The 215,310-nt window shown below is 36.7% G+C and overlaps 13 protein-coding genes across 15 annotated transcripts; 8 read left to right on the top strand and 5 right to left on the bottom strand.

The window, feature by feature from the left end:
* Positions 1-4,664: 4,664 nt before the first annotated feature.
* On the top strand, positions 4,665-18,918 carry LOC128218006 (transcription factor A, mitochondrial-like). The gene is made up of 7 exons (XM_052925502.1): positions 4,665-4,748; positions 7,572-7,705; positions 9,111-9,181; positions 12,619-12,768; positions 13,634-13,738; positions 15,952-16,005; positions 16,649-18,918. Exons 1-7 carry the CDS (start codon positions 4,675-4,677, stop codon positions 16,856-16,858), a joined length of 798 nt encoding a protein of 265 aa, XP_052781462.1. The 5' UTR covers positions 4,665-4,674; the 3' UTR covers positions 16,859-18,918.
* Positions 18,919-19,237: 319 nt separating this feature from the next.
* LOC128246346 (transmembrane protein 26-like) lies at positions 19,238-24,992 on the bottom strand. Its single transcript, XM_052964539.1, has 3 exons — positions 24,377-24,992; positions 23,243-23,498; positions 19,238-22,881 (listed from the first exon to the last, which is right to left on the bottom strand). Exons 1-3 carry the CDS (start codon positions 24,646-24,648, stop codon positions 22,165-22,167), a joined length of 1,245 nt encoding a protein of 414 aa, XP_052820499.1. The 5' UTR covers positions 24,649-24,992; the 3' UTR covers positions 19,238-22,164.
* Positions 24,993-33,141: 8,149 nt separating this feature from the next.
* On the bottom strand, positions 33,142-37,442 carry LOC128225058 (transmembrane protein 26-like). The gene is made up of 3 exons (XM_052935066.1): positions 36,432-37,442; positions 35,287-35,443; positions 33,142-34,143 (listed from the first exon to the last, which is right to left on the bottom strand). The coding sequence occupies exons 1-3, from the start codon at positions 37,106-37,108 to the stop codon at positions 33,490-33,492; spliced, it is 1,488 nt and encodes a 495-aa protein (XP_052791026.1). The 5' UTR covers positions 37,109-37,442; the 3' UTR covers positions 33,142-33,489.
* A 2,117-nt stretch (positions 37,443-39,559) lies between these two features.
* Positions 39,560-50,739, top strand: LOC128244104 (uncharacterized). 2 transcript variants are annotated; one of them, XM_052962129.1, is made up of 9 exons: positions 39,808-39,917; positions 40,390-40,471; positions 42,120-42,230; positions 42,878-43,040; positions 43,376-43,513; positions 44,689-44,826; positions 47,125-47,175; positions 47,415-47,610; positions 47,934-50,739. In XM_052962129.1, exons 2-9 carry the CDS (start codon positions 40,458-40,460, stop codon positions 48,062-48,064), a joined length of 942 nt encoding a protein of 313 aa, XP_052818089.1. In that variant the 5' UTR covers positions 39,808-39,917; positions 40,390-40,457; the 3' UTR covers positions 48,065-50,739. The 2 variants fall into 2 exon arrangements, with proteins under 2 accessions (XP_052818082.1, XP_052818089.1); XM_052962122.1 differs by lacking the exon at positions 40,390-40,471 and having other exon boundaries at positions 39,560-39,917.
* A 5,897-nt stretch (positions 50,740-56,636) lies between these two features.
* Positions 56,637-89,938, top strand: LOC128216291 (uncharacterized). The gene is made up of 33 exons (XM_052922861.1): positions 56,637-56,673; positions 56,967-57,083; positions 57,403-57,566; positions 57,761-58,076; positions 58,198-61,649; positions 61,815-61,865; positions 62,029-62,160; positions 62,315-62,376; positions 62,713-62,875; positions 63,383-63,473; positions 63,831-63,962; positions 64,342-64,543; positions 64,814-64,991; positions 68,840-68,987; positions 69,455-69,543; positions 69,956-70,112; positions 70,402-70,577; positions 70,910-71,090; positions 71,391-71,509; positions 71,803-72,033; positions 72,339-72,509; positions 73,072-73,232; positions 73,440-73,785; positions 74,070-74,283; positions 74,608-74,787; positions 77,085-77,224; positions 84,453-84,594; positions 86,714-86,952; positions 87,144-87,321; positions 87,678-87,855; positions 88,013-88,268; positions 88,522-88,780; positions 89,418-89,938. The coding sequence occupies exons 1-33, from the start codon at positions 56,637-56,639 to the stop codon at positions 89,936-89,938; spliced, it is 9,183 nt and encodes a 3,060-aa protein (XP_052778821.1).
* A 2,776-nt stretch (positions 89,939-92,714) lies between these two features.
* LOC128216281 (uncharacterized) lies at positions 92,715-97,195 on the top strand. The gene is made up of 3 exons (XM_052922850.1): positions 92,715-93,884; positions 95,358-95,916; positions 96,388-97,195. Exons 1-3 carry the CDS (start codon positions 92,751-92,753, stop codon positions 97,158-97,160), a joined length of 2,466 nt encoding a protein of 821 aa, XP_052778810.1. The 5' UTR covers positions 92,715-92,750; the 3' UTR covers positions 97,161-97,195.
* A 4,423-nt stretch (positions 97,196-101,618) lies between these two features.
* Positions 101,619-106,264, top strand: LOC128218412 (elongator complex protein 6-like). The gene is made up of 2 exons (XM_052926080.1): positions 101,619-102,361; positions 103,551-106,264. Exons 1-2 carry the CDS (start codon positions 101,690-101,692, stop codon positions 103,671-103,673), a joined length of 795 nt encoding a protein of 264 aa, XP_052782040.1. The 5' UTR covers positions 101,619-101,689; the 3' UTR covers positions 103,674-106,264.
* Positions 106,265-106,413: 149 nt separating this feature from the next.
* LOC128217178 (mediator of RNA polymerase II transcription subunit 21-like) lies at positions 106,414-108,402 on the top strand. Its single transcript, XM_052924124.1, has one exon. It carries the CDS (start codon positions 106,518-106,520, stop codon positions 106,938-106,940), a length of 423 nt encoding a protein of 140 aa, XP_052780084.1. The 5' UTR covers positions 106,414-106,517; the 3' UTR covers positions 106,941-108,402.
* An 18,647-nt stretch (positions 108,403-127,049) lies between these two features.
* LOC128245546 (transmembrane protein 178B-like) lies at positions 127,050-133,998 on the bottom strand. Its single transcript, XM_052963750.1, has 4 exons — positions 133,550-133,998; positions 128,704-128,805; positions 128,360-128,515; positions 127,050-128,016 (listed from the first exon to the last, which is right to left on the bottom strand). The coding sequence occupies exons 1-4, from the start codon at positions 133,752-133,754 to the stop codon at positions 127,793-127,795; spliced, it is 687 nt and encodes a 228-aa protein (XP_052819710.1). The 5' UTR covers positions 133,755-133,998; the 3' UTR covers positions 127,050-127,792.
* Positions 133,999-137,894: 3,896 nt separating this feature from the next.
* LOC128224048 (kelch-like protein 24) lies at positions 137,895-140,195 on the bottom strand. Its single transcript, XM_052933682.1, has 2 exons — positions 140,131-140,195; positions 137,895-140,019 (listed from the first exon to the last, which is right to left on the bottom strand). The coding sequence occupies exons 1-2, from the start codon at positions 140,168-140,170 to the stop codon at positions 138,302-138,304; spliced, it is 1,758 nt and encodes a 585-aa protein (XP_052789642.1). The 5' UTR covers positions 140,171-140,195; the 3' UTR covers positions 137,895-138,301.
* A 4,065-nt stretch (positions 140,196-144,260) lies between these two features.
* Positions 144,261-149,652, top strand: LOC128216270 (muscarinic acetylcholine receptor M5-like). The gene is made up of 3 exons (XM_052922841.1): positions 144,261-144,579; positions 148,394-148,523; positions 148,941-149,652. Exons 1-3 carry the CDS (start codon positions 144,261-144,263, stop codon positions 149,650-149,652), a joined length of 1,161 nt encoding a protein of 386 aa, XP_052778801.1.
* Positions 149,653-178,999: 29,347 nt separating this feature from the next.
* LOC128209332 (SH2 domain-containing protein 4B-like) lies at positions 179,000-206,589 on the bottom strand. 2 transcript variants are annotated; one of them, XM_052913337.1, is made up of 11 exons: positions 206,481-206,589; positions 201,951-202,076; positions 197,510-197,591; positions 194,918-195,074; positions 191,607-191,687; positions 191,080-191,197; positions 190,593-190,755; positions 189,931-190,078; positions 185,782-185,951; positions 185,214-185,434; positions 179,000-183,296 (listed from the first exon to the last, which is right to left on the bottom strand). In XM_052913337.1, exons 2-11 carry the CDS (start codon positions 202,047-202,049, stop codon positions 183,177-183,179), a joined length of 1,359 nt encoding a protein of 452 aa, XP_052769297.1. In that variant the 5' UTR covers positions 202,050-202,076; positions 206,481-206,589; the 3' UTR covers positions 179,000-183,176. The 2 variants fall into 2 exon arrangements, with proteins under 2 accessions (XP_052769297.1, XP_052769289.1); XM_052913329.1 differs by having other exon boundaries at positions 201,951-202,073; positions 206,481-206,585.
* On the top strand, positions 206,583-214,239 carry LOC128209345 (uncharacterized). Its single transcript, XM_052913350.1, has 7 exons — positions 206,583-206,723; positions 209,332-209,446; positions 210,214-210,290; positions 210,962-211,053; positions 211,402-211,501; positions 212,836-213,024; positions 213,374-214,239. Exons 1-7 carry the CDS (start codon positions 206,658-206,660, stop codon positions 213,482-213,484), a joined length of 750 nt encoding a protein of 249 aa, XP_052769310.1. The 5' UTR covers positions 206,583-206,657; the 3' UTR covers positions 213,485-214,239.
* The last annotated feature ends 1,071 nt before the right edge of the window (positions 214,240-215,310 follow it).

The raw sequence follows: 215,310 nt of genomic DNA, 5'->3' as shown, positions 1-215,310 counted from the left end.
GTTTTTCACTCGTATTTTTGTCCAAAATGTATGGTCAAAATTACACAATCAAATACAGTTGTTTTTGGTGAAGGCCGACAACAGTTTTAGAACTCCAAATTAAAAAAAACAACACACACTCGAAGTAGTAAAGGAATATAAAAAAATGGGATCTAGTAAAGCATAACTGGTTCATTTGCTAGCTGTAAAAACAAATAGCGTCTCAGGCCACTCGAGCAATGTATAGTCTGATCCGAAATTCCAATCGTCTATCTTTACCAATTGACCTATGCTTAGAACTTGTTGAAATATCAAATAAAACCTATTTTACAATAGCATGCAGAAAATTTGGGGGTTTGTTAACAAATACATATTGGAAAGCAATGTTTCCATTGAAAACAACTCGGATGTAAATGGACGGTTTACAATGTTAGGAATCTTCACATTAACGCTGCCAGTATATCTCGTAGTAATTCAAGAAAATTCAATACTTCATTAAACTTAATTTGTAACGACACATAGTAATAAAAATAACAAAAATGATTGTGTGTGTATGTGTGCGTGCGTGCACGCGTACATGTACGCACGCTCGCCTGCGTTCGTGTGTGCGTGTCTGTGTGCCTCGAAACAAGAAACTAAATGAAGAAGAAGAAACAGTTTCTGGACACCATAGACACTTTATCGTCACTATTTTTGTGCTTCGATTCGTCACTGGCTTCGTGTCCCTTGGAACAACAACTCTCGTCGCACGGGTGGATGGCGCTGCACATGGAACTTCCGGAAGTGTTGAGACTTTCCCCGTCACTTTAATGGTGGGAGGGCGAAGCGCCAGCACCACCTGCGTCTTTTTCATCGCCCAGACCAGCACGATCGGCTTCCCATCACCGGCTTCTCTCCTGGCTTCTCATTGGCTGGACGGTGATCTGGGGGTAGCAGTAATAAACTGGCAGACACGAAAAAGTTAACGAATAGACTAAGAAATAAATATTGTATTAAATTTAAATTGCCAAATATGGCTACATTGAAATATTTTGATTTACTTTAACAAAACTTAGCTAAGTACATAAATAGTACTATGTAATGCATTAAGACAGGAAAAGATAAAAGTTAAGCTCAGTGGCGTAGCTAGGGCCTTAAAACTTGTAGGCTCGATATGTTTCTTTGTGAGTTTGGGGACTTTTATATGCACATTACACACACTCAATAATGATTACAATAAAACTTAGCAATACACCATGCATATAGTTTAAATAAACATCAAACTTGTTCCCGTAAAAATAAAACAAAAAACTTTTGAGAGTAGTTCAAAGTGTTTGAGTAGCTATTTTTTATGTTGCATTTTTGGGTTATTCAAATTAATCATTTTTCAAAATAGTTGTAGGCCCAGGCCTGCAAGGGCTATTTGTTGCTTCGCCATTGTTTAGCTGCTTCTATTGGTAATATTTTCTGATATAAAAATAGATTATTACTTTTGTAAATAAATATGTGATTTTCATTACATTTTAGCTTTATCATTATACTTCTTGTGTCTTTGCCATAGTAGATAGTTTGTAAATGGCCAAAGGCAAACATGCCGATTCGCCGATAAACTCTGAAACTATTAACTCTGAAACTTAAAGGGACTTGACACCAGATGATACTATTTAATTTGGGAAGACACCAGATGATACAATATAAACTGGGAACTCATTATGCGCTAGTTTTGAACGGGTAAACTCAGCTGATACAGCGACAAAATATTATTTTAATCATGTACGTAAAGTGATGTATTATCAGCCTCATACTAGGTCGTATTGACAAATCTAGGCTTGTTTTTAGGAAATAATGTATTTGCCAATTTAGGGACCATCTGGTGTCTATAGTCCCTTTAAGGGCACCTGTCAAATTGATCTATTTTACATGATTATCTTTCAGATTATTATTGGCCGATATTTTTGTTTATAGTTGGTTTGCCAATAAAGCAAATCTAAAACGTAGATATCTGATTTTAAATATGTTGTTATTAAATACAACACTTCATGATACGAATTTAGGAAAAGTTTTAAAGTTTATACAGTATAAACTAGTTGTCAATGTGAGGAAATAAGCAACGATTTCTTATGCATTTTCATTTATTCATACCTTTACTCGTATACATGTAATATGCTTATACATATCAATAGCTAATACAACAACATCAATAACAAATTCAAAATGAGCACCGAAAAAAACTGTCTGAGATGACGGGGAGGTCGAAACCACGAACATACAGAACTGAACACAGAGCTGGTCATTAAATTTCCAATGGCTTGATCTCTTTTTGTTTCCTGGACACCAACGTTGTTTTTCATTGTCTCTGTTTTATCACAAATCACCACGTCCGACACATTATCGTCACTTGTTTCGTGCTCCGATTCGTCCCCAGCTTCGAATCCCGCGGAAAACAAGCTCTCGTCACACAGGCGGATGGAGATTCCGGAAGTGTTGAGACTTTCCCCGTCACTATAATGGTTGGAGGGTAAAGCACCAGTACCAGTGGCGAGGTCTGACATCCGATTCCTGCGTCTTCTCAATCGCCCAGACCAACACGATCGGCTTCTCGTCTCAGCAACAGCTTCTCTCCTGGCCTCTAGTGGACTGGGTGATGATCTGAAATATACGTATGTTGATGTTATAACCTTGTATGGGCAATGAAAAAAGAACTTAAGTGGAAGTGATACGCTTATATAATAAGCAGTAATAAACTGGCAGAAACGACGCGACAGTTAGTAGTAGCTGAAAAAGCAAATGAAAAATATAATCATTTACGAGGCTAAATTATGAGGCGACATATGCGGAGTACTTGTATCTTCCGAGGTGACAGGAAAAGAAAAGTGTTTGACATGACTTAAACTACGAGTATAACTGCTGTGACATATGTCATTATTTACCTCAGTCGAAGACATGAGTTATCCCAGAACCAGGCGTCCTCCTCTCCGTCTGTCTGTAAGCTTTCCTCTAGGAACGCCGTGTTCTGTAACCATAAGACATGACATTATTTATTTTTACTACTGCGAGTTCAGATATTGGCGCTCAAGTTTCCAGTATATTATTTCAAAAGGTAAGGTAAGCTTGGCTGAACGTAATGCGCGAACTTTTTTACAGTATTAACGAAACAGGAGGTTAACTTACCGATTCGACCCAAAACTGAAATACTGCATCCTCCAGCGACGCGATAAGGGGCATATTCGCGCTGCAGTCACACTAAAATAGAAAAGAAATGGAAAATTAAGCAAAAAATACACATACACAAAAATACCAAAAACTTTAATACGCTTGTATATAGCTTAACCACATGTTTTCATAGAATTGCATCCAGCAAGCACTGTGATACGATGCGAATTTTATACTATATCATTGGAAATAAAAGATTTATTATAACTATTACCTCGACTAACTCCTGTATAGCCTTTTCAGTAGCGTCCATAAGGCATCTTATATGACAACCCGACATATTAAGGTAGTTATTTAATGAATGTGATTAAAAAGACTTATTTTCATTGAATGTTATATCTATAGTAAACAAGGAATGCAGTGAAGCCACATAAATTATTATGTAAACATGTACTTCTCTGATTGAATTTATTCAATCATTTTGAATAAATACCATTTGCATGTTCAATTAATTGCATATGAGCACGGGGAGACAGTTAGGCATTAATGAGCATGAGCACTTTGAGTTGTTTGGTCGGTTAATAATTAGATGTGAACAACTGAACATATCAAGGTAATCAATTGAAATTTAATACCTACACAACTCGTTAATTGAGATGAATACATTTATGATCACATTGTTCCGTGCTTCACATGTATACTGTTGTAATTTTACTGATTGACTTTAATTTGTACCCCAACCATCATAATTATAAAAGTGAATGTGTGTGGATGTATGCTTTTTTAAAGTTATAAGGATTGCGAATAATGGTGGTGACGTAAATTTATTGTAGAAGATTTCCATTTTTAATCCTGGATATCTTCGATTAAAACGATAGGGATTATCACAAGTGAATGATTTCAACAAATTCAAGGAGAATAGATGGCCATGAGATGAATATGACACTTGAACTTTACACTATAGCTTGTAATTCAATATCAGTGTATCAAGTTCTATTAGAAGCGCTCGTGTTGAGCACGAGTCACTGTCAAACTCAAGCTCCATGTAAGCTCCAGTAAATAGGTTTAGTGCTAGTCAATGTTTTTCGAAGAAAAGGGATGGCGGAAAAGTAAGCACTCACTAAGCAAATAGATTCACTAGAGTTTAGAGGGGGCTTTCATCATCGGCAGATGATTCAAAGGAACGAGTTCAAATACCGAAAATGATATGAAATCAGACAAGCTGACATTTTGTTGTCTACATCAGAGCCCACCTTGAGCAGGGGATTTTGTCAAAATCCCTATTGTCGGAGGTGTACCAGGCATATTAAAAAAATAGAATCCGAGTCCAAGTCTTTTATCACGGGTGTCAGTCGCACCGTGCCTGTCAAAGTCCCGGCGGTTGCCGAAGAGCAATTCTTCTAGACGGGGAAAAACGTTAATATGTGTATTTGTTTAACTTTAAGTTAATTTAAGTATATGCATCGGCACCCACCCCGTCCCCTTCATGCACATTAGGAGCTGCAAAGGGAAGCAAGCGGTGCGTAGAGTGTCTCAGAAACCATTGACTGTCTCGTATCAAATATGGCGCGCTCCATGTTGGCTGCTTATACAAATATAAGACCTTTAGGGGAATTGCTTTGCAATGGGTGGCCGAGGTGAATTTCACAATATATTGAATATGCAAATTTTGGTGCATGTAGTGTAGAATAGGCAAAACTTGGTGATAAACGTTGGCTAAATTTGAATAAATGATTAAATCATTGAATAAATAATTGTAAACATGACTAGGGACCCTAGTAGTAGTAGGATATTCACGTTCATCCGTTAATTTGCAGACAATCTGTTAAGTAGCAGACTTTTCATATTTTCAATCTTTAAAGATCTGAAATGAAATTGAAATATGTATTGGTTTTGGACCAAAAATTAGTTTTCCCAGTAATGCATCTGAAAACATTCATTCATTATTCTACTCTATGACATCGAAATTGCAGAAAAAATACAATTGCATCTAAAAAGTTTTAGTTGGATACAAACCCACGCCAATTAAGTTCAGAAAAAAATAGAAAACAGCAACCTGAACCACTAGGCCACCAGGACGTATATAATAGTGATGGACATTTTTACCTTTTAACAATCCATTGATAATGCACCAGTCAACAGGGTCCGGGGAAAAGCGGGGACTTTGACTTTCGGTCCAGCCAAGCCTTGGTAAAAAAATCCCCGTCCTGCTGGGCCACATGAAAGAAAAAACACAGCCCATTTCCCCGGCTCTCATTGGTATACCCCGGGACCTGGGGGGGGGGGGGGCGTGGATACAAATGACTGGTGCATAACATTATGTGATAATGTAAATCAACAAATCACACATATTTGTTATTCATGCTAAAGAAAATTGTGGTCTTCAAAGACGGTATTTGATTTTAAGCAATTATCAACATCGATGAAGGATTCAACATTTGGAATCTTAGTTATGACACCCCTAATGACTTGCCACACTTTATTTTGTCTTACAAAAAGAGGTGCATTTTACAAAAGACACAAGGGAGTCCTGTGAACCACAGTAACATGAATTTTGGAAATTGAATGTCATTTGGCCAAAGTTTTTTTATTGTTCTTTTAACAAAATCTTGCCGCTGAAAAAAAATGTGATTTTGGAAAGAGAAAAATGGGTATCATTTTTTTTATTTATTCAGTTTCACTTAAAATGATAACGTCTGCGATAGCCAAATTTTCTATATAAAATTTTCATTGTTTCTGGAGCCAGTTTTCGATTATTCATCCCATTGTATGTGCTGATTTTTGTATCTTTTGTGAGATGTCTGATTGGATAACAAAGGTTTTGAAGGAACATGGAAGCCTTCTGCCTTGGTGCAGTTAAATTATTCCTTGGATGGCAAAAAAGTCAATTATTTTATAAAAATAAATGAAAATGATACCATCTCTGACTTTTTTAACGACAACATTCCCCCTCGAACACTCGTTAATAATAATATATGTGGTAATCAAACAGCTGGTAATGCAAATAAACAAGAAAAAATATAGAAACACCAAATGACATGCCGGGATCTGTTTAATTCAATTTGGGATCTAGTTCATTGACATAGAGGTTCTGTTGAAGACAGAGGAAGAAATATGCCCCCTCTCATATCAATGCATTTGAGGTCATGATGTCAGCAACTAAGACAAAAGTAATGCATTCTTAATTAGTAATTAATTAACATTTCCTTCCGTACAAAATAAAATAAAATTAAAGGCCATATTGACAATTATAATGTCATATAATCAACTTCGAGGTCATTGTTTTTCATTCCATGTTCAAAATAATAAATAATTATGCTATATCAAGTATATTATGCATAGGTTTGTTGAATAAAAGGTTTGAGAACTGTAAACATGTTAACATTATATGAATCCTGTTAATATTTTTTGCCCTTTTTGCCAAAACAACGTTATTTTTCCTCTACCTAGGTGGCTTTTTTCACACTTACACAATTTATACGTGCCGGTATTAGGTACACATCTTTATATTGTATAATCAGTCAAGCTGACATTTTGTTGTCTACATCAGAGCCCACCCTGGAGCAGGGGATTTTGTCAAAATCCCTCTTGTCGGAGGTGTACCAGCAGTGCGTTCAGTAAGGCGAGCGTTTTCAAAACGCTCGCAAACGCTTTGTTTTGTATCCCAGTTGCAACGCATCGCAAACACGTTAAGGGGGAAATCAAACAGCAAACGTTCGCCGCAAACATGTTTACTGAACGCGTTGCAGTCTTTTTTTAAAAAAAATAGAATCCGAGTCCAAGTCTTTTATCACGGGTGTCAGTCCCACCGTGCCTGTCACGGGTGTCAATCGCACCGTGCCTGTAAAAGTCCCCGCGGTTGCTGAAGCGCAATTCTTCCAGACGGGGAAAAACGTTAATAATTATGTGTATTTGTTTAACTTTTAGTTTCCACAGTTTTGTAATTTATACATACCGGTATCAGGTTCACATCTTTATATTGTATAAAACACAATTATGTGGATTAAATTATGAGCATGGTCACAATACATTAATTCTCAAAATTTGTGTCACTGTGTTCAGACACCTGTGGTGTCTAGTGTTCTAAAGATGGATTATAATGGAAAATTGATGCAAAAGGTCGACATTGTCAACTATTAACAGTGATTTTGTTATCATTGAGAACTGAAATATTCATTTTAAAAATCCACATATAGCTCTTCAACATTGCATATCTTTCAAAAATTAGTCTCAGAAAACACAATGTTTCAAAATCACAGTGTTTGTCTCAGAAAGTGCACATTTGCAAGTTCAAGTTGAGCTTAGGAATTTATAACGTTTTGCTTTTCAAAAATAAAAAAATAAGAGAAGGGCATTAGAATAGTGTTAATACATAACATGTGAATGTGTGAAATTTAGACTATTATAGTATTATGTTATTTTTCTTGAAATTTACAGCATGAGTTTCTTCTCTTTTATAGGATCATTGCAAATGACTTGAGATGTTTATCCACAACTCCCTGCTGTTGTATAGCTGAAAAGCCTAAAAGGCCAGATAACGTATATTTTCAATACCGTCTCAAAGTTAAAGATGAAGTGGACAGGTTATATCCAGGTACGCTTTGTTTTTGTGTCGCATGTGAAGCTTTGGAGATGCATATGAATTACTTTGTCTGTTGTCATCATCTGTGGCATTGTGGTAGGAGTAATACTATGGTTTCTGTTCAATAACGTTTGAATGACATTTTTGTAAGTCTTCAAACTTGGTATGAACATTTGTGATGGTCAGTACATGACCTATTTTGGGATAATGTGATGGTCAGTACATGACACCTATTTTGGGATAATGTGATGGTCAGTACATGACACCTATTTTGGGATAATGTGATGGTCAGTACATGACACCTATTTTGGGATAATGTGATGGTCAGTACATGACACCTATTTTGGGATAAGAAGGTCAAAGGTCATGATGACCTTTAGGCTTATCAAAAAAGAGGGGTTGCTCCAGGCAAGAGACACATACAAATCACAGATTTCTAGTATGTTTACAAGAGACTTATATTTTTTTGCCTCCACAAAAATTGGGGGGTGGCAGTGTATAGATTTGCCCTTGACCCTACGTGTGTGCGTGCGTCCTTCAGACATACTGTCTTAATTATGCAAACTTGTCTCATTTAAAACAATATAACCAAAAGTCTTGAAACCTTGGGGTCATCTTAATTGGGTGATGTGCACCTGAGGTTTGCTTCCTACTGCATTATGCCAAAACAGCAGAGGTATAGACCTTGCATAAGCAAAAATATGCATTTCTTGACTTCTTTTGCTCCAACTCCCAAACTATATTACCTAGAGTCATGAAACACAGGAGAATGTTTATAGTGTGATGAAATTGTGCACCTGTGGTTTGGTTTCCTGCTGCACTAATAGTAACCAGAGTTATGGCCCTTAAAATTGCATTTCTGGACTGTGACTCTCAATATTCCATACCTATTTCACCCAAGAGTCTAGAAACCTTGGCAGAATATTTATTTAGATGATGATGGTGTACACCCAGGACTGTGTTTACACTGCACTTATTTTATGGAACTTGTAATTTGATGCACATTTATGAAGAATGGAGAAACTAGTGGACCTTTCTTTTGTGACAAATGCGGCATTTAGGGTATCTGTGTCCTATGGACAGTTCTAGTTTTACCAAACAAACACTTATTATTCTTATGGGTATATTATTTGTTTGGGATGATCACTGTAAAACACATTGTGTAGGTTCGTTTCCTTTATTATAAGTCACTCATAGAATGACAACACACAGGAAGTTACGTTACGTCACTCTCGTACATCGTGTTATGTCGCACCAAAATCCCAACATTATTGTCTTTGACAAGTTTTATAAACAGCAAGTGTGTTTCAGTTACTTGAAAATTATGGCGATAGTTTTGTCAAATTACCTGTATGATTTTTACATTTAACAGTCATTAAACAATCTAACAAATCTTTGCTTTTTTCTGTTTTTGCAGAGAAGAGTGTTTCTGAAAAAGCAAAAATCTATGGAGACATGTACAGAAAACTACCTGATGCTGAAAAGCAGGTTTGTTTAAATTTTCCTCAGCATCCACATTTAGCCAGGGATCCAACATAATTTATTTTTGCAGAAATGTAAATGAGGGAAATGTTAGATATGTTTGTGAAAGTATTTCTGTGTTTTTTTGAGGATATTTCGACCTGGTTAGTAAGATTATAGTGCTTTTATTGCAATAAAAATACGCCTCTGGTTGGTAAATGCTTTCACTTTTCAGTTTATTATCCCTAAATTTTTCGGGGTCAGGAGGTCAATAGCCAATGTCAAAGTCAGCATTGTTATGTCAGTACAATAATTTAAGATTAGTTTGACCAAAGACCATGAAACGTCACTGATGGGTTGCTTTTGACCAGTCATTTCAATGACCCATATTGTTTTTGGGGGTCAGTGGATCAAAGGTCAAGGTCACAGCCAATGTTGTATGGAAACAAATTCTGCATAAAAACTCAGAATGATTTAAGACTATGAAACTTTATTGGCACGTGTTATTAACCAATCAATGAATCTTGTTGATAATCAGCCATATCACTGCTGTTGATCTCCTGCTTTATATGTGCCAATGTTTAATTGACTTTGTCCTCAATTACTTGAGCAGCTTGAGCCAAAGATCAGCATACTTTGGAATCAAGTTTATTGAATAAAATTGATAACCAGCCAGATTTCTGATTCAATAGTCCAGCGAGACAGGTCAATTATCCATGTATGTTTTTGCAATCCTTAAATCTTAGTAATGCCATATATTCACTGTCATATACCAATATTGCTTGTTGAGAAAATGTGCTTTTTTTGTAAAAATAAACTTTAATGCTACTTATTCATTGTTTATCGGTTTTAAACTGGAATATTTGAAGAATAAGGAGAGCTATACTACTCACCCAAGCGTTTGCGTCACACCTTGGTTAAGGTTTTGCATGTAGTCATTATCTCAGCAAATACATCATTTATTGCATTACAACTCTAGATATGTATTCTCAACTATCAAACCTACTTAATTAATGAGGTTAGATAACACTAATTTAAAAATAATGCAAATAATGTTCCTTTATTACCGGTATTTGACTTAAAATTCTGGTGAAGTTTTTGCAAGTAGGCACATTTAAGTCAATATATTAGCAAATACAACACACATGTAGTGTATTGAAACTTTAGACATGTTCCCAACTATCCAACCTAATTAATGAATCGAGTTAGATATCTCTTGCATATAATGCAAATAGTGGCCATTTATTGTTTGACATAGAAATTCTTGTTAAGGACTTTATACAATGGTTCTCAACCACCCAGCTTACTAAAATAACCAAGTTGGATAACTGTTTTTTACAAATAATGGCCCTTTAATTTTTGGACTTCAAGATTCTGATTAAGGTTTTGCATGTTACCTTATTTAACTCAATATTTCTGCAAATACATCATGTTTTGCATTAAAACTTTATACTTTGGATCCCAACCATTTAAATTTCTTAAATAATCAAGTTAGATAACTCTTTCTCCCACCTCAGATAAGTAGATCCAAAAATTTGTCCATGCTGGAAATTTCTATTTTGCCCATGGGCAAAGATATGATAAAACAAAGTACCCGTATGAAACTCCTTTTTTTAATGAGATCACACAATTACCTCCCTTGTTGAAGACCGTCGTCTGTAGCATCATGGAAAACTTGTCTTGTGGCAATATTTAAAATCCAAATTATTACTTCAAATTATTTTAAATGCCACCATAAAAAGTTTTCACGCTCCATTCAAGAAATAATGCTGCACTCTTCTCATAACGATTTAACTATAAACATAATCTAAATCACTGAGCGCATATCCATGACAACCGTGACTATCACATCTATACGCACATTTTTTTCATGACACTCAAAAGAGTTCCAGCGAAAGATACATTTTTACTTTATTTTGTTTAACTGAGGTGGGAGAAAAAGCATCTTTCATGGCCAAGAGTATTAGATAGGTTCTGAGGAAACCTTGGGTTGGGATGAACCTATGTTACAACCTCAGACATAGAAGATACTTATATATATAATCTTGCATTCAATGCAAATTCTGCCTCTTTGTTATTTGACTTAAAATTCAGGTTAAGGTTTTGCATGTAAGCACATATAAGTCAATATCTCAGCTCCTACAGGATGTATTGCATTGAATCTTTAAACAATCAAGTATGATGACCCTTCCTGCATATAATGCAAATTTTGCCCCTTTATTTTTTGACTAAGAAATTCTGTTAAAGGTTTTGCTTTTAATCTTAAAGACAATAATGTTGGGATTTTGCACTGATCCATGCATGTTTGACTTAAACTTTGCTTTTTCTAAAACTAAAAAGCGGCTGAATAGTGGAGTGGGCTATCTCTGTGACAGCACTTGTTTATTTTACATGATATATATGACAGCCATTGAACAAATGAGCTATTTCCACAACGTAATATCTTATTGGTGATGAAGTAAACAATCAGTATGACAACTTTAAAAATTGAAAATACATTGTAAAACATTTCATAACAGACTTAAATGGAAACTTGGATCGTATGAAACATTGAATCAGTCAAGGTTTTAGCTTGGGCCCGGTTTCCTCAAAAGATCTCAGTTTTACTGTATATGGGCATGTGTACATATGATTAATGGCCGTCAGTAAGGTTCGGGGAAGATTGACCACTACATTTGTTCTAAATAAGTATTAGAAATTATTAAGGAGTGTATTAATTAATTGATTGCAATTTTACAAACTGTTGTACCGAAAGCATAATGTAACTGGGTCCATATACACTAACCCCTTAAGTCAGACTTTAAGGCCTAAGCTAAGAAATGCTCAATCTTTTATGTTACAAAATTAATATTTTGAACAAAAGTTTTTTTTAAATATTTGTAGCTGTTGTTTGTTACATATACATTTTGCTGTTTAAATGATTGTCATTCTCTTACCTGGTGCTATATTTCAGACTCTAGCTGCCAATTATGCCCTGTTGGTGTCCAAGTATCAGGGTCATCCTCTTACCTGGTGCTATATTTCAGACACTAGCTGCCAATTATGCCCTGTTGATGTCCAAGTATCAGGGTCATTCTCTTACCTGGTGCTATATTTCAGACTCTAGCTGCCAATTATGCCCTGTTGGTGTCCAAGTATCAGGGTCATCCTCTTACCTGGTGCTATATTTCAGACACTAGCTGCCAATTATGCCCTGTTGATGTCCAAGTATCAGGGTCATCCTCTTACCTGGTGCTATATTTCAGACTCTAGCTGCCAATTATGCCCTGTTGGTGTCCAAGTATCAGGGTCATCCTCTTACCTGGTGCTATATTTCAGACTCTAGCTGCCAATTATGCCCTGTTGGTGTCCAAGTATCAGGGTCATCCTCTTACCTGGTGCTATATTTCAGACTCTAGCTGCCAATTATGCCCTGTTGGTGTCCAAGTATCAGGGTCATCCTCTTACCTGGTGCTATATTTCAGACTCTAGCTGCCAATTATGCCCTGTTGGTGTCCAAGTATCAGGAGCAGATAAAGGCGTGGAAAAACTCCCTATCCAAGGAGGAGATAACAATACTAGAGAAACAAAACCAGGAGAAAGCCAAGCAGAAGAAAAAGCGCAAGATAAAGAAGGTTTGAATTGATATTCTTGTTTAATTATATTCATCTAAATGATGCATAATTGAATTGATTTTGTATAAAAAAAAATTCACTCAGATCATTTTACAAGAAAATTATGTGCAATTGTTTATAAAAACAATTTATTTCAACTTATGGTCAGCTAGCAGGTTTTTACTGGAGTATAAAAAGTAAAGAGTATTTAGTTTTTCCATAAAAAAAACTAGGTTGTAAGATTGTCTTCATGACAGGATGGCGTGCCACTTACAAGACTCGGGTCTGTACACGAAAGGTCAAGGTCACAATTAAATGTCATAAGTTAACACATGCCTCATACTTCATGTTCAGCCTGTTTTTTTGCATCTGGGTTTTTCACGTTGACTAAACCATGAACCAGACCCATGCCTGTAGGTCAAAGGTGAAGGTTGCACTGAAAGGTCATTTTTCAAAAAATCTTGTATTTTGACATGTCAAGGTTGTTACTTGGCAATCATGTAAAACAAGTAAACTAGTCTTGTGATGTTAAGTGGAAACAATCAAACATGTTGCTTAGTATTGAATAATTCAGTTGAAACATGTAAACTAGTCCTGTATAGTTTAGTAAACATGTTTACTAGTTTAGTTTAGTTTAAACATATTTTATTGCATGACGATACATTTACACAATATTTGATGATGATAACAACAAAAAAACAGAAACAGTGCCCTGTAACAAAGCTTACGTTCATATAAAAAGAACATGCAAAGGGATTGGGCCATGATTTTTTCCAACATCAGTTACGGCCCTTTCCCAAAAGGTTTACTAGTAGTTCATTGGAAACAAGTTAACACATCCCATATATTTAAGGGGAAACAAGTAAACTAGTCTTGTATTTTTCAGCTGCTGAAGGAGAATGAGAAACCCAAGAGGCCAGCGGCACCTTTCTTCATCTTCTACAAAGAACACTTACCTCAGAAAGGGGAGGGAATTGATGGTTACAGACAGGTGTGATACAATTTAAGGGGACACATGAATGAATGATGCCATTTTTCTGTTCTTGTTATGGTTTTCTTGAAAGGTGCACTCATAGAGCTTAGAGCAGATGTTTGTAAAATGTGGCCTTTAAAAATGGAAACTGTATAACATTTTGCATCTTAAAATGAATATGGATACTAGCGTTTCCAAGTAAAACAGGCTCAAATACTGGTTTTATCAAGGAAACAGGCCAATAAGTAATTTACTTGCCCTAAAGGAGGGCCCTGATGTCAGCATCTGTGTGCAAATAAAGTTTTAGGGCAAGTTGGCAGTTTTGGGGCTATGGTCAAGGTTTTGTTACTGAAAAGAAATGAGAAATGGTTGGTACTGATTTTTATGCCCCGTGTCTCCGGTTCAATAACTTGTGTCTGTGCTATAACTTTCTCTTGTATGGACAATATTTAAAATAACTTGCCACATGTGTTTGATATAACAAGACGACGTGTCACGTGTAAGACCCGTGTCCCTACCTTTAAGGTCAAGGTCACACTTATTCACAATGGAGTGCTGCATATAAGGACATAGAGTATAGGTTGTCCTGTCCGGGCTGTAACTATCCCTTGTATGGACAGATTTTAAAATAACTTGCCACATGTGTTTGACATATCAAGAAGACGTGTGGCGTGCAAGACCCGTGTCCCTACCTCTAAGGTCATGGTCACACTTAGTGTTATTCACAATGGAATGCTGTATATATTAGGACATAGAGTATAGGTTGTCTTGTCCATGCTGTTACTTTCATTTGTATGGACAGATTTTAAAATGACATGCCACATGTGTTTGACAAACCAAGATGACGCATCGCGTACAAGACCCATGTCCCTACCTCTAAGGTCAAGGTCACACTGTATGAATCATTAGATTGTGGTATTTTTATCAAGTTTGTTCAAATCGTGCCCCAGGAGTCAAAACTGGCGCTTAGGGTCACAAGTTTTCTATAGACTAATGGAAAATCTTCTATGTAGCATTATATAGTGGTCATCAACTAAGTTTGATCAAAATATGCCCCTTGACAAATCTGGCTATACACTGGGATTCACAAGTTTCCTATATACTTACATAGGAAAATCTTTGAAAATCTTCTTCTCTCAAACCGCTTGGCCCAGATCGTTTATATGTGTTAGGTAGCATCATATGATGGCCCTATGTCACGTTTGTTCAAATTATGCCCCTCATGCATAGCCAACCCCGACTTACTTGTACTTTCTTTTTTTGAAGATACAGCATTGAAATTTGGATCATTGTATAGTTTTGAAAACAAATATTAATATTGTTCTTGCATGACCTTGATTGTTACCTTACCATACTTTCGGACCATGACTGTGTTCAGTTTCGAAAATAAATATCAATGTTTCCTTCTGATGACTTTTACTGTGTTAATATACTTGCTTTTGCTTATTAATGCTAATTTTGAAGCTGCAGACCATGTCTACAGTTTTTAAAACAAATAATATTGTTGTGCTTGGATGACCTTGACTTTGACCTTTTGACATACTTTCTTATTTTTGAAGCCACAGCAGTGAAATTGTGACAATGTGTCTGTTTTGCAAACAAACATCAATGTGTTCCTCAGTTGAACTGTACCATGACCTTTTGACCTATTTGTCTTTTTTTGAAGCTTCATGTAAAGCAATGAAATTTGGAACATGTGTACAGTTTTAATAACAAAAATCAAGGTTGTGCTTGATTGACCTTAACCACTACATTATTTAACAATATTTGATGAAAGTTTAATCCCTAGTTGCATTACCATAAACCAATACACTCATTGTGATGATTCAATTCTCAACTCGATTTAGGGCCACATGGCTCTCTTGTCTATAATGGGAAGGAATGCTGCATAGTTTAAAGCTACATTCAACTCTGCCAAATTAAGTTCTTTATTACCTTGTGTCCGAAACACACTAAGTTGGTTAAAATGTTGTTATGACGAAAGCAATTGATCTGAAATATGTAAGGATTTATTTAAATTTATTGCGTTTTTCATAAATTTTGAAAAAAAATTAACCTCTTTCTCAGCCTACCTTATTTGGAGCTTTGTTTAAAATCATATAAAATGACTCTTACATGCATCTATTTTGTACCATTGTATGCTTATGTCATCTTACTGAACACTTGTTAATGGTCGTAAACTGGTCAAATTCCACCCATTTTTTATTAATGAAGTATTTTGGGTGTTTCAGGCAGTTGCTGATGCTTCAGAACAGTGGAAGGGCATGTCCGAATCTCAGAAAAAGGTATCTTCAATCACATTTATCATCAGCAAACATCAGAAGAAAATCTTATGACATGATGAAGTAATAGTACTACATAAATATTATCTGAAGTAAGCTTGAGTGTCTAACAAAGGAAGTAAAACTACATTTTTTCATAGCCTTGATGTTGTTGGTAGCACTGTCATGCATGTGCTTGAATTTCCGTCATGGGAACCCATAATTAATTTACACATCATATTATGTTTGGCAAGAACTTTTAATGTTGCAAAAATATTGCCTTAGATTTGTGTCTTGACCAATAAGAAAACAAATACAGACTAGCAATACAATTGTTGGATATCCAAAGATGATAAAATGAAGGATAAATTGTGATTTGAGGATTTAAGAGCTTTTAATTTCCGACTTCTGTACGTTTGTAAATTTTGTCTTTTTTGCTCGGATAGAAATGGCTTTGGTCTTTGACCCGTTATACTTAAATGAAATGTTCAGGACTTTCAGGATTGGGACTTTTGATCTGTTATCATCCCGGGATATGCTTTCATCAGTCCTCTTAACTTCTAAACTAGGTGTCCTAGTTGCTTCGGTATATGCATTTAAACTTATATCTTAGAAACCACCAAGAGGATTTGAAGCTTATTTGAAAAATATCTTGTTTTATTTACAGGTTTATTATGACCAGGCAGCTAAGCTGTTTGAGGACTACCAGCATCAAATGCATGTCTGGGAGACCCAAATGCTGAAAGAGGGAAAACACGAGCTTGTCCGTGCAAAAACACTTGAAAAGTTCAATCAGGAGAAGAAGAAAATGCATGAAGTTGTGACAAAACAAACTGAATCGCAGAAAATGGACCCAGCATCAAAATCTAAAAAATGATTCTTTTTAATGAGGGAACTTCAAAAAGTTGTTAAAAATGATATAACATGTTTAATTGAATTGTGCGTATTGGTCAGGCCTTTATCTATAAAACATGAAACTTTTGCAGAAACTAATTGAGTAATGCAACAGTTATTTTGTTTTCAAATGATATATCTCCAACACTAGCCAATGTTTTTACTGTGTATTGAAATAAGAACTTCAGTAATTGAGTTAAGAAATCAAATTTCAATTTCAGCTTAATCAAAACACAGCTCTTTGAAAATATTAATAGAGCTTGATCAATGCCAACAATGATTTAAAAAATTAAATATTTAAAGCTGGTCAATTAAGTTTAAAAGATGGCATCCATGGTGGATGTCAACCATAGCATTAACTGTAAAGTATGTTGTTGCTGTCAGTGAATGATTAGGGTATTGCTTATGAGGCAAGGATTTCTTAATGTATGTGCATCACCATCACCATTGTTCTAAAAGAAAAGAAAATATTGTTATGACTAAAAATTGGGACTTCGAAAAGGGCATTTTACTGTTATACGGCATTTTCCAAGCCAATACAAATGAGTGGAGGTGTTATTTCTTGACAGAATAATGAATGAAGTTGTGCTCCAACTTTGATTATGGTCACTAGAATTATTTTGTTAAAAATGTGCTTTTGGAATGGTGACTTAATACTTCATATGGCTTTTGAAGAAATATATTATTGCTTAAAACATATACTGCGGGCAGATATCTCTGCATGTTTTAGACAATGATTAGTAGGAATACAAAAATGCCTATGTGTAGAGGGGGCATATAAAGGAACCAATTTCATGTATCCTATGCTGGTGTGCATGATATTAGCCATGTTATAGAACTTTTTGGAAGTACTCTCAAATAGGGATAATGATGGTTTTCTCTTGCCATTTGCATTGATCCTATGTGGTTCATAAGAGTTGCTTATTGATATAGACTTTGTCAAATGTATTGAAAAGGGTTGTTTCCAAATTCCTGGATGGGATGTCCTCAACATGTTAGTACAGTATTAAAGTGTTGTGTATTCATGTTTTGTGTTTGTTGCTGCGAACAGGTTTGTACAAGGTTTTATGCTGACATAAAGCTAGATATTTACTGTAGTTACAAATGTATGTACATTAACATACCAGGAAACCCCTGAAATAATGGTGAATAGGGTAATATCCTACTTCGGTACTTGATTGCAACACTTTGCTACATATTTAAGTCACATTATAAGCCTAAAGCAACATCCATGATGGAAGTGAAGCACCATTATAATGACATTAATCTTCATATGGTTGCATACAAACTCCATTGGATAGTATCTCACAGGCATTTGTATATTCGAAAGAAATATTCCTTTCAAACATTGTTATAGAATTTAAATGTCAATGAACTGATGTAGTACTTTGTATCACATGTACCTGTTTGTTTTGTGGCTCATTTTTAGAACTTGTGTTATTCAATAACCAGAAATTGTAACATGACCACATTGTGTTCATTTCTTTCATAGCCTGTACTCATGTGTCTGTTCTTTGCGCATATATGAGTGCTTCCACTGTTTTATTCCCGGTAAACAAAAAAATAAATTCTGCATTATTTGTGATGCCAATGCCCTATCTCTTTCATTCTCTGAATATTTCAAAAGGTGTCAGTTCAATTATGAAGCCTTTGTTATCCTTTGACGTAGACAAGCACTGTTATTTTTGTTTTATCACTTTTTTTTTTTGTTTAAAGCTAGAAATCTCAGGATTAGACTTCAAGCCAGCATATATTAAGCATGTCATGTATAACTCCAGCCCACTTCATATTTTTATACCTCCTTTATATCTCTATATAACACATAGTAAGCTACAGCACGCATCATTTTGAACTGTAAGCAGCTGTACCACTGTTGCTAGCTGACGGTAACCATGTTCAAGAGTGGTCAGCCACTATGTTTCAGCGGCACCTTAAGTGGATATTGAAAGAGTGTACATGTGCATGTATTTACGTATTGCTTATGTAGATTGTGTTGCTGTGTGTTTAAGTGTGTGTCGGGCATTATAATAAAATGAAACATTCGGTGCTTTGTACTGACTGCGTTTTAATCTGTGTTCAATCTAGCTTTGATAACAACTACCAGGTATTTTTATAGCATGTACTAGTTCTCAACCTGGAATGAAATTACACTAGGAGAAGTGCATCAAGCAATACTCAGTGTTCAGTTATATTTCAACTCATTTTTGCTAAGGATCACAGAAAGCTTTTACTGAAATGCCCTCATATAGACGTATTTCATTCAAAGGAAATTGTCACAGAATAACAATAAGTTTGCTAGAAAATTGCACGCTTGAGTTTATTGAGTGTATAACAAAATCCACGCGGACAAAATATGAAAAATATTGCTTGCATATTACTCCAAAAGTGTTTGACCTGCTCTCAGAAAATTGCATAGGAATGTTAGTCAGCATGGGCCATTGTGCACCTGCTATTTCTTCAAAAAGAACTGGTTAAAACCGAGATCTTGATCTATATAAAAAGCTACATGGATATATGGAAACAATGGGCTTCGTGACAGAGTAAACCTGACCCGAATGACTTAATAGCGCTCAAACTCATTTAATTGCGGAAGTGCAGCTGTAATACACAGAGGATTTAATAAGTGCCTTTTTCCTCTGTACAAGTATTTATGATAGATAGTATGAGCACGGGGGTCGAGTATGCATGATGGACATGAGACCGCATTTACAGTTCAAATACTTAAGTCTTCTGTCTTTTAAATGTTTTACCTGTGTATTTAATTAATATTGCACGGTAAACTATTCCAAGTATCGAGTATGTAGCGACCTTCCTCAATCAGGAGAAGTTCGGCGGTGTACAATCTGTACAATTTCTGGACAGTTTAGAGTAGATCGACTGTTAAAAACGGCCGAGCACTTGTAATGCTTATCTATGGAACTCTTACCAAGCTTGTATATACTCGTACTGCGAAAAATTACGAAGTGAATTTTGAATAAATCTATGGCCTGTCAATCGGCTACACATACCAAAGAAAAACCATCAACACCCGTCAGCGATTTGGCTTTTTTATAAAGTATCACTAAGAACCAAATAGGGCGGGCTTATTGCCAAGCAAAACATCCAATCATGTAGTTTGAATTGGTTTCACTTCTTCGAAGGTTTAAATTACGCTTGCAAGAACGACAAACAAAATATGTTTTAACGGGTTGAAACTAACCGTTCAGAACCGCCAATTATGCGGTTCAAATTGACTTCTTTTCGATGCAATCATTCTTTGCTTTACTAGTGACGAGCAAGTTAATTGGCAAACAGAGGCTTACTTGGCACATATATGCCAGCTGTCACATGAATGCTTTTCTTTTATTAATTACCTAAACTGTGTCTTGTCCGATCTTTAATTTTAGAGGTCTCTGTCCAATCATTACCAACTTAAGTCAGAATGTATATAGGCATAATATGTTGAACAAGTTCAATAACCAGCCATATTGCTCTAGTCACTCAAAAGTTATCACCATTTAGTTATAGAAATTACCTAAACTTGGTTAAGTCCGATCAATAGCTTTAAAAGCCTTTGTCCAATCCGCATCAAATTTAGTGAGAATGAGTAAGGGCATTATATATCAGCCAAGTTTAAAAAACAGCCATTATGCTTAATTCATTCGAGAGTTATGGCCCTTTTATTGTAGAAAGTGACCTATAATCATTAAATGTAAGAATGTGTGTGGGCATAATATCTCAGACGAGTTTGATAATTAGCCAAAGCACTGTAGTTGTCCGAGCGTTTTTCCCCTTTAATTATAGAAATGTCTAGAGCCCCATTAAAGCATCCTCGGCACCCCATCGTATCATAACCTATATAATATCATCTAGGTTATGATACGCTGGGATGCCGAGGATGTAATAAAGTTTTTACTTAGGTGAGCGATATAGAGCTATCTTTGCCCTCTTGTTTAATAAGTGATCCGGTTTAGGCATCTTGAGGATCGTATTCAGGATCTTGATTTGAAAGGATGATGTTTTCTTCATGCCATTTAACTATAGTCACAGGGGGCTTTGTTACTGAATTCAATTCACTTGAATTAACTAACATATTATTTTTATTTTGACAGGTTTAAGGAATATTTGTCTGTTTTGTGAACGTTAAATTGTCACGACAAGTGCAATTCATTATCCAATTGAGTTTTACTTATACAAATCCTCCAAACATTGCAAAGAATTGTTTCCTGTTTTTTTCTTGCACTGAAGATGAACGGAATATCAAATGTCAGCTAATTTTGTTTTCCCTGTAATGGTTTACGGTTGTTTTAATGTACAAAAAAGTACATACTAACAATATTTAAACATTTTAGTGATCTACATAATATTGTTTAAACTACTAGATGGGCCAGCCACTGTTTAAATCTATCGCTTCACCTAATTTAAATGAATAATGGCCGACACTTGATTTTCTACAAACGTGAGAAATACTGCCTTCTCACTGGGACACTGTTGATCACAAACCCATTATATTCCTGTAGTTATCTTTTAAGAATGTTGAGAGATTAAACTTTCCTTAGTATATTGTTTTCATTGTCTTTATCACTATGTTATACATAAATCGCAAATTAAAGTTGTGTAATGTTTTAAACCCCATTATTTTTAAATAGTTTATGCGATAAAGGTAGATTGATTACTGAGATGTTGTGTTCTGCCATGTATGTATCAGTGAATGTATGTCACTCTCAAAAATCACTGAGCAAAGATAGCCTCTTGTTGGCACATCATTCCAATTAAATAAATATTGAGGTTCATGATCAAGGTTGCAGGTCATCTGCGGTTATTCAAACCAATGATTCATACAAGTACGTATAAAGTGGTATATGTTATCGTGTTTATAATTTAATGTTAATAAATTTTTAACAATTTTGTTAGTGAGTGCAAAATTCATTAAATTCACATCCGTACACAGTACAACTAATACATCTGGTAATATGAGCAGATTTATGTATGTATCTGGTTATACAAAATACTTTAAAGTCCGTGTATCAGTCAGTGGCGGGACTAGCGTGGGGCACTGTTGGCCAGCAAGTGTGTCCACTGTAAGATGTATAAAAGTGCTCTTGAATGAAGCCTAGAATGCATGAACGGTTTTAAATGTGTTAACCCCCTCCCCCATCCCCTCCCGCAGTTATGAATTCCTAGACCCGCCACTGTAATTTCTATATGCATACACTGTACAATCCTCACTTTTAACATTTTTAAATTCCATTTATGATATCGTCACGCTTCAGTCGATTTGAGCAAATCAATTCGTTCTTCATTAGGTCACTAAGGAAAAATTCCTGTACCGTTCATGTAACTCCGTTCCGGTAACGATCCAAACGTTCGATGTGCTAATCCATTTGGAGTGGCGATTCTTATTCCAGTGTCATGTTGCATGTGAATAGCCCTGGAAAAGTCGACGGCTTCAACTGCCTCGACGTCGCCGTCAGACCCATAGCAGCACGGTAGTTTTAAGCACAAAATGCTTAGGCGATACAATAGTAAAATAATAGTCACGATATTTTTTATTATGAAAAACACCAAACTGTATGTTACTAGGTTCAAATACAGCATGATGTAAAGTCGCAGGCAAAGAAAGGGGCCGTCTTGGAGCATAACGCTCATACACGTGACGAACACTTCCGCGAAATAGTCGCCACACGCCTCCTGTATCCGCTTTGTTCGTTTACTCTGGAGATGTTTGAACTTGCTCTTGTTCTTGAGGATGGGCACAAACTGGAGGAAGCTGATGGACCACAATGCCAGGATTGCGTAGGTGATACCGAGGTCCGCCTGCACCGCATCCTCGTCATACAGGGCGTACAGTTCCATGGTATCGGAGGCGATGGCCAGGTACTCGAGCAGGAGGTCGGAGAGGTCCGCACGCGAGGTGTGTGCACGAGGCAGCATCCAACGTCCGAAGATAATGAGATAGACGAGGGACTCCTGGATGACCACAATCCATGTCTGCTCCCCTAGTTGCAGCAGTCCCTCTAGTCGATCCTAAAACGAGCGGATGTCATGACTATGGTTGTGTAATTTTGAAACCGTAATTTATTGACGCGATTAGGAAGTTATACCCTCAAACTCATGGATATGTACTAAAACTATAAAACTACCATAAAACTACTGCTTCAAAATTGTATGAAATTGGATATTTCGTTGGTTTTGTCAAAAGTTGCCAATATGTTTATTGATCAATAGTTATCCAATAATGCATATGAATCAGTGAAATCATTTAAATTAGCAAACTTACAAAAAATATAACTGTTCAATGTTTTATAAAAAAACCCGCCTCATATCCATGCTGAGAGAAGACCTAAAAGCTCATAGATACTTCGTTAATTAGAAAACATATACGTACAAGTATGCTGCTGGTAGTGTTGGAAACAAGTTCAGTTGCTATAATGGCCGTGGTGGACGTCACGTTCTCATTGTAAGAATAGTTCATGTATACGTCTGTGGTCGCGTTCTGTGGGTCGGCAAGCGCCTGGTAACCCGCAGTAACGTTAGTTCCATTGTTGCTTGGGCCGATTACCGCGTTTTGGTACTGGGTGAGCTGCAGGAGCCAGATGGCGGGGAACGTGGACACCAGGTAGGCCAAGAAACACGGGCACCACCTGTAAATGGAGCCACATTGTATGACATTTGCATGGAGACATATGACAACGACATTGATTTAAACAGGATGCAGGGTTTTTTGTCAAGTTTCTGCATACATTCACAATAGGTGTGGTAAGAAAATGTTTAATAATTGCAGTTCTCATTTTACGAAAGTGCTTTTTTGTCGTTGGAGCCCTGAATCCATATATGTGAAAAATCTAACAAATGGCTTATGCAATATACAATCAATTATGTAAGCAGATACATTTATCAAAAAATAAAATCCTAGATGTTCGTATTAAATAACCGGTCTTTCATTTCAAATAAATCAAGAAACGCTCTCGTAAATGTTCAACTTTCTGGAGATTTTTGTAAAATTGTGTGCATCTATTTCCCCGAGAATTAAGATAAGATAGCGTTTTCTTGGCATTCACAGCGTTAAAACAGATGCAATCTGAGCGCTGGTAAGACCAGCAAAATTAGTTTCAAAAGCACAAAAGATCAACTGAGTGCTTTACACGTGTCTGATAATACTACATGTAATTAATACACTAAAGAAGGGAGACTTAGAAAATGCATTTATTCTTTATTCTCTGTGTACTTCGATTGTTAGTACGGCTTATTCTTGCTACTTCAAACTTACAAATATTGACTAACATCATGATTACTTTGTGATAATCTGTCTACTTGCTACGATGTGTGTTTTGAACTTATTATATTATCATAATAAATACTGGTAAAACAAACACCCTATTCACTACATGCTCATTGTATATGAAGCATTTTTTTAAAATGTTTTAATACCTTCGCAATAGTTACTTTTTATACCAAGACAGTTACACGGAAGTGTTACACACGGGTGTACATGCATGCTATCATAATTATGTTTACGCACCACTTCCATTCAATGCCTCGCCTCCACTTGACGACAAGAAACGCCTCCACGAGCGTGAAGATGTTCGCGGCCACGAGCGCCCAGTAGCGGTCGTCCTTCTTCGTGACCACCACGCGCCAGACAGACAAGAGGTTGTGGAGTATAAACACCGCGCGCACAAACAAGGCCGCGGCCAACGGGCCTCGGCTTTCCGTCTTCTCCGTGGAAGGTGCCTTTGAATTACCGGTGTCAAACAACCTCAGCCTTCCGTCCATCACACGTAATCTTAACATTTTTGTGCTTTTTATTTGCGTGTTTTTTTCTTCTTCTAATCACCCATTACCTCCTCAAATATTGTTCCCTATTTTAACTGTGTGTTTGATATTGTTTTAAAATTCAGATAATTCCAAATGTAAATTTGAACAGCAATGTTCGTCCGCGCCCACTCTTAATCGACTGAGAAGCTTTCTATGTGCACAAGAGAAATCCAGACAACGCATCCTGAAACTTAATTATGTACCGAATGAGCCCTGCCAAGATTAATATATTTTTACTAATAATTATGATATCAAGTAATGGAGAAAAAGAGAAAAGGTGGCAAAAACATTTTTTCAAGTAGCGTCGTTTTGGTCGCCGATCGTCGAAAGATAGTCTTTAACCGAATTTATAGTGTGTATCATGTTACACGATCAGGCCGCATTTTTATGTTAAGTTTTGTCACTAAAGTACACTTTGTAGAACGGATGTTCTCTTTTACAATTGTCCTCTAAATCATATATAAATCATCGTCTAAAGAGTAATTTAATAACTGACAAACGTGTATTGGTTCAGTTTCAGAATCATTTTGTTGTCATAATGTAACTTGTTCATATTTCATCTTGAGCATACACAATAAAGAGATTTATCTTATGACGCGAGTTATTTAATTGATGGGAATAAAAAGAAAAAAGAAAACATATTTTTTCTTATCCAAAAAAGAAAAACTGATATCATGTTTAATTAATACGCAAGAAATAACTTTTTATATGTACATTATAGACTTTTGAAACATAAATGGTTCACATTACAAATATTTAATACTTCTAAATGTCCTTTTCAATATTTTTGTGTGTGTTTTTTTTTTTATAAAAAATGAAGCGCTAACAGTTGTGTGTTAGGGCATACAAATCAAGGACTCCGCACAATACAGACGCTTCTGCATACACAAGGAAGAGTTACATCTTTATTGCGCTATGCTCTAGGAACGAGTGCTCCAGAACTTAAACTTAAGGTCTTTATTATAGCAATAACCCATTCCCTCCAACGCGTTATGAGGTATAACAGAATATTGTTATAATAAACGGAACATATATTATTATTATTATATGTATACATTTGATAAAACGTGCATTTGAAAGCGGAAGCTAGTTGGTCTTCAACTTGGATTTTTGGATGAATATTCAAACGTCATTGAATAATTTTAAAGTATTTTATTTTAATAAAACAAGGCTAAACAGTCAGTGATTTCTTTTAACGGGTTACGACTTCGCATGACTATTTCGAACATGGAGTTAGAAAAAAATGGCATTCAGGCGATAGTACGATGATGATAATACGACAGCACGATGATGATAACGCGACAGTGCGATGGTGGTAACGCGACAGTGCGATGGTGAAAACGCGACAGAACGATGGTGATGACGCGACAGTGCGATGATGATGACGCGACAGAACGATGCTGATAACGCGACAGTACGATGATGAAAACGCGACAGTGCGACCTACGATAAGGAAAACACGATCTCACGCAATGACGATGATGAAATCGTGACATTACGACGGTGAAAACACGGTAGTATATTGCATTATCATCATCGTACTTTCGTATTTTCAAGTTTTAGTTATCGTACTGTCGCGTTTTCATCATCGTACTGTCGTGAATTCATCATCGTACTATTTTGTTTTCATCATCGTACTGTCGTGTTTTCATCATCGTACTATAACGTTTTCATCACCGCACTGTCGTGTTTTCATCATCGTATTGTCGTGTTTTCACCATCGTACTATCGCGTTTTCATCACCGCGCTGTCGCGTTTTCATCATCGTTCTGTTGTGTTTTCATCAGCGAACTGTCGTGTTATCATCTTCGTACCTTCGACTTTTTGTTTTCATATTTTCGTGATTGCGCGTTTTTATCATCGTGCAATCGAGTACGCGTTTCAGATCAACACATTCACAGGCGATGATCCTAACGGCATTCCGCGGAATATTGAGTTAGAATGATTTGGTTTAGATTGGATGACTTGGCTGAACATTAAACTAAAATGGTTTAGTTAAACATTAAACTGAGATGCTGTAGTTGAACACTGAATCTGGCCATTGAGTTGGGATGATGAAGTTGAATATTGAGTTAAATGTTGACGTGGGTGGATTAGTATAAACATATAAATGGGATGATTTGGTATGCCATTAAATTCGGAAAAGTTGGTTGTCTGAATGGTTTGGTTCCAGATAGAGTTGAGACAATTTGATTGAACTTTCTCGGGGGTGATTGGGTTAAATGTGGAGTTGGGATAATTTAGTTGAATACTGAAATGGGATAATTTGGTTAGGCCATTGAATTGGGATGATTAGGTTGAGCATTGTCGTGGGATGATTAGGTTGAACATTGTCGTGGGATGATTAGATTGAACATTGTCGTGGCATGATAAGGTTGAACATTATCGTGGGATGATAAGGTTGAACATTGTCGTGAGATGATTAGGTTGAACATTGTCGTGGCATGATTAGGTTGAACATTGTCGTTAGATGATTAGGTTGAACATTGTCGTTGGATGATTATGTTGAACATTGTCGTGGGATCATTAGGTTGAACATTGCCGTTGGATGATTAGGTTGAACATTGTCGTGGCATGATTAGGTTGAACATTGTCGTGGGATCATTAGGTTGAACATTGCCGTGGGATGATTAGGTTGAACATTGTCGTGGGATGATTAGGTTGAACATTGTCGTGGGATGATTAGGTTGAACATTGTCGTGGGATGATTAGGTTGAACATTGTCGTGGGATGATTAGGTTGAACATTGTCGTTGGATGATTAGGTTGAACATTGTCGTGGGATGATTAGGTTGAAAATTGTCGTGGGATGATTAGGTTGTCTTTTGATGATTAGGTTGAACATTGTCGTGGGATGAGTAGGTTGAACATTGTCGTGGGATGATAAGGTTTAACATTGTCGTGGGATGATTAGGTTGAAAATTGTTTTGGAAACATTTGGTTGAACATTGTCGTGGGATAATGAGGTTAAACATTGCCGTGGGATGATTAGGTTGAACATTGTCGTTGGATGATTAGGTTGAACATTGTCGTTGGGTGATTAGGTTGAACATTGTCGTGGGATGATTAGATTGAACATTCTCGTTGTATGATTAGGTTGAACATTATCGTTGGATGATAAGGTTGAACATTGTCGTGGCATAATTAGGTTGAACATTGTAGTGGCATGATTAGGTTGAACATTGTTGTTGGATGATGAGGTTGAACATTGTCGTGGGATGATGAGGTTGAACATTGTCGTGGGATGATTAGGCTGAACATTCGGGTTGGATGATTAGGTTGAAAATTGTCGTGGGATGATTAGGTTGAAAATTCTTGTGGGATCGTTAGGCTGAACATTATCTTGGGATGACTAAGTTGAACATTCTCGTGGGATGATAAGGTTGAAAATTGTTGTGGGATGATAAGGTTGAACATTGTCGTGGGATGATTAGGTTGGACATTGTCGTTGGATGATTTGATTGAACATTGTCGTAGTATGATTAGGTTGAACTTTCTCGTAGCATGATTAGGTTGAACATTATCTTGGGATGATTAGGTTGAACAATGTCGTTGGAAGATTAGATTGAACATTGTCGTAGCATGATTGGATTTAACATTGTCGTAGCATGATTAGGTTGAATATTATCTTGGGATGATTAGGTTGAACATTCTCGTTGGATAATTAGGTTGAAATTGGAAGATTAGGTTGAACATTGTCCTGGCATGATTAGTTTGAACATTGTCGTGGGATGATTAGGTTGAACATTATCTTGGGATGATTAGGTTGAACAATGTCGTTGGAAGATTAGATTGAACATTGTCGTAGCATGATTAGATTTAACATTGTCGTAGCATGATTAGGTTGAATATTATCTTGGAATGATTAGGTTGAACATTCTCGTTGGATAATTAGGTTGAAATTGGAAGATTAGGCCGAACATTGTCCTGGCATGATTAGGTTGAACATTGTCGTGGGATGATTAGGTTGAACATTGCCGTGGCATGATTAGGTTAAACATTGTCGTGAGATGATTAGGTTGAACATTGTCGTGGGATGACTAGGTTGAACATTGTCGTGGGATGATTAGATTGAACATTCCCGTTGGATGGTAAGATTGAACATTGTCGTGGTATGATTAGGTTGAACGTTGTCGTGAGATGATTAGGTTGAACATTGTCGTGGGATGATTAGGTTGAACATTGTCGTGGGATGATTAGATTGAACATTCCCGTTGGATGGTAAGATTGAACATTGTCGTGGCATGATTAGGTTGAACGTTGTCGTGAGATGATTAGGTTGAACATTGTCGTGGGATGATGAGGTTGAACATTCTCGTTGGATGATAAGATTGAACATTGTCGTGGGATCATTAGGTTGAACATTGTCGTTGGATGATTAGGTTGAATATTGTCGTGGCATGATTAGGTTGAACATTGTCGTGGGATCATTAGGTTGAACATTGTCGTGGCATGATTAGGTTGAACATTGTCGTGGGATCATTAGGTTGAGCATTTTCGTGAGATGATTAGGTTGAACATTGTCGTGGGATGATTTGGTTGAACATTCTCGTGGGATGATAAGGTTGAACATTGTCGTGGGATGATTAGGTTGAACATTCTTGTGGGATCATTAGGTTGAACATTATCTTGGGATGATTAGGTTGAACATTCTCGTGGGATGATTAGGTTGAAAATTGTCGTGGGATGATGAGGTTGAACATTGTCGTGGGATGATTAGGTTGGACATTGTCGTTGGATGATTAGATTGAACACTGTCGTAGTATGATTAGGTTGAACATTGTCGTAGCATGATTAGGTTGAACATTTTCTTGGGATGATTAGGTTGAACATTGTCGTTGGATAATTAGGTTGAACATTGTCGTTGGATGATAAGGTTGAATATTGTCGTGGCATGATAAGGTTGAACATTGTCGTGGGATGATTAGGTTGAACATTGTCGTTGGATAATAAGGTTGAACATTGTCGTGGGATGATAAGGTTGAACATTGTCGTAGCACGATAAGGTTGAACATTGTCGTGGGATGATTAGGTTGAACATTGTCGTTGGATGATTAGATTGAACATTGTCGTAGTATGATCAGATTTAACATTGTCGAGGCATGATTAGGTTGAACATTATCTTGGGATGATTAGGTTGAACATTCTCGTTGGATAATTAGGTTGAACGTTGTCGTGGGATGATAAGGTTGAACATTGTCGTGGGATGATTAGGTTGAACATTGTCGTGACATGATTAGGTTGAACATTGTCTTGGCATGATTAGGTTGAACATTAGCATTGGACGAGTAGGTTGAACACTGTCTTTGGGTGATGAGGTTGAACATTCTCGTGGCATGATTAGGTTGAACATTGTCGTGGGATGATTAGGTTGAACATTGTCGTGAGATGATTAGGTTGAACATTGTCGTGGCATGATTAGGTTGAACATTGTCGTGGCATGATTAGGTTGAACATTGTCGTGGCATGATTAGGTTGAACATTAGCATTGGACGAGTAGGTTGAACACTGTCGTTGGATGATTAGGTTGAACATTCTCATGGCATGATTAGGTTGAACATTGTCGTGGGATGATTAGATTGAACATTGTCGTAGCATGATTAGGTTGAACATTGTCGTGGCATGATTAGGTTGAACATTGTCGTGGCATAATTAGGTTGAACATTGTCGTTGGATGATTAGGTTGAACATTGTCGTGGCATGATTAGGTTGAACATTGTCGTTGGATGATTAGGTTGAACATTCTCGTGGGATGATTAGGTTGAACATTGTTTTGAGATGATTAGATTGAACATTGTCGTTGGGTGATTAGGTTGAACATTGTCGTAGCATGATTAGGTTGAACATTTTCGTGGCATGATTAGGTTGAACATTGTCGTTGGATGATTAGGTTGAACATTGTCGTGGCATGATTAGGTTGAACATTGTCGTTGGATGATTAGGATGAACATTCTCGTTGGGTGATTAGGTTGAACATTGTCGTGGGATGATTAGGTTGAATATTGTCGTTGGGTGATTATGATGAACATTGAAAAGGAATGATTTTGAACTTTGGAGTGAGGTTATGTGGTTGAACATTGGCGTGGGATGATTAGGTTGAAAATTGTCGTAGGATGGTTAGGTTGAACATTGAAAAGGAATGATTCTGAACTTTGAAGTGAGTTAATGTGGTTGAACATTGTCGTAGTATGATTTGGTAGAATATTAAAGTTGGATGATTGGGTTGATCAGCGTAGCTGGATGATTTGTAGATTATTGAACTGAGCTGATTTGGTTGGACATAGAATTAGGATGATATGGTGGTTGAAAATCGAATTGGGATGATTTGGTTGAACATTGAATTTGGATGTTGTAGTTGACAATTGAGTCTGGGTAAATAGGTTCAAGATAGAGTTGGGTTGATTTGGTAAATCATATAAGTGCGAAGGTTTGGGTTAACATTGAATATCATTTAACATTGAGATGAGATGATTTAGTTGAGCATTGCTGCAAGATGATTAGGTGAACATTATATTGCAATAGCTTTGTTGAGCCTTGAAGTGAGATTATGTAGTTGAACATTGAAGAGGGACGATCTGGTTGAACATTGAATTGTTACGTTAAGATTGCACATTGAAATAGGATGAGTTGGTTAAACATTGGTCGAACATTGTAGTAGGATGGGTTGGTCAGGCACTGGTCGAACATTGTAGTAGGATGGGTTGGTCAAGCACTGGTCGAACATTGTAGTAGGATGGGTTGGTCAAGCACTGGTCGAACATTGTAGTAGGATGGGTTGGTCAAGCATTGGTCGAACATTGTAGTAAGATGGGTTGGTCAGGCACTGGTCGAACATTGTAGTAGGATGGGTTGGTCAGGCACTGGTCGAACATTGTAGTAGGATGGGTTGGTCAAGCACTGGTCGACCATTGTGGCAGGGTGGGTTGGTCAAACACAGGTCGACCATTGTGGCAGGATTGGTTGGTCAAACACTGGTCGACAATTGTGGCAGGATTGGTTGGTCAAACACTGGTCGACCATCGTGGCAGGATTGGTTGGTCAAACACAGGTCGACCATTGTTGCAGGATGAGTTGGTCAAACACTGGTCTACCATTGTAGTAGGATGGGTTGGTCAAACACTGGTCGACCATTGTGCTAGGATGGGTTGGTCAAACACTGGTCAACCATTGTTGCAGGATGAGTTGGTCAAACACTGGTCTACCATTGTAGTAGGATGGGTTGGTCAAACACAGGTCGACCATTGTGCTAGGATGGGTTGGTCAAACACAGGTCGACCATTGTGGCAGGATTGGTTGGTCACAACAGGTCGACCATTGTGGCAGGATGAGTTGGTCAAACACTGTTCGACCATTGTAGTAGGATGGGTTGGTCAAATACTGGTCGACCATTGTGGCAGGATGGGTTGGTCAAACACTGTTCGACCATTGTGGAAGGACGGGTTGGTCAAACACTGGTCGAACATTGTGGAAGGACGGGTTGGTCAAACAGTGGTCGAACATTGTGGAAGGACGGGTTGGTCAAACAGTGGTCGACCATTGTGGAAGGACGGGTTGGTCACACAGTGGTCGAACATTGTGGCAGGATTGGTTGGTCAAACACTGGTCGAACATTGTGGCAGGATGGGTTGGTCAAACACTGGTCGACCATTGTGTTAGGATTGGTTGGTCAAACACTGGTCTAACATTGTGGCAGGAGGGGTTGGTCAAACACTGGTCGAGCATTGTGGCAGGATGGGTTGGTCAAACAGTGTTCGAACATTGTGGCAGGATTGGTTGGTCAAACACTGGTCGAACATTGTGGCAGGATGGGTTGGTCAAACACTGGTCGACCATTGTGTTAGGATTGGTTGGTCAAACACTGGTCGAACATTGTGTCAGGATGGGTTGGTCAAACACTGGTCGACCATTGTGCTAGGATGGGTTGGTCAAACAGTGGTCGACCATTGTGGCAGGATGGGTTGGTCAAACACTGTTCGACCATTGTAGAAGGACGAGTTGGTCAAACATTGGTTGACCATTGTAGCAGGACGGGTTGGTCAAACACTGGTCGAACATTGTGGTAGGGTGAGTTGGTCAAACACTGGTCGAATATTGTGGCAGGATTGGCTAGGCCAACACTGGTCAAACATTGTGGCATGACAGTTTTGGTCAAACATTGGTCGACCATTGTGGCAGGATTGATTGGTCAAAAACTGGTCGAACATTGTGGCAGGATGGGTTGGTCAAAAACTGGTCGAACATTGTGGCAGGATGGGTTGGTCAAACACTGGTCGAGCATTGTGGCAGGATGGGTTGGTCAAACATTGGTCGAATATTTTATTGGAAATTTTTGGTTGATCATTAAGTCTGCATGATTTGGTTGAAAATTGAATTGACGAAGTTCGTATGAATATTTAGTTCGGACTATTGGGTTGAGTTTTTAATGAGCCAAAAAAACGTAAGAAAAAACAAGTTTTGTACCGTATTTTATTTAATTAACCATTGCTACAAAATACATCTTCTATAAAGATACATTTAACAGTTCAGTGCACACATTAACATAATGCATTCTTCACATGTCTATATATTCATTGCTATGTCAAATATGATAGAGTCGACTCTAGTCAGAAAAACCGGGCGATATTATCAAACTGAAATATAAATTGTAAAACAGCCATGTATATTTTAGTGTTCCACCTGCAAAAATCTCTCGACCAACAAACATATTTTGCATAAACCTTTATTTCCATAACCTGCTTATTTCACCTCATTTCCTTGGTACATGTCATGTTCGTGCTTTTAAAAGCATTGGGTGCCTGTCACTTATTTCCTCCAGCTTCTAACCGGACCTTTCCTTGTCAATACGTGGAAGGTGAAAGGAAGGGGTGTTATGATGGTGGTCGGAGGGAGGGCTGCACGGACAGTGTAATCTCTGACAGCACTGCCGTACTATCGGCAATCGCTTGCCCATAATAGTAAGGCGATAAAACAACAACATCAGCGAGACGATGTTTTTCAGGATAAAGAATATCAAGCTGTATGTGATGATTCTGATCTCGAAAACTATGTATAAACGTACGACAAGGAACGGTAAGTCTTGCAGGAAAATGTTCATCAGCGTGACGACAATTTCTACAAACTTGTCACCAAAGTACCGATTAATACATGGAACCTTCGGGTTCCGTACGTGACGGAAGCGGCGTTTGTGCACGAGGACAGGTATAAACTGAATGAAGCTGGCGGACCAGACAGTGAGTATGGCGAGAGTGAGGCTGAGATTTCCACGGATCTCCTCTTCGTCGAACACGGCGAGCAGCTCCATGATGTCGGAAGCGATGGCCAGAAACTCGAGCAGCAGGTCCGCCAGGAAGGCGCGCGACACGGCACCGCGGGGCAGAAGCCACCGACTAAACACGAGCAAATATACGAGCGCCTCCTGCACGATGATCAACCACACTTCGTTGTTCATGGCCAGCTTGGTGGGAGCCTGCGTCTGTAACATTTGAATGCCTCACATTGATAATAGACAATTTGAATATTTTAAACATCGTCAGCGTGAGTGTGTATATGCGTGTGTATGTTTGGGGGTGGGGGTGGGGGGCGTTCAGAGGAGAATACATGAATAATGAAAGCAGGGACTGGGTCATGCATGACTTTATGTTCATTTCATATCCCCCTTGGTGGACTTTATGTTCATTTCATATCCCCCTTGGTGGACTTTATAGCGGATAACGTGTAGCCTCTTTCATAATCTTACAAACAGGCAAAAGTCTGCGCTATTGTTTATCTAATTCAGAACTTATGAAACATGAGCTGGGAACAAATTACACCCTTTATAAAACGGCATTTCAACATGACAGCGCATTAATACTCTTAAGCTTTTCAGTCTGTTCAGAAATTTAAGTTGAGTGTTCTTTCTTTGTATTATTATTAACAACGAGACAGCAATACATGCATGTATTATAATGGCAACCTTGCAAAGGAGGAGGAGCGATCTAATATAATTATTTTGATGTTAAACCTACGCAAAACTATTCTTTGATAGCATGAACCACGCTGTAAGGGTTATGATACGCATAAAGTGTTGACACTACTCAAAAATTAGTTAAGTCGTGGGAAACATCCGTTCATTTGATAAAGGTCCATGCTGAAGAGGTCTTTTCAAACGTGAATAGCATTGCTCGGGCAGAACTTCTAACAACCTTTACCAGCAAATTGCATAACGTTATTGAATCAATTAAAGCCTTTTGAAATCATCCCCGCCTTGAAAATAGTAGATACGGTATATAAATGAATACTTAAGCTAGGTGATATCTATACAAGGTTAGTGCTAGTGCTCTGTCGTTCCGAAAACCGTGTCTCACAGTCAAACGCGTGTCTGACAACGGGTCTCTGTATGTGAAATTCCTACTAGTCGGCTGCAACAAGCCACTACAACATCGCGTCGGTGACTGCTTATGTCTCTCTGGTTTACTTAAATGTATATGCCGTTGCAGTCTCATGAAAATCATATCGTTACGTTCGCTTCATTTTATTACGCTGTGTACATACTATAATATAGGCTTAAAAGCGTAACATAGCATGAAGCGCCTATAGACATGGAATCTGCTTCTAAATGAGATTGAAATGTTCTGACCGTGAATCCTGTGAACTGCGTTGATGGCGCGCTAGTTGACACGCTGGTGACGTCAGCTCCGGGACCACTGGAGGTGAATTCATCGTAAAGTTGCAGTTGAAGAAGCCATATGGACGGAATGGTAGACCCAAGGTAAAACAAAAAACACGGCGTCCACCTGAAGTAATTTATAATCCAGAAAAAGCATAAAAGTAGCATGTGTGTCAACCTAACTTTGTTGTTTTTAGGACATTTTGTGTTAACGATTTTGTTTCAGTTGTACAAACCATTGACACGCGACTCGTCAGCGGCGGCGTCGACCTACGTATCACTCATCGACTGAGTTATGCGTTATGTCTGTGATGACCAACGAAGCAAGGTTATCTCGGCAAAACATTATTATCTTGCAAACAAGAGCGCATTGTTCCATGATCACCTCACGTGCTGGTACCTAACGTACTACTGGCACCCTTTTGTTATAATATTTCGTTATGTATTATGATTGGCACATAATCACACTCGTGTCGTTGTCACAAGGTAAAACAGAACCTAATTGTACTGCTTTATCGGAACGAGAGACGAACAGTCGGGCATAACTAACAAACATACTTTCATACATTACAGAAGTATCGTTCAATTTTATTAAATTGCGGTGGTACTAATTGCGCCACTACTGACAGTAATAGTGAGAGTAATTGTAGCTTAATGGTATAATGTTATATTCGGACTCTTTAGTGAAGAGACGTACGCATATTAGTAAAATCGTCATTGTTAGAATAAGCGAACCCTTTCAACGGAAGCCACCAACGTGTGAACGTAGTGTACATAACGTACTTCGGTAAAATGTTACCATAGTGCGCTGACGCCATACTGCATCCGTAATTTGCTGACCAAAACTAGTGCGAAATTCAATTTGGTGTTTAATATCAAATTGGATTTACACCATTGTGAGTTCGTACAATGCAATATCGCTTGTGAAACAAATGATTATTTAAATCTTCTTAAAATCTTCTTAGCGAATGATAATACATTCTTCTCGTGGCCTTTTCCACGTAAAAAACGATATATTCATTCAATAAGAATACTAAAATAACTATTGTTTAATTGTAGCTGAAAACTACACATGTGGAAGATTTCTATTATTGTATGTTATATAAAGAACCGACCATGAGTATTCTATCCCGGCCCTCTTGACGACGACTACGTGCAGCTCTAGAAGCAGAAAGAGGTTGAGGACGGCAAGCAGCCAGTACAGTGGGCTCCCTAGGGCCTCCGTCACGCGCCACACAGTCAGTACGTTGTGGCCTACCAGTAACACCCGCACGAACACCGCCCAAAAGATCGGGCGGTGATTCCCGTACAGCAACACGTTCGGATCTTTCGGAACTTCTTGCCCTTCGTCGTCGTCGTCATTGTCTGAGATTTTGTGATATTTTTCAAGCTGTTTGATAGGTAAACTCCCGTTGCTGAGATTTAATTTCATATGATTAGGTTCCAGCGATTTGTCAGTGAAAAGAACTGAATCACTGTCCTCTCTGTCTTTCATTTTAAATTCAACTGATGGTATCGAAGCTTTGTCGTCATTTAAGTTGGGTTGTTTGATCCAAGCGAGATATGAGACCGGGTCTTCGTCTGACTTGACATCCGCGGCTTCCAACTCGCTCCCCGGGTCGTACACACTCCCGAACGCCCATGGCACTTCTTCCCTAGCTGGCCGACTGGAAGCGGGCGTACTTTCGCTTCTGCTTCTTCGCCATTCATCGTCGAAGTCGCCGTAAGGAAGTTCGTACGTAGAAAATAATCCGTCATAGCCATTTTGGTGATCATAGCGCACACGCCACATTTCTAGCTTATTTTGTCCAAAAAAATAATATTGAAATACTACAGAAAATAAGGGTTCGTTATCTTTGAACCTTTTTTATTAAACACAGAAACACGCGACTGTCTGGAACTTCTGTTAACTATGAATGTAGTATGCAGCTCATCGGGCGTTCTTCAGCATTGCCTCACTGCAAGGTCACATTAATGATTTATTTTTTCAGAATGCTCAAAGTTTCTATATAATAGATTTCTTCGCACTCAGTATGATGTTCATCTCTGATTTTCTTTCGACAATCTGACATGAAAGGAATCCGTCGCTGTAACAAGCACAGACGAGCGGATTATCATAACGTGAAAAGAAATTATGTTACATTGGATGCGGATCTAAGGAGAGAATTGAAGTATGAACGGCAAGTGGGTTTCAAATGTAAAGTTAACGCAGTCACATTAGATCCCAACTCATAAACTTCATACACTTCAGAAATCATTTTATTATTGAAATGACAATTCATGTGAAGCTGGTCGTTTTCGTATTTTTCCAATTTAATTATATCAGAGGTCATGCATGGTAAAATTGACACGGTAAATATTAGATCGCTGGCCGTATCATATGGCAATAAAATGCTATGCTCAGTTGCCTTGGTCTAATCTGTTTAAAGAATCAGGCTTATGTTGTTGTTGTTTTTCATTTTCACCGTCTCAAATAGTCTAACAAAAGAATAAATTAAGAAAACGGAAATACTGCAATTAAAAAATGCGCCCGCAAAGAAGGAAAACATCATCCAAAATGCTGATCGAAGTGCCGATAAAAAGTGCAAAACTCAATCAGTTCAAATTAGGGATGCAAACGAATATTCGATCAAACGTTAATGGTATTTGAATGTCAAAATCGGTATTCGATATTCGAAAACAAATTGTTGAATAAATAGAAAAACAACGACATTTGCCTACAACTATGTCGCTATGTATAAAGTTCGTTTGTCTTGTTTTTACAACGATTGGCCTCCAATGCCAAAGGTGTGAATGTGACGACAAGACACTATACACGCGCCATAAGACATTTAGGGACATATTGTCGGGTACCATAAAAAGTCCCCGTAATATTACAATAACTGGCTAATAGACAAGAGACATAAACACAAATCATTTTATTTTCGGTAGATTTAAATGCCTTTGCCAATCAAGGATTTAAGGAAACGGCCTTCGCGCCAATGTGTTGTCTTGGCTGCATATTCGACTGTGCAACATTGCTCCAATTGCCGTGCTGATATGAATGACATGTGCTGTAATAATGTAGTTACAGGTATATATGCTTTAAACGGTTTTCAATGTTTCGATTCGATGCTCGTGCTTTGAAATTCAACTAAATAGTACAGCGTTTTAATGTATATTTAGTTGTTGTTTTTTTCTTTTTGAAAATGGGGAATTTCAGAGCCATTTGGGGGGGGGGGGGGTTAGGGTCCGCCGCGCGTACTGGCTACGACAAAGTAGGGTTAAAATGTCTTGACTATTATTTTTGCGAATACTTTTAAAAGTTTAATTACTACTACTTCTAAAAGATGTATTTTGGTAATCGAATATTCGATCGAAAGAATTACCGAATATTCGAATATCAATTTCGCCATTCCGTTTGCATCCCTAGTTCAAATGCATGCATGACTTTGAAGAAATTGATTTATATTTTCATTAACATATATTTACTTTCAAAAGAATAATCATGACTTATTGAGTATTTTTGGAAAAAATAATAGTTTGCCAATACCTAGAGCGGGTGATATAAAATTTCAATCAATGCAGACATGTATGATTAAAATTTGAATTCACCTCAAGGCTAGCTCGTCGAGAGTAACCTACGTAGAAACTGAGCGGGGGAACAATAAAATATACATGAATAAACTTATATTGTCAGTCAGGTCATAGGCATTTTTACGAAAACTTAGACACAACTATCGGAATTCCAGAACTAAGGGTGCCATGATGTCACGGTAGTGACTAGTGCATATCAATATAAGTCATCAGACTCTTGACGGCTGCTACATGTATCGGAGGAGATCATTCGGCTCTGCATGATTATCAACGGCCAACATGATAGTCAGGGCAAAGTGGGGTTCATTGGTCAAGGTCGTTCATACAGCCTGAGCCCGGTCGGCTCCCATTTAAACGTGGCTGACCCCTTTTGGGTTATTCCTAATTCCATGACTGATGATCATTTTTCCGTCATGATTATATGATAAATTCCTCTTTTGGCTGCAAGGTATGATCCGCTTGTGACCGTGAGACTCACAAACCACAATGCAGCGATAAGGCTATCACCCTCGTGTGTACACAATGCATCCGAGGTTGTTTTCTATAAAATGGCCGAGGAGCTTCGACTGAGCTAAATACTAGTAAATCGGTTTAAGTTAAGTTGTGTTTAACCCATGTTTTTTGGAGTAGTTGCCTCCCTTAGTTATAATTTAGCCACTTTCTGATATATGCGTTCGACACCAGTTCTCTACAATTGATATGTAAATCTCTCATTTCATGTTCAATTTTCTCTTCACAGATTTTGCGTATGAACGATCCAAGGGTATCTTAAAATAGACACCATGAATGTTGTTAAGATATTGACAGTCTCGCGACATACTTGCGAAACTCTTGACATGTTTTGATCAGTGAGTTGATAATAGAGCCTAGATTAGTCAGTAAGGACCCTTGTTGAATATGCGCCTATTGCGAAGACGGGAATTTAAATTCTTCCTCTTCGTTTCATTCGTTGTAGTACTAATCAATGAAAATCTAATCTACAAAATACAGTCCTATAGATGGCCAGAATTTCCTCATATTACAAGGTGAGTAGTAAGTTGATGAAGTATACAGTGAAAAAGTTCACATTAATAGAGCGTATTACAGTACATTTTTAAACCAAATGAGACTTTTAAGTATTATTTTGGTAGAAGCATAAACATGAATTAATCCAACAAATGTTACATAATTATCTTTAAACTTTATCTACTTGGGTGAGTTGATCCACAATGTATATTTTAAGTACTGGATGTTACTTTTTTGTGAGTCATTGTTCAGGAAACTGTTATGTACTAAATTAAACAGTGGACACCAAAATAAAACAGTGATTGAATAAAGTGGTGGTCGTCTTGGATCTTTTGTAATTCATTTGTCTTTTTGAATGTCCTCTGTTATTGTTGTTTATTTAGTACATGAAAAACCTATAGACCTGTCAGTATTTTACCATGAATGTCCAAATTATATAAATGTAAGTGAGCAACAATCATTTGATAAAAAAAATTCATCCTTTCCTGGCAGATTCTAGAACAACATATGGACGTTATACTACTCTGTTAAGGCTGGTAGAGGACAGGAAAAAGCCCTTGATGAGAACAAATATGTAGGTGCAGTTCTTATAGACCTCTCAAAAGCATTCAACTGCCTGTCCAATGATCTCATCTTAGAAAACCTAAATGCTTATTGTCTCTCAGCCCAAGCATGTAAACTACTGCACAGCCATCTTACAAAACGAACACAACGGACAAACTTGGTCAATTTACCAGTGAGTGGTACTCCATCTTTCCATGTCTTCAACATCTTTCTCATTCTCAATGACATCTACTTCTTCAGTAAGACAGCCTTGTATAGTTATGCAGATGACAATACTCTATCTGTGTTTAATAAAAACCTGATGTTGTTAAGACCACTCTTGCAGAAGAAAGTTACATTTCAATAAATTTGTTTACTTCCAGTTAAATGCAGGTCAAGCAATTTCAGTTGGCTGTTGAAGAAATAAAGCAATTCACACTATTGTTTGTGAAAGGCAATATAATCTTTTAGGGATTGAGGTTGATAATTAATTAAATTTTGATGCCCAGATTTCTAAAATGTGCAAAAAAGCAGCTAAGCAACTGATTATCCTTCGAAGACTCAAGCATATTTTTGACAATCAATACTGGGCCTATAACCCTATCATCTTTTATCAGATCAATTTTTGATTTCTGTTTTGTAGTATTTCATTTTTGTAGCAAGACCAACACTGACAAAATAGAAAAAAGGCCATGCAGAGCTTTAAAAATGTTTTTAATGATAACACCTCAACTTACAAAAATCTTCTTCATAAAATTCCAATTGCCAACATTACATGATCTCAGCAGGTTAAGATGCATTGCTATTGATATATCTCAGATATGAAAACTGTGTAGATGTGCCATCAGTAAGAACAACTTCATATGGGAAGAACTCTTTCTGCTTTGAGGCCAATCAGGTATGGAAGAGCCTCCCAAAGGAAATAAGGTGCTCCCAAAACTAAATAGAATTTCAAAGGCTGGTTTGCACCTTGACCTCTTGTAAATGCTCAATGTCCAAATAATCTTTTATAACATATAAATGAGAAGAAATTGAGGATTATGAGGTGGTTCACTGAATATCTTTTATTCTTGTTTTAACGGAAAATGAGTTTTGTCTTCAGTGGGATGACTTACAGAACTCTTATCCATCTTACTTTTTGCAATTGTCTGCATGCCTACTATTAGAAATGGCTTTTGTAAATACTTTTTCCAGTATGAATCCTATTTAGAACTATATGCTATTATTTCCAGGTCACCATTTCATTGATTTGTGTTGTCATGTTATGTATGTTTGTTATTTATGTCAGAAAAAAAGCTTACTGTGCTAATGTTTCTTGTTATGATATACCTGACTTTATTTAGATATTCTTGTATCTTGTATCTCTTGTATCATTAAGCTACATGTACCATGATCATTTGAGAAAAGAAGAAGTATATAATTCCACATTTTTGTTAAATTTTGGGCCTTGGCTCCCTGACTGTATAGTTCAACTCACATGTAGTGATGTACTCATGCATTTATACTGAAAACCTTGGCAATATTCAGACAATACAGACGTTACTTTGTTATCCATAATATCAGTGATATATACCGTAAACGTTTTATTATTGAGTACCGATGTTCATACCACTCACAGTTTACTGGTAGCCTTACTCACAATAGCTCATGGAAATAACCAGATTGAAAATTATTTTCAGGAGTTTAGACAAGGAGCAGGTTGCTTTGTTGATAGCTGACCCTCAGCTGCAGGGTTGGCAGGATGAGCATATGTTTCCTTTTGGTAACATAGCCCGCTGGGACATTGACAGGTAGGTACTATCACAACCATTACATTACTAATTTAGTAAGTAGATACTTTGGTACTGGTAGATCAACAGTGGAAACATGGATAATACATGCACTGGGGTATTGGTAGATCAACAGTGGAAACATGGATGACACTGCGTTATTGGTAAATCAACAGTGGAAACATGGATAATACATGCACCGGGGTATTGGTAGATCAACAGTGGAAACATGGATGATCCCCCTCTATTGGTAGTTTGATAGTGGAACTTGGTATTGGTTATTTAACATGGACTATTTCCCAAACCTGAGTAAATCATTGTGAGATGGTGTTGATTATCCTTGTTTAACATCCATTTTGGGATCTCTTTTTATGTTATCGAAATTGGCTCAAACCTGAAGATACAATCCAAAGTACTGGTAAAGTGAATTTGGGTTCATTAAAAACTACAATTTTCCTGTGTTTTTTCTTTCCACAGAGTATGGCCTGTATAACTTTTGGTACTTTACATAGATCTTGAAATCCTCTGGCTCTGGATGAAATTAATACTTTTTAGATCTCAAGTACTGCCATTTATTTAAGTAGCTTTATTTTGTAATGGTTAATCAGCAGCAGTATAGGCTTTTTAGAAAGTCATAACGTCAGATGTTAAACCAAGACATTTTTCAGATACCTTTGGAAGACATTTTCCTACGCACTGGAGTACAGCAAGCCAGATATCATCATCTTCCTTGGGGATATTTTTGATGAGGGCAGTAAGGCGTCGGACAGTGAATATGCTGCCACCCTAGCGAGGCTGAGAGGCATCTTTCCCCAAACCTCTTATATCAAGGTAGTCACTTAACTGCAGTCAGTTGACTTCTGATGGAATATGTGAGGCTTGCATCTCTCTGGTTTTTCACTGTAATTCACATTAATTGAGTAGCCCAAGATTTGAACTAGGGAAAATGATTTATTTCTATGTCAGACATAGACGATGTTATTTAGTGGCAAGTATTCTACATGTAAGATCATTGACAAGTTTTAAGGCATAATGGCTTTATTTACTGTTGACATATTCTTCCATCATTGTTATGTTCATTGACTTGTAAACTAAAATACATCACCCCCTTGATCTCATATGTCTCATTTGTCTTCTTGTCATATCATGTTATCTGGTGTTTTCAGACAATCTATATTCCTGGAGACAATGATATTGGTGGGGAAGGACGGGACTTTGTTCATGCCTGGAAGTCAGATCGATATGAAGAACACTTTGGCAATATCTCAGATGTCATCAGATTTGGATTTGTAGATTACGCTAAGGTGACCAGATAGTAATAATATAAAGGACAACTGTGTGCTTCAGTGGGATGTCATTTTTATATCACCCAATGAGTACCCAAAGTAATATTTTCCTGAGTGAAATTGTGAAATTTTGGATTTCATGAGTTTAAAGAAATTTGATATTTCGCTGAAACACGCTGAAAACACTTTGAGGTATAAGATTGAAATGATCCTTGCTTGGGCAGGGGGCTGTTTCTTGACCATGCCTTAAAGGATTATCAAAAACTTGCCATTAAGGTTCAACATGATGAGGTGGTGTGTCGCGTACAAGACCAAGGTCTGCACCTCAAAGGTCATAGTCACCGACCTGAAATAGGATTTTCAAAAAATGGAGGCTCATCCTGATGAGGCGGAGTCTCTCAGGTTCCATGTATGTGCATCAATGTGTCTGTCCAGACTATTCCTCATCCAGGCTGTATCTTTACCATGCATGATGTCAATTGAGTGCGAAGTAGGACCATTTGTGTCAGGGCTGTTTCTCCACACAATTTGATGAAACTCGATGGGAAACTTTGATTACAAGAGGAGGTGTGCAAATGATCAGAATGTTGTGGCTTCTGAACACAAAAAATTGCTATTCTCCATTACCTTCAAACTATGAATCATTTAAAGAGACTCGCTCATGTTTTGTTCAATTCACTCTTTTTCTGTATGACGAAATGAAGTGTGGTAAATCATTAGGCATGTCAAAATTAAGTTACTGACCGCTTGGAACAAATGTTGATATATGCTCACATACTTTCTTGAAATCCACGATTTTGAGCCGTTGTAACACTTTAATAAAAGGCTGATTGTACCAGCCTTGGTTTGCTACCAACCAAAACTAGGATTTTTATACTTAAATTGTATTTTTCCTGCAATTATGGTACCAAAAGAGTAGAATAGTTTTAATATAAGTGTTTTCAGATATATTACCGCGAAGAGGAAAAGTTGGTACATGAACATGAACGAGTCCCTTTAAAAGAATTAAGTTTTATTTTGTGTTTTCCTTTTCAATTTGTACAGGAGCATATATCGTTTCCAATGATAACTTTGTGTTTAGCTTGGTAGTACAGCAATCACTTGTTAATTGTTATTGTACTGTTATATTTTGCACATGAACTACCATTATTTAAAAACAATCGTAAGTGAAACCATGACACTCATTGTTTCAGTTAAATGTTCCATCTTACACTATGTCGGACAAGACGTTAAAGGCAGCAACTGAAGTCCAGGAGAGATTATCAGCACCTTTACGGGTGATGCTGAACCACCATCTGGTCACTGTTGAAGCTAAGCACTACATATATCCGGTAGGTCGGTGCTAGATATTAAATATACACGATATGTACCATGTCCATATATATGGTAGACATTACATATACATGGTACATCTGTGCCAGACATTACAGCTACTGGGTACATCTGGTCACTACATACACTTAGTAGATCTCCGTTAGACACTACGTATATCTGGTATGTCCATTCTAAACACAATGTATACCTGGTACAACTGTGCTTGACACTACTTTTGTAACCAGTATGTATGTGCTAGACACTAAATATACCTGGTATATCTGTGCTACACACAACATAAACCTATACCTAATATCCCTGCCAGACTTTTCATAAATCAGGCTCATCTGTGCTATGGACTACATACACCTGATATGTCTGTGCCAGACTGTACATAAACGAGGCTCATCTGTGCTATGGACTACATACACCTGATATGTCTGTGCCAGACTGTACATAAACGAGGCTCATCTGTGCTATGGACTACATATACCTGGAATGTCTGTGCCAGACTGTACATAAACGAGGCTCATCTGTGCTATGGACTACATACACCTGATATGTCTGTGCCAGACTGTACATAAACGAGGCTCATCTGTGCTATGGACTACATATACCTGGAATGTCTGTGCTGGACACTACTTTTGTATCCTGTACTAATGTGCTAGACACTTCATGTGCCAGGTTTGTCTGTGTACTATGTGTACTAGGTATGTGTTAGACACTTATTGTACCCGGTACACCTGTGCTAGACACTAATTGTACCTTGCATTATGATCTAAAAACTACATATACTCAGAAGTTCTGTGCCAGACACTACATATACCCAGTAGGTCTGTTCGGAGTTCCAGATACTACATATATGTTGGTCTGTGCCTGGCACACCATTTACCTAGTAGGTCTGTGCTAGAAACAACATATACCCAATAGGTCTGTTAGAAACTACATATACGCAGTAGGTATGTGCCTGGCACTACATTTACCGAGTAGGTCTGTGCTAGAAACTACATATACGCAGTAGGTATGTGCCTGGCACTACATTTACCTGGTAGGTCTGTGCTAGACACTACATTTACCTGGTAGGTCTGTGCTAGACACTCTTAATACCCAGTATGTCTCTACTGAACACTAATTGTAACAGGTATATCTGCGCTATAAACTAAATGAGCCCAGTACATCAGTGCTAGACACTACATATATGTGATATGTCTGAGCAAGACATAACTTTGGGGGAGGGTTGCTTTTCAGACTAGTTCCATATGAAAAGAAAATGTTTTAACATGTTCTAATATAAAAGTCATAGCACAATGCCTCTTAGAAGTTATGTTAAAATATTCGTATGCTGCACATGCAATACTGCCAGATACGGTATATGGACAAGTTTATTTCAAAGGTCTTTATCCTGATTTGAAAGGCGGGATAGCAGAATAAAATGACTTTTCTATCTAACCTCAACATTATTTTTTTTTGCCTGTTTTATCAACCTTTAATTTTGGTAAAAACCTTGCTTGACATATGACCGACAGCCAAGCTTCAAACTCTCTGTAGCCAAATTTACAAATCAGAAGTAGAAGTTTTGTTTTCTAAATGGTTTCTTTAATATTTTTCCTGGTTATATCAGTTTCAGAGGCTCTAAAGTTCAAAATAAATTCTGAAATCAAGATTATTTGCTTTTTGGTACCAAATACAGTAGTAAGTACCATGAATTGAATATAAATGTAATCAAATTCCAAAAGGGGTCTAAGCCCCTGTACCCTGTTTTGGGCATGAATCTCTCATACTAAAACAGATGACCTGCAATTATTCAGGATTGAGAATTATGAGCTTGAAGAACCTCTGTTAGTATTGTGTCATTAAGTGACTCCTGATATGATGTTGAAGCTATGTGCTTTAGCAGCTGATGTTTGTGATTTCTGTTTTGCTTGTTGTATTTGACTCCTGTATTGAATCCTCTAAAAAAGCTTTAACTAAAGGACTTGGGTGAATTACATGTATCTCTCTCGTGCACACACAGTCTGTCACATATCTTGTTTTGGTGAGATGTGTTCAAAATTTTATGTACAAAGCAACTGTTATGGTGATGGGTACTGATTTTCAGCTTGATTGGATATTTCACTATGTAAAGAGTATGGGAACATGTAGATACACATATCAGCATAATGGTATAACTAGGATTTCTACTGACTATATGGTATACATTGTAACAAGTTCCATATGTTTAACTTACATTTGAGCACTGATTAGATATCAATCCTGTACTAAATTTGGTATTTTTTTTAATAAGTTACAAAATAATGACTTGTTTCCTATTTCAGGTTCTGAAGAGATTGAGACCAAACCTTATTCTCTCAGCACACTCACATCATGTAAGTTAATTTATTTTCAATTATAAAAGGACAAAAGAATCCATGTTAATATATAACTGTATATATATAAATGTAAGTTGGTGTACAGTAAACGTATTGACTGACGCTTATTACAAATGGTTAAGGTTGTTGGTTCAATTCTTACCTGAAAAATGGATAATCAAATTGAACACTTGTATTGACTTTCTTTCTTTGAAATAATTATGCTCTAATCAGTGCATATTCCTTTCTATCTGTAGGCGTCATTGATCAGCTGTAGGGACTGTCTCCATGACAATGACTGGAGCTGGGAGCGGCAATTCCAGAACATACAGTTCCTTGACTCCTACGTGCACCTGAACCTCAACCAATCCAACTCAATGCACGAGATTGTCGTGCCGACATGCAGCTACAGGATGGGAGTCAGCGATATGGGCTTTGGGCTGGCTATCATTGGTATGTGGATGATAAGAGTATGGTATAACTTTGATATATGTTTTTTTATCTTAAAATGATGCAAATTATGATTGAATTTATCACTAAGAGATAAATGTTTATTATTTATGATTCTGAATGTGCTCAAGTATGTTTAATCATAAGTTTGCTCCATCTTTACTTACTTGGCTGTCATTCTCTAGCTCTTGCAGGATTGTTTTCTTGATTTCATAAGGTCTCTTCACTTTGTGACAATTTACCATTCCCATAAACATGAACGTGTATACTATGAATACCTTTAAATCTTACTTCACAAGTGATATCTGAGGGCATGTGCATTTCAGGTTCTGAGGGCGTCGTGGACTACACGACTCTCTGGCTGCCTCGGAGGTACACAATGCTGATTGGGTACGTCATCTACATGGGCATCAGCGGGGCTGTCCTCAGTGTGCTGTTTTTCTCACAACGCAGATAGCAATCAAAGGTGGATAAACAGATTTGATAAACATTCCTAAACAACTATACATTCCTAGAAAGCCAGATTCCCGACCTGTTACAACAATATTACATAAAAGCTCTCAGTTGAATATTGACTGGAGATATTTTCAAATTTCATTATACTTATAAATTGTATAATATTAAACTTTGTTCTTGGGCAAATTTTAATAGAATAACATTTTATTTGTAACTATAGATATTTTTTATTAAAATATGCTTGTATTAATTATATTTGTACTGTTATAACATGCTCCCTTAAATTATTCCCTGTTTCTCTATCAAATCTGTTTGTCCACCCCTAGAACCTAGAGGTTGGTGGGGGCGGGGGCAATCTCATATCAACTACACAACACCTAAGTTTGAGATCTTTAATTAATAGTGGTGAATGGTTTTGCAGATTGTTTATATCTATTTGGTGTTGGTTTATTTGTGGCATATTTTTTATTATTAATGATTGAATGATGTGCCTTTTTGACAAGTGTTTTTCTTACAATGCAGGTGTTATTATTCTGGTTATACATGTATAATATGTGCAATCTAATCATTTATAGATGTTTAATTGTATTTGTAGACTGACAATAAAATGAGCATTATATTTTTTTAGTCATTTTTATATATGACAGGAATATATTCATGTACTTGTAAAATATGTTATTTGGACATTACCAGACATATAGAGGTGAAGATTTGCGCCTCTGTTCATGTGTTTTCCTGATTTTATTATCACAATCATATAAAAGGTTGATTGATTTTCTTTCTTATTTCAATTCAAAAAGGTTCTTCAAAGCCTTAAATTGATAGTAGTTGAAATAAATTTCATGTACGTTGAGGCCATAACAAATTGATATTTCATTCTACAGATTTACCACAAAGTTTTTCATAAAATACGGGTCTCTTACCGGTAATTATAATTTTAAAGCGACTTATTGTTTTCCTTTTTTCCCCTCAAAAATTTGAAAAAAATGCATGCTTATGAAGCCATGTTGTTGCTATTCATAAGATTAAATTGTATGTAGTTTTTCATGACATTTTGTTTGACAAATTCATACAAACACCAATCCATTACACAACTACTCAAAAATCATCTTGTTTGACATATCAAATGACATCATCCACTAAGTGTTAGTGGTATATTGATATGTTTTTACTATTAGTATACATTCTTTGTATTTCTTGTAAAGTTTGACTTTATATATGTTTAGCCAGGCAAATGTTTCTCTATCTTGATGTTATGTTTTGTGTATTCATATCTTTTAAACAAAACACATATTAGTAGGCTATATTGAAACTGAACCTGAAATCCACTGTATGGTACGCTGTAATTTTTAAACATGTATATGGTACACCAGAGGCTGGTACACCCTACATAGCACAAAAACAGTCAGTATTCAGTCTTCCATATTAGATTGATGTTGAATATACATGCAAAATTGTTATGTTTACAAATATGATAAGATTCAAAATTTATTTACAAAACATCCAGAAGCATATAGTGTTTTTAGGTGATTCAATGCATATCTATTACAAAATTAAGAACTACAATTGTCAGAATTTTTATCAGTTTTATTGAAGAAAACTCCCAACTGCTAAATAAGGCAGCAGTAAGAGAAAAGTGCAATCTAAGATTCACTGAAACTTATAACATGTTGAAAATGCACAGTTTACTTAAAATATTTCGGTAATTTCTTCTTGATTGTAATCCTGATCATATTGTTCATGTCCCAAGTATACATATGAATGCTGATGTAGCTGTTGGTACCGTGGCTGCTATATGTGATACTCTCTCAGTGTTGTGAAATATTTATTCTGTATATATTACATCTTGTTTCACATCAAATATTACAAGTACATTATGGCCGATATGTTTACCATTGTTTTTATTGTAAAGTTTGTTTTATAATAAAAACCTATAACATGAAAGAAAGAACATATTTTGCTGCCATAAAGGAAAACTTCTATATTAATGTTCTAAAATTTAAATGCTAATTTCAGTCTTTCATAAATTCGTACCAGTATTGTGAACCCTGGTTGTGAACGTGTGTTGTGAAGGTAGATATTTCTGGTCTACAACCTGATCAATTTTATTTTTGATTTATCAAATTTTGTTTTGAGTTAAATGTTGATGCCTGGTGACCACATACAATTTGGATATCATTAATTTTGATAGTTATTTGCTTATTGATTACAAACGTAAAATGAATGACCGAAAGCACCCTTTATAAAGTTATTATAGTTTATTTATTTGGTCTTTATTTCAAATCAGATCGGTCATAAATGACACATTTTGCAATCTTTGAAGGCCATTAATACTTGTTTGCTATATAATTATCAGTACTTTTTACATAAAACTTTTCCAAATGATACCTAAAAATATGGGATCACCAAGCACCTCCCATTCCCATATTGCACACACATACGCACGCACGCACGCACACACGCACGCACGCACGCACGCACGCACGCACACACACGCACACACACACACACACATCTCATAATGTATGGGGTCACCAAGCACCAACTCCCATATTAGTTGGTCGGATACCTTAAGTACTACACAGTAACTGTCGTATACATTTTAGTTTCACATGCATTCCATAAAAGCAATGGACGTATTCTTACTTTGCTTTAATAAATGAGAGTTAAACTGAAGTGCTTTGTTGTTTCATGTACGAGTTCTTATTTATTCCCATACAATAACTTTTTCTAGTTTTTTACATGGAATGACGGGCTTTTACCCTGAAAATTTACTTCCGTTTTAACTTAGCTACCAAATGATATCCAATGTATTCCTTAATTAACCAGACATCCATATTTTAATTGGTCGCTTGTTCAGAACGTTATTGTTAACTCTTAAAGATTAAATACTCTACGATGTGCTCATATTTAAACAATGTCCCAAATCTTGATGAAGTTATAGAGTTGTAAAGATTTAATTGTTAATGACGATGACATTAACAGTGTTGTTAACCTTAACAAGGTCTGAACAATAGGCTCAGCGTTGTTATCCTTAAATCGTTGTAAACATTGACAAAGGTCTGAACAATATGCTCAGCGTTGTTAACCTTAACATCGTTGTTAACCTGGACAAAGGTCTGAATAATAGACTCAGCGTTGTTATCCTTTACAACGTTGTAAACATGGACAAAGGTCTGAACAATAGGCTCAGCGTTGTTATCCTTTACAACCTGGTAAACCCGGACAAATGTCTGAACAATAGGTTCAGCGTTGTTAACCTTAACGTCGTTGTAAATTTGGACAAAGGTATGAACATTAGGCTCCGCCTTGTTATCCTTAACATCGTTGTAAATTTGGACAAAAGTCTAAACAATATGCTCAGCGTTGCTAGCCTCCACAACGTTGTAAACCTGGACAAAGGTCTGAGCAATAGGCTCAGCGTTGTTATCTTCAACATCGTTGTGAATTTGGACAAAAGTCTGAACAAAAGGCTCAGCGTTGCTAGCCTCCACAACGTTGTAAACCTGGACAAAGGTCTGAACAATAGGCTCAGCGTTGCTAGCCTCCACAACGTTGTAAACCTGGACAAAGGTCTGAGCAATAAGCTCAGCGTTGTTATCCTCAACATCGTTGTAAATTTAGACAAAAGTCTGAACAATAGGCTCAGCGTTGCTAGCCTCCACAACGTTGTAAACCTGGACAAAGGTCTGAACAATAGGCTCAGCGTTGTTAACCTTAACATCGTTGTAAACCTGGACAAAAGTCTGAGCAATAGGCTCAGCGTTGCTAGCCTCCACAACGTTGTAAACATGGACAAAGGTCTGAGCAATAGGCTCAGCGTTGCTAGCCTCCACAACGTTGTAAACATGGACAAAAGTCTGAGCAATAGGCTCAGCGTTGCTAGCCTCCACAACGTTGTAAACATGGACAAAGGTCTGAGCAATAGGCTCAGCGTTGTTAACCTTAACATCGTTGTAAATTTGGCCAAAAGTCTGAACAATAGGCTCAGCGTTGCTAGCCTCCAAACAACGTTGTAGACTTGGACAAAGTTCTGAACAATAGACTCGGCGTTGTTATCCCCAACAACGTTGTAAACCTGGACAAAGGTCTGAGTAATAGGCTCGGCGTTGTTATCCCCAACAACGTTGTAAACCTGGACAAAGGTCTGAGCAATAGGCTCGGCGTTGTTATCCTCAACATCGTTGTAAATTTGGACAAAAGTCTGAACAATAGGCTCAGCGTTGTTATCCTCAACATCGTTGTAAATTTGGACAAAAGTCTGAACAATAGGCTCAGCGCTGCTAGCCTCCACAACGTTGTAAACCTGGACAAAGGTCTGAGCATTAGGCTCAGCGTTGTTAACCTTAACATCGTTGTAAATTTGGACAAAAGTCTGAGCAATAGGCTCAACGTTGTAAACCTTAACTTCGTTGTAAATTTGGACAAAGGTCTGAACAATAGGCTCGGCGTTGCTAGCCTCCAAACAACGTTGTAGACTTGGACAAAGTTCTGAACAATAGGCTCGGCGTTGCTAGCCTCCAAACAACGTTGTAGACTTGGACAAAGGTCTGAACAATAGGCTCAGCGTTTGTAACCTTGGCAATCTTGTAAACATGGACAAAGATCTGAACAATAGACTCGGCGTTGTTATCCTCAACAACGTTGTAAACCTGGACAAAGGTCTTAGCATTAGGCTCAGCGTTGTTATCCTCAACATCGTTGTAAATTTGGACAACAGTATGAACAATAGGCTCAACGTTGTTAACCTTAACATCGTTGTAAATTTGGACAAAGGTCTGAACAATAGGCTCAGCGCTGCTAGCCTCCACAACGTTGTAAACCTGGACAAAGGTCTGAGCAATAGGCTCAGCGTTGTTAACCTTAACATCGTTGTAAATTTGGACAAAAGTCTGAGCAATAGGCTCAACGTTGTTAACCTTAACATCGTTGTAAATTTGGACAAAGGTCTGAACAATAGGCTCGGCGTTGCTAGCCTCCAAACAACGTTGTAGACTTGGACAAAGGTCTGAACAATAGGCTCAGCGTTTGTAACCTTAGCAATCTTGTAAACATGGACAAAGATCTGAACAATAGACTCGGCGTTGTTATCCTCAACAACGTTGTAAACCTGGACAAAGGTCTGAGCATTAGGCTCAGCGTTGTTATCCTCAACATCGTTGTAAATTTGGACAACAGTATGAACAATAGGCTCAACGTTGTTAACCTTAACATCGTTGTAAATTTGGACAAAGGTCTGAACAATAGGCTCGGCGTTGCTAGCCTCCAAACAACGTTGTAGACTTGGACAAAGGTCTGAAACAATAGGCTCAGCGTTTGTAACCTTAGCAATCTTGTAAACTTGGACAAAGATCTGAACAATAAACTCGGCGTTGTTATCCTCAACAACGTTGTAAACCTGGACAAAGGTCTGAGCAATAGGCTCAGCGTTGTTATCCTCAACATCGTTGTAAATTTGGACAACAGTCTGAACAATAGGCTCAGCGTTCTTAGCCTCCACAACGTTGTAAACCTGGACAAAGGTCTGAGCATTAGGCTCAGCGTTGTTTACTTTAACATCGTTGTAAATTTGGACAAAAGTCTGAACAACAGGCTTGGCGTTGTTATCCTCAACATCGTTGTAAACCTGGACAAAGGTCTGAGCAATATGCTCGGCGTTGTTAACCTCAACATCGTTGTAAATTTGGACAAAGGTCTGAACAATAGGCTCAACGTTTGTAACCTTAGCAATCTTGTAAACTTGGACAAAGATCTGAACAATAGACTCGGCGTTGTTATCCTCATCAACGTTATAAACCTGGACAAAGGTCTGAACAACAGGCTCGGTGTTGTTATCCTCAACATCGTTGTAAACCTGGACAAAGGTCTGAACAATAGGCTCGGTGTTGTTATCCTCAACATCGTTGTAAACCTGGACAAAGGTCCGAACAATAGGCTCGGCGTTGTTATCCTCAACAACGTTGTAAACCTGGACAAAGGTTTGAGCAATAGGCTCGGCGTTGTAATCCTCAACAACGTTGTAAACCTGGACAAAGGTCTGAGCAATAGGCTCGGCGTTGTTATCCTCAACAACGTTGTAAACCTGGACAAAGGTTTGAGCAATAGGCTCAGTGTTGTTATCCTCAACATCGTTGTGAATTTAGACAAAAGTCTGAACAATAGGCTCAGCGTTGCTAGCCTCCACAACGTTGTAAACCTGGACAAAGGTCTGACAATAGGCTCAGCGTTTGTAACCTTAGCAATCTTGTAAAATTGGACAAAGGTCTGAACAATAGGCTCGACGTTTGTAACCTACACAACCTTGTAAACTTGGACAAAGTTCTGAACAATATGCTCAGCGATGTTAACCTCGACAACGCTGTGAACTTGTACAAGAGTTTGAACAATAGGCTCCAGTCATATTTGGCTGTAAAGGGCAGGGAGGATCCAACACATTTCTACAAGAAGCTAAACAGATACAAATTAAGATGTTCTATTATGTTGAGAAACCTGTAATTGTATTAGGATTTGTTTTGAAATAAAAGTATTTACTGCTGTGGAAATATCGTCTAACTGATAGACGGCTGTTTTGTTGCACAATACGAGTACCGCTTGTATTTGATATTGATGGGGGCCTTCTACCTGCTCTTAATTATTGATACATAAATGTATTGACGTCAGACGTGTACGATATTATCTGGCTTAGTTCGGCCTACAATGATGGATTTCATTATCATGTACGTACTTAAAATATCCGTGTGTAAGTGTATACAAAAGGATTAAGCACAATACAAAGACTTATTTTCATAAGGCAGTCTCCTCCGAATGCAGAAATTAGGGCCCACGGAAAAACCCAGTTGCCCTATAGTAATCTCCCTGTTCGTCCGTCAGTCAAGTATGCAGAAATTCAACATATAATTGCTGTAAATAATTTGTCAACTATATTTAACTTCTCTAAATATATACAGTCGAACCGCGTTGGCTCGAACTCACGCAGACCTCGAGCCTCGGGAAATTCGAGCCCAGCGGGAATGCTTACCATCAGTAGAGAAATCGGTCCTTTAAATCCAGTTCTAGCCAACGAGAAAATCAAGCCAAGCGAGTTTGGACAAGTGGGGTACGAATGTGCTGTCTTAAAAATCGTTTCAATTTCGAATCAATTAGGCAGTTATATTAAAATAAGCCAAATTGCGTGGCGAAAATAAGAAAATACTCCCTGTGGCGGGGCGAAAATACAACGGATAATCATAGCGTATATTCGCCCATTGCGTATTGTCGGATGGCACTGCTTTTAATACGAAATGGCAGAAATCAGCCACCATAAATGCACCCCATTTTTTGATCTGTTTTGGCATTGCGTTTCCTTCGACAAGAATGCAATGAGAAGTTGCACACTGTTCAGAACTGACACACATTTTTTGATGACCATCTTCCCTGCGTTAAAATTCACAAATGTTTTTTTTTAATTGTACATACATAAAATATATTCTTTTAACTTTCAGAAAAATGGTTATAATCTGTAAGCACCGTTTGTATTACATTTGTCCCCTATTTGCACCGTCACCCAACATAACTTTTAAGCTGATTGACTGTATTGGCATTTTTTTTTTTTTTTCGTCTTCGAATGAGCCAACTTTTGCTTAAATGTCTGGAAACCAGAGAAATAAGAAGGCTGACTAAAGACAAGGTCGTGTTCATATTAATGGTGAACATTTATTGTTTTGTAGCTAAAAGCGTTACTTACGCTTTAGCGAAATTGTCATTTTCGACTGTTTTTTTTCCAGAACAATTCAGATCTGTTCTATTGTGAGTCATCTTATATGACTGAATTGAAGGCATTGATGCCAAAATCAGTTGATCCTGAGGCAAAAGTAAAAAAGAAATGTCAAAAACTGTCAATCTGTATGGGTGCAGCTTTAACAGATGCGATCATTCCGGGCCCTTTTTCACATCATGTGATTGCTGAAATAATACAATAATTAGCGGTAACTACATGTGCTTCGACCTATATAGTCAAACACTAGATATATAAAGCAATAATGCACGGTTTTCATTGAAAGAAAGTAAAAACAAAGAAAGGGTATGTATGTCCTCTCTTGCGGGTCATTGCCTTTTAGTATACATATGCCGTTACTAGATGCCAATAAACCTATTGTGGTAGGTTCTTCACGGATTCTCTTGCTTTGATTCTTGATTTCTTAGTGGATTTTATGTTTCAGTGTTCTGGGTCGAAAACATGTTAATCACCCAATACGGTAACATTTCTTTCACAAACACGCCATTCGCTTAATTATTTAGCTGATCTGTTACAAGCCCCAATAATTAGATATCTGACTCCTGGCTTTCTTGGACTGTTAGAGACGAAACTTAACGGCCTTTCCGGGTATATGTACCCTGATAATTAATACAATAAAGCCCTACTTCATTAAACATTTATGGCCCTAGCGAAGGTACGGAACTTTGGCCCGTTTACTGGGCTTTACGCCACTAAATACTAGAAGCACAGATTTTGACGGAGAAATACGGAAAAAATAATAATGAAAACATAAGTAATTTTTTTTATATAATACAACAAAACAAAACAGTGCATGGTTATGGGAATAAACGACTTCGCGGTTGTTCTAGCAACATGTAAGTGTTCTTCCTGTATTTTATAACTGTTATTATTTAAATTAACATACAATATAGGATCTTTATTTGAATTATTTTATGCTTAATTTGAAAAAATGCAACGTTACACTTTATTTGAAAGTTTGTATAACAAAAAAATATTTTTATTGCTGTTGTTTTTTTCCACTGTATATATTATTCCCGCCGTTTGCAACATTTCGATAGAACGTTTTTAATGACAAGATTGTATAAAGGTACCTCGAAACTGTAACATTTTGAATCAAATCAAAATTAAAATGTAGTGTCTTATATAGGTGTGCTACTCTTTCCCGGGGGTCGGGGGTTCGAGTTTGTGTACCGTGAAGGGGAGGCGGACCCAGTTGATGTGGTCAGACGGGAGGTGGTACTGGACGGCTCCCATGGTAGTCTAGGTATGATTATCTTTTCCTACGCTTGTCAACGTTTTTTACAGAAATACACAGGACCTCTCTTTAATATTATTTTTATATCAAAATAATTACGTATGTTTAATTTTTATGGAGACATTGTTCATATGTTCAACTTGAAATATATAATTTACATACCAGACCGTACATCCATTGGTCTGCAGTACCAATACCAAGATGATAATAATGATACACAAATAATCTTCTATTCAGTTTTGTAAATTTTGCATTCAATTAACAAAATTGGTTAGAACAAATATTGCGTTTGGTTGCAACTTTTATTATAAGTAAAAAAAATAATCAGGTGACTGGCCCCACTGGTGCCTCGGGAACCTGAACAGATGTGCGGAGGGGTTCACGCTTGACATGTGGGTTCGGTTTACGGAGGCGGCCGAAGACTCCCGGGATGTCATCGTTTTCACTTCCGGGGGACATATGTGGTACTCTAACGGCGTCTACTTGTTACAGGTTCGATATACCAAACGTTGAGACCGATTTTATCGTCAAGGATAGTAGGCCTATTAAAAGTTTGCTTTAGTTCATATAGAATAATATAAACAACTTAAAATCTAGAACTTGTTTAATTTAATATTATATACCTTTATAACTTAAAATCATTCTATTTCGAGGATGAATTTAAAATAAAAATATGCAACATTCAGAGATTTGGAGATGAGTATGAATTGGGTGTCGCCTGGGATGAGGACATCTGGGCAGTTCAGTTTCGCGTTCGTCCGTCCGTCTGGGTGAACATCCACGCCGTGTGGGACCTCACTTCCGGTCTTACTTTACTCACGCCCGCATACGAACAGACGGACAGTATGGGCCGGGAGTTTCAGCACTTTACATTCGACTCGTTTATGGACGTTGAGATCGGACTGTACACCGACGGCCGGCCGCTAACCGACGACGTCAGGTTCGAGATCGCTAGTCTCCGGATATACAACTGGCTTTCAACTATGCCATCGGACGGCATTGGTAAGTCAATAATATCGAAACAATGTACGCAGATTTAATTATCTGTTGAACTTATTTCAAAACAACAGCTAGTTTAGCACTTTCACGATCCAATCAATGTGAATATACATGTGCATTCCAGACATGAACAAGTTATGGATGGGCTGTAAAATGATGGACACACCAGACTCGGCATATCCAGTCCCCTTGCCGACCGCCGCAGAGGCATGCCGGCAGCTGTGTTCCGGAAAAGCCATTGCAACAATCAGCACAGACGGTGACTGCGCATGCGCAACGTTGGAGGCCCTGGAAAATGCACAGCCGGATATATCACTGTGTAATAACGAAACCGACTGGCAACTCTACTCCGTTTCCGGCCTCTCGGAGACAAACTCGGGTTACGAGATTACTGTATCTGTACATAAGCTTGGGAACAAAGACTACGTTAAACCATTCGAGGCCGTAGAAATTCGCATCAGCACCAACTTTGTCCTCGACGTCACGTTCATTGTAGATTTCGGTGACGGTAACATAGAAGAATTCGTAGACAATATAATTTCCTATTACTGGACAGAAGAAGGGAAATATGACATAACTGTTTCCACAACCATAGGGATCGCGCAGGTCAGCGGAAGCGCAGACTTTCTCGTGCAGGACGTTGATGAAGGGTACGCGGGCGACTTTGTTATGCTTGGAGCGTATCACGGCAACCAGAGTCGCCAGGCAAACATTGACTTCCTCAATATCGACAAGGAGACGGCCATTTGCGACATCCGGTTTGGGGATTCCGGCGGGGTGGACCAGCGCCGCATTGATCTCTCCGATTATGTGGAGACCGCCAGTCTTTTCCATGAGTATGGACAAATAGGTAGATATGTCATGAGCGTCGAGTGCAATAACCCATATGGCGCTATCCAAAATGAAACCTATTTCACAGCTAGAAAGCTCGATAGGACGTATCACTTCTTAGAACAGGGAAAACAATTTAACTCAACAGCAGTTGGAGACGAAACATTTTTTGACAGTACACTGGCCATGCACAACGATCCTAATTTTGTCATAACACTTCGACAAGATAATATGAGAACACTGATATTAGACCCAACCTCTATGAGATTGCAAGAAAACTATGTCAACTATAAATTCAATGGTGATATCGTCGATTCAAGAATCATTAACGTTCAAAATGTTCTCCAAAGACCGACAATTTCATCTCTAAAACTTGACGGCGCATGGAATTTGACGACAGCTATTACCATAACCCTCCCGCCCGGAAATAACATGTTTGTAAATGTAAGTTTTGGTCTCGGTGTCGGAGAGATGTTCTACATTCACTACCAGCCAAACTTTACAGCTATAGAGTTTATGGTAAACTTCACTGAGCTAGGATACTACCCAATGCATGCGAATATTTCCAATGACGTCAGTTTTAACACTGCCGAATCGCTAGTGTCCGTGGAAGTTCCGTTAACGATGATGTCACTGTCTACATCTGACGTCATTGATAAGGAAAATCCGGCGATTCTTATTATCGATGTAAATGATGGAATGCAAGGGCCGATGAAGATCAACTTTGAAATTGACCACGGAAATGGTTACGTTGATACCTTCTTCCATTATAATGACAAGTATTTCTTTGAACCTTTCCGACACGAATACAAATATCCTGACTGGGGCGACTACGTGGTTTGTGTGAGGGCATTTAACAACCTTGGGTCCGTATTTGACTGCATTAACGTTCGTGTTGGTCAACAGATATCCTACGTGGACATCACAACCCCTACCGCCGGCCGGTTTGTGCCAGGAGATATTGTGACATCCATTATACGTTGTCCTCAAGGGTCAGACAAGATGTTTCGTATCGACTTCGGTGACGGTGACACTTTTGTCTTTACGGACAGGTATCTTGTGGATACGGAAAACTTTATCGACACAACGACGATGGCGCAGACAACATCCGCTCTACAGGTATCTACAGACGGTACGTATCCGAATGGAAATGCAATGTTAGAAAACTCATCGACTACGACTATTCCAAACACCGATAACACGACCTTGAGCGTAAATAACTCAACATCATCGCCTGTTTCTATCACACCGATGTCATCTGAAACTACATCGACCGCCACAAAGTTTACGACATCTGAGGAAATATTTCCCGTAAGACGACGTCGGGAGGCTTTTGGCACAGAAACTGTGACGGAGGATCCTGCGACAACGACAGGACAAGCGACAACAACTCACAACGGTGCGACGTATGGATCGAGTACTATGTACCATGGTCCAAACGCTACGACACACTCACAGTATTCCTATCCAGACAATAATTCTAATTCACAGTCATCTGTGAACATGTCAAACACAAATAGTTCAGGAAATTATTCACATAGTGACGTTAACAGTACCTATACAACGGAGGCCCTCGTTACACCAACAACAGCGCCGCCGACGACAACAACATTTATGCCCTCGACCATGGAGCCCATTCCCGACGACGCCCTGTGGCCTCATTTTACCAACGATTCAACCGCCCGGAGCCGACGGGATGGCACTATTCTTTTAACTCACAAGTACCGCCGGACAGGCACATACCCGATCAAAGTGTCTGTCTCAAATACATTCAACTGGGCTTCAGATGAACTCTGTCCGCCAATAATCGTTGCCAATGCAACAGTCAATACCACTTGCATGGAACCATTATTATCAGTATCTCCAAGACTCGAATCTTCTTCTCGAAACCCGCTTCAATTTTACCGGTCAGAACAAATAAACCTTACGGCAACTGCCTCCTTTACGGGATGCGGGACGTCTAAGGCCACGTACTCCTGGCGAACGGACAGACTTGTTGTAGACAATGGGCGTACTATCAGCCGGCCTTACCAAGACTCTCATATATGTGTACTTGGGTCTTTAGACAAGATGTTTAAATACCCTAAGTCGACTCTACCGTTTGGGGAGTATGTGGCAACTCTAGTAGTCTCACCAGATGGCCACCCCTTACAGACGGCAACGTACGAATTCTACTTCACGGTGAGGCCGTCGCCTCCACATGCTGTTATCGACGGCAACCGGGAACACATGTGGTTTTTGGTTTACGGCACTACTATGATCAAATTTTCGAAATCAATCGATCCGGACTTTAATACAACAGATGGTATTACGTACGATCTGGTAGTTGCACCGGAAACAAAATTATCTGAACTGAAACAGAAAACTCTGCCAAGCGTGAAGGTCTCTTCAAGCCTCGTTATGGAAGGAATAACGCACAAATACACGTCAAAGAATCCCGTCAACCTATATCAGTTCGATAAATGCTTCAGAGAAGTTAGCGGAAATTTGACCAAAGACATCCGTTTCACTAAAGGCCAGTTCTTCGTGCCGTCGGAATACTTTGAGGAGAGCGTCAGCTCGTTTGCTCTCATTTTGTACGTGTCTAAGAACAATTTAACGACATCGGCGCATGCGACGTTTGAGATCCGATTGAGTAACGCTTCCAACCTGCTTGACCAGCTGGATGACCTCTTGGCGTCAAAGGATACGACCGGCGTCATGCGGGCCGTAACCGCCCTCTCCGGTTTGCTCGTCACAGAATCCGTAATTATTATATTGTGTTTATATAGTTTTGTAAATGTATGTATTTTTTCTTAAATTGATAAAATGAAAAGAAGAAAAATAAAGTTCCATATATGAGAGAAAGCCGCGTTGTTGATAGATCTCGTCATGATTACTGTACATTTTTAACGCCTTTGCTGTTTTCAGACAAACAGTTCTGAAGAAGAGAACTTTGAAGCACAAGAAGCCATGACTGAGGTAAGTGGGTAATAATTCACTGGAATATGATCTTTGGTGTGATAATCTATCAAGCTTATTATATTTTGTTAATACTAAATATATATTAACAAATGCCGACTTATAGATTTACATTATGTTAATGACATAAATTATAGCAAAACATGCTTTACGTATTTATCAGCTGAAGGCAAAGTTAATCGGCGCCCTGGACTCGGTGTCGGAGGGCGTGGCAGACATTGATCAGGCGTCGGGAATGATTGGGCTGGTGGACGATCTCACCAAGGACGGAAGCAGCGTCTCTGACAATGCACGGGTAAGTGTGTGTGTGTTTGCGCGCGGATATGTTGTAGCGGATATGACCAGGTTGGACTGGTAGACGACCTCTATAAGGAATCGATCAGCGTCTCTGACTACATACGGGTAAGGTAAGGTGTGTGGGTGTTGGGTTGGTGATGGACATTGACCAGGTTGGACTGATGGACGACCTCACCAAGGAATCGACCACTGTCCTTGACTATGTACGGGTAAGGTTAGGTGTGTGGATGTTGGGTTGGTGGCGAGCATTGGCCAGGTTGGACTGATGGACGACCTCACACAGGAATCGATCAGCGTCTCTGACTATGTACGGGTAAGGTTAGGTGTGTGGGTGTTGGGTTGGTGGCGGGCATTGGCCAGGTTGGACTGATGGACGACCTCACACAGGAATCGATCAGCGTCTCTGACTATGTACGGGTAAGGTTAGGTGTGTGGGTGTTGGGTTGGTGGCGGGCATTGACCAGGTTGGACTGTTGGACGACCTCACACAGGAATCGATCAGCGTCTCTGACTATGCACGGGCAAGGTAAGGTGTGTGGATGTTGGGTAGGTGGCGGACTCTGACCAGGCATCGGTATGATTTGACCAGTGCAAGAGTAAATGTGGGTTCAGATGATAGGATGGCTGTGGAGGATATTAACAAGCTGTCGGGGATTATTGGGCTGGAAGACGAACTTACCCAGGAATGGAGCAGCGTCTCTTACAATGCACGGGTAAATGTTGTTGGGTTGATGATTATCGGGGAACGAATATGGCGGACATTGATCAGGCGTCGGGGATGTTTACATTGGCTGGCGACCTTATCAAGGACTCGAGCAGTGTCTCACTCAGGGCCCCAGGGTAAATGTCTGTATGAGGGAAGGGAAGGTGAGTGTCTTGGACATAAGCCACGCGTCGGGAATTATCGGGCTTGTGGATGACCTCACTAAGCTCTGTGACAATATATGAGCAATTAAAGGATGGGATGTGGACAATGATTGAGGCTTGGATGTGGAGGATAAGTTTAGCTGACCTTGACAATGGTGTTGTCGGTGTGTGTGATATGGGAGAGGGGAGGGAGAAATGCAGACATACTAGTAGTCAATGCAAAAAAAACAAGTGATTTCAACTTTCTAAAACATTAACTTTTACTGTTATAAAACTACACATATATAACGACCCAAGCCGTTTGTAACCTTCTACCTACTGAGTATGCCATTTAATCCGCTTTGTACTTTCAGGAAAGCGCAACAAACGCCATCAAGAACTCGGCTGAAATCACTGAAGGCTTTGCCGACGAGCCAATGGACACACTGACAGACGTCGGTTCAAGTAAGATCATATATTACTAATGCTATGAAAACACAGTCTGGTGCCTTTCATTATTTTGATGCTGGAAATGAACTTATTTTAAATACCTTATTGTAACACTTAAATGTTTGAAAATGCTCGTTTCAAACCCCGATACTGTCTGACACGATGTTACACGTAAAAGTAACGCGCTGTTTAAAGTGGCGGGATATCCCAACAATAATACAAAGGACATTAAAATAATCACACAAATTTAATTTGTAAATATATGATATCGCGACAAACTTGAGACATTTGAAACTGAAACTGGCCATTGTATAAGGACTTAATGATAAATGCAGTCAACCAGTCAAATATGTGACTGCTTTCCCTCTGCAGAGGTTGTCTCTGGCGTGAGTAATGTGCTCCCGAAGCCTGACGCGACAGAGGCCTTGCTTGCGGCGCACAAGGAGAACATCCGACAGGCAGAGGCGGACGCCAAGGCCGTCATGGGACCCACAGACGAGGAAAGTATGTACACGCCCGGCGGTTTAAATGATTATTATGTAATGTTGACATTCGTTTTCTCACTTCTGATGTATTTTGGGTAGGTTGTTTTTCTAAAAAAAGTTGCAAACGAACACGTTGTCGTTATTAAAAAGGTTTTGAGGAAAGGCAATTATTGAACGGGCTTAATAAAGAATACTGATATGAAAATAATACGTCCAGCATTTTGTGTTTCACACACTTAAAAGCAATCTGAGTTTAGACCTTCAGAGTTGAAACAATACGTAAAAAAGGTTTGGTTTGTGATACAAACGTTTCCCCAACATAGACGATATCTCAGTCAATATAACTTACTGCAAAACACACGCGGTTAAGCTGTCACTGCCCCGTTTCCGCATTTTAGTTGCTAACGGGGAGGCCGAGGAAGAGGGCGCTGACATAAAGCTGGACGATGACGAGGTTGAATTGACGGAGCTCACGGAGGAGGAGATGGCGTCCACCGCCCCGCTCCCCTACAACAAACTTCTCAAGCGCTGCGACCTCCTGCACTCGCCGCCTCTAGACAAGCTCTACAAGTACCTCTTCTTCTACGAGTCCATCTTCAGGTAAACTTCTAGTAGTATTTTGATGTCGAACTGAAAAGCAAACCTTCAATTTGGAGGAAACAAAGTAAACAAACTATCACGTTCGTCGTTTGATGCAACACTTGTAGTTAATAGTGTTGCAGTTGTTGTTGATTTTGTTGTTTTTTTTGTCACCCAAGAATAAGCAGAAACATCAATAAGATAAACATATAATTTATGCGTTAACAACCAAGCCGCAGTTGAAAACAACGAGCTTGGCAACAATATATTGACCTTCTGCATGTCGTACAGGTCTGTGTTGAAAAACATCAGCGAGGAGATCATGGTGAGTGCCGAGATCCTGAAACTGGCCCGGAACGACATATTCTGCTATATCGGGGTGCTGGAGGAGCCCGGGGACGTCGAGTGGTACTACAACAGGTTCTTTGACAAGGAGAAACGACGCAGGGACCTCATAAAGAAAAACGCCGTAAGTTTGCGAATTGAAAAATTGTGTTTAAGAGGAAAAATAGTGATATAAACGATGCTGCTTGTGTGACATGATTGTATATATATGTTCTTTATTTCCTCTTGAAGAGATACATACATAATTATAATAAAGAGAACAAAAAAATACATGCACATTCATAGCAAAGCAATTGATATAAGAAAGACAAAACATGATTAACTAATGATTAAATGCAAACATATGATATAAGAAAAAAAAAACATATAATAAATTAATACAATTTAACAGATGCAATCATATGATGTATAAGGTAATATAATGAAATGTTCAAACATAAAAAATGTGATTCTTTATGACGTTATCAATATTTGTTAATTTGTTCATTTAGTGATGATTTACATACATATATATTTTATACATTATTATAACGACAAAATGACTTTATGTATTTACAATATACATAGTTTCAGGCGAATGCTTTAATCAATTACAAGTGTTATTACATCTTTATAGCTTTGCATAAGCTTATAATTGAAAATGCAATTTTATTACACATAAACATTTAAAAACATAGCTAATTGCGATACGTAGAAAGTGTTTATGAACCTTCTTGCTAGGAAATGCATGATGCCTTTTTCCTAACAAATATTGTAACTTTGTTTCATCATCACAATTAGTCAAACACATGGATACATCATTGATAAACTCATTTGAAATAATATCATAGAATCGTATTCTTATGTCTGATGATAAATGGCAGTAAAATACAACATGATTTACAATATTGTCAACTACAACACCACACGCATGGCATAATATCGGTCCCCTATTATCATACGGGTTTGGTGATATCCAGAGTTTGCTCACTTCCAGTGCATGTCGGCGTGACCGGAAGTCTGATGCGCATGTCCATATTATCGCTGGTTCAATACTTGTATGCAAACATCTGAATCTTGTAAAAGAAACATCGTTTTGTAGTCTCTGTTTCCATTTGTTCAAATGGTGTTGATACACTGCTTTTTTACAAGTGATCTTCCAAGCTGATTTCGTAGGAAATTGTCCTGTGTATGAATATCTTGTAATAACTGGAAGCAGATTGTACTTTGATAGTATGTTAATTATATCCGGTATGTATCCCCGTTGAGTGATTTTATTTGTTCGACATGCATACATGGCTAGCCGCAGGTTGAAGATTTGCTTGGAGAGTACATGCACTGGCATATTACAAAGACATTCAAGAAACGTTAGTTTTTTAATATCTATTTGACTTTCTATTGACTTCATACCGAGCATCGCCAAGCATATATCAGTACGAGTTCGTATAGGAAATCGCTGTATTAGTTTTGCAGCCATTCGTATAAAGCGTTCTAGTTGCAGATAGTTTGTCTTCGATAAGTTGTTCCACAGTTCTGCCCCAAAAAGGAGTTTTGATACACATATTTTTGACACTAATTCTGCTGACGTAAGTGGGTTAATTAAACAGGTTCCGACGTTCAGCGACAACAATGAATAAAATGATGCTTCAGCTTTTCTGCATGCGACCGTAACTTTATCATTATCTGTCAATTTGTCATTTAGCTGTACACCAACATGTCTTAACTTGTTCGTGTGCTCAATTTTATTATGTCCTAGGTAAAAACTATTGCTCGTCTTATTCCTGGAATGGTCTCCAAATATCATAATGAAGCTTTTTGCTGAATTAATCATATATCTAAATTTGCAGGTGTATTCATACGCAGTATTTAGTAGATTTTGGAGCCCTGACGGCGATATTGCACTTAAAGCGATGTCGTCTGCTAAAGTAGTATTGCTCGTTGCTATGTTGATGATATTTGTCCCCTGGTTACTTCGCTCCAACAATTCGAGGAGGCCGTTTATGAAGAGGTTGTAGATCCAAGTTGAGAGTATCCCACCTTGCCTTATCCCTTGTTTTACCGGGAAAAAGTTAGGCGTTAAGCCATTTGCCGATATGCAGCTATACATGTCAGTGTGAGCGTCAACAATTAATGACCACGTTTTGCCTGTTATACCCAGTTCTGCAATTTTGTAAAATACTGCATCCAACCAAACTGTATCGAACGCCATTCTCGTATCGAGCATCGCAACATATACTTTATTATTAAGTTCTAGATTGTGATATATTGACTCTTGTAGGTTAAAAGACGCAGTTATTGCCCCTGTGTTCTTCTGATAAGCATTCTGTTGACGGTTTGGAAACTTAACACCAGTGTCTTTCATCCACGTAGTTATTTTACTGTGCAAAACCTTTTCAAAAAGTTTGTAAATTACTGGCAGTAGTGTTATGGGTCTGTAATTTCTTGGGTCACTTCTTGGTTTGCCGTTATCTTTGTAAGCTGGTATGATAAGTCCCTTTTTACACATTTTAGGAATAATTCCTGACACAATTATTCGATTAAATAAAAATGACAGTGCTGCACACAATGCTTGTCCGCCGTAGATCAGATGCTCGTTAAAAACTATATCATATGATGAGGCTTTTCCTTTATTAAGCGTTTTAATATACGATTTTATTTCTTCGCTAGATATTGAGGCTAATTCTGGCGCACTAACCACATCGCTACCATTTATATCTTTTAAGCGGTGTACTTCTTTTTCAACAGTTTCTTTGAAATTGTTGTCAAAATGGTCACAGTTGAGGGGGGTATAAACGTCTTTGAAATACTTGGTGAAAATTTCAAGTATACTTTCTGGGTCCCTGGCTGTTTCGTTTTCGTATGATAGTTGACTGCATACAGTTGATTTTTTATGTTTTCTAGATTTTACTAAGCTCCAAAATAGTTTGTTATCGCATTCAGCTGCTTCTATAAGTTGATTATTAAATGTCCTTTCAACTTTTTCAATCGCCGTTTTTTGTATCGTAACAAAACTTCGTTTATATCTTTTATTATATGTTGCATATGATTCGTGATGCCATCCACGTGGCTGTCCCTTCGCTATCCAACATTGCCTTGCTTCACGCTGTTTATTATATGCGCTTTTAACTTCCTGTGCCCAGTAAGGCTTTGCATGACGGTTATATTTCGTATGTGGGAGACATTGTTGTGACGCTGATGTTATTGCTTTAATGATTGTATTATATATCACGTTAACATCTTCCGTTTCCTCAATTTGCAAACGTCCGGTTAAGCTTTCTTCGTAGGCGGATATATGCGTTTTGTTCAGTTTATGCCATGCAATGTGACGTTTTATATTAACATCAGTTGTGCGCATAAATGGTACAGAAATAATTGCAAATACAGGTAAATGATCAGATACAGAGAACATATCATCATCTAATATTTCAACATGCTGAAACAACTCTTTATCGCAATTTGAAATAATAATATGGTCTAACATAGATTCCATAGTAACATACGTAAATTTAGGACCTTTACATGAAGGTAGATGCATTAAAGATAACATATTATTTGACATTACGAAATTAGAGAATAATAAACCTCGTACATTGTTATGACTATTTTGTATAGTAATTTCGGAATTCAAGTCTCCAAAGAACATAACAATACCATCAGCAGAGTATGTGTTATAAATGGCATATAGGGAATTTATATAGCTTTCAAACATATCATTTGGATAATTTGCTGAAGGCATATATACACAAAACGCAAATATCTTTACGGATACACAGTCTATCTCTATACCGCATATTCTGTCATTAATTGATTCGTTAATATGTTTAATACTGTAGTCCAAATTTGATTTATACATAATAAATACACCGCCCTTTCCACAGCGTATATTAGTTGTCCGTGCAGAAGCATTGCGAAGCTTTATCCCGTTTTTCCCATTTCATTGCACGATAACCGTTTATGTGCATTCATACAACACTTACTGAATTGCTCATTTAGGATCGAGGTGTGAGCAAGTCATTCCTTTCGTCCATTGACTCTGTATCAAGCGTCCTACTGAACAAGACTGACGCAAACCAGACGGTGGAGCTAAGCGCCAAGGGCCTCAAGGTCTCCATGAAGAGGGCCTCCGCCAACGGCTCGGACGGTACGTTTACTTCATCGACAACCAACACGATTCAAGAATGTCTGATTTGCATAATCATAACAGTGAACTCTGTGAACATAGATTATTTTGGTGTAAAAGCCTTGGACAAACTAAAGCACATAGCAGACCTTGGTCATTATACTAAATAAATGATTGTATTATATTCGATTTGAATAATTCATTTCCAGATACAAACTAAATGTTGACTTTATGTATCATGTTGCTCTGTAAAGTTCATGAGGAATGTATAAATGAGAAAATTGGCATTTGTGACATTCTAGATAATTATCCATATGCATATCACATTCGTTATAAATGTCACATGGCATTTCTCGATCAGTTTACACAGATAAACAAACAGCCACAGTCCAATTCCAGCTTCATACATTTTGAAGCAATTCTGTATATAATATCATAATTGCTCATTGCGACATGTTAAAATGCATGCAATGTTTCCATGACAACAGATGAGTCTATGGGGGATGGTGGTGCGGGAGTGAGAATGCCGACGGGTATCCTCTCGGGCTCCGGAAACGACAGTGAAGTCGGACAGACGGTATGCGATCTAATAGAGGGCAATTACATCAATTTTACCAAATACAGCTTTTTACTTTTAATGTCAAGAGTGAATAGTGTTTATCTTATTGTTGATATCAAAATATTGTTACGGCCAGAATAGCACACACTCGCTACAAAAACATTTTTTACATTAATACAAGTAACATACGGCTTCGGCGATGCGATTTATTGTTGTTGTTGTTTTTTCAGAAGAATGAAACCTGAACTTTAACAACAACAACAACAACACAATTACCTTTGAATGGTTTAACGGCGATTTGATATCTCAAGACAACAATTAAAGAAACTATCAAAATGAGTTAAGATTATGTATATGTAATTTGAAATGCATTTTTTTTTCAAAGTTTATTGTTCACAAACGCAAATTTTCTCAATTATACATTTCTCAGTTGATCATGAACGACGACAACCCGTTTACGTACGGTAACGAGAACGACACGACGTCAATAGGGACGGGAGTTGTGACGTTCAAGCTGTCCACGCCGGGAACCAAGAACGAGGTGCCTGTCTCCAACACCACGGAACCCATAGAAATCTACCTCGGCAGTGAGTAAAGAGTGAAAATAGAAGAATTTGTTAAATAATTGGCGATATGATCGTTTGTTGTCGAGCGTAGAATAAATTGTCATAAATGGAAGAATACAACACCAGTGTTTTTGCCTTTTTAAAAAGTAGCCAGTATTCTGCATATTAATTTTTTTATGAAAAGCAAAACCTCATCCAAGGCTGCACAAGCCGTAACCGTTATATGTCAAAACAGCCATCCTGGGTTTGATTAAGCCAAGAAGTTATCAAATTCTATAAGAAAACATCCTAACAAGACCTTGTATTTTAGCAAGCGCGACCCTTCTGGCGGACCCTAAACTTTACACGCTGATCCTGCGGCAGGGAGACTCACAGAGTTCCATGGTGTACCATCCCATCAATGTGACAAACAATGACACCACCATACACATGGTCGTACGGCCAGAAATGCGGGACTCTGAGGACCTCTTCGATATCCTCATACAGGTATGAGCTATTGTCTGTGCGTCAGCATTCGTGAGTGCGTAGGAGTGAGAGTCTGTCTGGGTCTGCGTCTGTGTCTGTGTCTGTGTATGTGTCTGTCTGTCTGTCTGTCTGTATTTATGTCTGTCTGTCTGTTTGTCTGTCTGTATGTCTGTCTGTCTGTCTGTCTGTCTGCTGTCTGTCCACACGGGTTTCAATTTGACTGGCCCTGCTTATCGTCTATTCCTATGCGAAGCGCTCGCCTGTCACTCCTTCTGTCTGTCCTTTTCTCTCTTTCGTTTTGTGCATTCGTCTGTAAGTTAAATATAAATAATTTATAACCTTGTTTTATTCAGTATGAAAGCCGGCCTAACGACACAAACTACATGGTTCAAACGACGCTTCCACACCCTGAGGACGCGTTCACGGCGTACAACCTGACGTGGGAGAAGGAGGACGAGGTACGCCACACGTTCTTCCCGGACGCCGAGCTCACCAGACTGGCTGGAATGTACTATGTAGGCGTCAGACTCAGATGTAAGCAAAACATTTCACATTTTTAGTATAGATTACCCATGACATTTTGACATTTTGCAAGGCTCAATTTATTTAGATAGAATGAAATGAATTTATACAAAAAATAACGACATTTGGAGTTTTTTGTTAGGAATTTTGTAGGAAACATATTAAATACTAGTAGTACAATGTCCAAGGAAGTTGTGATACGCAAAATAATTGCGTATGCTAATCAATATAATTTTTCAATCAGACTTGTATTATTAATCATTTGTTCTTTGTTAACCTATTATCATTCTCTCTCGCTTCTTCCCGGTGTAGCTGGTAAAGTGGACCTATCGTCTGAGGAGACGATGTTCAACTACACGTACCGCCACTTTCTGGGCGGCTGTCGATTCTGGAACCACGAGAACGAGACATGGGAATCGGACGGATGCATGGTACATGATCTTTTTGTTTTAAAAAATGAGATGTGGAAACAAATATGTTTTGTGACATATCTTGGTATCCACATACAACATGAAAACACATATGTATACATATAATATGTGTGTTATAGTAGCTGAGAGGTTTATTGCATACTATTTACTGTAAATTAATCAAGAAACCGGTAATAACAGTTTTGCATTTAGTTTTGCAGAAACAAATTATTTAAATCCAGATCCTGTTTACAATCAAAAACACAATACATGGTTTTTACAAATAAGAATCCGCCATCATCTACTGTTTGCAGGTGGGCAACCTGACAACGTACAACGCGACACAGTGCCTGTGCACCCATTTGACGTCCTTCGGCGGTGAGATGGTGGTGCCTCCAAACACCATCGACTTTAACAACGTGTGGGCCAAGTTCAAGGACCTGAATGAGAACGCTGCCGTGTTTAGTACCATCGTCTCCCTGCTTGGAGTGTATGTGATTGGCCTCATCTGGGCAAGACATATGGACAAGAAGGACCTCATTAAGGTACAATCAAAATGGCTTTACAGTCTTTAGAGTTCAAATTTATATGAGACTCTATTTATAAAAAAATCTGTATCTAACCCAGTCTAATTTCCGTCTAGGGCACATCTGTAGTTAAAAACTTATATTTCATATTAAAATATTTCGAAAGATTTTGACTTGCAAGTGCGTCAAAACAGATGCTTAGTTTGTTTTGATAAGCTGAATGTATGTTTCGGTATATGGTTACCACAACACCGGTATGGACCTTGTAAAACTATGTGATCGCTATGAATAGTTGCATGTAAATGCATATTAAATGATTGCAGTGGGGTGCGACTCCCCTGGAGGACAACCTGCCCACGGACAACTACCACTACCAGGTGTCTGTGTACACGGGGATGAAAAAGAACTCGGGCACAAAGTCCAGCATTAGCTTTATCCTCTCCGGGGAGGTCCATGACACGGGCGTCCGCAGGATGTTTGACGGGAAACGACAGGTGCGTTGTGTTTGTTGTTTTTATGATCATAAGTATTTGTATGCAAGTGATATGAAATGGGTTGCGTTATGTACCAGCAAATTGTAACCACGGCCTCCAGGTCCGGGGTATACCGGGGATACCTGGGGAAGTGAGCCGTGTTTTTACCTTTCAGGTGGCCCCGCAGTGCCGAGTGAGTGCGGTGGTTTTGTTTTCACGCCCAAAACAGCGGGGAATGAGTCTTATCTAGGATGTCCCAGGGGTGCGGGGGCATTTGGTTACAATTGACTGGTGCATTACATGAAGGCTTTCATTTGAAAAAGTCTTAATTCAAAACCACCCGGTCATTCGTTAAGCAATTCCCGGTACAAATTATAACTCAAGTTGCCTTTTATCTAAACAAAGAAAAAAATATTAACCAAATTTCAAATACCAAAAGTGAAAGACTATCAAACAATGAACGTGTTTTTTAACGGACGTAACATTTAATTTTCTTTAAAAAGTGCAGCACCTGTTTAACGCAACATGCAAATACACGTTTTGTGTTGTATAATAAATATAAAAAAAAATATATATTACACAGACACACGGAAAGGGGAGCATCATGAACTACGTTTTAAGCGTCGAGCAGAAGCTAGGGCCGCTCAGTTTCTGTCGCGTCTGGCACGACAACTCCGGTGACAGCGCCTGGCGTTCATGGTACCTGGAACAGATAGAAGTCTCCGACCTACAGACCGGCGAGAAGTAAGAAAGTGTTATACTAACATTATAATACTTTGGTACTTATTCAACATACTTATTCATTCTCGTTGTGAGTGTTACATTGTCCTTATTTGAGTACATGTCGGTTTTATCATTGTCTTTTCAGCCACCATTATATGTGACTGTTACGTACACAACATACAACTATATTTGAATAAAAAAATATGCGCCTCTTGTTTTTGTTTGCAGATATTTCTTTCTATGCAACCGGTGGCTGGCGTGCGAGGAGGATGACGGAATGGTAGACCGCATACTTCCGGTCGCAAGCATCGAGGACTTGGTCGCCTTTAAGCAGCTATTCTCCTCCTCCGTCCGCAAGAAGCTCTCAAGCGACCACCTTTGGCTGTCCGTTTTCAGCCGGCCCACGCGCAGCTCTTTCACGCGCGTGCAACGGATCTCGTGCTGCATGTCGCTGCTGTTCCTGACCATGATCACGAATGCCATGTGGTTCAAGTCTGACGGTGAAAAGGGGGACGACTCCCAGAAGCAGGTGGTCTCAATGAGCATTGGACCCATCACTTTCACGCTCTCACAGGTATGTCATGTCAGAAGTGATCTATATTGGTCTGATTCGTCATATACGTTATAACGCTCACTCAAAACAACATCCAAATTTGTTCAATATTGACAATTTAGCAACCGTTATATCATGTCAGGATACCTTTAAAATTCCGAAATCTCGTCATCACAACATCATTTCTATTATAACCATTGAAACTAGCCCTCTTTTATAAGGGCATCAAATAGATTATATATGTAGATCAAAACAAGAGTACCATTGTACGAAGTAACATTTATAGTAAAGCAAACCTTTTGCAGATTTTTATCAGCTTAGCCAGCACGATCATTGTGTTTCCGCCGAGTTTCCTACTGATTACGCTGTTCCGGAGGACGAAACAGAAAAAGAACACAGTGATGCAGGCGAACCAGACCAAACCCAAGCGCGGAAAATGGAAGAACCTAGGCACGTCAAACTCCCTCACAAACATGTGGGGCCCAGAGCCTAAGGAGTCCAAATTCAAAAAGTTCAAAGGTTGGCACTTTGTTTTGTGTACGACATTTTACTGAGGATTGTTTTTTATATATTCAAATGTGTTCTTGTTTGTTTTCAAAAACTAATTTTAATTATTAATCTACAGATATAGTAACGTTCTGTGTAATAGACTAATGAAACAAACCAAAAATAATTCGTGTTACTCTTCTTCGAAAGGGGTTTAAACACAATTCATTAATTTCGATTGAATACTTCGTTGCTACTTGTACAATCAAAGTGACCGACCTAGGAGTTACAACTACTTTCACTTGACGCCATCAAATGCCTTTCTATGACAACCACAATTCCTGATCTGTCCGACAGAGAGTATCAATGAGCTGGTAAAGGGTGGTAACAAGAACAAGTACGACCCACAGGAGGAGGACTTCGACAGTATCCCGGCCCCAACCATCGCCGGAGACCCGAACGCCAAGAAGATAAGGGCCAAGAAGAAGAAGAAGCCATTCATGTTCCCTCACTGGTGTAACTATATCGCATGGGTCTGTAAGTGAAGTGAAGTGTTTTGCTGTTTCTTTGTTTCAATACTCTGGGATAGTATTAATATTACTACCTACGTGTTTCTAAAAATACACTTTTCTTATCGTTGTCAAATATATGTAAAAGAGCTGAATTTTTCATGTGCAATGATATTTAAAAACACATCGTTGCTAAAAACTTAAATTACGCTGTCTGGTTAACGCATCAAGGCGGGTTATAGTCCCGAGCCGTGCGTATCTAAGTTTGGGTTGTGGTCACCAAGCTGGATATGTGTTTTTTTTCTCGTTTGTAACATCGTGCCAACGATTGTGACTTAGCATAAGTTAATAAAACTTTTCTTACAATCGTTGTAAATTAAATATTGATTAAGCTACAATAAGAGGATAACTGATGAATTGACTCTCAAATATAAACTGTCCCGGATTATTTTGCTATTTTTATAATGGTTGGTCTCAAATTTAAAACAGGCTTCTATGAGATGGTAACATGAACATATTTTGGACATTAATTAACTAATTTCTTTAGCTCGATTGTGACGAAAGTTTACTAATAGCTTATAGAAACACTCTCGAGTTCGTTTCCTAGGCAGAAACCAGTAATGGTGTTCATTTTGCGAGACCGTGAGAAAATATCAATGGTGGGGTTCGGACCCACATCCTCTTGGGTGAGAGACACATACCTATACCACAAAACCACTCCCACCCTATGGAAATTAGGAATTGTCTCGCTAATCATTCATCGCTAGTAACTCGAACACCGTGTATGTATCTGTGCTTCTCATATCCTCTAGGTTCAAATTAAAAGATGTTATTTCCAAAATGACATCAATTGTTGCTTGCCTTACCTATCTTTCATAAGAGAAGCACAGGAATGTGCTTTGCTTATACATTGCCCAGAGAATAACTATACCTCTACTGATGGGATGTCATTGCAACTTTAAAACGTTGACAGACGCACATATGCGCAAGCACCATTAATGGCATTATCATAAGACCCTGAACGGATTTAAATGCAACTTGGAATATAGAGATTCAATATGCAAGAACTGCACTCCTTATTACATAAATTATCCCACCAGTACCATTTTTTCACTATGGGTGCTTGTAATAGTAATTATTTGTTCGGAACATCAATACATAGTACATTGAAGTATGGACTTATAATTTGTGCATGAGGAGCATATCCTTCGACTTTGCCTTCTCTTGTATTAAAGACTTAAGATTATTCTGTACTTCCTTCGGCGGTTTATACGTGTAGAGTCCATGTTCTTTCTACCCACCTTTTATAGCAAGTTCACATCTAGGAACCAAAGCTCAGAGAGCCATTTTTGTGTCCGCTCCATTTCTCCTGTACCGATGGAAGAATTTAACATTGACACAGGTCTTCTACACATTAAACTGACATGCAGAGTACATGCTGCAGTTACCTACCTTCTAGATCAAGGTCACATTTCGAGGTTCAATATATAAAAAAAATGAATAAGGGTTCTATTTTCACCAACAATTATGTTCCCTTGTGCGTTATCTTATCAAAAGTCATATTTCTAAAATGTACATGTCTTCTAAATTGTTTTTGTCTGCTCCATAATTCAACAAATGAAATGAATTCAAAATGACTGGATACGAATCTTCTCCACATTGAACTGAAGTGTTGACAACCACGCTTCTGTTCACATCAAACGTATTTGCAATGTGTATAACTGGCAGTTAAAACAGAAAATAAATAAAAGTAATATTTTCCAATTTGTGCTTTTCTTCCCGAATGTGTACCCTTTAGTGGTACATACATTGTTTCCAACTAGAGCCCTGTTGTTTAATGTTAACTAATCCTAAACCTAAGAAAAACTTATCAGAAATTTGTTACAAGAAGAACGTTTATTGGTCCATTTATTATAGTTATGAATCACATTAGTCTTTTCCCCATTATTTAGCAATTATCTTTATTACCGTCGAACTTTTCGATTGAGATTAAACAAAGAATGTTACTGACATTTTTGGCGTTGTTGTAATACTTATTATTTAGGTTATGCATGCACATAAAATGTGTATCAGATGTTGTAAGTCAATAGTGTGTAACTATGTTGGTCGATAGCCACATAACGAATACATGTTTGATATTTACATATAAAATTCCACCAGAACTACTTATCTATTAATTTGTACTCATGGTTTATGACCTTGGTATCCTCAAGCAATGCATAACGGAAATCCATTGTTTTATCTTCGTGATTTCTAAACAAGGTTTGATCGAAACTTCTCTTACATGGAGCACACTACTATATATTTCTATTGCTCGCATTTCAGTGTGTTTCTTCAGCGTGATCGCACCCGCGTTCTTCACGATCCTGTACAGCATGGAGTGGGGAAAGACCAAGGCGAATGAGTGGCTTGTAACCTTTGTTCTTTCCTTCTTCCAGTCAGTCATCGTCGTCCAGCCCATCAAGGTCAGACTTACTATACACACTACTATTAGTTTAAACTTATTCATTTGACAACGAGTGCAACAGAAAAAAATATGTAAGGGCGATCTCTCGAAAGCAGGAACTACATGTTTTGACGGAAATGAAACATGCACAATTGTAAACGACCACTCTCTACACCGGCGGGAGCGGTATTTGTACATTAAATGTACAATCAATGGTCCTAAAACGTACAAAAATACCTTTACTATTGACACAAAACGTATGGCAGCATAAAATTTATCTTTCTCTCGAGTTGGCATGGTTCCAGACGCATGGTTCTGGTCTGTTATTTTAGAAACCGGAGTGTGTAACTGACCCGACTTGGTGAAAAACAACCAACACACGCTTCAATTTAACAACGTTTCAATTTAGATAAGTGACCTATGAAAGATATTTACCAGTAGAAACCATGCAAGTCGCTGGCATAGAAGAAAAAAAACGCTTCAAAATCCACTATCGACACGCCGAAAAGATATATTCACGAAATGAACTATGATCTTACACTGAACTAATTATCCTCACTCTATCTCTCTATATATTATTTATATTGTATGATCCGATATAACATCAGCAATATATTTCTAATTTGGTGGAGAAAGCGTTAGGGAAATGATTTATAAAAAAGAGAGTAAATTCCATATCAGTTATTAACTATTTATGAATAAACTCTGTTAGGTTATACATGTCAAATGGGTCCAATATATCAGAGTAGGATAATTACACTAATTGGACCATAATTCTGCCTATGAGAATGAATGATAATAGCCAACATGTCAACCCGATGGTTATAAAACGGCCACTTCTCGAAAAATCAGTGACATGGTTGCACAATCATATCGCGACTTCAGTACGCGTTAACAAGTTTAGAAGCAGTAAACATGGATGTCAAGTTATCACAGTTTTTGTTTCTAATTTGTGCGTATTTTGTCACGTGTATTAATGCACGTGAAATACTTGTAAAAGACGATATCGACTTACCTCAGAATATTTCAACAAATACTTATATTGAAATTACAAAACAACCGGACTTTTTACCGTTTTTTCCGAACTTCTCGAACAGGCCAATTTTACCGGATTTATTTTTGAAGGAGCAAGAACCGGTCTCATTAGTGGGAAACACCACACTGGAGACTCTGGTTAATATTCTTCGTAGCCGATTAAGGCTAGCAGATGAACCCATACTGGCTCGTGAGGTCGCGAAATTTGACACCGACATTCACAGGCAACTGATGGAGGTGCAGATTCGGTCTTGTCCATCTATCAAACTTTGTCAGGACAACAACGTCACCTTCGTTAGTGATGAAAGGAACTATTTTAAATCATGTTGCGATGCATGTAATTGTGATTTGGAAGTTTGCATGGAAACAAATAGCTGCTGCCTAGATATCGTACTTGATCCTTCAGTAAACTTTCCTCACCAACCAGAGTCATCAAGAAGCTGTATTCCTACTGGAACAGGGGAAAAAAGGAGTAGCATACATCGCCAGTTTGTCTACGCTGTAAGCAAATGCCCAAGACATAGTAACGAATCCGATTATGCAAGCTTAAGCAAGTGTGAAGACGCATACAATGCAGATGGCGTTGAAGATGTAATAGACATGATTCTTTGCTTTGATCGATGGACTAGAATGATATTTCGAAATAGGCATTGTGCTTATTGTCACGGAGTCCTTGACGCAGACTTAGAGTATTTCAATACCACTATAACTTGTAATTCACTTTTTGATGGAAGCATGTATGATGATGGTGATATAATACACAACATATTTAATGAGAAACATTGTTACATCACGGCTATCCAAGATCCAGAGTTTGAAAAATATTCATGCAAGGGCTTTGTAAACTCTTGCAACCAAACCGGTCTTTGGAGAATCTACAACGCGGACATTGAAGCGGCCTGCTTAGCATATACGTCGGTTTATTCATTGAACAGCAATTCAGAGCTTTCAAGATTTAAAAATATATTTTGTTACATTTGTAATGGATATGATCCAAATGAATTGAGAGATGTTTGTTTTAAAACGGAACAATCAATGAGTGATGATTCAATGACATATTCCTTCTCTGGCCTCTTGAACGTGAAAAGACCGAATACCATGCCAAACGCACATCTGAAACAGGTGAATGCATTAAACATATGGTTGTTTACTGTAGTATAAAGATCATGTATTTTAACTTTTAAGAGTAGTAATTGTTTGGAGTTCAATGTAATCTTACTTCTCATGGGATGTACTCTCTGTGAATCTGGTAAATGGATCACTCAAATTTCATTTGAGTCGTAGATTATATAATTTAGTACACGAAAGTAATAGAAAAGTAAATGGTCACCGTATTTTTCAGATTCCTACCGATGTAAATATATCCTGCTCAATATCCAGAAATCTTGTTGGCGAAAAATGTGTCCCAAAATTTACAACACTACAGAGCGTTTTGGTTCTACTCAATTTACGGACTATTCCCAAGCAACGGCTGCACATGAAAATATCCGAACTCGGCAGTATGCTGTTCAAACTGTACGACGATTTGAAGGACTGGTTTCCGCCAGGATTTGAGAATGAATATTGTAGCAGAGGCGCCAGTGCGGAGCTACATGCAAGTGCTGAAACAAAGCTGTCATCAGATAGCTATGTGGATGTAATCTATATTGACTACAACATTCCTCTTTTTATTTCACAACCATTCGAAATGGATGCCTTTTTCAACGATTTTCTTGATTCTTTCCGAAATGAAAAACTGGATGTTTATCTCGATAAAAATACATTTCATGCATTTAGGATATACATCATCGAACCACCAGACTCATTAGAGAGTCATAGAACAGGTCTACATAATAGGTTAAGATCAAATTTTGGGGAGCAGCCAGTAAGTTATAATGCGCCGATAGTTGGTATTGAATCTACACCAATCCCGGACTTAAACAGAAACACAACTGACACATACAATATGCACCCGTACCAAATAACGTCACTCGACAAAATAGACGACAGTAAAGTCAGCATTAGGTTGTCTTATCCATTATTCGATCACTTTTGTTTCGGCTTTGGGTTTCAAAGTCAAGTATTGGAATTTATGCACCTTATTGACTGTCCCCTAGTCAATATATCGAGAAGTAATAGTTCATGGATCACATTGCAGAACGGGAGTGTAAAAATGGAAGATGGATATGAAATAAGTTCAGACCGTTATTACATGTCCGGTCCAGACTCCATAGCGATATGCCTTAATTCCTATAAAAACTATACGGCTTATTTACAACAGATGTCTGGACAAGTTTTAAAGTATTCACCAGAAGTGATTGTGACCATCACATGTATAGGTCTGTCAATATTGTGTTTACTGATGTCGTTAGCTGCATACATCGCATTTCCAAAGCTAAGGCATTCACTCCCTGGTAGGAATTCCATGACCTTGGTCTCTACCCATTTTGCCGCTCAGGTTTTATATCTGTTAAGCAGTTTAGGTGGTTTTCAGTCTGGGTCTTTGACTTGCAAAACGTTTGGTATATTTGCTCATTTCTCCTGGCTGCTCTGTCTGTTCTGGATGAATGTCTGTACGTTTCATATGTTCAGAGTTTTAACCAGGATGACCGTCGTGAGAAGCAGTTCCAAGTGGAAACGATATTTCCTGTACCTCAGTTATGCCTTTTCTATGTCAGCAACATTTGTTGGTGTAAATGTCGTTGTCTCAGTGGTCAGCGATAACGGAATCGGGTACGGGAAACATTATTGTTATATTGACAATCAAGAAATGGTAATGTGTACATTTGCTCTACCAGCTGCTCTCATCATAGTATCCAATTTCGTGATGTTTGTAAGTGTTATTATAAAGATCAAAAGGTCCCCTTCAGTGCAGAAAAATGTAAAAAATGAACGAAATGATCTTGAAATCTTCGTGAAATTGTCCACAATTACAGGCATGACGTGGATTTTCGGATTGATAAACAGTGTTACGGAGATATCCTTCTTCTCGTACTTGTTCATAGGTCTAAATGCCAGCCAAGGCGTGTTCCTCTTCTTCGCTTTCATCTGTAACCGCCGAGTGTATTCTATGTTGATGAATCTGGTATATGGAACACCCGAACTGTCCACGACCGGAAATACTATGTCAACCACTGCTTCTTGAGGACTGAAGGGAACATAACTAACTTTTCCAAATCTGAAAGACATGGAATAGAGCAAAATGTTAACTATATGAAATTACATGCTCGCATAGTTTGATTGTGACGACAGCTTCATGCAAACGAATATGAAAATAATCATTTAAATAGATAAGGCGTGAGTGATTTTAGTTCTTTATTTTCAGTTGTGTTAAATTTAAGTTTACTATATAATAATACGATATGTGAGCTTTTATTGTAAATAAAACAATGTATACAAATACAAACAATAGAACGTAAGGCAAAATACACAAATACAAATTGACCCTAAATTAATAATATTGAAGATAAATACAAACATGATTTTAGGTTGATTTTAAATCACATATTATACTATATTACATATGAAACACTTTCGAGTCCGAATCCTCTTTAGAATCAATATCGGTGTCGTTTGTGCGAGGCCAGATTATATAAATATGGTATTGTACCACTTGTCATTCGGTTGGAGGCGGTGTTTAATATTTAATTTGTTACATTGCAAATGCATGTTGTCGATGTTCAAATGGAACCTTATATGTTAAAGTGACACTCTTATTCAAAATCACTACAAACACAAGTGTACCAAACATTAATTTTGACTTATAAACCTTGAACTACTTACTAAATGATGCATTTATGGAAATTATTAATTACTGATAAGAAGATTGTAACCGTGTATTTAATAGCAGAAAGCGCAAAAATATTAAATGATTGGTGAATGCTATAAGATTTACTTTGATCTACTATGGTCTCTTAAGGTAGAAATACTGTGTTTTCTGCTCATTTCTTTCAAATAAAACTCGGTATCCTTCATAAGAACCTTTATTTTCGACATTTGTTCCTCCCTTTTGGAAAAATTAAAACAATATTATTAATTATGGTAAATCTTATTTGGGAGTAATAGTGCATCTTTAACTTTATTTTAGAATTCTTTAAAATGTATGATGAACAGTTTTACACTTGTATCTTCACATGTGTATGCCGTCAACACTGTATTAGTTCCCTTAGGCTTACTGTGCGCATATTTAAGAATGCTTTAGTCATTTGAAAGTGTACACATGTACTAAATCCTTATGATATACATGTTTGTCAAATTGTAATCCTTTGAATGCCAAACTTCGCAAACATAGTCTTCTCTGTGATAAATCTCAATTGAACATTATTGTTTTATTTCATGGCATACTTTGTAGAAAATGATTTGTATGTATAATTCAAATATATATATATATATATATATATATATATATATATATATATATATATATATATATATATCAAGAGGATTGGATGTTGTGACTCCTTTGTTCCATATTGCCAATTTTACCGTTCTGATATGAATTAAAGTATGGGGCAAGTTAACGTTTGGGCGAGTGAGAGGTTGCACGTTGATAAACCATTTTAAATCCCCAGTGTGCGCCTCTTGTTTCGTTGGCCGTTCCAAGGCGGTTACCACCACATGTGTTCATGGCGGTTACCCCCACATGTGTTCATGGCGGTTACCCCCACGTGTGTTCATGGCGGTTACCCCCACGTGTGTTCATGGCGGTTATCCCCACATGTGTTCATGGCGGTTACCACCACATGTGTTCATGGCGGTTACCCCTACATGTGTTCATGGGAAAATTTAGATGCATAATGGTTTAGTTAATGCGATACACCCAATCATTTTTCGAATCGTATTACATGTTTGATCATCGTTCGTATGCAGAGAGACTCGATCACGTGGAACAGCAATGATTGTCGTTTGGTCTACGTAAGTTACTCAAACTATTCGGAAATGACAGGCGTTGCGTTACGGAAATTGCCAAGCGGTGAGAGCGAACGCAATAAGTCTTTGTACTGGTGTCCCCGAACACTGATAAGCAGCGTGAAGTTGACAATTTCTTTACCAAGGAAGATTTTATCAGTTTTTGGACAAAACAAATCATTTACTTTTTTTCGTAAAAGTCTAACGACAATATGACTATGTTCATGTCAAAAGGACTCAGACTTCATAATCAACAATGTATGGTGAGTTCTTGATCGTATATCTTTTTAAATAAGAAAGGTATTCAATAACATAATGAAAAATAGTGGATTCAATGCATTTCCTGGTTACAAAAGAAATGCAAATATCTTTCTTAAAATAGCTATAATCACGACAAAGCACCAATTGATACATTGTTGATTGAGTAATTCTGACAATTTGGACACAAAAACATATTCGTTTTGTATAAAGTCACTGCCTGAAAATGCAAATGTTTTTTTTTTATTAGAACTCTGAAAAAATCTTCCTTTGTAAAATTTGCTCAGCTCTTTATAGCAGCTACACATTTTGCAACAGATATATCTATTATGCTTATTAAATATTGAACCTTAAAGAAATAACAAAATGATTTTTAAACTTTGTATGGTGCGGTCCTTCGAACGACTTTTACACTATGGGAGACCATAAATTAAGTAAAAATAAAGATTCTTCAGGGATGCAGAAAATACAAAATCAGACAAATGCGTAGCATATGCATGAATTAAGATAAATTTAACCAAAACGGATATGAATATATTATGCTTTTAATTCATATAAAAATTAAGAGAACGTAGATGTGAGGGTCTTTTTAAATGAGGGTATTAAGAGAAGCGTCCAAAAAATCTCGTTATTTCTAATGCTCAAAGTTCAATTTGCATCTCAGTAACAAAGACGACAAAAGCACGAACCGTAAAATAACTAAGGTCTCATCTCCGTTGTATGTATACCATACGAACAAAACTGTTATTTTCATACACAGTTCACTGGTGGTCTCTCGAACGGACAATCGCTCGAAACCAATTGTTTGATCGGCAGGTTCTGAACAATTTTCTTCTCTAAATAATCTGATGATGGCAACATTTGTAAAAATAATGTTCATTAATGTTTGCTTGTTTTAAAGGGCAAACACAATGGTATTCAACTTAATCAAAATACTCATTTTACTGCATCAGAGTAAAGAGTCATTAGGTTTTCCAACCTCACTTTGCCGACAACGATGAAAGCTGGATTTAGGTAAGGTTTGATAGATAAGCCTAAATTCAATTTCGAGGTTTGTAATTTTCTAGGTACTGTGCCTTGTGGCGTTTATCGCGTGTGTCTTGAAAAAGCCGGACTTGGACGAAGAGAGTGACTGTACGAACGAGCTCAATCAAGCCATAGCCACACATGAGGCACAGGTCTCCAGCAAGGGATCTGAAGCCATTGATGGTAATTTGCATTTGTTTACTCAAGATATATTTAACGCGTTTTTGGTTCCAGAACGGCACGTCATATTCTGGCAATGCGTAACAAATCGCTTGCTTTATGACCTACTTGAAAGTGATGCTTGCAAAAAAATTTTTTATAAAAAAACACAATGAAAAATAGAACTATATTCTAGTCTTACAGTTCTTTTTTACATTGTAAATTACAATTTTCAACTCAAGCTCCTGCCCTTCGAAATCACACCATGATATGGTCACTTTGTTGCATTTACTCCGTACTTTTATTTTCTTATTTCAAAATGATGTCACACATATTGCCAGGAGTGGTCTTAGGTATTCTGTCCGTGTCTCACACTATTGTCTTCCCGTTTCGTATTCGGCATCATCACCGCATGCGCATCATTTTCTTCTACCGTAAATACGTACCAAAATGATCGCTTCTGCAAGTCCGACGGCAAAACCCTGGCCATGCATTACCAAAAGCCTAACCTCTTCTTTACTGCCTCTTATCCATTCTCTTTATCTCTTTTCTGATAGTAGTAATTTACAGGTCCGATGACGTAGAAACCAATCCCGACCATACTCTTGTTGCTTATATGTCCAATATTAGTACTCTTTCCGATTCTTATTCAAAACTGATAGTTAGCGTATTACTCGTCATGCATTTTAACTTACAAAGTATCGGCAATAATGACATTTTGGCAATCGGAGGGCAACCATATGACATATTTTTGCCTGGCTTAATCAGACCATTTCAAATGAAGATTTGCAAATTTCTTATTTTAGCTCGCCTTAATAATTTGTGAAGGTATCTACTAGTATGTCAACGAACGAATTGAGCTTCATGCGATCGGATTGAATGCGATTTAATTGTTAACCGACCTCACGTATTATTGGTGGAATAAACCGCCCTCCAGTCTTAAACAACACCAAGTTGCTTATCATGGAACAAAGTCAGTCTAGAATGAGCTTTCAAAGGACAATTTGACAATATACTTATGACTGGCGATTTCTACATAAACAAGATGAACTGGTTGATTCCTTCCTATAATGCTGAGCAGCTTATTAACTCTCCTATTCGTTTCATGTAGCATTTCGAAATCTTTTATTGACCTTATGCTTGTTCAACATCCCATTGTTTTGGCTTACCCATTGATCTCGGATCTTATTCGTTTTCATTGTAACCGTTCTTAAATTGTTCAACCATCACAATCGATGTAAAAAGGCGTTACGTCAAAGGTGACTTTACAAGTTTCCGCACTCATTTCCAGTCGACTTGCTGGAACTCGCTGCCCTTGATAACTTGCTGACAACATATCCCAGCTGCATTTGAAAGGACACCTAACAAAGTAGTAAACATAAGACAAACTTATGAGTCCTGGATGAACAACGAAATTCGCAAAAAGATTCCAAAAAGGCAACAAGTGCATCAATGGGCTAAAGCTAGAAAAGACGAAGAATCATTGTCTACATTTAGAACAACCAGGAACAACATCAATAATTAGAAAATCAAAAGCTGACTAACAAAATAAAAATGTTGAACAAAATAACACAGACAATATAACGGCTAAAATGTGATTCATATTAACAAAACAACTGACAAACAAACTTAAATCCTCTGGCCGGAAACGGATTTAAGTTACTATAGACAAAGATAAAGCAACGCTCGCAGTCGTACCTCGATAGCACTAATCATGATCCTCCAGAATTGCCACCTGCCAATCCATCAATTCTATTACGGTACAAGCCGTAAAAGTCTCTTTATATAATATTGATCCTTCCAATGCATTCGGTTCAAATCTAGTAAGTCCGAGGCTACTCACGTACAGATGTATCAGCTGCACCACTTTCTCACTTCCTCTTTCTTCCTTCCTCTTGGAAACCTGCAAATGTTGCACCAGTCTTTAAAAAGTCAGATCAATCAAATCCGTCCGAACAAAGTTCACTTCACACGTGTCCAGAACTTCATTGCTGCAACTAAACGTTTTGACTTGTAGTGCTGTACGGATATAGCCTTGTTGGCGGGCTGCTGGCCAATATTTGATACAACATCTATATAATACATCCATATATTTATGTACATTGTAGTACAACACACGAACTTTCTTTCACTCTATTCATAGAGATTGCTCGGAAGCGCCGTGAGGCGAGCGAGACTCTGGAGCCACCGGACACTGAAAAACTTGAAGAACAGCGGCTGGCTCGAATCAAGGAAGTTAAGATGGAGGCAATACTTAAAGAAATAGCTGTGTATGGCTTCTTCGTCATCATCCTGTTCTTCCTCTCCTACCAACAGAGGGATCTCCAGTCGTTTTACTACACAGAGAACATGAAGAGTATGTTCCTTGGAAAGTTTGAAAAGGTACTTGACCCAATCATATTAACTTCATATGGTGTGTAATGACAAGAAGAAAGAACTACATTATTATACCTGTATAGAAATACCGTATCCAAACGGCCGTTTATAAAACTGCCAATTGCATTACCACTTGCCTTCTAATTGAAAGGAGCATTACATAACTATTTATATCATAAAAATATTTAAAAAAACAGATATCGACGATGACAGACTATTGGGATTGGCTTGAGGGGACGCTGCTGCCTACGCTGTACGCTGCTCAGTTCCACAACGGAACCTCGCTTCACAAGTGGTGGGACCGCCGCTGCCTGAAGGACTTCGAATCGCGCCGCATGGGTATAGCAAGGCTCAGGCAGTTCAGGATTAAAGAAGGTATTTTCCTGGAACAGACATATCGGTTAAAGTTTGTGAATAAGTGTCTGCAACTTGCGTCGTTGCATCTTGACATTAAACGTGAACTGTTTAGTAGTGTAAACTTTAAACCTTAAATCATACTTCGGCGAAAACGAAGTTTCTTTCATTAACGTTGAAAAGGCTTCAGAGGAAAAATAGTCGTGCACTAAAACATTATTTCAAACAGGTGAAACATATGCCTGTTATGCGTTTTAACAAGAAATATACAAAATAGGTAATCGCACAGAAACGTTAAAAAAATTCATTGCCAACATTTCGATGTACCCTATTTTGTCGGCTATGACTATGACCATGCCTTGGTTTTAATGTTGCAGATTCGTGTAGCATACTGGGTCTCATGGAGCCTGTGATCGACCACTGTCGGACAGACTACAACTGGTTCGACGACGACACGAAGGCGCACCTGCCTTTCTGGAAGGAGACCAGTGAGGAGAACACTACCATCCTCGAGGAACGCACTGACGACCCCTTCGTATACCAAAACTCTTACAGGTTTGGTTCTCTCTCTTTTCTTCAAAGAAGCCTTCCCTGTCACGTCTCAAGTTTTCATTTCGAGTAAATATTATTGTTCTGTGTACTTAAAATCCAATGGACCAGATTTTATGTATTCGTTATTGCTTAAGTTTCCTTATATCATGTCTACATGCAGATTGAAGAACATGCCGTACTTGGCCACGCTACAGACGTACAAGGGCGGCGGCTATGTGGTAAACTTCGAGCGGTCATACAGAAGAACGGCGCGCAACCTGACGCGGCTTAGGGAGCAGGACTGGCTGGATCTGCGGACACGCGCCGTTTTCCTCGAGTTTACCGTGTACAATCCGAACGCTAACCTGTTCGCCTCCGCCATCATGGTTACCGAGTTTCCCGCTACCGGCGCAGCCGTCCCTAGGACCGAGTTCAAGGTACAAATATCGTTCTTATATTGTTTGTTATTTGCCTGACGTGTTATAGCTAAAACTTCTTTTAAAATTACATATACATACATAAGTTCATAGTATATTCCATGTATGCATGTACCTTTTTATCACAATACAAATTGGTCATAATTATACAGTTAGATGTCAAAAACAGAAAGCAAGTACGAGCTATTATATTACTGCATGCTCACTTAATCTAGATATCTAGTTAAAAAGCTTTACATTTTCTTAACCACAGATATTCCGTCTACAAAGCTACGTAGGAGGATTTGCAATCGTCGTGATCTTCTTTGAAGTGCTCTACTGCTGCTTCACACTCTTCTTCTTCGTTCGCTCTGTGAAGAAAGTGCGGAAAGAAAAGTGCAAATACTTCAAGACGTTCTGGGATATCCTGGAGTTTTGCATGCTGTGCTTTGCCGTCGCCTGTATCGCCATGTACGTCTTCAAACACATGCTGACTGAAGTCGCTTTCCACTATCTCAAAAAGCAGTCACAACGTGAGTGTTAATAATATATCTGATTTAAAAAGCTTTAAAACCTAGAATATAATATTTTCCCCGAATTAAAATTTAAAAGAAAACAGACACAGCTCAGTTACATAAGAATTACAAATTAAATGTAATTACAGTTGTTGTTGTTGTTGTTGTCGCCCTCTGCTGGTGTCATTGTTACATATATACATGTTACGGGACATCTGTTTTGCAATATGATGTAATAAATTATACAATAAGGTTTTCGACCCTAAAATATGAGCATTTTTATGCATAGTGACCCTGTATTATTTAGGTATCGTTTTAAGGCTGTATGTAAAGAGCAAGAATATATTGCAAACCTGTTTCTTTTTTGTGCCTTGATAGATAGCAAAAAAAAACGAAAAATCAACTTCAGCTTCAGTTAAAATAGAAAACAAAAATAAAAAATGCAATAACTTGAACCTCTAGTCTTATTTACTTTATATTGTGCTTTCGGACAATTTCACATAGTATTTATCAGCAGGTAATACCATTTCAAATATTACCAACATTTGACTGTGTCACCAGGCATCAAAATTTAACATTATCGCCAATGGCATTATAAACTACTTATTTATTTGTGGATGAAATACCTCAATACAATGCTATTTTACGTTTTCAGCGGAGTTTATTAACTTCCAGTCGTTGGCCATGTACGACGAGTTGTACGGCTATATGACGGCTTGTGTCGTCTTCCTCGCCTCCATCCAGTTCCTCAAGCTCCTTCAGTTCAACAAAAAGATGAACATGCTCGGCGAAACCGTAAAGCTGGCCACCAAGGACCTCAAAGTCTTCTCCATCGCTTTTCTGCTCTACTTTCTCGCCTTCGTCCTTACTGCGTACCTTCTCTTCGGCAAGCACATGGCGGGTTATAACGGTTTTGTACAATCGGCCGAATCCACGTTCGCGTTCACGCTGGGTGCCTTTGATTTTGACGCCATGAGCGGGTCACACAAATTCTTAGGACCTATCTTTTTCTTTGCGTTTATCATGGTTATCTACATCGGTCTTATGAGTATCTTCTTGACGATCATCGCGGACGCGTTCACGACGGTCAAGGAACAAACTGCTAATGCTGAAAATGAATACGAAATGGTGGACTTTATCTGGAAGAAATTCAAAGGAATAATAGGGGTTAAATAAGAGTCGGCAAAAGTGTTATAAAAAAAATCACATCTCGGTACCAAATTGCTTGAATGTTAAGTATAGTTATCTTCAATCTTTGGATAAGGCTTTACATATAAAATGACACATGTTATTATTGTAGTAATACTGTAATGATGTTATAACCTATCAATGTCCGTCCATTTTTGGGATTCAAAATAGATTTTAAAGGAATATTATATAACTATTAAAATATACGCATGCCCATCACATGGAACTTTTCGCCAAATGTTACTTCTAACATTTTAACTGATTTGGGTCAATTAATGAATCTATTTTGAATCTATCGTCATTCATCTGTTAAACTGTTTTCACCAACCTAGACAAGGGGCATTATTTTGTCCCGTTTCCATATATGTTATGTTAAGTATGTACTCGCTATGTAATGCTGCACCTATGTATGCTGCACGTGTCTTCAATGTAGTATTCATTATGGCCTAGAATAGTTTAAATTGTTCAATGTTTTGCTCTTTAATAATCCTATTCTCTCACAGATTATATTGATAGTGTTCTTTAAGAGCAAGATATGTACTTGATGAGGAGTAAATATGCGTATTCAAATGAAGTAAAGGCAAAATATTAGGTTAAATACAAAACAAAATAGAAAATAAAGGAAACATAATTGATTTCTTTTCTATTTAGAATATAAAAATGATTTATATAGTGTATGCAGTTGGGTAAGAATCTGAGATTTTTTGTGAATCTTGGGCCGGGGTTGGTTGTTATTGTTAACACGCGTATATACATACAGATATTGTAAAACTCACCAATCTTACATCTACGTATACTTATAAGAATGTACACGTATTTCCTCACCAATCTTACATCTACGTATACTTTTAAGAATGTACACGTATTTCTGCACACAAGTCTTAAACAAACAATTATATTGTTTCCATCTAAAACATACTGCAAAATTGATCAACCTACATTGCTGCAAAGTAGAATTATAATAGCTGTAAACATATGTTGAAAATGTTATTTATAATAACCATTTTTATAATATGTTCTAAACAATAAGTAGACAAAAAAAGTAGTTGAACTTATAGCAGATAATCACAAACATAATATGTAACAGTCAGTAATGAATGGTTAATGTATTAACATTAACAGTTCGTATGTTAAAACACTGTCGCTGGAAATGAAAAATGCGCTGTTGTAGCGTATAATGTTAAAATTGTGTCTGTGATAGTATGTTGTTTTAATATTCTATATCTTTATTATACGGTTAAAATTGAACTGTTATTTTTTCATTTATCTTGTTAGAATTATTGCCACCATATAACTATATTGTTCTTATCAATGTTCTCGCTTATTGTTACAACCTAAAGAACATCTAAGGATTCCTTCAAGACAGCTTAATTTTATTTATCAACGTCCATTTCGTTATGGAAATAAAATTTAAGGAACAAAACAAAGTTTACGCTTCTATTTACAAAAAAAGAAAAAAAAGCAGGAGTGTTGAGTATATACATAAAAATTAGCATGATGGTGTAGAGTTATAACCTTTCTTCAACACTCCGGTCCGGTTCTTGGGTCGACCTCACCAGTAATGAGTGTCCATGTCAGAGATCCATGTCAGAGACAACCGGGTCGGGAGGCGGACGTTCTAACCCTTAGCCTTCCCGAACTTTTCATAAGAGTTGTCCATTGGTAATGTTATTAGATCTGGTAAATATAGAAACTGGAATAAATTATTATACGTTTTAAGGTCACACGTGTATTAAACGTCTTAATATTGCAAAATTTCTGTCGTTTAAGGTAATGTTTTACTTAGTTGTAGAGTCGGATTAAGGTATATACCCTTAATACACTGGAAATTTTCAAATGTAATTGCAGTTTACAACTAGAAACGGAAGAAATATAAATCGTTTTAAAAAGATTATAAATAGAAGATATGACATGGATCCGAGATCTACTACAGGGTAGAATATGTATCTCCCGAAGCCGTTTTCTTTATTCCAAATGTCGATGAAGATCATTTTACGGTTGTTTTAAAAGCTCTGATACAAAAAATGCAAGTTCTGCTTCTCCAGAAAACCTCTACTTGATAGTCTTCAAACAGTGGATTATGCGCTGGCATTTTGTTTGCAGTTTTCCTGTCGTGTGTTAAAACCCCAGCCGTACCGGGACCAAACGTTTTCTTTTCAAAATGCGTTAATACTTCTGATGTTGAATTTCCACTTTTTTAATAAGATTGTGTTTAAATGTTGTTGTTTTTTTATATTATCTTACTGACAATATGCGTTTTTCCTGAGTACAAAAAAATTGCACATGTTGAACTTTTTTAATTATGATTTTTCAGAAAATCTAGCCTAATCCAGCCGTTTAATATTTCAAAGACTGCTGAAATATAATCCAATTAGTATAAATTGGAAAATATTGAGTGAATATTGACATGGCGACTATTTGCTTAAATGTATCCCGATGCCAAGTTTCCAGTGTAATATTAACATTAAATATTTATAAATATATAATTAATAGCTGGGTTTTTGTCATAGAAATCATCAGAATTAATTGACATTTAACATATAGAAATGTTAATACCATAACTATTGCATAAATAAATCAAGGTCTAATATCACATTGGTCCTGTATAACCAGGAACCCCAATCACAATAATAGGATAATTATTCCATAGGGATTCGACCTTAATGTCAAACGTTTTCACGTGAATATATAAAAGGGTTATGGGATTGTTTTCCAGTTACATTCTTTTCTTTATGAAGTGAAAATGAATACTAATATATTGCAAGTTTTACTTCTCAAGTCTTCGATATTTTTCTTATTAATGCATGCTCGTGAAATGCATACAGAGGATTATATTGACTTTATGCAGTATAATTTAACGATACCGCAATCTGAAAACACAACGCTAATGTTTCGTGACTTATTTCTAACCGAGCACGACCCGGTCTTTTTAACTGGCAACAGCACAATGGAAATTCTGATCAACATACTCCGTAATACATCAAAGGTACAAGACGAAGATATACTGTTTCGTGAACTCGAAAGCTTCGGCACGAATATCCATAGACATATGATAGAGATACAGATACGGTCTTGTCCCTATACTCAACTCTGTAACGTCCACCGTGAGGCCTATGATTATCCGGGATATTTAGACCCGTGTTGTGGTGCATGCAGTTGTGATTTAGAAGTGTGTTTGGATACAAATAACTGCTGTTTGGATATAATATTGAATTATTCTACACAGTTTCCACCACAAACGAAGTTGTCGAAAAGCTGTATACCTTTAGAAATTGGGCAGACATCGGGCGTTGGGTATCGCAGTCACATGTATGCTGTAAGCAGTTGCACACGACATAAAGACCAATCCGAATATATAAGCATAAACAAATGTGAAAATAAATACGTTGCAGGGGGCGTTGGAAGTGTAATAGACATAGTTCCTTGTTTTGATAGATTGAATAGAACGTTGTTTCGAAATAGACATTGTGCTTACTGCAATGGTGTTCTTGATGTCGATTTAGAGTACTTTAATACATCTTTGACCTGCGAAACACTCATTGACGGTAGTCGGGACGAAACTGTTCTTCTAGACAAAATATTAGAAAAAAGGTCTTGTAAAATAGCGTTTCATCCCGAGCCAGAGTTTGAAATTTATTCATGCACGGGCGCTGTAAACTCATGCAACCAAACCGGTCTTTGGACAATCTACAACGCGGACATAGAAGCGGCATGCTTAGCATATACGTCGGTTTATTCATTGGACAGCTTATCAGAGCTTTCAAGATTTAAAAATATATTTTGTTACATTTGTAATGGATATGATCCAAATGATTTGAGGCAACTTTGCCAAATACCGTATTACATGGACAAACATTCTGAGATATTTTCTTTCTCTGGTCTCCTGAACGTGCAAAGAAGTCTAGATGACATGTCCGCTGTTCGGGTGAATGAGGTACTGTAATTTGTTTATTACAAATGTCATGTTTATTGTCTCTAGTCATATTATCCATAGATGTGTAGGTATTACCGTGGACCTTCTACCTATGTGTGGAAGTGATATCTGTAATATTGACGGTAATGGGTTCCTCTTTTATAAATCACTTTGGATAATCACGACAGAAGCGCGAAAACTCGTGAATATTCATTAGCCATTCGCTAATTTCCCATACATATTGTATGCTGACATACATTCCCTATACATTCCCAATATAATTACAATGAGATTTGTACTATGCAAGTTAATGCACATTCATTCGCAAAATAAAACAATACAAACATGATACCACAAAATAAAATACAAAACATATGTTATAATTTGACAAACCTAGACATTGCGTGACATTTGTATATAGCCTGACTGTTTTACATACTGCTTGACAGTGATCTGGCACATGATTTCTCACAAATGTTGTGTCATTCGTGTGCATTGTGCATACCATGCCTTGTTGGATTAAGATATACACAGAAATAGGAAAACGTGACCAATGCTGCCATTTCAACAGTTTTTAAAAAAGTACTGCATTTAGTAACTTACACCACAATCTCAACCGTAACTCGTACCAACTGCACTAAAACAGTAAGAAATGTCTGCAACAATCAAACCAATGAGACCCAGTTAATAACTTGGTCCATATGATAATATTTTAGATAACAAAGAGGTTTTAATCCAGAAAATAACTAAAACATGGATGCTTTGCCATATATAAACGGTAATAAGTATTGACCAATTTCAAAGTTCACCCGAGGTCATACATAAAAAGTTACAAAAAAAGTCCCGATAATCTGGTTTACCTCAATGCAACTTTAAATAAAGGTCGTTCGCAAGTCCCAAACCCTGTATGAGGTTTCTTTATGGCAATAATACCTTAATTCCGATAAACTTGACCAAGCTACTCGAAACATGTTTAATCTGTGAAAGCAGGTTTAAGCGAGGCTATGTTTTGGGAAACATGTGTGTGAAAGAGTTCTGTATCAAATAAAAACAGAAAAAATCTTTATGACAATTATGATAAATCAATTTGTTTTAAATCATGTTTATGTAAGTAATTTGGCTAAATGAAATAATGCACTAAAGCTGAAGCCAGGGCTCGTTTTAACAAAGCATTTTAAGATATCTCTCAATTATTTCATTTGAAGTTCAACTTTTAAAGCGGTCTTATTATCTACTAACCAGAAATAACAAATGTCTTAACGTACTTTTATCTGGGGGTTTATCTCTCAATTATTTGGAGTTATATTTTTAGTCCAGATTGTTGTAACGCGGATAAAAATAGTCAGTAAAATTATAAATTTTGAGACGAGTACGAATTAATGTTTCGTAAAAACGACTCTGGTTAAGTATTTTGCGACTCATCCTTTCCCCATACTTTCTTTTATGTACTTTTGTATTTTAAAGAATATAGAAAAACTATACATTTTTTTTCAGAATCCGGATGAAGAAAATACATTTTGCTCTATCGCCAGAAGTCTTGTCGGCAAATGTGTACCGATGAGTGCAACAGTTTGGAACATTCTGATTTTTCTCGATATACGGGCGATACCCGAACAACGGCTGTATGTGAACATGTCTGAGATAGATAGCATGCTTCTCCGACTGTATGATGCTATTAAGGACAAGTTCGGGCCAGGATTCGACGATGATATTTGCAGCAGAGGAGCAAGTGCTGATATACATGCTAGTGCCGAAACAATGCTGTCATCGGAAAGCTTTGTTAATGTGGTTATAATTGATTTCTGCATTCCTCTTTATGTTTCAGCACCAATCGAAATAGATTTGTTTTTCAATATTTTTCGTGAAGCATTTCAAAATGTGAAATTAAACGCATTCCTCGGTAGAAACAAACCTCTTCAGTTCAGTTTGAACATAATAGATAAGAGTAACCATCCGTATGACTATTTAGGGGATAAAGGTGTATATAAGAGGTCAACATTAGGTGAATTTGGAGCACTAGCTGACATTCCTGAAAGCGTTGACCTGCCTCCTGGTGAGTTTCCATTCGGTATTAGATCAGCAGCATTCCCCAATTCAAATCAGTACCAACCAAATCAATATTATAGACCTTTGGAACGAATATCACGGTACGACAAAGTTGACGGTAAAATTCGAATTAAGTTGTCTTATCCAAACTTCGAAGAGTTATTTTGCTTTGGATTTCACAATCAAGTGTTGAATTTTTTACATCTTATAGACTGTCCCCTAGTCAATATATCGAGAAGTAATAGTTCATGGATAACAATGCAGAACGGGAATATAAAAATGGAAGGTGGATATGAAATAGGTTCAGACCGCTATTACATATCCGGCCCAGACTCCATAGCGATATGCATAAATTCCTATAAAAACTTTACGAGCTATTTAAAGCATATGTCCGGAAAAAGTTTAAAGTATTCAGCAGAAGTGATTGTGTCCATAGTTTGTGTAGGTCTGTCAATATTGTGTTTACTGGTGTCTTTAGCTGCATATACCGCATTTCCAAAACTAAGGCGTTCACTTCCCGGCTGGAACGTCATGTCCTTAGTCTCAATCCTTTTTATTGCTCAGGTATTGTACCTTATAAGTAATTTGGGTGGTTTTCAGTCAGGTGCTTTGACCTGCAAGGCGATTGGTATCCTCGTCCATTTCTCCTGGCTGCTCTGTCTGTTCTGGATGAATGTCTGTACGTTTCATATGTTCAGAGTTTTAACCAAGATGACCGTCATAAGAAGCGGTTCCAACTGGAAACGATATTTTCTTTATCTCAGTTATGCCTTTTCTTTGTCAACAGCGTTTACTGGTGTTAATGTTATTGTCTCGGTGACAAGGGAGAGCGGATTTGGTTATGGGAAATATTCTTGTTATATAGATACGCAAGAAATGGTAATGTTTACATTTGCGCTTCCAGTTGCTCTCCTCATAATATCCAATTTCGTGATGTTTGTAAGTGTCCTTTTAAAAATAAAAAGGTCCCCTTCAGTGCAGAAAAATGTCAAAAAAGAACGAAATGATTTGGAAATTTTCGTGAAATTGTCCACAATTACTGGCATGACGTGGATTTTCGGATTGATAAACAGTGTTACGCAGATATCATTCTTCTCGTACTTGTTCATAGTCCTCAACGCCTGCCAAGGTGTGTTCCTGTTCTTCGCTTTCATCTGTAACCGCCGGGTGTATTCTATGTTGACAAATCTGGTATATGGAGCATCGGAACTGTCTACGACCGGAAATACCATCTCAACCACTGCATGTTAAAGATTTAAGAGAAAATTACGTTGATTCAAATTAAGTATAATGTATATGTGCTGGTTTATACCAATTATTGCTCGAGTGTAATGGCAGCTGCATATGAATCACGCTCGGAATCACGCTCGGATAAATAATAGTAAAATAGCGATTTTTAGAGGACCTATTTGATAATGATTTAAAATTACTGCGCTTTATGACGTCAGTTAAAGGGGCTGTACTCCGTTTGATGAAATGGCGAAAAAAAGGAAATTGTCGAAAACTGACATAAACTTGATATCGATGTGTACAATGCATTGATACTTATTAACTGAAGTACCACATAGTTTACAAATAATTTATTTTCGCAGTTTTTTCGAATTTTTCCATTAAAAAAAAGATTACTAGGTATGTCTATCTAGTAGAATTCATTCCTTAAGCGTGATTGGCTGGTCGATGCTATCACGTGGTATTACCAAGTTAGGTATATGGTTTAAATATTCCAACCGTTTAGAGTGAGCCTTCGTAACACAGTTGATGCAACACTGGATTGCAATTTTGGCGACACCGGTTCGAACCCAGGTCTCGGACTCGATATTTTTTTACATTTTGGTACCTTTACAATTATGATATCAAAGAGTAAAACATTTTAATAACTTATTGTCCTGAGATTCGTTACAGAAAAAAAAATTGTGCCAATCTGGTGTACAGTCCCTTTAAAAACGTCGCACGCGCTTTTTGGTGAAATGTACTAAAGTGCGCTTTCTACGTCATTTATTTCAACAAATTGATAATTTTAGATCTGCAAGAAAAAATATCAATCATGTTTATCAGGTCCGGATCGAAAAATCCGACCCTCTGGCACCGTGCGGCTGCATGGCCGGTAACTCGGCAAGCCACGTTACTGGCTTACGCGCGTGCCCTCTGGTCAGATTTGTCTATGCGTACCGGAAATACATGATATATATTTATAATCCCATCAATAATCGTTGAACAAGGGTATGAACATAATAAATCAAAAGGAGAAGACAACTCATATATTTGACACGTGTTGCATATCATTCGAATTCCAACAAAATCAGCATTAAGTTTACGCAAACAATCTTACAATAAAACAAGAGCTGTCACAGTATGTGACGAATGCCCCCGAATGTGACATTGACCTACGAACAAGGTCAGTACATGAAAAGTTGATCTTGCCTTTACGTGTCAAATACATATGGCAAGTTATTTTAAATTGCCTCTGAACATAAAAAAATACCACCCATACTTGACAACCTACACTGTTATGTCCTTATATTCAGAATTATCTTGTGAATAAACACTTGGTGTATCTTTCACCTTAGAAGTAGGGACATGGGTCTTGCACGCGACACGTCGTCTTCGTATGTGGAACACATGTAGCAAGTGATTTTAAAATCTGTCCATACAAGGGAAAGTTACAGCCCTGACAAGACAACCTATACTCTATGTCCTTATATGCAGCACTCCATTGTAAATAAACACTAAGTGTGACCTTGACCTTTGAGGTAGGGACACCGGTCTTGCACGCGACACGTCGTCTTGGTATGTGGAACACATGTGGCAAGTTATTTTAAAATCTGTCCATACAAGGGAAAGTTACAGCCCTGACAAGACAACCTATACTCTATGTCCTTATATGCAGCATTCCATTGTGAATAAACACTATGTGTGACCTTGACCTTTGAGGCAGGGACACGGGTCTTGCATGCGACACGTCGTCTTGGTATGTGGAACACATGTGGCAAGTTATTTTAAAATCTGTCCATACAAGAGAAAGTTACAGCCTGGACACGACAACCTATACTCTATGTCCTTATATGCAGCACTCCATTGTGAATAAACACTAAGTGTGACCTTGACCTTTGAGGTAGGGACACGGGTCTTGCACGCGACACGTCGTCTTGGTATTTGGAACACATGTGGCAAGTTATTTTAAAATCTGTCCATACAAGAGAAAGTTACAGCCCGGACACGACAACCTATACTCTATGTCCTTATATGCAGCACTCCATTGTAAATAAACACTAAGTGTGACCTTGACCTTTGAGGTAGGGACACCGGTCTTGCACGCGACACGTCGTCTTGGTATGTGGAACACATGTGTCAAGTTATTTTAAAATCTGTCCATACAAGGGAAAGTTACAGCCCTGACAAGACAACCTATACTCTATGTCCTTATATGCAGCATTCCATTGTGAATAAACACTATGTGTGACCTTGACCTTTGAGGCAGGGACACGGGTCTTGCATGCGACACGTCGTCTTGGTATGTGGAACACATGTGGCAAGTTATTTTAAAATCTGTCCATACAAGAAAAAGTTACAGCCCGGATACGACAACCTATACTCTATGTCCTTATATGCAGCACTCCATTGTGAATAAACACTAAGTGTGACCTTGACCTTTGAGGTAGGGACACGGGTCTTGCACGAGACACGTCGTCTTGGTATGTGGAACACATGTGGCAAGTTATTTTAAAATCTGTCCATACAAGAGAAAGTTACAGCCCGGACACGACAACCTATACTCTATGTCCTTATATGCAGCACTCCATTGTGAATAAACACTATGTGTGACCTTGACCTTTGAGGCAGGGACACGGGTCTTGCACGCGACACGTCGTCTTGGTATGTGGAACACATTTGGCAAGTTATTTTAAAATCTGTCCATACAAGGGAAATTTACAGCCCGGACACGACAACCTATACTCTATGCCCTTATATGCAGCACTCCATTGTGAATAAACACTAAGTGTGACCTTGACCTTTGAGGTAGGGACACGGGTCTTGCACGCGACACGTCGTCTTGGTATGTGGAACACATGTGGCAAGTTATTTTAAAATCTGTCCATACAAGAGAAAGTTACAGCCTGGACACGACAACCTATACTCTATGTCCTTATATGCAGCACTCCATTGTGAATAAACACTATGTGTGACCTTGACCTTTGAGGCAGGGACACGGGTCTTGCACGCGACACGTCGTCTTGGTATGTGGAACACATGTGGCAAGTTATTTTAAAATCTGTCCATACAAGAGAAAGTTACAGCCCGGACACGACAACCTATACTCTATGTCCTTATATGCAGCACTCCATTGTGAATAAACACTAAGTGTGACCTTGACCTTTGAGGTAGGGACACGGGTTTTGCACGCGACACGTCGTCTTGGTATGTGGAACACATTTGGCAAGTTATTTTAAAATCTGTCCATACAAGGAAAAGTTACAGCCCGGACACGACAACCTATACTCTATGTCCTTATATGCAGCACTCCATTGTGAATAAACACTAAGTGTGACCTTGACCTTTGAGGTAGGGACACGGGTCTTGCACGCGACACGTCGTCTTGGTATTTGGAACACATGTGGCAAGTTATTTTAAAATCTGTCCATACAAGAGAAAGTTACAGCCCGGACACGACAACCTATACTCTATGTCCTTATATGCAGCACTCCATTGTGAATAAACACCAAGTGTGACCTTGACCTTTGAGGTAGGGACACGGGTCTTGCACGCCACACATCGTCTTGGTATGTGGAACACATGTGGCAAGTTATTTTAAAATCTGTCCATACAAGAGAAACTTACTGAGCCGGACGGACGGTGCGATTTTAATATGTCCACCTTCGGGGGCATAAAAAACTGGTATACGGAATTATTTTGAAGCATCCTGTTACTACAAATGAGTCACGATTCAGTGTTCGGTGTCAATAATAAGGCTATTTCTTAAACCGGTCCATCGTAACGCAAGCGGCAGTGGAAGTGGTGGTGGCGGTAGTGGTAGTGGTGGTGGTGGTGGCGGTGGCGGTAGCGGTGGCGGCGGCGGCGGCAGCAGCAGCAGCAGTAGCAGTAGCAGTAGCAGTAGTAGTAGTAGTAGTAGTAGTAGTAGTAGTAGTAGTAGTAGTAGTTGGAGTGGTAAACACTACCACTAATACCACCTCAACCAGTTGCAGTAGCAGAATCAGTAGCAGCAACAGCAGCAACAATAGAAGCAGTAGCAGAGAAGCAGTAGCAGATTAGCAGTAGCAGTAACAGTTAGAGTAACAGTAACAGTAGCAGTAGTAGTAGCAGTAGCAGAACCAATAGCATTTGTAGAAGTAAAAATAGCAGCTATCATAAAGTAATCGAAACCACGGACCTATGGATTGAAAACTGGTTTACATGTATAGGTCCGTGTCGAAATTAATTTTCAAAAACTTTTAAAATTTTACAGTTTCATAGATTTATACTTTAAAAAAAAGAAAACTAATTGCGGCATAGATACTTTTCCCTCCATGCATGTACCAAGAGAAGATCAAAGTTATTTATTTATTAACTTTCTTATTCCCTATTTATTTTCAATAAAAATAAAATGCATCACAGTACTATTTCTGACAAACATTAAAATAACGGGATGCACCGGACCCGGCTGTGTACGTTATGGCTTGATCAAGAAATCTGTGTACTCAAACGCTCGGGGAAAGCTCTCAACAAACAACGATCACATTATTGTGTTTTATTTCTGATTTATTACAAAAGAATCAATGTGAGCGATGTTTACAGACATAAATAACGCTCTGAATATTAACACTGACTTCTTAAGGAATCCATGTCTGATAGGAATTGGTGAAAATGGGGCTGATTGCTCATTTTTGATACATCACTTCATTTCTCTTTATCTCAAGAATGGTGTTACAGTTGTTTTGATCAGTTTCAAACAAGCTTTGAACCATTTCAACGGGGTTGGAGCTAAGATCGGGTGCAATTTATTGAAATTTAAAGAACAAAATAGGTTTGGCTATGTTGATGGTCTTCGAAATCTCTCTCAGTGTGTTAATAATGGGATCGGAAATGCAGCATATTCATGGACAAACTGTGTTAATGATGTTGGGCACATTGATAGTATGGCACTCATGAAAGAAATTATATTTCACATGTCAAGTATTACAGAGAAGATGCAGGAACCTGGAGCAATGACATTGATAATAGACAATATAACACCTTTGCTTGATGTTGGGATGACACCAACAGAAGTAACCAAACTTATTCAATATTTAAAAGCCCATATTGAAAATGATATAAGAGGCAACTTTGTTGTTGGATGCTACTCAGACAAGATTGATGAGGAGGGAAGTACTTTATCAAAATACATCCACCATTCAGCAGATTTATTTCTGGAAGTTAAAGGTCTTGAAACTGGATACTGCAAAGATGTCCATGGCCAGGTACTGTACATACTAACAGAGTTCCATCATGTCTAAAGGACTGTTGTGATTGGAAGCATGTTGATATGAAATGCATACTTGTTTTTTTCGGTTCCTAAGTACATCAGATTCTGAATTAGAGGGTTCCCCCTAGCCTTGGTATTTCAAAAGTTTCACCACTTTTTCGGCAGCAGACCAAGCTAGCCTAAAATATTAGATATTCAAAACTTGATTCTTCTAATCCCTAAAGATCTAAATGGGTTGGTGAAAAATATAAAAATTATGTTTAGAAAAGCACTGTATCTGATGTTTGAAAAATATTATAAAAGGTTATATTCAAATTTTACCTTGCAACTGCAAAAGTATGTTGAAAAAAAAGCATTTAATGCATTAAAAAAGGCTTTACCTCATTCATCAAATTCAGGTAAACAAAGCTTCTAATGACATAAAGAACACTTTTTCATACGTGAACTGCAGGTGCATGTATACTTTATGTATAAAGTATATACCCTAATGTTTTGACAGTAAGGAATGAAAAAAAAAAATAAACTCTTTATTGTTTGTTGGATATTGACTTATTATATCATGCATGGATCTTATATGAAGTAACATATAATGGTAGTATGGCTTGTATTTATGATCTGTTATAGACAATTTATATGCTGAACCTTAAATTCTGATCAGTATGAATGGCCCTAAATGGTGACAAAATAATTTGTATGTGAAGGATCTACCATATAAAAAAATAAAAATGTCTGTCCATGTACAATTATTTGCATTATGGGCTAAGTAATGGAGGGTTCAGGGGCAGCACCCATGTTCTGTCTGCAATGCCCTGATTTTGGTCGTGTGTCAAGTAATCAAACACTACAATAATATAGAAAATAAAAATGAACATCTTTATTACATTTATTACATCAATTTCACATTTCAATAACATTTCAGATTTAATAACCTCTTACAACACACAGATTGCAATGGTATAAAGGTGCATATAAAGGCGAACAACAATAATTGGTCAAACTGCAAAAAATAGATGGATACAGATAAAAATGCATAGACACTGTTTTCGGGTCAAAATTCTGGGGGTTTTATATCAAATTAATGAAAATGAATATACATGTACTAAATAAGCTTAATGTGAATCATTACCTTGCATCTTCCTATATTACTGATTCTAATCTATGTACATGTTTGCTTTCATTTGTAGTTGCTGGCTCACTGGCCTCAGGGTTACCTGCGGGAGAAGGCCGTGACTAAGTCCTGGCAGTACAAGCTCACAGACAAAACCTGCGCTCTGTTTGCAGCTGGCATGTCCTCTGCTGTCCTTTGATTCATTTGGAGGTCTGCTGTCCTCTGATTTATTTGGATGTACGTAAAGTACACAAGATAAAAGGAAATAAAGTAACATCTGCTTGAGTCACATTCTGTTTCAACTTTGTGAATGATAAATGTCAGTGTTGTATGTAAAATCCAATGGTTTAATGATACATCCATTCTTCAAAGATGAACTTGTATCTCTTTCTGTGACCATAATCATGATGACCATGTTCAGAGTTCTGCTTATGGTATTCAGAATCAACTTCTGTAATAAAGTACATATTGAAATCTGGGACCAATAATACATGTAATCCTACTCCCAGTTCAGCGCCGTAGCCTCACTGAGGCACACCCTCGATTAAAATTAAGAGAGCAAATAAATAAAAATAAATAATACAATGAAAACTAATAAGATCGACCTCTGAATTCGTGAAACGACTACAATGTTACATTTAATTATGAAAAATGCCGTAGCAGCAGACACTGAGCCAAACCAAGGCACCTTCTTTGCTGTCATTTAGCACTGCTGGGACTCTGTACAATATATCAAACCCTACAGCAATGCCTGTTTAAAACATAAACTCTTTCTCCCAGTTTATCCGTTAGTTTTTCAAAGTAGGCCTTGAGTGTAATGCTTATTGTGATATTTTTTAGTAAAATGCCTTCTATCGAACGATGTTCATTAAATGCACCTGAACAAGTTCAAGCCCACATGTAGTGTCTTTAGACTAAATGAAAGCTTTTGATTATAAAGTTTTAAAAAGTTTCACCTTAAAAACGATTATCTTTATATCAAATAAGTAGGTACATGTGAGTAGGTGCCTTCATAGGTGCATCTAATGATTTTTGGAAGTACAAAGCGTGTCAATACTAATACCTATGCACAGAGAGATAGTACTCGCACCGTTCGTCCATCCCTTAACACCGTGTTTCACATGTTAGGTAGTCAATTTAAATCCAAATTCATTGAAAACGTAATGTTATTCGAGAGCAGCGGGTGTGTCGCGCATACCATTTATGCTCTCAAATGTCAAGATCAAGCCAATTGATAGGGATTTAATACTATTAACAGCTGTAACTCGTTAACTTATAATCAGAGATCAGACTACAGCAATGTAGAACAGTCTAGATAGGTACATGTATGTCACGCGCAGCCTTGAAGGGTGTGTCAATCATAAAATTTGTGTTCTCATCTTAAAGATCAAGATCGCCATTAGCGGCCAATAAAGGTATCAAGAAGGTAATTCGTGTCTCGGCTGTAACATGGTCTCTTTCAAATGAATTTTGATCACGCTTCACGAAAGTGTAGAGCAGCTTGTGATGGTATCGCCCATAGCATGCATGTTGTAACCACCAGCCCAGGTCAAAGATACGGGAGCAGGACTTTTCAACCCCAAGACTTTTCAACCCCTTCTGAAAACGAAGACTTTTCAACCCTTAGACTTTTCAATCCCTATTTAAAAAAAAAAAATTAAATATATCGTCGTTAATTTCGTTGTTTGTCTGTCTTTGTTTCCGGAGAATTAACTTTCATTCCTAATTATGTATTACCGAGACGCTTTGTCAACAGGGAAACAAAATGGCGGAGTTCGGCGATCCCTGTCCGATTTCTCAAATTGACAGACGCATGTTTATGGTCCAAACACGTGGTTGATCACAGGAGACACATTTTGCTGTCTTCATAATGAAAATATTTAGGATAAAGTTCGCGGTGTTATTTATCCATGTCCAAAATAAAACTTACTTTTGGCTTAACTGCGAGGTTCACATTAATTTATCCGCAATTATCAATGTTTATTTATTTCGCCTAATTTAAGTCCCATTAACTGAAATCCAAACAATAACCTGCGAAAGTTTTAACAACACATTTATAGGAATGTGTCGGCTGCAGATCAAACGGTACAATTTGTGACGTCAGAGCACGAGCGGTAATAAGATCAAACACGCGTGGCTATGGTTTGTACTTAAATCGGTCGGTCGGATACCGTATGATACCACTTGATTGCCAGGATTTATATAATAATCTATAATCGTCGTCTGGGAATCTTAAAACATTGACCGAAATGTTTGAATTCACTACGAATATGAATGAAACTTTGCTTGTTACGAGAATAATGTTATTTTATAAATAATAAAATAAGATACGTAAAATAAATCCATATTCGCGTTTACTTGTTCTGTTATTAACCGACCACCACATAAAAGAGCTCACAGTTGACAAGAAAATCGGCGATTTTCTTCAAGCAAATTAACAAATTTAGTTGATAAATGACTGATTCGCTAGAACATCATCATAGATTTGTAGAAATTGAAGTGCTGGATTTGGTCTAAAAACCGATCGCGTCTTATAACGGAGTATTGTATACTAAAAAACACCAAATTTCATGGGCAAAATTGGCGGGAAAATTTGGTAGTCGAAGGTAAGGAAATGATTTCAGACGTTAAACAAAGCTGTTTTTTCTGACTTTTTGTTTATGGAAAGCTTAGATATAATATAATTGATTTGATGCAACAGAATTTTGCATGCAATCGAAACTGTAAAAAAAAAATCCCGACCGACCGACCCCATTTTTTTCTCGCCATGTTACCGGAAACACAGGTATTTTTGGGGGGGCCTTACGCTTTACACAAAGTGCAATCTATGTGCATGAAAAATATACGCATTGAATGTTGCATCTGAAATAGTGCAATGTAACCTTTTCTTTCTTGCATTTAATTTTCTTTCTGGTTAAGAACAGAGTAAGCGCTTTACAAGCGCCTTATGATACTGATGATCATTAAATTATTAAGATTATTATTGACAGAATTTTGTCTTTAGTCGCCTTCATATTGCGTTAAAAGAATTAAAACCGATACAATGGCTGACAGGCTTACGCAGTTACAAGATGCTGTAAATCATATGGGCGAACATTTCTGTAACAGTACCGGTATTCTTCAACAGTTCGCCCCGCCGTCTCCATTTCAAACATTCGATAAACAAGGAAGGAAATCTCCAGTATCTCCCCCTTCTGAGGACTATGCAGCAATGTTTTCCAAACTTATTGCCAGAACTGCGAAAGATATTGATGTGTTAATTGATTCATTGCCAAGCATTGAGTCATCACAAGACCTTCAATTGAAAAGTTTGCATGCGCTGGAAGTTGAGAATCAGGAATCGGCCGACAGACTGGAAGCCATAGTGAAGCAGGGTGAGGACTTACTGCTGAAAATACAGGAAGCCCAGCATGACATTGCCCAAGTACAGCTGCAGTGTCAGGCGCTGATGGGAAACACAACTTGAAATGAACTATCACGCTGAAACTAGTGAAGTGTATCAGTTTAATGATACCCCAAACCATCGATGTGACTATTCAGATCAGATTAAAGTGAAGCCATCATTGAAATACTACTGTCAGTGAAATGGACAGAAACTTCTGTTTAATCAGAGTCTTGCATAACATGCATAAGTTTCCAGTGATATGTTTCATTGGGATAGTGGTAAATGTGATACTGAATCTTATGTGTTTTTTTAACAAGGTTGACAGTGACATGCCGAAACAAATATAATTTCACCATCTTTTTATACATGCAGCTGGCCTACACATATAGACTATCGTAGATGAAAATAAGAGGTTTCTTGTTCTGTTTAAGTGCTTCAATTAACTGGCATGATTGTGTAAAAAGGGTCTTTACGTTACAAGCATCATATGTCATTGGTTTAACATTTATTTTATAAATCATTATAATGTCATTTCTTCTTCCATTTATCTTATTTGACTTTTTAATGATGAAAAATAGCATATGATTTAGGCACAGATAAAAAGCAATGAACCTAATGTGTGATTTTTAGGGGTTTTATCATGTGTTTTGGGGGGTTATTATCTTATATTATAATGCAAATGGGTTTAACATGATAATGCATTAAAATTATAAAAAAAAAATCTAAAAAAAATCATCGACCTACAGGGTGTGTATACCATGGTATGCAATAGTTTGCTTCGAATGATGTCTTAAAACAAAGATAACTTATGTTTTTCTTCACCATTTCTATGCGGCTTAAAGTGCCCCGTAGTCGTTTTCTTACCGCAGTTTGATAAGGTGATTAGTTTTCTCAAACACTTCGACAAACCTGTTTCCAAAATAATGTTTTGACAGTGCTCTATCTGGTGGCAGTTTTGTGAAAAGCTTTGTTGAATTGTTTTAAAAAAATAAACTCTCAATCAAACTCTGGTAAATGACAGAATGCGGAGCTCTTTAAGCGGCGTAGACTGTGCTAGTTTTCATTATCTATATTTGAAGTCTACATTCAGAGAAAAATATGGCCTTCCGACTGAGCACTTATGATGTAAATTATCATGTGATATACACACACTGACCTATAATGCTTTTAGGTCATAATTTGAAATTCTTTTAGTGTCATTTTTCTGCAAATTTGTGCAAAGTAAATGTTAACTAGTATTAAAACTGAACTTAATTGTGAGGAAATCAACAAATAATCAACTTTTTACATTTGTGTCATTTATACAGATATATTTAAGATTATTGAATATCTTTAAGATCTTTTATTAGGCTTCTGGCTCATTTTTTCAATAATATGTCAAAAAACACAAAACAAAAAATACAGTTTAATTTAAACTAGTTCTACAATACAAGTTGTGAACATATTTTCATTATAGTTTATTAAATTTAATGCATTTACAAATAGTCATTTTAACAAGTGACATTTTGTGAGATCAGAAACAGAAACAAATTATAAATAAATTTCGCAAATTTTCAGAAAGAATGTTTAATTAAAAGATTAAAAGAATTCTTCTTATTTTTAGCTTATTCGAAGAATAAGGAGAGCTATACTACTCACACTGGCGTCGGCGTTACACCTTGGTTAAAGTTTTGCATGTAAGCACCTTTAAGTCATTATCTCAGTAAATACATCAGTTATTGCATTGAAACTTTGGATATGTATTCCCAACTACCTTTCATACTAAATTAATGAAGTTAGATAACAATTATTTGAATATAATGCAAATAATAGGCCTTTATGATTCGACTTAGAAATTCTGGTTAAGGTTTTGCGTGCAAGCACGCATAGGTTAATATCTCAGCAACTACTTGAGGAATTGCATTGAGACTTTATACAATAGTACTCAACCATCCAACCTACTTAATTAACCAAGTTAGATATCTCTAGTTTGCATTTAATGCAAAATACTTGCCCTTTATTATTCGACTTAGAAATTCTGGTTAAGGTTTTGCATGTAACCACATTTAAGTCAATATCTCAGCAAATCTATCATGTATTGCATTAAAACGTTAGATTTGTATTCCCAACTATCTAACCTACTAAATTAATGAAGTAAGATAACACTTTTTTGAATATAATGCAAATAATTGGCCTTTATTATTTCACTTATAAATTCTGGTTAAGGTTTTGCATGAAAGCACACATAGGTAATTATCTCAGCAACTACTTGATGTATTGCATTGAGACTTTATACAATGGTACTCAACCATCCAATCTACTAAATTAACCAAGTAAGATAACTCCAGTTTGCATTAAATTAAAATAATGGCCCCTTTTTTATTCGACATGAATTCTGGTTAAGGTTTTACATGTAACCACTTTTAAGTCAATACCTCAGCGAATACATCATGTATTGCATTGAAACTTTACACACAGGCTCCCATGTATTTAACCTTCATATTTAATCAAGTAAGATAACTCTTATCTTTCATAATATATAATTTTTGCCCCTTATTATGCGATTTAGAAATTCTGGTTAAGGTCTTGCATGTTAGCACACATAGGATAATATCTCAGCAACTATTTGATGTATTGTATTGAGACGTTATACAATGGTATTCAACCACCCAACTTAATTGAATAACCAAGATAGATAACTGTATTTTGCAAATAATGGCCCTTTATTATTAGACTTAGAAATTCTCGTTAAACTTTTGCATGGAACCACATTTATGTGAATATCTCAGCACACCATGTATTGCATTGAAATCTTATCTAACAGTGATTCATGCATGTTTCGCCAAAACTTTTCAATCCTTACACTGAAAAGCGAGCGTGCTGTCTCTGTAACAGCTCTTGTTATCTTAAATAAGGAGGCTTTACTATTCCCATTGGCCTATGTTTTAAGTTTAAGAGCAAGTTGGCATTTTCACTTATAACTCCAATTCCCTTCATTTAATTCAGTTAAAAATTCTTCACACAGCTGTTCAGGACAATCACACAACGAGGTTACATAACTCCATATTATCCTTAACAAAAATGTTGGCCCCTGATTGATATAGGAACTTACCGATGTGTTAAAATATTAATGCACATTGTGTCACATTAAAGTTTCAGGGCAAGTTGTGAATTTTATGCTCCCCTTTGCCGGTAGGTCAGTTGGTAAGCTTGTCCGAGTGATTACTCCCAAATTCCTGCACCTATGGTCATCAAACTTGGCATGAAGGTTGGGCATGACCAGTTAATAACCCCTATTGATTAAGGGGCCATCAGGTTAAAGGTCAAGGTTACAGTGACCTTAAACGGTTAAAGGTTGACAAAGCTTGTCGAAGTGATAACTCGACAATGGCTAGACTTATGGTCATCAAATTTGACATGGAGGCTGGTCCTGACCAAACTTGACAGTTAGGTTGTGAATGACAGGAAGATGACCCTTATGGATTTTGAGTTCATAGAGGCAAAGGTCATGGTCAGTCACAACTCATATATTAAAATTTATGTCATATTTACTTATTCCCCGCTGCTTAGAGAATACATGTTTATCTGCAAATATCAGTCATCATCTGAACATGCTTAAACACTACCTACTATCCTCACACTTTGAATGGTCATGATCCTAAGACTGCCTCAAAGGCATCCAATGTCAATGACAAATCAGCTGTCGTTTCAGTCCATGCATATTTCGTCCAATTGTCCATATATTCCTGACAACATGGCGCTCGGGGCGGGCATGTTTGACAAACATCCTTTGATAATAATTAATTCTATACCCTTCATTCAGTTGACTTAATACTTCAAACAAATTGTGACTATTATTATTATGCCCCCCTTCTAAGAAGAGGGGTATATTGCTTTGCACATGTGGGTCGGTCCGTTGGTAGACCAAAGCTTGTCTGAGTGATAACTCAACAATTCCTGGACGTATGGTCTTCAAACTTGACATGAAGGTTGGGCCTGACCAGTAGATGACCCCTCTTTATTTTATTCATCGGGTCAAAGGTCAAGGTCACAGTGACTTTTAACACGAAAAAGTTAACAAAGCTTCTATCAGTGTGAAAAAGTTAACAAAGCTTCTATCAGTGATAACTAGACACAGCCTGGACCAATGATCATCAAACTTGACTAGGGGTCGGGCCTGACCTGTAGACGACCCCTTTTAATTTAAGGGGTCAAAGGTCAAGGTCACAGTGACCTCGAATGCAAAAGCTTGTCTGTGTGACATTGCCTGCACCCATAGCCCTCAAACTTGACTTGTAGGTTGGGCGCGACCAGTTGACAACCCGTATTTATTTTGGGGGTCATCAGGTCAAAGGTCAACGTCACAGTGACCTTGAAGGCAAACTCGACAATTCCTGGACCTATGGTTATCAAACTTGACATAAAGGTTGGGCCTGACCAGTAGATGACCCCTCTTGATTTGGGTTTCATTGGTTCAAAGGTCAAGGTCACAGTGACCTCAAACACGAAAAAGTTAATATAGCTTCTCCCAGTGATATCTCAACAAAGCCTGGACCTATGATCATCAAACATGACTAGGGGGTTGCGCCTGACCTGTAGATGACCCCTTTTAATTTAAAGGGTCATCGGGTCAAAGGTCATGTCACAGTGATCTTGAACGCAAAAAGCTTGTCTGTGTGATAACTTGACTCTGCCTGCACCATGGTCCTAAAACTTGGAAAACCATGCATATTATATTCATTGTCCAAATAATCCTGACAACATGGAGCTCAGTGAGGGGAGGGGCATAATGTTTGACAAATATCTAAACACACATTTAAACAAGAGTCTCTTGTTTAAATGTGTGTTTAAACATGTGGTTTTAATTTTTTGTACAGAATATTACTTTACCACAATTCTCCAATGATGACAATAACATTCTAACATATAGCCAAATAAAAAAATGTTAAAAAAGCCTACCTACCCTACTTGTTTTTGAAAAGGATGTAACCCTAACCAAACCATTTATTTTTTTGCTTAACCCTAAATACTAAATATGGTCCTTGATTGACTTTTTATATTTACTGTTTGACTTTTTTATTATTTTTGACAGGCACATTTTTATATCTGTAATATCTTTAACCAGGTTTTCACAGAGTGAAATCTAGTTATAAGAATAACGCGCATCGTTGTTCGGGCGGGCCAGAGGGAGGTCGGCTTCAAACTCACCTATGCTATCAAATAATTTTAGTTTGACATATTGTAACTAAACTTGGTATATAGGAAGAGTTTATGGAGAAATTTAATGGGATTGCGTTTGGGGCCCCTAGGATCAAGGTCAATGTCACTGTTACTTTAAATAGAAAAATCGTTGGTACTGATTGATTTTAGTTAGGGTTGACGTATCGTGTCCTAACTTGGTATTAATGAAGTATTTATAAAGACCTTTTATGGGATTGTGTTTTGGGCCCCGAGAGTCATTGTCAAGGTCAAGGTCACAATTGGTAAAAATAGAAAAATGGTTATTACTGAATAACTTGGGTTTGGGGCCCCTAGGGTCAAGGTCACTTGTACTGAAAATAGCAAAAAAAACACAGTTGAAACTGATTTCACAACAATGGCCGAAGTTCTTCTGTCAATCAATGAAAACCTGGTTTTGTTACATTGCAGCGTTTCTTGGATACTTTTTAATTTGACTGTTTTTCTATTGCTTTTGACAGGCACATGTTACATCTGGCATTATAGTTTTCATTTCTAACACAACGCGGCATATAGACAAGCACACATTCCGAAGACTGCTCTCGTTTATGCATGTTGTCAGAGCTGAAACTATTAAATGAAAGGCGTCGTTTGTGGCATTTCCTTGGTACTGTTGTTGTCATGCTGGTCTAATGACCATATTCAAGACAAAAAGGACAAGGTAAAATATTTGCTGGGTTCGGTAATAATTTGATTTCAACAAATTGAGTCTTGTTTCATTTTCTTCTTGATTAATGAAAGTTATTTGAAGGCATTTATAGGTCTGTGTTTTTAATTAGAACATACATTAGTACTGAGGCTTGTTAAAGTAAGTACCTAGATAAGCTTTTCCATATACTTGCAAGGCACTTGTTCCCTTATAGGTCAAAATTATAAAATAGCAAAGTTTCGGGTCTACTTTGTGAAGTGTTCACAGCATGTACACAAAACAGTTTTGCCTGTAGATTTCGAAGAATATTAAATGATTTTCATAGTAACATAAGACATTTGAGAAAATCAGAAAAGTTTTGCATATCTTAAATACTATGACCAGCTTATAACATAACTTCACCTGACTAACTGGCAAATGGTGAGCTTTCGTCCGTACCCGTCCATAATTAAATTGTTTACCCATTACATACCACAATTTTAGACTAAATTGGTCAGAACTATTGTATTGATGGACTATGTGACAAGTTTGATAATGGGTCATCTCAGGTCACTATAAAAAGGTCACTGTCAAAACTTAGAAATATATTGTTTACACAAAAGAGGCCGCAACATTAGACCAATGCGTCTTAAAATTGGGAAGAATAATGGTCTTCACGAATTCTAGGTCATTTTCGAATATAAGTAGTGTCAGTTTAAAAAAAAAAAGTAATTCAGTTTGAAAAAAACCTTTTTCGCCAATAGAGGTCACACATCTAGATCAATGTCGGAGTTCGAATATTGGTCATCCCACGTCAACCACTAGGTCAAACCTTGTTTGCGCAATAGGGGCAACATAAAACTCAAAATGATTTCCTTCAGGAAATCTAGGTCACGTTGGAAAAGGGTCATGAAGGGACTAAGCTATATCAACAAGATCAACTCCTAAAGGAACCTTATGAACTCAATAGAACGTTCCATTTCCATTGTAGCATCAGAAATTATTGTTAAATCTATGTCAATATTGAATTAAGGCTGTGTTGGGTGAAAGTAGGATACTACTTCAAATATTAAGGTTAATATGTAATGAACACACCAGAAATCCTGTGGCCAGAGTTTCATAATATGTCATGTGACTGATTCAGTGCCATATGGGCCCTCATGATCCCAGCTCACAAATCTAGCTGTTGAAGAGGACTTTGTTGAATTTTTTATAAGATAATTTTTTAATGAATATTTTATAAAATTTTGGAGGAATTGTACTAGTTGTGCTAGGTTAGGTTCCACGATGTTCATGTATCTCGGTGATAAACACCAAATAAGTGAATTCTACTTTTAATACAGCATATATATATAGATATTGTTAACGGCGGCTTAAGTGAGGTTTCCCAAACATTTTTAACCATAAAGTCTTGTAACATGTATTCTCCGTAACACTATTTTCCCTGTCTTTGTTGACATACATAATAGATAATACTAGTATACCAAAGCAGAATGCATGCAGCAGACACTGACGGCCAAAAAAACAACCACCATACTAAAATAAAACAAGACTTATTTGGATGCAAAGCATCAAAGACGCCGCGAATGTTTTTTAAACATGACTTGAAGTAAAATCAGATGTAGTTCACCAGCATAGCACGCTTAAGGTACATTGATACAAGCATTCTTCAGTTATTGAATACAATTATCAGCTCAAGGTCACCACGACCTGACGTCAAAATAGTTCGGTGCTGGTCATGAGTCAGAGACCTTTACCAAATCTGAGGTATCTAGACCTGACTTGAAGCGTTTTTCAATTAATGACAGGAAACTGCGCATGCTCAGCTAATAGTTATAATGACCTTGGCCTTTGACCCACTAACCTCAAAAGCAATAGGGTCATGATCAGCCTGCCTACAAAACTTGAGGTCCTTGGAACAACGCGTTTTTGCAGATATTGATCGGAAACTGATTTTTAAGCCTAAGGTCACCACTAACGTGAACCCTGACCATCTGACCTCAAAATTAATATCGATCATCTGCTGCTCATGACCAATCATACAACCAAGTTGGAGGTCCCTGAGCCAGAGTTTTTCAGATATTGAATGTTAACTGATTTTAAAGTTTAAACTGAAGGTCACCACGACCCTGGTTTCTGATCTCTTGACCTCAAAATCAAAAGAGTTCATATCACCATCATGACATACTTACATAGAAAGTGTTTCTGGGCCTGTTCTGCATATATTGAGCGGACACCGATTTTCTAAAATTTTCAGCTGAAAGTAATCTTAAGGTCACCACGTCATTGTCAATTGACCTCAAACCATCAGGCTTTATCCGCTGATCATGACCAACCTTACTAAAAGGATTAAGAACTATCGGCCTAAACGCTCTTCAAATATTGATCGGAACCCATGGGGACGGACAGTAGACGGGCAGAATTATAAACTTAGTAGTAATGATTTTAGTTTAATATGAGTTAAGTGTGACGCAAGGTCTTGATGAAAGTATAGTATAAATTTAGCGCGCACAACGTCACTATGAAAGTTATGCAATGATTACTATATTACTTTATCTACAAACAGTTTTCATATTTTTAATTAAATATTTCTATTGAAAGCCAAATTATATTAATTTGAAGAATGGCGGTAATAAGACAATGAAACGACCATACTTATTGCATAGTTTGGTTACGTTCAGCTCCTACATTATATAATTCATACTTTTATATGTTATGAAGTGTCATTGAATTTTGAAGTTTATATACCAATTTATTAAAAATCTTATTTTTTTTTCAAATAAGCAAAACATCTTCCAAAACTTTTTTTCTGAAATGTGATGAATCGGCTCCTAAGGTTTGTAAACCGCAGCCTACGAGTTTTGGGACAATTGAATTATAAAATACTAAATACTGATAAGTTCAACGACCAGCAATTTGTTAGGTGGGTGTCAGAATGTTAGGTGGGTGTCAGTATGTAAGGTGGGTGTTAGTATGTAAGGTGGATGTCAGTATGTTAGGTGGGTGTCAGTATGTAAGGTGGGTGTCAGTATGTAAGGTGGGTGTCAGTATGTTAGGTGGGTGTCAGTATGTAAGGTGGATGTCAGTATGTAAGGTGGGTGTCAGTATGTAAGGTGGGTGTCAGTATGTTAGGTGGGTGTCAGTATGTAAGGTGGTTGTCAGTATGTTAGGTGGGTGTCAGTATGTTAGGTGGGTGTCAGTATGTAAGGTGGGTGTCAGTATGTAAGGTGGGTGTCAGTATGTAAGGTGGATGTCAGTATGTTAGGTGGGTGTCAGTATGTTAGGTGGGTGTCAGTATGTAAGGTGGGTGTCAGTATGTAAGATGGGTGTCAGTATGTTAGGTGGGTGTCAGTATGTTAGGTGGGTGTCAGTATGTAAGGTGGTTCTCAGTATGTAAGGTGGTTGTCAGTATGTTAGGTGGGTGTAAGTATGTTAGGTGGGTGTCAGTATGTTAGGGAGGTGTCAGGATGTTAGGTGGGTGTCAGTATGTAAGGTGGGTGTCAGTATGTAAGGTGGGTGTCAGTATGTTAGGTGGGTGTCAGTTTGTTAGGTGGGTGTCAGTATGTAAGGTGGGTGTCAGTATGTTAGGTGGGTGTCAGTATGTTAGGTGGGTGTCAGTATGTTAGGTGGGTGTCAGTATGTTAGGTGGGTGTCAGTATGTTAGGTGGGTGTCAGTATGTAAGGTGGGTGTCAGTATGTAAGATGGGTGTCAGTATGTTAGGTGGGTGTCAGTATGTTAGGTGGGTGTCAGTATGTAAGGTGGTTGTCAGTATGTAAGGTGGTTGTCAGTATGTTAGGTGGGTGTAAGTATGTTAGGTGGGTGTCAGTATGTTAGGGAGGTGTCAGGATGTTAGGTGGGTGTCAGTATGTAAGGTGGGTGTCAGTATGTAAGGTGGATGTCAGTATGTTAGGTGGGTGTCAGTTTGTTAGGTGGGTGTCAGTATGTAAGGTGGGTGTCAGTATGTTAGGTGGGTGTCAGTATGTTAGGTGGGTGTCAGTATGTTAGGTGGGTGTCAGTATGTTAGGTGGGTGTCAGTATGTAAGGTGGGTGTCAATATGTTAGGTGGGTGTCAGTATGTTAGGTGGGTGTCAGTATGTTAGATGGGTGTCAGTATGTTAGATGGGTGTCAGTATGTAAGGTGGGTGTCAATATGTTAGGTGGGTGTCAGTATGTTAGGTGGGTGTCAGTATGTAAGATGGATGTCAGTATGTTAGGTGGGTGTCAGTATGTTAGGTGGGTGTCAGTATGTAAGGTGGGTGTCAGTATGTTAGGTGGGTGTCAATATGTTAGGTGGGTGTCAGTATGTAAGGTGGGTGTCAGTATGTTAGGTGGGTGTCAGTATGTTAGGTGGATGTCAGTATGTAAGGTGGGTGTCAGTATGTAAGGTGGGTGTCAGTATGTAAGGTGTGTGTCAGTATGTTAGGTGGGTGTCAGTATGTAATGTGGGTGTCAGTATGGTAGGTGGGTGTGAGTATGTTAGGTGGGTGTCAGCATGAAAGGTGGGTGTCAGTATGTTAGGTGGGTGTCAGTATGTTAGGTGGGTTTCAGTATGTAAGGTGGGTGTCAGTATGTTAGGTGGGTGTCAGTATGTAAGGTGGGTGTCAGTATGTAAGGTGGGTGTCAGTATGTAAGGTGGGTGTCAGTATGTTAGGTGGGTTTCAGTATGTAAGGTGGGTGTCAGAATGTTAGGTGGGTTTCAGTATGTAAGGTGGGTATCAGTATGTAAGGTGGGTGTCAGTATGTAAGGTGGGTGTCAGTATGTAAAGTGGTTGTCAGTATGTAAGGTGGATGTCAGTATGCAAGTTGGTTGTCAGTATGTTAGGTGGGTGTCAGTATGTTAGGTGGGTGTCAGTATGTAAGGTGGGTGTCAGTATGTAAGGTGGGTGTCAGTATGTTAGGTGGGTGTCAGTATGTAAGGTGGTTGTCAGTATATTAGGTGGGTGTCAGTTTGTAAGGTGGGTGTCAGTATGTAAGGTGGGTGTCAGTATGTAAGGTGGGTGTCAGTATGTAAGGTGGTTGTCAGTATGTAAGGTGGTTGTCAGTATGTTAGGTGGGTGTCAGTATGTTAGATGGGTGTCAGTATGTTAGGTGGGTGTCAGTATGTTAGGTGGGTGTCAGTATGTAAGGTGGGTGTCAGTATGTTAGGTGGGTGTCAGTATGTAAGGTGGATGTCAGTATGTTAGGTGGGTGTCAATATGTAAGGTGGGTGTCAGTATGTAAGGTGGATATCAGTATGTTAGGTGGGTGTCAGTATGTTAGGTGGGTGTCAGTATGTTAGGTGGGTGTCAGTATGTAAGGTGGGTGTCAGTATGTAAGGTGGGTGTCAGTATGTAAGGTGGGTGTCAGTATGTAAGGTGGGTGTCAGTATGTAAGTGGGTGTCAGTATGTTAGGTGGGTGTCAGTATGTTAGATGGGTGTCAGTATGTAAGGTGGGTGTCAATATGTTAGGTGGGTGTCAGTTTGTTAGGTGGGTGTCAGTATGTAAGGTGGATGTCAGTATGTTAGATGGGTGTCAGTATGTAAGGAGGGTGTCAGTGTGTTAGGTGGGTGTCAGTATGTAAGGTGGGTGTCAGTATGTAAGGTGGGTGTCAGTATGTTAGGTGGGTGTCAGTATGTAAGGTGGGTGTCAGTATGTAAGGTGGGTGTCAGTATGTAAGGTGGGTATCAGTATGTAAGGTGGGTGTCAGTATGTAAGGTGGGTGTCAGTATGTTAGGTGGGTTTCAGTATGTAAGGTGGGTATCAGTATGTAAGGTGGGTGTCAGTATGTAAGGTGGGTGTCAGTATGTAAGGTGGATGTCAGTATGCAAGTTGGTTGTCAGTATGTTAGGTGGGTGTCAGTATGTTAGGTGGGTGTCAGTATGTAAGGTGGGTGTCAGTATGTAAAGTGGGTGTCAGTATGTTAGGTGGTTGTCAGTATGTAAGGTGGTTGTCAGTATATTAGGTGTGTGTCAGTTTGTAAGGTGGGTGTCAGTATGTAAGGTGGGTGTCAGTATGTAAGGTGGGTGTCAGTATGTAAGGTGGTTGTCAGTATGTAAGGTGGGTGTCAGTATGTTAGGTGGGTGTCAGTATGTTAGATGGGTGTCAGTATGTTAGGTGGGTGTCAGTATGTTAGGTGGGTGTCAGTATGTAAGGTGGGTGTCAGTATGTTAGGTGGGTGTCAGTATGTAAGGTGGATGTCAGTATGTTAGGTGGGTATCAATATGTAAGGTGGGTGTCAGTATGTAAGGTGGATATCAGTATGTTAGGTGGGTGTCAGTATGTTAGGTGGGTGTCAGTATGTTAGGTGGGTGTCAGTATGTAAGGTGGGTGTCAGTATGTAAGGTGGGTGTCAGTATGTAAGGTGGGTGTCAGTATGTAAGTGGGTGTCAGTATGTTAGGTGGGTGTCAGTATGTTAGATGGGTGTCAGTATGTAAGGTGGGTGTCAATATGTTAGGTGGGTGTCAGTATGTAAGTGGGTGTCAGCATGTTAGGTGGGTTTCAGCATGTAAGGTGGGTGTCAGTATGTAAGGTGGGTGTCAGTATGTAAGGTGGTAGTCAGTATGTAAGGTGGGTGTCAGTATGTAAGGTGGGTGTCAGTATGTAAGTGGGTGTCAGTATGTTAGGTGGGTTTCAGCATGTAAGGTGGGTGTCAGCATGTTAGGTGGGTTTCAGCATGTAAGGTGGGTGTCAGTATGTAAGGTGGGTGTCAGTATGTAAGGTGGTAGTCAGTATGTAAGGTGGGTGTCAGTATGTAAGGTGGGTGTCAGTATGTAAGGTGGGTGTCAGTATGTAAGGTGGGTGTCAGTATGTTAGGTGGGTGTCAGTATGTAAGGTGGGTGTCAGTATGTAAGGTGGGTGTCAGTATGTAAGGTGGGTGTCAGTATGTAAGGTGGGTGTCAGTATGTTAGGTGGGTGTCAGCATGTTAGGTGGGTGTCAGTTAAGTGGGTGTCAGTATGTTAGGTGGGTTTCAGTATGTAAGGTGGGTGTCAGCATGTTAGGTGGGTTTCAGTATGTAAGGTGGGTGTCAGTATGTTAGGTGGGTTTCAGTATGTAAGGTGGTTGTCAGTATGTTAGGTGGGTTTCAGTATGTAAGGTGGGTGTCAGTATGTTAGGTGGGTGTCAGTTAAGTGGGTGTCAGTATGTAAGGTGGGTGTCAGTATGTTAGGTGGGTGTCAGTTAAGTGGGTGTCAGTATGTAAGGTGGGTGTCAGTTAAGTGGGTGTCAGTATGTAAGGTGGGTGTCAGTTAAGTGGGTGTCAGTATGTAAGGTGGGTGTCAGTTAAGTGGGTGTCAGTATGTAAGGTGGGTGTCAGTTAAGTGGGTGTCAGTATGTAAGGTGGTTGTCAGTATGTTAGGTGGGTGTCAGTTAAGTGGGTGTCAGTATGTTAGGTGGGTGTCAGTTAAGTGGGTGTCAGTATGTAAGGTGGGTGTCAGTTAAGTGGGTGTCAGTATGTAAGGTGGGTGTCAGTTAAGTGGGTGTCAGTATGTAAGGTGGGTGTCAGTTAAGTGGGTGTCAGTATGTAAGGTGGGTGTCAGTTAAGTGGGTGTCAGTATGTAAGGTGGGTGTCAGTTAAGTGGGTGTCAGTATGTAAGGTGGGTGTCAGTTAAGTGGGTGTCAGTATGTAAGGTGGGTGTCAGTTAAGTGGGTGTCAGTATGTAAGGTGGGTGTCAGTTAAGTGGGTGTCAGTATGTAAGGTGGGTGTCAGTATGTTAGGTGGGTGTCAGTTAAGTGGGTGTCAGTATGTTAGGTGGGTGTCAGTATGTAAGGTGGGTGTCAGTATGTTAGGTGGGTGTCAGTTAAGTGGGTGTCAGTATGTAAGGTGGGTGTCAGTTAAGTGGGTGTCAGTATGTAAGGTGGGTGTCAGTATGTAAGGTGGGTGTCAGTTAAGTGGGTGTCAGTATGTTAGGTGGGTGTCAGTTAGGTGGGTGTCAGTATGTAAGGTGGGTGTCAGTTAAGTGGGTGTCAGTATGTAAGGTGGGTGTCAGTTAAGTGGGTGTCAGTATGTAAGGTGGGTGTCAGTATGTTAGGTGGGTGTCAGTTAAGTGGGTGTCAGTATGTAAGGTGGGTGTCAGTATGTTAGGTGGGTGTCAGTTAAGTGGGTGTCAGTATGTAAGGTGGGTGTCAGTTAAGTGGGTGTCAGTATGTAAGGTGGGTGTCAGTTAAGTGGGTGTCAGTATGTAAGGTGGGTGTCAGTATGTTAGGTGGGTGTCAGTTAAGTGGGTGTCAGTATGTAAGGTGGGTGTCAGTATGTTAGGTGGGTGTCAGTTAAGTGGGTGTCAGTATGTTAGGTGGGTGTCAGTTAAGTGGGTGTCAGTATGTAAGGTGGGTGTCAGTTAAGTGGGTGTCAGTATGTAAGGTGGGTGTCAGTATGTAAGGTGGGTGTCAGTTAAGTGGGTGTCAGTATGTTAGGTGGGTGTCAGTTAAGTGGGTGTCAGTATGTAAGGTGGGTGTCAGTTAAGTGGGTGTCAGTATGTAAGGTGGGTGTCAGTATGTTAGGTGGGTGTCAGTTAAGTGGGTGTCAGTATGTAAGGTGGGTGTCAGTATGTTAGGTGGGTGTCAGTTAAGTGGGTGTCAGTATGTTAGGTGGGTGTCAGTATGTAAGGTGGGTGTCAGTATGTTAGGTGGGTGTCAGTTAAGTGGGTGTCAGTATGTAAGGTGGGTGTCAGTTAAGTGGGTGTCAGTATGTAAGGTGGGTGTCAGTATGTAAGGTGGGTGTCAGTTAAGTGGGTGTCAGTATGTTAGGTGGGTGTCAGTTAGGTGGGTGTCAGTATGTAAGGTGGGTGTCAGTTAAGTGGGTGTCAGTATGTAAGGTGGGTGTCAGTTAAGTGGGTGTCAGTATGTAAGGTGGGTGTCAGTATGTTAGGTGGGTGTCAGTTAAGTGGGTGTCAGTATGTAAGGTGGGTGTCAGTATGTTAGGTGGGTGTCAGTTAAGTGGGTGTCAGTATGTAAGGTGGGTGTCAGTTAAGTGGGTGTCAGTATGTAAGGTGGGTGTCAGTTAAGTGGGTGTCAGTATGTAAGGTGGGTGTCAGTATGTAAGGTGGGTGTCAGTTAAGTGGGTGTCAGTATGTAAGGTGGTTGTCAGTATGTTAGGTGGGTGTCAGTTAAGTGGGTGTCAGTATGTTAGGTGGGTGTCAGTTAAGTGGGTGTCAGTATGTAAGGTGGGTGTCAGTTAAGTGGGTGTCAGTATGTAAGGTGGGTGTCAGTTAAGTGGGTGTCAGTATGTAAGGTGGGTGTCAGTTAAGTGGGTGTCAGTATGTAAGGTGGGTGTCAGTTAAGTGGGTGTCAGTATGTAAGGTGGGTGTCAGTTAAGTGGGTGTCAGTATGTAAGGTGGGTGTCAGTTTGTTAGGCGGGTGTCAGTATGTAAGGTGGGTGTCAGTTAAGTGGGTGTCAGTATGTAAGGTGGGTGTCAGTTAAGTGGGTGTCAGTATGTAAGGTGGGTGTCAGTTTGTTAGGCGGGTGTCAGTATGTAAGGTGGGTGTCAGTTAAGTGGGTGTCAGTATGTAAGGTGGGTGTCAGTTAAGTGGGTGTCAGTATGTAAGGTGGGTGTCAGTTAAGTGGGTGTCAGTATGTAAGGTGGGTGTCAGTTAAGTGGGTGTCAGTATGTAAGGTGGGTGTCAGTTAAGTGGGTGTCAGTATGTAAGGTGGGTGTCAGTTAAGTGGGTGTCAGTATGTAAGGTGGGTGTCAGTTAAGTGGGTGTCAGTATGTAAGGTGGGTGTCAGTTAAGTGGGTGTCAGTATGTACGGTGGGTGTCAGTATGTAAGGTGGGTGTCAGTTAAGTGGGTGTCAGTATGTAAGGTGGGTGTCAGTATGTTAGGTGGGTGTCAGTTAAGTGGGTGTCAGTATGTTAGGTGGGTGTCAGTATGTAAGGTGGGTGTCAGTATGTTAGGTGGGTGTCAGTTAAGTGGGTGTCAGTATGTAAGGTGGGTGTCAGTTAAGTGGGTGTCAGTATGTAAGGTGGGTGTCAGTATGTAAGGTGGGTGTCAGTTAAGTGGGTGTCAGTATGTTAGGTGGGTGTCAGTTAGGTGGGTGTCAGTATGTAAGGTGGGTGTCAGTTAAGTGGGTGTCAGTATGTAAGGTGGGTGTCAGTTAAGTGGGTGTCAGTATGTAAGGTGGGTGTCAGTATGTTAGGTGGGTGTCAGTTAAGTGGGTGTCAGTATGTAAGGTGGGTGTCAGTATGTTAGGTGGGTGTCAGTTAAGTGGGTGTCAGTATGTAAGGTGGGTGTCAGTTAAGTGGGTGTCAGTATGTAAGGTGGGTGTCAGTATGTAAGGTGGGTGTCAGTTAAGTGGGTGTCAGTATGTAAGGTGGGTGTCAGTATGTTAGGTGGGTGTCAGTTAAGTGGGTGTCAGTATGTAAGGTGGGTGTCAGTATGTTAGGTGGGTGTCAGTTAAGTGGGTGTCAGTATGTTAGGTGGGTGTCAGTTAAGTGGGTGTCAGTATGTAAGGTGGGTGTCAGTTAAGTGGGTGTCAGTATGTAAGGTGGGTGTCAGTATGTAAGGTGGGTGTCAGTTAAGTGGGTGTCAGTATGTAAGGTGGGTGTCAGTTAAGTGGGTGTCAGTATGTAAGGTGGGTGTCAGTTAAGTGGGTGTCAGTATGTAAGGTGGGTGTCAGTTAAGTGGGTGTCAGTATGTAAGGTGGGTGTCAGTTAAGTGGGTGTCAGTATGTAAGGTGGGTGTCAGTATGTAAGGTGGGTGTCAGTTAAGTGGGTGTCAGTATGTAAGGTGGTTGTCAGTATGTTAGGTGGGTGTCAGTTAAGTGGGTGTCAGTATGTTAGGTGGGTGTCAGTTAAGTGGGTGTCAGTATGTAAGGTGGGTGTCAGTTCAGTGGGTGTCAGTATGTAAGGTGGGTGTCAGTTTGTTAGGCGGGTGTCAGTATGTAAGGTGGGTGTCAGTTAAGTGGGTGTCAGTATGTAAGGTGGGTGTCAGTTAAGTGGGTGTCAGTATGTAAGGTGGGTGTCAGTTAAGTGGGTGTCAGTATGTAAGGTGGGTGTCAGTTAAGTGGGTGTCAGTATGTAAGGTGGGTGTCAGTTAAGTGGGTGTCAGTATGTAAGGTGGGTGTCAGTTAAGTGGGTGTCAGTATGTAAGGTGGGTGTCAGTTAAGTGGGTGTCAGTATGTAAGGTGGGTGTCAGTTAAGTGGGTGTCAGTATGTAAGGTGGGTGTCAGTATGTAAGGTGGGTGTCAGTTAAGTGGGTGTCAGTATGTAAGGTGGGTGTCAGTTAAGTGGGTGTCAGTATATAAGGTGGGTGTCAGTTAAGTGGGTGTCAGTATGTTAGGTGGGTGTCAGTTAAGTGGGTGTCAGTATGTAAGGTGGGTGTCAGTTAAGTGGGTGTCAGTATGTAAGGTGGGTGTCAGTTAAGTGGGTGTCAGTATGTAAGGTGGGTGTCAGTATGTTAGGTGGGTGTCAGTTAAGTGGGTGTCAGTATGTAAGGTGGGTGTCAGTATGTTAGGTGGGTGTCAGTTAAGTGGGTGTCAGTATGTTAGGTGGGTGTCAGTATGTAAGGTGGGTGTCAGTATGTTAGGTGGGTGTCAGTTAAGTGGGTGTCAGTATGTAAGGTGGGTGTCAGTTAAGTGGGTGTCAGTATGTAAGGTGGGTGTCAGTATGTAAGGTGGGTGTCAGTTAAGTGGGTGTCAGTATGTTAGGTGGGTGTCAGTTAGGTGGGTGTCAGTATGTAAGGTGGGTGTCAGTTAAGTGGGTGTCAGTATGTAAGGTGGGTGTCAGTTAAGTGGGTGTCAGTATGTAAGGTGGGTGTCAGTATGTTAGGTGGGTGTCAGTTAAGTGGGTGTCAGTATGTAAGGTGGGTGTCAGTATGTTAGGTGGGTGTCAGTTAAGTGGGTGTCAGTATGTAAGGTGGGTGTCAGTTAAGTGGGTGTCAGTATGTAAGGTGGGTGTCAGTATGTAAGGTGGGTGTCAGTTAAGTGGGTGTCAGTATGTAAGGTGGGTGTCAGTATGTTAGGTGGGTGTCAGTTAAGTGGGTGTCAGTATGTAAGGTGGGTGTCAGTATGTTAGGTGGGTGTCAGTTAAGTGGGTGTCAGTATGTTAGGTGGGTGTCAGTTAAGTGGGTGTCAGTATGTAAGGTGGGTGTCAGTTAAGTGGGTGTCAGTATGTAAGGTGGGTGTCAGTATGTAAGGTGGGTGTCAGTTAAGTGGGTGTCAGTATGTTAGGTGGGTGTCAGTTAAGTGGGTGTCAGTATGTAAGGTGGGTGTCAGTTAAGTGGGTGTCAGTATGTAAGGTGGGTGTCAGTTAAGTGGGTGTCAGTATGTAAGGTGGGTGTCAGTTAAGTGGGTGTCAGTATGTAAGGTGGGTGTCAGTTAGGTGGGTGTCAGTATGTAAGGTGGGTGTCAGTTAAGTGGGTGTCAGTATGTAAGGTGGGTGTCAGTTAAGTGGGTGTCAGTATGTAAGGTGGGTGTCAGTTAAGTGGGTGTCAGTATGTAAGGTGGGTGTCAGTTAAGTGGGTGTCAGTATGTAAGGTGGGTGTCAGTTAGGTGGGTGTCAGTATGTAAGGTGGGTGTCAGTTAAGTGGGTGTCAGTATGTAAGGTGGGTGTCAGTTAAGTGGGTGTCAGTATGTTAGGTGGGTGTCAGTTAAGTGGGTGTCAGTATGTAAGGTGGGTGTCAGTTAAGTGGGTGTCAGTATGTAAGGTGGGTGTCAGTTAAGTGGGTGTCAGTATGTAAGGTGGGTGTCAGTTTGTTAGGCGGGTGTCAGTATGTAAGTGGGTGTCAGTATGTAAGGTGGGTGTCAGTATGTTAGGTGGGTGTCAGTTAAGTGGGTGTCAGTATGTAAGGTGGGTGTCAGTTAGGTGGGTGTCAGTATGTAAGGTGGGTGTCAGTTAAGTGGGTGTCAGTATGTAAGGTGGGTGTCAGTATGTAAGGTGGGTGTCAGTATGTAAGGTGGGTGTCAGTATGTTAGGTGGGTGTCAGTATGTTAGGTGGGTTTCAGTTAAGTGGGTGTCAGTATGTTAGGTGGGTTTCAGTATGTAAGGTGGGTGTCAGTATGTAAGTTGATTGTCAGTATGTTAGGTGGGTGTCAGTATGTTAGGTGGGTGTCAGTATGTAAGGTGGGTGCCAGTATGTAAGGTGGGTGTCAGTATGTTAGGTGGGTGTCAGTATGTAAGGTGGGTGTCAGCATGTCAAGTGGGTGTCAGTATGTAAGGTGGGTGCGCTCCCAGCGGAGCTAACTTGCTATTTTGACTTATCGCAAAACAATAGTTAAATAAACCACACTTTCCAATTTTGATTTTCGAAATATAAAAAGTCTAATAATAATGACGATCATTAATACGATATTTTTGAGCTTATACCTTATACTCAACCTAAACTTTTACAATGATTAAAATTACTAGCGACTTCTGGGCCACACATTACGTTGAATGTGATCATTGGCCATATGCAATCAAAAGGTAGGCCAAATATTACGAAAAGCAAATTTAGACTCTAGTAGCCACATGTTCATCCCAACGTTCATGGAATTGAGAATGATTTTCTTATCCAATCTTTATGAAACGTAGTGAGATTCTTTGTGTCCAAGACATCCATGCCAAGATGGGTAATTTAAGGTCAATATTAGGACACTAAATGTAAATTATGTAAATCGTTAGAAAACCTAATATTTTCGAAACCTTGCATGTTTTATGGTTATTATGTGTATTATTGAAACTGCACGAAGACAACTATAGGCTGCACAGAACGAGCAACTCCCGATAAACATGCAAGTCCGTTTCAAACCAGATAAATAAGTGCCAATTATGGCACCGCAGCAATTTCATTACTTTATTGAACAAATTTCACCGGTTTCAAACCAGATAATTAACATTAAATTCCCAAATTCGTTTTCCACAATAGGCGCTTACGAGACGGATTTCTTGGGTATTTTGGGATGAACATGGCCACATGCATCCAACGTTCGGTTTTATTCAAAGACGGGTAACGTCAAACGACACCATAACTTATAAGCCCACTGACGTTCTAGCTGGACGTTAAACGTGACGAATGGTACGTCCACGTCACCTCCACGAAAAGCGAAAGGTTCAGGTTTGTTCAACGATTTACATAATGTCAACATGGGAGATATGTGTTTTCAAGTTTAAACTATGACACCATAAATTCACATTTCAGTTTCAGCACAAAGGCGATCAAACCAGTTCTATTTCTAATCAAATTTAGTGAATTTAAAAGAGAATATAAAGGATTTAGTTTCTTCTTTAACAATCGTGTTCGAAATAACTGGGTGTTTATCATATCCTGAATAATCGTAACCTTGATGAAATGTAGACTTGACCGACGACAAGTATAGATGGCACATAAGTATGCACTTTAATGGGATGTAGCCAACTACATGACTGGCCTTGTAGGCGGAAAAGTGTAAAATGAGTTAAACATTTATTGTAAGTTGAAATGTTAACATAAATATATAGATTTATACTGCAACTATGATACACAAGTTAGACATCAAAACAACATGTATTTCGAACATATATAAGCTGATCCCTAAAATCAGCCATAGTAATGAGTATTTTCAACAGTTATGTAACACAGATAACATGACACCTTTACCTACCAGCATATTTATAATGAACAAGTTTAAAGCTTCACTCTCACAGGTTGAACGTTTTGACAACTTATTTTATTTTTTTGGTCTTGTAACGAGCCATTTTTTTGCGAAAATGCATGGAAACCAGATATAAGACTGCTGATAAATTGATGTTTTATTCATTTTTCTTAAACGGTTTAAGCCATAAAACATTAATTTTCGAACGGAAATATGAAAATCTGCAATCTGATCTTTTGTCAGCAATCTTTTACCATTGGTTTGCAGATATTTACGCAAAAAAATGCTCTTTCCACGACAAAAAAAATAAAATGTAAAAACGGTATATCTGTAACAGTGCAGCTTTAACACTATAGAGGACAAACAGCGCTGTTCCGTTAGTACTATACAAGTCAAAGAAATTACAGAAAACGATGTTGAATGCAATGACTGGTTAACAAAGATGCGCTTACGAAAGTTTTTTGATATTTTGACTCTACCCATTGCAATAAAGCCCGAATTTTGATAGAGAAACAATGAAATGGAATACAGTCAACACGAGTGGTAACGTTGGCCAGCTTCATTATATGTTATTGTAGCGACCGGTCTCAGCCACGTCTTCGTAGTCGATTCTGAGCAGAGCGAGAAATATAAAGGCCTCTAGAAGACCGAGGCCCGTCCCAACCCACGCCACTATAAACGACCAGCCGTAACTCGTCGACACGGAGCTCGGGTACTCTGCTCGTGACGTTTTGTCTAAATCACGCATGGCTATAAAGCATATACCACTCGCTATTGCTGCCATTGCTGAAAATAATATAATTGGTATGAATGCCATGATTGTTCGACTTATTATCCATCTAAATTCCTCATAACAACATGAATATATCCTACGACTAGTCATTGTATTGTATCTGATCATTTTAGAGAAAAAAACACTATTATGCTGATTTAATGTTTAACCATTATATTTTAACATCTATTAAGTCATTGTCGGATATCCCCGATACACACTTTGCTATGTATGAAGTGTAACGGAAGAAAGTACCGTGGTTGCCAACGATGCTATTAAGTAAGCGCTACACAGATATACATGTCCATTTGTACACTATGGCGAAACAAATTAGAAACTAATAACTGAGCCACTCACTAGCAAGAAGGGTCATGAGTGCGGCTATCAGGTAGAGAGTGGAGCGCTTCACGGCCTTGCAGTCGCCCGGCCAGAGCCCAAATATGAGGGCGACCACCGTGAACAGTTGCATCCCCGCCGCGGCGATCATCAGTGCCACCCAGCTCCGCTCTAAACCTGCACGCAACAAGGGAAAGTGGTAATACTCATTTGATGTTCATTTCATTGGTCGAATTCCCGATAGATGGAGACAATAATAGACAATTAATTACTTAAAATAAAATGTATCCCGTAGGACATGCGACTATTCAAATAATTTTAAGTTGCTATTATGGAAAATTTCATCAGGAGTTAATAATTCTTACTTAGATATTTGTAGTTTTCAGACGACATATTGTCTTCCGCCCGTCTTGTCATGTCCTTGTATGTGTACACACAGTCCCCGGCCCGATCCTCCGCGGGAACGCCTGGAAATTAAACGGTGACTTTGTAAGGCACGTTTTGAGGTTAAGAATATACCACGGCACACCAAAGAATATGTAGCGTGTCACTTATGTATACTTGTTATGGTATAGCACAGGTTACATAATTAAACCCACATGTCACACGTTTAATCAACTTTTGTGAATAAGGCAAATTTTTAACGTATCGAAGCACTCTTTTCACAATACATTTTTGTTTTTCGTTAACGAGCACAATTGTTTCGGAGGGTTATTGTCAACGAGCACATTTTTCACTGAGTCTGTATTTTCATTGAGCACATTTTTCACCAATTTGAAACAAACTTTCCATTTTAAGAGAAACACGTATTTTTTTCTTTCTAATTGGACTAGATTTTCCTGAGTGAGACAAAATACATGTGCTAGCGGATTGATGTAGGGATGCATTTTTAATTTTCATAAAGAACTAGAAATAAATGTATACCATAATGTATATAATGAAATCATTTTCCTTTACGGACACGCCTCAATCAAACCAGTGGTCGCCAATACCGCTCAAATATAAACGCGTAAGAAAATTCAGTAAAATGACTACATGCGGTTATATTTTGTCAGTTTTTGACATATTGTTTTTCTTCTTTGTTTATTTAGCTGAAATAAGTTGTGATTAAAATATTTTGGGATTAATATTGACTTCATCGCATTTAAGATGATGGTTACGTTGTTTGTTTTGTGTTTCTTCAAGCAAATCTTACACGACTTGTCTCTCATGAATGCCAGCCACATTGACTGATATCGTCGTAAAAAAGGTTAATACATTAATCACAACCAGTCAAGGACTGCTCCTTTAACTGCAAATGAATACTAAGACTAACAATACCATTCGCATTTAATTTTTAAAAAGTTTCACTTAAAACGGATCTTGACTTGTGCTTATTGACGAACGTTGCCTTCTGCATGCACATATATTGTTGCTGTTGTTTTTTAATAGTGTGATATCTAAGAAGAACCGCAGTCATGATGGCTAACATTCGCGTACTTGTTTCAGCATTTTTAAAGAAGTATGACACTTAATTCACAGTATAATCATATTCAAGTTTTATGCGAAGCTTTATTAAATAATATGCTTGTTTCAGGTTGCATGCCTCCGTTTTTAAATAGGGCCGCTAGGTCGAAATAAAACCTGCATGTATTTTACTAGGCAAATTGTTTCCAGGGATGTTCAGAATACTTAGTATACAATTAGGGGTTAGCATGGCTGGTATTAAAAAAACATTTTTAAAAGAGAAAAGAAACACACAAATATTAAAAAATATATTTTTTCAAGTGAAAAAGGGCTAGGGCGGGTGCAAAAAAAACACAAGTAGGGTCGGTGCAAAAAAAACACAAGTAGGGTCGGTGCAAAAAAACACAAGTAGGGTCGGTGCAAAAAACACAAGTAGGGTCGGTGCAAAAAAACACAAGTAGGGTCGGTGCAAAAAACACAAGTAGGGTCGGTGCAAAAAAGCACAAGTAGGGTCGGTGCAAAAAAAAACACAAGTAGGGTCGGTGCAAAAAAACACAAGTAGGGTCGGTGCAAAAAAACACAAGTAGGGTCGGTGCAAAAAAAAACACAAGTAGGGTCGGTGCAAAAAAAACACAAGTAGGGTCGGTGCAAAAAACACAAGTAGGGTCGGTGCAAAAAACACAAGTAGGGTCGGTGCAAAAAAACACAAGTAGGGTCGGTGCAAAAAAACACAAGTAGGGTCGGTGCAAAAAACACAAGTAGGGTCGGTGCAAAAAACATAAGTAAGGTCGGTATATGTACGTGAAGTTAGCGGCCTAGCGGCCTAGCGGCCTAGCGGCGTGAAGTTAGCGGCCTAGCGGCCTAGCGGCGTGAAGTTAGCGGCCTGGCGGCCTAGCGGCCTAGCGGCGTGAAGTTAGCGGCCTGGCGGCCTAGCGGCCTAGCGGCCTAAAATGGTTTCCTATTTCAAAGCATGTATACATGCATTTTCTTCTAAAACAATGACATATTAACTGTTTGAATGCACACATTAACACTTTGAAGCTATTAGCGATAATCAACATCTTTTTTTTTCAAAAAAGTCGATTAAGCAGTCAGCATACATGCCAATCCTTCTCAAAAATATGTTGATAATCGCCTCAGAGTGATAGTCTGTGCATAAAAACAGTTAACATATCATTTTTTTAGAAGAAAATGCATGTAGTCATGCTTTGAAATAGGATAGCATTTTAGGCCGCCAGGCCGCTAGGCCGCTAGGCCGCTAACTTCACGCCGCTAGGCCGCTAGGCCGCTGAAGTGCTTGATCGACTTTTTTAAAAAAAGTTGAAAAACGGTTCAGAGTGATAATTTGTGCATAAAAACAATAAATATATCATTGTTTTAGAAGAACATGCATGTTTAATGCTTTAAAATAGCTGACTGCTTTATCGACGCTTTAAAAAAAAAAAAAGATGTTGATAATCGCTAATTGCTTCAAAGTGTTAATTTGTGCATAAAAACAGTTAATATGTCATTGTTTTAGAAGAAAATGCATGTATACATGCTTTGAAATAGGAAACCATTTTAGGCCGCTAGGCCGCTAGGCCGCCAGGCCGCTAACTTCACGCTGCTAGGCCGCTAGGCCGCTGAAGTACTCGATCGACTTTTTTGAAAAAAAGTTGAAAAACGCTTCAGAGTGATAATTTGTGCATATAAACAGTTAATATAGCATTGATTAAGAAGAACAGGCATGTTTAATGCTTTGAAATAGCTGACTGCTTTATCGACGTTTTTGGAAAAAAACTGTTGATAATCGCTTCATTGTGCTAATTTGTGCATAAAAACAGTTAAAATGTTATTGTTTTAGAAGAAAATGCATGTATACATGCTTTGAAATAGGATTCAATTTAGGCCGCTAGGCCGCTAGGCCGCTAATTTCAGGCTTCTATGCCACTAGGTCGCTGAAGTGCTTGATCGACTTTTTTTGAAAAAAGTTTGAAAAACGCTTCAGAGTGATAATTTGTGCATAAAACAGTTAATTTAAAATTGTTTTAGAATAAAAGGTAAAGAAAAATATTCTGAATATATAACAATTTAAGGCCGCTATGTAACTATATGAATAAAAAACCTTGATTTATCATTGTTTTAAAAAAAAACGCATTGACAATTGCTTGGAAATAGAAAAAATAATTAGGCCGCCAGGCCGCTTGGCCGCTAGGCCGCCAACTTTACGCCGCTAGGCCGCCAGGCCGCTAACTTCACGCCGCTAGGCCGCTAGGCCGCTAACTTCACGCCGCTAGGCCGCTAGGCCGCTAGGCTGCTAACTTCACGCCGCTAGGCCGCTAGGCCGCTAGGCCGCTAACTTCACGTACATGGTCGGTATACCGAAAAGAAACAAGGTGTTTTTTATGCCTTAACGGTTACAACCAAGACGTACGGCACGTAAAACGTCCTTCAAGATAGAATTTAAATGTCGGTTATTTGAAAAAAAAATACTGCAATCCTTTTGGTTTAAAAATAATTTCAACTATTATAACATATTAAAACATTTAAACATTGGGGTTCATTTACAATAAAAGTAGCTTAAATGCGGAATGTGATACACCTGTTATGGTATCAGATAGCATCACAGTCAAGGTTTTCTCATCAGATGATATTTTAGTTACGAATACTGTGTTTGAAATCTTATACATAGAAACAACTTTTTATCAGTTGAATAGCCATGGTGATAAGCTAATACGGATAATGCGTTTTTCCTCTAAATATAATAATCAAGTTTAGAAGCCCGTCAATGATATAGTTATGAAACTTAATCGACTGAAAATTTGAGAACAAAGAATACTACCATCGTTTAAAAGAAATAAGCGTTATGTTCGTTTATTTTAAAATACATCAACTCAAACTTGAGGGAAATACTGTTTAAATGCCTCGTCTTCCAAGCGTATATATTACCACGCAGACAGGAGTACACGCATTCGTGAATGATTGAAGAGGGCGAGAGAATCCATATTTAGCAAACATTTTACTCTCGTTAAATAAAACTGACGATGCATTAAATGAAAACCACACGTTTCCACAACTTGTATTGAGCAATGCGTCTTTACTTACAATTACGTACTTGCAAACATTTAATTACATGGTGGGGTGACATCATTTGTCAACATGTTACGATAAGGACATTATGATTCAGTATGAAGTATTTACCATGATTCAATACCAGCCATGTACAAACCGCTGCTTTGATAGCGTTCAATGGACTGAATGTATATTGATCGAATGTATGAAATTCCATTCATTAACAGATCTCCGATAACAGGCTATGTAGCCATACCCGTTTGCACATGTATATAGTGTTTTCTGTCGTAAATACCTCGGGGGTATTAATTATGTCCTTATAATCTGGACTCTTCAAATACACCTTCGTTATACATTCACAACTTGTTAAATACAAAATTGCACATAGGTTAGAAATCTGTAGATTGTGAAGTAATTTGGGCAAAAATGAAAAAAAAACTTCTAGAGATAACAAACTATGCAAGAGGTACGGCTTAATTTACCAGTTAACTGGCTGCTCAAGTGTCTTGTTTCTCTACTGTTTATTCTTCATAAATTGTGTTACTGTATGCAATAAAATATGATTAAATTAAATTAAAACGGTCCTAATACAAAACGAATCAGATGGTGAGCTAGTAGAACTTGATAAAGACAAATGGTGCCATATTAGTAAATAGTTCATGAATAAACCCTAAAGGGCCCGAAAGACAGAAAGCTCCAGACAGCGGTACGTACCGAGAGGAATGACGTTGTCGTAGCAGCGGCGCCACATGCCGATGGAGTACGAGTAGTTCCGCTGGATGGTGGAGTCCGAGGAGTCCGTCTCCACCAAGTACCAGTAATCTGTCGTAATGCACGTGACCAACAGTGCCAGCGAAATCAGAATCATGAACAGCACGGTAAAAAGGAGGCACAGGTGACAACGCCCCATTCTAGCCATGGCTGCGGCCGTCTTGGCGAAGGCGGAGCACTGGCCCCGGAGAACAGACAGAGGTTGGTTAGTTCTTTTATCCACGAACTAAACTCTACACATGTGGTCACAGGTACAACGTAAAACTATCCGGCGAAATGGTCACACTATGTTCCGAAATTGGTAAAATGTAAATCAGTGGGAGCGGTCCTGATTAAAATGAATACTAAAGAAGCGAGTGTTTTCAATGGAATCGCTCACCTGTGTCAGGAGTGTAAATAAAGACGGGCAGTAGATCGTGGGCACTCGGGCGCGGTCGTAGTCTCTCGGTATATTGATCAACTCGCGACGCACTTCGTTTAAAATTATTACACATAAACTGTAGAGACCAATATTCAAAAGTTATGTATATTTTATTAAAATAGTTTAAGGAAAACGTTTTACTTTTCATAAGATTGCATAATTACATGTAATATAAACATAACCAACATAATCGCTTTTACAATCATTAGTATAGCGATAGGTTTTAAGATTATAACAAGGTACCTCACCGGCAAGACGGGGATAAAAAACGATAATATTATGTCTGAATGAAGAGAGCATTAGTGACGAGACTAAGTCGTGATTGAAAATAATAAAGTATTTAGACCGACATAACTGCACACTGGCAGACGAACGGACAGAAGCAAGGGTGGAGGAACATGCATATGTCAGACAGAGTTCTTTAATGTTTGTTTTTTTAATATTTACTATTGTATTATATGAACTATAAAATATTTAATAATTCACCTCGAATATGTCAAAGGTTACAGGCAGTCACTTCCGGCAGTAATTAATATCATATCAATTCTGATTGGTTGCTTTGTATTGCGATAGTTTTGGTGCAAATTTTTCCGCGCTAAAATATTCATTCGATCTTTGTTTGTCGTGCCTGACAGTTTTATAAAAAAAGGATTTGACCAGCTCTAATAAAAAGGCTTACGATTTGCTTCAGCAGATGGTAACTTACTACAGACACCTTAACCATTTTAGTGTATCTGTCCTAATGGTCCACCTAAAGGATTTGCTTCAGCAGATGGGGGTAACTACAGACACCTCTTTTAGCAGGTGATTTTAAAATTGGCTTGTACGCTTTTGAACACTTGTCAGCACAACATTCATTTTTGAATGTTTAATGTCCAATGTAGTGCTGGCACGACATTCCTTTTGGAATGTCCAATGTCGTACAAGCACGAATTTCATTTTTGAATGTCCAATTTTCATATCGTATGTTTTGCTAACTTCACACAGCTATTTATAAATATGACATCAGTTTCATAGTTGTGTTGATGTGTCTTATACTAAACAAGTAATACTTCTTTGTGTTCTTATATCGTTATGTACCAAATGTTGTTACAACATGTATATTATATTTATAGTTTATGTTATTAAATAACTAAAATGAAACGATTATTTTTAATATATTCATTTTTAATGCTTTTATTCAGAAATACTTGACGAAGAGTCATGGTTGACTCTTTGAATTATATATCGATTCTGCTGAAGCTTTTGGCAATCTTAGACATCCTTTAAAATGTAGTCCAATGCTAGGATGAGAACCAAGAATGACATAACAGCTTGCTATGTTTAAAGGTCCAAGACATGGGATATTTAGTAGTCCCGTGCTATTGTTACTATTTAATTACAATATTTTGCTCTCATGTTTGCGGACGATGTAGACAATCATGCTGAAACTGTTCAACGTCACATGAATGCTATAAATCCATTTTACGGAAGTACATGCATGCACTTTTTATTATAATATATAGTATGAACATATAGTTTTTATAATCGGCGATCCATTTGTAGTATAGAGCAATGGAATTTTGGAGCAGCTAAGTTAAATGTAGCGTCATTTTGCAAATACATGGGGATAATATTAACGCTTTAGCCATGGCGAATGACATTGCTACAATTCTCCAGGAAATTTGTGTCCAACCACATTCTAGTTAAATATTTGTTCATATACATGTATCGCATTCTAAAATAACTATTTATAAAGTAATTCAAGATGTTTTAAAATGTTTTCGTAGTTACGGACAGGGCTAACAATGATGGATTACAGAAATATATTAAATTGTCGAAAATATAAACCATACAACGTGATCAACTAAATGCCCTAGATTATAAAACTTTTCTTTGATGCATAAAGCCATGGTGCCACTTACGCTATTTGTTTAGATAGAATTTCTTCGACCGGGGTAGGCCAGGCACTCGGGATCATTGTTACTCTATTTACTTACAAATATAGATAACAAAGTTTAGCAACTACAACGTTTACGACTTAACGAATTCGTTGCTGGCATTGGCTTGGTATCCTTAACACTGTGTTCACAAATAATGTCTCCCGGATCTTTTTCTTTTTTGGATTTTAATTGCTAAGTAGTAATGTTAAAGATAATTAAAACATATTCAAACTACAGGACTTTTGCTCATGTACCGTCTCCGTGGCCTAGTGCTTAAGGCATCTGCCTACGGAGCGGGGGTCGAAAGTTTGAGTCTCATACCGCGCTTGTTCTGACATGACCGGTTGCCGACCCAGCAGCTAGTGAAACCGAGGGGTACCGACTGCCTTCCTTCCAGGCGCATGGCATATGGGATAGGAATTGGGGTAAAGATGTTCACGAATGTAGGTGTCTTATAAGCCCGACGGGCTGGCCCTTAACTAAGAAGGGCGACACTATAATAAACAAACTCTTAACTATATGGATATGAATTCATAGCATTCACATATATATATATATATATATATATATATATATATATATATATATATATATATAGTATACAACATTGAGTAGAATTTGGTCAAATTGAGCCCGTCAGGAATGGCCCTTGCTAGATACTTTATATATCAAGTGAACAATTCAAAGAACTTTGGACCGCTTACACATAATAATTTGATTCTGGAGCAAATGCAGGATTTGATGTCAGAGGGGAGGTAACTTAAGGGCGTAAGCTTTTGGCATGCGCCCCTCCCTCAGAACCGAAATTCATTTGGTTTAAAGTGTTGATGTGGCGATTTCTCGTCCGAATAAAGTAAACTTGGACGATTTCAAAGGGGATGGGGGGCTGCATCCCCTGGATCCGCTAGTGTGATTGATGGGAATGTGTTTGTCCGAAGTTCGTCGTCCACAATAACTTCTTACGTTTTAGCATCTTCATTTCTGAACCAATCTTATTCAAATTAAGACACAATGTATATGGCACCACGGTCTCGGCCAAGTTCGATTATGGACCAAATTTGATGTGGATGAGAGAGTTATTGCCCTTTAATTTAAACGTATGTCATATATTAACTGCAATCTCTCCGGCGCTATTCTCTCTTCACCAATTTTTTTTTTATGTAAAACGGACATTTGTTATAAAGATCTCTGCCATGGTTGATTGTGTGCCAAAAGGGCAAGTGGTATTGCCTTTGATTTATTAAAAGGGCCATTTCACCAAGGATTGTTTTGGTCCCGAGAGTACCGGATCCCTTTTTTAGTCGATCGGCCCTATTTTTGCAAAATAAGTCGGGAACCTGCTTGCACTAACGTGCACTAACCTATACCTTCGGGGTAAGATCTGGCGCGATCGCATTTGTCCCCCGAAGGTCGGGTACCTAAAAAGTGATCGGCTACTGTTTTTAAACAAGTTGAAAAAACAGTAGCCGATCAAAAACCGTCGGCCCGTGGTCGCCTTGGTCGTCCGAGGGTCCTCTGAAGGTCCACTTGTCTCGTTCGCCCTCTGGAGCCTTCTGTAGCTTTCGTTTAGCCTCTGCCGCTCTCTTCCGAGGGTCGTGCGAAGTATCGTCGGATTGTAAGCACCCGACCATCACCAGATCCTCGGACGACCAGCCCGGAACGTCCGTGAATCGTCCCTCGCCGTGGTTCATTGGTCAGGACTCATCGGCTTAAGAAATGGCGACGATTCAGGACGACGATCTGGCCGATCAAAAAAATAAATCATCGGGGATAATCTGGTACAGATCGGGGCGATTGGAAAAAAAATCCTTGGTGAAATGGGGGTATAACAAAGCCATACTTAAAATTTCAGTCGGTCCCAAGCATGTTAAGGTAAAACAAAAATCATTTACCATAACATTATGAGCCAAATATGCCAAGTAGGTAAAGAGTTTATGCCCATGATTTATCACAAAGTAAAAAAAATATTTAACATGGTTCATTCTTCATTTTTTCACCAATCCTAATAGTAATTAAATCGAGAATGTATGACCGTGGCCCTGATTTATAAAACAATGCAACCAGTCAACACATAGAGGAACCATGTGAACTAAGTAGAAGGTTAAATTTCCATTGTAGCACCTACTAAACACGATAAAAAAAGGTAAAAGAATAGGTACAAAACCAATAAGTTATATCAAATAATGTGAAAATAATCTCCGAATATATAACCAACATTCAGTGTTATTAAAGAAAGTGTCAAGTTTTCGTTACACTTGAATATATCATGTGGTACTCTAAGACTTTAACACCAAAATTAATATTTACTTATCGATAGCGAATAAGCATCTATCAATATTTCATTCTTGACTTTCATTTAAGTATTGTTTTTGCCAAAGTTGCTTTGACACAGCCAAACCCGAACATTGGACGCACTAGTTGATGATCCATTGAGGTTCCCTCGTGTTGTTCAATATCAAACTGTATGAATTCATCATGAATCTCTACTGAATCAATTCCACCCATCACTATCAATTTTCCTGCATGCTGAACAATTCCAAAGCCACATCTATCAAAATTCCGAATCGTTCCTGCATCTTCAATCTCCTCATTGGGTGTCATTTTCATTACTTTTCCGTTTGGAAACACGAGATATGTAATCTGGTTGACAACAACGCTTGATATCATTCCGGCCATAGGTAAGGATTTATTGAGCAATGTACACTCCCTTGAACGAGTATCAAAGCACTGAATGGTGTCCAAACAGACGCCGTCGCCGTCAATGCCACCGAAGACGTAAATTTTGCCCTGAATTACAGAAGCTGATGCAGACCGAACTGGAAGGGTGAGATAACCGAAGTCCTCCCATGTACCCGAGGTCACACCAAATCTCTCGACGCTAAGCAATGTGCTAAACCTTTCCTCGTCTTCATCGTCATCAAATCCACCAAGGACGTACAGAAAATCGCCATGGCTGACCATACAGTGACGTCTGCGACCGATGAGCATTTTACTGCAGATGTACCAACTGTTTTGAGTTGTTAAATAGTAGATCATGCTATTCGTATATTCGCTTCCCCCAGATACAAAAATTGCATTTCCGTGTGGACAAATCGCGAACTCGACACCTAATTCATATGGCGTTTGATTTAAATGAGTCCACTTTCTTTTGTGTAAGCTGTAACACCAAATATCTGTAGAAGTCCTCTCCGGGTGAAGGTTACCACCAATGAATATGATAACTTCTGTGTATTCACCGTGGTTACGATGTGCAAGTCGTGCAGAAACGAACTCTTGTCTTCTTGATTGTAGCAGATGATACTTCTTTGCTTCCTCGATGTATTCTTTGCACTCATGGCTGTTCGAAACGAGTTCCTCGGCATCTAATCTTTCCACAAGGTACTCTGGTTGCATAAGCGGAAGTCTAAGGTGTTCAAATAACTTTGCTACATGTTTCTGTCTTGATTCAGCATCGTATTTCAACCATTTCAAAACCGCCTCACACACAGTTTCTTCATCAGGTGTGATAAGATCATTGCTTTTTATTATTTCAACAATCTCATCACTATCAAGTTCTTGAAATTCTTCTGTCGACCAAACGTCAGCAAAATTGTGTATTATATAAGCAAAAGCTTTCTTTGATAGCTGTCCGCAACCATGTGATGATGCTAGCTTCCAAGCTGCTATACAATTGTCAACATCTATGTGGTCACCAATAAATTCTTCACATCTTTCTCGCAAACAATAAATCTGAAGCATTGTAGCAGCTTTAAGTATACTATCAACATTGTCGGCTGTAACGATGTCTTGGCCACAATAAACGAAGGAAAGAATCAGCTCAAATGTTTCAGTGCCTATGTCCTGAAGCGTGACGTTTCCACTCTGTGCCTCGATCATACCAGACAAGTACATAGCCTCGAAAAATGGTGACATGGAAGAGAGAACGACCTTATGGCAATGAAAGGTTTTATTTCCCACTGTTACCTGTGTGTCTGTGAACTGGTCAGCCTTCAACTGTTCATATAACCCTTTACAAAATGAGGTATAGTAGCCAAGTTTCCAGTGACAAGGATATTCATTAGGAGCTGAACCTACAATAATGAACACAACGTGTTCTTGAGAAACTGAATAACAACGACTTATAAATGTAAGAGGAGCGTATTTGTTTTATTGGTTTAAAATCATGAATTCGAAACACTTACCTGATGGATATCCCTGTTCAAGATTTGCAAACATAGACATTTTATTACTCTTCAATGACGCCCGATTTAATAACGTCTTTACTGTAAAGCAAATTTAATTGCACATTAAAAAATCTAAATCTCAATTGTTTGATTCTAGTGTATTGGTGCAGTTCAGTTCACATGACCTCGTACACACATATATTGATTGGAAAGCATTCTTAAAATTGGTTCATGTCATGCTTGCTCTATTGAACAAACCTCTAACAGTATATCGGTGTTAAATATTTTCTTTTCCGAATGTTTTTGTGTTAGTTATATGGAAAGCTACATGTATGACAACAATATTTTAAGATATTAGGTACTCTGAATTAGTTTATTATTATTTGTTTTATTATAAAGTTTCCTCAAGTTAATGAATACTTTGATAAGATTCACCTTTTACGGTTTTTTTCTTTATTCAGGATTGTTGGCATAAGAGTGAGGTTTGTGCACGTAAACTGGTTTAAACCCTCAGTAAATTTACATTTTACTGACCGTTCCAAGGCGTTACCTGGCAATCCTTGATAAAAATACCTAGTATTTTTTTATATAGTGTATATGCACTTTGTTGTTTGTGGAGTTCTGTGCTGTTGTTCCATGTTTCTTGTTTTTGATTTTTTTTGTGTGTGTGTTCTATGTCTTTCGCTTTTATGTGTCATCAAACGGGGTTTATATTGAAACGTTTGGCTACTGAGCATTCACATAAGTATTAACCCATCAATGCTTATGTATGTATGTATTTACATGTCTCAATTTAACTTAAACTTCTCTCATCTCGTACGTCCAGTTGGAATAATCACAATATATATCAAAGCGCTGATAGCGCTGCATGAACAGGGTTTTCACCATTATGATTCACGATCATATGTGTATTAATAAGGTGCTGATATGTAGCACAGTGAATCTAAGAGTCCCCATGTAAACCAACCACAGGGGCCGCCCCAGGTTTATTGAAGCATGATGGTAAATATGACAAATTAATATTGTATTGACAATAAAGTTAATGTTGCTGTATAACCAGGCAAACCAGGATGGAGAATGTAACCAATCCCAGCATAAGACTCCATCCTATGGTGCTACAATATGAATTAGGCTTGCCAAGGATTTATTAACCAGAGAAATGAAATAGAAATTGGTTGGTCATTCAGGGTGAATTCAAAAGATACACTAAAACCGTTTCTGGTTGGTAATTAGATGTTGGCATAAACAAAGACTATACTAATTATTAAACTGAAACGATCCTTTTCAGGGCCACTGTTAAAATTTCAAATAGTATTTTAAAATGATATATACATTATTTACATAAAAAATGGATTCTTACCCGGGAGGAACGATAAATAGATAATATGCAGCGGCTGGTGAATTATTAAAACAGCATAGAAAAAAAACTCAACGAAGCCTTCCTCCCCGTAAATGTGTGGGGTTTAATAATAGAAAATGAAAATATAAAAAAGGGTGAATGTTTGTGCTATTCCCAACCAAAAAAAGAAATGTATACTAATCAAACTATACTCATTAGCAAGAGTTTGCCTATGTTTGCCTTGTTATTCACAAAACAACTTCGAAAATACAACAGATTCAAAAGAAATAATTTCTTAATTAAAATGATCAAAATTAAAATAATTGCTTTCAAACAACTGTAAATGGAACACCTAAAAAGTTATTAAATCCGTGATATTTTCTCATATTTACACAAAACCAGCAAAAAATATCACTCAATTCATTTCAATGAGATGCCATTAAATAAAATACACAAACATCCGTCTATACGTACACTATAAAAAGTATATAAAATAAATTGAACAAAATAAGTCTTGAAAAATCTTTAATTTCAAAACTTATTTGTTTTCCTTCTTTGTCTATATGGGCAGCAACTCTCTTCTATTTCTTTATCGTCAGCTAACTCGTCAACACTTTAGTACGTGCCTGACAAAATGCAAACTCCGCGCAGTGTTACTTCCCTTGCAGTACAGTAATCACTGCCACCACAAGATTTTCATCCAAAATTGGATGAAAACTTTTAATGGCATTTTTTTTAATCATATATATTTATTCTTATATCCTTTCTTAAATAATTACTTTACGCCAGTTGATAGGCATAATATGTTTTATAAAAAAATAACAATTAAAAAAAACATTCGGAAATGTTCGGTCTTTTTTCAAATTTAAAGTAGGATTTACAAATTACAATATCAACATGGATGTGTTGTTAGCTATTCAGACATGTATCGAACGTTTTGAACCAGGATTGCAAGCAAAACCAAAACAAATCGAATGTTATTTTCTAAACAAATGAAACATGTTGCTGGAATTTCTTTTAAAGGTGTTCCGTCCATTTTGTAAATTGCAATCACGTGCCGTTTTATCTATCATCACGTGATATTTGTGAAGGCAGTGATTACTGTACTGCAAGGGAAGTAACACTGCGCGGAGTTTGGACAAAATGGCGTGCGTTCGTTATTCCCACGTGGGCTATCACGTGATGACTGTGCTCAGGTGATGAGATCATTGTGTCACATGATTATTGTTATTCTTTGTTTACGCTTCGATGTTCATTCATTTTTGGTCGCAGGGATACTACTTTAATATTATATTTATCTAAGTTCAACAAATTAAATGATTAAAATATATATTGCGTTATGATTCTATCTTGTTTTGTCAAATCTAGCTCGGTTATTGGAAACATAGCTTGCAATTTATATAGTCCGCACTTTCTCAAACTATATTTTTGGTGGTAAAAAGGCAGACGACACTTGTTACTATTAATAGGCATTTTATGTTGTGAGTGTTGAATTTGTAGCTACACTGAACAGAGTTGAAAACAACCCTGTTCAATAAATCAAGGAAAAATGAATGGCATGCTAAGTGACAACAGAGATCAAGAGCACAGTTGCAATAAGCGTCAATGTAAATCAAATAACAATTGCACAAGTCATTTTTACACACAATGAATATCTTTCTTTTACAACGTAAACTATGGATTAAATAGTACAAAAGCATGGAGACCTTCTGACCTTTTTAAGACCTGGTGTGATAAAAATGCATTTACATCGCAATAACAAACATGCCATGAAGCAAACGTATAGTTTCAGTTTAGTGCGCACAACGAATTTGCATACCACATGACTTTCTTAATGCAGAGGTAGTGTGGTGTGTAAGTTTATTTAAACTCGTACCCGGACAAGGTCCAATCGGCGAGTGCTCCGTTTGTTAGATTGGTAGGCATATTAGGTTTTTAGAGGAAATGGTGCACAGACAGGATATAACCCTGGTTATTATACGTCTCTCTCGGAAAGCGATTAGTATTTTTTGAGTGCTGCGGCGGGGAATCGAACCCTCGACCCTGAATTGACAGTCAATATCGTTACCACTAGATCATGGATCAGCCACAATCGATACCATGTTGCTTTATATAATAATACTTTTCATATTTTAAGGATGAAGTAATTCTTTTTAGTATTTAAAAAAAATCCTAATTACACAGTCATAAAATGTATCAAGTGAAAGTTAAACTACATGTATATTGATTAATAGAAAAAGGAAGATACGGCCAAGCTAATTGCATTGTTTGGTTACGTACATTATATCGTTGATACTGTTATATGTCATGAATATATCATTCAATTGTCAAGTTTACCAATTTATTAAAAATCAGATTATTTAAGATCAGCAAAATCTCATCCGAAACTTGCTTCGTGTCCTAATTTTCGTAAACCAAGCTATAAAAAACGTAGTCTTCAACTTTAGGGACCAGTTTAGTATTTCAATACCATACACATGTCCAAAAGTTAGTAATAACGGTATAGTACATACGTTTTAATGTATCTTGGTGTGTTTTCTTTCATCAGTTTAAAAATTGTTTTTTCATCAAAGGTTTTTTATCGAACATATTTTATACCCACGTAATGTCAGTTGGTCAATTTTGATCACGTGGCCCTCCATGGTACAACATTGAAACCTATTTAATACTGACGCAAATGAACCGCACGAATGCATCTATATAACAAATATTCTCCGATATAAATGCTTTCTTGCACCGCACACCAGATATATATATTGGAATCTTCAGACGAGCGGTGACCAGTTCAGCGAAAGTCTTTACCTCGACCATGGCGTCGTCAATGGAGAATAGCTCAAATCTCAAACAGCAAGACGAGTTATACTTAACTATCACTTGGGACAAGATTTTAATCGGTATAGTTCTTTATATGGTAACATTAGTTACAATCCTGGGTAACATACTCGTGCTGGTTGCGGTGAAAATTAATCGGAGGCTGCAGACAACGTTTAATTACTACATTGTGAACCTTGCGATCACTGACGTTGCCGTTGGCCTAACTGCAATGAGCTTCCAGGCGACGTTTATTGTGTTCGGACGCTGGCCATTTGGGGAGGTCCTCTGTGCTCTCTGGATTTTCTTTGATTACGGTAAATTTAAACTTATGATAAATGTAAATTAATAATTTTAAGTGTATATTTGCAGGTAGTTTTGACTCAGTATTGCGTGACTAAACCACTAAATTACATTACTAGTAAATAAATATTGATAAAGGCATTGTTTCAACAGCATAAAAATGAATATTTCATGTTCACATCTGAATATGAACCGTCACTCGTAACATCTGTAATTTTTGGTCAAGGGAAAGTGCAAAGCATTACCCTTGTATGTGTTTGTAAAGAAGAGGGAATGCTTCGGAAAAGAAAATTGCAGTTTACAGCTGTCTTTGTGATTAAATTGAAATTAAATAACATACAGATTGCCTCCTTTATACGACATGTAAGGTTCAACATAAACAGTTAAAGCAATACTGAAATAGGTAAGTATAAGAATATACGATTAACGGTTATGAATGTTTGGCTCCGCGTGTTGGGGGAGGTTGTGGTTGGCTAGCACAAGCGGGGTATTTCAGACTCATAACATTTGGGTTATTTTTTTAATTCTCGCCCCTCGAGCAGAAAGGTTCATTAAACAAAACTCGCCTCCGAGATTTACTGGGAAATTGAATACTTTTTTAAGATTTAAAACAACCAGTCTTCTTCCAGAAGGGAATCTCAACGTGTATTTTAAAAACGTGATTGACGGGGGAATCATCCAATGCCTAAGGTCTCCTTTATGACAATCAACCCACCCCGACTACCGGGCTTGGTAAAACATATATTTGCACAAAGGAATTTCGATTCGTAGATACATTTATTTCTTATTTAAAGGTATTAAATATCCGTTAGATAATGTATAAAATATCATAAAACAAAAATCCGATCGAAATGTGTCAGATTTCTGGTATAAGGTATGAAACGAAGGTTTTCAATTTCTGGCTTAGCCATTTATTATCTATTTCAAGTTTCGCGTGTTGAGAGCAAAGCATTGTGAGCAATGTGAAACATATGATAATTCGAACAGTACATCCACAATATTTATGGTTACCAATGGTCAAAGAAATAATATTATCAAACTCCGGTAATAAAACGAACGCGGGGCTCTTTACACGACATAGAAAGCCTTATGTTTCGTTTAAAATGGTGCAGTAAAAGAAAAATTATCTTTGATTTAAGTCTACATTTTAAGCAAGATGCTGCCTTTCAACGTAGCATATACGACATAATTTGGGATATACACGGCAAAGGAAACCATATGTTTTCTGCGCCCCGTATATCCCATATCGGGTCACCTACTAAAAACGTATATATCACGTCGACAACCTGTTTCCATGTTTAAATGTTCCATTTATTCATCGGAATCGGAAAATAAACGCCATTTTGGTACGATATAAATTTGGTGACCCAATATGGAAAAATATGGCGTCACCACGTGACCACTCCTGGACAAATGACTTTGCGTCATTTCTGTTGGAGGCGTGATATATGACTTTGCAGTATTCGTCCTGATGCTTGCTGAATACAGGAAAACCAAGCAAAGAAAGAAAGTAAGTCAGGAAGTAAGCTAGAACATAGCTAGAATAAAAGATGTATAAAAGAAGAGTATTTAACACGATTTTATCTGAGATTAATGAATAAATTAAAAATTAACCGCCAAGTAATACAAAAGTTTCAAGTTTCAAAGTTTATTGGCAGATCGGCATAAAATAGCCTTTGGCCATTAACAACATAAATATGGATAAAACATAAATCAACTATAATGGGGGACGGAATAATAATAAATATACATCATGTAATTAAATATGACAATATAAATTGTTAAACACTTAGAAGGGAAAAGCATAAATAAACAAAGGTTAACATAAGGAGGATTACTATTGTACAAGGAAAGTATTTCTTAAATTCATGGCTTCTTTAATGTAGATTGCTATCTTAGTTTGTCTTTTGCTTAACATTAGTCGTTTAAACATATTTAAATTTGGCCATGATATATTTCCTAGATATTTTAAGCGTAAGAGTCTAAATTTACTACAGCATAATACAAAATGGTATTCATTTTCTATAACATTAGCGTTACAGCATTTGCAAAGTCTGTTTTCTCTTGCAATACCGGTATACAATACAAACGACAATACAGAAAACATGCGCATACACATGTATGCATCAGCAATCGCTGAATATCACTTTGGACCAACCAAGATACACGAAGAAGCTTTCACGAATACAGATGCTCAAATAACAAATTAACGATACAATAATGCAATGTGTACTATTAAGAATGATGTTCAAGTCAGAAAGGAAGGTGTACAAGTCAGAAACTAAGATGTATAAGTCAGAATGCAAGACGAACAGGTAAGAATGCAAGATGTACAAGTTAGAACGTAAGAATAACAAGTCAATAAGTTAGATGTACAAGTCAGAATGCAAGATGAACAAGTCAAAAAGTTAGATGTACAACAGTACATGTCAGAATGCGAGATTTACAAGTATGAAAACAGTATGTACAAGTTAAAAAGCAAGATGTACATGTCAAAATGAAAGATGTTCAAGTCGGAGAGCAGGATGTAATTTTTGCTTGAATACCCTTCCATACCTCTCTGGGTGTCGGCGGAGGATTCTCCTCGAGGCGGATTGTCCACCCAGATATGTATTTCGGAAATGTTATTATGCACATGCTATTGACTCTTACGTAAAAACACTTTTATAGAATGAATAAATGCCCTATTTTCATTCAAAGCATGTGTTAATGATAACATAATATTATTTTTGGAAATTGTTAAACAATAGTTAAGTGGTATTTAACCATGTCAGCAGTAAGCTCCCGCATAAATATTTGCCTTAGCCAATCACCTTTGAGTTGTATCTCATGTGGCAATGAACAGCCAATCGCGATACCATGTAGCCATTACTGATATATGTTTAGCGTGGGCGAAAGCCTCGGCATTTTATTTTAGTTTCACAAAATCCACCTCCACCACCATTTCCACCACCTTTCGTTTAATTATCTGTCAGTATAATAAGGTCGTAAAATGAGCCGATCTTACTTCTTTCATGTCATATTTGATTGTGAACACATCGTTTACGTCCATGTTTTTCTTCATTTTTCTTACCATATGTATTGTTACAGTTCTCTGTTTCTATTCCCTTCAACAGTTTTGACCGGCACTATTTTTACAAAATAATATGTTTCTAGTAGGGCGGATTATCCACCCAGATATGTATTTCGGGAAATGTAATTATACACATGCTATTGACTCTTATGTTTTATTTTACGACATTTCGTAAAACACTTTTATGGCATTAATAACTGCCCTATTTTCGTTCAAAGCTTGTGTTACGTTTTCTCTTACCGTAAGAGTTCCACCCGGCCTGTGACTAAGTACCTTGACATTGGACTATATATAAATGGGTGGTATCGTGTTGAAGTTAATAACTATTAATTACTGACCGAGAAATGAGGGAAACATCTACATAACATTGATTATAATATTAAAATTGGTATTGAGTAATAATTAGCATGTCCCCTTCGTTGAATTCATTATATCAGATTTCTAGCCTTTGTGACTGATACCTCTTGTTCTCGAAAGCACAAGTATTTAACAAAACGCAGTTGGACACAACCTTTCAAAATTGATTTCGTTTTCTGTCGGATGATACGATGATACATGTTACATCATGACATGATGCATATAAATGAAGTTCAATTGCGGGCACTGTGACGTTTTTGGCAGGCGCGATTGCAGAGATTTTCTTTATTGTTATGCTATCCTCTGTGTTGAATAGGTCATAGTCAATACTTCACAACGCTGAAAAGCTGAAGATATTTGCTACATGTATCTTATGCTGACTTGCTGACTTATTTTAGGAATGACGTTTGTGTCTGTGTTCACGCTGATCCTGATATCCATTGACCGGTTCTGGTCCATCGCATGGGCGCTGCAATACCGCCACAGACACACCAAGCGGAAGTGCATTCTCTCCATTCTTGCTGTCTGGTAATAATGTGCTCCCACTAATGGTGCATTATATAACTCAATTAGTCTGAATGATAAGGATATGAGTACAAATTAGGATGCATTGCCATAGATTAAGGTTGCGTGATAGTATGTGATTTATAGAACGGTCGCCTCGTGTTATCGTTAACACTGCAGGCATTTTTCCATCAGAATTATTAAATTTAAACAGACATTTCCACTTACATTAATGCATTGGTTTACGTTGTTATAAACACAAAAAGATCTTTATCTCACATCACGTAATGAGATTTTATTAATCCGTACTTCAAAATGATTTCTTGTTCTTTAGGAAAATAGAGTAAAACGTTTTGTATAGAATCTTGGTGTGTTTTTTATTGATAATTTGCAGCAAATATAACTCTCACAACACAAAGGCAATATGTGTGCATATTTCAGGGGTTTTATGTTGCTGCTATGGGTTCCTGCGTGGATCGCTGACCGGGTGAGGTATAGCGAACCCGGTGTCTGTTTCTGGGACCCCTCCCTAAACAAGGAGTTTGTTTTCATCGTAGCGATCCTGGGCCACCATGGTCCATACTGTATCATGATATTCTGCTATACGTACGTATTTATATTCATGCGAAAAAGGTCCAAGATCACAGACGTGAGTTTCAAAAGTGACACGAAGACAGTGACGCAGACAATCACAGTGTCTACTGTGTCGAATGACTACAACGAACCTTCTACGTCGAAAGTTACCAATGTGGTCAAGATCAATGTTAAACCAAAACAAAGCAAGTCTCTGTCACAGAATCAATTTGAGTCGAAGTTTTCAAACCATTTAGAAGTTCCAACTACCAAGTATGGGTCTTCCGAAAAGGGGATTAGCCAATCGAAACAAAGTAATCGCATGGCTAAAGACAGGCGTGCTTTTATCACTTTGACATACATACTATTTGGCTATGCTATTTTATGGTTACCTTTTCATATCGTGTTTGACATCAGTATCGTTGACCCTGCCCTAGTACCTGAGCAAGTTTTAAACTTGGCCTTTTGGATGGCATACATCAACTCTACACTGAACCCATTACTTTATAATTTTAGTAGTCCTGACTTTAGAAAAACATTTAAGCAATTGCTGATGAAGTGTTGGCCTTTTAAGAGGTAAAATGATTATTGAGAATGGTCAATGGTAAATAAAAAGCTTGTTCAGCTCATTTTGAGATACAAAAATTGTTCTTGAGCTTGAAAATATTTTCAGGTTGTGTAATATAACTACCCTCCAGAGCACGTGCATATATCATTGTCAATCACCTAAAACAAGTATTAGCTTGGTGCTTGTACGCGCTTTTCATTAGCCGAGGGGCCAAATCAAGTTGAAAATACCAGCTTGACCAAAAAATGAAATAAACGACAGTAACCTTCTTACATGAGCAATGCATGGTCGTAGTAAAAAACACTGATATGAGAAGAGCTTTTTGGACAACAGTAACAAAAAGTATCTGATTAAACACGAGCTGATGATTTCGGTGTACATCCCACGATCTTATGCTTCATTTGCATTTGTCTTCAAAATTGCATGTGATTTAAAGTGAGCTTAAAATGTGTAAGATACTAATATCTATATTCACCGAGTGAGCACCAAAAGCTACGCAACTTAATTATATATTTACGAAACATTTACTTTTGGTGTTCACGGAGTGTTTGCGATCGAACACTGAAACAAATGCTCTTTGTTTTTTCTTTATTTATTGCAAACATGTTGTATAAAATGAGAGGAATTTAAAGTTATTTAAGAAACGTGCACCAAAGTGTATGCGAACGATGCGTCATTTAAGGAATGAATTGCGGGGTTGATGTCATTATCGGGGTATGAACGCAATTGGGCTGGTCAAAGTGTGTGGTGTCCGAAGGACTCCACCCGTACTTTGACCAGCCCAATTGCCTTCATATCCCTGATAATGACATCAACCCCGCAATTCATTCCTTATATTTACACCAATAGTTCATTATTTCATTCAAATTTTCGAAATTTCAAAAAAAATAATACTTCATTCCATTTAAGAAAACCTTTCACTTATCCTTTTTTTCCCATTCTGTTAATAGAACGACCCGACTGTAACCGGAAACATTTTTTCAAATGACGTCACAATAACGCGGAAAAAGATCAACATCTTGAAATCACTTTTAAATGTAAAAATGAAACACTTATGGCAACAGCACATTTAAAATATAATAAATTAACACTTTCTAAAGTGTTCATTTATATTTTACGGGACCTGCTGACACAATACAAACAATAACAATATCAATTGTTTTCATGTATATTGTTACGCGATGAATTGCGATCTGAACATATCCGAAGATGTTGCGTTCATCGATTGATAAACGCAATTGCCAAAAGGCAGTTCATTTAAGGAATGGAAGTTGACGTGTAAATATTTCGGAAATAGCATCGTTGTACGTATGTCTCAAACCTGCGCACTCGTTTGATTTCGAAGTGAACGCCGGCTAAATTTTAAACAGGGAAAAATATCAAATTTATCAATTTTATTTCTCAATTAAATCTCTAAATCACAAGAAAGCATATGATAAGGAGCGTAATTGTTTGTCTCAGTGTAAGAACGTATTTTTGTTCACCGAATGAGCTCCAGCAGCAGTATTTTACGAATGGCGTAGCCATGAATGAAATATTTACTTTGATGTTCACGAAGTGAAACATATTGTAATCTTACACTGCAAAATATAATTTGTCTTTCTTCTATATTTCTAAAAAGGATTTTAAACGACAGGTTTGTTTGGTATTCCATTCAAATAAAATGATACCATGATTACTCAGAGCTGCTAATGAATATTAGGCTCGGCCTACTGTCTGATGTTATTCTTATTACTGCTGCAGGCTTTTGTACATATCAGTGTTGTGATAACTATCATGAGATGTATATCGTTATTAAAGTATAAAACATTGAATTGTGTTTATATACACTGACCACCCAATTTCATAACACGTTTATTGTAGATTTTCAGATATCCATACGCAATTATTTTCACTAAGCACAAAAGAGTTCCAGCAAAACTACATTTTTACTTAATTTTGTTTAACTGAGATGGGAGAAAAAGCATCTACCATAGCCGCTCGTGTAAGATAGGTTTCCATCCGACCCTCGCGCAGGGTGTTTTGCGGAAATTCGGTTAACCTCGTTTCCGCAAAACACCCTACGCTCGGGTCGGAATAAACCTATCTTACACGAGTGGCCATGGATGACTTATAATCTTATATATGGCAAGTGTATGAACATGGTAGGTGCGAAAATAAATATGCATTTTGTATAACACAACCAATATACAAAGTACAGTATTGTTGTTTAATGTATTATTATATGTATGTTTATAACAGAATATTGTTGCAATATTGGAAACAGCATGGTTACAGAAGGTGAAAACTATTTAGATTATTTTATAGGGACTCGCTCTTGGTTTGTAAAATACACTTATTTTTGTTTTATTCAATTGAATAGGCATTGGTGTTTAAAGACAATGATCTTTCTGGTGCATGATCACTACTACAACAACATAAATATATGTAATATGTTTTCAAACCACAGAATGCTGCTAAGTGCTTCCAATAGCAACTGACCAGCCTGTGTATAGAGTGATTAAGGCTAGTGTATTATTATTGCAGAATCGTCATTCTGGCAATTTATTTCTCATGGAAAGCCTCCTGTAACAGTAATACATGAATTATCGAAAAACAGGCGTTCTTTGATTTAGATGTTTAATACAAATGTAAAGTTTACAAGTTTGAATACAATAATGTTTGGTATAAGTGTTAATCATGCTTATATAAAGGTTTTGTCGTCCCGACTTGTCAATAAAGTGAAGTAAAAACAATGGTTGATTGTTATAGGTTTATTATACATGACTGAGCACACTTGTTCCTTTAACAGAACTGGGACCTAAGACGCGCCAGCTACGTTTTGAAACTAATTAAGCGTTATGGTTACAGTATAATTGCATATTAACAAGAATATTTCATCATTTAAAATAATGGTGCTATAGAACATTAATTTCACTCGAGTTGTCTGTAATGTATAGGTTGACTACACAGAACGTATTTAAAACGAAAATAGTGAGTAAGCCTAGTGTTATCAAATTAATTGATTTCATACAAGACATGAACTACACACTGTACACAGTTTAACTTAATTCGTGTCAGATTATATATGTCGTCAAAATATTGTTAATCAGAATACATTAATTACATATAACTTTATATACATGTTTTTGTAAGGGCCCAGAAAAAGAAACTGTTTTGCTCATTTATTGATTTTTCTGCCGCATTTGACTCTGTCTGGCGAGCTGGCTTGTGGCATAAGCTAATGCAAACTGGCTTACAAGGTAAACAGTCATAAAAAAAAACATGTATAATGATATAAAATCATGCGTTTCCATCAATGGGCATCTGTCTCCCATGTTCCCAAGCTTTTGTGGAGTTCGTCAGGGAGAAAATCTGTCTCCGATTTTATTTTCTATTTACCTAAACGATTTAGAAGAATTCCTTAAAAGAACATGTTCTAGTGTTTCTATAGAAGTAGATGCTAATGAGACAATTATGTACCTTCAGTTACTTATTCTCTTGTATGCTGATGACACTGTACTCTTTGCAGACAATGAACGTGATTTTCAAAAAAGTCTTAACTGTTTCCAAGATTACTTATGCTCTATTTCTTAGAATTAATAACCTAGACTTGCCTTTGGACATACAACTGAAGCTTTTTGATTCTACCATTGTCCCGATTCTAACGTACGGATGTGAAGTCTGGGGTTTTGAAAACCTTGATCTGTTGGGGCAATTTCACTGTATTTTTTGCGACGGATTACATATACTAGAAAAAGTACTCCACGTTACATGCTCTACTCGGAACTGGGTAGATACCCCTTAACACCATAGTTAAAACCAGAATGATTAGTTACTGGAGTAAAATCGTTTCATCCCATGACTCGAAAATAAGTTTCTTGATATATAAAGGCATTTTACATAGTAATAATTCAGTCTGGGCCAGTTACATCAAGTCAATACTTGATTCAACGGGTTATTCATACGTTTGGCATAACCAAACAAGAGTACCTGTAAAACATGTCAGTAAACTTGTGAAATCTAACCTTGTAGACCAATTTCAGCAAACCTGTTTTGAACAATTTAATCTTTCGTCTAAGGGTAAAATGTACTCTTTGTTTAAGTCTGATATTAAATTTGAGGAGTACCTTAATATTTTACCCAAACCTCTACGTTTTACATTCTTGCATTTCCGCACTAGTAAAAATTCCCTATCGAAGTCGGTAGATGGAGACAGAATGCTGTACCACATCAGGGGCGTAGCTTGACGAAAATAAATGTGTAGGCCACTTTCTTGGGGTGTCCCCCCCCCCCCCGATTTTTATTTTAGCTATGTTGTGGTTGGTGCGTTTTGTTGTAAAAACATTAATGAGAACAACAATATCAATCTGTTTTACCTTGAAGTAAATTTATATTAAGGCGCATTTGTTGGGATTTCAAATTAAAGCCCCTAATCCCCTATGCCTTTATTGCAGATTTAGCAATTTTATTAATTCGATTTCCTGAAAAATGTGTAGGCCGCGGCCTACACGGCCTAAAGGAAGCTACGCCCCTGCACATGTCAATAGAAAGTGTACGTTTTGTAATCTAAACGATATCGGTGACGAACTGCACTATTTACTTACATGTCCATTTTTTAATCCTACCAGAAAAAAAAATATATAAGTAGTCGTTTTTACTCAAGAACTAATGTCTTACACTTTAGTGAAGTTTTGAATTGTAAGAACCCGGATACCTTAAGGAAAACAGCAATTTTTGTTAAAATCTTAGTTAATCACTTTAAACGAATCTGATCATGTATTTTATAGTTTTTCATTTTATATCCTATAACTATATCGATTATATTGTATCCTAATTCAAATAAATGAATTTGTTTTGTCATAAAAAAATAATACTATTTAAACTAACCACATTCCCCTTACTAATTATATTTGTTTTGTATAATGATAAACTCTAAACCTGTTGTGAAGCCGCCATTAACACACACATTTATACCTGAGTTAACATATATATATATTGCGTTTTCACATGCTTTTCCTTAAATGTAAACTGTGATATAATAAAAGAATATTGAGTATTGAGTTGAGTTGAGTTGTAATCATATAGCATGGCATTGTATTAATTAAAATACCAAACATTCTGTTTGCCTGTGTGTTAGTCCATTCCCATATTCAGATAATGTACATGGTTTAGAGGTCCGTGATATTGACAATACAAAATATTACGGTGTTTCGAAAAGGGGAAGAGACTGAGAAATAATTTAAAAATAAAGAAATAGGAATAGTTAATCAGTTAACATACCGTGGAATATTTTTTTCCAATGGAGGCTCATTTAATAAAACTTTATATGTTTATATTATATGTAACTCATGGGCTGTAAGCTTATAGTTAGTCAAATTCTATTATTTTTACCACATGCGAAACCTTGTTTCCGGTTTAAAGTTACCATCACGTTATGTATCACACATTTGTAATATCACTCAGCATGTTTTTAACAAATTAATTATTAATATTCCAGCAGATAAACGTTTATTTTATATGGTTTTAAAGTAGTTCATTTTTCATTTAAATCATCAGAGGGAAACTTGATATTTCCTCTTAGTTTCATAAAAAAAAACATCCTTAAAACGTTCGTAACTTTCTGCATTTAAACTTGAAATGACGTCGTGAGCATATAACAAAATTATGATGTCATAAAGCCGGATGTGATGTCACCACCAATAAGAACGTCAATTTCATTACAAGTATTGTGTTTATGTGGTGATTATTACTGGATATCATTTTACTTAAGAACTCAACCAAAACGATCTTATATGAAAAACATATTTTCCGTGTATAACATTTCTGCAATGCATTTAGTGCTGGAAATAGCATCGCTTTGTCAGGTTATGGTATTCGGCTCATCTTCAGCGCATGTGAAACAGGTAGGTATTTTTGTGTGTTTAACTGGAAAAAGGCATGCGATAAAAATAATCTGACACTGTTATTCAAGAGTTCCTTAAAGGTGTTAGTAAGAGAGCCTTTGGCGTCATTTATATGTGAATTATCCTATAAATTCATGTATATAACAACAAAAGGAGCAGAGTAACTTATTATCCCGTTCAAATTACTCTACAAATGTGTTAAATCGAATGATCCACCTATGATAGAACATGCGTGCTAATCGCAGCAAAAAATATGTCATATTATGTTCGCTCGAAACATGCAACCATCAGGGTCGGATAAATGCCACATTAAATCGTATAGAAGAGCATTCAATTGAAGCAAAAATTACATTTTGCACCCTGACTTTGCATCCTGAATTCGTTATTCGGGCAACTGCATAAAAAACTGCTAGCTTCATGAAAGTGTATCCATGAATCTCAGAAACAATCGTAACAAAGTGCTTGCTTACTTCTTCTGTTCGGAATTGTACATATTTCAAATTTAAACACACACACATTTGACAAAGGATATATTTTAAACCGAGACCCTGAAACGACAGATGAACAAAGCACAAAAACCTAGTTATATATCTTAACCATACGGACGTTTGCACCATTTTATTGTATTTAAGCGGTAATTAGTTTAATGTAACATGCAGCCAAGTATTTCTGATACCGAAAAAGAATGAATTAACGTTGTCTGCTCCAAGTGTTGTCGTGTCCTTCAAGACAATGACGCTTGACAGTGGTGATATAAAAAAAATGAATATCTTCTCGTGATAAAAATTGATCGAAACAACCCAAAATTTTGTAAAGAGTATAAAATTATATTTCTTAGGCAATCGACCTGCACCGTACAATCAAGATTGGGGTTGTTCGTTAAAAATTGAATGGTATAGTGCAGGTCTTAAATCCGCCTGTGAAGGTAAACATTTAAACACATGACCTTGATAACCTTTGGTCAAATTACGGGTAAATTCTGGCCGGATAACCAAAGAATACTATTGCTGTTTTATAGATGCGGATAATTCCGTGACTTCATTGAAAATAAATGTTATATGAAAGTACATAAACTATTTGCAAGGCACTAACAGAAAAGAATGACAAACACAAAGTTGGCAAATCATTGACGTGTTCACATCAAATATATTTTGTATTGATTGTCTGTCTGTGTCATCGATACGCTTCCTCAAGTAAAGTGACCACATATGGTAACCTTAATCAAAACAAAGGACAAACAAATGTATTCTCTTAGAGAGCTCAAAGGCCAATAGTTATTGATTTTGTTTGAGAAAAAAATACAGTAGAAACGATTAGAAACTACGATGACTCGCATTATAGAAAAAAGAAATAAAGATAATCAACATATTGCCTCATGTGATACGATCTCGTCATAACATTAACGTTAACACGCAAACTATATTTTCAAAATGCTCCGATGATAATTATATGTGCCTGTTGACATTGATGAACTTCCTTAACATATCCGGTAGCACAATCAACGTGCTGAAGTCTTCGTGTTACAGATATCCATCGGAATATGAGAAGATTTTCTCAGCAAGGGAATACTGGGTAGCAGAAAACTGAAAAGAGATTTTTACTGTTAATGAGTTACTGTTATTGTGAAACTCGTCATTTTAAAGTAGCGTTAGCTAACAATGGACCTGACCAGTAGAATCAATCATTAAGTTATTTAAAGACATTAAATAATATATTGTCCCAGAAATACTATTATAGACATATTTAAACCATTTGGAATGAGGCATTGTAATAAACAAGAAATAAACCAAGTATACACTAGACAATCAACAAGATACACACCAGACAATCAACAAGATACACACTAGACAATCAACAAGATACACACTAGATAATCAACAAGATACACCCAAGACAATCAACAAGACACATACTAGACAATCAACAAGATACACACTGAACAATCAACAAGATACATACCAGACAATCAACAAGATACACACTAGACAATCAACAAGATACACACTGGACAATCAACAAGATACACACTAGACAATCAACAAGATACACACTAGACAATCAACAAGATACACACTAGACAATCAACAAGATACACACTGAACAATCAACAAGATACATACCAGACAATCAACAAGATACACACTAGACAATCAACAAGATACACACTGGACAATCAACAAGATACACACTAGACAATCAACAAGATACACACTAGACAATCAACAAGATACACACTAGACAATCACCAAGATACACACTGGACAATCAACAAGATACACACTGGACAATCAACAAGATACACACTAGACAATCAACAAGATACACACTAGACAATCACCAAGATACACACTAGACAATCACCAAGATACACACTAGACAATCAACAAGATACACACCAGACAATCAACAAGATACACACTAGGCAATCAACAAGATACACACTAGGCAATCACCAAGATACACACTGGACAATCAACAAGATACACACTGGATAATCAACAAGATACACACTGGACAATCAACAAGATACATACCGGACAATCAGCAAGAGTTATAAAAATAAAGGTGATACCCTGGAAACTATAGTCTCTTTTAAGTTGCTTAAGCAAACGTTTAACTCTTAAGCTGATAGTTGAGATCCAATCAGGTTTTCATAATAAGATCCTTAACAGAATGTAACATTTTCATACTTAAAAGCTTGGTTGATATTCGGCATTTGACTCTGTTTGGAGAGTAGGTTTATGCCAGAAATCAGGAATTATGCAAGGAGAGGACTTATCTCCTTTTCCCTTTTTATATGTGTTTAAATGAAATTGAATTACATCTTGATGAAAATGATATTCAAGTTGTGAATGAAGAAAGTAGTTAGTACAGAACATACATTTTATTTAAACATGTACCATGTACGTCGTCTACACATACATACATTTTTTTCATATTTCACATCAACGTGCATATACGACATGTAAAGGTAAATGGTAAATATATGTTTGCTGTTTCACATTTTTATAAAACAACATAATATTTGTAACAAAAATTGGTGGCAGAATTTAACATCTAACTTTTCGCATTCAATGAAGTATTTCTAATAACAAAAGCTTATTTAATACACAATGCAAGTTGAATCATTTCATTCCTGTCATTTTATTTCAATGAATGTAGAATTTTGTACACAGGGTGCATGTAGTAACAATGTATTAGATATTCCTTTTTAACATCGGACTAACATGGACATATACAAATAAAATGAAATCCATATTCAATAGCATTGGTATTGCAAGTTAAACAATACCGTTCCTCTCTAGATTTTCGGTTTCTGGCATATCTACCAGTCTGAATTCTCGGTGAAAATACAGATAGTCTAAGTCTGAAGAAGTATAAGCGTAGTTTTTTAGGTATAATATCTAGGTATTTTTCGTATTCTTATGAAGTTTTTATCTCTTTATTATTATATAGTAAATTGCCAATTGAACATGGTGGATGGCAAAATATGCCAATAATAAAAAAATGGCGGGTCTATTAAAATATAGGTGATGCAATTCTCTTTCTTTTTGCATGTCCTTTATTTGATAATGAAAGAAAAAATACTTAAATCGTTGCTACTCAATACGTCCAAATATGATTAAGCTTAAAGAAATTTTTAGTTCCAACAATAAGTCTTAACAAATCTTTATGAAGCATTTTTCTTGACTGTTTTTTTTTATTTATTAAACTCTAAATGTACGTTGTACATGTTGCTACTGGTACAATTCTGGTCGTTTTTTCATCATTATGTATCATGACTTGTTATATGTCATGTTAAATATTCCTTTTCTGTCTTGTAATTACTGTAAAAAAATTATTATACATATGTACCGTTACAATTTTACAGTAATTAAAAGTATTTGAAGTTCCCTGAATTTCATTCTATAACCTCCGACGAAACAACGAAAGCAATACTTTTCGATGGTATTATTTTGGAAGTCTCAGTGAAACACTTGAGAAACCGAGGAAATAACATCCTATGTAACAACATGCTTGCAAAAAAATTGAGCTTACAGACGTGGTCAACGGGCCGAGGAATAACTGAGATAAAATCCTCCTTCTGGGGAAAACTCAGAAACCTCTGCCCGTTTGGCATCCAGATTTACAGGATTTGTCTTGTACCACTAGATGTCGGGCCTCATCACACATAAGCACCTTGACAATCATGTATAGAGTACATATCATTTGCATGATCCATGTATACGTACTGTATCAAGTTATACAAGTGTAAATTACATCGCTATGTTCTTTGTATACAGGTGAAAACAAATGGAACATTCATATGATGAATTGCATAATAACAGAAAACTTTCACCTCAAACATGTGCTTATAAAATCTAGCAATAAATTGAATCGATATGAACGTATCGGTTCCCCAACGCTGAATGCCTTTACATTCATATGCGCACGAAATACATGTGCATATAAATCACTCGCGCTTATAATTTATTCACCATACTAAATGAAACATGGCACAGTCTACGCCGCTTACATGGGCCCGTATTCGGTCTTTTACTAGAGTTTGATTGAGAGTTTAGTTCTTAAAAACACTTCGGCAACCCTTTTACAAAACCGCCGCCTGATGGAGCACTGTCAAAACAATATTTTGGAAACAGGTTTGTCGAAGTGATTGAAGAAATGTATCACATAATCAAACTCCGGTAACAAAACGAAGGCGGAGCTCTTTTAGCTGCATAGACTGCCATTTGTTTCAATTAAAATAGTGAATAAAGGAAAAGTTATCTTTGTTTAAAGTCTTAATTCGAAGCAAAATATTGCCTTTCGATGTCGCATTTATGACGTAATTTTTCATGTGGTATACACATAGTGAATATATTAAGATCAAAATATATCATAACAATGATGACATTATTGATACGTTTTGTCATTATCTAAAAGATACATCGATCCGTATTTATTTTATTTTAGTGTAAACCAGTTTGATCATTCGTCTTTTTTTATACATCCATAACTTTGCAATACCTTTTTTCAATTAATTAGTGCGTATAAATTATACCGTACGACTGCTGCATGATTCGGTGTATAAATTGTCTTTATTTAAGGAATGAATTGCGGGGTTGATGTCATTATCGGGGTATGAACGCAATTGGGTTGGTCAATGTGTGTGGAGTCCGAAGGACTATACGCGTACTTTGACCAACCCAATTGCGTTCATATCCCCGATAATGACATCAACCCCGCAATTCATTCCTTATATTTACACCAATAGTTCATTATTTCTTTCAAGAATTGTTAAAAAAAGTACTTCATTTCATTTAAGAAAACCTTTCAGTTATCCGTTCTTACCCATTCTGTAAATAGAACGACCCGACTATAACCGGAAACATTTTTTTTCAAATGACGTCACAATAACGCGGGAAAAGATCAACCACTTGAAATCACTTTAAAACGTAAAATTGAAACACTTTTGGTACCAGTATATTTAAAATATAATAAACTAACACTTTTTAAAATGTTGATCTATATTTTACGGGACCTGCAGAAACAATACAACCAATAACAAGATCAATAGCTTTCATGTATATTGTTATGCAATGAATTACGATCCGAACATATCCGAAGATGTTGCGTTCATCGATTGATGAACGCAATTGCCGAAAGGCAGTTAATTTAAGGAATGGAAGTTGAGGTGTAAATATACACAGCACATACTCTAATTCGATTTCCTTTAAATGATTTACCTCAGCGCATTTTTAATAATTATAATGCTTAATGAGAAAGGAGCACTACGAATGTGATCTCGTTATTGCCTTAATTGGAAGGTCAACGAGGGAAGCTATACTAATTATAATCTTGTTTTCAGTGTTGTTGTAAGGTAAAGTGAGTGCTCACGGGTATCATAGCAAGGTCAATGTTCATCCCCATACATTCAAAGGTTTGAACATATTAAATTATCTAAATTGTTGGAATGCACCAGTGAATGCACCTATATGTTTCAGTCGTTTCTCTGTGCAAGTTAACGTGTATACTTATGATGTGAATGCTATTGTGTTTATTTGTTATTATCTAATGTTCAGTTCTTAATGTGTTGGGTTAAATTGAATCAACCTCAACAACCTAGAACAATCTTTAAATTGATGAGAAGTCAACCCTTTACTTTTTGTTTACATGTTATTGGCTTTTGGTTCCTTACCATTTGTTGCAGGTTTCTTGCAGAGCTTGTTATCACGTAGTCGGCTCAAAAGTAGCAAGAGAAGATAGTCGAATCTGGAATGAAAGTAATCTTAGAGTTTCTATAAGCGAAACACAATCACCTTATACTCTTTAATAAAACCAACGAAGTTCGAATACATCAAGAACGTAGAGCTATATCTTCTGTTACTAGTAAAGAAGTCCAAGAAAGTATATTTACACATTTATATGCAGCTACATAAGTTTGATCCAATGATAGCACCAATATTGTTGTACAAAGGGCATAAAGTATGTTATAGAATTAAATTTCGTAATGTTTAATTTTTGAGATAAAAGCTTCAATATCTCTACATGATAGAGATCCATACTTCCGGTAAAAGAGCATCTATTCCAGTTTTCCAGTGCGTTAAAATGGTCCTCTTTTTACCCACCAAAGGGACACAACAACACTTTTGTAGCATTCTTTTTTAACGGCAATATTGATTACGACAACTTATAATTGAAACAGTCAAATATAGTGATGGGAAGGGTATCTCCTCTGTATGAAATTGTAGTCATGCAAGTAGTATACGACCTTGCAAATGGCTAATTAAGTCAATGCTTTAATAGGTGTAGCTGTTTGGTTTCCATCATCATTTTGTCAATTATAAACAGGAAACCAACAGTACACATGTGTATGCCTGTGTACATATGTATATCATATTCATTTAACTGTAATTTTATTGTGATGTTATAATGTTTATGCTTTCAATTATTTATTATTGACATACATGATTTTGTTCACAGGGGTTCATACGATGTTCTTATAGTTTTATCTCTAATTATGTAATAATGAGTTTTTACCTTCTCAAGGTAAAGATGTTGATGATACGAGTAAGAAATATATATAAAAAACATAAATAAAGCAGATGTCAATGATTATAAGAATTTGTTTTCTTTTAATACCAATGTTATGAGAGGACACATCTTCAAATTTCAAAGTCAATCGTGAGAAATGCTAAAACAAAATGTATTCCTAGAAATGTGTGTAGGAAAAATTACAAGAAACACACTGCATTGATTGATAATGGGCATTTATTCAAAATGCCATAAAATAAAATTAAAAGTCAACAAGAATAAGTTGACAAGTGTTACGGTATGTTTCCCGTAATACAATATATGGGTGGGTAAATCGCAAAGCCGCCGCCACCCTGCTCAATTGGCGCAGTTTATTGCTTTTTGCACCAACCGCCACCTACAGCCTTCCACCGTCACATCTTATATCTCTGCAGTTTAATAGCTATGCAGTCCTACGCATATGTACCAGAGAGCGACTGAGATTCAGCAAGGGCTTAGGCCTCTTTTTTTAATAAATTGGTTAACGGATCCGCCGCCCATTTATTTCGAAAACTCCAAAAAAAAAAATGATTGGTATTTTTTTTTTAAATATTGAAAAAAGTAAATCAGTTGTGTTTTTTTTGCGCACATGAAATGATGTAAAACCTGTTGCCTGTTCCTTTGCAACATAAGAATGCAGTTTTAAAAGTTGTTTCCAAAATGGCGGCCTCAATTGAGCTGAGATCATACAAAACAATTAATTCTCAATTTCAACATACCATCTGCATTTTGACTAATTTTTTTTTGGTATAACTGACATCAAGGCTGATACATCTGTATCAATGGTAACAAATCACATATAAACCAGAGTAATTGATAAAATATATTGTCCTGTGATTGTGTTTAATTGTTCAGCAAATTATATGGAGACTTAACTATTCAAGTAATCAAAATCTCGGGTAACTTAAATTTTGTTAAAGCTGCAGAGAAAAATCTTAACTTCAAAGAATTCATTACTGAATATACAGTCATTTTTATTATTTACATTTCCTTATTCCATTTAATAAATAATTGAGTCAGTGAAATTTGTTACATTGTATAAGTATCTTCCATGGCCGAGAGTGTAAGATAGGTTCTTCCGACCCGAGCGTAGGGTGTTTTGCGGAAACGAGGTTTACCGAGTTTCCGCAAAACACCCTGCGCGAGGGTCGGGATGAACCTATCTTATACGAGCGGCTATGGTAGATGCTTTTTCTCCCACCTCAGTTAAACAAAATTAAGTAAAAATGTATTTTTTGCTGGAACTCTTTTTTGCTTAGTGAAAATAATTGCGTATGGATATGCGATAGCACGTGGTTGTCATGGATATACGCGCAGTGGTCCAGTTAATGGTAACAGTCAAATCGGTCTTTTTAAATAGTTCTAAGGAGAATGAAGCATTACTTCTTGAATGGTGCCTGAAAACTGTTTTATGGTGACATTTGAAGCGAGAAATAAATTATTAGCGCTCTAAATATTACCATAAGACAAGATTTCCTTGATGCTACTGACGACAGTCTTCAACAAGGGAGGTAATTACAATGTGGTAAAAGGAGTTCCATACGGGCATTTTATCTTCGCCCGTGGGCAAGATAAGAATATCAAGCATGGTTAAATTATTGGATCTACTTATCTGAGGTGGGAGAATGCTTTTTCTGTTGAGAAAAAGTAGTGCCCAGCAATAAGGAGACACAGGCATATTCATTGTAAGGTTGATATGTGGAAAAAGTGTTGAAAATAGGAAAACTCTTGCAGTCAGGATGTGCTTCTAAAAACATCAACAAAAAGTGACAGTAAAACTGAAAGTTTGTAATAATATTGACTTAAAATGTGACATTATTTTAAGGTGGAAGTGTATAAAATGCTTATATAATGATTACATTAATTTGAATTTGAAATTGGTAGGAGAGAAAATTGGACTGTAAAGCCAAACATATTTGTATGACAAAGTGAGCATTTGAACATATCAATATTCATTATAATATTGAGGCATTGAAGACATTGTGTTGCATAGAAATCAATACATACTTAAGCATTTCAAATGTCATTCATATGTATCTATGAACATGTCTTTCCTGTTTGTTGTTATTTTGATCTTTTGGTTTTGGGTTTCGCCACAAACGCTATGAAAAATACATGTACATGTATTGTAAAAAAAATAGTATGAGTATGAAATCCTCTTTTTTTTTTCGCATCACCCGTCCAACTTTTTTCCAAAAAGATCCGTTAACCAATTAATAAAAAATAAATGGCATTATCAGCTAGTAAATCACTCATACCGGTTTATCTCCCATTAACTTCAGCTAAAAGCCTAGCCATCACTAATTGGCCTTCTTTGATCTTATCTGGGCTGGTGAAGTTGAATTCTGAAGGGTCAAGATAATTTCTTTACATGCAGTTCTTCAAAATATATATTTATATTTTTTAAAAGTTAATACAATTCTTAACTAGAAAGAAGAAGAATTATATGCTTTATTATTTTAACGTTTTTTAACATTATATAAAATTGAAAGAAAAATGAATGAAATAATAAGGCAAATTTGATAATTTTCAGTATTTTTGTGTTTTTCATGATTGTAATAATTAAGAATAGAATTGTCTTATGTTTTAATTATTATTTCATTCGTATACTGTAATACAAATACTAATTTATCAAATTTACGTTGTATGGTAATTATGGGAAAGAAACAGAAACAAATAAAATTTATCCTCACATGAAGGTAAAACATCGCACCGCCCGTCCTTTGTCTGCCTTTTTCTTTCCAGTCTGTTTCTTATGTACGAAGGGGGGGGGGGGTAAATAAGATGCTCAAAGACTTGTCGTGCTCAAGAACCGTATATTTTGTTCAAAGGACAATGTCACTCTTAAGTTTTACAATTTACAATAATGGAGGAATGTTAAAAGGAAGGATGAATATTTTGACGATGTTACAAACTGTGAAACACGTTGCTCAGATAAGTGCTCCAGCTAAGCCTAAAATAGCAGCACTCTACTGTCTCTTTACTACGCCCTGCTGTGCCCTTTTGCTTCAAAGAGTCAATTTTCAGAAAGTATAAAATATTAATTTTGATATTATTATATATAAATGAAAGATAACACCTTAGGTATTTATAACAAACTATTAGTATTGAAAGTAGTTACGACACATACTCATTACAAATTAAACATTGGCCGATGCAAGTGTCAATAAGGATCAGAAGTGCCCTTTGTGACCTGGCACCACGCCCTTTACAAATTGTGGCTGGAACAATGAACAATAAATTTGTGAAACCATTATCCAGTTTAGTAAACATGTCTGTTGGATTTTACCCATTTACTATGAACCAGTGTACACCCTAGCTATTTGTTATGCTTATTTTTTTTTATTATTTCTACCGTCTAACTTACGATTAATACATTTCTTCCCCAAGGCGATCTCTCTCTGGAACAACTTAAAGGAGAATACCAGTGATAAGGTATCTTTTTTCCGGAAAAAATGGCCCAATTATACGGGTGTAAGTTTCATAATGCGTAATACAGTAACTCTTTAGACCGGAATCAAGGGCAGTAATGTCAGGTGCGTCCATGCTTCCCGGTTCATTGTTTTGAGTGAAAAACGTCCTCGATTCGGTGAGTATTACCATTGTTTTCTATATGTTTCAACGATAATTTTTAGAAACGACCTTGTGCACCGAATGAAGAGCAATTGCTCGTTTACGAAGACGCTTGTTTTAGATCAAAATAATGTCTGTATTAAAATATCTCGTGAAAACAATGCACGTTCTTACTAGGCTTCCCGACTCACTCAATACATGTTTTGATTCAAAACAACTATTTAATACCGTTCTCTTGCGTACAAACCCCACCCGATGCTTTGTTTTGGACAATAACAGTATTGCTATTGTTTTCCGAATGCAGACAGGATAATTTTGGAGTTAAAACGGCTCATTTACGAAAATGCTTGCTGGTTTATTCTGTACATTTTTAGAACCTAGGTTCATCCCAAATCTGGAAGATCTATGGCACACTGTATTTACCCGAATTACCAGTCGTTTTGTTTTTGTTTTTCAGAAATATTAATCTTGTTAATTATTTAATTAAAGAAGAGGTTGTACAGATATATAATTTATATTTTCAAAGAATAAAAGATGAAACGAAAGAAGAGATCAGAGATCAAACCTGAATCTAAATAGACAAAAAACAAAACGTTTTAAGGTAGTCCATATAAACGACATAACAAATGAACTCTGCATACTTGATGATAAAATAAAAATAGAGGTTCTTTATATATATATTAAGGCACTATACACCAGATTGGCACCAAAAAAGGTTTTCTTTCTGTAAAGAAATTCAGGACAAGTATTTAAGGAAATGTTCTACTCTTTCATATCATTAATGTAGAAAAAAAATCGAGTTGGAGACCGGGTTGGAACCGGTGTGGCCAAAATTGCAGTCCAGTGTGGTATCCACTGTGCTACGAAGGCTTACCCTTAACGGTTGGAATATTTGAGCTATATACCTAACTTGGTTATATCACGTGATGGCATTGACTAGCGAATCACGCATTACGGGAATTAATTCCACTAGGAAGACATACCTAGTATTTTTTTTAATTGAAAAAAATACGAAAAAAACAGCGAAAATATTTAAATTTTGAACTATGTGGTACTTCGGTTAGTAAGTTTCATTGCATTGTACAAATCGATACGAAGTTTATGTCAGGTTTCGACAATTTTCTCTCTTTTTCGTTATTTCATCATACGGAGTACAGCCCCTTTAAAATTGCTAATGTAATAATGTAAGGTAAAATTGTGGATTATTTAAAACTACCTTTTCAGGAAATAGCAATGAAAAGGAACTAAGAGTTTACCTTAAAGAGTGTGCTATATGTTTACTCTGGAAATCGAAATAAAAAGGGAGACAACCTGCAGGAAACAGTCAACAATTTAAGGTCTTAAAACTGTTTTATGTAAAGACATAACCGTGTCTTGACTTACTATATAACCTCCAAAAATAATGTCAGTTCTACTTTAAGTAGAGAGCCCTGTCAGAGTGTGTATACCACGTGATAAATAATGTCATAAACGCTACGTCCGAAAACAAAATTTTGCTTCGAATGAAGACTTTAAACAAAGATAACTTTCCTATTTCTTCACCATTTTAAATGAAATAAAGCGCAGACTACGCCGCTAACGGAGCCCCGCCTTGGGTCGTTTACCAGTGTTTGATTGAGAGTTTAGTTTTTTAAAACACTTCGACAAAACTTTTCACAATACGGAGCACTGTCAAAACATTATTTTGGAAACAGGTTTGTCGAAGTGTTTGTTGAAACTAATTACCTTATCAAACTCCGGTAAAACAACGAAGGCGGGACTCCTTAGGTGGCATAGACTGTCATTTAAAAATGGTGTTGTGATTGAAAAGTTATCTTCGATTTAAGTCTTCATTTTAAGCAGAAAGTTGCCTTCCGACGTAGCATATAATTATGACGTAATTTATCACGCACACACACTGCATGAACAAAATTTTCGTAAATGAGCCGTTTTAACTCCAAAATTGGCTGTCTGCATTCGGAAAACAATAGCAAAACTGTTATTGTCCAAAACAAAGCATCGGGTGGGGTTTGTACGCAAGAGAACGGTATTAAATACTAGTAGTTGTTTCGAAGCAAAATATGCATTGAGTGAGTCGGGAAGCCTAGTAAGAACGTGCATTGTTTTCACGAGATATTTTAATACAGACATTATTTTGATCTAAAACAAGCGTCTTCGTAAACGTGCAATTGCTCTTCATTCGGTGCACAAGGTCGTTTCTACAAATTATCGTTGAAACATATAGAAAACAATGGTAATACTCACCGAATCGAGGACGTTTTTCACTCAAAAAATGAACCGGGAAGCATGGACGCACCTGACATTACTGCCCTTGGGAATCTGTACACATAACCGTAAAGTATGATTCTTGCATACAGGACGTGTGTTTCCGGTCGTGTGACCAGTGCTGGAAAAACACATCTTACCACATACCCATGTAAGATGAGTCACGCGCAACAACGCGCCACTTCTTATTTCATTTATTGTATTGTTTATGAAATATATATTATGCCATTTCAATAAAGCGCAATCAAATATATATGTTTGCAAGACTTTTAATTAAAATTGAAAATAATTAATCGTAAAAAACGCTATTTTTAGTTATTTAAAATTACTGCGCTCTATGACGTCAGTAAACAACGTCGCACGAGCTTTTTGGTGCAATTGTACAAAAGTTCGTTTTCTACGTCAGTTTTTCCACAAATTGATTAATTTAGATATGCAAGAAAAAATATCAATCATGTATTTCCGGTACGGATAGAAAAATCCGACCCTCGGGCACGATGCGTGGCCGGTAACTCGGCAAGCCTAGTTACCGGCTTACGCACGCGCCCTCGGGTAGGATTTTTCTATCCGTACCGGAAACACATGATAGATACTTACAGTCTACAAGCCAACACTAGCTTAATCTTCCTCGAAGAAAGACCACTTATTTAGTATATTAATTCTATTTCAAAGATATAGCCCTTCAAAAATAATTTCCCCGGTATGCATCTGAACACACTTAATTATTGAATTACTTTACTCTTTTATACCGATATTGCAGAAAGAATACAATTAAAGTATACAAAAACAACCTGATTTAAGAAAAAGGTGAAAACCGATATCTTATCAACTCGCCCATAGAGACTCATAAAAAGCTGACGGAAATTTAAACCTTTAATAAAACATTGCAAGCATCACGTGATAATGTAAATAAGCTTATCACGCTATGTACAGCATTTTATTGAATGGAGTTAGAGACGCATTTCAAAAGTGTGGACTTCATAGACAATATTTTAGCATACTCAAATAATTTAATATTTTAGAGACTCAAATAAACATATATAATGTATACATCAACGTTAATTTTGTTGAAGGGTTCCAGTCGTCACTATCTTAGTTATTATAACAGATTTGCAAAAATTCGTAATCAAAAATCGTTAAAAATGCATTTAACAGTCCATGACCGAGTCCCTTTAAGAATTTTACTACAGGATCCTTACAAATATTTTGAAACCTAATACAATTCATATTCATAAGAAAATAGTCAGGGGGAGATAACCAAACACTCTGACATCAGAATGTTAAAACACTTTTCAATCACATATTCAACAAAACAAAGGCATGACTATACAAATCTAAAAACATTTCTACTTCTATCAGTAACTTGTACTTACATACAAGAGTAAACATAGATTCTTTGTAACCTTTCCGGATTTGATTCGCTATACAAACTCTATTTTATGTTTTTGAGGAAACAAAAATAGTTTGCCAGAACTAAATCTAATGATTTTCTACCTCACAAGATAGCTGTACAATCTCTCTGGTGATCTTTAGAGACATCACAGATATTTAATCGATTGAAAGTTTGTTTCTTTCTCATCGGTGTACAAAACGATACATATACATATGTGCACATGAAATCGAAATACGCAAAGCTCTATTCTTTAAAAGAATTATAATAGTTATAAGATACTATTAAAAGGGTTCTCGGTACAATATCTAAATTCAATGAAAAGTTGGTGCAGTTAGCGACTGTACGAGGGCTGTATGATAAGTTCGCGGACTACGTTTATTGAAGGTAAAAACAACTGAATATCGTTATGAAATTTATATGGGCATGATTATCAACATCAATAAAATATAATACAGAAAACAAATTAAAGTTACATCAAATGGTTTAGGGAGCTTAAAAAATACTCATACAAAACTTAGTTTGTCCTTTTTTCTTGTCACAGTAGGCACCGTGTGGTTGTTACCGGGATGATGTTAATGCCATATATTGTCATTATAAAATTACAAAACATGAGTAAATACAGAAAGGTACCTACATCTGGAAATTCCATTAAAATATAAGATTGTTTTTGCTAGGTTTCGCTGTTCAAACCATAAACTAAACATGGACCTTGGAAGATATATAAATACTCCACAAGATGACAGACTTTGTATATATTGTCTGAATCAAAATTTGACGGTTATTGATTGTGAATATCATGCATTCTTTCAATGTCCTAAATTCGATATTATTCGTAGACAATATCTTTTTAATTGGTATTCATCTGGTAATGGTTTAAATGATTTCTACTCTTTAATGTCTATTGAAAATGATAATACAATATTAAAGTTAACAGTCTATGTGTACCATCTGTTAGACATGATAAATATGTAAATCTTATGTTGCAACTACAATACTATGGGGTTTTTTTGTACATTTTGTGTATTTTGGGCCGGCTGCCTTTGTTTACCTGACTTAATTGAATTGAATTGAATTGAATTGAAAAATATCAATTTTCATGTGTCATGAAACATTTGTTTTGACAATATTCAAAATTTAATGAATTTGTGCTAAAATGTATAGGTAAAAGTCAAAATCATTGGTACGGCTCTAAACCAATATCAGTGATGTGGTAGGTAGGTAGGTAGGTAGGTAGGTAGGTAGGTAGGTAGGTAGGTAGGTAGGTAGGTAGGTAGGTAGGTAGGTAGGTAGGTAGGTAGGTAGGTAGGTAGGTAGGTAGGTAGGTAGGTAGGTAGGTAGGTAGGTAGGTAGGTAGGTAGGTAGGTAGGTAGGTAGGTAGGTAGGTAGGTAGGTAGGTAGGTAGGTAGGTAGGTAGGTAGGTAGGTAGGTAGGTAGGTAGGTAGGTAGGTAGGTAGGTAGGTAGGTAGGTAGGTAGGTAGGTAGGTAGGTAGGTAGGTAGGTAGGTAGGTAGGTAGGTAGGTAGGTAGGTAGGTAGGTAGGTAGGTAGGTAGGTAGGTAGGTAGGTAGGTAGGTAGGTAGGTAGGTAGGTAGGTAGGTAGGTAGGTAGGTAGGTAGGTAGGTAGGTAGGTAGGTAGGTAGGTAGGTAGGTAGGTAGGTAGGTAGGTAGGTAGGTAGGTAGGTAGGTAGGTAGGTAGGTAGGTAGGTAGGTAGGTAGGTAGGTAGGTAGGTAGGTAGGTAGGTAGGTAGGTAGGTAGGTAGGTAGGTAGGTAGGTAGGTAGGTAGGTAGGTAGGTAGGTAGGTAGGTAGGTAGGTAGGTAGGTAGGTAGGTAGGTAGGTAGGTAGGTAGGTAGGTAGGTAGGTAGGTAGGTAGGTAGGTAGGTAGGTAGGTAGGTAGGTAGGTAGGTAGGTAGGTAGGTAGGTAGGTAGGTAGGTAGGTAGGTAGGTAGGTAGGTAGGTAGGTAGGTAGGTAGGTAGGTAGGTAGGTAGGTAGGTAGGTAGGTAGGTAGGTAGGTAGGTAGGTAGGTAGGTAGGTAGGTAGGTAGGTAGGTAGGTAGGTAGGTAGGTAGGTAGGTAGGTAGGTAGGTAGGTAGGTAGGTAGGTAGGTAGGTAGGTAGGTAGGTAGGTAGGTAGGTAGGTAGGTAGGTAGGTAGGTAGGTAGGTAGGTAGGTAGGTAGGTAGGTAGGTAGGTAGGTAGGTAGGTAGGTAGGTAGGTAGGTAGGTAGGTAGGTAGGTAGGTAGGTAGGTAGGTAGGTAGGTAGGTAGGTAGGTAGGTAGGTAGGTAGGTAGGTAGGTAGGTAGGTAGGTAGGTAGGTAGGTAGGTAGGTAGGTAGGTAGGTAGGTAGGTAGGTAGGTAGGTAGGTAGGTAGGTAGGTAGGTAGGTAGGTAGGTAGGTAGGTAGGTAGGTAGGTAGGTAGGTAGGTAGGTAGGTAGGTAGGTAGGTAGGTAGGTAGGTAGGTAGGTAGGTAGGTAGGTAGGTAGGTAGGTAGGTAGGTAGGTAGGTAGGTAGGTAGGTAGGTAGGTAGGTAGGTAGGTAGGTAGGTAGGTAGGTAGGTAGGTAGGTAGGTAGGTAGGTAGGTAGGTAGGTAGGTAGGTAGGTAGGTAGGTAGGTAGGTAGGTAGGTAGGTAGGTAGGTAGGTAGGTAGGTAGGTAGGTAGGTAGGTAGGTAGGTAGGTAGGTAGGTAGGTAGGTAGGTAGGTAGGTAGGTAGGTAGGTAGGTAGGTAGGTAGGTAGGTAGGTAGGTAGGTAGGTAGGTAGGTAGGTAGGTAGGTAGGTAGGTAGGTAGGTAGGTAGGTAGGTAGGTATAGGTAGGTAGGTAGGTAGGTAGGTATAGGTATAGGTAGGTAGGTATAGGTAGGTAGGTAGGTAGGTAGGTATAGGTATAGGTAGGTAGGTATAGGTAGGTAGGTAGGTAGGTAGGTATAGGTAGGTATAGGTAGGTAGGTAGGTAGGTAGGTAGGTAGGTAGGTAGGTAGGTAGGTAGTTTCCATCGTTGGCTTTGGCGTTTGCAAATTTATGTTTTTGACTTACATAAATTGGTAAATTAAATAAATAAATTATAAAATTACGGTAGTTATTTTTAGAAACAGATGAAAAACGAAATTCATGCTTTTCGTCCAAACTCCAATTGAGATCGGTAACATGCACCATTATCATATAAACTATTAACTACTGATATTGTCCTTGTTGTAATATATATATATATATTGTATATATATAATAGTTGTACCACTGAATTAAAGGTAAATACCCTGTGAGTCTTCAGTTTATTCATACTCTTTGTGTAGGAGTATGTGGTTTTCATTATTTTGCAAACATACGAACTATAATTCGAGTTGGGAGTAGGACAATTATTAATGTTCCCAGCTTTGAGTAATTATTTTTGTTTCAAGTCCACTGGAGTCCGCTTTTTAAAAAAAAGGTTCAAACAATAACAATTTGTTTCTTTTCTGGAATAATCGTAACCAAGAATTAATAAAACATAATGAAAACAAAACCTTCCAATTTAACGTCTAATCAAACGAAAGCGATATATTCCTTATGTTTCAAATCATTCGTGTTTCATGAAGAGATCATGCAAACTATGGATCTGTTGTAGTTTCTTACAAACAACATCATCGGTGTTATCCGCCAGAAGTTGTCATTTTCGTGAACCAGATTCAGCATCCCAGATTCAGGCGCTAACTAGTTATCTATTTATGGTTTGCGAATTCCACTTAGTAAGTAACATACTTACTCGTTAACTAGATAAGATTCGTGTTACCACTTACTAAGTGAAATTCGCAAATTATAAGTAGAGTATTACAGTTGTATAAATATATTTAAATATAACTGGTAACACGAATCTTATCTTGCTAACCAGCTATCATGTTACTTATTAAGTGGAATTCGCAAACCGTAACTGGATTACCAGCTACTACTAAAAGCCAAAAATGCATTTATAGATGGTGGTAACACGAATCTTATCTAGTTAACCACTTAATATGTTACTTATCAAGTGGAATTCGTAAACCACAACTAGTTAATCTGACTATGTTGTACAGCTAAAAAGGGAACAGGTGGCAGTTCTGGGCACTTTCAAGCCTGTGTTTAGTCTTATGATATTTATCTTACAAAAAAGTATCGCCAATAATAACTAGGTAAGTATCGCGAAAATTAAGTGGTTAACACGAAACAATTCGCGAACGCTATCAGGTTATCTAACGGCAGTAGTATGCCACCATACGATCCATAAACTCTTCCTATATACCAAGTGTGCTCACAATATGTCATCCCTTACTCAAGTTTTCAGTACAAACCATTTTTAAAATTGTTTTTAGAAACTGGCCTTGACCTTGATATACAGGGCCCCGAACTCGGTCCTATAAAAGGTCTCTATAAACTCTACTTACATACCAATAATGATCCTATTATGTGAACCCTAACTAAAGATATTCATGTTCAACCTTGTTTCTAGTTTTAGTAACAGTAACCTTGACCTCAATGCTAGGGGCCCCAAATGCAACCCCAAAGGTCTCTACCAACTCTTTATGTATACCAAGTTTGGTCACAATATGTAAAATCCAACTTAAGTTATTCTGAACCATGGATCCATTCGTGTCTGTACCAACCATTTTCCTATTTAATAACAGTGACCTTGACCCTAGGGGCCCAAACGCAATCCGATAAAGATCTCCATAAACAATTCTTATATTCCTAATTTGGTCACTATATGTGAACCCAAAGTTATTCAATATCTTTTGTTGTTAGTTTCAGTGACCTTGACTTTGGCCATAAGGGCCTTAAACGCAATTCCATGAAAGCTCTACATAAACTCTTGCTATATAATAGGCTTGCTTAGAATATGTTTACCCTTACTAAAATTATGCAGTCCCAAATGTGCGTTTAATGCCACCCATTGCCATTGTTAATAAAAATGTTACCAAATGAAAGAATCTTCAGAACACTAATATCTATTCAGTGAGTGAGCGGTTTATGGTACGTCTTTCGATAATTTTGTGTTCATTCAAAGGGAAATGGTGGCAGTTTTAACATTACGAATATTCTTTCAATTTTCTTTGAAGATGATATACATGTTTTTTTTTAATAAATGCTGTTACACAAGAAATCTATGACGGCACTTTATTGCTAAACAGGTCTAAATCAAGCAAACACATGACCATGGTGGGTTCATCTTAAAAATTGACCACTTCGGAATTCTTTTCAAGACACTTGGCCATTGGGATTTTTTTTTGAAAATAAAATGAAACAAGGGAATTTGTTTGAAAAAAAAACTTGACCATTAAATTTGTTTGAAGAAACAGGACCATTAGGAATTTGTTTGAAGAAACAAGACCATTAGGAATTTGTTTGAAGAACCAAGACCATTAGGAATTAGGAATTTTTTGAAGAAACAAGATCATTAGCTAATGTTTGAAGAAACAAGACCATTAGGAATTTGTTTGAAGAAACAAGATCATTAGCTAATGTTTGAAGAAACAAGACCATTAGGAATTTGTTTGAAGAAACAAGATCATTAGCTAATGTTTGAAGAAACAAGACCATTAGGAATTTGTTTGAAGAAACATGACCATTAGGAATTAGGAATTTTTTGAAGAAACAAGACCATCAGGAATATGTTTGAAGAAACAAGACCATTAGGAATATGTTTGAAGAAACAAGACAATTAGGAATATGTTTGAATAAACAAGACCAATAGGAATATGTTTGAAGAAACAAGACCAATAGGAATATGTTTGAAGAAACAATACCATTAGGAATATGTTTGAATAAACAAGACCATTAGGAATATGTTTGAATAAACAAGACCATTAGGAATATGTTTGAAGAAACAAGACCATTAGGAATATGTTTGAAGAAACAAGACCATTAGGAATATGTTTGAAGAAACAAGACCATTAGGAATATGTTTGAATAAACAAAACAAGACCAATAGGAATTTGTTTGAAGAAACAAGATCATTAGGAATATGTTTGAAAAAACAAGACCATTAGGAATATGTTTGAATAAACGAGACCATTAGGAATATGTTTTAATAAACAAGACCATTAGGAATATGTTTGAATAAACAAGACCATTAGGAATATGTTTGAATCAACAAGACCATTAGGAATATGTTTGAATCAACAAGACCATTAGGAATATGTTTAAATCAACAAGACCATTAGGAATATGTTTGAAGAAACAAGACCATTAGGAATATGTTTGAATAAACAAGACCAATAGGAATTTGTTTGAAGAAACAAGATCATTAGGAATATGTTTGAATAAACAAGACCATTAGGAATATGTTTGAATAAACAAGACCATTGGGAATATGTTTGAATAAACAAGACCATTAGGAATATGTTTGAATAAACAAGATCATTAGGAATATGTTTGAATAAACAAAACCATTAGGAATATGTTTGAAGAAACAAGACCATTAGGAATATGTTTGAAGAAACAAGACCATTAGGAATATGTTTGAAGAAACAAGACAATTAGGAATATGTTTGAATAAACAAGACCAATAGGAATATGTTTGAAGAAACAAGACCAATAGGAATATGTTTGAAGAAACAAGACCAATAGGAATATGTTTGAAGAAACAAGACCATTAGGAATATGCTTGAAGAAACAAGACCATTAGGAATATGTTTGAATAAACAAGACCATTAGGAATATGTTTGAATAAACAAGACCATTAGGAATATGTTTGAAGAAACAAGACCATTAGGAATATGTTTGAAGAAACAAGACCAATAGGAATATGTTTGAATAAACAAGACCAATAGGAATTTGTTTGAAGAAACAAGATCATTAGGAATATGTTTGAAGAAACAAGACCATTAGGAATATGTTTGAAGAAACAAGACCATTAGGAATATGTTTGAATAAACAAGACCATTAGGAATATGTTTGAATAAACAAGACCATTAGGAATATGTTTGAATAAACAAGACCATTAGGAATATGTTTAAATAAACAAGACCATTAGGAATATGTTTGAAGAAACAAGACCATTAGGAATATGTTTGAAGAAACAAGACCATTAGGAATATGTTTGAAGAAACAAGACCATTAGGAATATGTTTGAAGAAACAAGACCATTAGGAATATGTTTGAATAAACAAGACCATTAGGAATATGTTTGAATAAACAAGACCATTAGGAATATGTTTGAATAAACAAGACCATTAGGAATATGTTTGAATAAACAAGACCATTAGGAATATGTTTGAAGAAACAAGACCATTAGGAATATGTTTGAAGAAAGATGACCATTAGGAATATGTTTCAAGAAACAAGACCATTAGGAATTTGTTTAAAGAAACAAGACCAATTGGAATATGTTTGAATAAACAAAACCATTAGGAATATGTTTGAATAAACAAGACCATTAGGAATTTGTTAGAAGAAACAAGACCAATAGGAATATGTTTGAAGAAACAAGACCATTAGGAATTTGTTTGAAGAAACAAGACCAATAGGAATATGTTTGAAGAAAGATGACCATTAGGAATATATTTGAAGAAACAAGACCATTAGGAATTTGTTTGAAGAAACGAGACCATTAGGAATTTGTTTGAAGCAACGAGATCATTAGGAATTCGTTTGAAGAAACAAGAACATTAGGAATATGTTTGAATAAACAAGACCATTAGGAATATGTTTGAATAAACAAGACCATTAGGAATATGTTTGAAGACCATTAGGAATATGTTTGAAGAAACAAGACCATTAGGAATATGTTTGAAGAAACAAGATCATTAGGAATTTGTTTGAAGCAACGAGACCAATGTGAATTTTTCGTTTTAAAAAAATGAATCCAGTGAATTTGTTTGAAGGAACTTTTTCTCATTTTACCATTGCAAATTCATGAAACATATCGATCGAAAATGTGTTTTTACAAACTTGACCATTAGGAATTAGTAAAGAATTTAACCAATTATGTTGAATAAACGTTATCTTTGTAAATTTAATTGAAAAAAATAACAACACTTGACCATTGGGAATTCGTTTAGGAAACATGATAACTGGTTATTGGTTTGAAGAAACTTGATGATTTGGAACTCGTTTGATGGACTTTACCATAGTTCTTTATAGAAACTTGGCTATTGAGAATTTTTTTTGAAGAAACTGACTGCAAATACTTGACCATATGGATTTGTTTGAAGAAACTTGACCCTAGAGAATTTGTTTAACGGTATCCAATGTACCAATAACATAGGTTCATCAGGCATCTCAAATTCACATATTTGTTGGCGCCGCACTGAAGTGCGCGCCTATTATTGGATGGGAATGTTTTTTAATTAGCGGTAGGAGCGGTTTTTAAACTGATTGACAGTTGTTTTTTTATTGTTATTTTATTATGATTTAAAAAATGCAAATGAATGGCCATAGCATGGATGTTAATAATGCTATTGATGGTTTAAAAGATTGTCTTCAATTTATCTTCAAAACATTATTTCGTATGAGCGACAAATAAGTTTAATAACTGTTCCAGATTCGTTTACGTTTTCCGATTGGTTACCTGTAGTCATGTGCCGGATATGTAAAATGGGTGGACCGGTAATTATGTGATTGCGAATAATTATGTTCTATTTTGTTTTGCTATGTTTACTGAATAAGTAAACCATAATCTAAGAGAATTTTTTTTTAATTTTATCGATATCGGAATTAAATGTTCACCTTACTTTATTTGTTAATGTGTTGAAGGTGACATAAGTAAAATTTCATAACGATTGTCCCGAGTTGTTTAATTAAGAACAGTACAAAGTCAGCGCACAAAATGATTGGTCGAGTCAGTCATGCGATATGTTTTCGCGGGAACTTCATAAATCTTACACTTTGAAAAGAACATTTTTCCCTTAGCTTGTTTGCGTCATTAAATGTTCGTTGACTGTAACTATTCATTGTTTTTAAACATATAACAAATGCATAAACTATTAAATTATTTGATGCTTTGCATCAACGGTCTTTCTTGTGTATCGAATATAATGAAAAAGTTAATAGGACAACTACTAGCAATATGTTGATAAAAATCCCTTGTTTAATTTCAAAACCCTTACGAATTCTGAACAAAAATATCGAAATGCCCTCGAATGGGCCACAGAAGTATGGCATGTATGCTCTTGTCAATATTAGCTAATTGCACAAATACTTAAGTTCTAGAGGCTCAGAGTGCAAGGAGGCACAAAAACAATGCAAACACATGCATATAATTTATTGTAAAATAGTTTCAACAAAATATATAAGATATATATAGTATTCTGTTGTAGTTCAACATAACAACATTAGTGATCACATTATTTCTAGTTAAAGAAAATCACAACTACTAGAAAATTTGAAATAAGACACTGGTATGCCTACGGTTTGAACAACAAAGTTTAACGATCTTAAGGCAATAAATATTTCCACCCAAATACTTAAGTGCACTTAATTACTAGGAAACAGGTAATATTTCAAGACATATTTCTAATAAATCTAAAGCAAAAATGTTAGCCTGACTGGTCCTTCGGTGACAACTGACCTTTAAAAATATATCGATAGGACCATCTCCGTAAAGTTACTGAATGTAAAATAGTTAATGTGTTTCTAAAGATCCATAGGGATCATTATCCCAGAGACCAAGAAAATATTTACAACCAAACTGATATGTTATTATGACAGAAAATTAATTTTAGCACCATCATGTAACACTGGATAATCTATAAAAGCAAATTCTAGTTGTACATGTAGCCTGCAGAAACTATCACCATTGAAACCACTCTCGCTGTGAAGCTCTACCACTTTATTGCAATATTTTTGAAAATGTTGGGACCTAAACAACATCGATATGTGAATGAGATAATGTACATGTTATGGTAGTTGCCATACATTGTATGTATAAAATGTATGAATTCATTAAACAGACTCACTCACAGATTTTGTGTTGGAAATGCTCTCTTTTATGAGCTTTGTTGAAATAAAGTTGTATAAAGTATGTACAACTAATTTCAATAGAATTTTGTAAATCAAGACTATAACTATTCAATTGTGTTATTAACGCCTTTGGTCAAATAGAGATTTCTGTGGCATTTTAAAGAAAAGATTAACTAAAGAGCTGTGATTTGAACTGTTATTGAAGTTTTTTCTTTGAAACCAGCACTTAAGTCATATTTCACACCATTAAAAAAATATATGATTGACCTTATAAAGTGTGAATGAGTCTCTTTAACGACCATGCAGAAGTTATAGTGGTCAAACACCATTCTTTAAGACTCTTACAGACCAACTAACCATACATATACAAGTAAACTTAACTAATATCAGTACATTTGAAATAGAATTGTTAAACACACACATACATACATACATGTACATATGTAAACTGCACATGAAGATCCAAAGATGAACACATAAAATGAGTAACTGACAGAAAACTATTTCCCATAACTTAAATACTATGCATATCATTCCTTAATAAATGCTAAAACAAACATGTACACATCCTATTTTCAAATTACTGGAAGGTGATTAAGAGATTCTACATGTTGATTCTTAAACATTCTAAAATTCTTTTAAAAACTACTGGTTTTGTTTAAACATTTGTAAAAATTCCTATGCTTCCAGACATTGACAGCCCTAATGTACTAATTATAGTAGACAAGTCTGTAAAAACATAGAAAAAGAGTTCTACCATTTAGTATATTATAAAATGTACATACATTATTCCTGTTATCACTAAATTGAAATCAAAATATACCAGTGGAAACATGAATACAAAGTATTATAAAATACAAAATAAGAATATATAGATATATATTGTTACACTGCATGATAAGATATCACAAAGATTATATGATCACATTAAACAAATATGTACATGACGTAAAATACATTTCAGAGAAACTAAAAGCATAAATGTGTATCAAATCAACTTTAAAATCCTGACTAAAACATTAAAAGGCAACTTTAAACTATTTCAGCGAGGTGTAATAAAAATAATCTAAGCTATAAACAAAGTCATGCTGTGAAGTTATTTATTATATAAAGTCAAATGTAAAAGTTATAAAAGAAATAAAAATGCAAGTATTATACAAACACATCTAATGTGCAAAATAAAAATAAAACAAGGAATACTTAAAATTGAGCTAATCTTATCCAAGGCTTACTGGTAAAAATAAAACTTAACTTTTGCGATGACGAAAAATATTTACTAAACTAAGATGGCACAAATGAACCTTGCATTTTACACACAACTTGCACATTAACAGACTCGAGAGTGGAAATTCTTAAGTTACCCCCTTACTCTTTGGGACATTTTATTCCCAAAAATTCAGATTCTAGTATTTATAGATCAAGATGTTCAATAAAATAGCATGGATACATATACTGTAATAATTCGTTAAGAAGCAATGTTTTGCGATTTGCAAAATGTAGAGTTAGTGAAACTTATTTTAAGAGCTTGAAATTAGTACGTGAAAGAGAATTTTCATCCAATCTTTATTTGTTTACCGCCGACCTTAAGGTTTATATTGCCCCAAAACTGAAGACAGATTATGTTTATTTTATATTATGATATATCATCTCTAGCCTGTTCTGATAACGATATTTTAGTTTTGCCCAAACTTGTTGCTTAGTAACGCATGTTTCAGTTTCCGGTATGAATATGCAAACATTGTGACAAGTTTTCTACTGGCTGTTGACTGATTGACAAAAATAAATCAAAGAAAGTCATTCGATCATACAAAACTCATTGATGTGTAGAAACAGGCTTTAACAAAGTTGTACAAAATATACTAACATAATAATAAAACAACAAATACGCAAGATGAGGTTATATTGCAGCCTTGAATGTTCAGACTAGAAGGTAATACTATAACAATCACTGAATAAAAACAAGACACCCCAGGGAAATTGATCAGCAACACCAACATTGTACATGATAATTAAGGAAAGAGGATATCTAACTACCATTTATGGGAAAAAATGCCAAAGAATGTCAGTGTTTAATTAAAACTAGGTAGACCATAAGTACCTTGATAAAATGACACCAAAAACGACAAGAAAAATCAGACAAAAGTAAGATCAAAGATGAAATGTTTCTGAATTACTGATTATGTTAGCTCTTCCAGCATCATGTTGTTTAATGAACAAACTTCAACAAAGCCTTTGACTGCTATATATCTGGCCTTTGTATTTTTGAGGATTTACATGTATTTTGTAAGGGTTTTTCAACATTCAAATGCTATGCTTCTTCTGTGTTATATAATACCTTTAGCAAAACTAGTAAGTAGCATGTACTAGTACATTTGTGTATGTTCAGTTAACACATAATAAAAGCATTTAAAGCCTCATTAGTCTAATATAACAAATATTGTCAGCACAACTTTCATTGAGATTTGACAACATCCAACATAATGGTGTCGTGTTTAAACAATTATGTCCTATGTATCGAAACTACTACTTTAGTAGTGATGCAGGGTTTAAGTTTAAGAATTTTAAAGGGGACACCCTGTCCTTTTTAGCAGCACACATCTGCCCTCACCGAGATTAAAACTTTTACCTTAACATTTTTGGCAGTTGTACCTTTAATTTCTTCAATTAAACACACTGCCAAACATATTTTGTCAAGATCACAATGTTCAAGTTCTTCAGAGCCAGACACAATGTGGCCTTTTCTCCTTTAACACCCTGTCCATCTTTTTTGAGCCCCCTGTCCTTTTTAAAACAAGACTTAACCCCTAAATGTAGTCAAGGTAGAACACACTGTCGACATTAGTAGTACATAATACAAAGTTATCATGTCTGAAGCTATGAACTGAAATACTTGAAAACACACAAATATCCCAAGATGAACTTCTAAATTTTAAAACAATCGATTTTGAATATTTTGCTAAAATGAACAGTTCACATAAATGTGTGCTTCTATACTACTAAAGATGTAAGACTTGTAAAAAATATCCCATAAAATATCAAAAATATAGAAAATCAAAATGTGATTAAAAAGTAAATTTCTACAAAAGGTTTTGATTATACCATAATATCACTTTTACTAAGCAAAATTTAAGCATACCAATATCTGTTAGTTTTTAAGACTTGCTAATACTCCACAACTGTATTACTGTATTCTTTCATTAACCAGATGCTTTGAATATCTTCACATCTGTTTTCATTTGACACAACACCTCTGACTGAAAGTGTTTTAGACAATACACATACAAAAACAAATGCCCACAACTGCATTCATCATTACCGTATGATTATCTTGTTGTTACAAGATTCTTATTTCTTTACAGCACTTTACACATTTTTCATGGACATCACATCTTAAATGCCTATTATCCACTTATCAGATTGAGCACATGGTGATGCTATCCCAATACAGCACTCCTGGCAGTGTGCTACAGAGAGGTGGACTCGGTCCTTCTGTTGGAGAAGAGCTCCCAGAAGTCAGGAGGGTCACATATCTGACCACACGGATACAACAACAGCTCCCCACCCACCATCGTGATTGGATTAATCTGAAAGAGAAGAAAATATTCCGTTTCAACATGTGAAATGGGCTCAAAGGCCAGAGGGAAGAATATGAAATTTGACTAAACAGAAAAGATATGAGTTTCTCCCACCTCAGATAAATAGATCCATTAATTTAACCATGCTAGAAATTCTTATCTTGCCCACGGGCGAAGATAAAATGCCCGTATGGAACTTCTTTTAATGGTCACCACATTGTAATTACCTCCCTTGTTGAAGACTGTCGTCTCTAGCGACTATTTGAAGCGCATCATGGAAACCTTGTCTTGTGGCAATATTTAGAGCGCTAGTTAATTATTTCTCGCTTCAAATGTCACCAGAAAACAGTTTTCACGCACCTTTCAAGAAGTAATGCTTCACTCTTCTTAGAACTATTTAAAGACCGATCAGACAATGTACATACTCTGAATCACTGCGCAAATATCCATGACAACCACGAATTATCGCATATCCATACGCAATTATTTTCACTAAGCACAAAAGAGTTCCAGCAAAAAAATACATTTTAACTTAATTTTGTTTAACTGAGGTGGGAGAAAAAGCATCTACCATAGCCGCTCGTGTAAGATAGGTTCATCCCGCCCTCGCGCAGGGTGTTTTGCGGAAACTCGGTAAACCTTGTTTCCGCAAAACACCCTACGCTCGGGTCGGAATGAACCTATCTTACACTCTCGGCAGTGGAAGATACTTATACTCTACTTTAACGACAATCAGACTTTTATAAAAAACAGAAAACATCCAAATATCTGTATCTGTATATAAGGTTTGAAGTCCTTACCTCAATAACATTACCAGTTAAGCTCAGACAAAGAGTAAGTTTAACTAGCACTCATAATGAAAGAAATATGGTAAAGAGGAGATTATTCAACAAAGAAATGTGGGATTAAATCTCTTGTGCAATGCACTACTCTTATTGCTATTTATATATATTCAAAATTTAATTTAAATCCCTTCATTTTAGTCTGGAAGTTTTATTGATTATACAAGAATTTATGCTCTATAGACATTTTTTTTAACCATGCCAATGGTCATAACTCTGGACTAACTGGGTGCAGCCACACTAAAACACCGGTGTACAACATGCTGCTTAACATTTCTGTACGCTTTCATTAAAACAATGGCAAATATGCTTTAGGAGAAAGGCTCGACACAAGATTTGCATGCTCTACTTGCTTTTCTTGAGCCAATATAAGGGTGATAACTCTGCACTTACTAGGTGCAGTGCACACTAACCCCACAGCTTAGATGTACATCTTCACATGCTGTTTAACATTCCCATAAAGTTTAAATAACTCTGGCTAATGAACTTGTCAATATACACACAACACAAGATTGCATATCTTCTTTATACCCCATCAAGGACAATAACTCTGCACTTATTGGGTGAAGCAACACACAAAACCCCAGGTGCACAATTTCAAATGCATGTTAACATTCCTGTAAAACTTTGTGACTATATCATATACCTTTTGAAATTAGCATGACGCATGCTCCGATATATTTTTCTTAACGCTATTTTTTAATGAAGTCAAGGGCCATTACTCTACACTTATTGGTTGCAGCCATACATAAAACCCCACATGAACAAATTCAAATGCTGTTTCACATTCCTGCAATATTTCGACTCAGACTAAGTTTTGGAGATACACGTAACACAAGATTGCATGCTCTATAGGTTGCTTTTAAATTGGGTGCAGCTACACACAAATTCAAACGGGCATATTTTCACATGCTGCTTAACATTCTTGTTAAGTTTTATTACTCTAGTTTTGGAGATACACACAACACAATTTTGTGAAGGACAGACAGCCAGAAAAACTGACTGACAACCATTTTAAAAGCCCTTCAGAGGACAATATTCATTCAGTAATTAAAACCTAGTAAATTCATGTCACAAAACCTACCTTATGATGTTTAACTAGATCTCTTATACTATTGTGTGGTAGCTGATTAGGCCCGAAGAAATGGTACGCCTCCTCAGTTGCGTCAATTAGGAAGTGCTTGCATCGGTCAATGGCCCGGTACGAGATAGTGTAACCCCACACCTTTTCACTAACACGAACCAGGTACGAGCCAAGTGGCTTCTCAAGGAGCAATTTCTCAGCATCCATCCGAGATATTACGCCTGTGGTAACAAGTGTAAAGGTACATGTATGTTTGAAACAAAAGTGCAGTTAACTGTTTTCATTCTTCAGTTTTGTTACTTTCAAAAGTTGGTGCTTTTTTGGAGAAATATAATATAATTTGGTTCTGAACTAAATTTGATTTATATCATAAATACTTATTTGACAATTTAAGGCCGTCCATATACAAAGATTATTATATAATTCTACTTATTTCAGATGTCATGCAGGTCAAAAGTTATAACACTAGTTATGTACCAAAAAAATACAATGATGTTATCTGCAAACTGAGCTGAGCTTTTAACAACAATGATGGCTATAGGAAGAATTCATAACAGTTTCTGTATACCATGGAACCACTCCTCAGGTCTGCCCGTGTTGGGGTCAATCACAGACTTGCGACCTTTCTCCTCCTGATGGAACCAAGTAATCACTGCCTCACAATTGGGCGGTCGGGCAGGACGCAATTTACGGGCTTCTTCACGTAGCTGCCGATTCTTATCTATCACTGCATTGGTTCTGTAATTCATTTGGAATATATTACAACATGTATGCCTGTTATAAGAAAACATGTTCAATAAGCTTTCTTCCTGAAGGACAAAAATCTTTTTAAAAGCAAACACATAGTGTGATATTAAAAAAATATTCATGAAAGTATAAAAAGTAAAAACCGTTTATATCACATCTTACATCAGTATATATTCGAAACTTCAATTGTAAGTAATATGATTGATGATATATCCCTTTCTCAAATATTATTAATTAACAGTAGCATTGTACAATGATAAAGGCATGAAAAAACAATCTGTTCTCATTGTATGTTTTCTATACACAGTAATTGGAAGTTGTCAGTCCTAAAACGTAAATAAATACTTCATTATACTTGTATAGAATACTATGATTAACTTATAAATGAAAACCATTACATAAAACGAAGGCTATTAGGCAAGTCATTTATATTATAAGATCAGTCAATACATTTGTGTACACAGAACATTTTTCATGACTTTGACCTAAAAGCCACCCTCCTTAAAAGCAATCCCATGCTAGCATTTCATCACCATCTATTAATCCAAACTGAATTCATTGAATGGAAACCATTTTTGGCTAGCATCACCTTCACCCACACCCCTCAAAAGCAATCCAAAGCTATTTCTTCATATAAGCTACCTACACACCAAGCGATTCACTATCCATCAATCTTAACTAAAATTATTGGTCAGAAACCAATTTTCTATTTTTAGTAACCTTGACCCAAACAGCCACAAAAGCAATCCCAAGCTAGCTCTTCACATAAGCTACCTACACACCTGGTTTCATAACTTTCCATCAATCCCACCAAAGGTTTTTGGACGTAAACCATTTTCTGTAACAGTGACCTTGATCTTGACCCATTCCTGCTCAAAAGGAATCCAAAACTAACTCTTCACATAGACTACCTACAGACCAAGTTTCATCACTACATGTATCCATCAATCTTAACAGAATTTATTGGGCGAAACCCATTTTCTCTATTTAAGCAACAGTGACCTTGACCTTGATCTCATCCAACTCAAAGCAATCCCAAGCTAGTTCTTCACATAAGCTACCTACACAACAAGATTCATCACTATCCATGAATACATTCTAAAATTATGATGGCCCCTTGCCAGCCTCCAGTTATTGAGTTCTTGCATTTAAATGACATATTCTTCAAAAAAAAAATAACTTCTTATTAAAGTTTTGTTTGTTTGAGTAAATGCAATCCTTATCAAAGTTGTTTCTGTTTGCACTCATGAACCATTCACACAAATAACATTGATAACTCTCTAATTCATTATAACTTTTAGTTCCTCAAATCTCAGAACTGTAACATAGTTGGGTTCATTTTTTTTGTATCTAGAATTTCAAGAAATGTCTTTTGCAACATAGGTCCAAACCTATATAAAGTTTTTAATAATTGATTTAAAAACAGGTTTGCCTTTTATACGTAATTCATGAACATTGAGCAACAACTACTAACGAATGTTGCACCAACATATCCAAATTTGTTGACAACTCGCAAGTCAGCATGAACAAAATTACCTTTGTCTAATTTTCATTAACTTTCCATGTATACCAGTAATTATTACTGATATCAAACAAAACATTTAATTGTCACTGTAAACCATAATATGTATCTTTCAAGGGATTATTTTTTATAGAAAGGCGAATCCAACAAAGGCAAAATAAATAATCAAAAGATGAAGTTCCTTTCATCAACAAAAAAGATAATTCCAGTACTAAATCTTCATTAATTCTCCTGAAATATTTTGTAAACAGGTCTAAAATAGAGATTGCTTTTTTTGAAAAAGCGCTTGTCTCCCCCATTCATAGCTGATAATGAATCAAAGATGATCATGAAATTTGTTCTTTTGGACTGGACACGAACCAACATAGCGGTCATCTACTGGTCATGACAAACCTGCATACCAAGTATGAAGTTTGCGGGTCCAAGTATGAAGTTCCTGGGTCCAAGCGTTCTATAGTTATCATTTTTCACGTGAAGGTTAGTGACCTTGACCTACTGACCTCAAATTCAATAGGGTCATCTACTAATCATGACCAAATAACAAACCAAGTATAAAGTTCTGGGCACAAGCATTCTTAAGATATTGAGCGGAAACTTTTTTTTCACCTTAAACTCACTGCGGCCTTCACTTTTGACCTACTGAGCTCAAAATCAAGTATCAACTACTGGTCATGACCAACCTGTTAACCAAGTAATAAGTTATCGGGCCCAAATGTTCTTTAGTCATTGAGCATAAACTGTTTTTTTCACGTCAAGGTCACCACAACCTTGACTTTTGACCTACTGATCTCAATATCAATAGGGGTCATTTACTAATCATCACCAACCTGCATACCATGTATGAAGTTCCTGGGTCTATAGTCATTGAGTGGAATTGAAGTGTGATGTACAGACTGACTGATGGAATTTAGGGCAAAAACAATATGTCTTCCTCATTCAATGGGGGAGACATAATAAAAATCGCCATACCATCGATTGCTTTGCCATATCTTGATGACATTTTATACTGTGAACACGCGTGTTTTTAAAGCTGTAAGCTTTAAAAACACGCGTGTTCACAGTATAAAATGAGCACATGTTTTGGATTAAATGTAGAAGTCAGCATCATTAGTTTTAAGCAAGATTCCTTTAATATTCCACTAACCAATAACAATACTAATATTTTCTTCAAAGTTTTCCATTACTTGTTTGAAATCTTGTTGTGACTGGATGTTTCAAAGACATTTCTATGTCACTAAGCAAACAGTTGAAAAGTTCTTTGACTTAGTGAACTGGGTTTTTTTTTTACACTTTCATAATATTAAATTGAAAACAACTAAGTGACTATTTGAAAATTATCAAGAATGATATTTGTAATCATATGAATAAAACATATCTAATTGGCATGTAAAAGAACTGGTTCCATTTTCAAAGATTGGAGTAACATTAAAACAAGGCAACCATTGCCAAGTGAAGCAACTCCAGGACACAAAGCAATGCCACAGGGAGTCAATAAATGGACACTTCTAAGAAAATGCCTAACACTGTAGGCTGGTGACACTGCAAGATGGTTAGACACAAACTTCAGGCAAATTCCTTGCATACTTTAAATGGAAAGCCAATGTTGATCAATCCTGATCATGGACCTTGTGTTTCTAACTAACATGGACAACTATGTATACACTGCATTCATTAGTTACATAAGATGGAAACCCAATCTCACAGAACTGTCCCTTTAAGAGATGTATTTAACTAACATGACACCAGTTATTGAAACAAAACCACCAGGATTTCAACTCTTACAACTAGGTACAGAGATACAGGTATATTGAATGCAGGAAAGCCAGCAATAATGCCATTTCTGTTATTTTCAACCCACAGTACGTGAATATAAAATAATTATAAGTAAATTGGTGTCACAGATCTATTTTAAACTTGTATCATAACATGCAAGAAACTAAAGGAGTTTCATAAATATGTGCAGTAGTTACATAAATCACTACTAAAATTAAGATTTTGAAGAATAATAATTATGCAATTCTGAAAGACAGATTTGTTTATGGTGTATAATTCATTGTAAGTTTTATATTTTAATATTCACTGTGTATACAACATACCCATCATGTCCTCTGGTTGCAGATTGAAGCAAAAAAAATAATTATAGTAGCGCAAAACAAAAAGACATTCAATATTGTGATACAATGCTTAAGTCTTCAACATATTGACCTCTTATATATCATGCTAATAGTTCATGTCAAAGAGTGTATGTTTCCATTGGTTTATAATAGCAAGCATGGGGGGTTGATAGTAAGATTCATAATTAAGTTGCACACTGTAAGAATAAATAAAAATAAAGCATATATAAACTTGATAAAACTGAATAACAAAATGTCAAATTACAAACCATTTCAATAAATTAGGTTCTAAACATTTGACATACAATAAAATCTGAGACCAAAAAGTACATACTTTGGAGGTAGGGGTGGTTTTTGACCAGACATGAGCCGGTTAGCGTTGATGATGAGCTGTGATGCACGTGTAATTGACTGACGGTTCTCTTCTCGTGCACGGCGGGCAATCTGTTTCATCTGCTCCTCAGCTTCCTTAGCCTTCCGCTCTGTGACAATGGTTAATTAAAGCAGCAGTGTCAGTAATGGCCAGAATATTTGTTTATGTTTAAGAATAAAGAAATATCTACCTTTGTTTAATTCATAATTGATGATACTTAATAGATAATTTTCTTTTGCTTGTCATATCTTGTTTCATAATTTCCGTTAAATATAGGTGTAATTACCATATGTTTTAAGTCAAAGCATTAAAAGCCTCAACAAATGATTATTATTTCACTCATTGCTGTCTGTTGTCAACATGAAAGACAGTAAATAGAGAAATAATGATCAATTTATAATGACCATATATGTATATATATATATATATATATATTTTAATATATTTAATTATAACAAGTTCTTTGATCTTATTTTCAAAAGATATTATGCGACAAAAATAATGACAGGCGTGGAAATATCACAATATATATATATATATATCTATTTCCAACAACCACTCAAAGTCTGACACACAAATAATGGAAGACCTAAAAGAACTCATCATGTACATATAATACGCACCCTGTTCACGCCAGTTTTTATCGACCTCCTTGCTGGCCTCCTCTGCAACCATGTCCAGCTGTCGTCTCATCTCTTTCCATCGGATGTAGATCTCATTGCTACGGCGCTTTTCTTTGTCCTCTATCTTGGTCAGGGATCTACGTCGCTCAACTGCAGCTTCATCCTTAAGGCAGTGTTTTGTTCATTGTTTATACAAGAAGAACTAATGCAAAAGATTAAAATATTAGAAAAACAAAATGATCGAAATGTTTGTAAATGAGCAAAGATATTAAACGTATCACAGTCTCGATATTTTCAAAATGATATCTCAACAAATGAAGAATAATCAACTTAATCAGTAAAACATTATTGCTGTGACTGAACAAGAAAAGAGCTACACTTTTTCTGAAAGCATTTTCTTTGATGGCAGTTTCTTCAATAATTATTTTAAAGATGTAGCTAAAATTGTGTGTATCTTCATTTATATGACCCGGTCATGGCAGGGTACCTGTATTTTCTTGAGCCTCTCTCTCTCCTCCTGTTCCAGGCGGTTCCTCTCCTCTGCCTTCTGTGCCTGAAGTCGGGCCTCCTTGATAGACTGGTACAATGCCTCCTCTTCCAGACGCCTGAAACCATCATAACTCAGTAATTAGGCTGGTTGAACATGTCTTAGATATTATGTCCGCTAACATTATAACAAGGTTAATCTGTGTAACAACTACAAGAAAGTTTTATTAACTTATGCTAGGTTACTCTTTTTGGCACATTGTTGCATGAACGTGATGTCTTCTGTTGTGGGGGAACAAAAACAAAATCCCATATGTCAGGCTTGGTTACCACAAACCAAACTAACATACACCCAGGCCCAGACGACACAAGGTTTGGTGAAGATTGGATGAAAAATTGTTTTGTTAGAAGGCAGACAAGTCAGTATGGACATATTATGACAAATACAGGGCCATAGCAGACTTTTACAAATATAAGTGGTGTTATGAAGTTAAGCAATAGTGTATTTTTAGATTTAAAACACATTACCTTTTTTCCTTCTCTTTTTCTTCTTCCAGTTTTCTTTTTTCCTCTTCAATTTTTCTATGGATTTCTTCCTCTTGTTTCAGCCTGCAGAATAACATACATTTTAACTACCATCATTACTGCTGAAAAAAGATCTGGCTTATCTTGCTTCAAGGCATAAGTTTGAAAAATAAAACAGGAGCACTGAGGAGCAAATGCTAACGCTGGTCTGTTCTTGTATTTTCAGCCAAACAAGAGGAAAAACTCAATAATGATTAAATCCAGAGTTATTTGCCTTGCTATTAAGCGTGCTTTGTCTCTGGCAAGTTTCATTTGAATATTTTGAACTGTTTTGGGGTAATAGCCAAGGTAAAAGCTTTTCAATGATGAAGACACATTGGACGATGACAATAAGGCTGCCACAATACAGTAGCCCAACTTTTCTTCTTCTTAAGACAGATGAGCTAAAAATGTACAAGTTGCCAGTTTTAGTTATGCATGCATCGACAAGACAATAAATATGTTATACATGTAGCTAACCATGCACATCAAATTGGATTTCTGGGCTTATTTCCTTTTTCGAAAATAATTGAATAAGGAATTCCCGATGGCATGTAGCTGCCATACTCTGTAGCAACATTCCCACAACCCCCTGAGCTCAACCAGAGTATAACATAAGGTAAAATAGATTCTAGTTATGTGACTTAGCTTAAACACCCCACAAGAACATTTTCAGTGATTACAACTTAGTTACTTGATATCTTTTCATGTTTAGAAAACCCTGACAATTTGTTTACAGTCTACTATTAGAGAAGTAAAATAGAGACCATCATTGATATAATGTATACACTATACTGTATAAGAGCTGTTCAAGAAATTTTTAGACTTTTTAAAATAACTTTTATGGTGTATGTAGATGATGTTTGGACAGGATCAACACCCATGTGTTCTTAAACCCCAATTATGAGCACAACGCTAAAATTGCATGGATTCTTTTTTTAAAAGAGAAAATATTTGAAGTCATATTATGCTATAGCCTCGCAAGAAATATCAGGTTAGGATTATATATACATAAGAATGTTATGGATCATACATGGCTGATAATTTCTCTTCCATATTTCGATATTGTGTCCTGTAATTCCTTATTGATATAGCAGTAAAATGGAAGAAGGACATTCATACCTGATGAAAATCTTCAAAGAGTAAGTTAATGATTGAAAAATTCCAAGCTAAGAAACTAATGATGCCAAAACGTCTTTGTGAAATCCAATTGTTGGCCTTCTTCAAACGCTTAGAATAGTTATAATTTAGAAAATAAAACAAAAGAATGATTTAAAAAATATATATAATAGTGTAATGTTTCAATTAAAGTTTGATAAACTAAAATTAATACATCATTTGATGTCATTTGGGTGCGCCACCTTCACTCAATAATTTTTGGCTGATTGCACACACAGCTGAGAGCTGATATGAATCACTCACAAGTCTTTCCTGTTTTTTTTAGAGGTCATGAGAAAGTACACCTGGTGGGGCACTTACCCACAACCTCTTGGTTGTGAGGTGGACACCTACATCACTCACTAGACATAGCTTTATAACCTGTTTTTGAAAAAAGAATCCTTGTAAGGGGAAGGTGACAAACAAAGAGCAAACTATAGGTATTTTGTCTAAATTCCATTTACGGTAATAAAATATTTTATATACAAAGTCTATGAACATCTTGAACAGCCCTAGTATAATGCAGAAACATATATTTAAAAGTGAAAATCCCTTTCAAGCTGGTTAGACGAAAAACATTTTTTTTTGCAGGACAGTTACAGAGTATCAAAAGAAGATTTGTAAGAAAGTCCAAGCTGCAACACACATTGTCGTCCCTTTCTACAGAAAATCAGACTGTTAATGATATTTAACTGTCTTTATTTAATTTTGAAAGTGCTTTTTGGTTCATTGTAAAACTGGACAAGATCAAATTACACAATGATGATTGATTTCTGATTCATGTTAAAAATGTCAAAAAAGTTCTCTTGAAACATGATGGAGTTCGAAAGTAAACTGGCACAATTTGAAAATTGTTGGTGTGTTGTTGTTTTTTATTATTTTCCCTCCTTATGCGATCATATATATATATATATATATATATATATATATATATATATATATATATATATATATATATATATATATATCTCTTTTAATTCTGAATGAAAAATTTATACAAGACACTGAACTGAATTCTTTCACTAAATAGCAATAAAAATAAAGCTGCTATTTGAACTCTTGTCCATGTCTATATCCGTTTTCTATGACAAATTAACAGAAACTTAATCCTCTACGGTATTAATGGTCTTTAATATAAAGGTTATAAATGGGTTTATGTATTGGTAAAAAATAACTGTACACTGTAATTGAAGGCGAAATAAGGATATTATAAAGTTCATGGATAAAAAGTAACTCATAAAAGGCAATAATTAACAAGTCTACGGATAATGACCATACCACATGTGGCCATCTTGTATATCAATCAATACCTTGTATAACACATGAATCCTTACTATACTGAACAAAAAAAGAAAGTATACACTGTAAATATTCTTTAATATTTTAATAATTGATACACTTATGTTTACAAAGTCTTCAGGGTAAATAATTTATTGAACTGTCTGTCAAATTTAGATATAGAGAGATAAAGGATAAACTTGTTGCATTAAATCACAAATGAAAAGCACTACCCTCAAAACTGCAATTCAAAGACTAAGTCTATATGTCACCCCTGGGCATCATTGCATAGAATAAAACACCTCAACATGTAACTCTGGTACAATGGATGCAGTCCGCAACAGATGATAGGGATGTACTGGAGCGTAACGTTCCAACCGCCTCCGATGTATGACTTTTAATAAGTCTTGCCATTTTATTTTAATAATATCAAATATTGTTTAAATGCCTTTTTGTAACTGTCTCTTACGTTCCACTTAATTATCACAAAATAAATTGACCATATGAATAGTGTACATATCAACCCGACCCTACCTGAGGGCCTCTGCCTTCCTTATAATGTGCCTCCTCCTCAAAGATTTTTTTAAGGACTCGTCCCCCGTGTAATTCCCCATTACCTACATCCCCCCACCCTACCTGAGGGCCTCTGGCTTCCTATGTGCCTCATCCTCCAAGATTTTTTAAGGACTTGGCCCCCGTGTAATTTCCCATCACCCACATCCCCAACCCTACCTGAGGGCCTCGGCCTTGTGAGCCTGTTCTTCTGCCTTCCGATGTGCCTCCTCCTCCAAGATTTCCTCTATCGACCTGCCCCCCCTCACCCACATCCCCCCACCTACCTGAGGGCCTCTGCCTCCTTGTGAGCCTGTTCTTCTGCCTTCCGATGTGCCTCCTCCTCCAAGATTTCCTCTATTGACCTGTCCCCTTGGTGATCCCCCATCACCCATACCCACTCTTTCCCGTCAGCACCCAGCAGAAAGTCTACTTGCTTCCCACCTGGAATTAATTTTGAAATTTTAAATCCTAGCATAGTAAAGCAATTGAAATGAAAATAGCAAACAAAAAGATAAAACATAATTTATTGCCTGGAACGTGTTGAATCTGGCTTTTTAAAAGATATAAACTTTATATTAAAGCCAAGAATACCAAAACTCATTTCATTGACAAAAAATATAGAATGATGCACTAAGTCTTAAACTTTTTTTAAGAAAGACATAAATTAAAAGCTATGACTTAAAGGTTAAAATAAGCTTCTTCGTTGCATAAGCTTCATTTTTCATCAGAAAAGGTTTTGTTGTTCACAAAAACATGTGTTGAAATGTATAACACAAACTGTGATGAGACAGGTAAGATTGTCTTTTTGATACACACCCACGTATTAAGCATTAGAACCAATATTAAAAACAGTGTAATAACATCAAAGGTCTTAAACGTTTTCTGAAGATAAACATGACATAAGTTCAAATAGATTAGTTTTAAAAGACTAACCAGAACGATTTAAAAGTAAATGTCTAGACATTATGTAAAGGGTGCAGAATTAAGGGTATGTAAAATGTGTAATTTAATGTTTCAGTTGGAGTTCAAATATGTATGTGTTATAACTTCTCATTTCCAACAATTCCATTGACAGTATCTGAGATATATATGCAACATTCTAAATCTTGCTATTCTTGAACCCCTTAACAGATTTTAAATGAACTCAGAAATAAGCAAATGAAATGTCAAAGATCTTTTAGGATTTTTTTTAAACGCATCATTGTAAATTTGCTTAAAATTTAAATTTTAAATGTGTATGTAACAACGATTTTAAAGTAAACCAACTCCAAGAAAAATATAGATAACTTTATAAAAATGTAACACAATGTATATATATGTTTATTTGAGAAACATGGCCATTATTAATAAGCTTATGATTAATGAAACAATAATGTATGTATTTAAAAGTCAATCAGTTACACAAAGGTTTCTCCATTCTATACTGCTAGTTTAACATCTATGGAATGATAATTCTAATACAACATAGCGTTACACGTATATATCAAATATCAATACCTAAACACCAACCAATTCCATGACGTTCATAGCTTATAAGTGATTTCTAGTACTGTGAAATTAATTCATTAAGTGGTGGTCAAATTTTCACGCATTCTGCGCTCGAGCAAAAAACTGATAAAAGATTACCACATATGTTTTTGACAAATAGTTTATTCAGTGTGTCATTCAGCGTCACCATAACTTGAAAGGCTAAAGTACAAGTGATATTTTTCTCGTTTGATGCTCACTTCCAAAATAATCACATAGATCATGTTTCTCGTGTAATACAACCAATATGTGTTTTCTTATAAAACAGTAGTGTAATATTACTTGATAATTGACGTCATTGCCCTATACTTTTTACATAAAATGAATAAAATCTTCATAATTGGCACTGTACATGTCATGTGATAAAAACACTGATATTTTAATGCTTTGTCTTTTTGAATATTCCTCATTTCTTAAGTTTCTCATAATTGTTTGGCACCAAAAATCTACAAGCAATACCTGTAATTGACGATATATATATAGACCAGTGTTTAAATCACTGGTGGCCTTTCTTATTTCTTTAATATCAGGCATTTTGGCTAAAAATTGGAATTCCATTTTTTTCCAAGAAATTAACAAGAATGCTTTAAAAGGTTGACAGACAAGATAAAGAAATGTGATGAAGCCTGTTTCCTTTGGAATAGAAAAATGTTTGTAGTCATCATTTTTTATTGGAAAATAAAAATGTATATTCAAGTTGTTAAAAATAAAAAAAATGGGATTTAACTTTCAGATTTGGGAAAAATTATTTGTTTATGTATTGGGAGTGGGGCCAAATATCAAAATTTTGTCTGAAAAAAAACATTGGATACCCAGTCATAATCGCTAATGGCTCACTCCAGTTGTGTTAACACCTATTGACACTTGATACATATATGCAAGCATGGTTTGTCATAAAATGTTGAAGAGAAAGTACCTATGATTTTTTTTTTTCAGATGAAAAATCTGAGTTTTAAAATCAGTGCAAAAAGTAGTTGAAAGTTAAAATATTATAGAAATTGTACCCTGTGATGATACTGGACTAAGGTCTGGTTTTAAAGCCTTATTTCTCACAGTCAAAGTCGAAAAGGGCAATGATTCACTCATAATGTAGATATAATAGAATTATGCTTCATGATTGTAAAATATTACATGTTTTTATTATATATTCATCATTGACAATGATCAAATGATGACAAAACAAAACAGCGTATCAAAAATAACTCTCATGTAGATAAAAAAAAGTTTGATTTTCCATTTCCACTGCAAAGTTTTGTTACCAACATTCCAATCAAGAAGTCATTTATAAGAGTCGAAATTGCTTGTTATTCACAATACAGTAAAAGACAAGGTTTTAATTGTTTACATGCCTGGTTTTCTAGGTTTCCTTGGCTTTTTCTTCTCCTCCTGGTCAAGCTTTTCTTCTTTTTCTGTCCATCTTCTTATTTGTTCCTACAACAAAACAATTGTTTCAATTACCTTATCAAGGGATAAAAAAACTTGGCATGTTTATTATGTATGTCTAGCATGTTTAAGCTATTTTCTGCTCCTTCTGGGTGTGTGTTATGTATACATGTATGTCTAGCATGTTTGGGCTACTTTCTGCTCTTCCTTTGTGTTTATAATGTATACATGTATGTCTAGCATGTTTGTGCTATTTTCTGCTCTTTCCTTGTGTTTATAATGTATACATGTATGTCTAGCATCTTTGTGCTACTTTCTGCTCTTTCTGTGTGTTTATTATGTATACAATAGTGTCTAACATCTTTGTGCTACTTTCTGTGTGTTTATAATGTATACATGTGTGTCTAGCATGTTTGTGCTACTTTCTGTCCTTTATGTGTGTTTATAATGTATACATGTGTGTCTAGCATGTTTGTGCTACTTTCTGTCCTTTATGTGTGTTTATAATGTATACATGTGTGTCTAGCATGTTTGGGCTACTTTCTGTCCTTTTTGTGTGTTTATAATGTATACATGTGTGTCTAGCATGTTTGTGCTACTTTCTGTCCTTTATGTGTGTTTATAATGTATACATGTGTGTCTAGCATGTTTGTGCTACTTTCTGTCCTTTATGTGTGTTTATAATGTATACATGTGTGTCTAGCATGTTTGGGCTACTTTCTGTCCTTTATGTGTGTTTATAATGTATACATGTGTGTCTAGCATGTTTGGGCTACTTTCTGTCCTTTTTGTGTGTTTATAATGTATACATTTGTGTCTAGCATGTTTGGGCTACTTTCTGTCCTTTATGTGTGTTTATAATGTATACATGTGTGTCTAGCATGTTTGGGCTACTTTCTGTCCTTTTTGTGTGTTTATAATGTATACATGTATGTCTTGCATGTTTGGGCTACTTTCTGTCCTTTTTGTGTGTTTATAATGTATACATGTATGTCTTGCATGTTTGGGCTACTTTCTGTCCTTTATGTGTGTTTATAATGTATACATGTATGTCTTGCATGTTTGGGCTACTTTCTGTCCTTTATGTGTGTTTATAATGTATACATGTGTGTCTTGCATGTTTGGGCTACTTTCTGTCCTTTATGTGTGTTTATAATGTATACATGTGTGTCTAGCATGTTTGGGCTACTTTCTGTCCTTTATGTGTGTTTATAATGTATACATGTGTGTCTAGCATGTTTGGGCTACTTTCTGTCCTTTATGTGTGTTTATAATGTATACATGTGTGTCTAGCATGTTTGGGCTACTTTCTGTCCTTTATGTGTGTTTATAATGTATACATGTGTGTCTAGCATGTTTGGGCTACTTTCTGTCCTTTATGTGTGTTTATAATGTATACATGTGTGTCTAGCATGTTTGGGCTACTTTCTGTCCTTTATGTGTGTTTATAATGTATACATGTGTGTCTAGCATGTTTGGGCTACTTTCTGTCCTTTATGTGTGTTTATAATGTATACATGTGTGTCTAGCATGTTTGGGCTACTTTCTGTCCTTTATGTGTGTTTATAATGTATACATGTGTGTCTAGCATGTTTGGGCTACTTTCTGTCCTTTTTGTGTGTTTATAATGTATACATGTGTGTCTAGCATGTTTGGGCTACTTTCTGTCCTTTATGTGTGTTTATAATGTATACATGTGTGTCTAGCATGTTTGGGCTACTTTCTGTCCTTTTTGTGTGTTTATAATGTATACATTTGTGTCTAGCATGTTTGGGCTACTTTCTGTCCTTTATGTGTGTTTATAATGTATACATGTGTGTCTAGCATGTTTGGGCTACTTTCTGTCCTTTATGTGTGTTTATAATGTATACATGTGTGTCTAGCATGTTTGGGCTACTTTCTGTCCTTTCTGTGCAACTCTTTACTAAACCAGAGCACCGCGAAACGGAGCATTATACGCCCGAAGAAGATTCGGCTTGAGGTCTTTAATAAACATTTAGGTTATGCTAGTATACTGCTTACTAGGTGTGAAGTGTTTACAACAAAGGCTTAAACTTCCAATATTGAAACTTAAATGATACTTAAGTTAGCAGTGCTAATAAAAACCTTTGTTCAACAGTATTTTTTACAACATAGAATAATTGTAAAACAACATACATACTGGTAAGTAGTGCAATGAAGGATGTACTAATATGGAATCAGATTTTATGAAATGAAATATTTTTATAAAAAAAAATAGAATATCTGAAACTTCCTTAGAAAATCTGAGAATACAAGTTTAAAAGTAGCAGGACTTGGAAAGTGCTCACAACACATCCTTTTAATGTAGCAATAATTTGTATAAAGTTATCTAAAAATTGCTTTATTGGTTACAAAGTTGTGGCTAGGACACATTTTCTAAAAATTCCTTTATTAGTAGTAACACAAAGTTGTGGCCTGGACACGGAATTGCTAACGCCCCCCAGTGAAATTAGCCTTTGAGGTACGGACCTGGAAAGCATGCTTGACAAATCCTTTTAATGTAGAGATGATTTGTATAAAGTTATTTGAAAATTGCTTTAGTAGTAACCCAGTTATGGCCTGGACATGGGATTGCTAACGTCCCCCCCCCCATGGTGATTCTAGTGTTTGAGGTATGGACCTGGAAATTGCGCGCGACACATCCTTTTAATGTAATGATGCTTTGTATAAAGTTATTTGAAAATGACTTTATTAGTGACCAAGTTGTGGCCCGGACACGGATTTGCTAACGCACCCCCATGGTGATTCTAGTCTTTGAGGTATGGACCTGGAAATTGCGCGCGACACATCCTTTTAATGTAGTGATGATTTGTATAAAGTTATTTGAAAATCGCTTTATTAGTTACCAAGTTATGGCCCGGACACGGAATTGCTAACGCCCCCCAGTGAAATTAGCCTTTGAGGTACGGACCTGGAAAGCATGCTTGACAAATCCTTTTAATGTAGAGATGACTTGTATAAAGTTATTTGAAAATTGCTTTAGTAGTAACCCAGTTATGGCCTGGACATGGGATTGCTAACGCCCCCCCCCCCATGGTGATTCTAGTGTTTGAGGTATGGACCTGGAAATTGTGCGCGACACATCCTTTTAATGTAATGATGCTTTGTATAAAGTTATTTGAAAATGACTTTATTAGTGACCAAGTTGTGGCCCGGACACGGATTTGCTAACGCACCACAATGGTGATTCTAGTCTTTGAGGTGTGGACCTGGAAATTGCGCGCGACACATCCTTTTAATGCAGTGATGATTTGTATAAAGTTATTTGAAAATCGCTTTATTAGTTACCAAGTTATGGCCCGGACACGGAATTGCTAACGGACGGGCAGACGATGGAGGCCATAACATAATACGACCCTTCAGGCGTATAAAAATGTAGTAAGGTCTGACTTTCACTCATTTTCAATATGTGAAGTTTAAATAATAAATAATTTTGATAAGAGGATCATATGGGGAACATTTCTTTGACAATATTTTGAAAAAGGGCAAATGTTTTCTGAAGAGAAGTTTTTCATATAGACATATAGTGTCAACTAGCCCCACCCCTGCCAGCCATGTTTTGTTTTTTTTAATCACAATGTGATGTAAGTTATTTCAATGATTACTGAAGAGAAGATTTTCAAAGTTTTCCATAGACATATAGCAGTTATTAGCACCGCCTTGTTTTTTATGAATCAACATGGGGTAAAGGAATTTGACCTTAGGAACATATCTGTGAAATTATTTTGAAATTTTGACCAAAAGTTTCTGCAGAGAAGATCGTCACAGTTTTTCATTTAGACATATAATGAAAAGTAGCCCTGCCCCTGTTTTTTTTTATAAATCAACATGGGGTGAAGGATAGAGGGTCACCTAAGAAACATATCTGTTAATTATTTTAAAATCGGCCAACAGATTCTGAGGAGTTTTTGTTATATAGACTTATTGTGAAGAGAAGCCTCGACCCCCAACAGACATGTTTTTTTCTATGAATCAACATGAGGTGAAGGAATTCAATAGAGGCTCACCTAAGGATCATTTCTGTGAAATTATTTTGAAATCAGGCAGGAGGATTTTGAGAAGAAGAATTTCAAAGTTTTTCTTTGAGTTGCCTTGGCAACCAGTGTTCTGCATGTAACTATTATTATTGAAGGAATCTGGAAGAGGACCACCTATGGAATATTCCTGTTAAAGTTGTTTGAAATTGTCCCAATGGTTTAGGAGGAGTTTGACGGCAAATATTGAAGACATACGCACAGACAATCACAATAGCTCACGCTGAGCACTTTCGCTGAGCAAAAAGTGCTCAGGTGAGCTTATAATTACTTAAAGGAAACAAAAGATAATTTTTTATGGACATGCAACAAATTATACATGAATTCTAAACCAAAGATGACAATGTGTTACCTCTCTCATCTTAAGGAAGAGTATTTGCTTCTGTTCATCTGAGAGTTCCGCCAGCAGGTCAGGCTCAATGAACATGTCTTGCAAGATCTGTTGAAGCATTCTGGCCTTTTGTGTGTGACCAACCTACTAAAACATACATACAATGTCAATGATGTATGAAATGTAAAACAAGAGGGCCAAGATGGGACAAAGGGTTCTGAAGTTATTGATATGACAACATACTGGACGCTGCCCACCCAAACACTAGCCCATATAAAAACATGAAAAATATGTAATTATTTAAAAAGTTACAAAGGGCAATAACTCTAACAATATTTGTTTTGAGTTGAATTTATAAACCTGGTCTCAAAACTTGTCACAAAAGAGCATATTTTTACTATAAATAAGTTTGTGAAGTTGAATTATAAATAAATAAATGATAAAAGGGTCACCTAAGGAAGATTTCTTTGAAAAGATTTAAAAATTGGGCCAATGGTATCTGAAGAAAAGATTTGGAATGTTTTCCATATAGACATATAGTGAAAACTAGCCCCGCCTCTGGTGGCCATATTTTTTATGAATCACAGTAGGGGTGAAGAAATTTGATATATTGATGCCTAAGGAAGTTATGTTGGAATAAGGTCAGCAGATTTTTTTTCCTTTTGGTTGCCAGGGCAATCAGAGTTCCACATGGAACTACTATAATTGAAGGAATCTGGAAGAGGACCCAAGGAAAATTCCTGCTTAGTTTAGTTGAAAAGATTAGGAGGAGAAGTTGTTTGAAAGAAAAATGTTGACGACAGAGGCTTATGACAGACAGACAAAGACTGACAATCAGCCTATCACAATAGCTCACTCTGAGCACTTTTTTCTCAGGTGAGCTTAAAACACATAACAACTGCTAAAAGATACTATGTTTAAAAGTGCATTACAAGAATGTACACAGATGTTTCAGTTTCTGCTTTCCTTCTTTAATTTGATTTACACCAGCGATTATAAAACTGAAGAAACCAATTCAGTAATTGTCATACATGTAGAAATAGGATTTTTCAGTCAAAGTGTAAATTTCAAGGGGTCAAATATCTCAAATTGTTAATGGTAGCTTGCTATAAAACATTTATAGGAAACTCACTTATCATTTTTAAATAAAAAGGAACAGTTTTGGCATTGAAAATCATATCAAGTATATATCATTCAAGGGACTACACACCAGATGGTAAAAAAAATCAGCAAATACAGTATTTCCTCAAAACAAGCCCAGAATTGTCAATGTGAGCTACATGTAGTAGGAGGCAAATAATAAATCATTTTACGTGATTAAAAGAATAAATGCAACAATCATGTTGCTGTCTCATCTGAGTTACCCCATTTAAAAATAAAGAAAAATGGTTTCCCAGGTAAAATCATATCTGTTTACTTTATGAGTATAGATGTCAGATATACTAACACTATTGTTAAACTTACTGGGATTTACATGGTAGACAACACCAGTAAATTTCAAATTGAAAAATGCACAAAACCTGCGAAAGATGCCAAGTGAAACATCAGTAAGTGAAATTCAATGCGTTGTACACAAAGATGGCAATTTTATGTAAGTTTTTGACAATTTCTTTTTTTCTTGCAGTTGTACCATCTGGTGTCTAGTCCCTTTAATGAACAAATCATTATAAGCATGTCAAGTGGATCAGCACACAGAGGGAAAGAATCATGTATCAAAATAGCTTAAGTTCAGGATTCCCTTATTTCGGCACTCGGTTTATACATTTTGTTTGTATTTGATTAAACAATTTCTGACGTTGACGTCATTATAAAAAAGAAGTTATTACACAATGGTTAATAAATCTAAAATGATAATTAAGCACTATAATGTTGTTTCACTGACAAAAGTTAAAACTGAAAATAACGAAAGTGACAACTATGTTTGAATCTGCTGCACTGACATAGTTGAAGTGTTATTCAACTGGTGTTTAAATAAAATTTAATAAAAAGGCTAGGCATTATTGAGTAGAAAAACGCAACGAAATATTAAACACTTTCTACAGTGATCGAAGGCTGACAAGCTAAATCAACAAACAAAGTGGTTCTAGGTAGTTTTGGAGTCTTCTTGTTCATATTTGCTTTACAAAACACTCACTTTGCCCTTCTAAGCCATAAGTAGTCCAGATTACCGAATATGTTCTAATTGAAACTGATAGGCAATTTGATTGGCTGGAAATGTAGTTTATAATGTAAACGAACAAACAAAATCAAAAATAAATAAAACTTTCTTAGTGTTGGTGCAAGTGTCACTCTATTATCCAGCAAAAATGTGCCAACCCCAAAAACATCAAAATAACACCATTAATAAACCAATGATGCTTAATGAAATTTATGGTTTGTTTTTTTGTCACAGCCTTTCATAATGTTTAAATCAGAATCAGTCCAGCGATCCTATACAGTACACTCCACGCGGAACTACCACTTTCCGTTTTCCTTGGCGGATTTTGGTCATCGCGGACACGACATCTAATTAATCATAATCCTCTTTCCTCAGCGTTTTTACTCGTTCACCCACCAAGGCTAATCAGTGGACCGTATAATTACAATCGCCACGTGGAGGTAAAAACACCGCGAAACTCGGAGGAAAACTGATAAGAATCTCCCACTGTATCTAATTCTGTTTAATTTATTTGATATTTTTGCTACACCCGTAATTGTTTATAAAAATAATTTATTACGCGTACCTAATTTTCGGACACCCAAAGGACATCAATCGTAACTTTCACACTTACCAAGTTTCACAGACGAAGATTATTGATTTTCATCTTTTATCCTGGCTAGATTACCTTACCGTATACGAACACCACTGTGACAAGTTAATTAGTAAATACCCATCCTAAACGATGTATTGCATGTAGAAAGAGGAAGTGTGAAATATTTATTGGAGGATTAAATAAACAACAAGGGCAATCAAGGGATTAAGAAAACAAAGACATGACATTTTTGTAAAACGATCTGCCAATAAACTTTAAAACTTGTACCACATTTGTAGACTGTAAGAAGCAATTATGTACAGTTATACTTATTGAATCATCAATAAAAGTCAACACATTCAATGATATAGGTAACTATTTAATGTGATGAATTAATGTTGGAAATGCAATACTAAGTTACATTCGAAAACACCACTCAGACACATTAATCCTGCATAACAATATACATGCTCGCCATGAGATCCTCGTGGGTAAAACTCTGTGACGTCACACAGTGTAACTGTTTGATCTGAGCCGATAGAATGTGTTATTCATTTTAATGCATGTATAAAATGGTGTGTAATGGGATTTTAATTAACTTGATGAAGGATTTACACTTATATGCGTAATAAATAAGTTTAGAACCATTGATAACTACGTTTAATTAATAAGTCAGGTAAAATGCAAATTAGGAAAAAAAGACCGAAAAATATTCACACTTACAAAGTTCTCAACACCTTCATTACTCCAATCAAATTAAGTTCTCAACACTTTAATATAGTAAGAGAAAGATGACAATAACAAACACAGACGCACGCTATGGTATATCTTTTAATTACATAATGTGAAAAACAACAGTTGTTACGACAATGCTGATGAAAATTGATATGGAAATTTTCGATAATTGTTTTTAAAAAGAAACTTACTGTACTTTGAAAAATTAATTATCTAATTATTCAATACTGTTTTATCAGATGCACAAAACGCGGAGTTCCGCGATTAGGTCAATAAACCGATACGATCACCGGCGCTACCGGCAATAAAACCCTCCATAGAAAATTATTAACTCGGTGCAACTCGGCGAAATTTAGCGAGGAAAAAGGTTGCGTACTCGGCAGAAATCCGCGATAAATTAAAATCGCCTCCAAGTCACCGAGGAAAGTGGTAGTTCCGCGTGGAGTGTACTGTATGTTAAGACAAGAGCATTTACTCTCATGAACCAGACATGAAGTTGATAACTTGAAAATGTAATCGATAAAATTAAGAAGATTTTATGTTTGCTTTGATTGACTTAATGCCATATTTGTGTGTATATGATTAATAATGAATCTTATTAATACTTTCTTGTTAAAAAAGCTAAACAAACAAATCTGTGATGCCATTGTCATACTTTTATATTTGTGGTAGTAGGAGAAATACAGGCCATTTGACCAACAAATCCTGCGGTTTATGTATAGAATATTAAGTCACATGATTTAATGTGACTAACACTTTAAAAGCTGTGGCAAAACGGCCCCTGGAGAGGTGTCACAGGTTCTGTTCAAAATCCATAATGACCATATCCCATCATGTCACAAACTCAAAAAAAAATTCCTTTTAACACGAGCTGTTAACTTATAAATTCTTCAACACAACAGTTAAATTTAAAAATCAACTAAGTGTTTAAGTTGAACAATTAAATGCTTCTTAAAACATTAAATTTGAAATAATAAAACATGAACATTTTCCCAAAATTTTGTAAATACTGCAAGTTGTTCAGCAAAAGTTAACAAAATATATTAACATATAGTGTACCTATCGCAATAGCAGGTTTACTTACTCAGTTGTATGCGTTTGCATGCGATGACTAATGAGTGACAACCCTTTTAAGAGATAAACAATAAAAGTTTGCAAAATTCCAAATCTACCCGGAAGTCAATACCGGTGCATGTATGATTACGCCTCGATTGAATAACCCTACAAAAGCGTCTGGTACGACACAGATTTGTTTACAAACATGAATCGTGACACGCAAACACTTATCCTGTTTGACGTTGATGGGACGTTAACAGCGGCGAGAAAGGTTGAAAAAGATATTTTTACCATTTCATTAATCCTTCTTTCTATTTATTTGAATTTGTTTTGTTATTGGAAGGAAATGGTAGAAAATGTCACACTCGCGAAAACACATGACAATGTGTTCATTGGTGATGAATCAGTACCTTGCATCAGCTCAAACAAGGACCGAGCGCAAGGTACCGTTTACAATTTCCGAAATACAACATGCAATGAAATCATTCTGACATTGACAAAACATTTAGTTTAAAAAAAAATGAGTTTCAACAGGTGGCATGTTGAAATCGCTTCATCGCAGAATTTTGCGAGCTTGAATAAAAGTCACTCGCAATTTGCAAATGTCGCTCGCATTTTGCGAGTATGCGAGTTTATATTCGAACCCTGCTTTAAGCATTTTAAGAGCCTTAGATATGGCATTTAAACATACCTATAGAACTTCAATAAACAACAAATGAGGGATGTTGATTGACCTGGCAGCTAAAGGGCTGAAACCATTTCAGCAAGTTGTTTTGGGCCACTTTTATGGGGTGATGCACCCTGCCTAGAGGAAATAATCGGCTGTCCGTAATCGCGGAGTTTGTATTTTAGGCCCCAGGAGGGTTACCAGTCAACCAAAGAATTACTTAGTTCACAGCACATGGTTGAATGTCTTATTGCCTCGTTTTCTATTTAAAATTCCCTAAAATGTCGCAAGCTATTAAACTTCACAAGCTATTTTTAAATCCAATAATAATATCATAAAATTATATTCTTCATTGTATTGGGCATAACTTTAGAGATATTGGTTCTGGATCATGTCAAATCTCGGCTGTTTTACGATGCAATGAAATCAGAGCCTGTATCAGTATATCAATGATCAATATTTACTTTAAACGAGTCAAGACAATATTTATTTGGGAATTTAACACACACATACAAATGCAACTCTTGTAAGAAACTTATGCAACTAACAATATGCATAAGGATAAAAACAAATAACTTCTAAATAAGAAAGTTTAATTCTTGCTTTTAATATCTCAACAGACGTGGATTTCCACCATGGGGTCATAAAATCAATATAAAATATCTGACGATTTCTCTTCTGTCTTAACTTTAAAGCATTTGTCTTTAACTTTGTCAGTCCACTTATTATAAGGAGAAGCATTTTTTGTAATAAAATAATATAAACCTTCACAAGAGGATTATTCTGGCATATAATAATAAACATATTTTGATCATCTTTTAATCAGGGTCGGAGAAATCAAAAATATTTTATGGCAATTCTATTGATAGGACCACATTTTAAGTTTAATTAACTCCAATGAGATTATGGGACTATTGCTAAAATTTCAAAACTTATCTTAATCTTATGACAGTCTCAATATGACTAGGAATTGCATTCACTTATAATTTAACTTAGTTTTAAATCATGTCTCTTTTGGCATTTGAATACCAATTAAGTTGTGATGGGACACACAGTGAGGTCAATCCATAATGCAGTCAATGACTTTTATAACCTATAAAACAACAGCAACAATTTCCATATCTAAAATAAGTGTCCCTTAGACAATAACATACCAAGACATAATCTGACAAGGTGACCCAAAAATGTCTACAACCTAATTGGCTTATCATATATTTTTTAAGGATTTAAATGGCCATTACATCTAGTTTTATTAGATGTCCAGTTAGTGCAGTGGTTAGTGACTGGCTTGAATCGGGGCTTATTCACCTTCTTTAACAGATGTCGAAATATGCGATCTGTGACATGGTCTGAACTATTGAGACAAAATAAAAGTCAAGTAGGTATTGCATTTGCAGTGAGAAAGCAAATAAAAGTAAAATCCACATGTTATATCACTAATCAAAGCATAAACAACAGATACATATATGAACATAAAAGGATTAAAATTTCTCAGACTAACAAACAAAATGATAAGTACAAAGTTAACAAATTAGAATGAGTTAAAAAAAAATGGATGGAAACCGAAGAGAATAAATACCTGATTGAAAATTATGGGTCTTATAAATTGAGAAAGTTAATAAATTGACAACAATCAAAACAATGTCATCCCAGTGAACAAGAGCAACAAACTGTCACAAATGTTCAAGAGCAACAGGGTTGACAAATCACTGATCATCTGACTGAAAAACGCATTCTGATTTGACAAGAAATTGAACTCAAAATAATAATCCTTGTTTGACAAATTATGAAGACTACCTGAATAAGACCATACAGTGATATTCTGATCTGTCATGCAATTATTGAAGATTAAAGATAGCTTTATAAGCTATCATATGCAATCAACTGAACAGCCTTTTTAGATGTGCTGTATTACCAAGATATTTATAAATACCATAGCCTCTGATGTAAAAACTATCAATTTAAGGCCAGTTCTTCAACTTATTAGCTATCATATGCAATCAACTTAACAGCCTCTTAAGATGTGCTGTATTACCAAGATATTTATAAATACCATAGCCTCCGATGTAAAACCTATCAAATTTAAGGCCAGTTCTTCAACTTATTAGCTATCATATGCAGCCAACTTAACAGCCTTTTTAGATGTGCTGTATTACCAAGATTTTTATAAATATAAAACTTATCAATACTTAATATCAACTTTCATTACTAGGTGATAGAGCCTGTGATGGCCCAGTTTCTGCAAGAGTTGAGGAAGAAGGTGAAAGTTGGGCTGGTGGGAGGGTCTGACCTCGTCAAGATTGCTGAACAGATGGGCGGAGATGATGGTAGGTTTAGATATTTGGCTCACTGGGCCAGTATATGTGTTCCATTCAGACAACGTGAGAATGAAAAGGTTACATGTATACCGGTATGTAATGAAAATCTTTAAATTGTTGAAACACACATGTATGCAACAACATTAACATGTATTTAGAGCTTCAAATATAAAATACATGTAGATTATAATATTTTGAACTTTAGATCAGTGCTTTAAATGTCTTAAAGACCAGATTATGTCAGCTGTACTGGAAATACTGTTGTAAGCTGATATTAGGAATCACATTGTAACTTGTTTTCTTGAATACAGTCTAATGTGGTTGTCCTGTAAATGGTAGCGTATGTTATGATAATGTTTGGCCACAAAAATATGCCCCAGCTACAGTTAAACCCTGGAATGGCCAAGGAAACACCACAATTGTCTTTTATAGTAGGCACACCCTAACAGACACGCAGGGCCTGTTTTCTGGGAATATTCACAGATTATGGTTCTTTTTTATTGCTTATGCTGATTCAAAACCTGAAAAGTTTAATTTTCTGTAAGAGAATCATTTGGTCAGTGTTTTTGTCTTTACTTAGTGTACTACAGTATGGTATCACACTACCAGTACCAATTTTTACTGACATGTTTTGTTAGAAAGGATCTGTAAAATGGCATAGCAGGGCCATCTATTAGGATCAATTCGGTATCTATAGACTTAATTTACTATCCTGATTTTTTTGATGACTTAAAACACATAGGATTGTTTGCCTTCATTTGCTGCTGACATTTCAGTGATACACCACTTTGACTATGTGTTTGCTGAAAATGGTCTGGTTGCATATAAAGATGGTGTGCAGATAGGACAACAGGTATGGAAAAATGTTACTCGTGTTAACCAGGCTCCACTGTTATAAAACTTCACTGTCATTAATCCAATGTAAGAGCTATGTACTTTTATCTGACTTTACTACTCTAGTTTCTCTTGTCATCTAATTCTTGAATGTCTGACCATTTGTGATGAAAAATGTTTCATATATAGTTCTTGCACTTAATGTAAAGACCATCCTAGGAACAGCACTAAGGGATTGCCACTTAGGGATTGCACATATTGATTGAGGATGTTTTTTTCATTTGTCTCTCTTAAGCAATTGTCTAATGCTCATTGTTAATGTAGAAAAACTTTATAATACAACAAAATATTGTGTTTTTGCACGACAATGCGCTAATTAAATGCAATTTAAGGCTCTTGAAATGCTTAAACCCCATGAGCTTGAACCCCACAAGGGAGCTGCCCTGGACCTGTAAGGGGGCCTTTCGCGAAAAAGTGGCGACAACCTTTTAGAACCCAGAGGGAACCCTGTATATATCATTTTAATACTGTTCTTTGTGCATAAAAGGTCAAGAAACTTTTAAGAAAATGTAATCTTAATATCATTTGTTTTAAGCACTGAAAGAAATGAGGAAAAAAAAAAGAAAAAAAAAATATTTTCTATTTGTATCATTTTCTCTTTATTTTTGATGTATGCTTGATTAATTACAGAATTTATTGAAACATATGGGAGAGGAGATTCTACAGAGAGTGATTAATTTCTCTCTCCAGTACTTGTCACAGCTGACATTGCCAGCGAAGAGGTGTGTACAGGAAAAATACATAGATTTTGTCTTCATTCTTCACATTCATGTCGTAGTTAATAATGAATAACCCTTCAAAGTAAGATATGAACTTAAGATCACAAAGCAGGAAATAAGGTTTTGACTTAAAAAAACAAGTATTCCAAGATCTTCTTATAAATAAAATGAATCGTGTAGCATGATATCATATTTTTAGGAAAAGTTAAAAATAAACTCATTTTGAGGAAAAATTAAAATCTTCATTTTATAATAATAAGGTGTTTCATGAATACAGCCCATGAACCCAAGAATTTGAAATAAGAAATGTAAAAACAAAATTCAATATCTCCTTGTATGTCGATGTTTCAGGGGTACATTTATAGAGTTCCGCAGCAGCATGCTGAACATCTGTCCTGTCGGTCGCAGTTGCTCCCAGGCTGAGAGGGACGAGTTTGGGATATACGATCAGGTAATGTGAAATATTGATTTCATTGAATTTTTTGTTTTACTTGTTTTTCTTAAGATATTACATGTACATATATATGCTCTTTATTTCCTCTGATCGAGATACATATATTAATTAACATATAAATATATAAATGCATGTGTTAACAAAATAAACGGAAAAGAAATATGTCATGATAAGTACATGTGAAGATATACTAATGATATGATCAGATATACATTTGCAAGCAGAAAGACAACACAATGGGACAAAATGTGCATTTGTAAAGAATATGTTTATATCAAAAAAGAGAGAAAAATGCATATGCGAACAAGCCTAAATGTTACATTATCGCGATAAACTGTTGTGCCAGCAGGGACTCGAAACAGGTTTACAGACATTATTACAATGAAATGAGGTTAAAAAGGAACATTTACGATATCTACTTATTGTAACATTTGTATTGGTATTATCATACAGCAAACAAATTCTTACATAAATATGCAATCAATAAAATATCACTTACGATAAAAAGAATCATAAGAGTCATCATCGAAATCTTGCTAACTTATGTTTACATGCTAATTGAAATTGAAATGTATTTTCAAGATAGTTAAGCATTTGTAGACAAAGTGAATTGCTATTCTCAAGAAATGTTTGTGTACATTCTTATCTATGAAAGCTCAATGTTTTTTTCCAATCAAATATTGCAACTTTGCCTCCTCATTACCAAACGAAATCAACGAACATATGTCGTGAGGAAAGTTTTCTGAAAGCGTAATTTTTAAATTATTTCTAATATCAGACGATAAATTGCATGAAAATAGAACATGCTTTACGGCATTATTTATAATAACGCCACACGCGTGACATAACATAACTGACTTATTTTCGTATATGCTAGGTTCAATCCAAAGTTTACTAACTTCAAGAGCATGTCGCCTTGATTGAAAATCGTTTGCACAAGTCCATATAATGGCCGGTTCGATTCTTGTATGTAGGAGCATGAAGCGACAAAAAGTTGCGTCACGTTGAACTCATAATCTTTCATAAAATACTCTCAGTATATAGTTTGATTTGTCAAGACTATTTGCAAGAACAGAATATACAATATTTAGAATGATATTTGTATGACTTTGAAATAAACTGGTTTGGAGACTTTTGAATGTGTTAAATACTTTTAGATTTGCTTGTATCATTCCATGCTGCTGATGTGTTTAACATAACAATTTTGTGAAAAGTCTACACATTCAGAGCTGCAAATATATGAGTTTAAAAAGTGTGTAATTCAGCATCACTAATGGACGTTGATGATGTTAGTTGACATGGTTTCCATTGTACGTCTTTCTCGTGTTCAGGAGCACAAAATCCGTGAGAAGTTCAAGGCTGCCCTACAAAAAGAGTTTGCAGGTTGTGGACTGGAGTTTGCCATCGGTGGTCAGATAAGCCTTGATGTTTACCCCACAGGATGGAACAAAACATTCTGTCTACAATTTGTGGAAAAAGATTTCAACAACATCCACTTTTTCGGGGATAAAACATTTGAGGTATGGGATTTTGTTCAGTAAGGAAACTACATTGTATTGTATTACAATTGATTTGACTATGATGGTCTCTCCAAACTGGCTACACATCATGTTCTGCAGAATTTTAGGATTTGTTGTGAAGTGTTCTTGCATAATTAAATCGGACTTGTCTTTTGAGGTCAGGTTAAGATGTGAACACTATTACTCGTGCAGTTTGAATGTGTAATGTTAATGAAGTCCCAAGAACTGAAAACCAGACCTGATGTCTTAAAGGAAGTAGTAGTGCTTGGGAAACATTGGAGGTCATTGTTATGTCAGATTATTTATATTGACAGTAGAATATTACTTTGGTTTCATTCATGTTTTGCAGGGAGGCAATGACCATGAAATCTTTGAGGACCCAAGAACCATAGGACATTCAGTAACGAGCCCTGAGGACACGAGGAAGCAGGTGACCGCTACCATGGAAACCGAACATTAACGCTGGACACACATTAGTTTATAGAATATACAAAATGCCTGATTGGGATAGTTTTATAGGTTTTTCTATTGCATCCAATTATTTATTTATAAATTGCAATGTACAATGTACCTCACTTTCATTTTCCTTTTATTTATTCTTTACGGGATTTTCCTTGGTATTCTATGTTCTTCTGATGTCATTCCGTTTAATTGACCACATAAAAAATCTCATGTTGTCATATATACTGTATGCAAAGTATACAATGTATATTGTACTCTTGACTCTTGTTTGTCTGTTTTATGCATGAAATTACTAAACATATTTGCAATGAGTATATATATATATATTTCTCAAAAGGCGATAATGTGCAAGTTCTAGATAATTAAAAAAAAAGAAAACAACATTACAGGATAAAGCTATGTTATGTCCTTTTTTTATTTATACATATTTCATTTTAATATATATATGCACACATGTTTTGACAGTTTATTGACTCTGTGATAATTGTGTAAGAACAGACATATTTGTGTTGTTAAGTGTTTGCTTGTTAATGACTTGTATTACTAGTATATTCATTCTGACATTACATCAACATTAAGCATGGCACATATATTGTTGAAATTTTGAATAGCTGATTGACTAGCTTGATTTCAAGTTACGGTACAAATGTTAAATAAAAAAACATGTGTTTATGTATTTCAAGCATAATAGCATTATGAAAGTCATTTCATGATAAAATGTAAACCTTACATGGGAATAAATTTGAAATTTTATGTTTCTAGTTGTGATTGATAAATAAAAATATATTTTTTTATACACTAGTGCATGCAATTTGACTAAAATTCACCAAAACGATGACTTTTAACCACAGAACTTAAAACAAGTTGCATTTGAACTGTTTTTAAATGCCTGTCTTTAGGTGGAGAGAATAACATGGATGTTATCATCAGTTTCATTCAAACATGATTTTTCATGAATCTTTCTGCAAGTGTTCGTCATAGAGGAGAGATTGACACTCCATCTGCTGCTCTCTCGTACATTTATGGCCCTTTGATGATTTATACTTTGATGTTTCCTAGGTTTTCTTCTACTCCTTTCAATCATTTTTTACTTTCCTGAAAGTTTTTATTACAAAGTAGTAACGGTGACATTGACCCTAGGGGCCCCAAACACAATCCCATTAAAGGTGTCCATTAATTCATCCTATATACCAAGCATGGTCACAATATGTCAACCCTAATTAAAGTTCTTCAACAGTGACCTTGACCCTAGTGACCCCAAATACTGTTCCATGAAAGGTCTCCAAAAACTCTTCCTATTTACCAAATTTGGTTAAGTATGTCAAACCTAACAAAAATTATTGAATACCCTAGGTATGATACCTGATGGTATTGTGTGATGGCCATAAACAATTCCTGACACAAAACTTTAACCCAAGTTCCGAAGTCAATAAGGGATCATAATTTCAATTTAGAAAATAAAAAGAGTAATATAATTTCATTGTGTGAAAGTCATGAACAACTGTGTGAAGTATTAAGTGAATTGAATGGAGGGTATGGAGTTATAAGAGAACATGCCAATTTACCCAAAAACCTTAACCTGACGCACTTCGGTGTAAAGTAAAGCCTCCTTATTCTTCGAATAGTAAAGCTAAAAACATTAGGGTCAGGTACAAGGGAAACCTATCACTGAAGTTTCATGGTCCAACTGTTGGCAAGTTATTATAAAGACATGACCTGATCTACCAATGTTAGACAAGCCAATCAGCAGCCATTTGCCAACCTATATGCCCCTTTTTTCAAGAGGGCATAAAAGGTGATGCACACTTATAAAATTGTAACTCA

This window comes from Mya arenaria, chromosome 2, assembly GCF_026914265.1.
Source record: "Mya arenaria isolate MELC-2E11 chromosome 2, ASM2691426v1".
NCBI lineage: Eukaryota > Metazoa > Mollusca > Bivalvia > Myida > Myidae > Mya > Mya arenaria.
Note: the sequence above shows the minus strand (reverse complement) of the source record. Positions and strands in the feature narration are given on the sequence as shown.

Excerpts from the sequence above, each read along its gene's own strand:
- LOC128246346 (XM_052964539.1), bottom strand. The coding sequence starts at position 24,648 with ATGTTAAGATTACGTGTGATGGACGGAAGGCTGAGGTTGTTTGACACC. Across the intron at positions 23,499-24,376 it reads CGAGGCATTGAATGGAAGTG|GTGGTGCCCGTGTTTCTTGG; the intron begins GTGCGTAAACAT and ends CTCCATTTACAG. Across the intron at positions 22,882-23,242 it reads ACACTACCAGCAGCATACTT|GATCGACTAGAGGGACTGCT; the intron begins GTACGTATATGT and ends CGCTCGTTTTAG.
- LOC128217178 (XM_052924124.1), top strand. The coding sequence starts at position 106,518 with ATGGCTGACAGGCTTACGCAGTTACAAGATGCTGTAAATCATATGGGC.
- LOC128244104 (XM_052962122.1), top strand. The coding sequence starts at position 39,790 with ATGCGCCTATTGCGAAGACGGGAATTTAAATTCTTCCTCTTCGTTTCA. Across the intron at positions 43,514-44,688 it reads GATTTGTAGATTACGCTAAG|TTAAATGTTCCATCTTACAC; the intron begins GTGACCAGATAG and ends TCATTGTTTCAG. Across the intron at positions 47,176-47,414 it reads TCTCAGCACACTCACATCAT|GCGTCATTGATCAGCTGTAG; the intron begins GTAAGTTAATTT and ends TTCTATCTGTAG.
- LOC128216270 (XM_052922841.1), top strand. The coding sequence starts at position 144,261 with ATGGCGTCGTCAATGGAGAATAGCTCAAATCTCAAACAGCAAGACGAG. Across the intron at positions 144,580-148,393 it reads CTGGATTTTCTTTGATTACG|GAATGACGTTTGTGTCTGTG; the intron begins GTAAATTTAAAC and ends GACTTATTTTAG. Across the intron at positions 148,524-148,940 it reads CTCTCCATTCTTGCTGTCTG|GGGTTTTATGTTGCTGCTAT; the intron begins GTAATAATGTGC and ends TGCATATTTCAG.
- LOC128209332 (XM_052913337.1), bottom strand. The coding sequence starts at position 202,049 with ATGCTTCAACAGATCTTGCAAGACATGTTCATTGAGCCTGACCTGCTG. Across the intron at positions 195,075-197,509 it reads AAGGAAACCTAGAAAACCAG|GTGGGAAGCAAGTAGACTTT; the intron begins GCATGTAAACAA and ends AATTAATTCCAG. Across the intron at positions 190,079-190,592 it reads TAAAAACTGGCGTGAACAGG|AGCGGAAGGCTAAGGAAGCT; the intron begins GTGCGTATTATA and ends CCATTGTCACAG.
- LOC128245546 (XM_052963750.1), bottom strand. The coding sequence starts at position 133,754 with ATGGCTAGAATGGGGCGTTGTCACCTGTGCCTCCTTTTTACCGTGCTG. Across the intron at positions 128,806-133,549 it reads CGACAACGTCATTCCTCTCG|GCGTTCCCGCGGAGGATCGG; the intron begins GTACGTACCGCT and ends TTTAATTTCCAG. Across the intron at positions 128,516-128,703 it reads TGAAAACTACAAATATCTAA|GTTTAGAGCGGAGCTGGGTG; the intron begins GTAAGAATTATT and ends TGTTGCGTGCAG.
- LOC128209345 (XM_052913350.1), top strand. The coding sequence starts at position 206,658 with ATGAATCGTGACACGCAAACACTTATCCTGTTTGACGTTGATGGGACG. Across the intron at positions 206,724-209,331 it reads CGTTAACAGCGGCGAGAAAG|GTGATAGAGCCTGTGATGGC; the intron begins GTTGAAAAAGAT and ends TTTCATTACTAG. Across the intron at positions 213,025-213,373 it reads TCGGGGATAAAACATTTGAG|GGAGGCAATGACCATGAAAT; the intron begins GTATGGGATTTT and ends CATGTTTTGCAG.
- LOC128225058 (XM_052935066.1), bottom strand. The coding sequence starts at position 37,108 with ATGTGGCGTGTGCGCTATGATCACCAAAATGGCTATGACGGATTATTT. Across the intron at positions 35,444-36,431 it reads GCCGGGATAGAATACTCATG|GTGGACGCCGTGTTTTTTGT; the intron begins GTCGGTTCTTTA and ends AAATTACTTCAG. Across the intron at positions 34,144-35,286 it reads CGCAGTTCACAGGATTCACG|ACGCAGGCTCCCACCAAGCT; the intron begins GTCAGAACATTT and ends CAAATGTTACAG.
- LOC128216281 (XM_052922850.1), top strand. The coding sequence starts at position 92,751 with ATGCATGCTCGTGAAATGCATACAGAGGATTATATTGACTTTATGCAG. Across the intron at positions 93,885-95,357 it reads CCGCTGTTCGGGTGAATGAG|AATCCGGATGAAGAAAATAC; the intron begins GTACTGTAATTT and ends ATTTTTTTTCAG. Across the intron at positions 95,917-96,387 it reads AAGCGTTGACCTGCCTCCTG|CTGCATATACCGCATTTCCA; the intron begins GTGAGTTTCCAT and ends TGGTGTCTTTAG.
- LOC128216291 (XM_052922861.1), top strand. The coding sequence starts at position 56,637 with ATGGGAATAAACGACTTCGCGGTTGTTCTAGCAACAT. Across the intron at positions 70,578-70,909 it reads TCTTCGATATCCTCATACAG|TATGAAAGCCGGCCTAACGA; the intron begins GTATGAGCTATT and ends TGTTTTATTCAG. Across the intron at positions 72,034-72,338 it reads ACAAGAAGGACCTCATTAAG|TGGGGTGCGACTCCCCTGGA; the intron begins GTACAATCAAAA and ends AAATGATTGCAG.
- LOC128218006 (XM_052925502.1), top strand. The coding sequence starts at position 4,675 with ATGGCGCGCTCCATGTTGGCTGCTTATACAAATATAAGACCTTTAGGG. Across the intron at positions 7,706-9,110 it reads AGTGGACAGGTTATATCCAG|AGAAGAGTGTTTCTGAAAAA; the intron begins GTACGCTTTGTT and ends CTGTTTTTGCAG. Across the intron at positions 12,769-13,633 it reads AAAAGCGCAAGATAAAGAAG|CTGCTGAAGGAGAATGAGAA; the intron begins GTTTGAATTGAT and ends TGTATTTTTCAG.
- LOC128218412 (XM_052926080.1), top strand. The coding sequence starts at position 101,690 with ATGTTTACAGACATAAATAACGCTCTGAATATTAACACTGACTTCTTA. Across the intron at positions 102,362-103,550 it reads GCAAAGATGTCCATGGCCAG|TTGCTGGCTCACTGGCCTCA; the intron begins GTACTGTACATA and ends TTTCATTTGTAG.
- LOC128224048 (XM_052933682.1), bottom strand. The coding sequence starts at position 140,170 with ATGTCTATGTTTGCAAATCTTGAACAGGGATATCCATCAG. Across the intron at positions 140,020-140,130 it reads TGAACAGGGATATCCATCAG|GTTCAGCTCCTAATGAATAT; the intron begins GTAAGTGTTTCG and ends TCATTATTGTAG.